Raw genomic sequence first — 288358 nt, forward strand, 5'->3', positions numbered from 1 at the left:
AGAAGTAGTTATAGCCACCCAAGGGATGCTAGAGGATATGGGTGCTAGAAGCAGAACGTGGGTTTCTTAGAGCTCCACTGCTTGCAGAGTATTTGGTAGTGGAATGTGTTAAGCTAAGACTTACGTCACTGGGAGTGATTCCAGATAAATGATGAGACAGAGTTCTGAGCCCTCTTTACTGGTAAAGGTCTTGTAATGAATGAGAATGAAGATCGTTGGCAATTTGAATGTTCTATGTCAGTGTATGAAGAGTCCTTAAACAAATGAAAATGCAATGACCTTATGATCCAGCAATAATATTCACAGGCATTTATCCAAAGGATACTCATTAGAAGGAACATATGTATCCCTATGTACACAGCTGCGTTATTCAGTTGACAGATGACAGGATAAAAATATTATGGGAGGGGAGTCGGTGGTAGCACAATGGGTTAAGCGCACATGGCACGAAGCGCAAGGACCAGTGTAAGGATCCTGGTTCGAGCCCCTAGCTTCCCACCTGCAGGGGAGTAATTTTATAAGTGGTGAAGCAGGTCTGCAGGTGTCTGTCTCTCTCTCCCCATCTCTGTCTTCCCCTCCTCTCTCCATTTCTCTCTGTCCTATCTAACAATGATGACATCAATAACAATAACTACAACAACTGTAAAAAAGGGGACAACAAAAAAGGGGAAATAAAAAAATTTAAAATTAAAAACAAAAAATAAAAAATAAATAACATTCATAAAAATGTTATGGGGCATATACTATTTTGAATGCGACTTTAGAATAAAAAATTATGATATTGTGTCCTTTGGAACAAAATGGATGGAACTGGAGACAATTATGCTTAGTAAAAATAAGTCAGGAAATGAAAGACAACTACTAGATGGTTTCACACATATGTGGAATTTAGAGAACTGAAATGGGTGAGTGTGCAAAAAAAAAAGAAAAGAAATGGATAAAAAGCAAACAAAATGTTTCTAAGACTCTATGAGAGGTATGGTAGATATCTATTATCTCTGGGAAGTGGCAGGGTGGAGATGCACAAGCTTGGTGGGTCTGGTGTGGAATCCTGTCATCTTAAAATCTTATACTATTAATAACAAATAAAAATGGGAGAAAGTATATGTCAATAGAACCTTTGAATAAATACAATTTTTTTAATCACAGTTTTTGCATGAATACAGCCTGGAAAATACCTCCTCTTCTCCCTGGTGTTACAAAGACCATTTTTCTAGAAACTTCTAGTGCAGTGAAAATTGCATTTATAAATTCTACCTCCATAGAGCCTGTGGTTAATTTGTCTCCAGACAAAATTAAAATCTAGCAGGATTTTATGAGCTGAGACTGTCTATGCAAGTGTAATTAAGAGACACAATTTCAGGTTCTAAATGATGGCTTAAGGGCAAAGAGATTTTTGAAAGATGAAGAACAGAAAGTGCAAATTTAAAAAAAAATCACACTTCATCAAATATAAAAGAAATGCAAGCTAAGGTGGAAAAAATTGGAAGCAAGGGAAAGTAAAGTTGTTAAAATAACAATGATCCTAATATGCCTACTAGCTATCGACAAAATGGAGACCTTCTTCAACTCTTCATCTGCACTATTACAGCCTTTAGGTTCACGACTATTCAACAATTTGTTTGGCTTTGTATGTTAACTCTCTTTTCAGCCACCAGGTTCCAAATGCTAGCATGATGCCTACCAAGCTTCCCTGAACAGACAGCTCCACCAATGTGTCCTGGAGCTCCACTTCCCCAGAGCCCTGCCCCACTAGGGAAAGAGAGAGACAGGCTGGGAGTATGGATCCACCTGTCAACACCCATGTTTAGCATGGAAGCAGTTACAGAAGCCAGACCTTCCACCTTCTGCATCCCACAATGACCCTGGGTCCATACTCTCAGAGGGATAAAGAATAGGAGAGCTATCAGGGGAGGGGTTGGGATATGGAGTTCTGGTGGTGGGAATTGTGTGGAGTTATATGTACCCCTCTTATCCTATGGTTTTGTCAATGTTTCTTGTTTATTAAAAAAAATTTTTTTTTATAAAAACCTACATCTTAATCCTATGGTCTTGTCAGTATTTCCATTTTATAAATAGGAACTTAAATAAAAAACAACAAACTCTACATCCATAGGTAACCACTCTTAGCAATTCAGTAACGTCACAGCAGCCCTTAGGCTCCTTGATCTCTCTGATTTTATAGAACTGAAACGATATTTCCTGGAACAAGAGTTCTCAAAATCGTTTGCCTCAGAACCATTTTACCCCATACAAATGACTAAATGTCTCTGAAACTTTCGTGTGATTTAAAAAATTTTAAATGTGGCACAAAGCACAAGGACTGGACTAAGGATCCCGGTTCGAGCCCCGTCTCCCCACCTGCAGGGGAGTCACTTCACAGGCGGTGAAGCAGGTCTGCAGGTGTCTTCCCCCCCCCCCTGTCTTCCCCTCCTCTCTCCATTTCTCTCTGTCCTATCCAACAACGAACAACATCAACAATGGCAATAATAATAACCACAACGAGGCTACAACAACAAGGGCAACAAAAGGGAGAAAAAATAGCCTCCAGGAGCAGTGGATTCATGATGCAGGCACCGAGCCCAGCAATAACCCTGGAGGAAAAAAAAATTGTTAGTGCTTTTTTTTCTGTTGGAAATTAACAGTAATAAAAACGGGTATTCATTTATTTACATATTTATATTGTAATAATAAATTTACCATGTTAACACAAAGAATGTATTTTAAGAGAAATAACTTATCTTTCAGGACAAAAAAATTTCCTGAACTGAATGAATTAATTTATGTTGTTTTTAAATGACAGACTTATAGTACAACAGCTTCTGCCTCAACTTAATGTGATATATTGTTTTTGCAGAACTGTAGGGAAACCTAGCCTCCCATAAATATGGAATTGGATAAGAAGGACATTTTTCCCTTTGATTGTGGGTTAATGGTTTACAGTATAGTTGCTGACATATGAGCCTATCATTGCCCTAAGATGCTTTTTATACCCTCACACCTTCTCCTCCCTCCCGAGTCCTTTGTTTTGCTGAAGTTCACCTCACCCAGTTCAATTGTGTTTTCTTTTTCTGGTCTTATTTCTTAAATTCTACCTATAAGTGAAATCATCTAGTGTTTGTACTTATCTTTTTGACTTAGCTCACATAACAGAATGCCTTCAAGTTCCATCCAAGATGAAACAAAAGATGAGCTCTCATCTCTTTAGCCGCGGAGTAGTACTCTATTGCATACATATACCACGGCTTTCTTAGCTGCTCAGATGTCGTTGGACACCTGGGTCGCTTCCAAGATTGGGTGATTACAAATTGTGCTGCTATGAATATAGGTTTACTTCTTTTTCTCCTTACGGACGTGTTTGTTCCCTTTGGATATATCCCCAGGAGTGGAGTTGCTGAGTGTTTGTTAGGTTTAGTCCTAGCCTTCTGAGAGTTCTCCACAGCTACCCACAGGGGCCGGACCAATTTACATTCCCACCACCAACGTGGAGGGGTTTGTTTCCATGAACATACTCACCAACTGCAGTATTCCCTACGATCCCTGGACTCCCTAATGTACACTCATGACTAGAAGAGAGTGAAATAGCAAATTCCTTAATGTTTTATGAAGACTGATGAAAATACACAAACTCCCAGAAAGAGTCTTGGGAACCCTTAGAAGTTCTGTACCCGATTGAGAATTCCTATATATATATATATTTTTTGTTGTTGTTTGGTATTGATCAGTATACTTTGAACACTACTATTACAGTGACTGAAGGGAGCGCAGTGGGTTAAGCTCATGTGACGAAAAGTGCAAGGACTGGCGTAAGGATCCTGGTTCGAGCCCCCGGCTCCTCACCTGCAGGGTGGTCAATTCACAAGCAGTGAAGCAGGTCTGCCAGTGTCTATCTTTCTCTCCCCCTCTCTGTCTTCCCCTCCTCTCTCCATTTCTCTCTGTCCTATTCAACAACGATGACAACAGTAATAACTACAACAATAAAAAACAAGGGCAACAGAAGGGAATAAATAAATAAATATTTTTAAAAAGTGATTCAAATAAAATATGTTATAAAAATATATGTGGTATCATTTGTTAAGCTGTCTTCATGTTATTTGGGCATTTAAATCAATTCCATTCTTATACTAATAAAAATAACGATGGAAGTAGTAATCTCAATCCAAAAATTTTGTATCTGAATTTCACATTATTTTCTTTTAAGGCAGAGTAGCAGAAGTTGAAGATCACATTACTTAGTATTTTTCACTAACCTGATCTCAGAAGAGATTTTTTTCCCACCACTTATAGTTATTCAAACAGGAAACAAGAGCAGATATCTTACTGAGTCCCAGCAGAGTTGGGTATACTATGTCAGATAGTCTTTACTTCGCTGTTAGAAGAATCTTACCATATTTTTACACAGCGATAATTTTACCTAATGTTTGTGCTGATCAGTCAGTCATTAATGAGTATAGTTTGCCTATAATGTATGTATATTAAAGCGGCGGGTTTCCTGGTATTGAGAAGGTTCATTCAATCTGTCTCTTGGAAATGTATTTATAAATCTGGTTAAATGCTACCAAAAAAAAATCCCTTAATAAGGTAAGAAGGCTGTAAAGTGTGGAGGTAGCTATGCTGGTTTCCCAAGACCGCTACAATGTCTCACAAAGTGAATAACCGAAACAAGAATGATTTATCTAGGCACAGTTCAAATGCCGAAGGAAGATCCGAACTCAAAGGGTAAGCAGACGTGAATTCTTTGCACGTTTGATACTGCTGAGTGGTCCCCCAGCACTGTTTGTTTATGCTTGGGGGAAGACAGAGAACCAAAAGAGACACTATAATACAGCTCCACCATCCATGGAGCTTCTAAGTGCTGTCCACGGTGCTCCCATGTGGTGCCAGGGCGAGCCACAGGGCCTCCTACTCAGCGAAGCATGCACTCTAACAGGTGAGCTGCCTGTTGACCTCTGGGGCTGACTTCTTCTAAAGGCTCTGAGGGAGAATCTTCTTTGTCTCTCTAGTTTCTGACGGTTTCCTAGCAACCTTTGACATTCTTTAACTTAAAGAAACACTTCCATAATCATTGCCTTCATCTTCATCATCTTTCATATATCCAATAATATTCAGCCAAGGCATGTCTGTAGTGGTGGATCTGCTACATAGACTGTTAGAAAGAAAGGGGGGAAGGAAATAAAGAGTGGTGGTGACTGGAGTAGACTTAGCAGCACCAGTATTCACTGTATGGATACTACCAGATTATATTCTGTTGGGGAAATTCAGAATTGATTGAGAGAAGGCAGAAATAACTGGGGACCAATCCTCGCCCTTCTGAATGTAATTATCTCCTTTTGCAGATAATCGACATATTTTCGCTTGGTATAATTGTTTAGTGATTTAACATTTATCTGCAATACTGTGAACCTGAGATTATATGTGTGAGATTTACAATACTACTCCACACCAGGGAGACAACATTCATCTCAACAAATAAGCCAGGGCTTGAGGCAATCTGTGCTTTCTTCACTACATGTCTGGGTTTTGTGCCGATCTTGATTCTTCAAGAAAAATGGGTCTGCCCACCAGTGATTCATTTCACAACATCACTGTGAAAGTGTTTTCTCTGGCATCTCTAATCTTAAAAAACCGTGATGTTTCCCACCATGCTTCAGTGCAGGAATAAAGTACTGTATCTTGTCATGAAGGGCCATTACTTCTTTGGCTCCTACTTACCCAGCTTGCTCTCTCTGGCTTCACAACAATCCTACTCCTAGCACCTTTTCTCTACCATAATCCCCCACAGCACCCAAAGACCATCAGGTCTGGTTTACAAATGAGCTGATCTGACAGGTCTGCCTGCTCTTTCTAGACTTTAACATGTGTTATTCTATTTAGGCAAAGAAGTAAATCCACACAAGTGTATGCGACTGCAGTCCTCTACCTTTGCTTCAAACTATGACAGTTGCCATGCCCAGTGGTTGTTGGTTGCTTCCTTGCATACATGATAATGCTGTGAGGGGCCTGAGATTTATAAGTCACAAGGGTTTATGTAAGGGATAATAGTCACAGCCAGTAAAACTAAATGGGCCATGTGGTAGTATTTTTAAAATAAAAAGTGAGTGGTTCATCTTAGTATTAAAGGGACTCCATGGGCTACATCTTGGAGGAAATAGGAGATGAGCTGACCTCTAAGGCTAGGCATGGATCAGTAGTTACAAAAGAGAAGAATGACCTGGGTAGAGGTAGGTTAGGCTGAATGCACACACGGCAGTGCTAAAGGACCCAGGTTCAAGTCCCCAGTCACCACGTGCAAGGGGAAAACTTCATGAGTGGTAGAATGTTACAAGTGTCTCTATTTTTCCCTCTCCATCTCCCCCTTCTCAACTTCTATGTCTCTATAGAAAGAGAGAAAGAAAAACTGAAAGAGAGAGAGAAAGAAGAGAGACCGATAGAAAGAAAATAAATAGCATTCTCAAAGAGGGTTGGCATAAGAAAACACAAGTTTGGGGGTCAGGCGGTATTGCAGTGGATTAAGCGCACATGGCACAAAGCACAAGCACCAGTGTAAGGATCCCAGTTTGAGCCCCCGGCTCCCCACCTGCAGGGGAGTTTTTTCACAAGTGGTGAAGCAGACACCTGCAGGTGTCTGTCTTTCTCTTCCCCTCTCTGTCTTCCCCTCCTCTCTCCATTTCTCTCTGTCCTATCCAACAATGACATCAATAATAACAATAATAATAACCATGACAACAATAAAAAAAAAGGGCAACAAAAGAGAAAAAAAAATAACCTCCAGGATCAGTGAATTCATGATGTAGGCACCACGCCCCATCGATAACCCTGGAGGCAAAAAAAAGACAGAAAGAAAGAAAGAAAGAAAGAAAGAAAGAAAGAAAGAATGAATGAAAGAAAGAAAACACAAGTTATTGCAGTAACAACAAAAGCACAAGCCTAATTAAGTAAGAAGCTCATGTTACTGTGGGGGATAAATTTAGAATGCAAATCTGGACAGTGGTTTGGGAATTGATCCTGCATGCACAAGGGCTGAGATTATCAGAGTGGTCTGATAAAACTCTTAAGTCACTTACTGAGTTAACAAGAGCAAAATGATGCAAAATGGAAACTGAAAATGTCCAATCAAAGCTTGTATTTCTGTCCCTGATCACAAATACCTAATAGTCCTATGCAACAGTACCTGTCTTGACCTTCATCAAGAAGGTTGCTTGGCAAATTGGAGGAAGGAAAGAGGTGACTCATTCCAATTACTCTTTTGAAAATGAAAGAGGGTAAGGAAATAAACCCACTGAAGTGCTCAGGGAAACTGGGAAGTGTCTGTCAGATTGCAGGAACTGTATGACAATCTTTTGTGAGCCGTGATGGAAGGCCATCTAAGGAAGAAAAAAAAATCAGTGTCAAAATAAAATGCTTTCCTCCACTTGAACACTTTTATAAAGAGGATGTGTGATGGTAGTGTTTTTGTGCACTAAGAGCAAAATGCTACAGAAGAAGAAATATCTGGAGGAAAGGGAAGTTTCCTAGAGCAGGCTGGATAAACACCTCCTACCCTACAGGGTCCTCTGGGCCATCATCTCTCATGGTTCTTGCTCCGTCAGTCAGTACAAAGCCAAGCCAAGGAAATTACTTGTGAGCTGTCACATACAGGTTTCTGCTACAGAAAACAACTTTATGGAGGGCTGAAAGGACCTTGAGGAACAGCATGCCTCTCAGTACAAGGCAGAATGATAATATCATTTTCATTTCAGAAATTAAGATGCTACGGGAGTATGCAGTTTTCATAAAAATGGCTGGATATCAGCTATCATTAGGCAACTCCAGAACTTAAGAGTCATGGACTGTCAAATCTAAAGCCCAGAGGAGGAAAGCAGTCTATATGCTTACTGCAGAGGAGTTTTCCAGGTGAAACAGGAAGAGAAGGAATTGAATTTCTCATCCTAGGTTTCTTGGTTTGTTTTCATCAAAAGGACAGTTGAGCAAAGTCAACCAACCACCCAGGAAGTGGGCAATGAGAGGAGGACTGAGAGACTGGGAGAGTGCAGGCTCCCTCCAGCAGGTAGGAAATGTGACTAAAAAATTCCACAGAGCTCAGTGTTCTTTGCATCACTGGGGAAGCTATTTTCATAGCCAGATGTATAAATCTGGGGACTGGATGAACTTCATTGAGTTTTATTTATAGGATCCAGGTTGTGTGGTCAACTGTGTGAAGGAAGGTCAGGGGCAGTTTTATAAAGGATGTGGTGTTTCATCATCAGCCCCCAGGAAGTGAAGTGAACATCCCAGACAGAATGCATGAAGATGTGGAGTTTAAAGTGGCATGATATGCTTGGGAAGTTGCAGGTGTTTTGTGTGACCATGAGGTAGTGAACCAAAAAGAAAAGAAAGGAAAAACAGAAAAGGAGATGTAGAAGTAGAAGGAGGGAGGGGGAGATGGAGAACTGCTGGGCTAGCATGGGGGTGCCTCTTCCTAGGCGTGTACTCTCTGGGTTGGAGAGAACGCGACCGGAGCCAGCCCGGGCTGCTGCTCACTCAGGGATGCGTGCGAGAGATGACCCAGGAACCAAGCTCGTGGCAGCAAGGTGATTCAATTCTTTATTGATCAGAAAGCCAAGGCTTTTAAAAGGCAGACCCGGAAGTGGCAAGTCGAAAACAGAAATGGCTTGACATGGTTTGGAAAGGGGTGGAGAAAGGCAAAAGGGACTGGAAAAAGTAGGAACTTCCTTAGCAACTGTTGTTAGGGTTTTAACTGGTAGGATAAATAATACCCTGGAGGCAGGGAGGGCCTTGAGGGTAGAAAGAAGATGGATCAAAGGAATGGAATGGGTAGAGGTCTTTCAGGCAAAACAATGATTGTGTAGATAATAAGGGAGCAGGCCATAGTATCAGGAGTGCAGGGTGATTTGTGAGGCAGGGAGTCTGATAAGACGAGGCAAATCTTGGAAAGTCATGTCCCTCCTTGCTCAACCTCTCAGTGGAGATAGAGAGACTGACAGGATGGACATGGCCCTCAGATCAAGCCCTGCCATGCTCAACCACATCCTCACAATTTCCTGACAGGAGAAGGAGGGAGAGGGAGAGAGAGGGAAAGAGAGGGAGAGGGGGGAGGGAGAGCAGTAGGAGGAGGGAGAGGGAGAAAAAGGGAGAGGGAGAGGGAGAAAAAGGGAGAGGGAGAGAGAGAGGGAGAGGGAGAAGGAGAGGGAGGAGAGGGAGAAAGAGAGGGAGAGGGAGAAGGAGAGGGAGGAGAGGGAGAAAGAGAGGGAAAGGGAGAGGGGGAGATGAGAAGGAGAGGGAGAGGGAGAGGGAGAGGGAGAGGGAGAGGGAGAGGGAGAGATGAGAGGGAGAGGGAGAGGGAGAGGGAGAGGGAGAGGGAGAGGGAGAGGGAGAGGGAGAGGGAGAGGGAGAGGGAGAGGGAGAGGGAGAGGGAGAGGGAGAGAATGGAGCCAGGTAGTGATGCACCTAGTTTAGTGCTCACATTACAGTGTACAATAACCCAGGTTCCAGCTACTGGTCCCCACCTGCAGAAGGAAAGCTTCACGTGTGGTGAAACAGAGCTGCAGGTGTCTCTCTCTCCATCTCTGTCTCCCCCTTATCTCTGTCTCTATCCAATAAATAAATAAATAAAATTTAAAAAGAGAGACTGAGTAGGGGAATTCTTGTTTCCACTCTATGACCTTTACTTTTCAGAAACAGGGAAACGTTGTGAGGCTTAGGATGACTTGTTGAGGGTGGTGGACATATGACAGTGCGCAAGGACCTTGCTTCGAGCTCCTGGTCCCCACCTGCAGAAGAAAAGCTTCATGATTGGTGAAGCTGGTCTGCAGGTATCTATCTCTCTCCCTCTCTATACCCTCCTTCCCTATCACTTTCTTTCTGTCTCTATCCAAAACAAATAAATAAAATATATATAAAAGGAAAAAATATTGGTTAAAAAATACTACCTGTTGTCTGTCACATAAGAAAAATTTGAACCCTGGTCTGTTTGTTCCCATCCCTATCAAAGCTCAGTTACTGTTCTGCCTGTTCTCATAGGGCAGCAGATTCCAATTGCCCTTCTCAAGTCTCATTTGATAGCACATAACAAATCAGAGAAAAACCAGCTGAGTTACCTGAACAACTGAGAGAGTAGGAAAGCATGACTCACATCAGACCGTTATTGCTAGGAGCACCTTTTGCTGTGCATGAATACTGGTGGCTACAAAACTCAATCTAGAGCAAACTAGGGATGGAAGTCTAAAAGAAGGGAAATTTAGTGTTTTTAGAGCACAGAAAAGAAAAGGTCGGCACAAACGTTGTTTATTTATTTATTTTTTAAATCTTTATTTATTGGATAAGGACAGCCAGAAATCAAGAGGTAAGGGGGTGATAGAGAGACAGAGAGACACCTGCAGCCCTGTTTCACCACTAGCAAAGCTTTCCCCCTACAGGTGGGGACGGGAGCTCGAACCCGAATCCTTTCGCACTGTAATACATGCACTGTAATACATGCACTCAACAATGCACTGTAATACATGCCACCACCCGGCCCCTATAAACACTCTTCTTAAGAAGGCCTATTTAGGAAAAAAAAGAGTAATGGGGAATCTTTCCCATAGCAAAATGGTTGTCAGGTAAATCTCTATATTTAAATCTGTTCCAATATTGTTCCAGGAGGTCTTGTCATCACTTGGAACTTATAGGCAGTTCATGGGATAAGTCAGTCAGGGAGGCTGAGAGCTGGAAGATGCTGTGTGATGATGGGGCAAAGGGGGCACGATGCATGTGACTAATCTCTGAGATCATGTCCGGAGCTAAGGTGCTGTTTGAAAGTCAAGAAGTAGCAGGTACGAAGATCTCAGGCTGAAGCTTCTGGCTCTGGTGGTGAAGCAGAAATTGCTCAGTTGCCATGACAGGAACCTACAGGTTAGGGAGCACAGAGTAATATGGCGGGCCATCGTGGCTGAAGAACTTGGGGTGAACTTAGTGGAAGTGTAGGGGTTGTCTAGTCCAGCCTTCTGGGTTACTAACTTTAATTTTTATTTTTTATTTATTTACTCTGGATAGAAATTGAGAATGTAGACGGAGATGGAGAGGGAGAGGAAAGGAGAAATATCTGCTGTACTGTTTCACAGTTTCTGAAGCTTCCCCTACCCCCTTCCTGGGGCTTGAAATAGAGAGGGAAGGGGGTGAAACAGAGAAGAGGAGAGACAGAGAGACGCTTGCGGTCCTGCTTCACCACCCACAAAGATTCCCCCTGCTCAAACCTGGGTTGTTGCACACTGTAACATGTCCCCTCAACCAAATGCACCACCACTCTGCCCCTTAACCTCTAATTTTTGATGGTGGGGAAAGACTCAGCAGGCCTCTAGTTTCTCATCAAACTTCAGGTAATCTAGACTTGAAATCTGGCACATGAGTGATCTACTGACTTCCTTCCAGAATGTCTGAATGAAGTGGCTATTTCTCCTGGCATTCCCTCCCCCCAGCAAAGAACATTTGTACGGATGGCTGAAAGTTGAGACTAGATTTCATGGCTTTCCTTAAATTTTCAAAATGTTCATTGCTAACTTTAAGTAAGTCTTGCTCTCTGACTGCTTGCGAACACAGAGGCATCTCATATTCTGCCTTGCATCTATTTGTGACGTATGGAGAAAAATTCAAAACCAGCCAAAGATAATGACCCATTGGGGACTTATAACACAAATACTATTTTCATTTTTTTTAAAAAGTTTAATACATTGAGTAGAACAAAATCTTACTTGGAACAGTTACTGTTCCCACGTGACATATTCCACATGCCTCTGTGGCCCCAGTGTATTCTAGTCACTCTCCTATTCTGGTAGCTGTGACATCTGACTGTATTTTATTTTATTTTTTTGATGTCTCACTAAATTGTGAGGGACCTTCAGGGCAAGGAGATTGATGTTATCTTTTCTCAAACTTAAGCACAACTTTAGAACATAGTAACCTTTTAAAAAATGCATTCTTGCGTCTCTGGACAGCTCTCATAGTTAGAATTTACCTCTCTGTAGCATTTACCGTTGTAACATATCTAAAAGCCTAAGGAAATGTTTGCCTTGTTACTGCCGCTAGAGTTTCCTTACTCCAGGCTGACTTTTTCAGCTAATAATACCACTGTATTATTATCATGCCTTGGGTTCACCCTTTTTCTTGAATTTGGAGACTTCAGGTGAAACATACATGGTACCAGTAAGTGAACATTGTAGACAGATAGTGGGTACAGTATTTTAGACGTTAGATGCTAAGACAGAACAAAGTCTCAGCTATGTATCTAGAGCAATGCATGGAGCACAAGGAAGGTGAGCAGCTCTTTCTGCTTCTAGAATGTACTTGCTCTCTGCTCTTCTGTCATTATTTTGCTCTACCAGGGCCCACCTGTAACCTGCACTCTTGGGGAAATAGTCCAAGTATCTTTGTTCAGGGGATAAGTGTAGAGAACTAACATTATTTTATTTTTTCCATTTTTATTAATAGTTTGTTACAAGATGGTAATATTACAATGTATAGTTCCACAACACACCCACCATCACAGTTCTGTGTCCCTACCCTCCCACCTCCCAAAAGAGGACCACCACAGGGAACTAACGTTCTTGAGAGATACTTAAAGGCAGGCCTTGCAATCAGTATTTTGTGTACATTTTCTCAGATCCTCCCTACTTGGGTGTCATGGAAACAAGGGTCAGGAAGGAGCTATAGATGTGCTGAGCTAATTGATATTTCCCACCTTTGAGGATTTTGAACAATATCAACAGCAACCAGAACTCTGAGCCAGACATGGCAGGTCTGCTTCTTACCCTGGGAAATGCTGACATACCACTTGTCCATGGCTAATCTCCTTTCTCCAGTGCCTTCCTCTACTTGCCCCACTTTTGGTGAGTCCAATTACTGACTGCATGGTGGGGCATCTTCACTCTTTTCTTTGGGTCCATGGGGCTATTGTTGCTATGAAGACAGCAAGACAGCGGCTCCATTTTAGAGTCTCAGGACATCCCAGAGAGGTTCCAGAGCAGATGACTGGTTCAAACACTGAGGATGTTCCAGGCAATACCCACCATGCTGTGCCACTGACATTTCTTCTTTTTTTTTTTTCAGTCTTTATTTAATGATTTATTATTGGATAGAGATAGAGAGATACTGAGAGAGGACAGGGACTTAGAGTGGGAAAGACACACAGAGACACCTACAGCCCTGCTTCACCACTCATGAAGCTTTCCAGGGCGTAACCAGGGGCTTGAACCTGAGTCCTTGCACACTGCAATGTGTGCACTTAACCAGGTGTTCTACTGCCTGGCCCCCAGTTGATATATATTTTTTTTCTTTCGAATCTACAGACCTTTTTACTAAGCCTGGCTCCTGACAGTTTTTTTTTTTCTTCCCTCAGGGTAGATTCTAACAGTCATGATCTTCATTCTTTTTTGAAGCTTCATCCCACTGGTGAATCCTGCCCAATTTACCAGATGTACTGGAGGGTATGTTGGCACCCACATCCTGGCACCCTTCAGGCTCATTCTCAGGAGGCTGCCCGGCATCCTTGTTAACAGTGGATGCTAAGAGCGAGGAAGTCACATCACTTACAAGCATGTTCTTCCTTATATCAAAAGGATGCCTTGTTAATTGGAGAGATTTTAGAAAAATGTAATAAAACAACAGGAAGTAAATGAATAACACTGGTAATTTTTACTGCCCAGAAATAGATGCAGTTACCATTTTTCTAAATGTCAGCTGTATTTATTATGTGGCCACTTTCTGTCTGACATTGTGTGAAGCACTGACAATAAAAACAAAACCACAATTCTTTTACCTCAGGGTGTGTGTGTGTGTGTGTGTGTATGTGTGTGTATTAAGAGCAATCTACAAAAAATTGTATTATGAATTTGTGTGTAAATTTGTTATATAACAAAATTATCTTAAAATGGTTCATAGTACTAAAAATATACAAATATGTACTAATTGCATATCAGGTGCTGATAGACAAGTCAATAATCAAATAGACACAAATATTTAAAACAATTAAGAGCCCTACTTCCCTATATGATATTTTATAGCCTTCCCCGCTCTCTCTCCCTTGCTACTATTTCATAACATTTTTTTTTCATCTTGTTTTTTAGTGAAGATGACAGTTCTCTAAGTTTTTCTCCTGGATTCTAAATTCAATCACAGTCAAGCATATGCCTTCCTCAGAATTTTCCGTATGTCTTTCTTTCTTTTCCCTGCTTTGCAGCATTTCCCCTCCCTGCAGACTTCCTTCCTCCCTCTTTTTGATTTGTTCTTAGTCTGTGACTTAGCTAAATGTCATGCTCTTTTTTTGTCAACAGGAGGGGAAAGGACTGCCTTCAGCTCTCTGTCCACTTGCATATTGTGAATCCTTCCTCCACAACCCCTTGGGATGGAAGTGGCCTTTTGTCCTCCAGGACTCAGCTTCCATCAGAAATTTCTGGGTATCCCACATTTTTGTGCAGTTTAAAAATCCTTACACTGCTTCTAGAGGCTCTGCCCTTTGAGTTACTGAATAACATGGAATAGAGGTGGAAGGTATTATTCTCAGTTTATACTCTTTCTAAATAGACTGAAGTCCACAGAGGGTATTCCCTGAGGAGTTTAATACAGAATGGCAGGTCACAAGAGCCTCCTTCTAGCAGTGTTGTGAAAGTTGCTGTATACAGAGGTGAAAATGAAGGTTCAATAATCTATAATCCCTTATGGTTTAGCACCCAAGGAACACACAGGAATTTTTCCACTTCTTGAATTGAATTGTTTCAAATGTTGGGCAGTCTTTGAATCTGGGAATGGCTGAGGAGAAGTCAAATGGCCTTTGTTCTTTAGGTAGTTTTTGTTTTATAAAACAAAACATGGGAGAAAACACTAAGCAGAACTTGGACTAGAGTTGGTGTATTGATCCAAAGTAAAAGACTCTGGAGTGGGGTGGGGGTTTAGGTCCTGGAACATGATGGTGGAGGAGGACCTAGTGGGTATTGAGTTGTTATGTGGAAAACTGGGAAATGTTATGCAAGTACAAACTACTGTATTTTACTGATGACTTTTAACCATTATTTCCCAATAAAAAATAAAATAAAACATGAGGTTGGGAAAAGCTTGGTTAGTAAGCTGCGTTGACCATACTAAAGGAAGTCTCAGTGGTATGGTCTTGTGGTCTCTATCATCTCTATCTCTGTCTTACACAATACAACAACACAACACCATATAGTTGGGTAAGATTTTTCTTCATATGGTTCAAAACCAACTATAGTTAGTGGGAATTTTCTTCTATATAGTGTTAGGTTGACTGTCTACTGTGACATTCTGTGTCATTGTTTTCAATTCTTTCCATTCTTTGTTTTCCTCCACATTTGAATTGGACTTGTGGTGAGCTGTCCTTATTTTGCTGAGCATACAGTTCTGCCTTCCCAACATGAGAACAGTTGCTGTACTGAGCATCTATGTGCCTGGTGCATGTCCAGCTTATCTATATTCTCACTTTGATTCAAGTCTCTATCTTATAAATAAATCCTTGGAAGCCTGAGAGGTTAATAAAGTATTCTCCTAAAAGGCACTGAACTTATAATATATACAACCTAGATTCAGACCTGGAACTCTCTGCACCAAAACCCCTGACATTTCCCTAGTCTCTTGATAACTTTAAAGTTAATTAACATGTTGCGTTGCTATGAGATACCCCAGATGAATTAAGACTGAGCTATTCCAAAATTGCCTCTGATGTCTGGCATTGCAGGTAAAGGATGAATGGAGTTCGATACTTTAATATTATTTTTCTTCCAATAGGCATGGGAGAATAAGGTATGGGTTGACCTGTCAATGCTCATGTCCAGCAGAGAAGCAGTTACAGAAGTCAGAACTCCTACCTTCTGCACCACATAAAGAATTTTATCCCCTACTCCCAGAGGGGGAGAAATGTTAGGGAAAGATGGCCAGAGGGCTCTGAATTCCAACTCCATCAGGATCCAGAGAGAGAAGAGGAAAACAGGAAAGACTTTGCTCAGAAATAGTAGAAGGTGTAGGTGTGCCTTGGAAAGGAAGATAAGACTGGACCATGGTAGGAAACGGAAAAATCTATAAAGACATTGACAGATAGTGGTAGAAATAACAGTCAGCCCATATCTGTGACCTTAGGAGAACTGCTGTAGCTTACAGTGGAGGGGATGGAGACACAGAAGTCTGGTGGTGGGAATCATATGGAATGAGACCTGTTACCTTATAATTTTGTAAGTCAATATCACATCACTAATAAAATTAAAAAATGTTAAAAACATATTATTTCCCCCCTCACTCCTAGGTGTTCCTTTTCTCTACTCTTCTATCACTCCTCTCCTTTCCTTCCCTCTACTCTTCTATTTTTCTTTTTAAAGATTTTATTTATTTATTAATGAGAAACATAGGAGGAGAGAGAAAGAACAAGGCATCACCCTGGTACATGTGCTGCCAGGCATTGAACTCAGGACCTCATGCTTGAGAGTCTGATGCTTTATCCACTGGGCAACCTCCTGGACCACTTCTATTTCTTTCAATCCTCTTTATTTCAGGTAATCATGCTACAAAAACTCCACAAAGCAGGATTACCTAATTTCTACATGTAAAACATTTCCCAGCTCAGGGAGGTTGCTCAGAAACAAGTGTGCTTAAAAGCACTGAAGAGAAAGTGGTTCTTCTGTCACCATAAAAGGCAGTGCAGACCCATACACATCCACAAGTAATCAAAAAGTGGTTCATCCATCTGTTGGTGGGAACAGGGAGACGTGTTCAAGGAGAAGCAAAATAGCTACAGAGCTCTCAGACACCGGAGCTGATCTCTCTGGGGAAACTGGCCAGTGCTCCACAGAATCATCAAGGGAATGTGTGTTTCACCCAGGATGCACTACCAGGACACCATTCTCTCTGAGGCACAATGGAGAAGGTGCTTCTAGCAAGAGGCTGCAGGTATGAATCAACCTGACAATACCCAGGTCCAGCAGAGAAGCAATCACAGAAGCCAGAACTCTCACCTTCTGCACCCCAAAAAGAATTTTGGCCCATACTCCTGGGAAGGGGCAGGAATGTTAGGGGAAGATGTCCAGAGGGCTCTAAAATCTAATTTCATCAGGACCCAGAGAGAAGAGGAAACAAGGGAGAAAATTTAGAACTAGTACGTGTAGGTGTGATTTAGAAAGGAAGAAACAACAGGAACACAGGGAGAATGGGAAAATATGTATTAATATAGTCAGATAGTTGTAGAAATCAGAGTCAACCCATAGCTGTGACCCTGGGAGAACCACCGCAGTTTCCAGTGGAAGGACTGGGGGCCCAGAACTCTAGTGGTGGGAACAGTGCAGAATTATGGCCCTGTTATCTTATCGTTTTATAAACTGATATTAAGTCAGCAATAAAAAGAGAGAGGGAGAAGGCGCTGTTAGAAATGTTCCTGATGGATAAAAGTGTGAAATGATGCAGGCACCAGTCCTTGCAAAATGAGCAAGTGAGCCTGGGGAAGGAAATCCTTCAACTTAAATCACAAATATGAAAAGCAAAAGCAAATATAAAATATAAATACAAACATAAAATCTTTCCATTTCCTTTTCCAGCTCAATTAATATTGTGTTTCTTGTCACTCATTAAAAACTCAGCCATGGGAGTCGGGTGACGCAGCAGGTTAAGTGCAAGGACCAGCTTAAGGTCCCAGTTTGAGCCCCCAGCTCCCCACCTGCAGGGGAGTCGCTTCACAGGTGGTGAAGCAGGTCTGTAGGTGTCTGTCTTTCTCTCCCCCTCTCTGTCTTCCCCTCCTCTCTCCATTTCTCTCTGTCCTATCTAACAATGAGCACATTAATAATAACAACAATAACTACAACAATAAAAAAACAAGGGAAACAAAAGGGAAAATAAATAATTAAATTTTTTTTTAAATCTTAAAAAAATAAAAACAAATACATATTTTTGTATTTCAGGGGTAAATGACTCAGCAACTGGATAGCTGGATCACAGGAGATTTCTATTTTAAATCTTTACAGAATCTCTATTTTTACTTCTTTTACAACTATCTTTATTTGTTTATTGGATAGAGACAATCAGAAATTGAGAGGGTAGGGAAAATAGAGAGGGAGAGAGAAAGTGATACCTCCAGCTCTGCTGTACCACTTGCAAAGCTTTCCTCCTACAGATGGGGACCAGGGGCTCAAACCTGGGTCCTTGGCCATTGTAACTAAGGGTGCCACCCCCAACCTTTGAGTCTCCATATTACTTGCCATGACTGTACCTATTTATATTCCCACCAATAGTGAATGTGAGATCTATTCTCCAAATTATTATTATTTTTTCTTTTCCTGTTTTTATTTGATATGGCAGAGAAATTGAGGGTGAGAAGAGATAGAGATAGGGAGAGAGAGAGAAAGAGAGAGAGAGAGAGAAAGGTGGAAAAAGAGAGGCCTGCTTCACCACTCCTCAAGGCCCCCCCCCCCCCACCTCCCCATGCAGGTAGAGAGTCTCCACAGTCATTCTAACAGTTGTTTCTTGCCATTGGGATCACCATCATTCTCTCAGGTATGAGTTGGTATCTCCTCATAGCTGTTATGGTTTGCTTCTGTCTAATCATAACAGATGCTGAACATCTTTTCAAGTGTCCTACAGTAATTTATATATAAAGCAAAAAAAAACGAACAAACCAAAATTCTGCCATTTGCAATAGCATGAAAAGACCAAGTGGGACATCCCATCCTATTGAGTGAGATAAGCCAGGTGGAGATAGACTCGCACTTGATCATGGACTCAAATGTGTCATGCAGAGAAAACAGAAAGATGAACAAAATAAAAATGAACAATGAAATATCCAGACTACAAAACAAGTTGCTTCACAACCTAATACTGAAGGCTGCGTCAACACTGGTCTTGGTTGATCAGCTGGGGTCGGCCGACATACAAATTCATCCTGACAATTCACAAGACTTCCCTCTGTGAAACTGTCATTTATCCATCCCATAAAGAAATCAGATTGTCAGACCAGAGAGCTGAAAGGTATAGTTTTGTCTGCCAGAAATCTGCAAGCACTGCCCTCAAATACACCTTCTGGAAAAATAGACACATTCAATCTCAGTGGTCACGGGAAGACAAGAAAGGCTTTAGGTAGTAGCTCAGGGAGAAGCAAGCACATCTTCCCCACGGCCATCAAGTCAGCTGTCATCGGTGGCACAGAAAGGCCACCAGTGCCGTAGAGAAATACCTTCTTTTTTTGTTGTTGTTGTTGTTGCCTCCAGGGTTATTGCTGGGGCTCAGTGCCTGCACCATGAATCCACTGCTCCTGGAGACCATTTTTTTCCCCTTTTGTTGCCCGTGTTGTTTTATCACTGTTGTGGTTATTATTATTGTTGTTGCTGTCATTGGATAGGACAGAGAGTAATGGAGAGAGGAGGGGAAGACAGAGAGGGGGAGAGAAAGACAGACACCTGTAGACCTGCTTCACCGCCTGTGAAGCGACTCCCCTGCAGGTGGGGAGTCAGGGGCTCGAACTGGTATCTCCTTACACGGGTCCTTGCATTTTGCACCACCTGTACTTAACCCGCTGTGCTACCACCCAGCTCCAGAGAAATACCTTCTTTTCAGATAGCTCATTTTTGAGGTGTAATTTTCATACCACATAAGCCAGATTTAAAGTATACAGCTTAGTATGTTTCAGTGTTTCACAGAGTGGATACATCCATCGCCATTATCTCACTTCAGAAGAGTTTAATCACTCTCAGAGGAGACTCACACTCAGTAGCAACTGTTTCTCATCCCTGACCCCCCCCCCCCCTCAGCATCCCCAGGCAACCACACATGCACCTTCTGTCTCTATGATCTGCCCATTATGGGGAATTCTCCATGAATAGAATAGAATCACAGGGTATATACTCTTTCGAGGCTGACTTCTTTCACTTAATATAATGTTGCAAGAGGCCTCCATCTTGGAGCACGAGATTGTATTTTGTCCTTTAATGTGAAATGGTATTCAGAAGTGTTGACCAACAAGCTAATAGAAAAAATGTAAACAAAATTGCTAGGTCTTTAAAAAGATGAAATAGGAGACCAGCAGCAAATTTTATTTAGCAAAAATAAGAAAGTAAGGGCAGTGTTATATCCAGATAAGTGTATATAGTACTAAGTGCAAAGACTCAGGTTCCAGCTCCACTCCCCCCTTCATAGGTCTCTGTCTTTCTCTCCCCCTCTCTATCTTTCCCTCCGTACCACCCCCTCCCCTCTCAATTTTTCTCTCTGCTATCCAATAGAATGGAAAAATGGCCACCAGGAACAGTGGATTCGTAGTGCTGGCATCAAATCCCAGCAATAGCCTTGGAGAGAGACAGAGAAAGAGAGAGGGAGAGAGAGAGAGAGAAATAAATAAAAGAAATGCAAAATTACAAAAACTGAGATTAAATTTAGAAAAGAATAAGTGGAAAAATGAATAATTTTCCTGACTATGATAAGTTATTGGTAATGACATCCAAATAGGTATGAAATAGAGATTGACTAGAAAATACTAAACTGGAAGGGGAGTCAAGTATCTGTCACTCCCAAACATTGATGCCCCTATAATTCACACGGCAATATTATTGAACCTTCAAGAAATAACGATTCACTTATACACCTTCCTCATCCCAAGACTAGACTAATATTATCAATATAAGTTTATCATTAACACTTACCAATGCAATGGAAAAATAGTAATATACTGACCAACCATTTATAAGTTACATAAACATAATATGTGTTAAGTAAAAACAAAAAAGATCCAATACCAAAGTGTATGTATGTATGTCTGTGTGAGTGTGCGTGTGTGTGTGTGTGTGTGTGTGAGTGTGAGTGTGTGTGTGTGTGTATGAAAAGGAATAAGCTTAGATAGGAATGCAGATTGGAGTAGACACTATGCAGAAAGGTGTGGAGATCCTTAACTAAAATGAAAATACTTTATGATACATCAATACCAGTCTTATCTTAGGTATTTATTTTAAAAATACAAAAACACTATTTCAAATGGATATACACATCTGCTTGTTTATAGCTACATTATTCACACTAGCCAAATACAGAAGCCACAACCCATAGACAGATGAATGAATAAAGAAGATATAAAACAGAAGACTGGTTATGCAAAAATAAATAAATAAATAAAAATAACTCTCATACCTGAGGCTCTGAGGTTTCAAATTTAAGCCTCAGCATCACCACAAGCCAGAGATGATATCTCCCCACCTCTAATTAAAATAAAATAATAAAATATTTTTTAAAAGAAGTTATCAGATAAAGAATTTTGGTCCATCCTCCCAGAGGGGAAGAAATGTTAGAAGATTTACAGAGGGCTCTGAACTCCATTTCCGTCAAGACCCAGAGAGAGAAGAGGGGACAAAGTAATGATATTCAGAGGTAGCAATAGGTTTGGGTGTGACTTAGAAAAGAAGAGAAGAGGAAGTCGGGCGGTAGTGCAGCGGGTTAAGCGCAGGTGGCACAAAGTGCAAGGACTGGCAGAAGGATACAGGTTCAAGCCCCCGGCTCCCCACCTGCAGGGGAGTTGCTTCACAGGCAGTGAAGCAGGTCTGCAGGTATCTTTCTCTCCCCCTCTCTGTCTTCCCCTCCTCTCTCAACAACAATGACATTAATAACTACAACAATAAAAAAGGGCAACAAAAGGGAATAAATAAATATGGAAAAAAAGAAAATAAGAGTAGCCAGAACCATAGAAAAAAATTAGCAATTATATAGAGAAAGGTAGATAATAGATGATAGATAGATAGATGATGATTATGATAGATAGATAAAAAATTCAGGTAGTTTTCTGGACAAATTAGGATTAATTGTAAACATTTGTTAGTTTTTAAATAATTAAAAAATACAATTTTATTGATTGATTTATGGGGTAGGGACAGAGAATGAGGGGGAAGGGGAAGATGGAGAGAGAGGAAAAAAAAAGAGACACCTGCAGCCCTGCTTCACCACTGGTGAAGCTCTCCCCTACAGATCAGGAGTGGGGACTTGAACTCAGGTCTTTGTACATCATAACCACTTAGTCTCCATTTGTTATTAGATTTTTTTTAATGCATCAATAACAATCAGTGTAAACTGATACTTTATATTTAAAATGGATCAGTAAGTTAATTTTGTGCCTTCATGTTCTATCTTTAGTCCTTCATTCTTTTCTTTCCCGCTTCCCTTTTCCCTTCTATTCTATCTTAGCTGTCTTTTTCCTCTTTGTTATACTTTGGTTATCTTCTCCTAAGTCCTAAGCAGAAGATTCTCTGAATAAGAGAGCAACCGCAGAGGAGCTGGGCTTTGTGACTCCAGTGGAAGAGAGAGGTAGTGGGACCCCAGTGCAGGCATTCTTCCAGGTGCTGCGCTGGATCTCAGCAACCACCATCCATGGACAGAAATGCCTGGAGTAGAGTAGATGTGAAGGAAATGGAAGCAAAGTAAGGTCTGACAGTTTGTGGGAGACAATACTTTTTAAAATATGTTTTATCTATGCATTTGTGGATTTACTGAATTGAGACTGAGAGAAATTGAGAGGAGAGTAGGAGATAGAGACACATATACGGCCCCACTTCACCTTTCTTGAAGCTTTCCCCTTGCAGGTGGGGACAGGGGGATGGAACTCAGGTCCTTGCTCATGTGACATGTGCATTCAGCCAGATACAAAACACCCAGTCTCCTGGAGACAATACTTTAGGTCCTTCCTCATGAGGAAGAGCAGATGGAGGGAGGGAACACCTTTGCTTAGGTGTTTAATAATTCCTAATAATCACACTGCAGATTTCTTGGACAAAAATCAATTTCCTTTCTGCTTATATCAAAACTCATGTTCCCCGTTCACTGTCTTGAAATCAATGGAGCAGAAACTTCATATCGATATCTCATTTTGTTTATCAAAACCAAATGGTATAAAATAATACCTGCCCAGCAACAAATACTTGAGGCATGTCCTGGCATATATGTCTTTAGATTACAGATATATTGGCAGTGACTAATGGAGAGAAAAATTCAGGCTAAGGACAAAGGCCACTGTCACAAGGTTAGAGGGACATTCTGTTTTTTTTTTTTTACTTGAAATAAGTCACTCATATGTATTCTTTTCTTTAATATTTATTTATTTATTCCCTTTTGTTGCCCTTTTTAAAATTGTTGTAGCCATTATTGTTGCTACTATTGGTGTCATCATTGCTGGATAGGACAGAGAAATGGAGAGAGGAGGGGAATACAGAGAGGGAGAGAGAAAGATAGACACCTGCAGACCTGCTTCATCACCTGTGAAGCAACTCCCCTGCAAGTGGGGAGCCAGGGGTTCGAACCGGGATCCTTACTCTGGTCCTTGCGCTTTGTGCCACCTGCGTTTAACCAGCTGTGCTACTGCCCAACTCCCATGCATTCTTTAAAATAGAAATCTGGGGCTGGGGAGACAGCAAAATGATTCTGAAAAATATTTTCTTGACTGGGGATCTGAGGTCCTAGATTCAGTGCCCAGCCAGAGCTGAATGAAGTTCTGGTTTCTCTCATGAAAATAAATAAATAAATAAATAAATAAATAAATAAATAAATAAATAAAATGAATATTAATAAAATAAATACATGATTTCAAACATTCTAGTGACCAAAGTAATTCCAAGTTAGGTTGAAAATTTAATTTATTATTAGCAGCAATATGAATATATTGAAATAAGATATAAGCATGATGAAAGCTTATTTAAACTCTATGATTGAGTGTCTCAAACTTTTTAAAGCACAGACTGAGTCTTTTTAATACATAGGCTGAGTCTTTGATATGTTGACTCTCTTAAAAGCCTAGACCAAGGAGAACAGAAGCAACAAGTGGCACAGCTATATACAAATAATGTCAAAAGACATAAATTATGGTGGTGTTAGCAAATCCTAACATAGGGACTTTTGAAAATTAACCCAATTACCAAACAATGTGATTATAACAATAACTATCTATTGTCTTCTTGAACCCTAAGATGGCAGGAACTTCACATTTCTACTACAGAGCCTATATTTCCCCCAGTCCTGGAACCTTAGGGTGGGGCCCACTTTCCTGCATGCTTCTCTTAATTCATACCAAATAATAATTCATCTGCCGATCCCAACCTAATCAACGTAACAAGTACCACCTCAGCATGCTTCACTTCAGACTGTGTCCAGAGACTTCAGGTGTGGAATGACAACCCTTCAGCTTCATTACTCGGGTGAGACCTTTCCTTTCAAGGTACTCTCTAATTCCATTCTAGGCGTTTCACTTCCTAACAAAGTCCCAAAACCTAGGTCCCATGATATAGAGCATATGTTCACACGTATCCATAAACTAGGACAAAATATATACCTGAAAACAGAAGTACACAATAGTCTGCAGTGAGTACCCCCCAACACTTCATCTGTAATATTACAGCCTTTAGGTCCATGATTGTTCAACAATTTGTTTGGCTTTGTATGTTAACTCTTTTCAGCCACCAGGTTCCAGATGTCAGCAGGATGCCGACCAGACTTACCTGGACAGACAACCCCACCAATGTGTCCTGGAGCTCTGCTTCCCCAGAGCCCCACCCTACTAGGGAAAGAGAGAGACAGGCTAAGACTATGGATCGACCAGTCAACACCCATGTTCAGTGGGGAAGCAATTACAGAAGCCAGACCTTCCACCTTCTGCATCCCACAATGATGTTGGGTCCATACTCCCAGAGGGATAAATAATAGGAAAGCTATCAGGGGAGGGGATGGGATATGGAAATCTGGTGGTGGGAATTATGTGGAGTTGTACCCCGTTTGTCCTATGGTTTTGTTAATGTCTCCTTTTTTAAATAAATTAATTAATTAAAAAAAGAAATTTTAATTTATCATTAGCAGCAATATGAATATATTGAAATAAGATATAAGTGTAATAAAAGCTCATTTAAACTCTATGGAACCAGGAGTATTTCTTTTTTTAAATTTATTTATTGGGGGATTAGTGTTTTATAGTCAACAGTAAATACAATAGTTTGCATACGCATAACATTTCCCAGTTTTCCATATAATACAACCCCCACTAAGTCCTCTGCCATCCTGTTCCAGGACCTGAACTCTAACCCCACCCACCCACCCCAGCATCTTTAACTTTGGTGCAATACGCCAGTTCTAGTTCAGGTTCTACTTGCGTTTTCTCTTCTGATCTTGTTTTTCAACTTCTGCCTGTGAGTGAGATCATCCCATATTCAGTCTGTGTTTCTGACTTATTCACGTAACATGTGGATCAAGGTGTTTCTTAAGTTCTACAGGGAGGAATCATTTTTGGAATTACATACAGTAGGAGAGCAAGGGAAATGCTTAGCGGAAGAGCCCAAGACTTGGGAGTTGGGTGGTAGCACAAGTGGCACAAAGCCTAAGGACCGATGTAAGGATCCCAGTTCGAGGCCCCGGCTCCCCACCTGCAGGGGAATCACTTCACAAATGGTGAAGCAGGTCTGCAGGTGTCTGTCTTTCTCTCCCCCCCCATCTTCTTCTCCTCCCTCCATTTCTCCCTGTCCTATCCAATAACAATGGCATCAATAACAACAACAATAATAACTACAACAATAAAAACAACAAGGGCAACAAAAGGGAATCAATAAATACATATTTTTAAAAAAGAAACCCAATACTTGCAGGCCAGATGCTCCAAGTTTGGTCCCCAGCATCACATAGGGCAGAGGAAAGCTGTGCTCCCAAAGCTTCCTCTCTTTCTCACAAAAATAAATTAATATGCATATTTTTACAAAACCACAGTGGCAGAGAGAAAAATAAAGAGGAACTAAGATTTGTACCCAGGGTTGCTTCTCATCTTCTGTGGTAGAGGCCATACCAGTCCAGGTCAGTGCGTCCTCACTGCTTAACTTCATCTGGATTCCAGGTCAGTGCGTCCTCACTGCTTAACCTCATCTGGATTCCAGGTCAGTGCGTCCTCACTGCTTAACCTCATCTGGATTCCAGGTCAGTGCGTCCTCACTGCTTAACCTCATCTGGATTCCAGGTCAGTGCGTCCTCACTGCTTAACCTCATCTGGATTCCAGGTCAGTGCGTCCTCACTGCTTAACCTCATCTGGATTCCAGGTCAGTGCGTCCTCACTGCTTAACCTCATCTGGATTCCAGGTCAGTGCGTCCTCACTGCTTAACCTCATCTGGATTCCAGGTCAGTGCGTCCTCACTGCTTAACCTCATCTGGATTCCAGGTCAGTGCGTCCTCACTGCTTAACCTCATCTGGATTCCAGGTCAGTGCGTCCTCACTGCTTAACCTCATCTGGATTCAGTCTATCTCCAGATGCCATAGGTGGGGAGTCAGGGAATCAGTCAGACTTAGAAATCTTGTGGTGAGGGGACAGGAGGATGCACGCCTGGTTGAACATACATATTACAATGAGCAAGGATCCAGATTTGAACCCCTGATCCTCACCTCTTGGGGGAAAGCTCTGCAAGCAGTGAAATAGCACTGCAGGCATCTTTCTGCCTCTCTCCCTCTCTCTCTCTCTTTACATATATATGTTTAAATTTATTATTTAATATTGATTTACAAAATTATAAGATAACAGGTGTACAACTCTGCACTGTTCCCACCACCAGAGTTCTGAACTCCCAAGTCCTCTACTGGAAGTTACAGCAGTTCTCTTAAGGTTACAGATATGGGTTAACTATTATTTCTACAGCCATCTGGATGTTTGTATATATTGGTCATTATTTTTCCACGGTCCCATCATCTCTTACTTTCCAAGTCACGCATACACCTATTATACATCCAAATGCCATTCCCTTTTTCCTCTTCTCTCTCCGGGTCCTAATGGAGTTAGAGTTTCGTCTGGTCATCTTTCCCTATCATTTCTCCCCCTATATCTCTCCCTCTTTATCACCCCTTCCCTCTTGATTAATGACGGTCTCTAACCAATACATAAAGATAATAATAAAAAGGAATGAAAGTGTAAAAACGGAAGTATTATAGTAAAATGGAAGAAACCTACTAACAGTGGTACTTGGACTCACTGCAAGACCAGGCTGACCTGTCTGCAGGCAGAAAGATTGCAAACTATGAATTAGATTGCCAACTTCAGAGATGAGATTCCTAGATTAAGGACAGTCTCCACAGACTACAGGATAAACTAGAAAAGGAAGCAGCCTACAGCAAACAACAACACTAATATCAACAATACATGAAAACAAGAGAGCCGCCACCCACCATATCTGGTCCAGGTTGATTGAGTCTTGAATAAAGTTGAAGCCCAGTGAACAGGTTTGTGATCATGATTAAGCAAAGGGACCAGGTGGAGGCATGTCTGGTAGAGCACAGACATTGCCAAGTGTGAGGACCTGGGTTTAAACCCTCCAGTGTCCACATGCAGAGTGGAAGCTTCATGATGGGTAAAGCAGTATTGCAAGTGTCTCTACTTCTCTATGTCTCTCTCTACCCACCTCCTATCTCTCAGCATAACCCTCTATCGAAAAAGGAAAAAATAAACAATGGATGCCAGGATCAGTAGAGTGTGTAAGCACAGAGCTACACCAATGATCCTGGGGGCAAAAAAGAAAGAAAGAAAAAAGGAAAAGAGAGAGAGAGGATGAAAGGGAGAAAGAGAAGAATGAAAAAGACTAAGGACTGCTGGTCCCAGTTCAGGGCACCAGATGCTAATCCCAGTTCCAGCGCCAAATGCCGGGCTAGCTTCGCGGAAAAGAGACTCTGGGACTCTCGAAGCCGGATGCCGGGCTAGATTCGTGGGCAGGAGAGAGATGACCAGGGACTCATGGCTGAGCTGGGAACGCAGTTCAGTCTTTATTTAGTGGGAATGCAGTTCGATAATCTAATCTCTATTCATTAGAAAATCCTGTCCTTTTCTATCTCCTGAGATGGAAGTGTCAGGAAGAGGAAGTACATAGGATAGGGGGTGGGGAGAAGGAAAAATCATGGGAACCAGTGGGGATTAAACTAATGAAAACAATGATTATGTAAATAGACCACAGCGTTAAGCAATACAAGCGAACCTAACGTGATGATCAACACAGAAGGTCTTATAAGCAGAATTTAGAAACAGATCAACAAAGGACAAGTAGATAGTAGATGTTACAGACTAGGGTTTAGGTATTCTAGTGTGAGATTGGAACTGAGAAGTTATTTTGGGTTGAACATGGTATGGAGATCAAGGAACAACTAGGGAAGGAAAACCTGTCTTACCTGTGCCCTGAAACTAAGCAAACCTGTCCCCTTTAAGGAGTATCAAATAGTACTCTCAGAAATCCTTGAGCACTTGAACTCAAAAAAGAGCCAAACACTGTTTTTGTTCTTTTTTTTTTTCCTCCCAAACCCCAAGAAGTTCTTAGGTTATTTCCTTACTGACCTCCACACCCAGAAGTTGAAAGCTAGCCTCTGTCCTAAAGAAGAAAACCACAGAATACTAGCTTAGACCTACAGGGATGCAGTTGTTATATAGGTTCCCGTACTGAACATGATCAAATCAATGGGGTTTACAGTCAACAGTATGTATATACTTTTCCCAGATTTGGGAACTACTCTCTTCCCTGATCCAGCTTCCTAGACCTTTTTCCAACTATGACACCATCTTCCCAGACAGTACCTTTGGCCCAACTGCATGTTAGCTGTCAGGCTCAGGCAAAAATTAGTAAAAGCAAACCCAACTTGGAATATAACTCCTAGCTTTTTCCAAAATGAATACCCCAAATATCATATGCTATACTTCTGCCTTTAGGTTCCTAGTTACTAAATAATTTCTTCTGCTTTATATCTTTTTTTTTCAGCCACCAAGTTGCAAATGCTACTATGATGCCAACTTGATTTCACTAGCCAGATGACCCCTTACCAGTGTGTCCTGCAACCCCACCTAACCAGAGCCCTGCCCCACTGGAGAAAGACAGAAACAAACTGGGAGTATGAACTGACATGCCAACATCCATGTTGAGCAGAGAAACAATTACAGAGGCCAGAATTCTCACCTTCCGCACCCCATAATGAACTTGGATCCATGGTCCCAGCATGATAAAGAATAGGAAAGCTTTCAAAAGAGGGGATGGGGTATGAATTTCTGGTAGTGGAAATTGTATGGAAATGTACCTCTCTTATCCTGTGGTCTTATTGATATATATTTTTTTAATTTTAGGAATACATTTTAAAGTTTAAAAGAAAATGCATTTCTGGAGAGATGAGGGGACGTGACTGGATGTGGTTTCAGTCTAATTTCTCCCACCCACCAAAGGGCAGGAGTGGGTGCTGCTCACTCACTGTGTCCTGGGGCTGCTTTAAGTCACCATCCAAATCTTGAAATGCCAGGCCCACATCCGCCGTGGTGATTTCTTAGCAACAAACATTTATCTGCAGAAGCAGAAATGAAATGTCAGGAGCACCAGTCTAAAGCTATTTCTATTTCGTGGATGAGTACCTTTCTATTTTATCACCTCACCTAGTAGAAGGGCCAACTTGCCTCCTCATTTCATCACTTTCAAAAAAAAAAAAAAAGCTTCTCCTCCCCCCCCCCATGTTGTTGGAGCCTTTATGGCAGATTCTGAAAGATGCCTACTTCCTGGCCCCCACATATGGCCTGCCAGGTAATCTCTCTCGCAAAAGACACACATTTGAATTTGCCTGTGGGCAGCTGATAAACTAGGACTGTCCGCAAATCAGGGGACACTCAGCCTCCAGCAATTGACTCTTTGTGCATTTCACACAAATGAGCCCTTAGTGCCACTATTAGAAAAGCTTAAACATTATTGGAAAAATTGTATTCTGAGGTCAGGACACTAGGGATGGTGTCCCATGACCAAGCTGTATGAGGACACAGTGGTGAAAAAAGGAAGACATTTTGAAGGATGTCTTGGAGTCTATTCCCGGAGAAGGAAGCTTTTTGAGGATATCTCCTCAGTTTGTTTCCAGAACCTTACTCATACAAAAGTGCCAATCAATCCGTAATAAAGGATTTCACTTCTTTTTTTTTTTTTCAACATTACCATTCAGAAACTGAGCAGCTGAGAGTCATGTTAATGGGATTCTCTCAAGAGGATTTCAGCTAGTAGCCACATTAAGTTCCTTTTGAACACCTGGATGTATTCCAGGTCCTGAACAGAAACCACAAAGATCCTGTTCTCAAGGTTTGGGGAGTCACATAATGGTGATGCAAAAGACCTTTGTGCCTGAGGTTTTGAAGTCTCAGGTTCATTCACCAGCACCACTATCACTCAGAGCTGAGCAGAGCTCTGGTTAAAAAAAAAAAAAATTCCTTCCCTCCTGAGCCTACCTTCCATTTCCTAGGAGGACTATTCTATGTAAGTGACTCTTAAAACAGCAACATCTGCCAAAACATGACTATGGTTTTCTGTGTGTGTGTGTGTGTGTGTGTGTGTGTGTGTGTGCCTCCAGGGTTATTGCTGGGCTCAGTGCCTGCACCATGAATCCACTGCTCCTGGAGGCCATTTTCCCCCCTTTTTGTTGCCCTTGTTGTGGTTGTTATTATTGTTATTGTTGATGCCATTCGTTGTTGGATAGGACAGAGAGAAATGGAGAGAAGAGGGGAAGATAGAGAGTGGGAGAGAAAGACAGACACCTGCAGATCTCCTTCACTGCCTGCGAAGTGACTCCCCTGCAGGTGGGGAGCCGGGGGCTTGAACCAGGATCCTTATGCTGGTCCTTGCACTTCATGCCATGTACACTTAACCCACTGTGCTACTGCCCAACCCACCATGGCTGTGTTTTAAACCTTTTGCAATGACACCGGATGAAAACATTTAGTGTGTTACTTTTGGTAATTGAAAGAATTATTTCAGTCAAATAAAACCATACTGCAGATGTATCAAACACTAATAAAACTTTTGTTTTAAACTGTGTCAGGCATCTCCTAGAAAGGAAAGAAAAATCTCCAAAGAAGAAAAAGGAAACAAAGTGGCAACACTATGCAGACACCAGAATAGAAGCTGAGTGGATTGTAAACTAATAAAGTTCAGAGAAAATTCCCCAGGGGTGAGGTGCCCCAGTCTCAGTGCCACTCCCTAGCCTCAGGCAGAATCCTCCTCAAGTTATTTACATTCAGATTTTGAATCTAAAGTAGCTGGGTGAGCCAGCCCTAAAAGTTTCCCAGAAAAGTCTATTGCACTAAAGCAAAGGACTCTGGGGAAGGAGGGCAGGGAGGAAGCTGGCTGGACGGGATTTTAGGGTCTCGGTGCATAATGGTGGAGAAGACTCCAAGTTAGAGATGAGAGTGTTTTGCAGACGCCTATTACAGCAAGAGGAGATGAAAAAATGCACCAATGTGTCCATAATCGTACTATACCACTAGCTGCCTCCAATGAAATGAAGGGAGAGGAAAAAAAAAGACATGGAAAGGGTATCATGAGACATTTCTATTCTAAATGTAATTTGATAATTCCTAGAAATCTAGTAGTTTAGTCTATTGTAATTCATTGTGATTAATCTGTTTTTAAAAAATATTTATTTAAGGTGAGGATACCGAGAGCAGGACACAGAGACAAACTAGAGCCCTGCTCAGCTCTTGGCTTATGCTAGTATCAGGGATTGAACCTGGGAACTTTGGGCTTCAGGCATGAAGGTTATTGGAGGAACCATTATGCTGTCTCCCCAGGAGTAATTGCTCTATCTGTATTTACTTCGAATCTTGCTGTCATGACAACTGTCTTGTTTATTCTGTATCTGTTTTACAACTTTAATAGATTTTTGAAGGTTTCTGTTTCCTGGTTCTTTGACTCTACCCTTGTGAATTTAGAGTGCATGTGGGTTCTGTCAGGGAAGAACTGGGCAGGAGCACAGCTGGCTGTGTGCACATGTTGCCATTCACAGGAACCACGTTCAAGCCCCCACACCCTCCACCTGAAGGTAAGAAGTTTCCTTGAGTGGTGAAGAAGTACTTTAAATGTCTCTCTTCCTCTCCTTTTTAAATTCCTCAGTCCTTTCAAATAAAATAAATAAACCTTTCAAAAGAATATCTAGGGGCAGAGGGGTGGCACCCTCAGTGAAGCACATGTTTGTCATGTACAAGGACCTGAGTTCAAGACCCTGCTCTCCACTTGCAGGGGGTGAAGCTTCAGGAGTGATGAAGCAGGTCTGCATGTCTCTCTCTTTCTTACTCCTTATTTACTCCCCCCTTTTCAATCTCTCTCTGTTCTATTAAGTTAAAAAAAAAAAAAGGAAGGAAGGAAGGAAATAGAAGAGGAAAAATGGTTGCCAGAAGTGGTGGATTTTGAAATTAAATCTAAGCTTATTTATTCCCTTTTGTTGTCCTTGTGGTTTTATTCTTGTAGTTATTGATGTCGTCATTGTTGGATAGGACAGAGAGAAGTGGAAAGAGGAGGGGAAGTCAGAGGGGGGAGAGAAAGATAAAAACCTGTAGACCTGCTTCACCACTTGCTTGTGAAGGGACCCCTGCAGGTGGGGAGCCTGGAGCTCCAACCTGGATCCTGGCACTGGTCCTTGCACTTTGCTCCATGTGTGCTTAACCCGCTGCACCACCTACCAGTTCCCTAAATCTAAACTTAAAAATGAATACATTCTGTTATCAATAGAAAAAATTCCATTGCTGTTTAGCCTCTGCGTGGCCACTGTAATTATGCACTACAAGTGAAATCATGACCGGAATGGTAGCATTCAATAAGTTAACCTACATATTTGCAAACTCTGTTTGCACTTTTTGAATCACACAGTTTCCTCCTGAGATAGTTTTCCTATGCCTGTCGCTCCTCTTTTAGACTATTCTTTTAGTGAAATACTGCTGGCAAGGCAGTTTCATTTCCTTTTCTTTCTTTTTTTTATTAATTTATTTTTTCTTTAAAAAAGGATAAATTAACAAAACCATAGGATAGGAGGGTACAACTCCACACAATTCCCACCACCCAATCTCCATATCCCATCCCCTCCCCTGACAGCTTTCCCATTCTCTATCCCTTGGGAGCATGGACCCAGGGTCATTGTGGGTTACAGAAGGTGGAAGGTCTGGCTTCTGTAATTGCTTCCCCGCTGAACATGGGCGTTGACTGGTCGATCCATACTCCCAGTCTGTCTCTCTCTTTCCCTAGTAGGGTGGGTCTCTGGGGAAGCGGAGCTCCAGGACACATTGGTGGGGTCGTCTGTCCAGGGAAGCCTGGCCGGCATCCTGATGGCATCTGGGACCTGGTGGCTGAAAAGAGAGTTAACATACAAAGCCAAACAAATTGTTGAGCAATCATGGACCCAAAGGATAGAATAGTGGAGAGGAAGTGTTGGGGGGGTACTCACTGCAAACTCTAGTGTACTTCTGTTTTCAGGTATATATTTTGCACTAGTTTATGGATAAGTGTGAACATATGCTCTCTCTCACAGAACCTGGTATAGATCTAGGTTTTGGGACTTTGTTAGAAAGTGAACCACCTGGGATGGAATTAGAGAATACTATGAAAGGAAAGGTCTCACCCGAGTAATGAAGCTGAAGGGTTGTCATTCCACATGTGAAGTCTCTTGACACAGTCTGAGCTGAAGCATGTGGAGGTGTGTTGATTAGGTTGTGATTGGCAGATGCAATATTATTTGATATGGATTGGGAGAAGCATGTGGAAAAGTGGGCCCTATCCTAAGATTCCAGGACTGCGGGAAATATAGTCTCTCTAGTGGAGATGTGAGGTTCCTGCTGTCTTAGGGTTCAAAAAGACAATGGATAGTTATTATTATCATCACATTACTTGGTAATTGGGTTAACTCTGAAAAGTCCTTTTGTTAGGGTTTGCTGTATAGTATCCAGTATCTTGTACATTTGCTTTTCTATAATTATGTACTTATTTTTCCTTTGCTTTTGAAAGATTTGCAGGGCCAGGTGGCAGCGTGCTTGGTTGAGTGCACATGCTACAGTGTGCAAGGACCCAGTTTCCTGCTCCCAGTCCCCACTTGCAGGGGGAAAACTTCACAGATGGTGAAGCAGGGATGCAGGTGTTTCTCTTTCTCTCTCCCTCACTATCTTCCCTTCCTCTCAAGTTCTGGCTGTCTCTATCTAATAAACAAAGATAATTACCAAAAAAAAAAAAGATTATTTCCTGGGTTCACAGATTTAGGCTGACACATCTTTTTTTCTTAAAACTCTGAAAGTATCAGTCTTCTGTGTTCTGATGTCTATTCGCAGGTTTCATTAGTTACTTGGTAATTTGTTAGTTTAAATGTTCTTTGTAGATACTGGATCTTTCTATTCTGACTTTTTATAAAAAGAGAGGTTTTTTTTGGCATTTTTGATCATCTTAAAGCTTTGCTACAATATATATAGTTGGAACAACACTTTCATTTTTGTGAGACTTAAATTTCCTTCTTTTAGACTTTAATTTTGCTCATTTATGTCTAACAATTATACATAAATTAAGAGTTTTTTCCTATTAAAGTCTAATAGTCTATTATTAGTGTAAATATACCAGATTGTCTTTAGTTAATGTCTAGATTATATATTCATTTTTCCCCTTTGTTGCCCTTTTTTATTGTTGTAGTTATTGTTGTTGTTATTGATGTCATCTTTGTTGGATAGGACAAACAGAAATGGAGAAAGGAGAGGAAGACAGAGAGGGGGAGAGAAAGGCAGACACCTGCAGACCTGCTTCACCGCTTGTGAAGCCACTCCCCTGCAGGGGGGGAACCGGAGGCTTGAACCGGGATCCTTAAGCCGGTCCTAATGTGTGATTAACCCACTGCACTACTGCCCGACTCCCTCTAGATGATATATTCCTTTCGATATTCTCAATTTCTCTGGTCATCTCATTTCAACTTAATGTTTCATTCTTTGACATTTAATATGCAGCACTGGAAATATTTAATCCAGTTACACTTTTGTAATTCAGTATGTTTGCTTTACATCTATGAACTAATTTGCCCTTTATGTCATTGATATAATATGTTGTGGTAACTATCACAAAATTAAATTTCATATACTGTTTAGTATGTCCCATATTCCCTTTTGATTATACCTTTTTATGAAATCAACTGTTTTTATTATTTTTATTTTTATAATTGTGATACCCTACTTATTAAGATTTGATTAAAATAATAATTCTATATACATATATTTGTTCCCTGAACTTCACAACACTTCTTTAATCTATACCTTGATATCATTTTTCCTGTGTTTTGTTTTGAAAAATTCACAGCTCAGATATGTTCAAATATTGCTCCACTACCTTTCCCTGTACAATTAAACACACATCACATCACTGTATTATGAGCCTTATCTTTCTCCCTCTTCTCTCCATCTCTCTCTCTCTTATTTTTCTCATTGCAGCCCAGAGGCTTCACTTCTCCAGCTGACTTCTACCTTCTGCATCACATAATGACCCTGGGTCACACTCACGGAGGGATAAAGAATAGGGAAGCTATCAGGGGAGGGGATGGAATACTGAGATCTGGGGGGGGGGTGCATGGAAATGTATTCCTCTTATCCTATGGTCTTTTCAATATTTCCATTTTATAAGTGGAAATTAATAAAAAAATTAAAAAGAGGGAAAGACACTCTAGGTGCCAGCTTACCTGGTTCAGTGTGAAATGTTCTTAGCAGTTACCATATGCAAGAAACTCCATTAGAGCTCCCATCCCCACCTGCTCGGGGGAACGTCAGGACAGCAGGTGTCTCTCTCTCTCTCTCTCTATCCCCACTCTCCTCTCAATTTCTCTCTTCCCTATCAAAAAAAAAGTAAGAAAGAAAGGAAAGGAAAGGAAAGGAAAGGAAAGGAAAGGAAAGGAAAGGAAAGGAAAGGAAAGGAAAGGAAAAGAAAGAAAAGAAAAAAATAAAAGCCTCCAGCAGTGGTGGATTCATCCTGCGGGCACTAAACCCAGTGATAACCTTGGTGGTTATATGAAATATAAATAAATAAAATAAGGGAAGACATCGCAGCATCAAAACTTCTAGAACAATGGAGAGTAGCCCCAACTGGGTATGAGCACGTGGCAAGCAGGGGCACTACCCAGGTGAGCTATCTTGCTGACACCACCCTGTTGGGAAATTGTGCAGATGTGGTCAGGCTTGGCAGGACCCACAAACCACCCTATTCCATGCTTGCATTATTATCTACATACCAATCTCCTGCTTTGTCTTACATATGACTAAAGGTCTCCTTCCTAAAGTCCCTGCATGGTATTGCTAATTCCCGCCAACTGAATCCCTTGCAACAGTTGCTAGGGAAGCCCCTACCATTTCCAGGCCCTCCCACTTATGCTATTGTGAAGGCCACTTCCGGTTTTACCCTATAAAGCCCACTTCTGTTCCTGGTTTGGCTCTCTTCTCCTTCCTCTTTCTTTCTCTCCTGTGTCCCAACCTGGAGAAGGGCTGGAGTGCAGAGTGGGGGTGGCCACGTGGCTTAACCCGCTGTGCTCATACCCAACTCTGGGGCTCCTGCATGAATAAAGATTTGTGTTGCTACCTCCATGAGTTTGGTTCCTGGATCCATCTCTCCCGCCCTCAAAGCTAGCCCAGCACCAACCCCCTTTATGTTTTATATTTTCTTATATGAATATTTTCTTCTTTCAGTTCATAATATCTTTTCTCAGTATTGTAAGAGTCTATGAAAATAAGAATTAAAGATAGGTTTGCTTTTTGAATAGTATACCCCCTTACCCTCCAAAAGGTAGAGTGCTCTTGTAAGACAGCAGTGGAAATTAAAGGGTCACACCAGCATTCTCTTTTTTATTATTATTTTAAGCTTTATTTATTGGATAGGAATAGCCATGAATCAAGAGGGAAGGGAGAAGATAGAGAGGGAGACAGAAAGAAACCTGCAGACCTGCTTCACCACTTGCAAAGCTTTCCCCCTGCAGGTGGGGACAGGGGGCAAGAACCTGGGTCCTTGAACATTGTAATATGTGATCTCAAACAAGTGAACCACAACCTGCCTCCTACACACAGCATTCTTTACAAACAATATTCTGATTTATTGTCCATCTTATTTTAAATGGAGGTATCCTTTATTTATAAAGACTCTTCAGGATATTTTTACTATGATATTAGTTTTTATTGAACTCATTTATTATACTTGACATTCAATATTTTCTATATTGTTCTGGAGGTTCTCCAATTATCATACAAGTTGAATATATTGGTACAATTACTTAAAAATATTTTTTTACTAGTTCAAATAGCTAAAATATATGCTGTCCTTTGTTTTTTTCCTCTATCCTTTTGGCAAATTCTTGTCTTTCTCCATGCCCAATTACCTTATCTGTTAATCCATGCTGCACATTACTTGTGAAAGATACAGAAATAATTCAAAGCTCGCAGTGATAGCCCTGACAGTGTCTGAAAAGGATTTGTTCCCTCTCAGTCTTTTGACAAAAGTATAGAGTAAATTTCACTAGATAAAATAATATTTCAATTATAGTTGGTTTATTTATGGCTTGTTCTTTTTTGTTTTGTAATACATTATTATTATTATTTTATAAAAAGAAAACACTGAGAAAACCATAGGTTAAGAGTGGTACAACTCCACACAATTCCCACCACCAGAACTTTGTATCCCATCCTCTCCCCTGATAGCTTTCCTATTCTCTATCCCTCTGGGAGTATGGACCCAAGGTCATTGTGGGATGCAGAAGGTGGAAGGTCTGGTTTCTGTAATTGCTTCCCCATTGAACATGGGCATTGGCAGATCGACCCATACTCCCAGCCTACCTCTCTCTTTCCCTAGTGGGGCAAGGTTCTGGGGGAATCAGAGCTCCAGGACACATTGGTGGGTTGTCTGTCCAGGGAAGTCTGGTTGGCATCATGAAACCCGATCATCTGAAACCTGGTGGCTGAAAAGAGAGTTAACATATAAAGCCAAACAAATTGTTGACTAATCATGAGCCTAAAGGCTGGAATAGTGCAGATGAAGAGTTTGGGGGGGGTGTCTTTGTTTTGTAGATAGATAGTAGGCATATTCTAATTATATTCCAAAGGGCCTATTTACTAGTTTACTAGTTTTTTTTTTTTTTCTGAGCCTGAAATCTGATATGCAAGTGGATCCAAGTTATTGTCTGGGGATATGATATCATGGCTGCATAAAGGACCAGAAAGTTGGATCAGGGAAGAGAGCAGCTCTCAAACATGGGAAAGGGGTATAAATATTGTTGACTGTAAACCCCATTGATTTGATTTGGTCTGGGGCCCATATTCAGCTTAGGAGCCTATATGACCTCTGTATCCCTGAGCTCACATTCTATGGTCATGAGTAGGAACATTCCAAGCTTCCCCAATATCAGGACCCATCTTCCTCAGGTGTAGCATAGAGTATGTTGTCCAGCCTCCCTTCAGAGGATGGAACATTCTCTACCGTCGTTGATCCAAGTTGAGGATAACAGGGGCCCACAGAGGGGTCTGCTGTGTTGTTCCTGAAAGAGATGACTGGTAAAATGGAGGGAGGGATTTATTTGAGGTCTAGGCCCATCATGTCTGTTTAGGAATCTCAGAACTCCTATGGCTTATTCTAAGAGGCACTATACTATTCCTGTCAAGAATCAAATGGGGCGGAGAGGAGAAGAGGAGCAGCAGTGGCACACGTGCCTAAGCACACAAAGTATGAAGCTCAGTGACCTGCTCAATGATCCTGGTTCAAGCCCCCAGCTCCCCACCTGCAAGGGGAGGGGGTTCGATTCACAAGGGGTGATTCAGGTCTGCAGGTGTCTGTCCTTTTATCTCCCTCTCTATCTCCCCTCTCTAGATTTCTCTGTCTTATTAACCAAAATGGAGACCCCAAATCTTCACCTGCCATTGTCCAGCCTTTAGTTTCATGATTAGTCAACCATGTGTTTGGCTTTATATGTTAACTCTTTTTCAGCCACCAAGTTCCAGATGCTACCATGATGCCAAACAGACATCCCTGGGTAGATGACCCCACCAATGTGTCCTGGAGCTCTGCTTCCTTGGAGCCTTGCCTCACTAGGGAAAGAGAGAGACATGCTGGGGATATGGACTGACCTGTCAACTCCCATGTTCAGCGGGGAAGCAATTACAGAAGCCAGACCTTCCACCTTCTGCACCCCATAATGACCCTGGGTCCATGATCTCACAGGGATAGAGAATAGAAAAGCTATCAGGGTAGGGGATGGGATACGGAGCTCTGGTGGTGGGAATTATATACCCCTTATCCTGTGGTCTTGTCAGTGTTTCCATTTTATAAATAAATAAATTTTTTAAAAAATGGTCACAGCAGCAGTGGATTCATAGTGCCGGCATTGAGCCTCAGCAATAACCCTGGAGGCCGAATGGGGTGGGGGGAAATCAGACAGGAAGGTCTAGGTTATTTATGTAATTTCTTCCCCTAGGAAAGCCAATTTTTTTCCATTTTCCTATAAAATGAAAATAAAGTTATGCTTGGGGTTCTGGTCACCTCTGTAGAATGCACAGATACCTCAAAGGGAATGAGAGCAATAAATGTTGTATTCTGTGAAAATTTTCCACTTTGGTGTTTCTTCAAAGCCTCCAAACATGCTTTTATAATGTTTTTATGCAAATTTCTTAGTTTCTCTCAGTGAGAAAACAGTCTGATCAAATTAGTATTCAATAGACTGAACTGAAAATCTCTAGAAGCAAGTACTACAATATCAGGAACAAGGAATAGATGCTTGTCATTATACTCACTTAGCTGGAAATACAGAGGGTATCTCTGAATGTTCAGTAACAAAAGGAAAATAAATCAGTGGAGTTTACAGTCAACAGTATTTATATACTTTTCCTAGATTTGGGAGATATTCTCTTCCCTGATCCAGCTTTCTAGTCCTTTTTTCCTTTTTTCTGACACCATTTCCCCAGACAATACCTTTGGCCCACCTGCATGGTAGTCGTCAGGCTCAGGTAAAATTTAGTAAAGTCATAGACCCCTTGGAATATACTTAAAATAGACCTACTAGCTTTTTTCAAAATGGAGACCCCCCAAGTAACATCTTCTATATTCTTGACTTTAGGTTCAGATCATTAAACAATTTGTTGCACTTTATATCTTAATGCCTTTTCAGCCACCAAGTTGCAGATGCTGCCATGATGCCAGCCTGATTTTTCCTTGGGCAAATGACCCCATCAATGTGTCCTGGAGCTCCACTTCCCCAGAGCCCTTCCCTACTAGGGAAAGAGAAAGACATCCTGGGAGTATGGATCCACCTGTCAACACCCATGTTCAGCGGGGAAGCAATTACAGAGGCCAGACCTTCCACCTTCTGAACCCCATAATGATCCTGGGTTCATACTCCCAAAGGGATAAAGAATGTGGAGGTTTTCAAGGGATGGGATGAGATGGGATAAGGAAATCTGGTGGTGGGAATTTTGTAGAATTGTACCTCTCTTATCCTATAGTTTTGTCATTATTTTTTATTTTAGAAATAAATTTAAAAAAAAGAAATATAACTGGAGAGCTGTATTCAGGGTTTTCTGGAGTATTCGAGTCTGAGAGATTCACATTCATGTGCAAAGACACTTATTATAAGAAGTTAGCTCAGGGGGCTTGGTAATGGCGCATAGGTTAAATGCACATGTCAAAATGTGCAAGGACCCAAATTCAAGCCCCTGGTCCCCACCTGTGGAACAGGAAGCTTCACAAGTGGTGAAGCAGAGCTACAGGTCTCTCTTTCTCTCTCTCCTTCTCTCTCACTATTTCTCTGTCCTATCAAGTTATATTTTAAAAAGTTAAAATAAAAGAAGTTAGTTCATGATTAAGGAGTTTGCCAAGTAAAAATCTCCAGTGCAGCCTTGAACATTTGAGACCTAGGTGAGATAAAGTACAGGTGAGATTCAAAGTTTAATATCTGAAGAAGCGACTACAAAAAAAAAAAAGGGTCAAGAGACTGGCTCACTTAATGATGGCCGATGGCAGGCCACCTCATCACCTGAGGTCCTAGTTAGGGAATCCTTGGAGTAACTCATAGACATTATGGGCCAAGACCTTTATGACATTGCTCTCTTTGCCATCACTGGTCACTTTCTTTGGGAATGTCCTTATTAACCTTTTTGTGGGCCTCTCCAGGATCTTACCCTTACTACAAATTAGCATTGGTAGGGACTGTCCTGCTCTCTGCAGGCAGTCTGTGTCATCCTGCTCTGCCCCTCCAGGAATATGGGTCCTGAAATGACTGCAGCCTAGAATGTCCCCACCTTTCACCGGGGACTGCCAGCTCAGACTGACAGGGACTCAGAAGTTACACAGACCCCTGTGCTAAATATGAATAGACATGTGGCCTGGGTCAGGTCTATTTGGTAAATAGCTAATTGTATTCATATATATTTTTTCAAGTTTAAGAGCCACTCACTACCCCAACTCAGCTCTCAGTTTCCATTCTCCACTCTGCCACCACTCCTGTGTTAGCTAGTTAGCTCAAGCGAAGAATTCCTAGTCTTGGCCTCCTAGGAACATATCTAACACAGACATCCTAGCTTCTTTCCCCCCTCATCTCACCAGCTCTATTCCTTTTCTTAGCTCCCTGTTTACTAAACATTTTGTCTTGCTTTATATCTTACTGCCTTTCAGCAGCTAAGTTTCAGATGCTACTACAATCTCATACCAACCCCCCTATGCAGCTGACCTCACCTATGTGTCCAAGAACCTCACCCCTCGCCCTCAGAGCCCTACCCTACTAGGGAAAGATAGAGACCCACTGAGGGTATGGATTAACGGGCTGGTCTCCATATGCAGCAAAGAAGCAATTACAGAAGTCAGAATTCCTTCCTTCTATACCTCCCCAAAGAATTTCTGTTCATATCCCTAAGGGGCAGAAATGTTCAGGGAAAATGACCAGAGGGCTCTGAACCTGAGTTCCACCAGGACCCAGGAATTTTGTGACTAGGAACTTCTGTTTTTGCACCATGACTGAGAGGGAAGAGAATCTGGAGAACACCTGAGGAAGTCAGGTGCTATTTCCCTCATCTGGAAGAAGATAAAGACACTCGGAAGATATAATAGGTGTAGGTGTGGCTTAGGAAGGAAGTGATGGTGAGGTTTTAGAAGCATACAAAAGTGGGTATCAGCTTCCATTTAACGTCATATATTTTTGCCAGAATGGCCTATGTGCTTCTCTGGTGTATTATTTTTCCTTTTCCTGAGTGAAAGTTTAAAATATTTTACAACAATACAGCAAAACAAAACCCAAACTCTATGAGGAATACTTAGATGGACTAAGGGGAGAAGAAGGGGACCCTTTAATAGTAAAAATCATTCATTTGAATCTTTTATTTTTTAAAGGGAACCGAGCTCCCCTTACCTTATTATTATTATTTATTCATGAGAAAGAGGAGGAGAGAGAGAAAGAACCAGACATTACTCTGGTACATGTACTGCCAGGAATTAGACTTAGGACCTCACACTTGAGAGACCTGTGCCTAATCCACTGACACTTATCCCGGACCACTCCCCTTACCTTATTTATTTGTTTGTTTGTTTGTTTATTATTGGATCGATACAGAGTAAATTGAGAGGAGAAGGGGAGACACAGAGAGAGAGAGAGACAGAGACACCTGCAGCCCTGCTTCACCACTCATGAAACTTTCCTCCTGTAGGTAGCGATCAGGGACTTGAACCCCAGTCCTTGTGCACTGTAATGTGTGTGCTTACCCAGCTGAACTACTGTCTGGCCCCCATTTAAATCCTATAAGTAATTTTTTTTTTTAAAGAAGTCATAGGCCATGTCCTCAGTGGAGTATTACTCAGTAGTTAAAAAGTTATGTGGTGTCCTTTGGGACAAAATTAATGGAACTGGTGATGATTATGCTTAGTGAAGTAAATAAGGAAGTGAAGGAAAATTATGGGGTGGTTTAACTCCTATGTCAAAGGTAGAGAATTGAGACACATAAACTTGAAAAAAAAGAGAGAGAGTCAACCAACACCTATGACCTCAGTAGAACACAGTGGTTACTGTTAAAAGGGAGTGAAGATCTCAGAAACTTGGTGGATACTTCATACCCTTATTATCTTATAATCTGGTAAACCACTACTAAGTAGCTAATAAAATAATAATAAGACATAGGTTAATGTCTGTTGGAGAATTCCCTTTAGGTCAGAAAGAGAGTCTTGTTCTAGTCTGGTTGGCATTAGATAGGATGAGCCAACATGACACTCAGAGTCAGTTTACCAGTTGAAATATAAATATCCAGAAACGCCTTCCAACTTGACATATAATAATCATCAGGAGAAAATATAGGCATTTTGTTTTTTTTTTTAAAGATATGGCTGTCTACACAAAAACAGTAAGTAACCCATGAGTTTATCAACTTGTTAGTCATCAAATTTTAAATTTACATTTAATGAAGAGTAGCTTTTTGGGAGTCGGGCTGTAGCGCAGCGGGTTAAGCGCAGGTGGCGCAAAGCACAAGGACCGGCATAAGGATCCCGGTTCGAACCCCGGCTCCCCACCTGCAGGGGAGTCGCTTCACAGGCGGTGAAGCAGGTCTGCAGGTGTCTGTCTTTCTCTCCCCCTCTCTGTCTTCCCCTCCTCTCTCCGTTTCTCCCTGTCCTATCCAACAACAATGACAACAACAATAATAACTACAACAATAAAACAACAAGGGCAACAAAAGAGAATAAATAAATAAAATAAAATATAAAAAAAGAGTAGCTTTTTTATTGCTATAGATGTTTTTTTAATTAAGTTGTTTCTAAAAAAAAAAAAGAAAAAGAATCCACTAGGAATGTCTTGTGCATGTTCCAAGCCTCAGCTAAAACCCTGGTGCAAAAAAAAAAAAAAAAGAGAGAGAGAATTTACCAGTTACCAAAAGAGAAAGAAACGTTGGATAAAAGAAATCAACTGAAGGGTAAAACTGGACCAGCAGACAGTGGAGCAAGAATTCAGTTGTTGGTGAGTATAGTGCATAATAGCTTTACCCATGTGCAAACCACTGTCTGAGAGATCATTATACACATATCCCAAGCAAGCGATTAAAATATACATTGAAATTAAATTAATATGGGGGATTTGATAGTAAAATATTTATAGTGGAGGCTCCAGGTGGTATCGCACCTGGTTGAGCGCACACATTACCATGTGCAAGGACCCAGGTTCAAGCTCCTGGTCCCCACCTGCAGGTGGAAAGCTTCAGGACTGGTGAAGCAGGGCTGCACACATTTTTCTGTTTCTCTCTCTCTCTCTCTCCCTCTTATTTCAATTTCCCTCTGTATCTATCCAATAATAAATAAATACAATATTTGAAAAATGTTGATGGTAGAAGCAAAACCTAAGGGAGTTTTAGTTACTGTGTCACAATGAAAAGTGTTCTACCAAGTAAAGTGCACAGCAAATAAAGTTGTATTTCTCTAAACATTAATTTATCTAGTCAAATTTACTTAAGAAACAGAACACTGAGAATCTTCACCAAATAGTAGCTTTCATGATTGACACTCTCGCTTTAATCTCTGGTGTTATATTCAAACAAGAACAACAAAAACATATAGAACATCATAGGTGATGAAATCGTACCAGAGTGCAGCTCTCACTCTCTCTCTGACACACACACAGACACAGACACACACACACACACACACACACACACATACATACCACTCATGAAGAGAAACTGGACTCAGAACCAGATCCAAGGATTATGGCAGCTAGCCTTGCTGTTGGCTTTGAAAGGGATGAATTATTCAATGAATAGTACTCAGAATTTTTTTAAAAACTATCTAAATGAAGAAAAGAAAGTTCAAATTGTAATCTTACCTTAAAAATGTATACATTAATTCCAGTAGGATAAAGATTCAAACATGCAAGGGGCAGCTAAACATTTTAGATATGCATATAGATGATGATGTTTACAATGTGATAGATTTTTTTGCAAATCAAGAGGTACTAAAATAACAATGAAGTTAAAATAAAATAAAATAAAATGAAGAAGTGACAATAACAATGAAAAAAATCTGTGATTTGTAGATTCAGTTCTTAAGTTACTGCCCTCCTGGGAGTTGGGCAGTAGTGCAGTGGGTTATGAGCATGTGGCACAAAGCGAAAGATCTCTGTAAGGATCCTGGTTCGAGCCCCCCCGGCTCCCCACTTACAGGGAGTGAAGCAGGTCTGCAGGTGTCTGTCTTTCTCTCCCCCTCTTCGTATTCCCCTCCTCTCTCCATTTCCCTCTGTCCTATATAACGATGGCAGCAATAATAACAACAACAACAATATAAAAACAACAAGGACAACAAAAGGGAAAATAAATATTTTTAAAAAATTTAAAATACCACCCTTTTACAAAAGTCTCTGAAAAAGAATAAAATGTTACAACTTTGAAGATGTTTTTAAACACATATAATCAGAAAGGGCAGATCTATCAATAAGTCAAATAATTAAAACACCAAAGCATTAAAAAGAAACTTACTTAGCAACAAGAAAATTAAAATCAGTAACGAGAAGCATCTTCATAGGAAGTGCCCATTACACTGTGAGAGATGAGCATTTTCATTATTACACAGAGAATAAAATCAAAACCACAAGGGCATACTGTTTTCCTTCCATTCTACTGGTTGAAATTGACACATCTCCTGAGTTAAGCATTAGAGAGGCTGTTGACTAATGGATAGTTATATGTACAGCTCCAAGAAACAAAAAGGCATAAATCACTTTGAAAGCAATTGTACACAGTGATGTATATTACTATTTCTAGAATTACATACCTCAGGGAAGTCTCTGTACACACTGACTGGGAGCTGTGCACTGAAATGTTCCCAGTAACTTGTTTTCTTCTATCAAAACAACAAAACCCTAGTGACTATCCTAATATTCATCAGTATATAAGAAAAAAGAATGTGATATATATATATATATATATATGAAAAAAGCAGTTTCACAAGAAACATGAATGGATTTGAAGAATATGAACCTTGAAAGCAAACAAACAAAGGAACTCAGACAATGGTTGTATTTATGTAACACTGCAAATAACCAAAACTGGAGCTGGGTGGTATCACACATATAACAATGAGAAGGAACCCAGGCATAAGCCCCTACCTCCCACTTGCAATGATGCAGGGGTCTCTCATTCTTGCTCTTTGTCTCCCTCTCCCATCAACAATGTCTCTCAGTCCAATCAAAATAGTGCATGCAAGTAGATAGATATACATATCAAACTTTTTAAAAATAAACAAAACTTGGTAATGCTCAATACACTATTCACAGTACCTATTTCTTCTGGGTATGAATCAATATATATGACAGAAGAAACACAGAGCAAGTTTATATAATAGTTGTAGTGGCCTAGATATTTAAAAGATTTTGTATTTATTAGATATGACAGAGATAAATTGAGAGTGGAAGTGTAGATAGAGAGGGAGAAAGAGAGACACCTGCAGCACTACCTCACCACTTATGAAGCTTCCCCCCGTAGGCGGGGACCAGAATATTTTTTAAGTGAAGCACAATATTAATTTTAATTTTAAATGTGGAAGGTATGTGACATTCTGGTATGAATCATACAAAGGCAAATTTCCAATACAGCATATAAGAAAGTACAAGGGGAATCAATTAATGTGATCTTCCAAAAAGCTAACACACATATGAAAAATTGCTCCAGGTCATTGATTGTCAGATAAATGCAAATAAAGACAACACTGAGATACAACCTCACCCCTTTGAGAATGTTAAATATCAAAACTGACAGCAGCAACAAATGCTGGAGAGGTTATGAGGACAAATGAACTCTCCCGCACTGCTGGTGGGAATGTCAGTTGGTCCAACTCCTGTGGAGAGCAGTCTGGAGAACTCTCAGAAGGTTAGAAGTGGACCTACCCTATAACCCAGCAATTCCTCTCCTGGGGATATATCCTAAGAACTCCATAACACTCAACCAAAAAGATAAGTGTCCACCTAAGTTCACAGGACAATTTGTAATAGCTAAAACCTGGACGCAAACCAGGTGCCAAACAACAAATGAATAGCTGAGAAAGCTGTGGTATATTTACACAATGGAATACTATGCATCTATTAAAAACAATGAACCCACCTTCTCTGACCCATCTTGGATGGAGCTAGAAGAAATTATGTTAAGTGAGCTAAGTCAGAAAGTCAAAGATGAGTATGGGATGATCCCACTCATAAAAGAAGTTGAGAAAAAAGAACAGATAGGGAGAATAAAAGCAGAATCTGACTAAGTTTGGAGTATGGCACCAAAGTAAAAATCTTTGGGTGGAGGGTGAGGGTAGATGTTCAGCTTCACTGTGGGGGTAGAGGGGAGAGGGACACAGAACTTGGTGATAGGAATGGTGTTAATATACACTCCTATTAACTTAGAATCTCACAAATAACTATTTAATTAATAGGAGAGGGGAAAATAATCAAATGTCTCAAAATTTTAATGCATAGATGATAGATATGAGTATAAAGGCCTTCCATCTAAATATTTAAACCTCTAAATTGATAGTCAGATTGAATTTTAACAATGAGCTCAGTTTGTTAATACAAATGGACTAATGACTTGTTCTAATAATGACAGGTTATTTAAAACATCAAATCTCCTAAAGGCTTAGACCAGAGAGAACAGAAGGAACTGGTGGCATTACTTTACAAGATACAGCTATCTGTTAATATCATAATAGGACATAAATTATGGTGAGATCTTATATAATACATCAAATTCTAACAAAGATTTTCAAAGTTAGAGCAATTGCCAAATTGTTTATAGCAATAATTATCTATTGCCTTCTTAAACCCTAAGACAGCAGGGACTTTTCCCTTTCTCTATAAATCCCATATTTCTCCCAGGCCTAGAAACTCTAGGGTGGGGCTCAATTTTCTGAATGCTTCTTTCAATTCATACCAACTGATACTGCATCTGCTGATCTCAACCTAATCAATGCAACCAGCAACACCCCAGCATGCTACACTTTGCGCCATGTTCAGAGAGGTCAGGCATGGAATGTCAACCTGTCAACTTCATTAATCTGGTGAGACCTTTTCTAACTCATAGAACTCCTTAATTCCATTTCGGGGTACACTTGTTAACAAAACTTCAAAATGTAGATATAGGCCTGAGCCCATGAATGTAGGCTTATGTACACATCTATCTACAAGTTGGGGGAAATATATACCTTAAAGCAAAACTGCACAATAATTTGCAGTGAGTCAATAAATGAAGCAAGCAAGTAGAAAGACCCAAAGAGAGACCTTAAGGGTACCCAAAGAAACAGTTTCTACTTAGGCCTAGACACCCTCCTCACCTACCTTCTATTCCATGACCTGTAATTGCTCCAAAGCTAAACTTGCCATACAAAGTAAGGACTACAAAAGCTGAATAAGGGTAAGAGACTGGCAGACTTTAATGATGACTCCTTAGTCACTACCAGGCCACCCCATCACCTGAGGCCCTAGTCAGGGAGTCCTGGGATTTCCACACAGACCTGATGGGCCTAGACCTCTAACAGATCCCTCTCTCCACTGTCACTGGTCATCTCCATCAGGAACAACCTAATGGACCCCTCTGTGGGCCCCCACAGGACCTTACCCTCAATGTGCATCAACAATGGTAGGGGAATCTCCATTCTCTTAAGGGAGGTTGGATAACATAATCTACCTACCACCCAAGGAAGATGGGTCCTGAAATTAGTGGAGCCTGGAATGTTCGTAGCTGTAACCACAGAATGTGAGATCAGGCCTACAGGAATGCAGAGGCTCCATAGGGGCCTGCACTGAATATGGACCGCAGATCAAATCGACGGGGTTTACAGTCAACAATACTTATATACTTTTCCCAGATTTGGGAGCTACTCTCTTCCCTGATCCAGGTTTCTAGTCCTTTTTTTTCAACTACGAAACCATCTCCCCAGACAGTAACTTGGGTCCACCTGTACATTAGATGTCAGGCAAAGGCAAAAACTAGCAAAGTCATGGGTCCCTTGGAATATACCTAGAACAGATATACTAGCTTTTTCCAAAATGGAGACACCAAATCTTCATTTGCAATATTCTTGCCTTTAGGTTTAACAATTTTTTCTTCTTTATATCTTAACTCTTTTTCAGTCACCAGGTTCTAGATGCTACCATGATGCCAACCTGTCTTCCTGGGGTAGACAACCCCACCAATGTGTTCTGGAGTCTCACTTCCCCAAATCCCTGTCCCAACTGGGAAAAAGATACAGGCTAGAGTATGAATCAACCCTTCAATAGCCACGTTAAGCAGGGAAGCAATTACAGAAGCCAGACCTTCCACCTTCTACATCCCACAATGACCCTGGGTCCATACTCCCAGAGGGATAAAGAGTAGGAAAATTGTCAGAGGAATGGATGGGATATGGAGTTATTGTGGTGGGAATTGTGTGGAAATATACCCCTCTTAATTCTATTGTCTTGTCATTATTTCCATTTTATAAATAATGTAATCTTTATTGACATGATGCAAGCACAAGGAAAATGCTTGACGTGTTCATTGTAGGATAGTTTTTTTGTTTGCTTGTTTTGTTTTTTATCAAACAGGGCATTTTTAGTTAAATAGCTGATTTTCGTTTTACTCTTTCGTCAACTCAGAGAAATTAATGATTTGGATAATTGTTGGTGAGGCAGAAGCTTTTGGAATTAATCACTGACACAATATGCTTCTAAGATTTGTTACAAAGAGCTTTTCTGTATCACCTCCAAAAAGCACATTGAATATAAAATGAAATAGAGAATTAGACCTTATTTAATAGTGTATGGTTAGAAAAGAATTTACTATTGATTAGTTCTATTCATAGATTTTGTGACAGAACTGTCTTCCTAAGTATATTCTTTTCAGAGCTCAGTGCTATTCTTGATGATAAAACTAGATAACTGTACTTGTCTAAGAAGTAAGTCCTCCTTGGCCATGAAGCCCAAATTCAGGTCTTACCATGGCACTGATGCTAAGTGTGGCACTCCCACATGACAAGAAGCAAAGAAAACTTGTTTAAAAGTATTCAAGACAACCTCACAGGAAGAAAAAATAAATTCAGTGCATGTAATTTTTTTTTTCACTGAAGATAAAAAAATAGAGTAGATAAAAGTGGGACTTGTCAGTGGTACACCTACTGAAGTACCTATGTTACACTGCACAAGAACCTGTGTTCAAACCCCGAGCCCCCAACCAGTGGGTGAGAGCCTCATGAGTGGTGAATCAGTGCCACAGGTGTCTCTCTGTGGGACCAGATTTTTTAAAATTTTTTTATTTATAAAAAGGAAACATTGACAAAACCATAAGATAAGATGGGTACAACTTCACACAATTCCCACCACCAGAACTCCGTATCCCCTCCCCTCCCCTAATAGCTTTCCTATTGTCTATCCCTCTGGGAGTATGGACCCAAGGTCATTATGGGATGCAGAAGGTGGAAGGTCTGGCTTCTGTAATTGCTTCCCTGCTGAACATGGGTGTTGTAAGGTGGATCCATACTCCCAGCCTGTCTCTCTCTTTCCCTAGTGGGGAAGGGCTCTGGGGAAGCGGAGCTCCAGGACACATTGGTGGGGTTGTCTGTCCTTTCTGGGAAATTGGACCAGAATTTTTAATCAGGTCCTTCTGCACTGTGCAATGTGTGCTCAAGCAGCTGTGCCACCACCTGATCTCCAATGTTTTAGGATTGTCCATGGTGATATTTCCATAGGTATTTTAAAACTTGTTGACTAATTACATAATACTATATGTAGTCATGTATATCAAGTGGTTTAAAATATTTTACTTTTTTTCTTGCTGTCATCAGGATTATTGTTGGGACTTGATGCTTGCACAATGATTCTACTTCTCCCAGTGTCCTTTTATAATTTATTATTAGTGATTTAATAATGATGAACAAGATAACAGAGGTATAATTCCACACAGTTCCCACCACCAGTGTTCCATGTCCCATCCTCTCCATTGGAAGCTGCCTAGTCTTTATCCCTCTGAGAAGCTGGACCCAAGTCTTCTTTATCTTTTTAAAATTTTTTTTACTATATTTATTTATTTTCCATTTTGTTGCCCTTTTTTATTGTTGTTGTTGTTGTTGATGTCATTGTTGGATAGGACAGAGAGAACTGGAGAGAGAAGGGGAAGACAGAGGGGGGAGAGAAAGACAGATACCTGCAGTCCTGCTTCACCGCTTATGAAGCAACTTCCCTGCAGGTGGGGAACCGGGGGCTCCAACCAGGATCCTTACTACAGTCCTTGCGCTTCTCAGTCTCCTTTCTTACATGACCACCTCTCTAGGTCTTTGTATATGGTGCCATGTGCATTCTATAGGGTTCACCAATACCTGCCATCTCAAATAAGTATTGGGACAAAATAATAAAATATGGCATGCATCAAAACTGTTTAGCATACTGTGAAGTATGCTATAGTGAAACAGAGAAAACTATGAGGTTTTCAAAACTCTCACTTTGGGAGTCGGGCGGTAGTGCAGCGGGTTAAGTGCAGGTGGCGCTAAGTACAAAGACCAAAGGATTAAAACTCTCACTTTTTAAATCTCTATAAACACCCTACTGTGAAGGCTCAATAGTTTTCCCTAATGGAAGAGATAGAAGTAGACCGCCTAGCACTGTCAAGTAGTTGGGACCAGGTTGTAGTTCTGCTTGACCTAGTTTTAGTTCACCTTTTTTATTATTATTATTTTATTAAATTGCATGCTCAAGAAACCAGGACTCAGATTATGGTAAAAAAAAAAAAAAACAGACTGAGGTTTACACAAAACTAAAAGTGGGATTTAGAGCTTAGTTCTTCTATAGAGGAAAGAATTGGCAAGGCAACAAAGAATTTGAAACAATGTTTTTCAGATATTTTGCCTAAGATGTTAGTGAAAGAAAAGAATTGTTAAAAATCACCTTGCTGTATCTAAAATGTTTTAGATAAGATCTGTTTTTTATTATTAGATGAATGACTGTAGGCCATAGTAGATCAAGAAAAAAATTTAAAAAATTGATTTATCTGTATAGGCAATTCAAGTATAGATTAGTATTTCCTTGTATTTAGAACCTTAATTGTAGAGCTTGGAAAATATCTCAGTCTGTATCTACTTTCACATTGGACAGTACATCATCTAAGAAAGCTACATATACTAGATACAGGCTATGGCTTAGGGTACTAGGTACAGGTGTGCAGGTATCCATAAGCAAGGGGAAACTATATAACTCAAAGAGCTGAATAGCCCTCTCTGATTATACTTAGACCTGATCATCTTGGAATCCTAGTAGAAGTGTTTCAAGAAGGTATTGTAAATTCTCGACTCTATCAGACTTAGACCAATTTAGCTTGGTAATTTAGAAGAAAGGCCCAAAGAAGACAGATTCCAAACAACTAATTCTTGTTGGGTTCAACAAATGACACTCAGCACTTAGACAACTGGGAAAAAGTCTAAGATCATCAGGTAAAGAGAGAACTACAAAAGTTGGATAAGGCCACATGACTGGCTTACTTAATAATGGCCTTTTTGGTCAATATCACAGCACCTCATCATCTGGGGTCCTAGTCAGGGAATCTTTAGATTCCCATACAAATAATGTAGGCCTAGACCTTTAACACATCTCTCTCTCCACTACCACTGTTCACTTCCATCAGGAACATCATCATAAGTTTTCTTGAGGGTCTTCTCTGAGCCTTGCCCTCACCATAAATCAACGATGGTAGGGACTTCTCCAGCCTCCAAAGGGAGGCTGGAGTATGGAATATTCTTCCCCTGCCACTTGAGGAAGACTGTACTTGAAATGAGTACATCCTAGAATGTTCCCAGCTGTGATCATGAACTGTGAGTTCATACTTACAGGGACTCATAGGTTACATAGGCTCTTGTGCCAAATATAATTATATATGTGGGCCCTGGGTCAGGTGGATGTGGTAAACTGTTAATTTTATTCATACGGGGCTGTGCAGAGGCATACCAGGTTAAGTGCTCATAGTTAGTGCAAAGCACAAGGACCCACACAAGAGTCCTGATGTGAGTCCCTGGATCTTCACCTGCAGGGGATAGCGTCATAAATGGTGAAGCAGTTTTGCAAGTGTCTATCTTTCTCTCTCCCTCTCTATCTTACCTTCCCCTCTCAATTTCTCTCTGTCCTATCTAAAATAATAAAAATTTAAAAAAATGGCCACAGGATCAGAGGATTTGTAGTGCAGGCATTGAACCCCAAAAATAACCATCCATGGAGACAAAAAGAAAAAATACATAAAATAATTTTTTATAAGTTCATAGATTTTTTTCAATAATGGTAGTTACTCTAGGCCCTAAACCTATTCTGCTAGTCTATTCTATTCTATTCTATCCTATCCTATCCTATCCTATCCTATCCTATCCTATCCTATCCTATCCTATCCTATCCTATCCTATCCTTCTAAATCTATTCTATTATAGCCCCATTCTCTAATCTGACAACTTCTTTTAAGACAATAGTTTTATTCAACTCCATGTTAGTTATCAAACTCAAGTAAAAACTCTGATAGTACTATGCTCCTAGGAACATAACTAAAACAGACTTCCTCACTTCTTTCCATTCTAAGATTCCTATTCTAATGTGCTCTATTCCTACTTTTTGGTTCCTGTTCATCAATCATTTTGTCCTGCTTATATCTTTCCACCTTTCAGCCACCATGCTTCATATTATATCATGATTTCATCCTGACTTCCCTGGGAAGATAACCTCATCAGTGTGTCCTGGAACCTCACCTCCCGAGAGCCCTGCCCCACTGGAAAAAGAAACAGGCTGGGGGTGTGGATCCACCTGCCAATGCCTATATCCAGTGGGGAAGCAATGACAGAAGCCAGAACTCCCACCTTCTGCACCTCAAAAATAATTTTGATCCATACTTCCAGTGGGGAAGAAATGATAGAGGAAAGATAACCAGAGGACTCTGAACTTCAACTCCATCAGGACCCAGAGAGAGAAAAAGTAAAAGGGAAGGACATTCAGATGTAGTAACAGGTGTATGTGTGACTTAGAAAGGAAGAGAAGATGGGACTATAGAAAATGGTCAGATATATACAAATACAGATAGTTGTAAAAATAATAGGGAGTCGGGCAGTGGCACAGTGGGTTAAGCGCACGTAGCGCAAAGCACAAGGACCAGTGGAAGGATCCTGGTTCAAAATGGAAATAGCTCATGAGCCAGCAATGCCATGACAAGGCATATGCACAATGGACACATAAGCATTAACTGGAAGGAACACGTGCACGCCTCTGTTCATAGATGAGTTACTCACAATAGTCAAGGAGTGAACAACATGAATGGAACAGGAAGTGATTATCCTTAATGAAATAAGGAAGTGGACACCAACCACTGGATGGTTCTACTCATATGTGGACTATAGAGAATTTAAATTTATGCTCTTGACCAAAAAAATGGAACCAAATATTTTCTAAGAGTTTGTAAGACCTATGGTGGCTATCATTGATTGGAGATGGAACTGGGACACAGGACGTCAGTGGTGGTGTACTGTGGAATTATATCTCTAAGTCCCTGTCATTTTATAGTCTTGTAGACCATTATTAAACCACTAATGTTTTTTAAGTTCATATGTAAAAATTTTAAAAAGTTTATTGTAATTTTTAATTAAAATATGTTAAATACCTCACCCTACAATGATATATATCCATTCACCTTATCCACCTTTAATATTTTCCATTTCAGTCATTTTTTCATTTCAGCATGGGATCGATAATAAAATATCTTTAAAAGATGCCGTTAAGCTCCTCCAAAGACAAAAATGACTTAGCAAAAATAAGTAAAACAAAAGCCTGAGGGAACATTCTAGAGTGTGTAAACATTCAGCATCATTACTTTCATGTTTTCACTACTTTTATTTTACTTTAAAAATCACTTTGTATACATAGAAAAATCTAAAGAATCCAGCAAGAAGCTTTTGGAAATCATCAGGCAATACAGTAAAGTGTCAGGCTGCAAAATTAACATTCAAAAGTCAGTGGCATTCCTCTATGCAAACACTAAGTTAGAAGAAGTTAAAATCCAGAAATCAATTCCTTTTACTATAGCAACAAAACCAATAAAATATCTGGGAATATACTTAACCAAAGAAGTGAAAGACTCGTATACTGAAAACTATGAGTTACTACTCAAGGAAATTTAAAAAAGACAGAAGGAAGTGGAAAGATAGTCCATGTTCATGGGTTGGAAGAATTATCATTATCAAAATGAATAGATTATCCAGACACATATACAAATTTCATGCTATCCCCATCAAGATCCCAACCACAGTTTTTTAGGAGAATAGAACAAATGCTACAAAGGTTTATCTGGAACCATAAAAGACCTAGAACTGCCAAAACAATCTTGAGAAGAAAGAACAGAACTGGAGGCATCACACTCCCACATCTCAAATTGTATTATAGAGTCATTGTCATCAGAACTGCTTGGTACTGACCAGTGGAGTAGAATTGAGAGCACAGAAGTAAGCCCTCACACCTATGAACACTTAATCTTTGACAAAGGTTCCCAGACTATTAAATGGGGAAAGCAGAGTCTCTTCAACAAATGGTGTTGGAAACAATGGGTTGAAACCTGCAGAAGAATGAAACTGAACCACTATATTTCACCAAATACAGAAGTAAATTTCAAGTGGATCAAGGACTTGGAGGTTAGACCAGAAACCATCACATACTTAGAGGAAAATATTGGCAGAACTCTTTTCCACATAAATTTTTTTTACTTATATATATTTTATATATATTTATTTATTCCCTTTTGTTGCCCTTGTTGTTTTATTGTTGTAGTTATTATTGTTGTTGGATAGGACAGAGAGAAATGGAGAGAGGAGGGGAAGACAGAGAGGGAAGAGAAAGATAGACACCTGCAGACCTGCTTCACCACTTGTGAAGCGACTCCCCTGCAGGTGGGGAGCCGGGGTTCGAACTGGGATCCTTATGCCGGTCCTTGTGCTTTGCGCCACCTGCGCTTAACCCGCTGCGCTACAGCCCGACTCCCTTTCCACATAAATTTTAAAGGCATCTTCAATGAAACAAATCCAATTACAAAGAAGACTAAGGCAGGCATAAACCTATGGGACTACATCAGATTAAAAAGCTTCCACACAGCAAAAGATATCACTACCCAAACCAATAGACCTCTCACAGAATGGGAGATCTTTACATGCCATACATCAGACAAGAGGCTAATAACCACAATAAATAAAGAGCTTGCCAAACTCAACAACAAGAAAACAAATAACCCCATCCAAAAATGGGAGGAGGACATGGACAGAATATTCACCACAGAAGAGATCCAAAAGGTAAGGAAACGCATGAAAAAATGCTCCAAGTCTTTGATTTTCAGAGAAATGCAAATAAAAACAACGAGATACAACTACACTCCTAAGAGAATGTCATATACATCAGAAAAGGTAACCGCAGCAAATGCTGGAGAGGTTGTGGAGTCAAAGGAACCCTCCTGCACTGCTGGTGGGAATGTAAATTGGTCCAACCTCTGTGGAGAACAGTCTGGAGAACTCTCAGAAGGCTAGAAATGGACCTACCCTATGACCCTGCAATTCCTCTCCTGGGCATATATCCTAAGGAACCCAATACACCCATCCAAAAAGGTCTGTGTGCACATATGTTCTTGGCAGCACAATTTATAATAGTCGAAACCTGGAAGCAACCCAGGTGTCCAACAACAGATGAGTGGCTGAGCAAGTTGTGGTCTCCATACACAATGGAATACTACTCAGCTATAAAAAATGGTGACTTCACCATTTTCAACTGATCTTGTATGGACCTTCCTTGAAAAATTCATGTTAAGTGAAATAAGTCAGAAACAGAAGGATGAATATGGGATGATCTCACTCTCAGGAAGAAATAGAAAAACAAAATCAGAAGAGAAAACACAATTAGAACCTCAACTGGAATTGGTGTATTGCACCAAAGTAATAGACTCTGGGGTGGGTGTGGGGGGAGAATACAGATCCAAGAAGGATGACAGAGGACCTAGTGGAGGTTGTATTGTTATATGCAAAACTGAGAAATGTTATGCATGTAAAAATTATTGTATTTATTGTCGAATGTAAAACATAAATTCCCCAATAAAGAAATTTAAAGAAATCACTTTGGGGGCCAGGTGATGGTGCACCTGGTTGAGCGCACATGTTACAGTGTGCAAGAACCCAGGTTTGAGCCCTCAGTCCCCACCTAGCAGGGGGAAAACTTCACAAGTGGTAAAGCAGGGCTGCAGGTGTCTCTCTGTCTCTCACACTCTCTATCCCTCCTTTCCCCCTCAATTTCTGACTGTCTCTATCCTATAAATAAAGATAATACCTAAACATGACAATTGTGGTAAAAATAAATAGATATGGAAGTACAGACAGAAAAGTAAATTTCCATTAGTCTCTCCAAAAGATTATCCTTTTGGTGTATAATTTTACCTACTTTTGACTGTAAACATGGAGTAGTGTGAAAACATAATCTTTCCAGTTTACTATCTGGAAAAAAAAAAGGTTTATGAATCAACAATAATGTGATATTGAATTATAAAGATAGGAGGACATACACCAGATTTTCCTCCAACAAAAACTAACCAACTTCTCCTTTTCACTCTTCTTGCAAAAAAAATCATAAACTCACGTTGACACATCTGTGTGGATACAGCAAGAACTTTGTGTCTGTATTGTCCCAGTCAGTAATGGCAAGTGACATTTTGAGTACTATTGTAAATTTTTTTTTTAAAAAGGCTTGTTTTATGCAGATTTATAAAAGCAGCAAGCTTATGAGGTATTAAAAAAACAGAAGTCACAAAATAAGCAGAGAAAGAAAATCATACAGCTAATCATACAGCAGGACCCACTAGCCAAACAGTCACCAGCATTCAGGTTCCATCTCTCTCGGGATCCAGGAGAAACAAGAAAATGTGGTGGGTACGGAGTAGCAGGCACAAAGGGACATATTTCTGCCAGACTCTTCCTTAAATCACACAGCTGTAAGTGACTTCTGCCTTCTGCTAGTTCTTCTTCTAGCGTTTGCCCTTCTTCCGTAGCCAGTCAACAGCGTCAGGTTGAGCCTGATGTCAAGTTTCCAGACCTCCTTTGAATCTGGAGAGGTGGCAGTCGTTGACTATGTGGGTCATAGTCTGTCTGGAGCCGCAGGGGCAGTTCGGGTCGTCTCTGGCTCCCCAGCGATGGAACACAGCGGCGCACCGGCCATGGCCTGTTCGATAGCGATTGAGGAGGGCCCGATCATAACGTGCTAGGTCAAAGCCGGGTTGACGCTTGCAGGGGTCTGTGATGAGGTGTTTGTTCTTTACCTCAGTTGACTGCCAGCTCTGTTTCCAAGAGTCTGGAACAGAGAAGTTCAGTGTAGGCACAGGGGACCAGATTGGGTGATGAGAGGTCACCTGCTAGTAATCCCCACTAACCACGCCCACAAGCTGGCTTTCTGGTGTTTACAGACAAAACAAAATGCTCCCAACAGAGCATAGGCAAAGCCAGTTCATGATACAATGTTCTCATGCTCCTCCAGTGGAAATGTCATTCAATTTATCTTTTTTTAAAAATATTTATTTATTATTGGGCAGAGACAGAGCGAAATTGGGAAGGGAGGGGTAGAGACAGAGACACACCACTTGTAAAGCTTCCCCCCTTACAGGTGGCAACTAGGGCCTTGAACCTGGGTCTTTGGGCACCGTAATGTGTGCACTTAACCAGGTGCGTCACAGTCCAGCCCCCAATCACTGTGTCTTTTGACACAGACATCAAATCTGCTGTGACACTGTGGTGCTATGTTTTCTTTTTCTTTTTCTTTTTCTTCTTTTTTTTTAATCTATGAGCTCCACGTCTTTTCTGCAAGCAGAAAGTTACCAAAAGAAGATTTTTAATTCAGAAGTTTTTCACTGAATCACTTCCCTGTTTATCATTATCATTCTAATCCGAATCACACAGAAATGAACTAAATTTTCCAAAAAAAAAAAAAAAATCACAGAGTTCCCACCATCAGATTTCTGTCATAGGTATAATTTTAATAGCAACTAACTCTCTCTCTCTCTCTCTCTCTTTCTCTCTCTAACATAGTGCAGCAAGACCTTTGACATTGACTAAAACTTTTCAGAGGCAAGACAAAGATTATTTTTTAAACTTTTAGAAAGAGACAGAGAGGAAAAGAGAAAAGGAGAGATAAAAGGAGAGAATTACAGCCCTTCAATATGTTGAGGTCCAGGTTCTAACCTGCGTCATGCACATGGAAAAACACCTCCATATCCAAGTGAACTACTTCACTCGCTCCGAATTCTATTTTTATAAACACCGTGTGTTACTATAACTAAAAGGAATTACTTTAATTATTTTTTATTTCATTTGTAAGCAAAAAAATGTAGTGCTGAGATCAGAAATGTTTTTTCTGCTGAGCCAGGGAATCTCACGATGACAGGAATGACTTTCAATATCAGTTCCTATTATACTATAAATTAGTTATTGAGTTGATGTGTTTTAAACAACATTTTATTTAGCAATATTCCATTTCATCCTACAATTCCAAAAGCAGATTGTCCACTTTCAGAAGTATATTTTGGCTCAATGTAAAAAACAAACAAACAACAATAACAACAACAAAAGACACAAATCTTGATGAATGTTATTTTTTTTCATGGATTATTTTACCCTCATTTACTTAGGTAAGTGTTGAGATTTAGTAGATTTTGTTTTTTTTTTTTTTGGAAATTACATAATTAAAAATGAAACAATCTAGCAAAATTGATTAACCAAGTCTCTCACATCTATACCTCATAGAACTCATTTAGTTTTAGATTGTCTTATATTTATTCATTTATTACTTTAATTTGCTTGAATTGAGAGAAATTGAGAAAGAAGGGGAGATAGAATGGAAGGTGTGATCAGACTCCCGCAGCACTGCTGCTCTGTTGGTGAAACTTCTTCCGTGCAGGTGGGGACTGGAGACTTGAACCACAGTCTCTGTGCATTGTAACCTGTGTACTCTACTGGATAAGCCTTCCTCCAGCAACCCCACTTGTTTATCTTTTTTTCCCTTTTTAATATTTACTTATTTCCTTTTGTTGCCCTTGGTTTTATTGTTGTTGTCCTTGTTGTTTTATTGTTGTAGTTATTATTGCGGTCGTTGTTGTTGGATAGGACAGAGAGAAACGGAGAGAGGAGGGGAAGACAGAGAGGGGGAGAGAAAGACAGACAGCTGCAGACCTGCTTCACCTCCTGTGAAGCGACTTCCCTGCAGGTGGGGAGCCGGGGATTCGAACCTGGATCCTTATGCTGGTTCTTGCTTTTTGCGCCAAGTGCGCTTAAGCCGCTGCACTACTGCCGGACTCCCACATGTTTATCTTTAATACCTAGAGAATATCCTCCAAGATTGAAGGGCTTTTCGAGGCTGCTCAATGGCCTACCGGGTTAAGCACACATAGTATGTAGTGCAAGGACCTGTGCAATGACCCAGGTTCGAGCCCCTGCTCCTTGCCTGCAGGGAGAAAGCTTCACCAGTGGTGAAGCAGGTCTGCAGGTGCCCATCTTCCTCTCTCCCGCTCTATCTATTCCTTCTCTCTAAATTTCTCTCCGTCATATCCAATATAATGGAAAAAATGGCTACCAGGAGAGGTGGATTTGTAGTGCCAACACCGAGCGCCAGCAATAACCCTGGAGGGAAAAAATAATGAAGGGTTTTCTAAGCAAGATTCCTATGGGATATTCAAAGGAACTACTGACAGATCAGGCCCTTTTTATTATGAATTACTAGATTCTTGGAGTAATTGGCCCCACTAATATTTGAGTGGACTGATCTGACCTCCTGGTGTTGGAATAACACAAAGGCATGCTACTCTGATCTGCTGATATGTGCCAGAAAGAATCAAGGTAGAATCCTTATTTATACACGTGTGTGTGTGAGGCTGTTCTTGGGAGCTGAAGGAATGACCAGTTGTCAACTGTGACTGCCTCATGACAGCACTGGAGAATTTACTGTGAACACTTGTAACAAGGTGTGAAGCTGACAAAAGTCACAAACACACATCATGTAAAAAGGTATCTCTGTCCTTGGGCAGTGACAGTGAGAACAGAGTCCCTTCACCAGGAAGTAATGGCAACCTGGTACCCCACCACAACTGCCTCCCCACCGTCTAACTCATTGCGCTTAAGGTTGGGGTGAGGATCCTCAGCAAAGTCCATTGTTCCTTCCCCCTACTTAAAGGAAAGGAATCAAGGCATTCAGGAATTAACCATGTAGTTAAATGTTTTTTTATTGCATTTATTTAATTATTGGCTAAAGACAGCCCAAAATTGAAAGAGAAATGGGTGGGAGAGAGGGAGACAGACAGAGAGACATTTGCAGCCCGGCTTCACCACTTGTATAGTTTACCCCCTGCAAGTGGGGAACAGGGGACTTGAGCACTAAATCCTACCAACTTCAGTAAATCAAAACACACTTTTATAAAGAGAATATAAGGGGGTCGGGTGGCAGCGCACCTGCCTCAGCACACACACTATAGTGTGCAAGGACCTGGGTTCAAGCTCCTTGTCCCTACCTGCAGGGGAGAAAGCTTTATGAGTGGTAAAGCAGGGCTGCAGGTGTGTCTTTCCCTCTTTCTCCCTCTCCCTTCTCAATTTCTCTGTCTCCAATAAAAATAAAATAAAAGGGAGTCGGGCGGTAGCGCAGCGGGTTAAACGCAGGTGGCGCAAAGTGCAAGGACCGGAGTAAGGATCCCGGTTGGAACCCCCGGCTCCCCACCTGCAGGGGAGTCGCTTCACAGGCGGTGAAGCAGGTCTGCAGGTGTCTGTCTTTCTCTCCCCTTCTCTGTCTTCCCCTCCTCTCTCCATTTCTCTCTGTCCTATCCAACAACAACGACCGCAATAATAACTACAACAATAAAATAACAAGGACAACAAAAGGGAATAAATAAATAAATATAAAAAATTAAAAATAAATACATAAAAATTAAAAACTACAAAAAAGAGAAGAAAATAGGGAGTCGGGCGGTAGCGCAGCGGGTTAAGCGCAAGTGGCGCAAAGCGCAGGGACCGGCATAAGAATCCCGGTTCGAGCCCCGGCTCCCCACCTGCAGGGGAGTCGCTTCACAGGCGGTGAAGCAGGTCTGCAGGTGTCTGTCTTTCTCTCCCCCTCTCTGTCTTCCCCTCCTCTCTCCGTTTCTCCCTGTCCTATCCAACAACAATAATAACTACAATAACAACAACAATAACTACAACAACAATAAAACAGACAACAAGGACAACAAAAGGAAAAACAAATAAAAAAGGAAGAAAATATAAGACCCTTTGTGAGAGAACAGCTGCTTTCTTAAAGGCCAGGTGAAGGTGGCTATCCAGGGGCAAGGTACTGACTCACCTGCTTCACAGTGATTTTCTTGGCTCACGTGTGCACCCGGAGCCTAGTGAGGCTTAACCAAGGCACAGCCCCTCACTGTCACAGTTCCCATTATTGAAATGTAAAAATTTACCTTCAGTCCTCACAGATCTTGGTTGCTGGAGCAAGTGGGTGGGAATAGTGGGGTGGAGGGTGGGAAAATCCCTCTGATGAATTATCTAGACTGACCCATGCAAGGATCTGGGTTCAAGCCCCTGGCTCCCAACCTGCACAGGAGTTGCTTCACAAGTGTTGAAGCAGGTCTGCAGGTCCCTATCTATCTATCACCTATCTATCTATCTATCTATCTATCTATCTATCTATCTATCATCTATTTCCTCCACCCCTCTCAATTTTTCTCTATCCTATCCAAGTGGATTCAGAGTGCAGTAACTGAGCCCCATGATAAACCTGAAGGCAAAGAAGAAGGAGGAGGAAGAGAAGGAGAAAAAGGAGGAGAAGAAGAAAAAGGAAAAAGGAGGAAGAGGAGGAAGAGAAGAAGAGGAGATGGAGACAGAAGAGAAGAGAAGAGAAGAGAAGAGAAGAGAAGAGAAGAGAAGAGAAGGAGAAGGAGAAGGAAAAGAAGGAGAAGAAAATTCTCTGAAGCAAAAAGCCTAACCCCATAAAAAAGGGTGAGGTGGATAAAGGGAATGGAAAGTAGGCCTAAGTTGAAAGTGTCCTGCATATTGCTGAACAGGTAAAAGTGCTGGGTTCTGTGTGCCCAGTCCTTACATGCCCTCAAATTAGCATCTGTATCATTAAAAGAGGGGTAGGATACTGAAAGCAGCTGACAGGTACCTCACCAGGAAAAGCCCAGATTTCAACACTGGCACCATCTGAGGATACCATAGAATTCACCAGGGGTGCTGCATGGGTGTTGGGGCAGTGCCATGGTGTCTGTGCCCTCTCTTCCACCGAACCCCTAACCAGACCCAACACCAGACCCAACACGGCTTAGCTTCAGTCATCAGGTGGGATCAGGTATGTTCAGGATGGCAAAATCATAAACTCCCCTCTATCTCATTCTCTCTTTTCTCTCTCTCCTCTCTCTCTCCTCTCTCTCTCTTTCTTTCTCTGTCTCTCAGTGAAGAATAGAAAATTTGGTTCCAAGGCTAGGTGGTAGTGCACCTGGTTATAATGCATAAGAACCTGGTTGAAGCCTCCAGTTTCCTCCTGTGGGGGGAGGGCAGTCTTTGTAAATAGTGAAGCAGCCCTGCAGGTAGGTGTCTCTCATTCTATCTCCCTCTCTATCTCTCCTTCCCCTCTTCCTTTCTGGCTGTTTCTATCCAATAAATAAATAAAGATAATCAAATAATTTAAATAAAAATCAATAAAATTTGGTCCTAGGGAGGTCAGTCAATGATGTTTTCATATGACACCATGAAGAAAAAAAAAAAAAAGGAATAACAGAAGGAAGCAGAGATTCTGAGATACCAATTCTTGACTCTTGGGACCAATCTCTTGTTGACCAGACCACTCATCTTCCTGTTTATCCCCAGGATGGCTTATAGTATCTTAGCTCCACAAATTCCCTGTGCATGAGAGCAAAATGAATCAGAGAAATCTTTCTCACTCAGGTTCTGCCCCTACAGAGAAATCCTACATTTACTGTACTTTCAAGAAAATGGAGGATTTAAATCACCTTTCCAGAAGTGAAAATGGAAATCATCCCAGAGTACCCAGAAGCCCTCCCCAAATGTTGAGACAAGGCTAGAGGGAAAGATTACCTGGGAGAGTCAGTGTGAAAGCCCCGCTTCCCCTCCAGTCAACACTTCTCTGAGAAAGGCACTTGTTAACTCCCACTGAAAAAATAGGCCGGCTGTCCAAGTCAGCAGTGAATTTCAGAAGAAATGGTGCAAAACTTCACAGCCTGGAGAGAAAAACCCCAGTTGCACTGAAGTGGAGCTGTGAAATGATTCCTATATTTCAAGGAGAATTATTTTATCTTTGTGCTAAGTCATGGAAATAAACAATCGCAGCTCCAAACTGTGAAAAACAGGAAGAAAATACTGGGAAGGTTTATCATGCAAGTTATTACTCTCTGTAGCAAGATGAAGAGAGCAAACATTAAATGTATTTCTTTAACACCACAGTGAAGGCACCCGTCTCCTGGGTGGTTTCTTATTTGAATTTTACTGCAGTGTTTATAAGGGGTAATGGTATTTTATGTTGTAGAGGAGAATTTAGTTTTCAAGTCATTTACAAGTTACTTCTCTGCAGTCTCAGAGATGAAAATTAGTGACAGGGAGTTGGGCTGTAACTCAGAGGCTTAATCGCAGGTGGCGCAAAGCACAAGGACCAGCTCAAGGATCCCGGTTTGAGCACCCGTCTCCCCACCTGCAGGGGAGTCGCTTCACAGGCAGTGAAGCAGGTCTACAGGTGTCTGTCTTTCTCTTGCCCTCTCTGTCTCCTCCTCCTCTCTCCGTTTCTCTCTGTCCTATCCAACAATGACGACATCAATAACTACAACAATAAAAACAACAAGGGCAACAAAAGGGAATGAATAAATATTATTTAAAAAAAAGAAAATTAGTGACAGTGAAGTAGGGTCCAGACTTCTTCATTTTTAATCCACGGTTTTATTTACTTATTTATTTATTACAAGAGCGTCGTTCAATTTAGGTTTGTTGTGGTACTGCTGCTTGAATATGGGATCTTGGGCCCTAAAGCACAGAAGTATTTTGCATAATCATTAAGATATCTTTCCAGCCTCATATCCTGATATATCTTTTAATTTCTTTATTGGGGGCTTAATGGTTTACCTTCAGCAGTGAAATACAATAGTTTGTACATGCATAACATTTCTCAGTTTTCCGCATAACAATTCAACCCCCACTAGTTCTTCCTCTGCCATCATGTTCCAGGACCTGAACCCTCCTCCCCCATCCCACCCCGGATTCTTTTACTTTGGTGCAAGACACCAGCTCCAGTCCAAGTTCTGCTTAGTGTTATCCTTACTGATCTTGTTTCTCAACTTTTGCCTATGAGTGAGATCATTCCATACTCATCCTTCTCTTTCTGACTTTGCTCACTTAATAGGATTTCTTCAAGCTCCATCCAAGATGGGGTAAAGAAGGTGGATTCACCATTTTTGATAGCTGAGCAGTATTCCATCATGTATATAGACCACAACTTGCTCAGCCACTCATCTCTTGTTGGACATCTGGGTCACTTCCAGGTTTTGGCTATTACAAATTGTGCTGCTATGAACATGGCTATACACAAATCTTCTTGGATGGTGTGTTTGGTTCCTTAGGATCTATCCCTAGGAGAGGAATCACAGGATCATAGGGTAGGTCCACTTCTGGCCTTCTGAGAGTTCTCCAGACTGCTCTCCACAGGGGTTGGACCAATTTACATTCCCACCAGCAATGCAGGAGGGTTCCTTTGTTCCTACAACCTCTCCAGCATTTGTTGCTGCAACCTTTTCTGATGTGTAACATTTTCACAGGAGTGAAGTGCTATCTCATTGTTTTCTTTATTTGCATTTCTCTGACCATCAACATGCATTAATATGTTTGTTAGCCTTTTGGATCTCTTCTATGGTAAATATTCTGTTCATATCCTCTCCCTATTTTTGGATGGAGTCATTTTGTTGTTGTTGTTGCTGAGTTTGGTGAGCTCTTTCTATACTTTGGTTATTCGTGGACTTCAAGATTATAAGATATCAAGTGTATAATTCCATCCTGCACACACACACACACACACACACACACACACACACACCATAGCTGAATTTTAAAGTAGAAAATGCCAGGTTAAAATACTCTTATAACTTAGCAATCATTCTGGAATGACATTCCTGAAGGTTATACCAGACTGAAAGCCAAGCTTGGTCTGAATTCAGGATCATTCATGTACTTCAAATTTCTCATTTGTAAAATGAAAAGGGTTGTGCTCACTGATATTTAGTGTTCTTCCATCTTTAAGACCATGAAGAGACATATGCATTTATACTTTCCAGGAAGGAAGTGGTAGGATAGGATAAGGGGGCGGAGTGGAAAAAGAGCTTGAACCAATGGGGATTAAACCAATGGAGATTAAACCAATGGGGATTAAACCAATGGGGATTAAACCAGGGCGGGTCTCAAACAAAACAATGATTATGTAAATAGACCACAGCATTAAGCAGTGCAGGGGAACCTGGCGTGACACGGATAGAAACAGAAGCAGAACAAGCCAAAGGAGAAATGATGACCAACATATATATCTATGATCAGAGCAACACAATTTGCAATAGCCCAAATGTGGAAGCAACCTAGATGTCCAAGAACATGTGGTCTATATACAAAATGGGATACTACTCAGCTATTAAGAATTATGAAGTCACATTCATCACCTCCTCTTGGATGGAGCTTGAAGCAATCGTGTTAAGTGAGATAAGCCAAAAAGCACAGGATGAAGATGGGATGATCCCCCCACGTAGACAGCAGTTAAGAAAGAGGTTCAAAAAGGGACAAAGTAGAGCTTGAACTGGGTTTGGTATATTGCTCTAAAGTAAAAATCTGTGGGGATGGGGGTGGGTTTCAGGTCCTGGTGCATCATGATGGTGGAGGAGGACCTAGGTTAGGAGTGAGAATATTTTTCAAAAGACTGAAAAAAATTTACCCATGTATCAACAACTGTATTTATTGTAAACCATTAATACCCCAATAAAAATTATTACACTATCTATGAGAAGAACAATGCCATGCAGTAAATACTTAACTTCCAGACACAAAAAGAGCCATAGGGTGGGATGTTGGCACTGAAGATGGCTAGGATTGGGCATTCAGAAAATGTTCCCTGGAGAAGATCATCTATGTGCTCAATTTTGAAATACAAGATAGTAGGCGGGGTGGGGGGGGCTGGGGGGCTGGAGCTTCCTAGCAAGAAGAAGCAGCAGCTTGAGAAATAAACAAAGTGTGAAAAGGCATGCTGTGTACAGGAAATGAGAAGCAGCCCAGTACCAGTACTTTACAGTGTAAAACGCAAGGTTGAAATTGATGAGAAATCCAACTAGAGAGGGAGGCAGCTCTCAAGCTAAATATGATTCATTATCAAGACAATGGGGAGCAGTTAGAGTTTTTACTGTGAGCAGAAATGTGTTTAGAGTTGTATTTGCATTTAAGATCAATTATTCACATGGAGCATTAAGTTCAGGTTATCTAGACTAGAAGTTTTGTGAAAAGACCATGTCGAAGGTTAGACCAGTAAAAAAAGATGGAAGGTTCTGTTTCAGGAAAAGTTCTTGTAGGAATCATAACTGATCACCCTCCCGGGCTGAATGAATACATGAACTCACACAGGGCAGGGTAAAGCAATCAGGAACTCTGAACCAGAGTGAGATGCAGTGTTCATGATGGAGACTGGGAGGACAGTGTCACCCCGAGTAGGAGGGCCGTCCACAGTTGTCATGGATTCAGTGGGCAGCTGGTCTCAGAAGGAGGAAAGTGGGAAGGAGTGTGCGGTTTAGCCAAAATGAGAATTACAATACAGCAGGAATTGAGCATTTAGAGAGAAAAAAAAGTATTGCTGTCAGAAAACAGCTGCTGAAAGAGTATGAGCAAACAGAAACCAGATGCCCCAGAAGAGTGAACTTCATGAGGAGCAGGAGAGGGGGATCGTTGAACATGACACCAGTGAAATATCAATTGTTTTCCTTTAGAGTTTTTTTTTTTTTCCAAAACAGAGAAAAAAAATTCTGGGGAAATTGACAATGATCAGAGTCAGGAAAAGAATCCAACAAACAAAGAGTAGGCTCCCTGAAAGCAAACCAAGAGCATCAGAAGGCATGTTAAAGTAGGAATAATTCAAGGAAATCTTCCTGAAATAACAAAAAGTGTGGATATTACATCAAGAAGGCAGGATCTCTAGAAATAATTATGCATCAAAGTTGTGCTCCTGTAGAAACAAGTGGGGACAAGTGAACCAGTTCTTTGAACCTATGGAAACCATGAGATGTAGATACATGATTCGTGATCTGTAAACCCCTTGCACTTGTGTATGACATTTCTTTGCCACGTGCTTGACTCAGGTTCTAACCTCAGTTCCACTGTACTTAGGGAATCTTCAATGTTGTCATTCCTCTCTCTCTCTTTCTTGCCTCCAGGAAAACAAAAATCAAACCAATAACAACAACAACAACAAATTAACAAAAAGAAAGAGAAAATGCCATGGTGGATCATGACATAATCCTAATGTACTGCCAAGAGAAATTTCTTGGACCACAAGACAAGGAAAATAAATCCTACCAAGTTAAACCAGCTTGATGACTGAAACAACTAAGGAGTTAGAATTCAGTAAAAATTTAAGTATAGATACAATTTTTAATGCAGACTACAAAGAGACCAAAAGTGCAATGCAGACAAAGAATTTCATAAAGTAAAAAGAATACTGTTAAGTCTTTGGCTGGATATGAAGTTTAACTTTTTAACTTTTTACTGTGAGATAAAGTAAAACATAGCATCCAATACAAACCCCTATGTTCATAGCAGCATAATTAGTAATAGTCAAAACCTAGAAGAAACCTAGGTGTCCAAGAATAGATGAGTGGCTGAGAAAGTTGTGGTCTAATATACAACAGAATACTACTCAGCTATTCAAAATGGGGAATTCACCTTCTTCACCTCATCTTGGAGGTTGAGGGAATCAAGTTAAGCGAGATAAACTAGAAAGAGAAGTATGAAGAAGGGATGATCCACTCATAGACAGAAGTTGAGAAATAAGAACAGAAGGGAAAATACTAAGCAGAATTTGGACTGGAGTTGATGTATTGCATCAAAGTAAAGAACTGTTTGGGGGGGGGGACATTTTTCAGGTCTTGGTGCATGATGGTGGAGGAGAACGTAAGTTGAGGGTGATAATGTTATGCAGAAAATTGAGAAACTTTACACATGTACCAATGACTATATTTACTCTAAACCATTAATCTCCCTAGTACAAAGAAGGATTCTGAATAGAAAAAAAAATCATAGCACAAATAATAATAATACTGGGAGGTCTGAACACTCTATTCTCCCATATAGACAGGTCAGTTAGGAAGAAAACCAATAAACAAAGGCATTAAATAAAGAGATCTATATATTAGACCAGCTGAACACCTTTAGAACTCTTCAACCCAACAAACTGGAATACTCCTTCTTCTCAAGCCCTCATGGAACATCTGCATGAATAGAGGACATCTGAGGCAACAAAGGCAGCATCAATAAATTCAAAACCAGTGAAATCTCTCTACGCATCTTCTCAGACCACAGTAGAATTAAACTAACACTCAAACATAAAGCTTGAGAAATTCTCCATCTATGGAAATTCAGCAGACCCTATTTAACAACTAAGTTGAAGACAACATTAAAATGTTCCTGGAAATGAATGAAAATAAATATATGAGCAATAGAATATTTGGAACCCAGCTCAGGTGTCACTAAGGGGGGAAACTCTTAACCATCCAGGAACACAAGAGAAAATAAGCACAGAACTCATGTAATCTCACTGGATAACTCAAGGAACTAGAAAAAGAAAGGCCAAGGAAACCCAACACCAGTAGATGGAAGATAATAATGAAAATCAGTAAAGAAAAAAAAAAACTTCTGTTGTCATTTACACCTAACATACTTGAGGTCTTATCTAATTCTATAAGACAGAAAAGAAATTGTAAAGTGAATTCAGACTGGAAAACAAGCAGAAAATATCTTTCCCCACAACCAGGGCCTGATAAAATGCTCTATGAACTTGAAAATATCAACGAAGAAGAACTAACACCAGGACACAGTCTAATCTAATTATGATTAATTAATTTTAATAGGATAGAAAAATCCTATTGGTACACAGGTAAAATTGACAATACTAATTATAGTCTAGAATGTATAACATAAAATGTATAATGATATAGAATGGCATAACTATATTGGACAACATACAGAATTATATAACATGAATATTGAACAGTGGATACTATTAAGCTTAGAAAGAAGCTGTTTGGGAGGAAAAGAGAAGAGGTTATTATTATTTTTTTTAATGAATAGATTTTGAGATGGTTGGTGTTTTTCTTCTTGACCTAGTTGGTGAGAACAAAGTGTCCCCCAATAATAAATTATTGTAGTACTTATTTGTGTGGCTTTGGTTTTATTTGTAAAAATGAATTAAAAAGTAAAGCCAAGCAGAAAAATCACATTTGCATTTTATTGATATGTGACTTTTGAAAAGGCAACAGAAACATTAGTTTTGTTATAGTTGCCAAGCATGAGACCAACCACACTGCAAATTAGGACAGCCTCCTCTGTTTTATCTAAAAGATAATATGTGACCTTTTAAATACATTCATTCAAGATTCATTTGACAAATTAATTTGAAGATCCCATGTGCGGACAGAATGTTAAATATAAAGATTAAAAGATCAGCAAATATCATGCCTGTCCACAAGCCCCATATCTAGCAATTGAAACAAACTAGTAAACAAATGACCAGAAGCATATGGTACTCTCATTTTGTTCTAATTTGATATGCTTAACTCTAGATTTAAAAAAAAAACATTAGAAGGGGCAGGTGGTACGCACCTGATTAAGCACACACAAGGACCCAGGTTCAAACCCCTGGTCCCCATCTGCAGAGGGAAAGCTTCACAAGTGGTGAAGTAGGGCTACAGGTGTCTCCTTGTCTTTCTCTATCTCTATACCTCCACCTCCCTTCTCAATATCTATCAAAGAAATACAATTAAAATATATTTTTAAAAATCATTAGGAAAAGAATCATTTTTTAAAGACAGATGACCACAAAGAAAGCGTCACTGGCAGGCCTGGTTGGTGGTTCACCCTCACTGAGGGCACATATGCTCAAGGATGCAGGTTCAAGCCCCTTGTCCTCTTTCTGCAGGGGAAGTTTCATGAGTTTTGAAGTAGTTTTGCAGGTCTCTCTCACTCTTGCTCTCTCTCTCTCCCTCTCTCATTCTATCTCTCCTTTGCCTTTCAATTTCTCTCTGTTCTACCAAATTACAAAAAAAGACACTGCATTGGAAAACTTATTACAAAGATTAATTTCCTTGATGTACAAAGAACTCTTTCAAATCAGTAAGAAAAAAAAGGTCAATATTAGAATGGAGAAGTAGACAAAGTAGCTATACAGACAATTTATAGGTGCTCTGAAATAAAGGAAAAATTAATATAGTAAATGAGCTCATTCTCACCTATAAAGACATACAAATTAAGGGTCCAGGTGATAGTGACCCTGGTTGAAGTATAGTGGGATGTAGGTGAGGAGGGCATCTAGGTCTAGGTAGAAACTATTTCATTATGACTTCAAGGTGTCTTTTTTGGGTCTTTCCACTGTCTTGCTGCATTTACTGGCTCACTGAAAACTATTGTGCACTTTTGCTTTAAGGTCTATATTTTGCCCTAGTTTATGGATACATGTGTGCATATGCCCTATCTCATGAGACTTGGTCTATATCTAGGTTTGGGGCTCTGTTAGGAAGTGAACCACCTGGAATGAAATTAAGGAATTATGGGAATCGGGCTGTTGCGCAGTGGGTTAAACGCAGGTGGCACAAAGCGCAAGGACCAGCATAAGGATCCCGGTTTGAGCTATAATCAAATTACTTGGCAATTGGTTTAACTTTGAAAATACCATTGTTAGGATTTACTGTATCATACATGACCTCACCATAATTTATATCCTTTGGTGTTATTTATATATAGCTGTGTCTTATAAAGTAACACCACTGGTTGCTTCAGCACTCCCTGGTCTAAGCTTTTAGGAGAGTCAATATTTCAAAGAATAAGTTATTATTAGAAATGTATTGGGGTCGGGTGGTAGCACAGCAGGTTAAGCGCATGTGGCACAAAGCGCAAGGACCAGCGTAAGGATCCCGGTTCAAGCCTCCAGCTCCCCACTTGCAGTGGAGTCACTTCACAAGCAGTGAAGCAGGTCTGCAGGTGTCTATCTTTTTCTCCTCTTCTCTGTCTTCCCCTTCTCTAACCATTTCTCTCTGTCCTATCCAACAACAACAACATAAATGGCAACAATAAATATAACAACAACAAAAGCAACAAAAAGGAAAAAAAATGGCCTCCAGGAGCAGTGGATTCACAGTGCAGGCACCAAGCCCCAGCAATAACCCTGGAGGCAAAATAAAATAAAATAAAATAAAATAAAATAAAATAAAAGTATTAACAAATGAGCCCACTGTTAAAGTTCAATCTGATTACCAATTTGAAATCTTACATGCTTAGATTGAAGGAAAATATACTCAGCTTATGGTCTATGCATCAAAAGTTTGAGACATTTAATCGATGAGGTTTATAGTCAATAATATTTATACAATTTTTCCAGCTACTCGCTTCCCTGATCCAGCTTTATAGCCCTTTTTCCAGCCATGACATCATCTTCCCAGACAATAACCTGTCAATTTTGGCATCTTGAGGGCTTCACCACTCCAGGTTGATTTGTTCAGATAGAAAGAGAAAGAGAGCACACATTAGGAAACAAGAAAAAGCACAAGTAAACAACCTGATTGCACACATTACAGGCCTAGAAGAAGAATAACAAAAGAACCCTAAAACAACCAGAAATAACTAAAGTTAGGGCAGAAATAACATTGAAAATAAGAAAACCATACAAAAGATTAATGACAGTAAATGTTGGTTCTTTGAAAGAGTGAAAAAAACTGAGAAATATTTAGCCAGACTCACAAAACAAAAAAGAGAGAAGAACCAAATAAATTGGATTGTAAATGAAAGAGGAGATATCAAACAGACACGACAGAAATTCAACACATTATATGAGGCTTCTATGAACAACTATATGCTACCAAGCTAGAGAACCTGGAAGAAATAGATGATTTCCTAAAGATATACCAACTTCCAAAATTAAATAAAGAGGAACTAGATAACATGAACAGGCCCATCAAAGCTAATGAAACTGAAACTGTTATCAAAAACCTTCCCAAGAATAAAAGTCCTGGCCCAGATGGTTTTACAAATGAATTCTATAAAACCTTCAAAGAAGAATTAATACCTCTACTTTTAAAAGTCTTCCAGAATATTTAAGACACTGGAATACTCCCTTCCAGCTTCTATGAAGCCAACATCACTCTGATACCAAAAGCAGACAGGGGCACAATCAAAAAAGAAAACTACAGACCAATACTCTGATGAACATAGATGCTAAAATATTGAACAAAATTCTAGCCAACTAGATAGAGTAGTAATTAAAAAAATGTTCATCATGACCAAGTGGGTTTATCCCAGGTATACAAGGTTGGTTTAATATACGAAAATCAATCAGTGTGATACAGCACAACAATAAAAGCAAGACCAAAAACCACATGGTCATATCAATAGATGCAGAGAAAGCCTTTGACAAAATCCAACATCCTTTCATTATTAACACACTACAAAAAAATGGGAATAGATGGAAAGTTCCTGAAGATAGTGGAGTCTATATATAGCAAACTTAGAGTCAACATCATACTTAATGGTGAAAAACTGGAAGCATTTCCCCTCTGATCAGGTACTAGACAGGGCTGGCTGCCCACTATCATCATTACTATTCAACATAGTGTTGGAAGTTCTTGCCATAGCAATCAGGCAGGAGCAAGGAATGAAAGGGATACAAATTGGAAGAGAAGAAGTCAAACTCTCCCTATTTGCAGATGACATGATAGTATAAATAGAAAAACCTAAAGAATCCAGCAAGAAGCTTTTGGAAATCATCAGGCAATACAGTAAAGTGTCAGGCTACAAAATTAACATTCAAAAGTCAGTGGCATTCCTCTATGCAAACACTGTTAGAAGAAGTTGAAATCCAGAAATCAATTCCTTTTACTATAGCAACAAAACCAATAAAATATCTAAGAGTAAGCCTAACCAAAGAAGTGAAAGAATTGTATAATGAGAATTATGAGTTACTACTCAAGGAAACTGAAAAAGACACAAAGAAGTGGAAAGATATTCCATATTCATGGGTTGGAAGAATTAACATCATAAAAATGAATATAATACCCAGGGCCATGTACAAATTTAATGCTATCCCCATCAAGATCCCAACCACATTTTTAGGAGAATAGAAAAAATGATACAAATGTTTATCTGGAAAGAGAAAAAAACTAGAGTTGCCAAAACAGTCTTGAGAAGAAAGCACAGAACTGGAGGCATCACACTCCCAGATCTCAAATTGTATTGTAGAGCCATTGTCATCAAAACTGCCTGGTACTGGAATATGAATAGAATAGAATTGAGAGCCAGTGAAATAGAATTGAGAGCCCAGAAGTACGCACACACCTATGGACATCTAATCTTTGACAAAGGTGCCCAGACTATCAAATGGGAAAATCAGATCTTCAACAAATGGTGTTGGAAAAAATGGGTTGAAACCTGCAGAAGAATGAAACTGAACCACTATATTTCACCAAATACAAAATTAAATTCCAAGTGGATCAAGGAATTGGATTTTAGACAAGAAACTATCAAATACTTAGAGGAAAATATTGAGAGAACTCTTTTCAGCAAAAATTTTAAAAACATCTTCAATGAAATAAATTCCGTTACAAAGAAGACTAAGGCAAGTATAAACCTATGGGACTACATCAAATTAAAAAGCATCTGCATAGAAAAATAAACCAATACACAAAGAGACCTCTCACAGAATGGGAGAAGATCTTTACATGCTATCCATTTGACAAGCGTTTATAACCAAGATATATAAAGAGCTTACTAAACTCAACAACAAGAAAACAAACCCATCCAAAAATGGGGAGAGGACATGGACAGAATATTCACCACAAAAGAAATCCAAAAAATGAAGAAACACATGAAAAAATGTTCCAATTTTTTGATTGCAAATAAAAACGAGATGCCACTTCACTTCCGTGAGAATGTCATACATTAGAAAAGGTAGCAACAAATGCTGGAGAGGTTGTGGGGACAAAGGAACCCCCAGCACTGCAGGTGGGAATGTAAATTGGTTCAACTTCTGTGGAGAGAAATCTGGAGAACTCTCATTCTAGAAATGGGCCTACCCTATGATCCTGCAATTCCTCTCCTGGGCATATATTCTAAGGAAAAAAACACACCCATCCAAAAAGATCCGTGTACATCTGTGTTTATAGCACCACAATTTGTAATAGCCAAAACCGTTAAGTAACCCAGGTGTCCAACAACATGAGTGGCTGAGCAAGTTTTGGTCTATATACACAATGGAATACTATTCAGCTATTAAAAATGGTGATTTCAGGGAAGAGAGTAGCTCCCAAATATGGGAAAGGTGTATATATATTGTTGACTATAAACTCTATCAATTTGATGTGATCTGGGGCCCATATTCAGCTTAGGAGCCTATGTGACCTCTGCAATCCTGTAGATCCAAGTTCCTATTCTGTGGTCATGAGTAGGAATGTTCCAAGCTGCCTCACTGTCAGGACCCATCTTCCTCAGGTGTAGCATAGAGTATATTGTCCGGCCTCCCTTTGGTGGATGGAACATTCTCTACTACTGTTGATCCAAGTTGACGGCAAGGTCCTATGGGAGCCCAAAAAGGGGTCCATTTTGTTGTTCCTAATAGAAATGACTGGTAACAATGGAGAGAGGGATTTATTCGAGGTCTAGGCCCATCATGTCTGTTTGGGAATCTCAGGACTCCCTGAATAGGGCCCCAAATGATAGGGTGGCCTGATAGTGACTAAAGAGTCATTGTTAAAATCTCTTGCCCTTATTCAGCTTTTGCAGTCCTTACTTTGATAAGGATGGCTTGGGAATGAGTGAGGGAATGTGTCCTGGAGCTCTGATTCCCCAGAACACTGCCCCAATAGGGAAAGAGAGAGGCAGGCTGGGAGTATAGATCGACCTGTTAACTCCCATGTTCAGCAGGGAAGCAATTACAAAGGCCAGACCTTCCACCTTCTGCATCCCACAATGACCTTGTGTCCGTACTCCTAGAGGGTTAAAGAATAGGGAAGCTATCAGGGGAAGGTTTGGGATATGGAGTTCTGGTAGTGGGAATTGTGTGAAGTTGTCCCCCTCTTAACCTATGGTTTTGTCAGTGTTTCCTTTTTATAAATAAATGCACATAAAAATAAGTAAATAAATAAATGATGATTTCACCATTTTTAGTTCATCTCAGATGGACCTTGAAGAACCATGTTAAGTGAAATAAGCCAGAAACAGAAGGATGATTATGGGATGATATCATTCACAGGCAGAAGTTGAAAAACAAGATCAGAAGAGAAAACACTAAGCAGAACTTGGACTGGAGTTGGTGTATTGCACCAAAGCAAAAGACTTTGGGGTGGATGCAGGACGAGTACATGTCCTGGAAAAGGATGACAGAGGACCTAGTGGGCGTTAAATTGTTATGTGGAAAACTGAGAAATGTTATGCATGTACAAACTATTGTATTGACTGTGGACTGTTAATCATCAATCCTCCAATAAAGAAAATTTTAAAAAGAGAAAGAGATATATAGATAGAAACCAGAGTAGTAAAGTTGCCTCAGTGCTGTTCAAGCAGACTTGAACCTAAGTGGTGCCTATGACAGAACCAATGCACTATCCAAGTGATCTCCCATTTACAGTCCTAAACATAAGGACTATTTCTTATTACAAATTAATAATATTTCATATGATTTCATTCTTGTTGTCTAAGATCCCCCACAACATTCAAAAGAGTATCAAATGCAAAGGGGAAATAAATATGCATTTCATGAATCACTGAGCCATTAACAGGTGCCAGAAACTGCGGAGTCCATCTTATCCAGAAAGAAAGATCACAGACTTGGAAACTCTAGGATTTTAACTCCAGGCTCCCTTCCCAATTCCTTTCTGACCACTGCACTAGAGGGAGAGTGAGAAATTTTATAATAGCAAACCACACCCAGTAGATCCCTAAAGGTTCCAACATCTGCATGCTTAGAAACCTCATTCAGAGACTATTTTTTTTCTTACAGAAAAAGGGTTCTGAAATATTTCACAGATGTGAAATATGAGCTTGCTGTCACATCTACAACCTCCCCAAGTTGGCTAATTAAATTATACCTTCCAACAGAGAACGCAAACACACTTTCAGGTTCTAATCTCTCACTAATCAAGCTTTCTATTATTAATGTCCCCTTCCCTTTTCAGGGTTTAATTGCTCATTGTACTCCATGTGGCATTGATTAGCAGTGGAAAGAGCATGTTCTGTTTTGTTGGCTTGTGAGAACAGCAGCTATAAAAAGGCAATGAATGGAAAAGCAAGTTGTAGCCAGCTGTGATGTGTGTGTGTGTGTGTGTGTATGTGTCTGTGTGTGAAAATGCAAAGCCAGTCAGCTCATTTAGTATGAAGTAAAAGCATCCAGTTCCATAGACACTTGCGACACAACCATGGTTACACATGACCCCAGAGCAATTGGGTGATTTCCACAGCAGTCACTGGCACTAAGCATTGCAGATGAAAACTCTTTTTTTTTTTTTTTGCAGGTATCATTTAGCTGAATTTGGACCATAAAATTATGAGTTAAACATTTTCATACAGATTTCACAAATGTAAAATGTGATTCTGTTGGTATGCTTCACATTGGTTTGGTCCCACTCCCCCCCCCCACCTCCAGGAGATTTGGTTTAGCCATTGCTAGTTTCACACTTCTCCCTTCTCCCCGCCCCCTATCCTATGTACTTCTGGAGTTCGACTCTGCAGCTGGAGGAGAAAGATGGAGGAGCATATTGCCTGCTAGTGAATAAAGATTAAACTGCGTTCTCAGCTCAGCCATGTGTTTCTGGTCATCTGTTACCCGCCTGAGAAGCCAGCCCGGAGAAAACAACATATGGCGCTACAACGTGAGGCCTGACCTGTGCATCCCTCAGATAAGTGAAGACAGATTGACTACCTATCCACTATGGGCTGCTTTTCTGCTTATGAAGAGGTTTCCAAAGGCCTCTGCCCTTTCTTGAGACTGTTTTGCTGTTTCTGTAACATTTATCTCTGGACCACACTGTGGTTTCCACCCAACACCAGCCCGCAGGAGCCGGCTCACCGCTGCATGGCATGGGACATTCAGTGTGGGCTCCCTCCACACTGCTTGGCTGCCGGGATCAGGGCAGCAGATATGGTGGGCAGGGCTGCAGCCCATCCTGGCTGCCAACCCTGGGGCACCTTGGCCCATGCCTTCTGCAAGGCCGGCCCACCTGCCCTCCTGCTATGAAGTCTGGGCAGATCCTGGACCACCTGGAGACCATGGGCTCCCTGCCAGGACTGGGCCCCCTGGCCAAGATCCCCAGCTCGGCTCTGAAGGCAGAGGAGCTAGAATATGCAGAGATCCCTACAGAGATCGCAACCTGCAATTCTTGGAGCTGAAGTTGCGCAAGAAGCCATTGCCGGACAACGCACTCCCTGAACGGCGAAGACAGTATAGATCTATAATGTTTAAAATGACATGTCTTCGTAACAAAAGTTTTTCTTCTTGTGTATTGAAGACCATGTTTATGTGTGTGTTTAAAGTTTGGTAAACATTAACTTTAAGGTTAAAAATGTAACTTTTTTTAGAGTTAAATGAAAAAGGTTTTCAACGTAATTCTCATAAAGGTAAAATTAACTTACATTTAAAGTTTGAGGTAAAAATTAGTTAAAAATTAATATATTTTAACTAAGTTGGTCTAAAATACCTGCACACACCTAGGGTGTGTCTCCATCTTGAATGGGTGTAACAAAAGGTTAAGTAAGACTTGTTGATATGTAAAACTCTCAGATACCTTCTCAATTAGAAATGGTAGATTGCACAATGGTTATGCTAATGATTCTCATGCCTGAGGTTTTTTTCCCATGGTTCTTCTGTTTACCTTTCCATATTTTATTGTTTCAACTTTAAACAACCTTAAAATCATACTTAAAAAGACTTCCAATTGTAACAGAGTTATCAATTGTGGTAAACTTCTAACCTGATACAAGTTTTGTTTCATAAGTAAGTGAATTGCAGCTGTCAAGTTCTCTACAGAAAAGCAGAATTCCAGCAGTTGACCTTCCTCGTACAACGTTCCACCCCCTGGCGTTCTTCTGTGGATATCGGCTTTGGACTGGCACTTCTATTGGACTCACTGGTACACCTCTTGGGCACTTTGCACAAAACTAGCAGCTTCCCTTTATGCTGCTGGGTTACTCAAAGACTGACTGCAGCCAGCTGCCTTGGGACTCTAGACCATACCCCCCCCCCATGCTACATAATGCCCACAGAGTCAGGAAATGCCTGTTGAGGCAAAAAAAAAACCCCAGAGGCAAGAGAAGCCCACAGAGGCAGAAAAGATCCTTTAGCTTGATAAAGCCTTGCCCACAGAGGCAAGAAACGGCCACTTCAGGCCTTCCCTTGGCAGCACACTGGTTCTTGTTGCTCGATTACTTGTTCCTCCATGTTTGTGCCAGTTTCTTTTTTGAAAATGCCTGTAAAATATAGGTTTCTGTTCACCCCACACTACTGATACTATGGTCAATTAGTTAAAAAGAAAAGGGGGAATTGTTGGTGTGCTTCACATTGGTTTAGTCCACTCCCACCCGCCTCCAGGATATTTGGTTTAGCCATTACTAGTTTCGCGCTTCTCCCTTCTACCCGCCCCCTATCCTGTGTACTTCCAGACTTCGACTCTACAACTGGAGGAGAAAGATGGAGGAGCACATTGCCTACTAGTAAATAAAGATTAAACTGCATTCTCAGCTCAGCCATGTGTTTCTGGTCATCTGTTACCCGCCCAAGAAGCCAGTCCGGAGAAAACAACATGATACTTAGCTAGTTTAAGTAATTTATGTCAGGTCACCTAGTATGTTGAAAATAGCATTTGAACACAGATATTTGTTGGAAATACATGGAAGTTTCCCCTTATACCTCTTGGATGGGTTGAAAAATTATATGTACATCAGGTGAATTCACAAGAGAAAATATCCAATTTAATTTTACTCATATGGGGAATCTACATGTACATGTGGACTCCAGTATCAACGAGGCAAAATGGGCATGTATACCCTGAGTTAAGAGTGTAAGAGAGGGTAGCCGCTGGCTGGTGGCACACCTAGTTGAGCTCACGTGCTACAGTGCACAAGGACCTGGGTCTGAGCCTCCTCTTCCCACCTGCAAGGAGAAAGCTTTGAGTGTGGTGAAGCAGGGCTGCAGGTGTCACTCTCTCTCTCTCCTTCTCTATCACCACCCTTCTCTCTTGATTTCTGGATGTCTCTATACAATAAGTGAATAAAGAAAAATTTTTTTTTTTAAATGAGAGGGGTCAGGGACTTCCAGGAGGGAGAAGGGAAACTCACAAGAAGAGAGGATGAATTCCATGATGAACAGATACTCTGTCGTTAGCTTTTGCCCTTCCATTACTGGGTGAGGGTGATGTTCAGACAGATTATTTAAGATAAAAACCCTAATGCTGGGTAAGGATCCCCCCAGTTTTCACTCTTTTAAGTCTTTGGTGGTCCCAGAAGCCTCAGGGACTCCACTGACCTCACTCAAAATAACCCCATGCCAACATCGTACAACTTGGGGTAGCTTGGGGTAGGTGTATAATTTCAAATTGTCTTTTCTTTCCATTCCTGTACCATCACCTCTGAAGGGGTCAACTAACACTCCATTCTATCATACTGTCTACACTGAGTGAATTAATTTATTGTAATCCATCAAACACACATTGAGAAAAATACCAGGTCTCACACATCAAGGTACTCAACATGAGAGGACTAAAACCAATGGCAGACAACACTAACAAGACTCTGATGTGTTACATTACAGGTACAAGATAACTGAAGAGTCAAACAGAAAAAAAGGTAGTTAGGAAGGAAAAAAGTCTTCAAAAAGACAGATATTTAATGAGTTTTTGAAAGATAAAATCCACTTGACTGTCAGAAGAAAGGGAAAAAAAGGAGGGAGTGAGTGAGATGGCCTTCAGCAAAGAGATGAAGTAAGACCCATTTTTGAGTTGTAAAAAATTTCATTTAACACAATTTATAAGAGTGTAAAATGTTTAAGAGAAGAATTAAAATGCAAATTGAGCCCAGGTGAAAAAAATTAAGATTTATTGACAGGGTTTATAGTCAACAATATTTATACACTTTCCCCATATTTGGAAGCTACTCTCTTCCCTGATCCACCTTTCTAGCCCTTTTTTTTCAGCCACAATATCATCTCCCCAGCCAGTAACCTGGGTCCACCTGCATATCAGATGTCAGGCTCAGGCAAAAACTAGTAAAGTCATGGGCCCCTTGGAATATATCTAAAATAGACCTACTAGCTTTTCCCAAAACAGAGACCCCAAATCTTCATCTGTAATATTCTTGCCTTTAGGTTTATGATTAGTCAACATTTTGTTCTACTTTATATCTTAACTCCTTTTCAGGAGTTATATATAACTCCTCTCAGCGAGCTCACCTCAGCCACTGCTGGCCGGAGAATCCCCACTCTCCAACTATCTCTGGTGGCCAACAGACCAGATGGTGAAGTGGGAGCCGGGCTGGCCCATTCCCCTTTGGAACCCGACAACTCCTATTACTATTTCTGAATGCCCTTCCATTTTTCCTCTTCTATCTTCAGGTTCTGATGGAGTTGGAGTTCAGTACCCACTGGTCTTCTTCCCCTTATCATTTCTTCCTGGCTGGAAGTTAACCACTAGCCCAGCTTTTCCTGTCAAAGTCCTTGTGGATATTTACATTCCCTTCTTCGCTTGGGCAATTTCTGGGAGCTCACTATATACCCAGTGTAGGTATCTTTCTTGATTTTGTATTTTAAGTACTGGGTAAAAAGTTAGTTCTGGTAAAATTAATTGCTATTCAAATACTAACTGAGATGGTCTTTTTGGGGTGCGGAAGGTGGGAGTTCAGGCTTCTGTATTTGCTTCTCTGCTGGACACAGGCATTGGCTGGTTGTGGATCAAATGATTTCCATGTTTTCTTCCAACTGCAAGAGTTTGTCCCTTTTTACTTTTACATCATAGGCACCATTGTAGGAAGGTACAATTAATCCATCCATTTGGATTCTGACTTCAGAATAAGTGCTTAGAGTTAACTGACTGCACTGGAGGAAGAAAGAACTAGGCAGCTGTCTATCTGCATGGAATCATCTTTGTTGTAGTAGCTCATGAATAGCAGCTGCACTGACTTTCCCGTGGCCTGAAGGCTAGAACTTTGCAGGTCTCCTGTGCTCTTCTCTCCTTCAGACCACTTTTTCATCTTCATGGGTTGAGGAAGATTGTCAACACACAACAGCAGCTTTTTTTACTAACTTATTGCTATTTTCATGACTTTCTCAGGCACAGGTAAGACCCCTGCTTTCTTACGCCTTTTCAATTCCAATACCAGGAGAAAATCACTCCCAAGTCATGGTGGGCCAGAAGTCAACCTTTCTATCAAAAATTTCACAAGAAGCATATTTGGGGATGATATTTCCCCAACCACCATCTCTGGTCTTGAAAGTTAACCACTAGCCCAGCTTTTCCTGTCAAAGTCCTTGTGGATATTTACATTCCCTTCTTCTCTTAGGCAATTCCTGGGAGCTCACTATATACTCAGTGTAAATATCTTTGTTGATTTTGTATTTTAAGTACTGGATAAAAAGTTAGTTCTGGTAAAATTAATTGCTATTCAAATACTAACTGAGATGGTCTTTTTGTTTACATTCCATACGTCGGATCTCTTGATGGGAAACACAGACCCACTTTGAGAAACCACACACTCTATAGGAAATTATTCCCTCAGGAAGGACAGTACCAATAACTCTCAGGTGCTTAGCCAGACTTCAAACTTCCTGTAGTTCCCAATGAGTACTGATGAGAAGAAAGTGAGGCCTGAGCTTGGCTAAGGGTCTGAGCATGGCTAGGGTTAATGAGCTGAAGAGGCTCAGTATGGTTGCATTCTATTCAGAATAGTAAATTTCACGTTAGGGAGAATAGCAACTGAGAGGAGTTGAGAGAATTCTGTCCAAGTCAACACTGCACATTATTTCCTTGCCTGAGATTAAACACAGAACATCCTATCTCTGGAGCATCCTGGGGAAGGGGATAGATGTTCAGAGCTCCCAGGTTTGCACTGTGAAGGTTCATGTGGAGACCCCAGTTTTTACTTGGTCTTGTACACCTCAGTTGACAAAGACTCAACTCAAATACCCTAACTACAGCAACAAGACTGAGAACTACCCAACTTGACAGAACTAGGTGAACTTAGCCCAAGAGGTACAATGGCACTTAGCTGTTACAGGTCAGGGTTGTCAGATAAAATTCAAAATGTTCAATTGAATTTGAGTTTAATCTCTCTTTTATTCATTTATTATTATTGTTATTCTTATTTTTATTCTTGTGCTGCTGTGTTTTGGCTTATTATGGTGGCACAGTGATTGAACAGGAAAACTTTGATGCTTCAAGCATTATAATCTTTCTGTTGTTGTTGTTGTTGGTTTTAATTATCTTTATTTATTTAGTGGGATGGAGACAGCCAGAAATCAAGAGGAAGGAGGAAATAGAGAGGGAGACAGAGAAGCATCTGCAGCCCTGCTTCACCACTTGTAAAGCTTTCCCCCTGCAAGTGGGAACTGGGGTTTGTGGACTTGAACCCAGGTCCTATTGCATTGCAATATATATGTTCAACCAGGTGTGCCACCGTCTGATCCCAAAGTCTTTCTGCATAACCACTATTCTCTCTCCCACACTAACTTTGGATTCAAATGCACAATACTTGTTTAAGTCAAGCAGTCTTATATATTAAGTCAAATATAAAAGACCTACTCTGTGTTAAAAATCCTTTATTCTTTATCTGAGATTCAAATTTAGTAGAGAATCTCTGTTCTCCTCTGGGAAATTTGGCTATACTAATTGGAGAAATTCTCCTGTCTCAGAAGGTTGGAGTTTGTGCTTATGTAACACCTGAGGATGAAATGTATTATGTCCTGTTACTCAGGACATACAGATTTCTGTTACTCAAAATCAAACTTCTTGATTTGGTTTGTATACTTCCCAACCTTATAAGTATCTAGGACTTTAATGATACTATTCATTCACTCATCTAGATACTCTTAAACTCTGGGATTTTCTTTCTCTTTTAAGGCAATGTGTGCCCTCAGGATCATACTTAGTGGAAGGAGACCTCAGCACTGTCCCTTCTTGGCCCAGATGAGGACCTTGGCTTGCTCCCCTCTGTCTTTAGAACTTCTTACTCTATCTATTCCTAAACCCTGGCTGTGCAGATGGACACATATTCCCTAGTCTCCTGGTAGAATATTCTTTGTAAAAATCACCACATGTGGTCTTTGATCTCTTAAGAAATCTAAATTTAGTCTTCAGGATGGGAAGGGATTGAATAATACAGCCTTGTCACAGCGCTTCCCCAGAATGACTGGAGCACTGAACTGATACTAGCAGTATGACTCTGTCATCCGGTCTGTCACCAGCACATGATGTGCTGTTGAGCTGGCTATTAAACAGGCTGAGTCTTGATTCTATACCTGCAATTGGTGCCCTGAGCACTGCATGATGCTCTTCAGGAAGTCGAGTGCATGTGAAAGGATCATGCAAACCAATGGAACACCTAAAAGTCGTTATTTGTGTTGTCATTGATTCTCACAGCCTGTGAGAGACGTTTCCATATGGATAGATTTTTCACTGCAGGAGGAATATCCAAATTAAAATTTTAAATTCTAGACAGAAATATGCTGCTGCAACTGAGTCATCTTTTTATTTTTGTGGCCTGAGTGGAATCCAAGATGCCATCCCTGATAGAATGTGACTTTCTCTACACGAGTTTGCCTGGCTCACACAGTGGGTTTGAGTGCCAAAAAGTGGCTGTCTACTATGACAAGATACAACCAAGGTTTTTGGGTAAAGTTTCCAGAAAGTCTGCCAAGATAACATTTTAACTTTTCTTGGCTAGAGTAACACCCTCCTGTCCTCACATCCCTTCTTCTGATACATCCAGATACTATAAATACAAGCTAAATAAACATGTTTAATCAGAGGATGACATTTTGCTTCATCTCCATGGTAGATTGGCAAAGTCTGGCAAAACTGTCTTTCTCCCCCACAGTGATGGTTTATTTCCTGCCCATTTCTTCCCTGCAGTCACCACGTCCCAGGCAACAGCGGATGTCTCCATTCCTCCCTGGCAGGTCTCTTCAAGCAGTTCCCTCCTATCCCCACCCCATCCTTACCTTCCACTTGAGTAAGATCATGCCACACTCCTCATTCCGGAGCTTGGTTTAATTGACTTCACATGATTATCATCAGAACACTGTAGGTATCCATTCTGGTGTCTCCTGGGGTATATTCTCTGTTTTATGGGTTGGTTTCCCAGAACAATTGAAGGAAAGGAGCTTAAGGGCTGCCATGCTGGGTCACCCTCCTGCAGGACTGGCATGTGTCATCCTGCCTCATAAACACCATCGAATCCACCATGCCTCACTCACCCCAGGAGCTCTACTTCTGCATCACTAAAGCCTGGCTCAACTACCCTCCTGAAAAGATGGACTTCTGACGATGCCTGGAGGACCTCATTGAGGGCCTGACGGGTGAGAAGCCTCGAGCGGATGACATGAAATGGGCCCAGAAGATCAAATAATTCTTCTGAGCCAGTCACCTTGCTGATAACTTTCCCTAGAAACCCCAAACTGAAGCCATCTGTCAAATTCTAGCCTCCTCCAGGTGGAGAGGATGCCTCCTGGGCTGGGTCCAGGCACCCCCAGCCTATCCCTTGTGACATAGAATACTTAAGCCACTGACTTTACGTATTCTCACCCCCTAACTTCCCTCTCCCTTTTTTTCTTTGTTTCCTCTACCTGGCCCTTTCCCAGCCACCTGAAATGCTCTTATCTACCAAGTGTGACTGCAAAAAAAGGAGGCCCTCCTGCCAGCTGCCCCAGGGACAGGAGATGCTCTCCCATCCCCATCCTCAGTCCTACCACCCCACTGCCCACTGGGCAGCCTGTCAGCATAGCTGGTATTAAGGCCACTGAGGCATCTTCTCTGTCCCCCTTGACTGGTGCTAGATGTCGGGCTAGCGTTGCCAGAGAGATAAGAGACCAGGAACTCGTGGCAGAGCAGGAACACAAATCTTTATTCATGTGGACATCCCAAAGTCGGGTGTGAGCACAGCGGGTTTAGGCCACCTGGAGCTAGCAAAATGGCCGCCTCCCACTATGCTCACCAGCCCTTCTCCAGGTCAGGACGTGGAAGAGAGAGAGAGAGAGAGAGAGAGAAACCAGGAACAGCAGCATGTTAAATAGGGTAAAAACAGAAATGGCAAGTCGGGATGGAATTGGCTAGGGAAGAGGGTGGAGAAAAGAAAAAGGCATTTTGGAAACTTCCTTAGTTGTGGTTGCTGTAGTTTAGCTGACAGGAATGGGCAGTACCCTGAGGGAATAGTGTGGTGGTGGAGGAGTCATTATTAAAACAAGGTAGAAGATTGATATGTAAATAATAATACTCACATGGAAAAATATGGTGGTTTGTGGGCCCTGCCTAACTCAACCACATCTGCACAATTTCCCAACACCTGGATTGTGTAAGATGTCCCCAAGCAAGCATACCTAAGTGTCATGGGACATGACACAGCCCTGCAGACTCACCCCAAAGGCCTGAGTGAGTAGATGACCAGCCACCATCGTCAGCTTGACCTATCCACTCATGAATGACAGAAGGACAGCAAGAGCCTGGGAACAGCTGGCCAGAAGAAGCCAGAATTCCTGCCTGCTGGGAAATTGTGCCAATGCAGTCACATCTGCCATGTTGTCCCCTCAGGCTACTGCTAGTTCCCTGGAGAGTTGGGACATTCTCGGAGTGCCTGTTCAGCCATGTTGTGCCCTCAGGACATTGTCTATATCCCTGCAATATCTGGAGTGCTCTGGTTACTCCTCCCCCCTCCCATTCTCACGAGAGTTATCATCCTATCCTGGAGTGCTATGGCTACTCCTCCCCCCTCCCATTCTCGTGAAAGCTACTCCTATAAAAACCCTTCGTTTTCCGCACCTCACTCTCTTGCCGGCGCTCCACTCTGGTGTTCAGACACAGGAAAGGTTACTGCGTGAGGTGGCCATTTTCTCTACCTCCACGTGGCCCAACCTGCTTCTCTAACACCCAACTCTGAGGTGCCAGCGCGAATAAAGATTTGTGTTTCCTCTTCGCTCCGGACCCGCTCTCTCTCTTCTCTGCGGCTCACGCACTACAACATCTGGCTCTACAACATCTGGCACTCAACGTGTCCCGCACTCACGCCCAGCCTGAGGTCCAGAAAAGCTGCCCAGACACAGGTAAGTGGCATCCGCCCGCCTCTGTGGCCCAGTGTTTCCCTCCACCATGGGATTTTTTTTCCATTTTATGAGGAGGTGTCCCAGACATTCTATCCTTCTCCCCTGGGACAGGCTTTCGATCTCAGAGATGCTTTAATTTTTGCTACACCATGGGTTCTCATGGCTATATTTACTATTTTCAGGATATGTACAAGGCCTCCTGCCAAAAGGTTAAGTGACCTTGAGGCTGAGATACAGAAGTTAAAGGATATTTGCTTAAGACTTAAACACCCTAAGCAATCTGCAGTCAGCCCCAAAACTGCTGCCTCCGGAGACATGTGCTCGGTTTCTCCTGCGGCAGCTTCCGCTTCCACGACCCCTCCCCCCACTGCCCTTGAAGACACGTGTTCAGTCGCTCCTTTGACCCCTCCCACAGCTGTCCCCACAGACACGTGTTCGGCTCCTTCTGCAGACACGTGTTCAACACGTGTTCAGTTCCTTCTGCTTCTCTGGCCCCGCCCCCTGTTTCCCCTGAGGCTTCCAGTTCTCTAGCCCCTCCTCCTACTGCCCTGGTTTTGGCTTCCCCTGAGGCTTCTGCTTCTCTGACCCCACCCCCTGCTGATACGTCATCATTAAGAGACCTTGTGGCTGAGATATGAAAGTTAAAGGATATTTTTTCAGCATTTAAGGACCTTAAACCATTTGCAGTCCACCCCAAAAGCTCCATCCCCGTAGATACATGTTCAGTTTCCCCTGCGGCCACTACAGCAGTTTCCACGGCACCTTCCACTTCCGTAGATCTCTCCCCAGTGGCATCGAACCAAATCCACACCTTCCCGGTAAATGTGGCCCCGTCTAAACAAAACCCTCAGCCGTGGCAGCCATACTCTGCTACAGACCTCGAAACACTCAGACAAGCAGTCAGGGATGACAGAATTCACGCTCCATGGACCAAGTCCGTTTTAAGGAGTTTTTACCACCATCTTAACACGCCCCAAGATTGGAAACATCTGGCTCGTTCTGCACTCCCAGACCCCCTCTACCTACAGTGGAAGGCATACTTCCGCGATGAGTGCTCTAGACAGTCGCAGGAAAAATAGTAACAAACAGGTAGAATGGGATTCTGATGCTTTGTTTGGAGAAGGAGCTTATGAATCTGGAGCTCAGCAGGCAGAAGCCAGGTTTCCAACTGGTTATTTTGAACAGGTACACATCTGCACAACACAAGCATGGGAAAGGGTGACCCCACCCAATGTAGATTCGTCAGTTCCCATTAACTCTATTCACCAAGGCACTGATGAATCATTAGCGAGCTTCATCTCAAGGGTGAAGACAAGCTTAGAGAGAAAGGTTTATAATACTGACATCCGCTCACTACTCCTGCGCTCTATTGTCTGGGAAGGCATGATACCACAATTCCGTCAGGCATGCCTTAATCTTAAACACCTACACCCAGATAATTGGATTTTAGCGACACAGGAACTTACATCAGGCAATTATGGGGCATCCGCTATGACACAGGTTTATGCAGTTACCCCACGTAATCACAATGGGGCCTGCTTTCAGTGCGGTCACCAAGGACATTGGCGTAACCAATGTCCTGATAAGCTGCGACCACGCCTCCAGTCAGGGAAACCCCGCCTCCAGTTAGAGCGACAACACCTCCAGTCAGAGCAGCCCCGCTTTCAGTCAGGGAGCCAGAGGCCACGTACTGTTTGTCCAAGATGTCGTAAGGGGTTTCATTGGAAGAGAGATTGTTGGTCCCAATTTCATAAAGATGGTTCGCCCCTGAATGGTACAAATTCGGGGCCTGAGATTTTGTGGACCACTCCTGTTCTAGAACAAGGTAACCCTTCTATGACAGTAAAGATTGGCAATATTCCTTTTAAATTTTTGATTGACACGGGGGCAGCAAAGACGATTTTAAGGCAAGAAGAGGTTCCCCAAGATTGGGAACTCATCCCTGGACCCAGTATACATGGAGTAGGAGGGGTAACCCAATCATTTCGCACATGAAACTCGCTCATGTGGGAAGACCCGGACGGTTCTACCGGACACTTCCGCCCTTTGGTAGCTAATATTAGCACCAACCTATTGGGCAGGGGTCTTCTGGAATGTCTTGATGTTAGGATATCCACAGACACCTCTGCAGAGTGTAAAACTCGTTCCCGCGATACCAGGTCTATTCAGCACCCCCAATACTAAATGCCACTGTTTGTAGCCAAACACCCCGCTTAAGCTGGCTTTCTAATGAGCCTGTCTGGGTGGAACAGTGGCCTTTACCTAGGGATAAACTAGAAATTTTAAAAGAGCTCGTCCAAGAACAGTTGTCCTTAGGACACATTCGTCATTCTCGAAGCCCATGGAATACTCCTGTCTTTGTGATTAAAAAGCACTCGGGAAAATGGCGCCTCCTTCAAGATTTCCATGCAGTAAATAAAACCATGCAGGTCTGGGGCTCCCCCCAAAGGGGTTTGCCTCTTGCTTCTGCAATTCCCACAGGAATTCCAATCATAGCTATTGATATACAAGATTGTTTTTTCTCTATTCCCTTGCATCCACAAGATTGTAAACGTTTTGCCTTCTCTGTTCCTTCTATTAATAACGCCAGCCCTGCTGACAGATTTGAATGGGTGGTGCTGCCCCAGGGTATGGCCAACAGTCCTATAATTTGTCAGGAGGCTGTTAAATCTGCCCTTGTCCCATATATTCATAAGGGCCTTAATGTTTTTCATTATACAGATGATATTTTAATATGGGGAAAACCAGATACAGATCTCTATGCCTTACGTGATTTCCTCATTCCTGCATTAAAGAAAAGCGGCCTTAATGTGGCTCCTGAGAAGATACAGCTAATTCCTCCAATATCTTTTTTAGGTTCAGAGATTTCTTTAACGCAAACTTATCCCTTAAAACCTAATGTCACCTTTCCTTCTAACCTTACTCTTGCTTCTTTACAAAGTTTTCTAGGAAATTTAAATTGGCTTACGCAGTATCTCTATCTGCCTACAAGCTGCCTCCAACCACTGTTTGACCTGTTGAAAGGAAACAAACAGCCCTCCTCAAAATGTAGGTTAACTCCCGAGGCCTCCTCAGCACTGGAAAGGTTTAACCAGGCCCTCCAGGACATGCACCTTGTTCGATTCTCCCCCTCCTCTCCAGTAAACCTTCTAATCTTCAACTCCACCCCCACAGTAGTAGGGGCATTGTGGCAAGACCATGGGGTTCTTGAGTGGCTTCACACACCAGTAGGAGAAGCTCCAAGACTCCTTACTGAGATAGACGTGTTAGCATTCATTGTTCGCCAAGGGAGAAATAGGTCTGTGCAGGTCTTAGGGAAAGAACCAGATTTAATTATTCTGCCCTTTTCTCTCACAGATACAGAGTGGCTCATACACCATCATTCCCACTTTGACATAAGCTTCGTGGGGTTTCCAGGACAAATAGATAACCATTTTCCTTCTAATAAATTGATAGTTTCTTTACCTCTTTTGCCTCTACTAGCACCTAAACTTTTCTCTCGAGATCCCATTCCTTCTGCTCCGACAGTCTTCACTGATGGTGGAAAAAAGGGAGCTGCTGCCCTCATATATTACCTGGACAAACAATCCCCTAAACCTCTCTTTACTGAGCTTCCTGAAAATTCCCCTCAGTACAAAGAACTTTATGCTGTTTTCCTTGCATTAAAAGCAGTACCAGAATCCTCAAACTTTTTTTCTGACAGTGTGTATATTGTTAACTTACTTCCATAGCTTGCTCGTTCTTATGTGAAAATTGATGACAACCCACTTCCCCATCTCAAATCGCCTCTATGCTCTCTTCTCGAACCCAACCACTATATATTCAGAACCTTCATTCCCACAGCCCTCTTCCTGGTTCCCTGTCCAAAGGGAATGCTGCAGCTGACCGCCTTGCCTCCACAGGAGCTTTCCTAGTCTCTGTCTCTGATCCTGCTGATTTTCATTCTCTAACCCATGTTAATCTTAAAGGCCTTCAAGCTCGATTTCCTGATGTTCCTTTACCACAGTTAAAACATATCCTAGCTACATGCTCTTCCTGTGCAAGTCTCATAAAAACACCTGCTATTCAGACTCTTGGTGTTAACCCCCAAGGCTTAAAAGCTAATGCTATTTGGCAAATTGATGTCACCCACATACCAAACTTTGGCAAACAAAAATATGTGTTTGTCTCCATTGATATCTTTTCTAAATTTATGTGGGCAACAGCTCAGACAGGAGAAAGCTCTAAAAAGCTTATAAGCCTTATGCTCTCCTGTTTAGCTGTGATGGGCTTACATCTTCAACTGAAAACTGACCATGGACCTGCGTTTACCAGCAAACAATTTAAAGATTCTTGCTCCCTCTGGAACATTACTCATACCACAGGCATTCCCTATAATCCACAGGGACAAAGCATTGTCGAGAGGGCCCATCAAACCCTTAAGGCTCAATTAAATAAATATAAAGGAGGAATGTACCTCCCCCAATATCCAGCTAGCAAAAGCCTTAACGACATTAAATCTCTTTAATATTTGCAATAACTTGGACTTACCTCCTATTATTCTTCACTGGCAAACACCATCTACTCTCTCATCTATTAAGGTTAAATGGAAAGACCCACTTGATAAAATTTGGAAAGGGCCTGACCCTCTATTGACCATGGGAAGAGATTTTGCATGCATTTTCCCACATAATTACTCTAAACCTGTCTGGGTTCCTGCCCGCCAAGTCCGACAATACCCTCATGATGGCACTGTTATCCCTGAAGAACAAGAAATACAAGAGTACTAGCCACAGGATACATCCCAGGATCCATAATATGACATGGCAGAACCTACAAAAGTTGGCTCACAGAGCCCTCTCTCCTACCCCTTCCCTGAATGTCTTATATTATGACTGGCCAGTTGTGTTTTGTGATTGAGTGTGTTGAATGACCAAAAAATTTTGTATGACCCATCTGCTCAGAGTACTCTAAATGTTAAAACCATTGTCACTAACATGCGTTAACTCTCTAAGTAACCTGAGTCTGTTTGTAGTCCAAAGTCCATTATAGTAAACCTCTAACTTGTTACAAGTTTTATTTTTTTCACAAGTGATTACAGCTATCAAGCCTTCATATGAGGAATCATCTGTTCATATGGTAAAGTATTAAACTGTTCCTCCATATCCAATCTATGTGAATTAACAACATTCACATATTCTTGTACACTTAACTGGTGTATCTTGTCTTGCCACTATAGGCCTGCCTTTGTCAGCCAACAATTTAAAGATGTTTCCCTTTATAACATCACCCATGCCACGGACATCCTTTACTACCCCCAAAGACAAATGGCTGTTCCCCTATACATCACATCCACTGACTACTTCCCTTAGACTTAAGATATGATCCCACCTCTTCATACCAATGGATACATTCCCCCTTCCTTACCTGTCTACCCTTAGTTGTGGGACCCTAGCTTGTTTTACTTCTTCTGCTCACAGTAGGTCCTATAATTCTTTTTTTCAACATTTTAATTTATTTATTAATGAGAAAGAGAGGAGGAAAGAGAAAGAACCAGATATCTTTCTGGTACATGTGCTGCCAGGGATCGAACTTGGGACCTCACGCTTGAGAGTCTAACGCCTTATCCACTGCGACACCTCCCAGACCACGGTCCTATAATTCTTAACAAGCTCATGGCCTTTTTGCGGCAACAGATTGATGCCATAAATATGCAACCTATACAAACTCACTATCATAGGCTGGACATGGCAGAATATTGAGTTGCTGTGGAGGATTTGCCCCTCTCCATCAGAACTTCCACCATGTAAAGGGCTGGCTAGCCAATGACAGGTAAGAGGAAACTAGCACTATCCAGTCAACCTAAGACAGGGCACCTGGTACTACTGGGCAAAAATGACCAGGTGTTCTAATGATGGGTAAGATGCAAGGCTGATCCCCAACCTAAGACAAGCACAGTCCACCCTGCCACAAAACAAAGTCCGCCAAACATCAAAACATGATATAAGACAGGGGGACATGTGGGGAGCCACATGTGCCCTCAAGGGTGCTATTGGCATGGCCATAGAGTTTATCTTAAAAGATAGTTCCTGGGAATCGGGCGGTGGCGCAGCGGGTTTAGCGCAGGTGGCGCTAAGTGCAAGAACTGGCTTGAGGATCCCACTTTGAGCCCCTGGCTCTTCACCTGCAGGGGAATCACTTCACAGGCGGTGAAGCAGGTCTACAGGTATCTTTCTCTCCCTCTGTCTTTCCCTCCTCTCTCCATTTCTCTCTGTTCTATCCAACAACCACAGTATCAGCAATAACAACAATATAATTACAACAAGAACAACTAGGGCAACAAAAGGCAAGATACAGAAAAAAAAAAAAGGGGGATAAGATAGTTTCCGCTTCCCTACACCTTAGAGTCTTTGTTAAAAGATAAGGTCTTTTTCTCCATGAATCACCCAGGACCTTCCAGATAAACGGCTGATTACCATGACAAATAATATAAAATATAATCATAAATGAATAGGAAAGATACATCCCCCAATACTCAGTTGGTCAAGGCACCAAACCTCTTTTTCTATAAAGCATTCAAATCAGATGCCCTGCTAACCACGAGAAGCAGATTGTTTATGTTTCTTCCACAGGAATCCCAGAAAAAAAAAACATCTGGACCCCTGCACACCCTGACATCACCCACTAGATGGCACGACTACAGTGGCACACCCCCCGAAACCCTAGATGTCACCTGACGCAATCTGAAGAATCTGATTCGCAGACTCCAAGGACAGAACATTTTTACTGCCTGTCTGCCTTTCCTGCTTTTGCTTTGACCTGTCACGTTTTGGCGGTTCCAGCTCACAAACTACAGAAAAGAAGAATTCCAGAGGCTGACCTTCCTCATGCAGCATTTCATCCCCTGCCATTTCTCCCCCTAGTCACCTACTTTGGACTGAGACTTCTATCGGAATTGCTGGTATACCCTTTGGACACTTTAGACAATTTTACAGCAGCTTCCTTCCCTTCGCGTTGCTGGTTTTTCATAGACTGACACTGAGTAGTTCATAGACTTTACACACTGTTGCCCTGGGTATTAGATAAAAGGAAAGGGGGAGATACTGGGAAATTGTGCCAATGCAGTCACATCTGCCATGTTGTCCCCTCAGACTACTGCTAGTTCCCTGGAGAGTTGGGACATTCTCGGAGTGCCTGTTCAGCCATGTTGTGCCCTCAGGACATTGTCTATATCCCCGCGATATCTGGAGTGCTCTGGTTTCTCCTCCCCCCTCCCATTCTCACGAAAGCTACTCCTATAAAAACCCTTCGTTTTCCGCACTTCGCTCTCTTGCCGGCGCTCCACTCTGGTGTTCAGACGCAGGAAAGGTTACTGTGTGAGGCGGTCATTTTCTCTACCTCCATGTGGCCCAACCTGCTTCTCTAACACTCAACTCTGAGGTGCCAGCGCGAATAAAGATTTGTGTTTCCTCTTCACTCCGGACCCTCTCTCTCTCTTCTCTGCGGCACGCGCACTACAACATCCGGCTCTACAACACCTGCCCATGTCTGTTCTACCCTGGTGTCCCCACCTGCCCACATGATTCCAGCTGGAGCTGATGTTTCTAACCATTAGACATCTTTGCAGGGCCTGGCCCAGGCCAAAGGACATAATCACTTGGAAGGAGACATATTGTTCCCTTTGACCAAGTCTATGTCAGAGAGGAAAGGAAGAAAGAGTGGAGCTTTTTTTTTTTTTTTTTTGGTTTGTGTTTTGGTTATTTTTTTTAAAAGGTGCTTTTGCTTGTTTAATGTAAATAGTAGAAATCCTTAATATCTTTCCTATAAAAAAAGCAAAAGTAAACAGAGATTCTGAGTATACATCCCTTTAATCTAAGCACCTATCACTTCAGATTGGTAACCTTAATTGTGGGCTTAAACTGTTAATACATTTCCAATAATGATTCTTATTTTCTTTTTGAAATATTAAATCAGCTATAATCTTAGACCACAGAGACCAGAAGAAACTAGCTGAGTCACTGTAACAGACACAGCTATATGCAAATAGCATTAAATGACAAAAATCGCGGTGAGGTCTTGTATGCTACAGAAAATCCTAACAATGGGACTGTCAAAGTCAACCAAATTTCCATATAACTTGGTTATAGTAATAACTACCCATTGCCTTCTTAAACCCTAAGGCAGCAGAAAGCCTCCCCATTCTTTAAAAAACCCATATGTCTCCCAGTCCTGGAACCTCTGGGGGTGTGGCTCACTTTCCTACTGGTTTCTCTAGACCCTTACCAACTGATACTTCATCTGCTGATCTCATCCTAATCAATTCAACCAGTACCAGCTCTTCACGTTTCACTTCGGACTGTGTCTACAGACAACAGACCTGCAAGTTCAACCCTTCATCTCCAGGTTTTCCTAGAGGGAAAGAGGCTGGAAGTATGGATCCACCTACCAACAATCCATGTTCAGAGGGGAAACAATTACAGAAGACAGACCTTCCACCTTCTGCATCCCACAATGACCCTGGGTCCATACTCCCACAGGGATAAAGAACAGGAAAGCTATCAGGGGAGGGGATGGGATAGAGAGTTCTGGTGTTGGGAATTATGTGGAATTGTACCCTTCTTATCTTATGATCTTGTCAATATTTCCATTTTATGAGTAAATTAATTTTTTTTCTCCTCTTTCCTGGGAGAAGAGCACATTGATTCTTAGATGGCAAATATCATGCCATGGGGGATGAGAAGAGTGAACTATACTAGAGTCCAAGAGGAACTCAATGTTCCATTTTTTAAAAATATTTTATTTAGATGCAGACAGAGACAGACACAGAGAGAAACACCAGAGCACTGCTCAGCTCTGGCTTATGGTGGTGTGGGGGATTGAACCTGGGACTTTGGAGCCTCAGGCATGAGAGTCTGTTTGCATAACCATTATGCTATCTCCCCCACCTGAACTCAGCTTTCCTAATCTGACCTGCAGCTATCTCAACTTAAAAATCATGGCCTCTGCAAATACCATGTTACTACCTGTTGTTACCCTCAAACTGGAGCTGAGGAAGTAGTGAAGCCATTATACTAAAGGAGTGATAATGATATATATTTTCCATTTGAATGGCAGCATGCCTACATGCCAAGTTGTAACATTTCTTTAAAAGAACTAATACAATTGGCACAGTTTTCATCCTTGATTTATTGACACTGAATGGAGGGTGAGCTCAGACTGCCTATTTCTCTTGTTGAATGTCATAAGCACTGATAGACCTCCAAAAGTTTTGGAAACTACTCACAGAAAACATTATTAGAGGAAAAGGCCCCAGTGGAAGGCCAGTTTGTCTACTGATAATATCTTCAATTGACTTGATAATAAAGTGACTGAAGTTACAAAAGGAATGTGACCGTTTGCAGTGGTCTAAAGTTTGCACTTAACTTGGGTAAACTTTATTGGAGTTATTACAGAGTACCAGGATAGAGACACACGTAACCCTTGTTCTGTATGCGAGAATTATGCGCCTCATCTCTGTACTGATTCGGAGGTTTGTAAGGTGTGAGGGCTACCTGAAAGGTACAGGTAGTCATGGAAACTTTATAACATTTAACTATGATTGGAACTACTTGTTCTTAAGAATGTATCATAGACACTGACAAGCTAAAGACATTGCCTCTAGTTAGGGCAAACAAAAAGTCTAAAGTATATTTAAAATGTAAAAATGCATAAAATATTGACATGGTTATAATTAGAGTTCACAGGTCAGATCAAATTTGTTCCCTTTGTATTACACTGATATATTTAGGCAATTTGTAACTACCAACTGATGACTCTGTTTGGGTAAATGATTTATTGTCTAATGGCAATTTTGAAGGATCTCTGTGCTGCTTTAGAAGGAACATCTAGCATGGCGCAGGTACTCTGTATGCACTGCAGACAATTCACTTTAATGTATTGTTACAATAAGCCTAGGAGGTGTCAAGTCAATTGAGATCTGAATGTCTATGATAACAGAAATTTAATGTATGGTCTGTCAGCTCAGTGGTGGTAGAATTAGGTGCTGAATGGGTTTCCATCTGATGTCAAAGCATAATCTCTTTAGACCCATCATTGCAGACAGAGGTAGAACTGCTGTCATTCTCATCAAGCAGGAGCTCTGTGGAGATACGGATTAAGCTTTTCTTTTGCTTTCCCTCCTCCACCCTTCATTGGGGAACACTCAGAAACCCCATCAGTCATTTCCAGCTCTCACAGGTCGAGAACCATCTTTAAACCACTCTTTGCATGTGATGACTTTTATTATTGATCTCCAATCGTTGCTCAACTTTGACCTCACACAACCCCTATTTGAGGAAGTCTTTTACTGTGTTCATCTTTTATTTGGTCAGGTGTTTTTTTTTTTGGTGTTTTTTTTTTTTTTTTCTGTTTTACACTTTATTTGAGGCCCATGAATCTAGGAACTGGTATGGAATGGACAGGGTACATGAAAGCACAGCCAGCTGGGAGACCATCAGGCTTTTTGTGTGTCATGAGCAAAAGATATGGAGTAGGTTTGTTCTAACTCCTTAACAAAAGCACCAGTCTTCACTGGAGAACAGACTTTCCTGAACCAACTTTCTCTAAATTGGACAGATTAATAACAACCCATCCACAAGTATTTTCTCACATTCTTTCACACTTACTCTTTTTAAAAAAATATTATTATTATTATTTTTAAATATATATTTATTCCCTTTTATTGCTCTTGTTGTTTTATTGTTGTTACTGATGTCATCTTTGCTGGATAGGACAGAGAGAAATGGAGAGAGGAGGGGAAGACAGAGATGGAGAGAGAAAGACAGACACCTGCAGACCTGCTTCACTGCCTATGAAGCGACTCCCCTGCAGGTGGGGAGCCAGGGGCTCCAACCGGGATCCTTCCGCTGGTCCTTGAGCTTTGTGCAACGTGTGCTTAGACTGCTGCGCTAGGGCCCAACCCCACATAAATTATTTTTTATTATCTTTATTTATTGGATAGAGACAGCCAGAAATTGATAGGGAGAGAAAGACAGACAGATGCAGTCCTGCCTCACCACTTGTGAAGCTTTCCTCCTGTAGGTGGGGACCAGGGTTTTGAACCTGGGTTCTCACACATAGTAATGTGTGTGCTTAACCATGTGTGCCACTGTCTGGCCCGCACATTGAATCTTCACCCTGCCTTATCCATTCATGCTATTGGTTCTCTTGGTTCATTCAGGTCTCTGAGCATGGAGTTAGAGAGACCTTCATTGGGCTGTCTTTATTAAATGCGTCCCAAGTTTTTCTTTATTTTATGTGTAAAATGGAGATATTGACAAGACCATAGGATAAGAGGGGTACAATTCCACACAGTTCCCATCACCAGAACTCCCTATCCCTCCCCACCCCCCTTTGAAAGCTTTCTTATTCTTTATCCCTTTGGGAGTATGGACCCAGGGTTATTATGGGGTACAGAAGGTCCAGGTTTTTCTTTTCCACTTTCTTTCTAGCTTTATCTTCCTTTATGATGTCATATATTTGTTGTCTTATTATCACCCACCAGAAGTCTCCTGGGAGCCAAGAATGTGTTTAGTTCTACCAGCTTTATGCTTTCAGTGTTGAGAAGAATGCCTCATACTTAGTCGGTATTTAATAAATGTTTTCAAGTTACTGACATAATGAATCATGGCCAACTACGGGCACCAGAGAGACAGGTGTTGAGTCTCGTATCTCCAGGCTCAGCACCTAGTAAGCATCTGTACACTGGCATCTAATACATTATAGCTTAGTCTTGGGTAGGTCTTTTGTAAAGATGGGAAGGGCCATAAATGCTATATTTTAGGAAATGATAGATGATGTATAGTCATCTTCACTTTCTTCTTATTTATTTATTTATTTTGCCTCCAGGGTTATTGCTGGGTCTCGGTGCCTTCACTATGAATCCACTAGTCCTGGAGGCCATTTTTCACATTTTCTTGCCCTTATTGTTATCCTTGTTGTCATTATTATTGTTGCCATTGCTACTGTTGTTGGATAGGATGCAGAGAAATGAAGAGGAGAGGAAGACAGAGAGGGAGTAAGAAAGATGAACACTTGCAGACCTGCTTCACCACCCATGAAGAGACCCCCCTGCACATGGGCAGCTGGGGGCTTGAATCAGGATCCTTATGCTGTTCCTTATGCTTTGCACCAAGTGTGCTTAACCAGCTGCGCTACTGCCCGACCCCCAGGGTCTTCATTTTCTATGGATAACTTGTACATGTTTAATCAGTTTGTTCGTATCAGTGGAAGTCTGCATCTGAGTGGAAGAAGACAGAGGGCCATAAGGTAGAATTCTGCTTACCTTTACTTACTCTGCAACTGAGATTTTGATGTATCCACATTAAATTTCTTAAAGGTTTATTTCATTTCATAAGAGAGAGAATTCCATGTGCTAGAGAAGCCAGATCACCTTTCTGGTACATGTCATATGGGAATGGAACCAGTGCCTCGGGCATGTGAGAGTCGCACACTGTCTGTTAAGCTATTTGCATGATCTGAAAATTCACCCATATTTTTTTAATAGAGGATCCATGTTAAGGTCTTTTGGTTTTCACTTTTATTTTAAACAAGGGATTTAAATTTCTCTTTTAATCACTGGCTAACTGACATGCAGAATAGGGAATTCACAAGGTCTGGAAGAAGGTACTCAGGACAACCAAATACTAACACAGCACTGTCTCACCTGAGGCCCAAGGATACAGAGGAGACCACAGCTGTGGAATCTGAAGAGGACATGATGTCAGAGATTTGTTCTGTCTCAAACTAATCCAGACACAATGATCTACTCTGCATATGAATATATGTTTGTCTCCATAGATACTGGATTAAAAAGAATGTCTTATCCAAATGTATTCAAATTCCATCTCTGATTCAGTAAACCTCTTAGCATTTTATTCAGATTTTTTCTCATCTCACTTTTAATGATATGCAAATGTTTTATTAAGGTTTTAATAAAGATTGCATAAATAGAAACTGTATTTCACTTTATTGTGGAAATAGGCATCTACTTTTTTTTTTTTTTTTTTTGCACCAGAGCTTCCTGTATGTGGTATTTCGGAGGCATTAGTGGTATAGTGGTGAGCGTAGCTGCCTTCATCACTTATGAGCTACTTTTTTTTTTCCCATTCAGATAGATGCAGAGACAGAAAGAATGGAAGAGATACTGTAACATTAGAATTTCTCCTAGTGCCACTGACACTCCCATGGTGTGCTGGAGCTTGAACCTGGGCTACACACAGAGCAAGGCGGGTACCCTACCTGGTGAGCTATATCTCTGGCACTTTACCTGAAAAATTTGTCATTCTATAGTTACAGAGAGAAGGAAGTCAATAATTGCAATGACTGTAGTGTAGTCACACAAAGGATATTTATTTACATCCACTTCCACTGTACTTAGGAAACTAGAGTTAGAGCCTTCAGGTATAGCTTTGATTATATTTTGATATGCCCAACCAAAACAATTTTCACTAAAATTAAGGAATAAAAACTGGCTGCTGGGAGTTGTGGCATTATCTTAAAGGCACCGAATGCCAGCAATAAGCCTGGAGGCAAAATAGTAAGGTAAAATAAAACTAAAAAAGAAAGAATACAGAGAGCCTGCTATAGGCACAGACACAGTAATTGTTATTTCTGAATGAATCTGTGCTGGGTTTAAAAATGACAGAGACCTCCCCAACTCTTCATCTGAATTTTTCCAGCCTTTAGGTTCATGATTAGTCAACAATTTGTTTGGCTCTATATGTTAACTCTTTTTTCAGCCATCAGATTCCAGATGCTACCATAATGCCAACCGGAATTCCCTGGGCAGACGGCCCCACCAATGTGTCCTGGAGCTCGGCTTCCCCAGAACCCTGCCCCACTAGGGAAAGAGAGAGACAGGCTGGGAGAATGGATCAACCTGTTAACACCCATGTTCAGTGGGGAAGCAATTACAGAAGCCCGGCATCTACTTTTTTTCCCCCAAATTGTGAGCAGTGTCCTCACTCCAATAACCCACACATCTCAGAATATCAGTTGGTTCTAGCAACAAACACATATATAGCTACATATTATCTATGCTTAAATAGCATCTTGCAGAATTATCTATTTAGTGTTCAGAATCTGTAAGTTGCCTGATTTTTGTTGCTGTTGTAGATCAAGACAGAGAGGGAGAGAGAGTAAGACAGCTTCCTTCAATGTGGCAGGGACAAGACTCAAAGCAGGACTGTGCACATGGCAAGGCAGCACTCTCCCAGTGGGCTACTCTGCCAGCCCATACGAGGAATGATTTTTTAAATTACTTATTTATTATTAGATTGAGACAGAGAGAAATTGAGATGGGGGAGACAGAGAGACAACTGCAGCATAGTATAGAAAGTGGATGTGTTATTGTTTTGTTGAAGAAAACTTTCTTATACCCATCGAATAAGTTAAATAAGGAAAAATTTTAGGTAAAGAAGTCAGCTTTCCAGATTGCCTAACATATGCTGTTTTCATAAACATTCCATTACCTGTCATTCACTATGGATCAAGCATTCTGATCCATAATACTTTATATTGTTTTACAATAACGTGCACAGTCATATAGTTTCAAGATGCTCTGAAACTTTACAAATGTTGTAAAGAGACACATAACACAGTCCTGTATCTTTTTCTTCCTCAGTTTTATTTTTCTCTTCTTATGTCTTTCACTTTTGCCTCATAATATATTTTTCACCTTTACCCAGGACCATTTTGATTCCCAGCAAACGAATTCCATGGCTTACCTTAATGTGAGGGAGATATGAGACAAATTAGACCAAGAAAAGACAAATAGATATACTTACAAATAGGTATTACTGTTCATTATCAAAGCAACCAGTAGGACTATATGTTATAAAGTAGAGTAAATGCCTAGTGACCTTTTCACGATGCCAACTCTCTCATTTTTGCTCAGCAAAAGCGTGTGACAGCGATTCGAGAACACAAGAAACAAGTGAGCAGCTCTAATTTAGAGCGAGTTGCAATGTTCTGTAATGGCTAAGGCTACAAACCAAAGCACCCAGGGGATAGTTCTGAAGGTCAACTCTATTTGTTAGCTGCCACACTTTGGTGAATTAACTTCAGTGGTGTCTCAGTAGCTGCGTCTGAAAAAAAATGGGAGGAAACCTGATTCTAAAAAGTTATCATGTAGACTGAGGAAACAAAACATGGTCTCCATCCGTTTAAACTACTGACAACTTTTGAAATATGTTAATTGTATCATTTTTTTCTTTCATTAAAAAAAAAAGAGGAGCAACTCAGAGGGACTAGACACTATAATTTTTATGGATTTCCCAGAAATCTGTCTATAGCCAGCAGCATCTTGTGTCTGTTCTTCCCCTCTGTGTAGCCATAATAGAGCTCAGATTAGAAGGTAAACTATAGGGAGTCGGGCTGTAGCGCAGTGGGTTAAGCGCAGGTGGCGCAAAGCACAAGGACCGGCATAAGGATCCCGGTTCGAGCCCCGGCTCCCCACCTGCAGGGGAGTCGCTTCACAGGCGGTGAAGCAGGTCTGCAGGTGTCTATCTTTCTCTCCCCCTCTCTGTCTTCCCCTCCTCTCTCTCCGTTTCTCTCTGTCCTATCCAACAACGATGACAATAATAACTACAACAATAAAAAAAAAAAAAAACAAGGGCAACAAAAGGGAATAAATAAATAAATAAAAGAAGGTAAACTATAGTGGTCAGAGAGGTGGCATAGTGGATAAAGCATCAGATTCTCAGCCATGAGGTCCTGAGATCGATCCCCGACAGCACATGTACCAGAGTGATGTCTGCTTCTTTCTCTTCTCCTCTGTCTTTCTCATGAATAAATCAATAAATTCTTTAAAAAAAAAAAAGGGTAAACTATAAGACTGTGCTCTGTGAATCAATGTTTACTCAGACAATTGGAAGTATTGGAGGCTCTTCTTGGATCTTAATGAGAAAGAAAGTAGAATTTTGATTAGAAAGAGTATAAGAATTCTAGGACTGGGCAGTGGAGCATCCCGTTAAACACATATCATCTTGCAGAAGGACCTGGGGTTTGAGCCCCCACTTTTCCCACGTACAGGGCATCTGCTTCATGAGTGGTGATGCAAGTCTGCAGGTTTCTCTTTTTTTCTAACCCCCTATTTTAATGAATTTTTGTTTATAAGGTGGAAATATTGACAAGGTCATAGGATAAGAGGGGTCCAATTCCACACAATCCCCACCACCAGAACTCTGTATCCCACCCCCTCCCCTGATAGCCTTACTATTCTTTATCCCTCTGGGAGTATGGACCTAGGGTCATTGTGGGATGCAGAAGGTGGAAGGTCTGGCTTCTGGAATTGCTTCCCTGCTGAACATGGGTATTGGCAGGTTGACCCATACTTCCAGCCTGTCTCTCACTTTCCCTAGTGGGGTCAGGGTCTGGGAAGGTGGGTTCCATGACACATGGTGGGATCATTTTCTCTCTCCCTTTTAATCTCCTCCATGACTCTCAATTTCTCTGTCCTATATTAAAAAATTAAAGAAAAAAAAAAAAAGAAAAGTGGACACCTGGAGCAATGGATTCATAGTGGCAGAACCGAGCCCCAGGCTTAAACCTGCTAGGAAAAAAAAATGTATAGAAATGCTATCCCTACAGTCAACAATATTTATATACTTTTCCCATACTAGGGAGCTACTCTCTTCTATGATCCATCTTTCTAGCCCCTTTTCCAGCCATGAGATCATCTACCCAGACAATAACTTGGGTCTACCTGCATATCAAATGTCAGGATCAGGAAAAAACTAGTATAGTCATGCATGGGCCCTTTGGAATGTAGCTAAAATAGGCCTACTTCTTATCTACAAAACAGAGACCCCAAATCTTCATCTGCAATATTCCAACCTTTAGGTTTATAATTATTCAACAACGTGTTTGGCTTTACATCTTGACTCTTTTTTTAGCCACCAGGTTCCAGATGCTATCATGATGCCAACCTGTTTTCCCTGGGCAGACAACTCCACTAATATGTCCTGGAGCCCTGTTTCCTCAGAGCCCCACCCCACTAGGGAAAGAGAGAGGCAAGACTGGGAGTATGGATTCACCTGCCAATGCCCATGTTCAGTGGGGAAGCAATTACAGAAGCCAGACTTTCCACCTTCTGCTTCCCACAATGACCCTGGCCCCATACTCCCACAGGGTTAAAGAATAGGAAAGCTATCAGGGGAGGGGATGGGATACGGAGATCTGGTGTTGAGAATTGTGTGGAATTGTATCCCTCTTATCCTATGGTCTTGTCAGTGTTTGTTTTTTATAAATAAAATTTTTTTAAAAAGAAACTATCTCAATGATATATATATATATATATGTATATATATGTGTGTGTGTGTACACAGAGAGAGATATCATCATCATCATCATCATCATCATCATCATCATCACCAAAGCAGACTTCATTCAGGGAAATTATTCAACCAGCTTTCAGGATGGAAGGAACACAGGTGCCCTGAATCAGCTGATTAGGTAGTCAGAGTCCAGCCGTGTTCAGGACCAGCAGGTGTCAGGAATGACACTGCTGTATTGCCGCTATTTAAGAGGCTTTCTCTACTCTTGTGGATTGATATGAGTGTAAGGTATCTTTGCATAAATAATATTCTCAGCTAGTCCTTTGCTCGAGAATATTTGATGTTGCTAAGCAGATGTTCAGGAGGGTTGGGGAACATCAGACTGTGGGTTCAAAATGGCCTGAAAATATCACCTGGTTTTTCCCTACCGAGGCACTGGAGTTTTTTTTTTATAGCAACATTAAGTGTGGATTTATAAGGCAATAGTTTTATATGGCCTGCCAATGATGTTATAAATATCCAAATGGCCCATGACAGAAAAAAATTTTTTTTCCTTACCTGCTTAGAGAATCTAAGGACACACTCATACCCTCCCTCTTAGGAATTTGCTAATTTATTTATGGATATTCTAAAAATCCACCTTACAGAGAGCCAGACAGGCAGTAGTGAGCTTCGTAGGGCACAAATATTACCATGTATGAGGACGCAGGTTCAAACCCTTGGTCCCCCACCTGCAGGGGGATATTTCAGGAGCAGTGAAGCAATGCTGCAGGCGTCTCTCTCTCTCTTTCTCCCCCTCCCTTCTTAATTTCTCCATCTCTATAAAAACATATAAATAATAAACAAATAAATAAAAAATATGGTGTGGTATTAATGTTCTCTTTGATGTTAAAAACTCTTATTGGGATATCTTAAAATCCCTAGACAAACTTTTTGAGCTAGAAAGACAAAATGATAGGAGGACTGAGGGAAAAGGAAAAAAAAAAATCACACCTCCAAAGTTTTCTTCACTGTGTTGGGGGCTGGCTTTGAAACTGGGCAGTATGCAGGTACTCTCCCAGGTGAACTCTTTTTGTTTTTTCTTCTTATAAATCAAAAGAAAACTCAAGTTTAAGATAACAATCACATCTATATCAATGACATAGAAAAACAGCTACTCTATACGTGTTATGAACATTAACAAACAGCCTTACAGTAATAACAGACTCTGCTATGTTCTTATACTGTGCCAGGAGCTCTGACCATATTAGTTAATGCATTACCAGCTTTTTCATCTTTTAAATTTATACATGGGGCATTCATGGTTTACAGTCAACAGTAAATACAGTTGTTAGTCATGTGTCCATTTTCTATTTTCTGCAAAACACACTACCTTCCCACCTAGGGACTCCTCCACCTTCATGCTCCAGGACCTGAATCTGCACCCCCAAAGCCCTGTAGTTCTTCAGTTCAGGGGTGAAACACCAAACCCAGCCCAAGTTCTACTCTGTGTTTCCCCTTCTGTTCTTATTTCTCAACTTCTGTCTGTGAGAGTGATCATCCCATATCAGTGACCATCCTGTATCCATCCTTCTTTTTTTGGCTTATCTCACTTAAGAGGATAGCTTCGAGCTCCATCTATGGTGGGGAGAAGAAAGGGAACTCCTCATTTTTAATAGCTTAGTAGTATTCAACATCAGAGTGATATTGGTTTCATAACTGGTGGCAGGGGATGGTATTCCTGTGTCTTCAATCTTTTAGAGAGCGTAAGAAGTGTTAAGTATTAACTCTTACTTGAAGGTTTTGTAGAATTCATTTGAAAAACCATCTTGCCCTGGACTTTTATTGTTGGGAAGGTTATTTGACAGTCCCTGTGCAGGGCGGCATTTGCCGGGCTAGCTTCGCAGGCAGGAGACAGACGACCAGGGACTCATGGCTGAGCTGGGAACGCAGTTCAATCTTTATTGACGAGTGGGGATGCAGTTCAATAATCTAATCTCTTCTAATCTCTCTTCATTAGAAAGCCCTGTCTTTTATGTCTCCTGAGGTGGAAGTGTCAGGAAGAGGAAGTAAGTAGGATGGGGGTGGGGAGAAGGAAACTAGTGCAGAACCAGTGGGGATTAAACCAATGAAGACAATGATGATGTAAATAGACCACAGCCTCAAGCAATGTAACAGAGGGGGTCTTAGAAGCAGAATTTAGAAGCATACCAACAGTTATTGATAACTATTTCTTTTTTTCTTTCTTTCTTTCTTTATTTATTTATTTTACTGTCATTGCCCTGTTTATGCTTTCTAGTTCATCTAGGTTCAGTTCTGGAAGTTTATGTTTCTAGGAATTCTTCCATTTCTTCCAGATTCTCTAGCTTGATGGTATATAGTTGTTCATAGAATCACTGCTTAAAAGCTGGTGTACTCAGTGACACACATATACTACCATGCACAAGGACACAAGGACCTGGTTTCAAGCCCCCAAACCCCATCTGTAGGGGATTGCTTCACTAGTGGTGAAGCAGGTATGCAGGTGTCTGTCTTTCTTTCCCCCTCTCTATTTTTCCCTCCCTTCTCAATTTCTCTCAGTCCTATTCAGGAAAAAAAAAATAAAAAAAAATAAAAGGAAGACATCAATGCCGAGGCCAGTGGATTGTAGTGCCTGTATCAAGCTCCTGTGACAATCCGGGTGGCAGTAAGTAAATCAACAAAATAAAGAGATAAAAAGTTAAATACAGAACACGAAAGGGCTTGAAAAATGGGTTTAAAGTTGGTGGAAGAAAACATTCCCGATTATTCCTTTACCTCTATTATCTATTTACTCTGATTTCTTTGTTGAAATTACTTTGTTCAATAGGAGGACATGTAAGTCATTCCATCCCACAAATTTCTGTGTGTGTGTGTGTCTGTGTGTGTGTGTGTGTGTCTGTGTGTGTGGTATGTGTGTCTGTGTGTGTGTGTGTGTCTGTGTGTGTGTGTGTGTCTGTGTGTCTGTGTGTGTGGTGTGTGTGTCTGTGTGTGTGTGTGTCTGTGTGTGTGTGTGTGTCCCTCTCTAGCTCTGTCTCTCTCTCTTTCTTATTTAAACTATTGGAATATGTTCTATAAGCCATATGTGATTATATGTATTTTGTACATTGTACATTTTTTTTTTACCAGAGCACTGCTCAGCTCTGGTTTATGGTGGTGTGGGGGATTGAACCTGGGACTTCAAAGTCTCAGGCATGAGAGTTTCTTTGCATAAGCATTATGCTATCTATCTCCAACTTTAAAAAAAAAATTCTATACACTTTTAAAAAAAGATTTTATTTATTAATTGATGATAAATATAGGAGGAGAGAGAGAGAGAGAGAGAGAGAGAATGAAAGAACTAGGCATCATTCTGGTACTTGTGCTGCTGAGGATTGAACTTGAGACCTTATTCTTGAGGGTCCAATGCTTTATCCACTGCACCACCTCCCGGATAATATATTTTGTATATTACTTAAGCATAACAGTATAATATTTTTGTGTTAAAGATGGAAGATTAGTAAATTTGAAATAAAAAAGCAGAAAGGTGTCAAATGTAAAAAAAGAAGAAGAAGAAGAAGAAGAAGGAGGAGGAGGAGGAGGAGAAGAAGAAGAAAAAGAAGAAGAAGAAGAAGAAGAAGAGGCATTGCAAAATACTTTGGATTTCTGTGCTGTCTGTTGTGATAGCTCTTCTTTCATTTACAATTCTACTTATCTGAATCTTCTCACTTTGCATGTGTGTATGTGTGTTTGGCCAATGGTTTCTCAATTTTATTTACTCTATTAGCTTCATTGATCTTTTGTATTTTTCTCTTACTTTAATGTGATTTATTTCTGCCATAATTTTAGTTATTTCAACCACTCTAGTTGCTTTACAATTCTTTTGTTCTTCTCTTTGAACATAAGGTGTGTAGTCAGGTTGTTTATTTGAGTTTCTTTTGTGTCCTGATGTGTGTCTGAATGGCTATGGGTTTCCCGCTTTCTTATTTATTTACTTATTTACTTATTTATTTTTTAATTGGGGGGATTGATGTTTTACATTTGACAGTAAATACAATAGTTTGTACATGCATAGCATTTCTCAGTTTTCCCTATGACAACACAACCCCCACTATGTCCTCTGTCATCCTTTTCCAGGACCTGTACTCTCCCTGCCACCCCCATCCACCACCCACCCAGAGTCTTTTATTTTGGTGCAATACACCAACTCCAGTCCAAGTTTTGCTTAGTGTTTACTCTTCTGATATTGTTTTTCAACTTTGGCCTGTGAGTGAGATCATCCCATATTCATCCTTCTGTTTCTGAGTTATTTCACTTAGTATGATTTTTTTCAAGCTCCATCCAAAGTGGGGTGAAATCAACCTTTTTAATAGCTGAGTAGTATTCCATTGTGTATATAGACCACTACTTGCTCAGTCACTCCTTTGTTGTTGGACACCTGAGCTATCTTTCTAGCCCTGGCCAGTTAACAAATGAACTGAGAAAACACACCAAATCTACTTCAGACATATGACATTTGCCTACTCGCTATTTATTTATCACTAGTGCTTTTCTAGCAAATATCAGTAAGGTTAAAATCCTTGCCAGTTCAGACTGACAGGGACTCAGAGGTTCCAGTCTCCTGTGCTAATATGAATAGATAAGGGCCTTAATGATTAGATTAATGGAGTAAACAGTTAATGGTATTTATATATTTTACTCATGTTTGGGAGCTACTTTTTGCCCTAGTCCAGATTTCTAGCCCTATTCTCAACTCTAAAGCCATCTTCCCAGATGAAATATATATGTGTGTGTGTGTGTGTGTGTGTGTGTGTGTGTGTGTGTGTGTATGTGTGTGTATGTGGCTTCCAGGGTTATTGCTGGTGCTAGGTGCCTGCACTATAATCCATTGCTCCTGTCAGCCATTTTTTTTTCTGTTTTATTGGATAGGACACAGAGAAATTGGGGAAGGGGTTATAGAAAGAGTGAGAGAATGATAAACACCTGCAGACCTGCTTCATTGGTTTTTAAGAGTACCCCCTGCAGATGGGGAGCTGGGGGTTCAAACCAGGATCCTTGCATGGGTCCTTGAGCTTCCTACTATGTGCTCTTAACCCAGTTTACCACTACCTGACTCCTGAAAATATTTTTAGTCCACCTATATGTTAGCTATCAGACTCAGGCAATAAATTACTAAAGTCATGGGCCCTTTGGAACATAATTCAAATATACTTCCTAGTTTATTCCCACCTGAAGACTCCTAATTTCACCTGTTCTATTTATACCTTTGGGTTCCTGTTTATTAAACAACTTACCCTGCTTTATATCTGATGTGCCTTTCAGCCACCAAATTGCAGATGCTACTAGGATACCATCCTGACTTCCCTGGGCAGATGATCTCTCCAATGTGTCCTGGAACCCCACCTCCCCAGAGCCCTGCCCCACGAGGGAAAGGCAGAAACAGGCTGGGGGTGTGGATCCACCTGCCAACACCCATGTCCAGCAGAGAAACAATTACAGAGGCCAGAACTCCCACCCTCTGCTCCCTATAAAGAGGGACAAAGAATAGAGAAGTTCCCAGCAGAAGGGGTGAGACATTATGATAGTAGGAACTGTATGGAATTGTACCCCTGTTATTTTACAATCTGGCTAATCATTATTTAATCATTAATAAAAATTGAAAAAAAAAAAGAAAAAATCCCTCTTCTCAACCTTTTGAGTTTCCTTGGAAGGTGCCATTGTGAAGTGTCTTGGAAGAAGCAAAGGGATCATATCATTGTGGTTTGAGGGTAGAGTTATACATGGATAAAGGAGTAAGAATAAAAGCATAATATATTGTTGAGTCACATGAATATTTTCTCCCAAATTCTAGTTCTCTGTGAAGATCCTAGTACAGCTAGAGACCTAGAAGGAATGAGGTGGGGGAAGAGAGAGAGAAAGGAGGAATTGAAAATCAGGCTGTTACAGAGGGTGCTGAGGTGCCAGAAAGCTTTTACAGGGACAGTGCGTCCTGTTTTGTGTGCAACTAAAGAGAAGATTGTTTTGATTCAGAAAGTGCAAACCCACATTTTACTAAGAAAGCAGTCCCCCATGGTTGACTCAGCCAGAGGAAGTAGGGCGATGAGCAAAGAGCTTATCAACTTAGGTCATATTTCTCTCAATCTGATGTCTCTTTTTAGAAAAGAGATGATGATTACATGCTCATCTGTTTGTTTGTTTTCCTGGAGAGGAGAGATGCTACCATGATATCTTACTTCCAGACTGGTTCACATCTTATGGGCAGCTGAGTTCTGGCTGGGTGGCCCCTGGGTAGAAGTCCTCATTTCCTAAGTTCTTCCTTGTTCAGAGGGAAGGGAGAGAGTTTTCATGAGTGAGATAAGCCAGAAAGAGAAGGACTGATATTGGATGATGTCACTTAAAGGTAGAACTTAAGAAACCAGGACAATGAGATAAAATAGACAGTAAAACCGGGATCATCATGGTGTGCTGTACCAAAGCAGAAGACTGTGGATGTAGGGAAGGGTGGAAGGAGGGGAATTGGAGTCCTGGTGTATAATGGGGTGGGGCTGTACGTGGGAGAAACCAGAATCTTCCTGACATCTGGACATTTGTTACAGGAGATGGTGAGTTCTATCTATGTGTCAACAACAGTACTATGAATTATTACCCACTCCAATAAAGTATAAAACAAAGATCACTATTACCACCAGTCATCCTAAGCTGGAATGTTTTTTTTTTTTTTCACTTTGGAGGCTCTGGAATGAAATTCAAGTACATGGGATCTGGAGGGTGAAAACTGGGGGCCCAAAGAAACTGTAGTTACTCTTGTCACTTGAACGCTGGAGGCCAAACATATTCCCTTTGGACTTGGTCCTCTTACCTGTAATGGGGGAGTTATTGTTTGCCCTGTGAATTTCTGTAGGGCCAGATGAGGTCATAGGTGTGCTTGGGCTTTGTTATTATTCAAGAAAATATGGATGATACAAAGATGGAGATAGATATATAGATAGATAGATAGATAGATAGATAGATAGATAGATAGAAAGAGAGAGAGAGAGTAATACAATGAGGACTGTTTTCCTTCTTGGACTAAAAATCACAACCCAAACATATTGTGAAGTTAAGAAATGCTCCCAAGCAGTTTCCAGAAAGGGCAAGAAGACACTGACAGTCACCTAGAGATTCCCTTATCTCTCCTGTCACTACTGTATCTGATAATAACACCACTCTTGCCTGGTGTCCACTGACTGGCAAAGTGTGTACACAATCCACTCTGCCCCGCATGTAGGGGCAGGTCACCCTTTGAACAGTCTAGGGTCATGGTGTGATGATATCAGCAGGGGGGCAGTAATCTCCATCTTTATTTCTTGACCCAGCAATTGCAGCTGATACAATGGAGACCAATGACATCAAACACCCTCCTGTGAAGATGAGAGCAACCCCTGCTTTGAAAACACCCACTGGGGCTTGGAGGGAGGGGAAACTGTTGCTCAACTGATGCTTGTCTGTTTTTGCTAAATGATGCCTTGCCTTCTCTTCTCACAGGAGAGTAGCCTAACAAGAACTCTGTTTTCGTCTTATATACCATCTGAGTCCTCATCCTCCAAAAGCCCATCCTTAACCCCGGTTTATCCATTGTTTCAAAATATTGGTAAATGTAGGATTCTGATAACAACAACAACAACAACAAAAAGTGTTAAAATACACTACTCACTAACATTCCATCTCTGTAATTTACCTGAATTGTAATCTTGGGCAATTTATGTTATCTCTTTAAGACTTAATCTCCAACATATTCAGTCCTCTCCTCCAAAGAAGCCCTGAATAATAGAAATAAACATAATGCTGATGAGGGGCCAGGTGGTGGTACACCTGCTTGAATGCGCAAGTTACAGTGCACACAAGGACCCTGGTTTGAGCGCCTGGTCCCTGCCTGCAGATGAAGCAGTGCTGTAGGTATCTCTCTGATTCTCCCCATTTCTAGTTCCCTTCCCTCTCGAATTCTGGCTGTCTCTACCCAATACATAAAGAAGGATAATAAAAATTTAAATAAAACATAATAATAATGATAAATGACTGTTGTGCTAAGCCTCTGAGTTGGGTGACAGTTTCTGGAGCAGTAATAGCTAACTCATGTCGAAGTTTCCAAGTAATCAAAGTAGTTTATATCAACAGGGAAAACAAGTGCACTCAAATGTCATCACTCCACATTAGTTCTTTAAACCTCTGCAGCAAGACAATGCAATGCAGTATTTGAAATCTAGTTTGCACTTGAACTTCTGCTGGAGCACAAGACATATGTCTCACACTGATTCCAAACCCTAAATGAACCAGAAACTTGAATTCCCCAGCAATCAAAACTGTAAATTTGATTGAGACAAAAAGATATCCAACTTGTCCCCTGACTCATTTTCCCATCCTTTACAGTTAGAACAGTATCTGACACATAGATTAGATAATGAATGATATCATTTGCTATGAAATTTCAAATTGTTTGGGGTACTTTTTTGACTTCTTTATTGGGGGATTAATGGTTTACAGTCAACAGTAAAATAATATTTTGTACATGTGTAACATTTCTCAGTTTTCCACATAACAATTCAGTCTCTACTAGGTCCTCCTCTGCCATCATGTTCTAGGACCAGAACCCTTCCCCGCACCCCAGGGTCTTCTACTTTGGTGCGATACACCAACTCAAGTCCGAGTTCTGCTTTGTGGTTTCCCTTCTGTTCTTATTTTTCAACTTCTGCCTGTGAGTGAGATCATCCCATATTCATCCTTTTGTTTCTGATTTATCTCATTTCATATGATTCCTTCAAGCTCCATCCAAGATGAGGTGAAGAAAGTGAATTCACCATTTTTAATAGTTGAGTAGTATTCCATTATGTATATATACTGTTTGGGGTATTTAATAAAAGTTGAAAATACATACACACACACACACACACACACACACACACATGTATATATATGATGCTGAGCATGAAACTCAGGACATCACCTTGTAAGTCAAGCACTCTCCTCACTGCACCCCTACCAGGCTAATGAAGGTATAATCTAATGCTTACTGGGCATTACAGCTATTTTCAAATTGTTTAATTTTAAGATATTTCTCAAGAATGTTCCAGGAAAAGTAAATTGTTTGTGAAATTAGAACCTTGCTTTGGTTGAAAATGAAATCATGCATTCCCAGAAGACTGCTCTATAAATGCCAGGCTCACTGCTGAATTAATTCTAGATTATGTTGCATAAAGATGTTGGTAAACTTTTTAGGTGTGACTTCTCTGGAACAGATGGAAAGGCTGTTTCAAATAGTATTTTATTTTCCAATCTTTTATCAAGCATTCTCTTATTTTTACTTTATACTGAATTCTAACTAGCTCTGTATTGCTGGTGCTCACGTGAGGTGGCTCCAACTGGGGGGATAAGCCTCTGACCCTCCCTAATCAGTTCTAGTGACTGTGTGATATAGAAAGAGGCATCAGGAGATATCCTGATACAAACCTCCGTTTATTGGAGATGGGAACAGGCTTTTACAATGAGCTAAGCAAAGAACATTTTTCACATGTGTCAGAAATTACAGGTTTCTTAAAGGTCAGCTTGCCCCTATGGTAGGGGGCTGGTATGACAAGAATTGATGAGATACATAAAGGTCAAGACAATTAGTTTCCACGATGCAGGCAAATTAATTATTCAAAGGTATTTGAGAAAAGCATAGGGGTTAAACCAGTAAGGTGAGGTAGAGAAAGAGAAAAATAAAGCTTGCTGTAAATCACAGATATCAAAGGACACAAGAAAATAGAATGTGGGGTCTCAGAGCTGGGGTACTGGCAAGGCTTGTGATTGAGTATGTACTTTTATGTGATCAAAGGTGAAGTTATAGTGAAGTGGAAACTTTGAATGAACTCTGAAGCAAGCAGCCACTTAGTCTGCTAGCAGGAGAATGAACTAAGTATGAGAGGTAGTAGGCTTTCTGTGAGCTTAACAGACTAACAAGAGAAACTGAGTCTGGGAGACTTTTCCTCTTGGCTCATCTTTATAAGGGGAGAGGCTAACAAGTGGGATGTCTTTCCACATTTCCATCCAAGGATGGGAGAGCTCCCCTAAGCTCTACCAAGCTTTCACATAGTCCTTTGAATTCAATTTTCACAAAAGAGAGAAGAATGGCCTAGAGGAAGAACAATTAAACCCACGTCAACACCCAATACAGTGAATTTTAAAAAAGGCCTAAAAATGTTTAAGTGAAGCTATTTTGTTCATTTTTTTTTAATTTGCTTTTATTTGATTCCTTCCCTCAATGCCCCTGCCAAGTTTTAAGGGTCAAATTAATTTGACTTTGATGAGTTCTGTTATTAACATCTCATTGGTTTTAGGCAAGTTATTCAATATAAATGAGCCTTAAATGTCTAATCTCTTCATCTGGCTAATAAAAACCCTCTATAGAGCAGCGGGATAAGCACATGTGGTGCAAAGGACCCACACAAGGATCCTGGTTTGAGCCCCCGGCTCCCCACCTGCAGGGGAGTCACTTCACAGGCAGTAAAGCAGGTCTGTAGGTGTCTTTCTCTCTCCCTCTCTGTCTTCCCCTCCTCTCGCCATTTCTCTCTGTCCTATCCAACAACGATGACATCAATAACAACAGTAATAACTACAACAATAAAACAACAAAGGCATCAAAAGTGAAAATAAATAAATATTTTTTTAAAAAACCTTCTGGATTAAACCTAAGTTCCTTTCCTTATTTGCAAAGCCTACCATTCAATGTGCCAGTCATTTCTAAGTAGGTAGAATCATTGTAGTGTGTAGTAATCTTACTATAAGGCTAAATGATCATCATTGAGTTCTCTTTGAATATCATGTGCCGGGAAGGGAAATAAGAAACATCCAGGAGGGATTCACAGGGATTTTCAGGAACATTCAAGGAAGAAAAAAGCATGCTGAACACTGTTGTTTTCTGAAGTCAAGAAGTAGCCACGTGATATGCTATACTGGTGTATTCTAAGGTAAAGCAGATGGGATAGGCAGAAGGCAACTTGTTAGCTAAGCTTCTTCAGGTTGACTGGAACAAAGGCATATTCACACTATCTCCACAAATGGGGATTCAAACCAACTTGTTGAGACCAAGCAGGAAAGCAAAAGGAAATTCACCAGTGGCACAGACATGCCCCATAAGGAGTCAGAATGCCATACTAACAAGGGAACTCTGGAATCACAGCCTTTAATAGTATGTAAGAGTAGACAGAATATAGTAAGAAAACATACTAGAGAGCCTATTTACATTCTAAGCTCCATTATTTAGTCTTTTAAATTAGAACTGATTTTCCATTAATGTATATCATGAATTTGGACAGACACATAAGTTACAGATATATAAATATATACTATCAGTTGTGTGTGGCAGGGATGTGATTACTGAAAATCATTTTCATATATTTCCCAACCCCAAGAAATTAAATAAATTCATTTGACTGGTCTTGAGGCATACCATTTGAGAGTGACCTATACACTTCCAAGTTGAGTATAAGGCAGTGCATAATTCTCCAGTCTTCCTTGCCCCTGGCCCTGACTCAGGAGTCTCCTGGCCTAGATATGGTAGATATCAGATGATGGAGCCATCCATCCACCCATCCATCAGTGTGAGCCCCTGTATAGCTATATAGCCCAGAGTTCACACAAGCATTGCGTAAAAGTGTATGTAAAAAATAAATGCTTTTCAGACACCAAGTTGTAGATGCTACCATGGAGCCAACCTGACTTACCTGGGCAGATGACCTCACCATTGTGTCTTGGAACCCCACCTCTCCAGATCCCCACCCCACTAGGGAAAGATAGAAACAAGCTGGGGGTATGGATCAACCTGTCAATACCCATGTTCAGCAGAGAAGCAATTACAGAAGCCAGACCTCCCACCTTCTGAACCTCATGAATATCTTTGGCCCATACTCCCAGAGGGATAAAGAATAAGGAAGCTTCCAATGGGGGGGATAGGGTATGGAACTCTGGTGGTGGTAATTGTATGGAATTATGTCCCTCTTATCCCACAATCTTTTCAATCATTATTAAATCACTAATAAAAGAAAATAAAATAAACCTTTGGTTGGGTAAGCTACTAAGATATTGGAGTCACTTATGACTACAAAATATCATAACCTTTCTTGTCTCATAAAGATCTGCAGAGTCTACTAAAATTGTGTGAGCAATTCATGTAATTGGTATGTTTGCTGATTTATCTTCCCTTTAGATTCCCCCCCAAATACAATTTTATGTATTCTCCAGGTGATAGTTACTCATTATTAGTCCAACTAACTAGGACCAGGATACCGGGTTTCTGATAAGAAAAAGCTACTGCTAGGATCATTTCTGCCATCGAGAGGGAGACTGATAACAAGGGGTCTACAATGCTTCAGCAGTTTTCAAGGTCTACCTAGAATATGATTCCAAATCAATAATTTCACAGAAAGGCATTGAGCTTGAAGCTAACAAATAATCGTGTCTCAGGACCTTAACTGTGGTTGCTCTGCAACTCGATTTCACATAGATTTTGATTGATGTAAGGACATTAGTGAGTGACTCAGGAATCTCTGGAAGAGATAAATCAAGAAATATAAACTAGAAACTGTGATTTTTACAAAAAGGAAGGTGGCAGTGTGTTAAATAGGGGAAGATGGTATATGAGGACAAGGCCACCCCTTGGGAATGGAGAGCTAATGCAAAATTCTCCAAATACATTTTCAATTCACACATTCATTCAACAACAACAAAAATTATTGAGTGCCCTTTATGTTAACAGGCTGATTTCTCAAAATAACTGCAAAGAATATGTTTTCAACTCTTTCTTCTTCACCTAGAAAGATCCATGTTAAAGGAATGGGACTAGGGATTTGAGCGCTGCTTTACAAACACAGTCATGAAGCCAGGCATTTGGGCCAGGCAGTGCTGGAAGGAGACTGCATAATGACTTCAGCATAGGCTGCTACAAACACCCACTCATTCTTCCATAAACAACTAATCTTAGGTCTCAGTAATGTAACATCCCAGTGAGTAAAGGATGGAACTGACTAAAAGGGGAAATGACGTCAACAAAAGAAATTTAAAAGAAACTCACTTTTCAAGGCCAGCTCATTGGTGTCAGCTCAGGTCAGAGCTGCGCTAAGGTAGTCTGGCTATTGATGAGGAGTGTCTGACCTCTTCATCCATGCAGGTTGGGTGAGAGGGGATGCTGTTAGTTCTTAATATAATGTCTGGACAATTTACTTTGAAGTTGAAAAGGAAGCTGGTAAGACATCTCTCATACCTGCCATTAATAACAGAAGTGCAATGCATTTTTAGCTGGGTTGAGGGAATTTAACTTTAATAATGCATCCACTGAGCATTTCTAAGATACTGAGAATATACTCGGCCATAGGTAAAGGCCTGAGGAAAACCAACACGGATCCCTACCTTTACAATACTTATATCTGGGGGTCGGGCGGTAGCATAGCAGGTTAAGCGCACATGGCACAAAGCTCAAGGACCAGTGTAAGGATCTCGGTTCAAGCCCCCGGCTCCTCACCTGCAGGGGAGTCGCTTCACAGGTGGTGAAGCAGGTCTGTAGGTGTCTGTCTTTCTCTCCCCTTCTCTGTCTACCCCTCCTCTCTCCATTTCTTTCTGTCGTATCCAACAACAATGACATCGATGGCAACAATAACAATAATGACAAGAACAAGGGCAACAAAGTAGGAAAAATAGAATAGTCATTATAATACGGGAGAGAATGAGTGTTAGTTACCCTTAGCGGTACTTAAGAGAGAGAGAATACCATTTATCTTAGTTCATTAGCTTTCTCACATAGCATATTCTTGCTGTCTCTCATTTCTTTCTCAATTTGAATGACCAGAGGAACTTGAATAAACAACTTGAATAAACCAGAGGAATTTGAATAAACAACCTGCTAGGGCACCATTGATCTAGAACTTCAGGCAGACACAATCCATCCTTTCCTCCAGAGAATCAGTGTCCAGACAGAGGCTTAACCATGTTCACATCTCTCTGGGAGTCATACATAACAACTCAAAACAATCCAAAGTTTTTGTTTTATATATTATAGATTCTTCAACCAAAACATCCCTTTCCCACTATTAGTATGAAGTTGGTATGGCTCAGAATCCAAGATCCCAGTGAAGGATGACAGGTGAAAAATGATGTGAAAAGACAGAATGGAGTTTTGAGTTATAAATTATCTCCAAAAAAAAAATCTCTATATCCTCTAACTCTCCTGAGACTTAGGGCTAGAAATAGAAATTTAATACACTTAGAGAACATGGCTTTTTTTTTTTTAATCTCCAGAAGATTCTTATGATAACTGGAGTTATCCTTAGTTCATTGTCCTCCTTGGCCCTATCAAGCCCCAGAGGAATTGTTCATTGAGGTTATACAACCTATGAGTTATTCCAGTTTATCAGAGCACTAGCTGATTTTTTAAAAATCTTTTATTGGTTTATTCATTATTGGATAGAGACAGAGAGAAATTTAGAGAGGAGAGAGAGATAGAGAGAGAATGAGGCAGAGAGATAAATGCCTCTCTACTTCACCACTCCTGAAGATTTCCCTGTGAAGGTGGGGGCCAGGGGCTTGAATCCAGGTCCTTGCACACTGTAATGTGAGCGCTTAACCAGGTGTGCTACCATCTGGCCCCTTGAATCAGTTTATTATCACCCACTAATTCCTTGTCATAATACTTTGACTAATAATACCTTGACTTAAGTGATTGCAGCTTCCACATTCAGTGAAAGTCAGACACACTGAAAATGGCCACACATCCCAGTGTCTATAACACTATTTGTTGGTAACATCGGTCAAGTTGTGTATGGTGCTAGAACACCTCTTTGAAGTCACGATATATACTGTGAACTAAGATTATCCTGGGAGGCTGATGGTAGCACAGAGGGTTAAGTGAACATGGTACAAAGTGCAAGGACCAGCATAAGGATCCCAGTTCTATCCCCCAGCTCCCCACCTGCAGGAGGGAGTCTCTTCACAAGCATTGAAGCAGGTCTGCAGGTGTCTTTCTCTCCCCCTCTCTGTCTTCTCCTCCTCTCTCCATTTCTCTCTATCCTACCCAACAACAACAGCATCAAGAACACTACCAGTGTCTGAAAGTGTCAGTTAGCTAAGCCATTTTCCCAGTTTTTAGACAAAGCCCTACATAGTCTCTTGATCTCTGTGATCCTTAATTGTCCTGAAATTCCTACATTGTGGGGCTCATGAAACTCAGACCAACATCCATTGCCATGAAATGAGTCTAACAAGTTGTAAACTTTCTCCTTCATTTTCAAGATCTTGTTTATGGTAGAAACTAATTGTAAGCCAGCATTCATTTTACCCTCATTCCTTAAGTAACAGAACTTCAAGTTTTATAACTACCCAGGTAGAGACACAGCTTCTTCCTTGACTGAGTTTGGTTTTGTGACTAAGTTCTGACACAGAGAGAAATGTGTCACTCTGGGGTAATGTACTTAGGAGAAAGCTATTTGCTTTCCTCTTTTTGTATCTTGACTTTTTGAAACAAGCCACATAATGACAACAGTATTAGAGTATGTCTGCCAGCTACAAGATATCTAAACTTGCACTGCAGTAGAACTGAGAACTATAGCTCTGTTATATTTGAGCCATTTCTATTTTTGAGTCATTTTACTGCTACAACTTAGCCTATATCTTAAATAATAAATGATTCTTTGATCTCTGCCTCAGATTTCTAATGTTTTAAATAAAGTGGTTTAAACAGAGAATGCTTAAGGTGTCTAAAGATTAAATACCCTAGGATTTATGTCTAGGACTTGACAGGTAGATGGATATTCAGCATGGCGGGCTGCCCTTGCCCTGGGAGTTATTACTGAAGCCAATAGAAAAACACATAAAGAATCTCTTGAGAGGAACAATAGATATTGTGACGCTAAGGTATCTTTAATGTTTGACTACTCTAGGTTGTCATTTCACTGTTATCCAGGAAACCTTGATCTCACTGACCAAAAGAAAGAATATCTTGGGGGCAGATGGTGAGACACCTGTTTTGAGTGCACATGTTGCAATGCATATAGCGGTTTTGAAACCAAAGAAAGACCCAACACTGGTCGCCAGCTATAGACCAATTTCTCTCCTCTCTGTGTGTTACAAACTCCTTGAGAGGCTGCTTCTGTCACTTATTTCTCATCTTACAGAGAAATTCCTATCACCCACCCAGGGTAGTTTCCGCCCGGGAAGATCTACCTGCGAACAAGCCCTGGCCCTCTCAACTTACATTGAAAATGGATTCCAGAAGAATTTAAAGACGGGTGCTGTCTTTGTTGATCTCACAGCAGCCTATGACACGGTCTGGCACCATGGTCTCCTGGTCAAGATCTCAAGATGCCTGCCTCCATGGGTGGCCCACACTATATGGTTTCTTCTCCAAAACAGAAGATTCCGGGTACATCTGGGTGACAAGTCTAGCAGATGGAGACTTGTCTCAAGTGGCCCCCCCCCAGGGCTTTGTTCTGGCTCCTACGCTATTTAATATTTACATCAATGACCTCCCAGAAACTTCTTCAAGGAAGTTCATCTACGCCGATGACATCTGCTGTGCAACTCAGGCATCCAAGTTTGACATCCTCGAGGAAACACTCACGAAAGACATGTCTCTGATATCTGATTACTGTAAAAAATGGCGACTAATTCCTAGCACTGCTAAAACGGTATCATCTGTTTTCCATCTACACCATGCCTCGGCCTCACGTGAGCTTAATGTGCAGCTTGGCGATACGGGAATCCGGCATGAAGCCCAGCCAGTCTATCTTGGCGTTACTCTCGATCGCACTCTGTCATTTCACAAACATCTCATAAAAACTGCAGCAAAGGTGGGCGCGAGGAATCACATCATTGCAAGACTGGCCAGCTCCTCATGGGGCACGAGCACTTCCACACTACGATCATCATCTCTGGCATTATGCTATTCCACTGCAGAATACTGTGCCCCAGCATGGTTCCGTAGCCCCCATGTTCACTTGGTCAATTCGAAATTATATTCCTCCATGAGGATCATTTCTGGAACCATCCGTTCCACCCCGGTTCCATGGCTGCCAGTTCTGAGCAACATCGCCCCGCCAGATATTCGTCGGGATGCTGCATCATCTAAGTTCATTTCCCACATCTAGGCTCGACCGGACCTGCCAATATACGCGGATATCTTCGCCTACCCTGTTCAACGCTTGACGTCTCGTCACCCAATCTGGTCCCCTGCGCCTACACTGAACTTCTCTGTTCCAGTCTCTTGGAAACAGAGTTGGCAGTCAGCTGAGGTCAAGAACAAACACCTCATCACAGACCCCTGCGAGCGTCAACCCGGCTTTGACCTAGCACGTTATGATTGGGCCCTCCTCAATCACTATGGAACAGGCCATGGCCGGTGCGCCGCTATGTTCCATCGCTGGGGATCCAGAGATGACCCGAACTGCCCCTGCGGCTCCAGACAGACTATGACCCACATAGTCAACGACTACCACCTCTCCAGATTCAAAGGAGGTCTCGAAACTTTACATCAGGCTCAACCTGATGCTGTTGTCTGGCTACGGAAGAAGGGCAAACACTAGAAGAAGAAGAAGAAGAAGAAGAAGAAGAAGAAGAAGAAGAAGAAGAAGAAGAAGAAGAAGAAGAAGAAGAAGAAGAAGAAGAAGAAGAATGCATAAGGACCTGGGGTCTAGCCCCCTGTTCCCATCTGCAGTGGGGGAAGTGTCTGAGTGGTGAAGCAGTGCTTCGGATTCCTCCTTTCTGTCTCTTTATCTTCTCTTCCCTCACATTTTTTCCCTACCTTTAACAAGTAAAATAAATAAATAACATAAAATAAAAGAAAGGATATTTTCTCCTTAGATTCAGAGTTTATTACTATGGCCTATCTGGCTTCTACCATTCACTGACCGCTTATCAGTACAGTTCCTAGACTCAGAATCCTAGAGATTTAAATAAAGAATATCCCTTAGAAACATCTCTGTGGCTACAATCTTGGAAGTAGCCTTCAGGCCCAGTCACCTGAGGGTCACAGAGCCAAGATGGTGACTGGGAGACAGTGCATGGCTTGAGCTCTGCAAGGAGGCTGCTTCAAAACTGGGAAGTTTGTGTGAGGGTAGAAATTCTGGGTCAGTAGTGGGATAGGGGTGCACTGGGTGAGCAGAGAAGAATTCATATTTGGGCCAGCAAACAGAGGTTGAACAGGGACAAAGGGACAAAGGAAACTGAGAATGGCAGGGAGTTTTCTGTTTTGCTAGTTCCCATCCCCCACACCAGCTACTCCTGGTGAGACTCCTGTGGAGGGAATTTCTTTAGCAAGACTCCTGGATCAGCAGGGGTATCTTTCAAATGCTTGTCATTCAAAAGACATTGAAGGTCACAGGAACTTTATCTGAGTGACAGAATACCTGGCCAATCAAGACCTCAGTCTTGCCTGTTGTGTTTTTCTAGGGTGTTTTTCAAAAGACATTGAAAGTAACAGGAAGTCTATCTGAGTGACAGAATACCTGACCAGTTAGGGCCTCAGTCTTGCCTGGGGTGAGGTACCTTTGTGTTTCTGCTAAGGCATAAGTTTGCCTGATAGTTACCTCTTTTAATTGCTTAAGTTTTAGCTTGGTTTAGGAAAGAAATGAAGCTGTGTGGAGGCAATCTGTACTGATTCAATCTACAGAATGAATGTTAGGGAGTTTTATATAATTTTATTCTATTATCATTATTACCTGTGCTTGTCTATTTCTCCCCCTCTCCAACTTGAGCAAAAGTAGCCATTGCTGCTTCTTCCATTGATAGGTGATTGGGTGGGCTACACATTCTGGGAGGAACTTGACCCCCCTCTCTTTTCTCTACTTCTCTTTTTCTTTCTGTAAAGCTTATCTGAAAAATCTCTTTTCTTCCACTGCTTTTCTTTCTTTTTTATTCACTGGCACTTGGTCATGACTTATCTTGTAGAAGAAGTATGACTGAGAGTAGATTCTTTCTTCTCTCTCTCCTCTTTCCTTTTCTTTCTCTTCCCACGATCTCTAGAATTTATAGTTGACAGCTTATTTTGTACTTGTCTATTCTTACTTTTCCTTGTTTCTCTCTTTCTTTCTTTTTCTCTTTTCCTTTTTTATCCCCCTTTTTATTGTTGGTTTTGTTTTTAGGGTGGAGGTGTTGCTTGACTGTCTGGTTTTGGTTGAACTTCATTAATCTTTGCTTCCATGGCTATTGTACTTTCTGAGCTTTGCAACTTCATCTGAGAAAAGACTCTAGTGTGGCCTATACTCACACAACACAACTGAAGAGTGACAGGACAGAAAAATACAAACCACACCAACTGAAAAAAAAAGTCAAATCGAGAGCAAATAAAACTGCTAACACAATGAATGAGGACAGGACCCCAGAAGAAAATCCAAATAAGTCAGAAGCAATTATAGATAAAAAAAATTATCCAAACAGTAATGGAACTATTAGTTACAGAAATGAAGGCAACTGTTGATGAACGGGCTATCAGAAATAGGGAAACAGGGAATTGGGCTGTAGCGCAGCAGGTTAAGCGCAGGTGGCGCAAAGCACAAGGACCGGCATAAGGACCCCGGTTCGAACCCCGGCTCCCCACCTGCAGGGGAGTCGCTTCACAGGTGGTGAAGCAGGTCTGCAGGTGTCTATCTTTCTCTCCTTCTCTCTGTCTTGCCCTCCTCTCTCCATTTCTCTCTGTCCTATCCAACAATGACAACAACAATAATAACTACAACAATAAAACAACAAGGGCAACAAAAGGGAATAAATAAATAAAATAAATATTAAAAAAAAAGAAATAGGGAAACAACATATGAGATCCTCAAAGAAAATATCAGATACCTTGAGGTAATTAGAGAACTGAAAGCTGAAATAGCTGAGCTAAAAGGACAACTAGCAGAACAGGCTAATAGTGTAACTGAACTGAAGAAGGAAGCTGAGGGAAGGGAAATCAGGATGACAGAAGCAGAAAACATAATTAGCCAGACAGAGGATGAGCTAGAGAAAACTAAGAAGGAGGTAAAAGAGCTAAAAAAGAGATTGAGAGACACTGAAAATGACAATAGAGACATATGGGATAATCTCAAAAGAAGTAACACTCATATAATTGGCCTACCAGAGAAAGAAAGAGAGGAAGGGGAAGTAAACATCTAGAGGAAATAATAAAAGAAAACTTCTCAGACCTAAACAACAAGGAGGACATTAAGATTCAAGAGGCCCAGAGAGTCCCAAACAGAATCAACCCAGACCTGAAGACACCAAGACACAAGGATAAATAAAGGATCCTATAGGCTGCAAGAGAAAAACAAAAAGTCACATACAGGGAAAACCCATAAGACTATCAGAAGACTTCTCCACTCAAACTCTGAAAGCCAGAAGAGAATGGCAAGATATTTATTGAGCCCTCAATTAAAAAAGGATTTCAACCAAGGATACTATATCCAGTTAGACTTTCATTCAGACTACATGACCAGTCACCTATGCACATGCATTCTGTTCCCTCCTCACTGTTCTTTCCAAAAACAGTGTCTTATCAGACAGGAGAATAACAGATCTCAAAATTCTAAGCCATACAGGATATAACTCAATTTAAGTATAGATATTTATACTTGAAGTCAATAGATTCTTTTCCTTAAATATGAAACTGAGCAAAAAGCTGGTAAATGTAATAGCACAACTTCTTAGATTAAAGAGACAAGCAGTGGCCTGGACACTCTATACTATCCTTTTTCATGCCTGTGCCCTTACCCCATGTTTTCCTGAACTAGACTTTTAAAAATTCAGTCTAGAAATAGCTCATCTATTTCAATTCTCTCTAATTTGTTCATGGGAAAATAAAGATGAATGTATGGTGAAGGGCAGGTTCAAGTTCATTGATTCCAAGGCCAAGTTTCTTTTTACTTATGACTTCTCTCCCTTCTTCCAATAATGTATATATATTGTTTCTGCCAGATCAATCTTAACACACACACACACACACACACACACACACACTGCATGGAAGCTCTACAGAGAGTCTCAAGTTGAAGATAGCTTCAGAAAAATGCAAGTGGAGGACAGATGTTACAGTGCACAAGGATATAGATTCAAGCCCCAGGTCCCTACCTGCAGGGAGGAAGCTTCACAAGTAATGAAGCAGTGCTGCAGGTGTCTCTCTTTCCCTCTCACACTCCATCACTCTCTTTCATCTCTGCCTTTATCCAAACTAAATAAGTGAAACAAACTATTATTTTTTTAAAATATAAGTCTCTCTGCAGATGTTTTTTTTTCTCCATTGGACTTCTGAGATCACTAGAATCTAAGGCTCTAAACAATTGCTGTCATCAAGTTACTCTATCAACTCTTTTTAATGATTCAGTGATGGAGGGTGTAAGCTCAAGTTGATGCTGTTTTTCCTGCACTAGATTAGATACAGCTCTAACCAAGACAGAAAAACAGGCCAAAGTCTCCTAAACTTTTTTTTTTCCGTAATGAGAGTTGATTTGGGCTCTTGTTAAGATTCTGGCTCCTTCTTCTCTGTGCAGAATGAGTCACCTGTGTTCTACCCCACCCTTCCATTTCCACATTGATCTGATTGTAAACACACTCTGGAGTCTTACTAACTTTTACATTGAGAGCACCTATATTTATTTTATTATCTTTTTCTGTTAGAGATTTAATAATGATCAACAAGACTGTTGAATAAGAGAAGTACAATTCCACACAATTCCCACCACCAGAGTTCCAGATCCCATCCCCTCCATTGGATGTTTTCCTGTTCTTTATCCCTCTGGGAGCATGGACTCAGGAGCATTATGGGATGCAGAAGGTGGGAGGTCTGGCTTTTCATTGTTTTCTGCTGGTCATGGACATTGACAGGTCAATACATACTCCCAATCTATCTATCTCTTTCCCTCCTGGGACAGGGCTCTGGAGAGATGAGATTCCAGGACTCACTGGTGAGATTGTCTGCCCAGGCAAGTCAGGTTGGCAACATGGTAACATCTGAAACTTTTGGTTGAAAAGCATTAAGATATAAAGCAGAATGAACTGTCTGTTCATCAGGAGCCGAAAGGTAAGAATATAGCAGATAAGATTTGGGGTCTTCATGTTGGAAGAAGTTTATTTTAGGTGTATCCCAAGAGGCTCATGACTTCACTGAATTTTATCTGAGCCAAATATCCAACATGCAGGCGGGCTGAAAGTATCGTCTGGGAAGGTGTCAGAGTTGGGACTAGTACTAGAAAGCTGGATCAAGGGAGAGAGTAGCTCCCAAGTAGGGGAAAGTTATATAAACCCCATCCATCTGTATTTAGCACAGGTGCCTGTGAAACCTCTGCATCGCCACCTGTATTTACACAAACTAGGTAGCTAAACCTGTTGTATAAGGGCTACTTAGTAATTAACTCAGATTTGGCAAGTCATATACAGCCTCTGTTGTATAGTCTTCATTAAAAATCAGATTAAATATTTTATTTATTTTATTTTGACAAGAATGAGAGAGAAAGAAAAAGAGAGAGGGTGGGAGAGAAATGCAGAGAGAAAGATGCACAGAAAAAAAATATATAATACTGCTCAGCCCCAGGTTACTTTAGTGTTGGGCATTGAATCTAGGACCTCAAACTCTCAAAGTCCTTTGAAGAACCATTTTGCTATCTCCCTGGCCCTTAAATCCTATTTTTTAAAACAAAAACTATCTCATGCTTAAGGGCCATACAAAATCTGCTACATGTTAAATTTTCAGTCAAAATCATAAAAGCCCACTTTATTATATATAACAATTTTCTCTCAATTTATCTTTCCCCATCACATCTTACTGTAAGCAACAGAAAAAAAGAAATAGGCAATAACTTGCAATAATTTCTAATAGCAAAGCTGTCTGCCATGAAATAAGGGGCAGCAGTTCCCAAAGATGTCTTCTTAGCTTCCACCCAGTCTTCACATGCACCTCCATCACAGTTCATATTTATACTAGCAGACTGTTGCTGCAAGCTTAGCTTCTCTCCTGTGTTTCTCAAAGTCCATCTAGTCCCTGTTCACTGCACCCCCCCCACACACACACACACTTAGAGTTGCTCTCAGTCATTTCTTTGATTTATGGTACAATACCTCTGATCTAGGTACCAAAATCAGTTTTAGTTAGATATCTCTATGTCATAAACTAACACAAACTTAGAAACCAAAACAAACAATATCCACTGCTTTACGGTTCTGAAGACAAGAGGTCAGGGCACGAAATAACTCGGTCCTTTCTCTCCAGAGCCTCACAAGATATCAGTCAGACTTAGTTTTACATGAGTGACACACACACACACACTGAGAGAAACGGAGAGATGCAGAGAGATAGTGAAACATACAAACAGACCACACACACAGTGAGAGAGAGATGCAGAGAGAGAGAGACAAGCAGACCACACACACAGAGTGATATAAACAGGCCATACAGAAAGAGAGATAAAAACAGGCTACACACAGAAGTAGAGAGATGTATATGATGTATTCACACATACATCATATATCAAGGACTACAAACCTGTACCATATTGTTGCTGAGGACTTATTCTGATGCAGTCTCTGCCCCCAGGTTTTTCTATGCCCCGCTAAATCCTAGAGTGCCCCCTTTCAACCAATCCTGGCCCTACACGTCACCCCTGGTTGTCGCCCAATAAAAAGCCCCCTCACCCCTCCCCTCTCTCTCTCTGGGCTCTCGGCTCTCCCTCTCTGAGGTCTCGCTCCCTGCTCTCCCCTCGTGGTCGGCCATTGCTGGCTGGCTCCACGTGGTCTGAACCAAACCTCCCCCCCCATCCTATTATAAAGATTTGTGTACCCCTTTGCTCTGGATGTCCGCTCTCTTCTCCGTGGTGCAGCCCGACACCGGACCGCCGCAACAACATCTGGCGCCCATCGTGTTCCGTTCCCACACCACGCCTGGCCTGAGGTCTCCGAAACTGCCCAGACACAGGTAAGTGGCATCTGCCCACTTCTGTGGCCCCACGTTTCCCTCCACCATGGGATTTTTTCCGTTTTATGAGGAGGTGTCCCAGACATTCTATCCTTCTCTCCTGGGACAGGATTTTGATCTCAGAGACGCTTTAATTTTTGCTACACCATGGGTTCTCATGGCTATATTTACTATTTTCAGGATATGTACAAGGCCTCCTCCCAAAAGGTTAAGTGACCTTGAGGCTGAGATACAGGAGTTAAAGGATATTTGCTTAGGACTTAAACACCCTAAGCAATCTGTAGTCAGCCCCAAAACCGCTGCCTCCGGAGACACGTGTTCGGTTTCTCCTGCGGCAGCTTCCGCTTCCACGATGCCTCCCCCACTGCCCCTGAAGACACGTGTTTGGCCGCTCCTTTGACCCCTCCCCCAGCTGTCCCCACAGACACGTGTTCAGTTCCTTCTGCTTCTCTGGCCCTGCCCCCTGCTTCCCCTGAGGCTGCCGGTTCTCTAGCCCCTCCACCTGCAGTCCCGGTTTCAGCTCCGAACCCGGCCCCTGCCACCGTGGTTTCAGCTCCGCCTGCAGCTTCTGCGTTCCTGAACCCGGCCCCTGCCCCTGCCATTCCGGTTTCAGCTCTGCCTGCAGCTTCCGTTTTCCTGACCCTGCCCCCGGCCCCTGCTGCCGCGGTTTCAGCTCTGCCTGAGGCTTCCTCGTCCCTGACCCCACCCCCTGCTGATACGTCACCATTAAGGGACCTAGTGGCTGAGATACGAGAGCTAAAGGATATTTTTTCAGCATTTAAGGATTTTAAACCATGTGCAGTCCACCCCGGGAGCTCCGTCCGGTAGATATGCGTTTACTCTCCCCTGCAGCCACTACAGCAGTTTCTACTGAACTTTCCACTTCTGTAGCTCCCTCTCCCGCGCCATCGGACCAAATCGCCTCTATGCTCTGTTCTCGAACCCAACCACTGTATATTCAACACCTTCATTCCCACAACCCTCTTCCTGGTTCCCTGTCCGAAGGGAATGCCGCAGTTGACCGCCTTGCCTCCACAGGAACTTTCCCAGTCTCTGTCTCTGATCCTGCTAATTTTCACTCTCTAACCCATGTTAATCTTAAAGGCCTTCAAGCTCGATTCCCTGATGTTCCTGTATCACAGTTAAAACATATCCTCGCTACATGCTCTTCTTGTGCAAGTCTCATAAAGACACCTGCTATCCAGACCCTTGGGGTTAACCCCCGAGGTTTAAAAGCTAATGCTATTTGGCAAATTGATGTCACCCACATACCAAACTTTGGCAAACAAAAATATGTGTTTGTCTCAATTTATTCCTTTTCTAAATTTATGTGGGCTACAGCTCAGACAGGAGAAAGTGCTTGTAAGCCATATGCTCTCTTGTTTTGCCGTTATGGGGGTCCCATTATTTTTGAAAACAGACAATTCACCTATGTTTACAAGCAAACAATTTAAAGATTTATGTTCCCTCTGGAATATTACTCATACCACGGGCATTCCCTACAATCCACAGGGACAAGGCATTGTCGAGAGGGCCCATCAAACTCTGAAGGCTCAACTAAATAAAGATAAAGGAGGAACATATCCCCCAAATATCCAGCTAGCAAAAGCCTTAACTATGTTAAATCTCTTTAATATTTACAATAACTCAGCCTTACCCCCTATTATTCTTCACTGGCAAACACCATCTACCCTCCCATCTATTAAGGTCAAATGGAGAGACCCACTCGATAAAGTTTGGAAAGGGCCTGACCCATTATTGACCATGGGAAGGGGTTTCGCATGCATTTTCCCTCAAAATTTCTCTAAACCTGTCTGGGTTCCTGCCCGCCAAGTCCGAAAATACCCGCAGGATGGCGCTGTTATTCCTGAAGAACAAGAAATAACACAAGAGGACTAGATGCAGGATACATCCCAGGATCCATAATATGGCATGGAAGAACCTACAAAAGTTGGCTCACAGAGCCCTCTCTTCTACCCCTTCCCTGAATGTCTTATGTTATGAATGGCCAGTTGTGTTTTGTGAGTGAGTGTGCTGAATGACCAAAAATTTTTTGTATGACCCATCTGCTCAGAAGTACTCTAAATGTTAAAACCATTGTTACTAACATGCATTAACTCTCTAAGTAACCTGAGTCTGCTTATAGTCCAAAGTCAATTATAGTAAACCTCTAACTTGTTACAAGTTTTATTGTTTTTCACAAGTAAGTGATTACAGCTATCAAGCCTTCATATGAGGAATCATCTGTTCATATGGTAAGGTATTAAACTGTAAGAAGTTCCTCCATATCCAACCTATGTGAATTAGCAACATTCACATATTCTTGTAAACTTAACTGGTGTATCTTGTCTTGCCACCATAGGCCTGCCTTTGTCAGCCAACAATTTAAAGATGTTTCTCTTTATAACATCACCCATGCCACGGACATCCTTTACTACCCCCAAAGACAAATGGCTGTTCCCCTGGACATCACATTCACTGACTGCTTCCCTTAGACTTGAGATATGATCCTACCTCTTCATATCAATGGATACATTCCCCCTTCCTTACCTGTATACCCTTAGTTGTGGGACCCTAGCTTGTTTTACTTCTTCTGCTCACAATAGGTCCTATAATTCTTTTTTTTTCAACATTTTAAATTTATTTATTAATGAGAAAGAGAGAAAGAACCAGACTCACTCTGGTACATGTGCTGCCAGGGATCGAACTCAGGACCTCATGCTTAAGAGTCCAAGGCTTCAGTCACTGCATCACCTCCCGGACCACAGTCCTATAATTCTTAACAAGCTCATGGCCTTTTGCGGCAACAGATTGATGCCATAAAGATGCAACCTATACAAAGTCACTATCATAGGCTGGACATGGCAGAATATTGAGTTGCTGTGGAGGATTTGCCCCCCTCCATCAGAACGTCCACCATGTAGAGGGCTGGCTAGCCAATGATGGGTAAGAGGAAACTAGCGCTATCCAGTCAACCTAAGACAGGGCATCTGGTACTACTGGGCAAAAATGACCAGGTGTTCCAATGACGGGTAAGACGGAAGGCTGATCCCCAACCTAAGACAGGCACAGTCCACCCTGCCACAAAACAAAGTCCGCCAAACATCAAAACATGATATAAGACAGGGGGACATGTGGGGAGCCACATGTGCCCTCAAGGTTGCTATTGGCATGGCCATAGAGTTTATGTTAAAAGATAGTTCCTGGGAATTGGGAGGTGGTGCAGCGGGTTTAGCAAGAACTGGCTTGAGGATCCCAATTTGAGGCCCCGGCTCCTCACCTGCAGGGGAATCACTTCACAGGCGGTGAAGCAGGTCTACAGGTATCTTTATCTCCCTCTGTCTTTCCCTCCTCTCTCCATTTCTCTCTGTTCTATCCAACAACCACAGTATCAGCAACAATATAATTACAACAAGAACAACTAGGGCAACAAAAGGCAAGATACAAAAAAAAAAAAGGGGATAAGATAGTTCCCGCTTCCCTACACCTTAGAGTCTTTGTTAAAAGATAAGGTCTTTTTCTCCATGAATCACCCAGGACCTTCCAGATAAACAGCTGACTACCATGACAAATAATATAAAATATAATCATAAATGAATAGGAAAGATACATCCCCCAATATTCAGTTGGTCAAGGCACCAAACCTCTTTTTATATAAAGCATTCAAATCAGATGCCCTGCTAACCACGAGAAGCAGATTGTTTATGTTTCTTTCACAGGAATCCCAGAAAAACCATCTGAACCCCTGCACACCCTGACGTCACTCACTAGATGGCACGACTACCGTGGCACACCCCTCGAAACCCTAGATGTCACTCAACGCGATCTGAAGAACCTGATACACAAACTCCAAGGACAGAACTTTCTTCATGCCTGGTTACCGTTCCTGCTTTTGACCTGCTTGTTACGTGTTGGCAGTTCCAGCTAGCTATCTACAAAAGAACAACATTACAGCAGCTGACCTTCCTCATGCAGTGTTGCATCCCCTGCCAATTCTCCCCCTAGCCATCTACTTCAGACTGAGACTTGTATCGGACTTTCTGACATACCCTATATACATTTTACACAATTTTGAAGCAGCTTATTTCCCTTCACGCTGCTGGGTTTTCATAGACTGATCCTGAGTAATTCATAGACTTTACAGACTGTTGCCTTGAGGACTATACAATGCCAAATAGCCCCTCTGTTTGGTGGTTCATGCCTCCCACCTCCCCCTCATTATGTACCCTTGCCCCTTTCCCCACCCAAACAGGGAATGCTCCTTTACACACCAATCCTTCCCTTCACACCACACTGGCTTTTACTTCTCCCCTACTTGTCCCTTCCTATTTTGTTATATCATTTAGGCTTATGCCCAAAAGGTTTCTGCCCCATGATAGTCTTTTATAGACTTTGTACATCTTATGCAATTACTAGATAGAAAGATAGAAAAGATGTAGAGATATTGTGAAGATATGGTTGAGCAGGCTGCGCTTAAACCTATGAGATGAGTCTCTCCAGGTAAGTCTCTCTCTCTAAAGAGGGGTTGAGCACAGGAGGACACATAAATCTCACAAGGTTGGCAGCCATTTAAGCCTTCCCTCCTCCACAGAAAGTCCTACATCTTCCCACCTGAGCATGGCATTCCTCTAAAACATTTAAGCCTGCTCCATTCCATTTTTCTTTACTGTGTCCAATTAGATATAAAGGGATAGGAGGAGATGTTGCTGAGGACTTATTCTGATGCAGTCTCCGCCCCCAGGTTTTTCTATGCCCCGCTAAATCCTAGAGTGCCCCCTTTCAACCAATCCTGGCCCTACACGTCACCCCTGGTTGTCGCCCAATAAAAAGCCCCCTCACCCCTCCCCTCTCTCTCTCTGGGCTCTCGGCTCTCCCTCTCTGAGGTCTCGCTCCCTGCTCTCCCCCCATGGTCGGCCATTGCCGGCTGGCTCCACGTGGTCTGAACCAAACCTCCCCCCCATCCTATTATAAAGATTTGTGTACCCCTTTGCTCTGGACGTCCGCTCTCTTCTCCATGGTGCAGCCCGACACCGGACCGCTGCAACAACACCATATTTGTTGCAAGAATTCATTTTCTAACTTTTCTTACTGATAAACTCTGTTTTTTAAAAAAAAATTATTTATTTTTCCCTTTTGTTGCCCTTGTTTTATTGTTGTTGTAGTTATTACTGTTGCTGATGATGTCATCCTTGTTGGATAGGACAGAGAAAAATGGAGAGAGGAGGGGAAGACAGAGAGGGGGAGAGAAAGAGAGATACCCGCAGACCTGCTTCACCACCTGTGAAGTGACCCCTCCGCCATTGGTGGGGGGGCTGGAACCTGAATCCTTACGTAGGTCCTTATGCTTTGCTCCATGTGCGCTTAACCCACCGTGCTACCCACCGACCCCTACTGACAATCTCTTATTTGCAACAGGGTGTCACTAGCTTACTAAATGATGTTTGCTTCTTCATTTTAAATTTCACTACAGAATCACCCTGCCCACCATCTGTCTCCAAATTAATCTGATGGCAGTTCTCAGCCTTGACACCTTCCTCTGGGCTTTTCACCATCCATGGTGAAGTCCAGCTTCCTTGAGAGTTTCCTCAGCTGCCATTTCCCCAAGAGGTACCAGGTTCTAGCTGCTCAATCTACAAGAGTCTCAACCAAGTGTGGAGGTGTACTTCATTCCTCCATTTCACACTCACAATTATCATTTCTAAATTTTCTCATTTAGCCATGCAGATTAAAATATGCCTTGTACATAAACTTAATTAAGAAAAGTTCCTACTTTTTTTTTTCCATGTTGTTGACATCAAGTCCCAGTCTATGGAGATTGGTTTTTGAACCACAAATGGAGACATCACATATTCTCTGAAAATGACATGCATTTTATTGAGTTTCTACTTCTTTCTGACATTTTGAACATTTTATCTCCACCTTTTCTCCCAGCTCTAGGGTTTTTTGATCTAATGCTTTTATGTCTTGGTACAACTGCTTCATGGTGTGTACACAATGAAAAACAGAATTACTAGGTAAGGGCAACTGGAGACAAAGAACAATGGAGATGAGGAAGATAGTGGAAGAGGAAGATGAACCCAACTACCTTTTATTTTGCAGGTAAGGAAGTCTCTCCATGAAGCCTCCACCCTCCTTAGGGATTATTGCTGTGCGCATCTCAGGGAGACCAGGTGACAGGGCCTACTCCAGACCATACACATACCTCTCCCAGTCTCAGGCAGAAACAAACTCCTGAAATCTGAACTCAGAGTGTAAATGTTAGCTCTGCATTTTCATGACTAAATGGTTTTCTGATATAAAAAGTTAATTCAAAAAACTCAGAGCTAGAAGTTTCCATAAATCAAATTTAAAGACAAATTATATGTCCCTCGTTCCTGTATGTATTAATCTCAATATCCAGTTTTCAAATGGCAGTGAAAATAATTAATCAGCCCACGTATCTCTGTGGTAGAAACATTTCTCATAGATACATCAGAAAAATCTGCAGCCAACATTTTCTGTCAAAACGACTGAAATCTGTCCCCTACAAAACTGTGTTTCAAGGCTTTGTTCAATGGTAGCCAGGCTTCCATGGGGATATATGGCAGGGCCTGACCCCAGAAGGGTTAGGTCTGTGTGCGTAGTGGGTATTGGATAGGGCTATCCCCGGTTTAAGATGGAGCTCTCACAGACTGAGAGCTTGGGCAAAAGCTAGCCTGACTCAGGAGTTTATTCTCATCTCATGAGTTCAGGGTACTACTAACCAACCAGTTTTGAGCCCTATGGAATGAGGGCTAATTACAGCTGCCTACAGCTTAGCCTTAAGACATGTTTGTTCAACTTGCTTCTGAGGACTGCCAAGTTTCTGATACAAAAACCCATAATCACCTAGGGTCAGTCTGGAGGCAATTAGAAATTGTTTTAGTCACTGTGCATATTTTATTTTAAAAATCGTTTGTTTATTTATGAGAGGGAGGAAGAGAGAGAGAGAGAGAGAGAGAGAGAAGTCCTCAGCTCTGATATATGCAATGCTGACTCACAATTTGGACCCTATCTATTTAATTCCTGTGATCTACTACTGAACTTCATCCCAGACCTAGGGTTTTTTTTTTCTATTTTTTTTTTCTAAAAAGCCTTCTAAATACTTGCTATGGGCTGACTTATGTCACTCTCTCTCACACACACATTCTTTTTTTAAATTTTTTATTTATAAAAAGGAAATATTGACAAAACCATAGGATAAGAGGGGTACAAATTCACACAATTTGCACTACCAGAACTCCGTATCCCATCCCCTCCCCTTATACCTTTCCTATTTTTTTAACCCTCTGGGACCCAAGGTCATTGTGGGATGCAGAAGGTGGAAGGTCTGGCTTCTGTAATTGCTTCCCCGCTGAACATGGGCATTGACAGGTCGATCCATACTCTCAGCCTGCCTCTCTTTTTCACACACACATTCTTTTGTCCAGCCCTAACCTTCAAGGAATTTAAAATTAAAGTTACATTAGGGAGAGGGTGGGACCATAATCTAGAAAAAATGGCCCCTTGACTAGAGAAGATACCCAAAACATGAATAAACAGAGGAAAGGTCATGCCAGGCAACAGAAAGAAGGCAATTATCTATCTAAAGCCAGAAAGAGATGTCTCACCAGAAACCAACCCTGCTCTTGTAGTCCTAGTCTACATAACTTTTCAAAAATTACTTTATATTGCTATATTAAATTACTTTATATTTATAAAATTACTTTATATAAGTATTTATAATTACTTTATATTCCAAGCCTGTCATCTTGCTGTAGGAGTCTTAACAGACTATTAAATTACTTTCTTCAATAGGTGACTTTATTTATTTATTTGTATTAGGTTAATATTTAACAACACAGTTGTTGGCAAGTGGGTACAATTTCTCATCTCACCAAGACAGGTGTCTGCAAAACCCTCTCAGCCCCAAATTAGATCCATCATCCTATACCAGGACCTGAAAGCCTCCACCATTCCTGTTCTCTTTACCCAGAGTCCTTGGCTTGGGTTAATACACCAAACCAGTTCAAGTATTGCTTTACCCATTTCTGTTCTCCCTTCTTAAGCTCCACCCATGCTTGACATCATCTCATAGTCATCCATCTCTTTCTGGCTTATCTCAACATCTTTCTTCAATCTCCATGCAAGACGAGGTGAAGAATATGACTTCAGGGGCCAGGCAGTGGTGCAAATTACTCTGTGCACATGTTACAATGCACAAAGATCCAGGTTCAAACCTCTGGCCCCCACCTACAGTGGGAAAGCTTCAGGAGTGGTGCAACAGGGCTGGGGGTGGCTCTCTCTTCTTCTCTCCCTTTCCCTCTGGATTTCTCTCTGTCTCTATCCAATAAATAAAATAATAAAAAATAAAAAAACTGATTATATATCATCATTCTTAATAACTGAGTAGTATTCCACTGCGTATCTACATATGTGATATATATATATATATATATATATATATATATATATATATATATATATCACAGCTTTTATAATCACTCATCTACTGTTGGAAGCCTAGGTTGCTTATAAGTTTGGGTTTTTACAAACTGTGCTGCTATGAACATAGGTATACACAAGTCTCTTCAAATGGGTGTATTCAGTTTAATAGGATATATCTCCAGGAGAGGAATTGCAAGGTCATAGGGTTGGTTCATTTCTAGTCTTGAGAGTTCTCCAGACTGCTTTCCACAGAGATTGAATCAATTTACAGTCCCACCAGCAGTGCAGGAGGGTTCCTATGCTACAAAACCTCTCCAGTATTTGTTGTAACTGTCCGTGACTTCTTTATCCAGTCATATATTGATGGGCATGTAGGCTGCTTCTACTGTTCGGCTGTCATTAATAATGCAGCTATGAACATAGAGATGCATATGTCCCTTTAAATTAGTGTTTGAGTGTTCTTTGGATAAATGCCTAGGAGTGGTGTTGCTGGGTCATAAGGCAATTCCATTTTCATTTGTTCAAGGATTCTTCATATGTCTTCCAAAGGGGCTGCACTAGTTTGCATTCCCACCAGCAGCCTAGCAGAATTTGTTTTGCTCGACAAAGGCTTCAAAACCTGTCATTTTCTGATTTTTCTTTAATGTAAGCCATTCTTTCAGGGGTGAGATGGCATTTCACTAAACTTTTACATTTCTCTAATGAAGTGAATTGGAACATTTCTTCATATTGAAGGGTGCAGACTGCAGTGACTCCATGACAGGCTCCCAAAACTGCAGACATGAGATAGGCTCCAGTTTCAGAAGAACAGGTCCTGGAATTCAGGACCATGACTGGAAATTGAACCCATGGCCCTAAGTCAACAGGAACAAAGATAAGCTGAGCATTAAAGGCATCTCTGGAGAGATAGAGACTGTTAAACATTTCCCCACATTTCCCCCAGATGTGTAAAGAAGATAACCACAAGGCTAAGCCATACCCTGTATATCTCCTCCTGTGCTGGGGTTCGTGGTCAAGCACCTAGAACAGCTGTGAGGTCTTGGCCCTAGTCCCATGCCCGGGCTAGAAATAAAGGCTCTTTGTCTTTACATCATTCTGGTCTCTTGGTGTTTTCCCTTGGATAACTGTACCCCAACAATATGTCTGTGGGCCATGGGTTTCTCTTCTGTAGATAACTATCTTTAGGACTGGGGGCTATGGATCAAGATGCCAATGCTCAAGTCCAGCAGAGAAAATAGTACACAAGCCAGAACTCCCAACCTCTGCACCCCAAAAATAATTCGGGTCCGTACTCCCATAGGTGTAAATTCCACCAGGAATTTACATTTGTCACTAGGAATCTTGTTTTTATACCATCAGTGAAAGGGAAGTGAAGCTGAAAAACATAAGGAAACCAGGCACTGTTTCTCTTATCTGAGAGAGAAGAGAAAAAAGAAAGACACTTTGGAAGAAGTAATAGGTGTAGGGGTGAACCAGAGAGGTAGTGAAGAGAGGACTAGAATTGTATGGAATTATACCTCTATTATCTTACCATTTTGTAAATAATTATTAAATCACTAATAAAAATAAAATAATAGTGAAGCCAATACTAAATTGCATTAGTGATCCTGGAATAAAACAGAAGGTAAAACTGGTAACAGGGGACTCTTGTCTTACAGGAAATGCAATGCTTCCTGTGGCATAAAAGCTGGTAAGGAGAATCTGACTTGAGAATACTCTTTCTTCTCCTCCAGACACTTTCTCAGTCTCTGCCCTTTCAGCTCTCTGTGACTCAAAGGCAATTATCACATGAAAATGGAGGGTACCCAATAGAAGAATTGGTACCACTAGCCTCTTTTGTTTGGAAATGAGCAACAATAAACATAGCTCCTCTTCTGCCTGTGCTTTGGACAACAGATGAGACTTTGTTTTTATTTTCTAGCCCCCAAACATGAAAATTTACATCTGAAACATTCAAAAGATGTAGGTTACTACAAAAGAATGTGTTTAAAACAAAGATAAGGCATTGTCTGATCTGGTGACAAGGGGTGGCAAAAATCTAGGGTCACATGATTCTAGGTAGGAAATATAAGTGAACTGACAAGGGGTAAACTTGAACTTTCCATATCCAGGAATAAAGTAATTCAGGGTACTCACATTTTAATTGGAAGAGCATGGGAAGAGATAGATAAATGATATGGGGGGCAGTCAGGGTCTTTTAGGTCATGGCACTGGATTTTTCCCTAGGTACCACTGAAAGTCATTGAAAGGCTCTCCATCAGAGACTCCACTATATAAAAAAGATCTAACAGGGGCATTACTAACACTGGAGAGATTAGTAAGGATTTATTCCTAGTAGCCCAATGAAGACATGATGATTTGGGGTCTGGAAAGCTAGATAAACATGGACCTATTTAAGACAATTTGGTGAATGGTAGTGTCATTTTACAGGGACTGATCAACTCTATGTCTTATTCCAGGCCAGTGATAATTTGCAGGAGTGTACTAGCCAGTGACTTATAGAGAGAGTCTTCTGCAAAGGCTAATTTACTCTTGTAGTAACTTTTCCTCTCCACAGCACAGAAGTAGTAGGTAATTATGCTTTCTGAGAGAACCATCTTCTCCGTGACCTGTTTCTGTCTTAGACAAAAGAAGCTGACTCCTGGAATCTCACAGAATCAATTACACTCACAGAGGCTGTGGTTTTGCATTTCTGCAGGTTGGTCTGACACTGGGCATTCCTTACCTCAGGGCCTGGAAGGAGAGTTTAGCATACACATTCAGAGGCATTCAGTGACTCAGCATTTCTATTACCTTCTTCAGTTGTTGTCTTTTCAATACCTGCTGACTTTGGTTTGGAAAAGCATCATGATGAGACCCCCGGGTTCTTTACATGCAGTACTTTCCTGAACCTTCTCATAATGTCTGTCAGAATGTGAGGTTTAAAAATGGATACAGGTAAAATCAAGTGAAAAATGGGTACAGGTATAATCAAGAAATTGCTTGGGTATTTCACAGAGCAGACCAGGATGGTGGTCAGGCACCAGAACAATAGAAAAAGTTAAAAATTAACCAGACCCAGAGTAGGAATAATGCTAACTTTCCACTTCTGTCAACCCTGCTGCTTTCAGTGAGGTAGGATGGTTGTTTCTGGGGAAATAAGGTGTTTCTGTACCAAGATGTGGTGCAAGCTTAAAAGCCTTCACCCCACCCCCACCCCCGCCCCTCAGTCATTACATTTCAGATCAAGGAGCCAAGTCCCAGAACCTGTGCAAAATATTGTATGTAACCAATGCTGGCATATGCTGCAAAGAGTATAAAAAGTAAAAAGATGTTGTGACTGTGCTTAGGCATTCAGTCCTCGGGTAGCTCCTGTATGAGTCTTTCCTGGGCTGGACCCTCAGCTGAGTAGGCTTAAATACAATTCATACTCAACCACCTGACTTGGTGTGGAGTATTGTGATTTCTGTGTGGAGAACTCTGTCCCATAAAGGTTAAACTGCGTTCTCAGCCCAGCCGTGTGTCTCTGGTCGTCTCTGTTACCTGCCTGTGAAGCCAGCCCGGATAAAACAACACATTACAATAAAATATCAGCCGAACTCTTTCTCCTGCTCCAAAGGACACAGTGAAGGAGGACACCACAATCTTCTGTGTCCTTCCTGTCACCATATCTTCCTTCTGGATCCAGAGTTGTCCCTAGGGTTTCTGATACTTAAGTAACACAACCATTACACTCTGTCCCTGGAAATTCTTCTGAGATATTCTTAGAAAAATACAAAATATTGAGTTATCTACTTTTATAATCTTTTTATTGTAACATTAAGCACAAACATACACTTATTCCATTTAAAATAGATCATTTTTGGGTAGTGCATCCACTTGAGCACGCATGTTACAGTGTGCAAGGATGAAGGTTCAAGACCCTGTTCCCCACCTGCAAGAAGAAGCTCTATAAGCAGTGAAACAGTGCTGCATATGTCTCTCTGTCTCTCTCCTCTACCTCCCCTTTTCTCTAGATTTTTTTCTGACTCTATCCAAAATAAATAAATAAGATTATTTTTTAAAAGACATTGCATTATTATTACAAAAATCATAAAAATGCCCTATTGAGTGAGTTAAAAGTTGGATAGATCCATTAATCACAGCCCAGGTCAAAAAGAAGTTTACCAGTTCATCAGAAGCCTCTTTATGTACCTAACCCTACAGTAATAAAAAAATAAATATTTATACTTTTAAAACCGAAAGGCCTGTCTTTATACTTGAGAGCTTACTTAATCTTCCAGTTTAACTCTAACATGACACTATGGGGAATTGAACCTATAACCTCTAGCACTTCAGGCATGTCATTCCTCATAAATCCTCTAGTAATGGCCCTAAACTAGGTAATTTGACTTGTCAGTGTCAAGAATTTGCTGATTTCATACTCATGGGAAAATCCAACAATTTATACATTCTGTTTTCTTCTAAATTTGCAACTAGAGCAAGATTTTGATGAGCTCGTGTCCTGTCCCCCTGGGAAGACTAGAGATGGTGTGATATTCTTTCCTTATAAGGTACAGTGTCTGTCTGATTGTCACTCTTTTTCTGAAACCAACAAATGAGCTCAATTCCACATCCATTAATTCATAGCAGGTTGCAAATGTTGGTATTCGGGTTCTTGCATTTCCTTTCCATTATTAGTTGGGCTATTTTCGTAAAGAGTAAATGTCAAATATACGTTTCAGATACTTCATGGGAGAGTTCATATGACTCAGGTAGAATAAATACTTGTTTCAGGATATTGCTTTGCAGGACCGCTCTTGTTCATTTGTAGTTCAGAGATATGGCAGGCTTCTTGCAGAGAGTTACTGGTTTAGCTTTCTCTGCCTAAATTATAACCTGCTCAATAGAACAACTTCTCATCTTCTCTTAGCATTCGTTTGCTCAGTGTGGGGCCTTGTCCTGAAGGATGTCTAGGTAGCTTAATTAACAATTTTAATGGCAGTTAAATTCAACAGTGCCCTCAAGCACTCCTTTTGACAATGAAGTAGACAAAACCTTTCTCAATTTGACTATTTCACAACTACTTAAGGCAACTTTACAGTTCTACCTCAGGCCCTTTAGACATCTTGTCACTTCCACTTGATTCTATCAACACAGATCATGATGTCACTTGGGTCTGCATTTGTTCAGAAGTTAAACTTAGTTAACTGTATTTTGGTACTTACAGGGATGCTTCTCATTTAGTTTGGTTATATATGCTGTCCATTTTTTGTTTGTGTTGCCTTTCCATACAGTTAGTTTTTCTCTTATTTTTTTCTTTTTTTTTCTGTTCTTTGATTTTCTTTTTTTGCCTCCAGGGTTAACATTGAGGCTCAGTGGCTGCACTACAAATCCACTCCTCCTGGAGGTCATTTTTCCCATTTTTGTTGCCATTATTATTGTTTTTGTTATTGGTGTTGTCGTCATTTCTGTGATTTTTAGGTTTACTATTGCTTGCATACTTTTCTTATATATGGTTACTTCTGAGTGATTTAGAGTTTCTTCTGGGCTCTTGTCTTGATTCATTGTAGTAGCACTTTTATTTGCTCTTGATTTACCCATTTTTTTAATTTTTGTGTTTTTTTAAATTTTTCTGTTCTGTCGTTCTTCAGTTGTTGTGTTTTCAGTACAAGCCATGCTATGCCAAATACCTTTATCATAAATGCAGTCCCCAACCTCAGAAGTTACAACAATAGTAACTGAAGCAAGGATTGATGGAGTTTAACCAATACAACTAGCCAAAAAACACCTCTAGTCCAAGAAAAAGTAACAACCAAATCCAAAAGAAAAATAAAGAGAAAGGAAAAAAGGGAAATCAAGAATAGACAATTATGCAAATATACTGTCCACTGTAAATTCCAGGGATAGCAAGAGGAGAAAGGGAAGTAGAGAAGAGAGACACACAGAGCAAATCCACTCTGAGTCAGATTTCTTCCCCCAAATAATTCACAAATGAGTATCAGTGAATTCAGAAAGCAAAAGAAGGAGGAGGGAAGAAAAGAAGGCAAGAACAAAAAAAGAGCGGTGAAAGGAAAGAAGTTTTTTTTTTTTTAATTAGCTAGGAGGAGGGAAAAAGGAGAGTTGAGGAAAGAGGTAGAGTGAAACAAGTTCCTCTTACAACGGATAGGACACTCAGTCACCTAGCAATGGAAATAGCAATAACAGTTAATTTTGTTAATAACAGTTAAAATATATATATTAGTAACAAAAATAGAATAGAGTAAAAAGAAACCCTAACAGTCAGTTTGCAGCTTGGACAGCTCTGGATTGGCTCAGACAGCCTGAGCAAAGACAGCCAATTGTAATTAGTATCAAAAAAAAAAAAAAAAAAAATCCAGGTAGTCTTTCCCAGGCAGGGGTGAGGCTCTGATTGGTGAGATATTTTGTGGGATGCATTGGATCGACCTTCCCGTGGTGCATCCCATGAGTACCCATTCATTGGGGAAACTGACGATCCTTCCTAGCAGACTGAATCCACATGGATCCCAGTCACTTTCAAAGCCAGCAACAAGCAGCTCCTGCCAGCTTTCAAGCTGTTGGTCCTGCTCTTCGAGTCCTCCAACTTAATGTTGAGGGGCTGTCCTTTGCCAAACGCATTCTTATTGGTCAATTGGCGATTCAGCATCAGGCAGATGTTATCTGCCTACGAGAAACACATATAGCAGTCGATGAAGCTGCTCGATTCACCATCAGTGGATTCGATTTAATATGCTATAATCTCCATCCTAAACATGGCCGAACCATCTACGCCAAATCGTGTCTTGCAGACGTTCACCACACGGCCTCTTCGACCTTCTATGACTCCATTACTATTGGAACTATTCAGCTCATCAACGTATATAAGCCTTCCAGTGCCTCATGGGATAATGAGGTCCTTCCTAGCCCGAATCACCCAGCCGTTTACGTTGGAGACTTTAATAGTCATCACCAAGACTGGGGATATTCCTCCACTAGTGCTGACGGCTCTATCTTAGCCGACTGGGCTTCAGCGAATGACCTCTCCCTATTATACGATCCCAAACAGCCAGGCTCTTTTCACGGTGCTAGATGGAATAAAGACTCGTCACCCGACCTGTGCTGGATTAGCACAGTCAACGGCCAAGCCTTTCCTGCTCCGAGACAAGTTCTCAAGATCTTCCCGCACAGTCATCACCGCCCAGCTATCATTCACATTGGTCTCCAGCTCCCACTGATTCTGTGCTCAGAGAAACTAAGATGGAACTTTTGGAAAGCAAACTGGCGTCTGTTCAGTGATCTTACCAACAAATCTATTCCTGCAATTCCAATTAACTCTATCCCCTCTGAAGATTCCTACAGGCGCTTCCACCAAGCCATCTTCAAAGCAGCTTTCCAAGCCATTCCTCGTGGGAGACGTGCTAACTATAAACCTTGTCTTGATGCTGAATGCGAGCAACTACTAAAGCAGTATGATGAGTCAGGCGATCCAGATGTGGCTGACCATCTCATTGCCTCCCTGGATGCAGCACGCCAAGCCCGCTGGCAAAAAACTCACGGAAAGTCTGAACTTCACCCACTCAAGTAGGAAGGCCTGGAAGCTTCTTCACAGACTGGGTGCCGGTAGCCAACCCCCTCCCGTCTCCCATCCTCCCGTATCTCCAAACTCAGTGGCCAGTCACCTAACTCAAGTTGGACATGCTAAGATCGACCCAGTCTGGAAAAGAGAAATTTCCCATGAATGGTCATCCCACTTCGTTTATCTTGTCCATCTCCAAAAATCTCTCTCTTTACACTGTCTGAACTGGAAGATGCTTTGAAGAGGGTTAAACCAGGAACAGCTGCTGGCTATGATAACATCACCCCAGAACTCATTCTTAACCTGGGTCCCGTGGCAAAGAAGTGGCTCGCTTCATTCCTGTCCCACATCTTGGAATCTGAGTCTATGCCCAAAGTTTGGCGTCGTGCGAAGATTATAGCGGTTTTGAAACCAAAGAAAGACCCAACACTGGCCGCCAGCTATAGACCAATTTCTCTCCTCTCCGTGTGTTACAAACTCCTTGAGAGGCTGCTTCTGTCACGTATTTCTCATCTTACAAAGAAATTCCTATCACCCACCCAGGGTGGTTTCCACCCAGGAAGATCTACCTGCGAACAAGCCCTGGCCCTCTCAACTTACATTGAAAATGGATTCCAGAAGAATTTAAAGACGGGCGCTGTCTTTGTTGATCTCACAGCAGCCTATGACACGGTCTGGCACCGTGGTCTCCTAGTCAAGATCTCAAGATGCCTGCCTCCATGGGTGGCCAACACTATATCGTTTCTTCTCCAAAACAGAAGTTTCCGGGTACATCTGGGTGACAAGTCTAGCAGATGGAGACTTGTCTCAAGTGGCCTCCCCCAGGGCTCTGTTCTGGCTCCTACGCTATTTAATATTTACATCAATGACCTCCCAGAAACTTCTTCAAGGAAATTCATCTGCTTCAAGGAAATGACATCTGCTGTGCAACTCAGGCATCCAAGTTTGACATCCTCGAGGAAACACTCACGAAAGACATGTCTCTGATATCTGATTACTGTAAAAAATGGCGACTAATCCCTAGCACTGCAAAAACGGTATCATCAGTTTTCCATCTACACCATGCCTCGGCCTCGCATGAGCTTAATGTGCAGCTTGGCGATACGGGAATCCGGCATGAAGCCCAGCCAGTCTATCTTGGTGTTACTCTCGATCGCACTCTGTCATTTCACAAACATCTCATAAAAACTGCAGCAAAGGTGGGCGCGAGGAATCACATCATTGCAAGACTGGCCAGCTCCTCATGGGGCGCGAGCGCTTCCACACTACGATCATCCTCTCTGGCATTATGCTATTCCACTGCAGAATACTGTGCCCCAGTATGGTTCCGTAGCCCCCATGTCCACTTGGTCAATTCCAAATTATATTCCTCCATGAGGATAATTTCTGGAACCATCCGTTCCACCCCGGTTCCATGGCTGCCAGTTCTTAGCAACATCGCCCCGCCAGAAATTCGTCGGGATGCGGCATCATCTAAGTTCATTTCCCACATCTACGCTCGACCGGACCTGCCAATATATGCGGATATCTTCGCCCACCCTGTTCAATGCTTGACGTATCGTCACCCAATCTGGTCCCCTACACCTACACTGAACTTCTCTGTTCCAGACTCTTGGAAACAGAGTTGGCAGTCAGCTGAGGTCAAGAACAAACACCTCATCACAGACCCCTGCAAGCGTCAACCCGGCTTTGACCTAGCACGTTATGATTGGGCCCTCCTCAATCGCTATCGAACAGGCCATGGCCGGTGCGCCGCTATGTTCCACCGCTGGGGAGCCAGAGACGACCCGAACTGCCCCTGCGGGTACAGACAGACTATGACCCACATAGTCAACGACTGCCACCTCTCCAGATTCAAAGGAGGTCTCGAAACTTTACATCAGGCTCAACCTGACGCTGTTGACTGGCTACGGAAGAAGGGCAAACGCTAGAAGAAAGACTCAAATAGAGCTCCAGTCACTTAGAAAAAAAAAGAGAGAGAGAGAGAGAAAGAAGGAAAGCAAAAAGTAAAAGGATTGGAATGAAACACCTCGTGAGCCAGGGTCTTGGTAAAGAATATAGCTCAGCAGTAAGCCTGTTAGGCATGGCTGTCCAGCCCCTGGGGGCTGGTTCTGGGGCTAAGGGAAAGTGGTGAGCTTCAGAAATAATCAAAAGATTTCCTTTATTTTTCCTACTGGCCTCCATTTTTTAACCCAAGAGTGAGCTATAGGACTCCCTCCTTGGTGTCACACTTAGGACCCCTTATTCACTCTCCTGCTGACTGTCCAGTATCCTACCCTATCCAGAGAATTCTAAGTCACAAGACACTGCTTGTTGGAGCTCACATCAGCAGCTGCCTCCAAGTCATCCTCTTGTGTATGTGACCTTCTTCCATTCTCTGGCAGCCTGCAGTATTTTTTTTTTTTGTCCTTACTTTTGGACAGTTTTACAATAATGTGTCTTGGTGTGTGTCATCTTGTATTGAAAAATTTAGGTGTAAGTCCACTGATCTTAACTATTAAATGAACAGAGAGTTTAATTAAAGACTGAAGGAGAATATGAGTTCAGTTCAGTCATCTCCACCTATCCAGAGAATGACATCAAGATCCTGAATGGTTTCCATGGATGAAAAATATGCTAAAGCCCACAGTGGAAAAGATCAGCAGTCCTGGGATGTCTTTCTTTAACCACAGTTTTAATGACAATATTACAGGAAGCCTATTTGACCAGTTTTTTGCATTAAGATGGAGAGAACTCTAGCCATCCATCCTCAAGCAAGCCTTCTTCATTTCTTTTTGTAATTTCTTTATTGGGGGATTAGTGATTTACTGTCAACAATAAATGCAATAGCTTGTACATACATAATATTTCTCTATTTTCCACACAACAATACAACCTCCACTAGGTCCTCTGCCATCATGTTCCAGGACCTGAACTCTCTCCCTCACTCACCTCAGAATCTTTTACTTTGGTGTAATACACCAACTCAATCCAAGATCTGCTTAGTGTTTTCTCCTCTGATCTTGTTTTTTTCAACTTCTGCCTATGAGTGAGATCATCCCTCATTAATCCTACTGTTTCTAACTTAGCTCACTTAACATGATTCTTTCAAACTCCATTCAAGATGGGCTGGAAAGAGTGAAATCACTATTTTTAATATCTGAGTATATTCCATTGTGTATATAGACCACAACTTACTCAGCCACTTATCTAAGACTTCTTCATTTTATAAATGTAGACCAACAAAAGAACCAACAATTTCCTGTGCAGTTTTACTATGCCAGTACTTTCAAATTATTTCAAGATGCCTAATGAACTTATGAAGTAAACTTCATCAACATTCTATATTTCAGGAGGATTTTCCCCTTAAAATTTGTGGGTTGCTTTCTTTTTATTTTTTGCATTTTCTTATATATGATAGGGAGAAATTGAGATGGGAGAGGGAAATATGAAGAGAGAAGGAGAGATAACAGCATCACTGCTTCACTGCTCATGTAGCTTTTCCCCTACATGTGGGGACTGTGGGTTTGAACCTGGATCCTTGTGCACGGCAATGTGTACTCAGTTAGGTGTACCACCATCTGGTGCCCAGAAAACTCTTAATAGAGGTATACAATTATGCTTAACTTAGTCATTGCTAGTGATGATAGGCACATGAGTGTATAACTGATGTGTATCACCTTATATAAATTTCAATGCTAGAGTCAGCTCTTGAAATGCAATACTCTACAAAGAATTATTTAAAGGACAATTTACTGTCAACAGAACAAGTAAAGGTTTCTTTCAAGCACTTCTGCTCTCCTGTCTCTTATAACACCAGGAGGTTTATTTTTATATTTCATCCCATTTCCTGGCAATGATAGTATTCCTAATCATATAAGGTAAATTTTACTGCTAGCCTAAGCGGGACAGAATCAGGTGGTAGGATTGTTTCAGAAATATGCTGATGATACTCCAATTCTTTTTGCATCAGTCAGTCCCATTAGTTGTACCACAATTCCCATAAGCAAGCGAAATTGAATGCTGGCAGTACTACCCAAGTGCCTTTCCATTTATTCCTCCATTTACTTTCCCTTATAAATCCAAGTTGGAATCATGGTGCCATGCAATAAGCTACTATCTCTACCCTCATTCTTATATCTGACATCTATTCCTATACACATATTCTCCTTATTGTTATCATCTTAGCATTTCAAAAGATCTAATTCTCACTTCTTCCCTTCCACAATCATCCTGAACCACCAGGAGACACCATACCAGAGTCTCTAAATCTACATACAAAGAAGTTTAAATCTAGAAAATCACAGTGATCAGGCATTCTACAAGTAAGTACACAGAACTCTACAGGTGGAGATAAATGTATAATGACTGCACAGAAGAGTCAATATACCATTGCATGTCAATCCCATAACTTCTTCATCTAGATCTTCATTTAGATTGACTCCAGATTTTGACTGTTATGAATAGTATATTTATGAATATAGTCAGGATGCATTCATTCCTTTGGATTAGTGTTTTCATATCCTTTGGGTATATACCTAGATGGTATGTCCCACCATCTTCAAAGACAGAGTGACTGTGATTGATGTGTGAAATGAAAGATAAGCTCGTAGGATGTGGACGTGTGGACGTGACCCCTTTGCTGCACGTTTTGCTATGAAATGAGATCCAAGGTGAAAAGTCATATTGTGTGGGGTCACATAGTGAGTTAATCACCCCAGAACTTGATGAATGGCAGTGAAATGGGAAGATGAAATGTTCTATGGATGATATCAGCTTCTTAGTGCTTGCTTAAGAGATTCAGAAAGAATGTAATCAAATTGACTCTACTGAGAAACCATTTCCTTTCATGAAGGCTATTACTAGAGTTCATCCAACTGTTATGGGCCTAATCTTCCAACAACATAAATCAAAACAAAATCTGAGATAAGGACACACACTGGGGGGCAACTCAGGGCCAATCAGTTCCTTGGCAGTAGGTTGATTATACAGGATCAATTTTAATATAAAGAGAAACATAAACTTACCACATTGAAACAGAAATTTAATCTGTACTGAACATAAATTTAGCTTTTGTGTTCTCGGTACTGTTGTTATCACTGCCATTCACAACAACCAAAGTTGTGAGTTATTAACGAAAGACTCACATGAATCTGAAGCAGGCAGTGGCAGAAATTATTTATTTATTTATTTGTTTATTTATTTACTTATTTATTGCCTCCAGGGTAACTGCTGGGGCTTGGTGCCTGCACTATGAATCCACTGCTCCTGGAACCATTTTCCCCCCATTTTTGTTGCTCTTGTTATTGTTACTATTGTTATTGCTGTTGTTGTTAGATAGGACAGAGAGAAATTGATAGAAGATGGGAAGACAGAGAGCGGGAGAGAAAAATAGACACCTGCAGACCTGCTTCACTGCCTATGAACTGACCCGCCTGCAGGTAGGGAACCAGGGCCTTGAACCAGGATCCTTGAGCCCGGTCCCTGTGCTTCATACTATGTGCACTTACCCGGTGTGCCAACTCCCAGTACCACCCCAACAGAAGAATTTTATAACTACCTACTACACTTTCATATTCTCATAAAGATTTTCCTTCTATGTTATTACCTAATTGATATGTTTTATTTGATATATATATTATACAGACATATACAAAATATTGACTTAATATCTATCCAAATTTTATTGAGAATGCACTATTACATTGTCTTACTATTATCTCTATCTCCTAAATAATGTAACTGTAAATAGTAGATATTTAGTTATACAGATAGACACATCCAAGCATGCATAAGATTGTATATGGGAATATACACAATGTATTTAGTATATTTGGAATTATTTTCAATACATAATGAATGTGATTATTAAACATTTTGAAATTTTAGAACTGGGGGATGTCTGATTCTCATTTGAATAAAATTGTTACAACCTACTAGGAAATATATAGTGTCATTATTCCAAAGGAAAATTAAAGTTTGTACAGAACTGGAGAGCTGGACCACTACATCATAGGATTTGTCAATTCTTGCTTTTAACATGATTTGTCTTCTTATCAACATGTTTTCCATATAAAGCAACCTGCCTCTTTTTAAAGTTTAAAATTACTTTTGTCGTTTATTTTGTTTTGTGTAAACTGTAGCCACCTAAACATTTATACTTTTGTTATCACATAAAATTTTACCATCATAATATGACTTGTAATAGTTAAAAAAAAATGCATGCCCATAACATTGTGAGTACCTAAAATATTTGATGTAAGAACATTATATACTACAGTGAGGTTAGGAAATTCTATTTATTCAGGAATATAATTATAAATATTTGTCATATAGTACCTATTAAAATAGAATATTATGAATATTTGTGTGTAAGGGGAAAAACAAATGTAATTTCTCAAATTTAAGGGACATTAATCATAACATATAGGATGGAACTAGGAGAACCTATCAGTCATGGTGTGAGAGAAGCAAAATTATCCTATTAATTGAGCACATTCAAAGCTAGAGGCACCCCACTTTCATAAATGCTACAACATGAAAAATGAGTGTCTTAGATTTCATTAAAATTTCAATATATACCATGGAGCTAATTTACATAGTAGAAATACACTATGTATCATGAGAGAAACTACTGGTATGACAAACATGTTAAGATTTTCCATTGCGTATAGGATTATGCAGATTCAAAATTTATTGCACATGTGTGTTATTATGTTGCTTATTTACCATGATCTAGTTCATAAGCATGTGACTGGCACAGAATATATAGATATATTTCACACATATTCATGTTTATCAAATTTACTCATCACATGTTAACATATATATTAGAAAGTGGAAGAGATTCAATGCAGGCAAGATTTTAAAAATGATACTAACCATAGACAGGATACTAAGGAAGTTCATTCCTAGCATCCACGTGTGTGCAGTGAGAGCTTTAGTGCTACCAGATAGTCTTTGTTTACATTCTCTCTGTGTGTATCTTTTTTCTCTCCCTCCCTTCCTTCCTTCCTTCCTTCCTTTCTTCCTTCCTTCCTTCCTTCCTTCTGTCTCTCTCTCTCTGTCTCTATCTCTCTTTCTCTCCCTCCCTCGCTCCTTCCCTCCCTCCATTTCTCTCACATATTTATATGTGCATACATTTGCACACATATAAAAGAAAATTCTTCTCCTTAACCTGTTTTTCTCCAGTTTGAAATATAACCTCGTGTCTGTTCTCTTAGTTTGGTATTGGGACAGTGGCAAGAGCTTGTCCAGGTAATTACTTCAGCTGAAGGAATGTTTTGACTCCTATATTAAATCCTGTTGCTGCTGAAATAAATTACCATCAACTTAGTGGTTTGAAACAACTTTTGGAGGTCAGAAATTTAAAAACAAAGGGTTTGTCATACTGGATCACTTCTAGAAACTGCAGAGGACAGTTCCCATTTTCAGCTTTTTTTTTTTTCTTTTTGCCTTGTGCGGGCTTCTCAAATCCAGGATATCTTGTCAGATAGATAGATTACATAGATGGATCATACATACATACATACATACATACATGCATACATACATACACACATACCAACCACACCATTGAAGTTTTCACCACATGTTGGAGGCCAGACTCAAACCATGGATCACAGGCATTGCAAAGCAAGCACACTACACAGGTGAGCTGTTGTGTTGATATCACATTTTCAGCTTTAGAGGCAGCCATTATGCCTTGGCTCATAGCCCCTTCCTCACATTCATTTAACCTTTCATCTTCACAAGTTCTACTACTAAATAATCTTCCCTTAGAAATAGACTTCTTGTGATAATATGTGGTCATTTTCATAACAAAGATCAATGTCCTCCCCAATTTTTTAATCACACCTGAAAATTTCCTTTCCTTCTAGGAGGCATATCTGAGGTGTCATACTCATGGGTCCAGTGACTCAAATGTTGGAATCTTGAATAACAATGATGCTGTTTTCCATGTCTCCTAATTTCTCAAAGATCCATAAAACAGGAAGTCCTGGGACTTCCCTGTATGAAGCATATGCTTGTTCTGAGAATCATAAACCATGGAAATACTCAGACACTTTAGCATTGAATACTAACACCACTCAATAATTCAATAACTATAAGAATTTATCCAAGCCGGGTGGTGATGCAGCTAGTTAAGCGCACATGTTACAAAGTGCAAGGACATGGGTTCAAGCCGGGGAGAAATCTTTGTGAGTGGTGAAAGTATGCTGCAGGTGTCTCTCTGTCTCTATCTCCCCATGCCCCTCAGTTTCTGGTTGTCTCCAATAAATAAATGAAGATAATAAAAAGAACAAGACTTCCCTGGGCAGACGACCCCACCAATGTGTCCCAGAGCCCTGCTTCCCCAGAATCCCACCCCAGTAGGGAAAGAGAGAGACAGTCTGGAAGTATAGATTGACCTGTCAATGTCCATGTTCAGCGGGGAAGCAATTACAGAAGCCAGACCTTCCACCTTCTGCATCCCATAATGACCCTGGGTCCATACTCCCAGAGGGATAAAGAATAGGAAAGCTATCAGGGGAGGGGATGGGATATGGAGTTCTGGTGGTGGGACTTGTGTGGAGTTGTACCCCTCTTATCCTATGGTTTTTGTCAGTGTTTTCCTTTTATAAATAAAAATAAATAAAAAGAAGGAAAAAAAGAATTTAATTCAGAGTAAGACATTTCGCTTTACTACTTCCCTCCATCAGTACTTGTACAGAATGAAATAGATAATGACTTAATTCCTAGGGATTATTGATAATGATCATACCCATCCAGGTATATGACAGATTGACCTGACTTCTAAAACATCCTTTCTTTCTGTGTTCCTTACACTAGGCAAGCAGCATGGCAATTAGAGGATCATAATGTCCGTATATACAAGATATAAGAAATGTGTTGTCACAGGATATCCACATGAGGCAAGATAGAGGAAGTCCACTACATCCTAACAAAGGTGGTGGGCATATCAGGTAATTGCGTGTGTGAACTGGACTAGGCTATTTGTATGTGTCCACCTGACTGCTCTCTATTTCACTTAGGACACTCACTGTCCTCTGCCAGACATTCCTGCTTCAGACTTGGACTGAAGCACAACTGTCTTCCCAGGCTCTCCAGCTCAGAGGTGGCTGTTTTTTGGAGTTTTAACCAAATGGAACCCTTTCTTTCATAAATCTCACCATTATCCACTTGGTTCACTGTCTTTGAAGAGCATTAGCTAGTTGACTCAGGTTGCATCAGGATGTAAGTTAGCCTTTAACACCTCGTTCCGCAGTTACTCATCCCACACCACGTGGGTTAGTAGGCAAAAAGGAACTTCCATTAAAGGTAAAAAAAAAATAAATGATAATTTATTCTTCCAAGAGGACAGATACAGGCCCCTCAAGCAAGAGAGAAGGGGGAAGGTTGCTTAACATGATAGAATTAGCAAATGTTAGCACCACAAACACATACACTTAGAATCAGAAAATATTCCAAGAGTGAAAATGTCCGTTGATTTCACAGTAAACAGGGAGAGAGAGAGAGAGAGAGAGAGAGAGAGAGAGAGAGAGAGAGAGCCTGACTCTAGGGCTGGCTGGGAAAACATGAGAGGTGCTGAGACACAAAACATAAGCACCATTCCTGGAAAGAAAACACTCAAAGCTACCTTGGGAAAGGTGTTAAAAACAGAGAGGCAGAGAGAGACAAGCTACTGAAAGTACTTTGAGATGTGACTGGAAGTCTTTGTAACAGGAAATAGGGAAGACAGGAGCAAATTGTTCGGAGCAAGTTCAGCAGTTACAAGTCGCCGTAAAGAAGAAAAATAAGTTCTGGAAGTTGGGCGGTAGCACAGTGGGTTAAGCGCACGTGGCACAAAGCACAAGGACCAGCGTGAGTATCCTGGTTTGAGCCCCCGGCTCCCCACCTGCACGGGAGTCCGGGAGTCGCGTCACAGGTGTTGGAGCAGGTCTGAAGGTGTCTATCTTTCTCTCCCCCCTCTGTCTTCTCCTCCTCTCTCCATTTCTCTTTGTTCTATCCAACAATGACATCAATAACAGCAACAATAACTACAACAGCAATAAAAAAGGCAACAAAAAAGGAAATAAATAAATATTCAAAAAAAGAAAGAAAAATAAGTTCTTTCCTCAATCACTGTTGACATAACAGAAACTCATTCTAATACAGCAGCAGGAATGAGAAACTGAGAATTTTCTTACTACTCTTCAGAGCACAAACTCTTCAGACTGTCTGCCTCCTGGACCCTCAGAGATCTGCACACTCACTGACCGTGACCTCACTATCTTACTTGGAAGAGCCAAGAAGGTTTGGATGTACCCACAGAATTGTGGCCCCAATTTTTCCCAATATTTCTCCAGTGAGGAAGCTCAGAAGATACTACAGTTCACCTCTTTCCCTGTAGGAGTAGTCATTTCAAAGCATAAGAGGACTCAAGTTTCTTTGAAATCAGAGACTTACATAAGATCTAAGATAATTCTTGCTGCAGCAGGATAAAAACCTGTCTGCGTGAGTACACAGCAAGGCACTTCTCAATAGGCTTTAATATAAAACATGAGAAAGGCCAAATGAAGGAACACCTCATTCACATGCTTATGAAATTAGAGCTTGCTATTCACACCAATTCCCTCTCATAATTTAGTTTCCAGAGTCTGGCATTTTAAAATCAAATCAGGTCCCTGCAATCCATTTTATGTTGATAGTCTTAACAGCTTGATTTGAATCATTTTTTGATCTGGAAATGGAAATCTGAAAGATTCAGATAGGCTCTGTATATTTTGCTGGAAGCTTCATCCGAATTAAAATGTCAATATCTCTCCTTTTGACAAAGCATTTAGGAAGGCATTATACAAAGATGGAGTTTTTGCTTTCTATTATATTCTCAGGACTTCTCTTTGCAAGTCCAAAGAATTAATTCATTAGAAAAGGAACACAGAGATCTAGTTTTCAATACAATAAGTCAGTAGAAAAATTCTTTCCAATTTGCTCATGAAATAAACCAAACCAGGAGATAAGAAAAGCTCTGAAACAACAAAATGGCTATATTTCCTCCCCCTTTTCTTAAATTAGTGATTTAATATTGATTTACAAAAGAATGCTGTCCTTTCCCCCCCAGAGGGAGAGCAATGTTAGAAGAAGATAACCAGAGGACACTGAACTCCAATTCCATCAAGACCCCAAGATCTGGAGAGAGAAGAGGTAAAAGGAAGGACATTCTGAAGTAGCACTAGGTGTAGGCATGGCTTAGAAATGAGAAGCTAAAAATCTACCCTCTCCCCTCACCCAGAGCTTTTGACTTTGGTGAGATACTCTAAACTCGAATTCTACTTTGCTTTTCCCTGTCTGTTCTTTCTCAATTTTCTGTTTATGAGTGGGATCTTCCCACATTCTTCTTTCTCTTTCTGACTTACATAACTTAACATGATTCCTTCTAGCTTGATCCAAGATGGGTCAGAGAAGGTGGGCTCATTATTCTTAATAGCTGAGTAGTATTCCATTGAGTCTATACACCACAGCTTTCTCAGCCATTCATCTGTTGTTGGGCACCTGGGTTCCTTCTAGGTCTTGGTTATTATGAATGGTGCTGCTGTGAACATAGGTGCATACATCAGTTCTTGAGAGCACTGCATCCTGTATGTCATCACTCCTCTATTCAAAGATCAGCTTTTAGAATTCCATCCATTTCATTTAAGAATGTGTTTAATATATGCACTGAGGCTAGAGCATCTTTTTGGATCATCTATGTTGCTCCAGCATCACTCCAGCTGGTCAAGTAAGCTGGATGTCCCAGAACTGTTCTGTACAGTTCCCAGAGCTCCCTGCATCTTTGCAGAGCCTGAACCAGCTTGACTTTCACCATATCTCAAGTCCCAATCCTATGATAATTCCCTTTCATACCTCCATCTGAACATGATACTGGCAGTGTTTGCTTTCCATTCCATGATTTGATCTCCCTGTTTGGTGCCTAATCAGCTGTATTTTCTCCCTCACCTCTCCACCTTCTGCACTGGCTTCCCATAGGAGGCCAGAGCAGTCTGCAGTGCAGTATCTGTGCAGTGGTGTACTAGGAGGAAAGGGGGGGGTCAATGAGATGTTGACAAATCAGAGATGCAGAATCACTGTGCTTAGCAGAGGGCAGAAAGTCCAACCGTGTAATGTGTCAGATCTTTTTGGGAACTGGAAAAAAGAAGTATGGACAATCAAAAGGCCTACAGGTAACACTGGGGATAATTTTAGAAGTATGTGAAGGTGGGGGTGTCAGAGAGGGCCAAAATGTCCTGAATAAGTTGTCTAAAATAGGGCAGAGAAACATAGGGAGAATCCAGTCCTGGGGAGAGGCACGTTGGCATCAAGTAGCACATCTAGTTTCTAAATGGTGCTTTGTTTGAGCTCTGAACAATGCTTTCTAATTCCATGAAGACCAGACAGTGCTGAGGGCCCGGTGGTGGCACACCTGGTTAAGTATACACTGTGGCAGTGCCCTGGTCCCCACCAACAGGGAGAAAACTTCACCAGTGGTGAAGCAGGGCTGCAGGTGTCTCTCGGCTTCTCTCCCTCTCTATCTCCGCCTCCCCTCTCAATTTCTGTCTCTATGCAATAATAAATACCTTAAATTAATTTTTTCTAAATACCAGGCAGTACTCTCCTCCAAGTTTTGGCATCCTGTAGAATAAGAAACTCCAGGCACAAGGAGCTTGGGGGTTCCTTCACAGGGTTTGTAATCACCATGGACATAAATCAGTCAAAGCCCTCTGGGTCTGAGTGATATGGGCCACTCTCATCCTGGCCATTTGTCTTCTGCCTGGTCTCAGTAGACTTATTAGGTCACTATAAGGTGCCTACACAGCATTCACTGACTGCTTTATCAGACTTTTATATAAAAAAAAAACACTGCTTGCCACGTAAAACAGAAGAGGGAGGACATAGTCTGTTGATCTGTTATAAAGAAAGAATAAAAAGACTTCTTTTTTTAATATTTATTTTATTTATTCTCTTTTGTTGCCCTTGTTGTTGTCATTATTGTTGTTGTTACTGATGTCATTGCTGTTGGATAGGACTGAGAGAAATGGAGAGAGGAAGGGAAGACAGAGAGGAGGAGAGAAAGATAGACACCCGCAGACCTGCTTCACCGCCTGCGAAGCAACTCCCCTGCAGATGGGGAATAAAAAGATTTCAAACATCCTCTGTGTTGTCACCTGACACTCTCAAATGCATCACTGCATCTACTCATACCAGAAAGGCTAAACTTAGCCATGACAAGACATCTGCCTGTCCTTTACTGAGTCTTGATAGTCTAGTAAGTTTTTTTGATGTGGTTTTTGCTTAAACTTCAGACAAATGTTTATCTATTTTCTTCTTTGATGTTAGAAAAAGTTTGGATATAATATTCTTTTCTTTTTTTGGCATTAAAATGACCACAATAGACTAGTTAGTGCTTCAGTGTGTAAAGTGTAGGCTTGACAATTTTATTCATAGATTTTCTTCAGGATTGGAAGCTATTCCCTGCCTTAGTCTAGGTTTCTAGCCATTATTTCTACTCTGACACCATCTTCTCAGAGAATATTTTTATCCAGCTGCATGGTAGCTATCAAACGCAAGTCAAAAATACAGAAGTCATAGGCCCCTAGGAACACCTAAAATAGACTTCCACATTTCTTTCCACCCTAAGGTCCCTTTCTCATCTGCCCTACTCCTACTTTTTGGGTTCCTGGTCATTAATCATTTTATCCTGCTTCATATCTTCACACCTTTCAGCCACTAAGTTGTAGACATTTTCATGATTCCATCCTGAACTCCCTAGGCAGATGATATCACCAATGTGTCTTGGAGCCTCAGCTCTCCAGAGCTCTACCCCACTAGGAAAAGACAGAATCAGACTGGGAGTATGGATCCACCTGTCAATGTCCATGCCCAGCAGAGAAGCAATTAACAAAAGCCAGGCCTCCAACCTTCAGCATCTCAAAAATAATTTTGATCCATATCCCCAGTGGGGAAGAAGTGATAGGGGGAAAGAGAACCAGAGGACTGTGAACTACAACTCTACCAGGACTTGGAGAGAGAAAAGAAAAAGAGAGGGTCATTTGGATGTAGTAATAGATGTTAAGTGTGACTTGGCAAGAAAGAGAAGATGGGACCATAGAAATAAAAAGTGTGGGTGGGGCAAATTATACAATTATAGACAGATAGTAGTTAGCCCATATCTGTAACCTTAGGAGAACTGCCGTAGCTTCCAGTAAAGGGAACTCTAGTGGTGGGAATGGTTTGGAGTGGGAGTTGTCCCCCTGTTATCTTGTCATTTTGTAAGTCAATATTAAATCACTAATAAAATTTTTAAAAAAGAAAACAAACAAACAAACAAATAAATAAAAAGGGTTAGAGAAATACCACACCAGATTTTCTTAGCTGAAAACTTTAGAGTTCTGTGCTCAACCTCCAGTATATGAGCATTGCCCTAACTCTTTGCCTCATACAAAAGTGTGAATGTGAAATGAAACAGGTGCTGCATGTTTGAATGAAGAAGGCTTTCAGGCTTCATTATAAGGGAAGTTTAGGATGAGAATGGAGACTTCTAGAAGGCACACCTGGTCTTAAAGCACACATATCACTATACCCAAGGATCTGAGTTCAATTCCCCTGGTCCCCATCTACAGTGGAGAAACTTCACTAGCAGTGATTAGGTCTCACTTTTTTTTCTCTCCTACTCTACCCCCCCCTTCCTATCAACTTTCTATTAATTTCTCCCATCTCTATCAAAAAGAAAAAGAAACTGACTATTCCGAGTGGTGGCTTTGCTGTGTGCACTCATCGTGTACAGTGATAGCCTTGGTGAAAAGGTAAATATATATATATATATATATATTCACAGACAGTGTTAGGACCTGTATCCAAACAGGTTTAATTTATTTACTTATTAGTAACTTCCGCATTGCTATTTTCTTCCTCTTTAGCCTAACTGGTTGAGGGCCTAAGCAGAATTCTACTTGAATGTAAGAATATCACCTCCTGGGCCACACATGAAAATCAGTATACCAGTTGTCAGGCGGTAGCACAACATGTTAAGTGCATGTGGCACGAAGCACAAGGACCAGCTTAAGGATCCCGGTTTGAGCCCCAGCTCCCCACCTGCAGGGGAGTCACTTCACAGGCAGTGCAGTGAAGCTGGTCTGCAGGTGTCTCTCTCTCCCTCTCTGTCTTCCCCTCCTCTCTCCATTTCTCTCTGTCCTATCTAACAATGATGACATCAATAACAATAAATAACTACAACAACAATAAAAATGGGGGCAACAAAAAGGGAAAATAAATAAATAAATAAAAAGAAAATCAGTATACCATTGGCACTGCCCTGGCCACACTGATCTGTGTGTCTTGTACATCAGTGGCTATTTAAAAGCAGTTCTCTGCATTCCCTGCCATATTATACCGAAGAGACTGAATCCAAATTTGGGAAAAGAGGAAACACAACACAGAGACTGAGCTGGAATCGTTTAAATATATTGCTCATGGCCAGTGGAATAGAAAGAAGAGTCCCTTTCTTCTACCTATTGTTTTCATTGGTGAATATGACAATTTTGTAAGAAGTTTACTTTTCTTTACAGCTTATACTGGGAGAAAAAGTTATTTACAGTGTTCATAAAAGTAAGATCTAATCGGAACAATCTAGAAAATTAAACCTTGCAGCACTATCCCGGTAGAATATTTCTGATCCATGACAATTACCTATTTAGAAATTTAAACTGGAATACTTTTCTTAAAGTGCTTTCTCAGATGACCTTACCAATAATAGCACAGAGTAAGAAAAGATGAAAATCATGTGTATTCATAAGTGGAAAGCAATAACAGTCCTCTGCAGTTGGACTTTACTGTTCTATTTATAAAGCTCTCTAACATGTGACCTTTCCTCCAGCCTTTGCGAGAGCACCTTGTGTCCACTAGTTCTGGTAAACATAAAGGTAACTGGGCACCAAGAGGTTGAGAAAGATACTTTCTAGACAGAAGTGGAGAAATAAGAATGCCAGACTAGCTTTGCAGGCGGAGACAGAGGACCAGAGATTCATGGCTGAGCTGTACGCAGTATCTCTTTATTCATGCAGAACACAGCGCAATCTAAGCCAAGCAAAGCTAAACTAAAACTAAACTAATAACTCACAATTCTGTCCTTATATATACTTGCCATGTAGGGTATAAGCAGGATGTGACATAGAGAGGGTGGAGCAAAAAGAGATTGGTGAAAATCAGGGTGTGACAAGGAGAGGGGAGGAGCAGGTGAGAATTCTTCCACTGAACCACCTGTCGGGAGCCATAATGACACTGCACATCATGCCCCTAAGATGGCGCCGGCCACGTGGTGGCTAAACCAGTAAAGTGGTAAACAACTTTGTGGAAGTTGGATGATCCAACTTCACAGACTGCGTGCTGTACACATGAACTGTTTTATGATGGGTAGAAGGCTGCATGATCTATGAATGCTGTATGCTTGCTTAATGCCCATTGGCTGACTGTAACAGTGAAAGGTACTTAAGGTGGCCATAAGAAGAAAATAAAGTGAATTGAGGAAGAAGACTCTGGTGTCCATGTCGTTGTTGTGGGTCGGGTGCCGAAACCCGGGAATCTCAAAACGGTCTGTGAGTAAACCGAAAGCTAGTCCAACAGACTAGGGAGCTGCGAGAAGTGCAGGATTGTGATCACAGGATTGTGATCACAAGCTGCTTTGAAGCAGGGAGTCGCCATGGGAGGCTTCCAGTCAAGCCAGCGCATGGAGGGAACTATTAAGAAATTACTGAAGAGTAATGGGACCCCCGTTAAGACAGGGGCCATTAGGACTTTCATGTCCATGGTAGAAGAGGTCGCTCCATGGTTCCTGGAAGAGGGACTTCTTACCGTCCCGCAATGGGAGCACCTTGGAGAAGTTTTCAGAAAGACAGAGGACAAGGAGGGGCCCCTGAGGCCGGGAACTTTGGGACTGTGGACCCTGATCAAATCCTGTCTAGTAAAGAGGGGAGAATCAGCAGACGCCTGTGTGGATCCCGGAAAGGCTGACCCATGCTGTGACGCATAAAGATGACTCCCCCGTGTGCCCTGCTGATCATGATGATGGTGATGACGACAGCCAGGGCACAAACGCGAACCCTGTGGAGTCCGACCCGCGCGTGGCCATTCCCCCTGCCGGTGACCAATGAGTCCAAAATCCTGCCAGCCTTCCTGTCCACAAATGCCTCCACGGGACTTCCTACAGTGCCTTTCGACCCGGCCACAGGATACTTCAATACCACGGACTTTCTACTCCAAGGGACTGTCTGCTTTCAAGCCCCTGGGGTCTCGGCAGACTCTGTCGGACCCTGCGTGATGCTTTTGAATCAGACCTGGGACATTTCTCCAATAGCTCCGGGTGCCCCTGGGCAGTCACAATGACTTCTGCCACTGTCCCACGGGTCTGCCCTCGTCGGGTGTGCAACTCCACCTTGCAGGTTCCCGACCTTTAGCAACAGCTCTTTTGGAGGATATAACTACTCCTTTGGCAACCTCATGCAGGGTGCCCCAGTCAACCCTTGGCAAATGTGGCTGTTCTGCACCTCGGGCGGGGGTTGCTCGGACATTTCCCCTTTCTCCTTTGTGCGGGGGGGGGGGCTACGTGGAAAAACTGCACCTATTCTTATACTCCCGGAAAGACGTTTGAAACTAATGTTTCTCCTTCTCAATGCAATGCTACATTGAACTTCCCCCCTACACCTGTATGTGTACAGCCCCCGTTCATGTTCATTGTTAATGCTTCGGTTAATACCACTCGGCTGCCTTGTAAGTCAGGGAGATGTAACCTGACACAATGTTGGAACGGTATGGGCACAGCTGTAGTGGCCAGGGTACCCACTTATCTCCCTGTACCCACTAAGATAGAGGAAGGAGAGTTAGAGATTTTGCTCCACCCCAGGCGAGATTTTGGCATCACAGTGACAACTGTTGCTGCCATTGCCATATCTGCCACCGCCGCCATGGTGGCAGGCATTTCCCTAGCTACCAGCATACCTACTGCAGAAGCTCTAAATAATCTCACCACATCCATGGCTGAGGCCTTACAAACCAATCTAGCTGTTGTTCAACACCTCAGAGCAGGTATCATGATTGTGAACCAAAGGGTAGACCTTCTCCAAGAGTCAGTTGAGCAAATAGAGGGTATGTTGGCTGCTCATTGCATGCAGAGCATGCCTGGAGTGTGTGTCACCAGTACGGCATGGGTCAATAACGGTCTGGCAGCTAATCACTCCAGGAGATTATCCCTGATGCTCAATGGCACCTGGTCCGCTGAGTTTGACACGCTGACCAAGACCATGAGATGCCAAATTTTCTCCATTAGTACCACCAAAGTGCAGATTGCCATGGCAAAAGAGTTTGCCGCTTACGTGCTCTCGGCAGTCTCCCACCTAAAACAATGAGCTGGAGTAGGGGTCCTCGGGACAGCGCTTGTGGGTGCCATCATCCTGGGCCTTTACTGTCTGTGTTGTATCGACCTTCTCGGGGTGCCTCCTGTGAGTACCCATTCATTGGGGAAACTGACGATCCTTCCTAGCCGACTGAATCCACATGGATCCCAGTCACTTTCAAAGCCAGAAACAAGCAGCTCCTGACAGCTTTCAGCCTGACCTGTTGACTGGCTATGGAAGAAGGGCAAACGCTAGAAAAAGAACTGTCTGTGTCATCTCAGATCACAGGCTCGAGTCGAATGACAAATTATGGTCCAGGCCATGTTGGCTATCCAAGGTGGAGAGACCCCTCAAATCTGGCTAAGCATGCTGGACCAGTAGCCAAAGACGGGTAAGTTCCCTGGGGTTCCTATACCAACCTAAGACAGGCGGCGTGCCAAGCTGCCCGGCCGCTGAAGATGGGTAAGGGTACGAACAGTCTGGGACAACCTAAGACAGGCATGGTCCCCTGCTCATTTTATTATATATAAACGGGGGAGCTGTTGGGAGCCATAATGACACTGCACATCATGCCCCTAAGATGGCGCCGGCCACGTGGTGGCTAAACCAGTAAAGTGGTAAACAACTTTGCAGAAGTTGGACGATCCAACTTCACAGACTGCGTGTTGTACACGTGAACTGTTTTATGATTGGTAGAAGGCTGCATGATCTATGAATGCTGTATGCTTGCTTAATGCCCATTGGCTGACTATGTAACAGTGAAAGGTACTTAAGGTGGCCATAAGAAGGAAATAAAGGGAATTGAGGAAGAAGACTCTGGTGTCCATCTCCATCATTGTTGCGGGCCAACAGCAACACCACCAATGCCCTGGAGGGAGGGTGGTGCTTAGTTAACAGTGGTTACATAAATAGAATACAGTGTTAAGCAGGGGGGATTAAACCAAGTGAAACAGAAGGGGTTTTTAGAAGCAGAATTAGAAGCAGACCAACAAAAGAACAGAAGAAGAAACACAAAACAGAACTTACACTGGGCTTGGTGTCCTGCTCCAAAGTAAGGGACTGGAGGGTGAGGTGGGCATGGGACTTTCAGGTCTTTGTGCAGGATGGCGGGGGAGGATCTAAGCAGAGGCTTACAGTGTTTTGCTGAAAACAGAGAAATTTTACATATGTAACAACAACTGTATTTACTGTAAATCATTAATACCCTCCATAAAAAAATAACAATGGGAGTCAGGCAGTAGCACAGCGGGTTGATTGTCGTATGCTTTACATTGGTTTGTTCTAGCCCTCCCCCGCCAAGAGAATTGGATCAGTCCAGTTAATTTCGCGGGCCCGCTTGGCCCCGCCCCAAGGAACCCCGAGAGAGGGTTCCTGAGTTCGAGAGTTCCAGGGTTTCTGAGTTCCAGAGTTTCAGAGTTACAGAGTAAGAGAGAGTTCCACAGTGGAAGAGTTTAAGAGTTCGAGAGTAAAAGAGAGTTCCAGGGTTCCTGAGTCCCAGAGTAAGAGAGAGTTTCACAGTTGAAGAGTTTCAGAGTTCCAGAGTTGAAGAGTTCCTGAGTCCAGAGAGAGAGTGAGAGAGTTAGACAGTTACAGAGTTCGAGAGTTAGAGAGAGTGCTTGCGAGAGGGGTTCCTGAGTTCCAGAGTAAGGGAGAGTGCTTGCGCAGTGACAAAGAGACAGCAGAGTTCTGTTTGGTGATTAGTTTGGTGATTAGTTTGGTTTAGTTTATGAATCATTGTTCCTGAATAAAGAAATACAGCTTCCCTGCCCAGCCGTTGTCTCCGCGTCTCTGTTACCCGCCCGTGAAGCTAGCCCGGCCGGTGAAAGCCTCCGAAATTTTAACAGTTGATCGCAGGTGGTACAAAGCGCAAGGACCTATGCAAGGATCCCGGTTTGAGCCCCCGGCTCCCCACCTGCAGGGGAGTCACTTCACAAGTGGTGAAACAAGTGCAAGTAATAAAATGTACATTATAATATTTTTTTGTATTCTTGAAATTAAATCATTACAAAAGAAAGGAAAAAAGAAAAAGAAAGGTACTGTCAGACAAGCTCTTTAGGGCAGGCACATTCACAAATATGTCCAGACTTCAGGTATTTGCCTTCTTTTATCCTCACTTCAAAACTGAAAGCATGCTTTCCAATGGTTCCCAGGTCCTCTCTCACGGGCCCAGAAACCTCCAGGAGAAAGAAGGGTGCTCTCATGAAGTTTCACTTTTATGAAAGGCAGCTTCATAAAAAATTAAAGAGGAGCAGAGCTCTGAGCTGAAGCAAGATAGCCAAATCCAGGGACAGCATGGTTAATTGCACACTCTCCTGAGAAACAGGACAATGAGTCAGAGGCAGAAGAAGGCTGCTGTGTTTTTGGAACAGGAAAACATGACACTGTGATTAGATTCAAGTAAGGGGGAATAAAAAGGTTTTCGGCATCAAATAAAATCCACCTGGCAGGGCCAGTGACAATTCTGTAAGGCACAACTAGAATTTTGAATTGTATCTTGAGGCCTTGGGGAGTGATTGCACAGTTCATGCAAATGGAAAAACTATGTTTAGTGTTTATAAATAATCGTTGCATTGGTTAGAGCTCTCCAGAGAAACAGTTCTTTTGTACTTTCTCTCTTCCTGAGACTCTGCTGTCTCTGAAAGACACTTTCTACCTTATCAGATCTCAGCATCTCCATTTCTCCAAGAACATCACACATCTCTACAACATTTCTTAGAATATTTGTGTTTTTCCCCTTGGAGTCCCTTTTCTCTCTGGGCAGTCATAATGATCTTTGGAAGAACAAATCAAGCCTGGTTGCTCCTGCTTAAGAATCTGTAAGAGCTGTTCACCGCACTCAGAAGAGAATTTAACCCACTCTAGTTAATTGCTTCTTGATCTGTCTGCCCTAGGCCTATGTCCATTCTATGCTTCTCTTTTGACTTACAAGTTAGCATGCTCTGTTTCCTCAGAAAACCTTAATTATTGATGTGCTGCTTTGCGGTTTAGAATCGTGCCCTGGAGTGGGAATTTCTCAAACATGCAACATTATTTTTCTTTTTAAAAATTTTTTATATTTATTTCTTTTCCTTTTGTTGCCCTTGTTTTTATTATTATTGTTGTAGTTATTATTGTTGTTGTTATTGATGTCTCAGTTGTCAGATAGGACAGAGAGAAATGGAGAGAGGAGGGGAAGACAGAGAGGGGGAGAGAAAGACAGACACTTACAGACCTGTCTCACTGATTGTGAAGTGACTCCTCTGCAGGTGGGGAGTGGGGGCCTGGAACAGAGATCCTTATGCTGGTCCTTGTACTTTGTGCCACGTGCGCTTAATCCACTGCACATGCAACTTTCTTGTTTGCTACTGTATCCCCTGCACAGGTAGTAGTCACTGGTCCTTCACAATCCCCAGTAAATGATGTGTTTGATGTCTACATTATTCTTTCTCACATTTGGCAAAAGTTTAAAGAGCATGGAAAACAATATTAGTAACTTAATAGTGCTATTAGTAAATGATATTAGTAACTTAAAACTAAATATTTTTTCAATGGAGCTCTAGTTTTTATATTCTAAAGAGAAGTAAATTCAGTGTCATAAACGTTTTATTGTATCTCTTTGGTAGAAGGCTTCAAGTTCTAATGTTCATGTGTTATCTCCAGGTTTGTAAATACTTCTCATCAGAGGCCAAGTAGTGGTGCACTTGTTTGAGCCCACATGTTATCACACAAAAGGAACTGGATTCAAGCACCCAGTCCCTACTTGCAAACGGAAAGCTTCATGATTGGTGAAGGAGTGCTTCAGGTGTCTTTTTTTCTCACTTCCTCTCTATCTCCTCTCCTCTCTCTCAATTTTTCTCTGTCTCTATTCGAAATAAACAAATAAAAGAGACTGATTATAAAGATATTCCAAATTAACCTCATTTATTAACATCTCTGCATAAGGAATAAACAGAACTGACTTCCAGAATGCCTTTAGTTTGGAGACTCAAATTTCACAATGTTTACTATAGTAAGACTATAGGCAGCAACAGACAAACAAACAAACAAGGAGCATCAAGCACCTTAGTGATGAGCGTGAGGACTGTGGAGTCTGGACACCTGCAAGGCAATGAGCTTACACAGAGTCTTCCCAGGCTTTCTGAAGCCAGGCTGCTCTGACTACAGAAGCCACATGGGCAGAGATAGTGTTTTTCTGCAAGCCACTGGTTTCTGGGAGCCCTTGAGTAAAAAATGACAGAGAATGGTAAAAATAGCTACCAAACTCAAGCAAAACTATTTTTCACCTAGTTGTGTGCCCCCAGGAACATGCCTAAAATGAATTCCCTAGCCTTCTTCTACTCTCAAATCCCTAATCTCAACTGCTCAAATCCTATCTTTTGGTTCCTGTTCATTAACCATCTTGTCTCAACTGAGGTCATGCCACCATCCAGACACCAAGTTACAGATGCTTCCATGACTACACCTCGACTTCTCTGGGCAGACGACCTCACCAATGTGTCCTGGACCCTTGAATCTCCAGAGCTCTGGTCCACTAGGGAAAGACAGAAACAAGCTTGGGTTTCTGGATCGACCTGTCAATACCCAGGCTCAGTGGAGAAGCAGCTACAGAAGCCAGGACTCCCACCTTTTGCTCCCTATAAACAACCTTGACCCACACTCCCAGCAGGGGAGAAGTGATAGCATGAAGGTAAGAGGACTCTGCACTCCAGCTCCATCGGCACCCAGGGAGAGAGAAGGAAAAGGAGAGGGACATATGGAAGTAGCTATGATGTTGTGAGTGTCTTGGAAGAGAAGACTGAATCAGGTAAAAAGGGGGCAACTGTGTATAAATGTGGACAGGTAGTTGTAGAGTATACGGTTGGCCCATGTCTACAACTTTAGGGGAACTGTGGTGGATTGCAGTGGGGAGACTGAAGATTCAGAACTATGGCGGTGGGAGTGGTGTGGATTCAAACCCCTGGAGACATGTAATTCTGTAATTATAAATAAATAAATAAATAAATAAGCCAGAGTGTTTCAGGAGTGTAGGGAAGGCAGCTTACACAGAAATTTCCTCACCTAGAAACACAGTTTCTGGGAAAGCTGGGAAGTCATCTGACTCAGTCTCACATTTACCTTGAGTCCTCACATTCCATAGTCAGAACAACTAGAGAAATTCTTTTGAGAAATGTGAAAGTCTCTTGAGCCAGGGTGGTGCTGCACCTGGTTAAGCACACAAGGGACTCATGTAAGTGGGAGGATCCATGTATGGATCCTAGTTCGAGCAACCACTCCCCACTTATAGGAGGGACACTTCAGGAGCAGAGAAGCAGGTCTGCAGGTGTTTATCTCTCCCTCTTCCTCTCTAGCTCCCCTGCCTCTCTCAATTTCTCTCTGTCCTGTCCAATAAAATGGTCACGAGGAGCAGTGGATTCATAGTGCTGGCACCAAGCCCTCGAGGAAAATAATAATAATGGTGATGGTGATAGTAATAATAATAATAACCAAAACAAATGTTAATAGTTATATATTTACTTAAAAAGTGTAGTGTTGGGGGCCAGGTAGTGGGTAAGTTGGCGCCAAGTGCAAGGACCGGCCTAAGAATCCCAGTTTGATCCCCCAGCTCCCTATCTGCAGGGGAATCACTTCAGAAGTGGTGAGACAGCCCTGCAGGTGTCTTTCTATTCCCCTCTCAATCTTCCCCTCCTCTCTCGATTTCTCTCTGTCCTATCCAGAAATAACAACAATAACAAAAAAAAAAACAACAACAAGGGCAACAAAAACAACAACAAGGGCAACAAAATGGGAAAAATGGCCTCCAAGAGCATCGGATTCATAGTTCAGTAACTGAGCCCCAAGGATAACCCTGGAGGCAAAAAAAAAAAAGTACAGTTCCCAGTAGGTGGCAGGCTGAATAAAAGGCTGGAGTCATAGGTGTGGGGTGCACAGTCTGATCCTGTCATAACTGTGCTAGAGTGAACAGGGATGTCCTGGGTAGGCTGTCATTCTTTCTCTCTCCACAATAAAATATCTTTTCAAAAGACAGTATATATATATTCTTTCCCATTAGATAAACTACAGAGGTACAAGTGCTTCGAACAGTTCACACTAAATAGGTAAAGACCCTTTGGTTTCTATGGATGTGTGCCATTGTAAGCACAGATAAATTAAAGGCACAAAGCTCTCACTATGAAAGAGAAAACATTCTTCACTCCTCTCCAACATCAGCAGGACTCACTCCCTCCTCCTCAATGCTCTTTTGGAGATTGGGTCAAGCAAAGAGCTGCTAATTAAAAATGCTTTCTTTAAAAAAAAAAAAAGTATTAGTGATTTAACAAGACTGTAAAATAACAGGGGTATAATTCCATACGGTTACCACCACTAGAGTTCTGTATCCCATCCCCTCCATTGGAAGTCTCCCATTTTTTTAACCCTCTGGGAATATGGACCAAAATTCTTTATGAGGTGCAGAAGGTGGAAGGTCTGGCTTCTGTAATTGCTTTTCTAGTGGACATGGGTGTTGGCAGGTGGATCCATACCCCCAGCCTGTTTATAACTTTGTCTAGTGGAGCAGGGCTCTGGGAGGGGATTTAGGGACATATTGGTGAGGCTCCTATGGAATCGGGATGGAATCAGGATGGAATCCTAGTAAAGACTGCAGTTTGGTGGCTGAAAGGCAGTAAGATATAAACATCTTCTATAAGTGAGGGAAGTTCCACAATTTTAGCTTTAGAATGTGCTTATAGCATGTGTTTATAATGTGATTATAGTATGTTTGTAAAAAGGTCCCAACAGGGATTATTAGAAAAGTAAATGATTGTCTCTGCCCCTGCAGCTACCGGGGTAGAAGGCACTTGGCAGGAAGGCCCACACTGGGTGGGGCCAACATAGAACTATGAGGGGGTAGAGACCAAACACAAAAAACTGAAAACAGAGAGACAGAATGTGCAGAAAGACTGAGTATGTGCCAGATTTTGAGATGTACCGAAGGACATGTAAGTGAAAATAAAGCGACAAAGCAAGTTGGACTGAGCTTCTCTGAGTGAGCAGTAGAGATGTAGACAGCACAAGGCCAGAAGAGTGAAATGCCTGACATAAAAAGAGGCTGTCAAGGCAAAGAAAGAGTGAACCAACCAAACTGGAAGAAGGAGTGAAGCCCCAGATAAAAGGAGACCACAACAAGGGCGGCCCCCCACCCCCACCCCCACCCCAGTGGTGTGTCAGATGCCGAGGCTAAACTTTTTCAGACACAGCAGTGCAGGGAAACATAACAGTAACCTTAACAGTAACTATGGCAAACAGACCTTGAGCAAGTTCAAGTCCCCCTTAACCTTGCAGCCTCTGCTTCTGCTTCAGCAATGAGCTTTCTGCTCTCAGTCTGCACCCCCTATAGAGGCTTGTCCCAGCCCTTTGTTCAGGGTCTTCAGTTTTCAAAGTGATCCGGACTCTCATTCCACACAAATCAAAACACCTTTCTCCTTTACCCACCTTGGCTCTAGTCTTTGATTTCTTTTTAATTTTAAAAAAAAATTATTTATTTTCCCTTTTGTTGCCCTTGTCTTTTTATTGTTATTGTAGTTATTATTGTTGTAGTTATTGATGGTGTTATTGTTGGATAGAATGGAGAGAAATGGAAAGAGGAGGGGAATACAGAAAGGGGGAGAGAAAGATAGACACTTGCAGACCTGCTTCACGGCCTATGAAGCGACTCCCCTGCATGTGGGGATCCAGAGGCTTGAACCGGGATCCTTCCGCCAGTCCTTGTGCTTTGTGCCACATGTGCTTAACCCGCTGTGCTACTGCCTAACTCCCTAGTCTTTGATTTTGAGCAAATTTTCTTAACATAAGCTTTAATGATCACTCCATCCTATGTTTCTGCCACTCTAAGCTTCTGGAGGGGAAGAGGCAGGTTTCTAGCTCTAACTAGGCCTAACACAGATTGCACTCACTAGGTTTTCTGGATTGACTCATGCTAGGCCTTGGGTTGGCTTAAAACTTCTGTGTTAGGAGTTGGGCAATGGCAGAGGGAAAATAAGTTAAGAATGTGTTAGGAGTTGGGCAATGGCAGAGGGAAAGTAAGTTAAGTAAAAATAAGTTAAGCCCAGGTGCTGGGCTTCGGTTCCCACTTCCAAAGGGAAAGCTTCAATAAGCAGTGAAGCAGATCTGCATGTGTCTCTCTCACTTTCTCCTCCTTTCCATTCAATTATTCTCTGTCTCTATCCAGTAAGTAGATAAAAACAATTCCGTATTAGTCAAGAATGTTTACTATGGTTCTTGTCCTGAAAGAGCATTTAATGGACAATTAATTGAACTTCAGTTTTTGTTGTTGTTGTTTTGTTGCAAGGCTAGCTTCATGGGAGAAAGAGATGATCCAGGAACCAAGTTCGTGGCGGTAGCAATACAAATCTTTATTCATGTGGGAGCCCCAGAGTCAGCGTGAGTGCAGCAGGTTAAGCCAGTGGAGCCAAAAACCATAATGACCAGTGTCAGCCTCCTGGTCTGCATGCCTCACCTCCTCTAGGTCAGGACTCAGAAGAGAGAGAAGTCAGAAACAGAAGTGGCTTCTATAGGATAAAACTGGAATTGGCAATTCAGAAATGGAAATGGCTAGGAAATGGGGTGGAGAAAGGAAAATGGGAGACTCTGAAGGTAGAGCTTCCTTAGCAACTGTTGCGATGGTTTTAACCCGTGGGATTAATGTTACCCTGCAGGCAGGGTAGGTCTCGAGGTAGAAAGAAGATAGATCAATGGGATGGGTGGGGATCTTTCAGGCAAAACAATGATTATGTAAATAGGCCATACTATCAGCTATGCAGGATGGGGGGGTTGGCTTAATGCCCAACATTTTGTTTTGTTTTTTAGTGTCAGACAGGAAGAAGAAACTCTATCACCCATTACGAAAAGCTGTACTTTTAGCTTGCCCAGACAGTTGTAATCTCAACATAAATTTAAAAGTTGTCCAAAAAGGATGGACAACAGAGGATCAAGTGGGGGTTGTATTGTTATATGGAAAACTGGGAAATGTTATGCATGTACAGACTATTGTATTTACTGTCAAATATAAAACATTTATTCCCAATAAAGAAATTTTTAAAAGTTAATTTAAAAAAAGTTGTATCTCAAGGTGTAGATACCCTTCCCTCCAAAAAAAAAAAAAAAAAAGCAAAAGCAAAAAAAAAGCAATAAATACCACAGTTTAGTCGTTTGGGAGAAGCTTTTCTTTCTTTAATATCATTATAATGGGCGTTAATGTTTTATAGTATAGTGTTGACACATGGGTATAATTTGTCATATCTTCTTGTAGGTATCTGCAAAACACTCTCACCCCACAACTTGTATCCTTTTATACCATCCTGCACACAATTATTGATAGCTTATCTTCTTTTGTAGTTTATTGAAATTAAATTTCCTGATAGGTGGAAATGGCAGAACTTGTCTCAAAGCACAACGGAAAGAAAACTGTAATGAAACAACCTACTTCAAGATCAACGTGGGTGCCACTTAACACAGGGTTTCAGCCAATGAAACTCTATATTGTCCCACTTACACTGTAACCTCTTTATGCAAATATATTTAAATCCATCTGTACCAAATGGCAGAGAGAAATTAAATGACTGAGTCTTACAGAAAGTTTTATCCAGAAGTAAGTTTTAGCTCCATGATTTGCAGAAAAGGTACTAAATCTACAGCCACAGAACGGTTCAAGTAATGCATCCACTAACATTGTGCTCAGTGCCCCTTTGCTGCTACTTTTGAGAAAGGAATAGGAACTTTGTTGGTCTGCATCTAAATTCTGCTTCTAAGACCCCTTCTGTGTCATTGGTTTAATCCCCCCTACTTAACACTGTATTCTATTTACATAACCACTGCTAAATAAGCACCGCCCTGCCTCCAGGGCATTGGTTTAATCCTCACTGTTTTGCATGCTTTTTCCTTCTCCCCACCCCCTATCCTACGTACATCCTCTTCGGACCTGACAGTTCTACCTCAGGATATATAAGGACAAGATTGTGATTAGAAATAGCTTAGATTGTGCTGCATTCCACATGAATAAAGACTGAACTGCGTACCACTCAGCCATGAGTCCCTGGTCGTCTCTCTCCCGTCCACAAAGCTAGCCTGGCAGAACATGGAGAGAAAACCTTGTGTCAAAGAGAAGAAAGGTTTTGAAGCTCTTTCCAGTTTCAGCAAAAAGAAGGCTCCAGATCTTGAATGACCCCAGGAGAATGGTCCTTAAGTACTGTCATTGCTACATAGTGGGAGAGGGTCTGTCTAGGATATCTCTCTCAGCAGTTTCACACATTTGAGTTTCTTTTTTTTGACAACTCTATTTTCTCACAGTGAAGCCATACTTCAGCAAAGTTAAATAAATAGCTCAAGTAAGTAAAAAATATATGACTGTGAAGTGGAAGGATTCCAGAGTTCACACTGTCTTGTAGTGATACTTGGTTTCCAAACAGGCATTAACCTATGCTATGTATATCTGGAAAAATTAATTCACATCTATGGATCTCCAAAAAATTAAAGGATCTCTAAAATGTTTGTGGCTTTGGAAAGGAGTTAGTTTTCTATTTGGCTCATTAGTAGACAATCCTAGAGGGAATCAATTTATTTTGCCTAACAGTGAACCTGTTAATTTGGTGTTTATTTCTGAAATTATTTCATCCTGTGTTTTTTTTTTTTGGATTTTCTTACAGATTTCTACCAGTACAACTTATTTATTCCCCCTTTCTTTTAGAGAGGGTGGAGAGAAAAGTGACTGGTGAAAATCAGAGTGTGACAAGGGGAGGATCAGAGTGTGACAAGGAGGGGGCAGAGCAGGCGAGAATCCTATCACTGAACCACCAGTGCCCTGGAGGGAGGGTGGTGCTTGTTAAAAGTGGTTATGTAAATAGAATAGTGTTAAGCAGGGGGGATTTAAACCAAATGAAACAGAAGGGGTCTCATGCATACCAACATTAATTTATCCTTTCTTAAATAAAAAATATATGTATTAAAAAAACACAGATATATAGAGATAATATAGAAGCATTGGTCAACCCATATCTGTGACCTCAGGAGAAGTAATGCAGTTTCCAATGGAGGAAAAAAAGAGTACAGAGATCTGGTGTTGGGAAAGATGGAGGGGATTATGCCAAGGCTGCCTTATAATTTTGTAAATCAATATTGAATCACTAATAAAAAAATGAAAAGAGTTAATTCATTGTTATGGTTCCTTCAGACTACTATCATTTGTATTTCCTGCATTAACATAGAGAAATAAGACATTTGATAATGTGAACATCACAGATTACAGAGCAGAGTGTGCTTTGATAAAGAAGATATACTTGCAGTGATTATCAAAAATGCACTATAGTTATTCTTTGATTATGAATAGAATATGAAAGGTCAGGGTTAGATTTCCATTTCACCTTTTCCTTCAGGTCTAGAATAGATTTGGAACCAAGAAACATTTCCATTTATTAAATCCAGATTTAAGAGGTGTTTTTTTTCTCTTTCAATTTCTGGGCCTGTTATTGCTTCAGGATAAAGCTCCACATACAATTTTGCAGAGAAAACCTGAATATTGATTTCTTTTTATGGCTTCTGAAATGAATTGCCTAATTTTATAGTTGGTATAAGTATGGAGTTCCAGTTTTGTTTTGTTTTGTTTTTTCCAAGTCTTTGCTTATACTTGACTTTATAATTTCAGTTTCTCTTAATCTACCTTATTCAACACAATACATATTTAAACATTAGAACATTTAAAATCCATATTAATGGGATGGTTTTCAAATATTAAGAGTAAAAAGTGCTAGTAAATTTAATTAATAAATGATCATTATACAGAATAATTTTATTCAACAGTTAAATGTAAGGAGGAGAAAATAAACTCATATATAGTCTCATTTTTTATTTTAATCCACCAAAAACATATCAGAAAAAAATTACATAGCTTCATATTTCATTATTCCATCTTCCCACCTCCAAGTAGGGAAATAACAACATGATACAGGTTCTATCTTATACTGGCTTTTAGAGGTTTTAGTATTTATCAAGGTTGAAGGAGAAGAATCAGAGGAAGTAGGGGCTTCATTAGAATTTGAAAAATGCATAACTAGTTTTAGTAATGTCAGGTAATTCTTCTGAGAACCTTGTTCAACCTGATAGCCTGTAACTGAACTATTCACATTCATAATGTGTTTTTAACAGCCCCCAATTCTTGTCAAACTCAAGTAAAGATGATTGACTATTATACAGTTTGAACCACTATGACACTTTACAATTCTGACATGAATATCATAAGACATGTCACAAGGTCATTGAATGTAAGATGGCAGTACAGTACTCCCTATCATATGCTATTAGAGTTAGCTTACTTTACAATTGTTACCTAAATATTGTGAGAAATGTGCTACATTTTCTTAATATTTATCTATTTATAGTAGGATAGAGAAAAAATAAGAGGAGATGAGATAGATATCTGCAGGGTGACTAACTGCCACAGAACCCACAAAGTGTAATTGGGATTTGTTTGGAAACTCAGAGGGTCAAGTAGTACTTCCAGCTTGGTTGTGGCTGCTGGAAGAGCAGCTGAATTTAGCCCGGGGCTTTGGATCCTCAGGATGTGGGAGTCTGTGCATAACCACTGTGTTATCTATCTTCCCTCACACACCACCCAATTTACCTCTCAGTCAGGGGTAAGTTATTAAACTAAAAAAAGCCCATTTATAGTTAAAAATCCCTCAAGCTCTCATATCTTACAGGGAAGAAAAAGAACAAAAGAGGCTTTAACAGCAACTGTGCTTCAACTCAGGGATTGAGCTAATATTGAAACAACTGTTAATTTCACAACTTTGAACTCTTTAAATACCTTACTTAAACACAAGTCAATCCAGGCAAAAGTGATTAGTAATTTCAAAAGTACTGAGAGAGAGAGAGACCTCATAAGATACTATATAAAATGGTTAAACCAACAAGTAGAAGTATTGGAGAAATGAACCAGGACAAAAGTCGAGCTAAAAATCCCCAAAGATAGAAAAACAAAACAATTAGGTCAACATCCAAACACTAATTAAGGAATTATCCACAGGATTGAGAAAAGAGTTTTCAAGTAAAGTTATCAGAAATGAGGAAACAAGAAATGAGACTCTAGAAGAAAACACTATCTTGAGGTAGAGTGTTGAAAGCTGAAATAGCTGAGCTAAGAGCACAACTAGCTGAACAAGTTAAAAGAGTCATAACAGGGAAACAAAATAGCTGAACTACAGAAAACAACCAAGGGGAGAGAGAATAGAATAAGTGAGACAGAAAACAGTATTAGTAAGGTCAAGGATGAATGAGAGAAAACTAAGAAAGAAGTAAGAGATATCAAAAAGCAATTAAGAAATACTGAAAATAACAACAGAGACAATATGGGATGACTTCAAAAGAAATAATATATACAATATGAGCTTACCAGTGGAAGAAAGAGAAGGAGAGGAAGAAATCATTCTTCAGGACATAATAGTTGAGAGCTTCCCTAGTTTAGACAACATAAAAGACATAAAGGTTCAAGAAGTGTAGTGGGTCCCAAACAGAATTAACCGAGACTTGAAGATACCAAGATACAACATATTTAGAATGAAAAGGAATAAAGATAAAGAAAGAATCCTTAAGGCTGAAAGAGAAAAACAAAGAGTCACCTCCAGAGGAAAGCCCATAAGATTAGCAGCAGACTTCTCCACACAAATACTACATGCCAGGATAGAATGACAAGCTATCTGTTGAGTGCTCAGTGAGAAAGACTTTAATCCAAAACTCCTATATCCTGTTAGACTGTAATTCAGACTAGATGGAGCCATAAAAACCTTCTCAAACAAGTAACAGTTGAAAGAAACAACTATCATCAAGCCTGCCCTCAAAGAAATACTGAAAGGTCTCCTATAAATAGTCATATCACCATAAGCATGCCATATATTAGAATATTCTAAAACCCTAAAATATGACACTGTAATATCTTCAATATATCAATAAAAGTCAATGGCCTGAATTTACCTATTAAAAGGCACAGAGTAGGAAGATGGATCAGAAAACACAACCCAACAATATGATGTCTATAGGAAACCCAACTAACTCAACAAGACAAACACAGACTCAGAGTGAAAGGATGGAAAACTATCATACAAGCCAGTGGACCACAAAAAAGGGCAGGGACAGATTTTCATATTTGTTATGATAGACCTTAAAACAAATAAAATTTTAAAAGATAGGGACGGACACTACTTAATGCTCAGAGTCAATCAATAGGACTTAACAATTATTAACATCTATACACCAAAATGAGAAGCCATCTAAATACATCAAACATCTACTGAAAAAGCTACAACAATATACTAACAGCAACACAGTAATAGTAGTGGGACACCCCATGCCCTCAACTTGACAGATCATCCAAGCAGAAAATCAATATCGAAACAAGGGAGCTAAATAAGGAGATAATCGAGAACTATTGAACATTTTCAGAGTCAATCAGTCAATCAAGAGGACTTAAAAATCAGTCAATCAAGAGGACTTAACAATTATTAACATCTAAACACCCAATGAGATGCCATCTCAATACATCAAACATCTACTGAAAAAGTTATAACAATATATTAACAGCAACACATAGTAGTGGGACACCCCACACCCTAAACTTGACAGATCATCCAAGCAGAAAATCAATCGAAACAAGGGAGCTAAATGAGGAGATAGATAATCTAGGACTATTGGACATTTTCAGAGTCATCCATCCCAAGAAACTGGAATATACAATCTACTCAAGTCCACATGGGTCATTCTCAAGGATAGACCATATGTTAGGCCACAAAGACAGCATCAGCAAATTCAGGAGCATTGAAATCATCCCAAGCATCTTCTGAGACCACAGTGGAATTAAACTAACACTTAAACAAAAGATTAGTAATATCCGAACATGTGGAAGTTCAACAGGACACTACTTAACAACTACTGAGTCAAAGAGGAAATTAAGGGAGGAATCAAAATGTATTGAGGGTTCAATGAAAATGAAGTCACAAGCTAAGGAAGTACTGAGAGGGAAGTTCATAGTCATACAAGCACACATTAGCAAACAAGAAAAAGCTCAAATAATCAGCCTGATTGCACATCTTAATGACATAAAAGAAGAACAAAGGAACACTAAAGCAACCAGAAGGAGAGAAATAACTACATTGATGGCAGAAATAAATAACACTGAAAATAAGAATACCATACAAAAGATCAACAAAATTAAATGTTGGTTCTCAAAAGAGTGAATAAAATTGACAAAACTTTAGCCAGACTCACAAAAAAGAGGGGTGGGAAAAGACCCAAATAAATCAGATTGTAAATGAAAGAGGAGATATCACAACAGACACCACAGAAATTCAACACATCATGCGAGGCTTCTATGAACAACTGTATGCCACCAAGCTAGAGAACCTGGAAGTAATGGATTATTTCCTAGATACCTAAGGACTTCCAAAATGAAATGAAGAGGAACTAGATAATATGAACCGACCAATCACAGCTAACAAAATCGAAGCAGTTATCAAAAACCTTCCCAAAAATAACAGTCCTGGACCAGATGGTTTTACAAATGAATTATACAAAACCTTCAAGAAAGAGTTAGTACCTCTATTTTTAAAACTATTCCAGAAGATTAAAAACATAGTGATACTCCCTTCCAGCTTCTATGACTCCAATATCACTCTGATACCAAAAGCAGGCAGGAATACAACCCAAAAAGAAAACTACAGACTACTATCTCCAATGAACATAGATGCTAAAATACTGAACAAAATTTATATGACTACAAGTTAATAGGAGTGTGATAAACACTATTCCCACCACCAAAAGACTGTGTCCCATCCCATTCCCTACCCCCAACACTGAACATCCACCCTTACCCTCCACCCAGAGACTTTTACTTTGGTGCCCTACTCCAGACTCAGTCAGATTCTGCTTTGAGTTTTCCTTTCTGTTCTTATTTCTCAACTTCCATTGATGAGTAAGATCATCCCATACTCATCTTTGTCTTCTGACTTAGCTCACTTAACATAATTCATTCTAGCTCCATCCAAGATGGGTCAGAGAAGGTGAGTTGATTTTCTTAATAGCTGCATAGTATTCCTCTGTGTATACATACCACAGTTTTCTCAGCCATTCATCTGCTTAATAGCTACATAGTATTCCACTGTGTATACATACCACAGCTTTCTCAGCTTGCATCCAGGTTTTAGCTGTTATGAATTGTGCTGCTGTGAACATAGCTGTACACATATCTTTTTTGTTGGATGTTATGGAGTCCTTGGGAAATATCCCTAGGAGATAAATTATTGGGTCATATGGAAGGTCCATGTCTAGCCTGGTGAGAGTTCTCCAGACTGCTCCCCAAAGAGGTTGGACTAATTTACATTCACTCCAGCAGTGCAGAAGGCTTTCTTTGTCCCCACAAGCTCTCCAGGATTTGCTGCTGCTGTTTACCATTCTCACAGGAGTGAGGTGGTATCTTAGTGTTGTGTTTATTTGCATTTATCTGACAACCAGTGACCTGGAGCAATTTTTCATGTGTTTGTTAGCCTTTTGGATCTCTTCTATAGTGAATGTTCTGTTCATACCTTCTGCTCATTTTTGGATGGGGTCATTTGCTTTTTTGTTGCTAAGTTTGCTGAGTTCTTTGTATATTTTGGTGATTAGTCTCTTGTCTGATGTATGGCATATGAATATCTTCTCCCATTCTGTGAGGGGTCTCTTTGTTTGAGTGATAGTTTCTTTGGTTGTGCAGAAGCTTTTCAATATGATGTAGTCCCATTGATTTGTTTTTGTTTTAGTATTTCTTGCAATTTGATTTGTATCATCAAAGATATACTTGATGTTTAGGTGGGAAAGTGTTCCACCAATGTTTTCCTCTAAATATTTTATTGTTTCTGGTCTAACATCCAGGACCTTGATTCATTTGGAGTTGACTTTTGTTTCTGGTGAGATAAGGTGGTTCAGTTTCATTCTCCTGCATGTTTCAACCCATTTTTCCCAGCACCATTTATTGAAGAGAGCCTCCTTCTTCCACTTAATATTTTAGGCCCCTTTATAAAAAATTAGATGCCCATAGGTGTATGAGTTTATTAGAATGTGGAATCACTGTTCTGGGATAACTTTTTCAGAGATGGAGAGAGAGAGAAAGAGAGAGAGAGAGGGAGAGAGAGAGAGAAGGAGAGAGAAAGAGTAAGCGACAGAACACTGAAGCATCCTATAATGCAGGGGAGGCCTGGCTCAAACCTGTCACCTGCAGGGCAAAGCTGACACTCTACCCAAGTGAGCTATTTTGCCAGTCCATGGATGTGGGTGTGGTGTAAAGGCAGAAAAAGCCAAGAGAGAGTGAAAGAGGCCACAGCACCAGTTTCCCTCAAAGAAGTCGGGATAGGGCTCAAAAACAACTCAAAGACAAAGCAAAACATTGGAGCTATTTCATCAGTCTCTGACAAGCACTTTTAATTGAGTCCACCAAGGCACATTAACCCACAGATACACAGAATACCAAAGGAATGAAGTGGAAAGTCTAGAAAAATAGTCAACTATATATTCTGTATATATTATATATATACAGAAATTCATTATATAAAAGTACTAGTATCTCCTATCATTGAAGGAAAATATTTTTAAATAGTTTTTACTAGATTCTTCTTTCATATTATACCTAATAATACAACCCTACTGTTGGTATGCATGAGACTCCTTCTGTTTCATTTGGTTTAAATCCCCCCTGCTTAACACTATTCTATTTACACAACCACTTCATTCTATTTCCATAACCACTGTTAACAAGTACCACCTTCCCTCCAGGGCATTGGTGGTTCAGTGATAGGATTCTCGCCTGTTCTGCCCCCTCCTTGTCACACTCTGATTTTCACCAGTCACTTTTCTCTCCACCCTCTCTATGTCACATCCTGTTTCCACCCTACTTGGCAAGTATATATAAAGACAGCATTGTGAGATTTAGGAAACTGTACTTTGAGTTTAACTTAGCTCGTCTTAGATTGTGCTGCGTCCTGCATGAATAAAGAGATACTGCCTACAGCTCAACCATGAGTCCCTGGTCGTCTGTTACCCGCCCGTGAAGCCAGCCCGGCAAAAACAACATAACCCGTCGAAGACAACATATGGCACCCAACGTGGGGCCAGACCTGCGCAACTCCCAGATAAGTGAAGACTTTGCCTACCTATGCACTATGGTCTTCTCTTCTACTTATGAAGAGGTTTGCCAAAGCCTCTGCTGTTTCATCATGAGACAGTTTCTCTGTCTCTGGAACATTTTACTCTGGACCACACTTCGGTTCCCTCACCAGGAACTTTGGTTTCTTATGACCGGGATCATAGAGCTTGGGAGATGCACTGAGATTTCTCCTTGGGCTTTCTGGATTCCCTCTCCCATGTTTCCTGAGGAAAAGGACTACATTTTGCTCCAGGCCACAATTTGGTTCTTTATGACCGTGATCGTAGACCTTGGGATATACATGGGGATTTCCCCTGGGACTTTCTGGACTTCTTCTTGCATGTTTCCCGTGGAGAAGGACTACTCTAATTTGAAGAACATTCTCGAGTACCCTGGCAGTTCCCAAGTATGGAGACACGTGGTTAGTTCTACTCTCCTGATTGGATTCTTTCTTCTATGGGAAGACACTTTTAAAAATGCATGCCTGAAGCAATCCAGCAGGAACAGTCAGAAGCACCCTAAATGGAATTTCGAGGAGCTTTTTGGATTAGGATGCCCTCTGGGGATTCTTAATCCTACATTGTGAGATCTTGATAATCTGGTTCAAGTTGCGTTTCATAAGAGAATGATTTGAATGACTGAATTTTTGTTTGACATTGACTTAAAAAAAATGCTGGATGCAGTCATGATTTCTAGAGACATCCAAAAACAATCCAAAAAGTTGTTTTTTCCCTCTTTTGATTTCTCTTTTACATCTTGACATGAATCTGAAACGTTTAATCCTGAAAACTGTATGAGTTATGGGTGGGGCAGACAGTGCAATGATGTTAATTATTCTCATGCCTGAGGCTTTTAACCGTGGTTCTTCTGTTTACCTTTCCACATTTTATTGAGTTTAAACTGTTTAAACAACCTTAAAAATCATACTAGAAAGGACTTCCAATTATAAAGGAATTATCAATTATAGTAAACTTCTAATCTGCTACAAGTTTTGTTCAACAAGTAAGTGAATTTCAGCTGTCAAGTCTTCACATGAAAAAGCATCTACTCAAATGGAATTCCCAGAATCCATTTGGATCCTGTTCTCTGACATCGCCCCTGGAAACCAATGATGAGATCTGGCTCGACCTGAAGAAACAGATTCACAGACTCCAAAGATCACTCTCTACAGAAAAGCAGAATTCTGGTGGCCAACATTCCCCATCGAGACAGACGTGCAGCGTTTCATTCTCCGGCATTTTCTTCTGTGGTCAGCTACTTTGGACTGACACCTCCATCGGACTTACTGGTACACGCTGCTGTGTTTCTCAAAGACTAACTTCAGCCAATTGCCTTGAGACTTTATAGACCATGTCCCCTCGCCTGCAGGCTCTGACCCAGAGGCAGAAAACTCCCCCTCCTTATTAGGTTATGCCCACAGGGGCATGAAGCGCCCCAAGAGGCAAGAGATGCCCACAGAGGCAGGAAACGCCCTTTGAGGCAAGAGATGCCCCCAGAGGCATGAAGCATTCCCAGAGGCAAGAAATGCCCTTTCGCCTGCTAGGCCTTGCCCTTTGAGGCAAGAAACGTTCCCCTTGGCATCACACTGGTTATTGCTGCTCACCTATTTTGTTTTCCATGTCTTATGCCAGTTCTTTTGAAAATGCCTGTACGATATAGGTTTCTGTTCACCCCACAATGGCCATTAGTTAAAAAGAAAGGGGGAATTGTTGGTATGCATGAGACTCCTTCTGTTTCATTTGGTTTAAATCCCCCCTGCTTAACACTATTCTATTTACATAACCACTTCATTCTATTTACATAACCACTGTTAACAAGTACCACCTTCCCTCCAGGGCATTGGTGGTTCAGTGATAGGATTCTCGCCTGCTCTGCCCCCTCCTTGTCACACTCTAATTTTCACCAGTCACTTTTCTCTCCACCCTCTCTATGTCACATCCTGTTTCCACCCTACTTGGCAAGTATATATAAAGACAGCATTGTGAGTTTTAGGGTACTGTACTTTGAGTTTAATTTAGCTCGTCTTAGATTATGCTGTGTCCTGCATGAATAAAGAGATACTGCCTACAGCTCAACCATGAGTCCCTGGTCGTTTGTTACCCGCCCGTGAAGCCAGCCCGGCAAAAACAACATAACTCGTCGAAAACAACACCCTACTAGACTGATTACTTGAATATAAAAATAAACATCCACTATTCAGTGAAATGCTCTTGTATAATCCCAGAAGAGGAAAAGGCAGTTCACAACACAAACTTTGGTATCAATTAAAATAAAGGGTTGAGAGCTAGACTCTAATTTTAAGACTTGATTTACCAATGAAGAGGATGAGATAGTGAGACAAAAGACCAGAGAATGAAATCTAAGAGGCTAGACTATTCCCATGGTCTGAAAAACTTCATTTTAAATGGTGGTAGGTGGTGGTACACCTGGTTGAGTGCACTTGTTATAGTGCCTAAGGAGCCAGGTCAAGCCCCCTTCCCCACCTCCAGGGGGAAAGCTTTGTGAGTGCTGAAGCAGGGCTGCAGGTGTCTCTCTGTCTCTCTCCCACACTATTTCCCCATTGCTTCTTAATTTCTGGCTGTCTCTATCCAATAAATAAATAAAGATAATTAAGAAAACTAAGAAAAAAACCCTGCATTTTTAATCAATGGGGAGAAGACCAAGAAATTTGCAAAGGACAATTTAAAAGTAAATGACAAAAATGTACACAGAAACTTTTCAACATATGAAAATATGTACTAACTCACAATAGAATTATGAGTCTTATAACTATGCCAAAATACAAAATCTCATCAATTACACTGAAAATTCAAAAGCAGGCTAAAATATACTATCGACATGGCTAAAGGAATACAGCTATTCATATACTTTTGCTGCAAATAAAAATGCTATAAGCACAAAGAACAATTTCTCAATGCTTAATTCAATCACATGTTCCCCATGGTGGAAAAGGAGCTAGGTTGGGGGTGAAATTGTTTTGCAGACACATGTCACGGTGAGTTGAGAAACTGTACCCAGACGTCAACAACTGTAATGTAGATCGTTAATCCCAATAAAATGACAAAAAAATTAAAATAAAAAACACCATGCCCATTTATCTGTTAAGCCAGAGTTCTACCTCAAAGAACGTACTTGCTAACATGTCCAATTATAGAGGAAAATAAATTTTCATAAAGTTATTATTTGTGACATCACTGGTAATTGTAAGATACATTCTATCTAAATTCTCAAATCTAGATTCATGATTTAAAATACTGTGATGTATCTACACAGTGGAGTAAAATATTGATAAAAAGAACAAGTATAGTATATGTGTATTGATATGGATTGAATTCTAGATAATATTGTTAAATTTAAAAAAACCCATAAGTTCTACATATAGAGATATAACATGTTCACCTTCTAATTTGAAAAAAAAAGTAAACTAAAACCTGACACTTCTATCTGTTTACTATTGCAAAATAAATCACAGGAAGGAACAAATATGTATATGTATATTGGTTACCTGTAGGAAGTGAAAGAAAAATTAAATGAAAGGTGAAAGAGAAGGAAAACATTTTTCTTAGCATGCTGTTCTTGCAGTTTTGACTTTTAGAAATATGTTAACACTCTACAAATTTAAGAGAAACATAAAAAGATCTACCTTTGACTCTCACCCTCCACCAGACTGAATCCTAGTGATAATTTTGGTGTCAATAAATAAATGAAATCAGTAAAAACAGATATGAAATAAAAAGTCTAAGAATGCTAGACGTGTTCTGGATCATGGCACAAAGGGTAGAACACAGACTTTGGGTCCATGAGAACCTGAGTTCAGTCCCCACCACCACATATACTGGAGAAATTTTCTGGTTATTTCTCTCTCCCTCCACTTACCTCTCATGTTTTCTTTTTTTTAATTTTTTAAAATTTATTTTCCCATTTGTTACCCTGGTTTTTTTATTGTTGTATTTATTGTTGTTGTTGTTGATGTCGTCATTGTTGGATAGGACAGAGAGAAATGGAGAGAGGTGGGGAAGACAGGGGGAGAGAAAGACAGACACCTGCAGACCTGCTTCACTGCCTGTACAGTGAACCCCCCTGCAGATGGGGAGCTGGGGCTCGAACCAGGATCCTTAAGCCAGTCCTTGCTCTTTGTGCCATGCACTCTTAACTCGCTGTGCTACCGCCCGACCCCCACCTCTCATTTTAAAAAGGCAAATTTTCCCCCACTTGTAGGGGGAAAGCTTCACAAGTAGTCAAGCAGGGTTTCAGGTGTTATAATCCATCATCTATCATCTGTCATCTATCATCTATTTATCATCTATCATCTTTATCTACCTCATCTATCAATCAACTTATAAATCTATTTATCTAATCTATCATCTATTTATCATCATCTCCCTTTCCCATCATAATTTCTTTCTGTATCTTATAGCAGCACACCCCAGCTAGATATTTGATGACTTCAGACTTAGTACATACTTAATACATAGCTTAGTGCCTGGAGGACTCTGTACCCAGCAAAGTTATCAGTAAGCTCCTAAAACATTGAGATTGGGGTAGGTGCCAACTGCACCCAGGATGCAAAAGCTGAATTCACATATGGATGCAGAGAATCAGTGACCAGCCAAGACAGAGTTATTTAGATGCTGAGTGGAAGAGTTCTCCTCTGTTAAATTGAGTAAACACTTTACTTACATATTAAATTTGGGGTTGTGACTAGAAGTGTATTCATGCAAATAAATGAAGTAACTCATGTCACTTATTACAATTAGTAACAAATTCCACAAAAATTATGCCTCTTTTTCATTTTATTATTTCCTGAGTCTTTGAACCTAGACTCCCAGCAAGTCATATATCCTACTTTTTTTTTTTTAATATATTAGCAGAATCTAATCTGATATGTAAAGAAATACATTCAGAATGGCTGCATTTTTTCATTTCTCCATAATTCTGAATATTCTCCTTACTATTCATGAATTCATAGGTGTTTTTAACCTTTAAAAAATGTTTTTTTCAACGGGCTGGCTTCACGGGCGGGTAACAGATGACCAGGGACTCATGGTTGAGCTGTATGCAGTATCTCTTTATTCATGCAGGACGTAGCGCAATCTATACCAAGCTAATCTAAACTAAATACTAACTAAAACGAACAATGTTGTCTTTATATATACTTCCCAAGTAGGGTGTGACAAGGAGAGGGGGCAGAGCAGGTGAGAATTCTACTGAACCACCAATGCCCTGGAGGGAGGGTGGTGCTTGTTAACAGTGGTTATGTAAATAGAATACAGTGGTTATGTAAATAGAATGCAGTGTTAAGCAGGGGGGATTAAACCAAATGAAACAGAAGAGGTTTTTAGAAGCAGAATTAGAAGCATACCAACAAAAAAATTAGTGGGGGAAATTATAGTTCTTTTGTTTCCAATACATACTGTTTAACTTCAGTGCACAGCATAATGAAATCTGACACCTGAGAAGGAATCGGGAGGAAATGGTTTGAAGGCAGGAAAGAGCACATGTAGCTCTTCTCTAAACTGATGTTTGTATACTCTAGTGCCTCCCCTGCCCTTCTCTGTTGTCTAGTGACTTGACAGAGGGTGAGAGGGAAGGCTTCCAAAACCTGAAAATACTTAGTGTGAAACTATAAAAATGGGGTAGCAGTTCTGAGCATTAGTAATTGATCCCTTTGAAGTTTGGTGTTCACAGAAACTTAGGCCCATAGCAGAACCCTCTGACCTCATTAGGGCAGAAGAAATCTTTTAGAAGTAAGTAAGTCTTATCAGAGTATAATAACTTAGGTTTCAACTGTCCTATGCGAAGGAAAGAAAAACACCCTAAGTTATATTATACCCCAGGGCCACATTTTTTTGAAAACTCTAACATCTGAACTTCTTTACTGTACACTAAAATGGTTTGGGGGAAGAAAAAATGAAGTTTATAGTTGCAAAAACAGAATTCTTTGATGGAAAAACTCCACAGGTCAAAGACGTACATGACCAAGTCAGCATGAGTCAAATCAGGGAGGGTTTTGTTTTAACTCTGGTCAGTTAAATTACTTTAGAAAATGAGAATTTTTGTTGTGCTGGTGGTATAAAGAGTCCATGGTTCAAGATAAAATATGGAATTTTCTAACATAAAAATTAAGACAGAGAACCTACCATTGAAAGGCTTTCCTAGTTCCTAAGCAGAGTGTCTACTAGGAACTCCTATATAGGCCTGACTCTGTTGTCAGAGTACTTATCACCTGTTACTTGTCTTTCTTGATCATATTCTTCAGTTTTGAATGCCAAGGGGACAAGAGAAGTCAATGTGACTCATTATTTTTTTGAAGTTCTTTTTAAAATTTTTTCCCTTTATTGGGAGATTAATGTTTTACATTTGACAGTGAATACAATAGTTTGTACATGCAAAACATTTCTCAGTTTTCCACATAACCATACAACCCCTAGTAGGTCCTCCGTCATCCTTTTCCAGAACCTATACTCTCTCCCCATGTACTCCAGAGTCGTCTACTTCGGTGTATTACACCAATGACTCATTGTTTTTAATACATCTTATCATATTTTCAGTAACTGCCAAAATGAGTTCAAAGTAGACAATGGAGATCACTCATAATACAACATATATATGCAACAACAGCAGGACAGAAAAGAAAGAGGTACAGGACACCCAATAGTGTTGGACAAGAAATATGACTTACGTGACTTTTTCACCCATTCCAATTTCCCATCACTAAAATGTTTCCTCTGCACACGAACCATACATGAAGTATAATTCACCATTTATCTACTCTACCTTAAGTTAGAACCTCTCAGGTAAAGTCTGCTTTTTCTATTGATTCCAAAAGAAGAGAATTGTTGGACTTTACACTTGAGCATTTCCCACTCTGCTTGACACAGCACTGCTCACCTGATTGGTTCTAACAGGTCTTTCGAGTCAGCAAACCCATGTCTTTTCTGACATGCTAAAAATGTCCTTGGAGTCCCTTCAGATGGCAAGATACATTCCAAATACAGTCATGTGATTTGTTTGTTTTAAATTGAATTATGTCAGCTCTTCTACCTTTTAGCCAGTGCAAAACATTTGTTAAAGAAACTACTCAGTTGAAAAAGTCCTAACTTTGAAGGCAGTTGGAGGCCTTTTACTAGAAAGTTAATAGTATTCTTTTGTTTATATACTGTTAGGAATACTTCCTCAGGTCAACAATAACTTCTTCAGTGATGGTACAAGGATGTGGGCAAAGTCAGCTTGTCTCTCCCTAGGATTTCTAATCATTCCACTCAGTTGTGTTTTCTTTTCATGACCTCTTCAGGCAGTTGGGTCACTGAATTGGATGCATTTCTTTTTCACTGGACATTCTGGCGGTAATATCTTTTAGAGTGAAGAATCATTCATGCTTGCTTTCTGTTACTCTATAGTGTACTTCTTATGAGTTAGAGTTCAGAAAAAGTCATGAAACTCACGAAATCATTTCAAGAATTCAAAGACCGTTTTACCAAAACAAAACAAACAGAAAACCCTCAAAACAGAGCTGCAAGGCATAAAGGGCACTTCGAAGTTCAGTTTGGGGTAAGAGGCCTAGCAAGTAGATTCAGTCCTACAATAAGACACAATTACCATACTTTGTGAATTTGAAGGTGTAGCACACAGGAAAGGTTTAGGAAAAACAGAGCACTTCTTCATTAAAAAAAAAAAAATCCTCTTGAACACTACAGTTAATCATAAGGAAAAATGCATAGTAAAATCTAATTCAATTATTGTAAATTTACATAATAGGTAATGAACAATTAATTCAGATGCAGATGTCATTTTTACTTTACCTCAAATTAAAAAGAAATCTGTAGACAATGTTTAAAAGCATAAACAAAATCAGATCATACGTACTTCCTAATAATTTTCATTATCCTCCACTTGGAGATTAAGAAAAATCTTTAATTTCAGTTAAACAATAATTCTTGACTCCGTAGGCTCAGTGCTAAAGTTGTATATTTGCTTCATTATTTTGACTATCAATAATTTTGTAGTCGTGGTCTGGGAGGTGGTGCAGTGGATAAAGCATTGAATTCTTGAGCATGAGGTTCTGAGTTCAGTCCCAAGCACCAGAGTGATGTTTGGTTCTTTCTCTCTCTCCTTCTTTCTTTCTCATAAATAAATAAATAAATAAATTCTTAAAAAATAAATAATAATAATTGTGTAGTCTTGGTTTTATTATTAATCTTGTCATGTTCTTGGTAGCATACTCAGTGTCTTTATTCAAATCTTTCTTCTGTTGTAAGAAGAAACAGATATACAATAACCTCCTCTCTAACCTATGGAGAAAATTTAAGATATTTTTCTTGAATGTAATTATTAACTAAGATATTCATTTGTATTCCATCTAAAAACAAAGTTCTTAAATTTCTCTTCAGCAGTAGTCTAGGAAGTCACAAAGCCTTAAGTAAATTTCTAAGTGTAATTTTTAATTTGTCAGGTTACTCACAATCACTTATATTGTTTTTTGTTGTTGTTGTTTTGCTTTTATTTTTGCCACTAGAGTTGTCACTGAGGATCTGTGCCTGTAGCATGGTGGCCATTTTATTTTATAGAGGGAGATAGAACAGAGATTTAGAGATGCCTGCAGCACTAATCCACTAGTCCTAAAACTTCCCACTACAGATAGGAACCGCGGAGTTGGAACTTCAGTCCTTGTGCATAGTAACACAAGCAACCTACCAGATGACCACCACCTAACTCCCCAAATACATTGTTTTATTACTTTAATTCATACATTTAAAATTCCATTTTAGCACTTACTATGTCCATAGATTATTCATTAGTATAAAGAACAAAGCTGAAATATATCCGTTTTCTCACATTACTTATCAAACAGAGATAGTAAGTAAATAATTACACAAGGGATAGGGAAATAAGGTGTTAGAGCACGGAATTTGTAGGCCTGATGTCCTAGAAGTTGCAGATACAACTACCAGCACCATCACAAGCCAGAGCTGAGCAGTAGTATGTCCTCCCCCTTTCTACCCCCCTCTCTCTCTCTCTTTCATCCTCCCTCTAATTATCCTTTCTACTCATAAAAATATAAACAAATATACACTGAAAGATATATCTAGTCTAGTTCTTCAAGTGTTGCAAAGAAGAGATATGTGACACACATATATATATATATATATATATATATACATAAGAGATATGTGATATATATATATATATATATATATATATATATATATATATCCCAGCGTGAAAATTTTAAACTCATTACAAGCTCAGAAAATGGGGCTGGGGTGGGTAAGGATGTACCCAGGAAATGATTCACCTGAGGTGCAGAAGTTATGCAAGAACAAAGCAGGACAGTGGTGTGGAAGTTAGACAAAGGCTATAAACGAAGTCAAGATGTTATGGGAAAGGAGGTGAAAGGTAAGCCTGATGAAGGACTGCTTTCCCAAGTCAGAGTTATTACCAAGATTTTAGGATACTTCAAAAAACAATCATTAAAGATTTAAGACAGCATCATCCATATATAAACTGCATATTACTCACTAATAGGAAGTCCCCACTGCTTCCACAATCACTATGCTCAGTGCCTTCTGTTCCTCCTCCAGCGGCATATCTGACATACCTGCCTTTATGCAGAAACTTTGGTCAGCTGGTGCTTATCAGTCAAGCTGAGAATGTGAATTGAGTGTTTATGCAGAGACTGAAAATTTTATCCAAATCACCCTGCACCATTAGCTTTTGGTAATCTCCACTTTCTACTTAATGTCTACAGGATGTTTTTATTTTGTTTGGTCAACTGTTTGGTTTCCAAACATGGCAGGACTCCATTGCGTATCTGTGCCACATGCTTTAGTCAACCACGTGGAAGTACATTTTGATTGCTTCCAACTTTTAGCTGTTGGGTGACTATGAAAAATACTGAGGTGAACATGAGGGTGCGGACATTCATATATTCGTGGTATAACTGCATCATACAGAACTTTTCTAGGTAATTTTATGTGGAATCTTCAAATGGTATTCACATTTTCACCAACAGGGTACATAATTATGCTACATTTATTTCTCTTTTTGATAATAATCATTATTTTATTGCTAGGACTCAGTGCTGGCACTGTGAATACACTGCTCCTGGAGGCTATTTCCCCCCCATTTTTGTTGCCCTTGTTATTATTATTATTATTATTGTCATTTTAGTTATTAATACCATTGCTGTTGGATAGGACAGAGAGAAATGGAGAGAGGAAGGGAAAACAGAGAGGGGGAGAGAAAAATAGACACCTGCAGACCTGCTTCACTGCCTGTGAAGTGACTCCCCTGTAGGTTGGGATCTGGCAGCATGAACCGGGATCCTTTCACTTTGCGGATAATAATCATTCTTCTATTAGTGAGGCAGCTTCTCATTTTTTTTTTGGCTTGAATTTCTGTAATCATAGATAATAAACATATTTTCTATTCCCAGCTAATCCTATGTATTTTTTTAGAAATTTTATTCAGATCCTCTGAATAATTTTAATGAAATTATTTGTTGCTGAGTTGTATGGATCCTTTAAAAATTTTGGATTTTAAAACTTTGTTGAATATATATTTTGCAAACATATATTAGCAGTGAAATTCTTTCACATTTCTTTTAGATTTGTGTAGGCCTATTTGCTCACTTTGCTTTTGTTTCCCTTGTCTTAGCCTCTAATCTCCAAAAACATCGCCAAGATCAATGTCAAGGGAGCAGACAACCTAAATTTCCTCCCATAAACTTTATGATTTTATGTATACATTATTATTTTACATTTTATTTTAATATATTATAATTAATTTTATATATTATAGTTATTTACATGTGTACTGCAATTTTTTACTTGCAATTCAGTTGTCCCAAATGTATATATAAACTTATTTATTGGGGGGTTAATGTTTTACATTTGACAGTAAATACAATAGTTTGTAGATAGATAGCATTTCCCATTTTTCCATATAACAATACTAAAAACCCCCACTAAGTTCTCTGTCATCCTTTTTGGACTCAAAAATATTTTTAAAGATCTCTCTCTTTATTCTCTTTTTGTTTACTTTTCACTATTTGACTCAGATATATAATATTATTATGTTGAGAAACTGGAAAATCATAAGTAAAGAATTACAGTACATGTTATATATATTCTCATACACTTAGATTTTTATAAATTTGTGTATGCATTTATTTTACTGAGTAAATACTGTTATTTTTTAATATCTTTATCGGGGAATTTTTCTACCTCACCTTACTGGTTTAACCCCTATGCTTCTCTCAAATGCCTTTGGATAATTAACCTGCCTGCATCATGGAGACTAATCATTTTGACCTTTATGTATCTCATCAATTCTTGTCATACCAGCCCCCTACCATAGGGGCAAGCTGACCTTTAAGAAACCTGTAATTTCTGACATATGTGAAAAATGTTTTTTTAAACATTTTTATTGATGTATTGATTTATTTATCTATGTTCCCTTTTTGTTGTCCTTGTTGTTTTTAATTGTTGTTGTAGTTATTGTTGTTATTACTGTCGTCATTGTTCGATAGGACAGAGAGAAATGGAGAGAGGAGGGGAAGACAGAGATGGGGAGAGAAAGATAGACACCTGCAGATCTGCTTCATCGCCTGTGAAGCGACTCCCCTGCAGGTGGGGAGCCGGGGGCTCGAACCAGGATCCTTATGCCAGTCCTTGAGCTTTGCACCACGTGCGCTTAACCCACTGCACTACCGCCTGACTCCAGCGAAAAATGTTGTTTAACTCTCTATATAAACCTGTACCCATCTCAAAATAAATGAGTGTTTGTACCAGAGTACTCCCTGAGTCTTCCTTTCTGAATCGCATGGTCCCTGAGAGCCGGTGAGGAAGGACTGGTGACTTGTCCCCTGGCTAGATTCACTCCATGTGAGTGCCAGCACTAAGGAATAAATCTGCTTCCAGGATTGTGAAGTAGTTGATCATTATAAGTATCTTCATTGGTAGCCCCTACCTACTGTCCTCATTGAATTCTAATTTCCATCTCTTTTCCATATGCATTCCCTTCTTTTCAAGGCCATTATCAACTTCCTGTTATAGAGTTTGACTTACTGGGATTTCTTCAGTTGGGATACTGTGTACTGTATTATTTTTACTGAACATAAATACAGCTCTAGAACTTTGTAACTGACATTGACTGTTTTTAATATGAGTTCTATTTATTCTCAATGCTTTGGTAAAAGGATATAACTTGCTTTTCCCCGAGTCCTGCTGATTTGCTATTTTTGAGTGAGAAATCAAATTTGCAACATAAAAAATTGTATTACCTAGCAAATGCAATTCCTGTGAGCTCATAACTCTTACAGGCTGATGATATGAAAGCACTCTCTGTTCCTTTATGATGGTCGCTACATTTCCCCCATCTGCTTCCACAGACCAAGCTGAGTAAAATTCCAGAAGAAAATATTTATTGTGGTCACTGGAGCTCTGTACAATCATATCAATGAGATATTTGCTGTTTCAAGAAAACTACTAAGAACAGACTGAGGTTAAAGCTAAGTTTTTTTGGCTATGAAGATCAACTATGTCTGTAGACATGGGTTGACCTGGTTAAGTCGCAGGTTCATGCCCCTGGTTCTGACCTTCAGGGGAATGCTTCACAAGTAGTGAAGTAGGTTTGCAGGTGTGTCTCTGTCTCTTTACTCCTCTACTTCCCCTTTCCCTACCAATTTCTCCCTGTTTCTATCCAATAATTATTAAATAAATAAGATAAAAATAAAAAAATCTAAGAAAATAAAAATTTCTCCAGGCTGCTCTCCATAAAGGTTGGTCCAATTGACATTCCTGCCAGCAGTACAGAAGGGTTCCTTTGTCCCCACAGGCTCTCCATCATTTGCTATTGCTGTCATTTTTGATGAATGCCATTCTCACAGTGGTGAGGTAGTATCTCAATGATGTCTTTACTTGCATTTCTCTGACAATTAGTGACCTGGAGTAATTTTTCATGTGTTTGTTAGCCTTTTGGATCGCTTCCATAGTGAATGTTCTGTTCATATCCTCTACCCATCTTTGGATGAGATCATTTGCTTTTTTTGTTGCTAAATTTGGTGAGCTCTTTGTATATTTTGGCGATCAGTCTCTTGTCTGATGTATGGCATATGAGATCTTTCCATTATCCTAATAGCTGCTAGGTTTGCTTTAAAATACCTGGATAAACCCTTATCAGCATCACCTTAACCAGAATTCCTGCATTGACTATTTTATTTATTTATTTATTTATTTCCCCTTTTGTTGCCCTTGTTGTTTTTTATTGTTGTTACAGTTACTATTGGTGTTGTCATTGATGTCATTGTCGTTGGATAGGACAAAGAGAAATGAGGAGTGGAGGGGGAGACAAAGAGGAAAAGAGAAAGATAGACACCTGCAGACCTGCTTCACCACCTGTGAAGTGACTCCCCTGCAGGTGGGGAGCAGTCCTTGCGCTTTGCACCATGTGTGCTTAACCCACTGCACTACCGCCCAACCCCCCTGCATTGACTATTTATGTAGTGATTTGATTCTCAGTCTCTGTGAGATCAATGGTTTTCAATTGGAGTAGTTGTGCCATTATAAGATCTTTGGCAAAGATTGAAGACATCTCAGTTTGTTATGACTTTGAAGGGGTTGTCATGAACATTCAGAAAACAGAGACCATGAATGCTTCTGGACACTAGGAAATATTCAGGACAGCCTTCTAACATGAAGAATTCACCAGTGACAAACATAATAGCAGCTAAATTGAAAATCCATATTATACCAACCTCCAGACTAGGACTCTCACAAAATGAAGATCTTTGGGAAGTCCCTTTTTTGTATCTTTTTATGCCACCTTAATTAAAGCTGAATTTTTCAGAAATTGAAAGTAGTTTGCTGTTCCAGGAAACCTTTTAATGAAAAACTATCCTTACTATATTTTTTTCACTGTCTGATTTCTTACTGATCGATATATCTCCCATGCATTTATTTATTCAGTCACCATTCTACTGGAGAGCTTCCACAGTGCAGAAGCCCAGTTGACTGACAGAAATTTGGCCCAGCCTAGCTGCCAAGACACATGTCTGCTCCTTACTGAGGATAGAGAGATAAAGAATGAGAGAGAGAGAGATAGAGAGAGAGAGAGATATGTTTTATGGTGATGTGTCTGACCACCAATGTGTAAGGAAGCTAGTCATTGATAGGAAGTGTTGAGAGGTCCTTGGGAAATGGTTGGCTCAGTAAGACTCTGCTAAGTTCTGGCAGCAACAAAAAGCATTCTCAGGGCATTTTTTTCCCCTCATATTTAAAATTTATTTATAAAAAGGAAACATTAACAAAACCATAGGATAAGAGGGGTATAACTCCACACAATTCCCACCACCAGAACCCACTTCTCATCCCCTCCCCTGATAGCTTTCCTATTCTTTATCCCTCTGGGAGTATGGACCCAAGGTCATTGTAGGATGCAGAAGGTGGAAGGTCTGGCTTCTGTAATTGCTTCCCCAATGAACATGGGCATTGACAGGTTGATCCATATTCCCAGCCTGTCTCTCTCTTTCCCTAGTGGGGCAGGGCTCTGGGGAAGTGGGACTCCAGGACACATTGGTGGGGTTGTCTGTCCAGGGAAGTCTGGTTGGCATCATGGTAGCATCTGGAACCTGGTGGCTGAAAAGAGTTAACATATCAAGCTAAAGAATTTGTTGACTAATCATGAACCTAAAGGCTGGAATAGTACAGATGATGAGTTGGGGGTGTCTCCGTTTTTGTGGATAGCTAGTAGGCCTATTTTCGTTCTATTCCAAGGGGCCGGTAGCTATATTATTTTTTCCCTGAGCCATTCAGGCCATTTTAAAGGTAATTATGAAAGACTGGAAAGAATGGGGAAGAATGGGTGAGGTTGGGTCATGAAGGGAGACCTAGCTGAGCACAGACATTGTAGAGGGAATGGAGGTAAGCAGGGGTCGATAATTAACATTTTACATACCATTTTCACTCCTCTGTTTCTATCTTGTGCTTTTATATCTCTATATGCAGAGACAAACTAAATATTCAAGTGTCTTACCCTATCTTTCATGCAGCCTTACTCGGCTCACTAAGTGAGAGGATCATTGCACATCTGGTTAGGATATAAGTCAGCCAAGAAATTCCAGCCTCCTGATCATGTGATTGGTTCTCCTGGCAATATCCTTAGAAGCTTCCAAATATTGCTTCAATGAAGTAAAAGTAAAAAAGACAGATGCCAGTGCCCATTTTTAATGGAGAAGAAATTACAGAAGCCAGACTTTCCACCTTCTGTACCCTACAATGATCCTGGGTCCATATTCACAGAGGGATATAGAATAGGGAAGCTATGAAGGGATGGGATGGGATATGGAGCTCTGGAAGTGGGCAATGTGTGGAAATATACCCCTCTTATTCTAAGGTCTTATGAATGTTTCCATTTTATAAATTAAAGAAGGCAAAAAAAAGGAAAGATATAAATACTCAAAGCACCCTATTTCTATAACCACAACCCTTACAAGTACTTCTATATTTAATTTTTCAAGAATTTTTTCAACTTTTTAAAATTTCTTTATTGGGGAATTAATGTTTTACATTTGACAGTAAATATAATAGTTGATACATTCATAGCATTTCCCAGTTTTCCATATAACAATACAACTCCCACTAGGTCCTCTGTCATCCTTATTGGATCTGTATTCTCCCCACCCACCCACCCCACAGTCATTCACTTTGGTGCAATACACCAATTCCAGTTCAGGTTCTACGTGTGTTTTCTCTTCTGATCCTGTTTTTCAACTTTTGAGTGAGAGTGAGATCATTCCATATTCATCCTTCTGTTTATGACTTATTTCACTCAACATGAATTTTTCAAGGTCCATCCAAGATCATCTGAAAATGCTGAAGTCACCATTTTTTATAGCTGAGTAGTATTCCATTGTGTATATATACCACTACTTGTTCAGCCACTCATCTGTTGTTGGACACCTGGGTTGTTTCCAGGTTTTGGCTTTTACAAATTGTGCTGCCAAGAACACATGTGGACACAAATCTTTTTGGATGGGTGTGCTAGGTTCATGAGGATTTATCCCCAGGTAAGGAATTACAGGATCATACAGTAGGACCATTTCTAGCCTTTGGAGAGTTCTCCAGATTGTTTTCCACAGAGGTTGGACCAATTTACATTCCCACTAGCAGTGGAGGAGTGTTGGTATGCTTCTAAATTCTGCTTATAAGACCTTCTGTTTTGATCATCACATTAGGTTCGCTTGTATTACTTACGATGTGGTCTATTTACAGAATCACTGTTTTACCTGGGTCCCGCCCTGCCTGCAGGGTATTGGTTTAATCCCCACTGGTTAGATGGAAACTATCTATGTTCTGTTTGCGCTCTTTTTTTTCTCCACCCCATCTGCTAGTCATTTCTCTTCCCTTGCCACTTCCGGTGAAGAAATGTATAAAAGGCGATGTATCTGATTAATAAATGAGATACTGCTTCCCAGCTCAGCCATGAGTCCCTGGTCATCTCTCTACCGCTCGTGAAGCTAGCCCAGCCTGGCATATGGGGCCCGGAACAGGGACGCACAAGCCACAGACCTAAGAAGACCAGATAAGTAAAGCTGCTTGGCTACCCATCCATCATGGCCTGCCTTTCTACTTATGAAGAGATTTCCCAAAGCCTCTACTCTTTTTTCATGAGACAGTTTTTCTGTCTCAGGAACATTTTGCTCTGGGCCACACTTTGGTTCCCTGACTGGGAACTTTGGTTCCTTATGACAGTGATCATAGTGCTTGGGAGATACATGGAGATGTCCCCTGGGACTTTCTGGACTTCCTCTCCCATGTTTCCTACAGAGAAGGACTACTCTAACTTGAACAACATTCTCCAGTACCCTGGCAATCCCCAAGAATGGAGACACGTGGTTAGTTCTACCCTCCTGATTTGATTCTTTCTTCGATGGGAAGATGCTGTTAAAAATGGGTGCTTGTAGCAATCTTGCAGGAACTGTCAAAAACACCATAAATGGAATTTTGGGGAGCTTTTTGGACTAGGATGCCCTATGTCGGACACATGATACTACATAGTGAAATCTAATAATCTGGTTCAAGTTGCGTTTAGTAAGAAAGTTATTTGAATGACTAAATTTTTGTATGACATTGACTTAAAAAATGCTGGACACAGCCATGATCTCTAGAGCCATCCAGAACAGTCCAAAAAATTGGTTTTTTCTAAAAAAAAAAAATTGGTTTTTTCTCTTTTGATTTTTTACGTCTTGGAAACGTTTAATCCTGAAAATCGTATGAGTTATGGGCAGGGTAGATCATGCAATGATTATGCTAATGATTCTCATGCCTGAGGGTTCTAACCATGGTTCTTCTGTTTCCCTTTCCACATTTTATTGAGTTTAAACTGTTTAAACAACCTTAAAATCATACTAGAAAGGACTTCCAATTATAATGGAGTTATCAATTATAGTAAACTTCTAATCTGCTACAAGTTTTGCTTCACAAGTAAGTGAATTACAGCTGTCAAGTCTTCACATGAAAATGCATCTGCTCAAATGAAATCCCCGGATATCCATTGGATCCCTGTTCTCTAACATCGCCCACAAAATGGCATGACTACAAAGCACCTCCCAAAACCAATGATGTGACCTGGCACGACCTGAAGAAACTGATTCACAGACTCCAAAGCTCACTCTCTACAGAAAAGCAGAATTACAGTGGTTGACCTTCCCTATTGAAGCAGATGTGCAGCATTTCATCCCCTGGCATTTCATCCGTGGTCATCTGCTTTGGACTGATGCTTCTGTTGGACTTACTGGTACATATCTTGGACACTTACACAACTTTACAGCAGTTTTACTTTACACTGCTGGGTTTCTCAAAGACTGACCACATCAGTCCATGGACTTTGCAGCCAGAGCCTTGGGACTCTATAGGCAATGTCCCCTCACCTGCAGGCCCTGCCCCCAGATACAGGAAAGCCCCCCTCCTTACTAGGTCATGCCCACAGAGGCAAGAAATGCCCACAGAGGCAGGAAACGCCCTTTGAGGCATTAGATGCCCCCAGAGGCAAGAAATGCCCTTTCTCCTGATAGGCCCTACCCTTTGAGGCAGGAAACGCCCCCTCAGGCCTCCCCTTGGCATCACACTGGTTCTTGCTGCTCTCTTACTTGTTCCGTCATGTCTTCTGCCAGTTCTTTTGAAAATGCCTGTATGATATAGGTTTCTGTTCACCCCACACTCCTGATACTATGGCCATTAGTTAAAAAGAAAGGGGAAAATGTTGGTATGCTTCTAAATTCTGCTTATAAGACCATCTGTTTTGATCATCACATTAGGTTCGCTTGTATTACTTACGATGTGGTCTATTTACATAATCACTGTTTTACCTGGGTCCCACCCTACCTGCAGGATATTGGTTTAATCCCCATTGGTTAGATGTAAGCTTTCTATGTTCTTTTTACACTCTTTTTTTTGCTCCGTCCCCTCTGCTAGTCATTTCCCTTCCCTTGCCACTTCCAGTGAAGAGATGCATAAAAGGCGATGTATCTGATTAATAAATGAGATACTGCTTCCCAACTCAGCCATGAGTCCCTGGTCGTCTCTCTACCGCCCCTGAAGCTAGCCCAGCCCAGCAGAGGACGCTTCATTTGACCCCACAACGTCTCCAGTATTTGCTACTGTTACCTTTCTGATGCATGACATTCTCAAAGGAGTGAAGTGGTATCTCATTGTTGCCTTTATTTGCATTTCTCTGACAATCAGAGACTTGGAGCATTTTTACATGCGTTTCTCAGCCTTTTGGATCTCTTCTGTGGTGAATATTCTGTCCAGGTCCTTCCCCCATTTCTGAATGGGGTTATTTGTTTTCCTGTTGTTGAGATTGGCAAGTTCTTTATATATTCTGGTTATTAGCCTCTTGTCTGATGTGTGGCATGTAAAGACATTCTCCCATTCTGTGAGGGATATCATACTTTGGGTAGTAATCTTTTTTGCTGTGCAGAAGCTTTTTAATTTAATGTAGTCCTATAGGTTTATGCTTGTCTTAGTCTTCTTTGTAATTGGATTTGTTTCATTGAAGATGTCTTTAAAATTTATGCTGAAAAGACTTCTGTCAATATTTTCCTCTAAGTATCTGATAGTTTCTGGTCTAACATCCAAACCCTTGATCCACTTGGAATTTACTTTTGTATTTGGTGAAATATAGTGGTTCAGTTTCATTCTTCTGCAGGTTTCAACCCATTTTTTCCAACACCATTTGTTGAAGAGACTCTGCTTTCCCCATTTAATAGTCTGGGAACCTTTATCAAATATTAGATGTCCATAGGTGTGGGTACTTACTTCTGGGCTTTCAATTCTATTCCACTGGTCACTGTGTCTATTCATGTTCCAGTACCAAGCAGTTTTGAGGACAATGGTCCTATAATACAATTTGCGATCTGGGAGTGTGATATCTCCAGTTCTGTGCTTTCTTCTCAAGATTGTTTTGGCAATTGTAGGCCTTTTCTCTTTCCAGATAAACATTTGTAGTATTTGTTCTTTTCACCTAAAAATGTGGTTGGGATCTTGAAGGGGATAGCATTAAATTTGTAGATGGCTCTGGGAACTATATTCATTTTGATGATGTTAATTCTGCCAGCCCATGAACATAGAATATTTTTCCACTTCCTTGTGTCTTTTTCAATTTCCGTGAATAATTACTCATAATTTTCAGTATACAAGTCTTTCACTTTTTTGGTTAGGCTTAGTCCCAGATACTTTATTGTTTTTGTTGCTATAGTAAAAGGAATTGATTTCTGGATTTCAACTTCGTCTAACTTAGTATTTGCATAGAGGAATGCCACTGACTTTTGAATGCTAATTTTGTAGCCTGACACCTTACTGTATTGTCTGATGATTTCCAAAAGCTTCTTGCTGGATTCCTTAGGTTTTTCTATGTATACTGTCATGTCGTCTGAAAATAGGGAGAGTGTGACTTCTTCTCTTCCAGTATGTATCCCTTTCATTCCTTGCTCCTGCCTGATTGCTATGGCAAGAACTTCCAACACTATGTTGAATAGTAATGGTGATAGTGGGCAACCCTGTCTAGTACCTGATCTGAGGGGAAGTGCTCCCAGTTTTTCATGATTGAGTATGATGTTGGTTGTAGGTTTGTTATATCTAGACTCCACTACCTTCAGGAATTTTCCATCTATTCTCATTTTTGTAGTATTTTGATCATAAAGGGATGTTGTATTTTGTCAAAGGCTTTCTCTGCATCTACTGATATGACCATGTGGTTTTTGGTCTTGTGTTGATGTGGTGGATCATGTTGATTGATTTACATATATTAAACCAACCTTGCATCCCTGGGATAAAGCCCATTTGGTTATGATGAACAACCTTTTTAATGTACTGTGGTATCTGGTTGGCTAGAATTTTGTCCAGTATTTTAGCATTTATGTTCATCAGAGATATTGGTCTGTAGTTTTCTTTTTTTGTTGTGTCCCTGTATGCTTTTGATATCAAAGTGATGTTGGCTTCATAGAAGCTGGAAGGGAGTATTCCAGTGTCTTCAGTCTTCTGGAAGACTTTCAAAAGTAGAGGTATTAACTCTTCTTTGAAAGTTTTCTAGAATTCACTTGTAAAGTCATCTGGTCCAGGACTTTTATTTGGGGAAGATTTTTGATAACTGTTTCAATTTCATTAGTTGTTATGGGCCTGTTTATGTCATCTACTTCCTCTTTACTTAGTTTTGGAAGTTCATAGGTATCTAGGAAATCGTCCATTTCTTCCAGGTACTCTAGCTTATTTTCATATGTTGTTCATAGATTATTCACATTATATGTAGAATTTTTGCAGTGTCTGTTGTGATATCTCCTCTTTTATTTATGATCTGATCTATTTGGGTCTCCTCCATTTTTTGTTTTGTGAGTCTGGCTAATGGTTTGTTGATTTTGTTCACTCTTTCAGAGAACCAACATTTACTGTCATTGATCTTTTGTATGGTTTTCTTATTTTCAATGTTATTGATTTCTGCCACAACTTTAGTGATTTCTGTCCTTCTGTTTGTTTTAGGGTTCCTTTGTTCTTCTTCGTCTATACCTTTAAGGTGTGCAATCAGGCTGTTTATCTGTGCTTTTTTCTTGTTTCCTCATATGTGCTTGTATGGCTATGAAATTCCCTCTCAGTACTGCCTTAGCTGTGTCCCAAATATTTTGATAGCTTATTTATTCATTTTTACAGAATTCTTGAAACATTTTGATTTCTTCATTTATTTTCTCTTTAACCCAGTAGTTGTTAAGGAATGTACTGTTTAGCTTCCATGTTTTGGGACTGTTACAAATCTTTTGTTGATTGTTAAGTTTTAGTTTAAGTCCACTGAGATCTGAGAAGATGTTTGGGATGATTCCAAGCTCTTGAATTTGCTGATGCTGTCTTTGTGGTCTAACATATGGCCTATCCTTGAGAATGACCCATGTGGACTTGAGTAAAATGTTATTTCAGTTTCCTGGGATGAATGATTCTGAAAATGTCCAATAGTTCTAGTTTATCTATCTCCTCATCTAGCTCCCTCATGTCTTTATTGATTTTCTGCCTGGATGATCTGTCAAGTAGAGAGAGTGTGGTGTTGAAGTCCCCTACTATGACTGTGTTGCTGTAAATATATTGCTGTAGCTCTTTCAGTGGACATTTGATGTATTTAGATGGCTTATAATTGGGTGTATAGATATTAATAATTGTTAAATCCTCTTGATTGACTGATCCTCTGAGCATTAATTAGTGTTCATCTATATCTTTAAAAATTTTATTTATTTTAATGTCTATTGTGTCAGATAAGAGAAAAGCTGTTCCTGCCCTTTTTTTGTGGACCATTGGTCTGTATGGTAGTTTTCCAGCCTTTCACTTTGAGTCTTTGTTTGTCTTGTTGAATTAGGTGGGTTTCCTGTAGAAAGCATATTTTTAGGTTGTGTTTTCTGATCCATCTTGCTACTCTGTGCCTTTTAATAGGTGAATTAAGGACATTGACAATTTACATCAAAGAATGAAAATATTTTAACGCTATTCTTGTAGAGTTTTAGAGTGTTCTGATATATGGCATACTTATGTTGGTCTGACTGTGTATAGGAGACCTTTCAAGTTGCTTGTCTGAGAAGTTTTTTATGCCTCCATCTAGTCTGAATGACAGTTTAGCAGGATACAGTAGTCTTGGTTTAAAGCCGTTCTCATTAAGCACTGGATAGATATCTTGACATTTTCTTCTGGCCTGTAGTGTCTGTGTGGAGAAGTCTGCTGCTAATATTATGGATTTTCCTCTGTAGGTGACTCTTTGTTTTTCTCTTGCAGCCTTCAGGATCCTTTCTTTATCCTTATCCTTTCCATTCTAAATATGATGTGTCTTTAAATCTGGGTTAATTCTTTTTGGGACCCTCTGGGATTCATGAACCTTTATGTCTTTTATGTTGTCTAGACTAGGGAAGTTTTCTGCTATTATCGCCTGAAAAATGCTTTCTTCCCTTTCCTCTCTTTCTTCCTCTGGTAAGACAATAATCCATATATTATTTCTCTTGAATTCTTCTCATAGGTCTCTGTTGTTGTTTTCAGTATCTCAATCTCTTTATGAGATTACTTCTTTTTTAGTTGTCTCTAATTTGTCCTTGATCTTGTTAATTCTGTCTTCAGCCTCATGTATTCTATTCTCTATCCCCTCCACTGTCTTCTGTGGTTCATATATTTTGTTACCCTGTTTTGATACTGTTTTAGCTTGTTCAGCCAGTTGTGTACTTAGCTCAGCTATTTCAGCTTTCAACTCTCTAATAACCTTGAGATAGTTAGTGTTTTCTTACATAGTCTCATTTGTTGATCCTGTATTTCTGATTACAATTCTTTCAAACACTTTACTCACTCCTGTGATTATTTCCTTAGATAGTGTTTGGATGTTGACCTCATTATTTTGTGTTTCAACCTTTGGGGGGCTTTTAGCTGGACTCTTGTCCTGGTTCATTTCCCCAATATTTCTTCTTCTTGGTTTAACCATTTTATATAGTATGTTATGAGGTCCCCCTCTCAGGACTTTTCAAATTACTGATCACTCTTGCCTGGATTAACTTATGTCCAAGTAAGGTAATTAAAGGGTTTACAGCTGTGGACCTTGACAGTGTTTCAATATTATTTTATTCTCTTAGTTGGAGCTCAGTGTCTTAAAAGCCTCTTTTGATCTTTTTCTTTCCATTACGCTATGGGAGCTTGAGTGCTTTTAAACTCTAAGTAGGCTTCTTAGCTTAATTGCCGACTCCTGACCAAGAGATAGAGCATGGAGATAATCCAGTGGTTATGCAAAGAGACTCTCACAGCCCTGCTGCTAGGCCACCAAAGTAGAGATCTTCTCCTGAGTTTCCTGGTTAGTTCTCTGTCCCCTGGTATCAGCACAGGGCCTCCCTGCAACTGCTCCAGATTCTGAGGGCAGCAGCAATGGGGATTCACAGTTGCATTTGGTGAGTCTTAGGGAAGTCCTCTCCTCCCTTCAGCCGTCTTTTTGTTGGTGAAATAGACTGGAGGTTGTGCCGCAACTGGTAAACTGCCGAACTGTTACCAGCCACCCAATCTCTCCCTAGGCTTCTCTCTGTCCACAAGCCACATGTGTTTGCACTATTGATTTGGCAGGTTCCTGAAGTCCTTCCAGTCCTGTCTTGTTGTGGTCCCAGGTGGTCTCCTTTGGTATTCCTAGTTGATCCAGGAGAGGAGAGGATGGAAACACAGCTGTTGCTGTTTTGTAGCCCTACCTCCAGAAGTCTTTCAAGAATTCTTATAGTACAGACCAAGGCACTGCTCTATCACTTGAGGAGTTTAACTTGTCTTTATTGCTTTTCTGGGGCATCATTGCTCTAAAACAAGACCATACCCATATATAGCATGCACTCCATTGTTTGGTCATCTCCCTGACATCAGAAACTTGTATATATTAAGTTGTAGTGACTACATAGTTATTACAATAGTCATGTTCAAATATTCAAACTCTACAGTACAAGTGGAGATAAAGAAGTAACAAAGGGAGGCAGAAAGAATGAAACATCATGTTTGCATTTGTTTGGCCAAGGCTTCCTGAGTGCTCAAACAAGATGGTCATACAGAGTGTTTTGAAAGAGAGTATTATTTACTGAGTGAATTTGTTTTCTCAAAGCAAGAAAGGATACAGAAGCATCTAAGATTTCTTGTAAGCAATAACAGTGACGGATGTATATTTAACTTAAGCCTGTGGATGATTTTCTCTGGGCACATCCAGCCCCCATAGTCAAAAGGTCACCAGAGAACTGAAATGAGAATAGGAAAGTATTAGGACAAGAGAAGAAACATGAGCTCAGTGGTTAAGAAAGGGGAAAGCAGAAATAACCCATTTTCAGTCAACATTTCAAGCACAGCCACATTCCTCTCCTTATTTCCCCAGGGAGTACAGGAAAAGGCAGACAATGAGTCAGAAGCAGAAGAGGTACTAAAGCTAATTTCCAATGGATGACTTCTTATCCCCAAACCTGCAGTGACTATGGTTACATGGAGGTGAAAATTATGATGTGTTAGATTTCTTAGGTGAGTAAGCCACAGAGACCTTCAGGAACATCATATATTCTAATGGAACACTGAGAAAGCATTATTTTTTTTAACAAAATCATATTTCTATATTTAAAAGTATGTGTTTATCTTTTCTAACAACATGGGAGAAAACAAAGACTGTGGTCTGGGATATGACACAATGTTAACGGAGATAGATGAGGAAGACAGCACTGGTGAGGCCCTGCAGTGGCAATGTTGGTTGGTTGTTTGGTTGGCTGGTTGGTTGGTTGGTTGGTTGGTTGGTTGGTTGGTTGGTTAGAGAACAGTGTACACATGACAAGATTGTCAGTCAGAGACACTTCAGTTTCATAAACAGACATCTCACTCACTTGAACAGGACTCTACTTACTCATAGTCCTAAAATCAGCTATACCAAAAAAGGGGAAATATTTGCTCAAAAAAGAAGTTATTATGATGACAATAATACAGTTGGTACAGTTACATAAAAGAAAAGGAAGACATGCAAAGCAATGAAGACTGCATGACACAAATGAAGTAAGAATTTACATGCATCCTACTGGTTTAGAGAAACATCCATGAAGAAGTCATATCTGTATAAGAACATAATGAATTTAGGGGAGACTTGCTGTGACAGCAGAAAGAGATGAATTATGAGCTGACATGCCTCTGGGAAGATTAAGATGCCCACAATGAGAAAAATTCTAAAGGGAAAAGGCTACCACAAACATACAAAAGAGACATGGAAACAGGAGTAACGAGTATGGACAGAGTGGAACTATAAAATACAAAAAGCAGTGATAGAAGTACTGAAAAGAAAAGTATTCAAATGCTAGCAAAGAGCCACTAGAGATATGATTATATACAAACAAGAGAAATGTAGGGCAGGGTGGTGGTGCACTGAGTAAAGCACACATATCACCACATGCAAGGACATGCCTGGGTTTGAGTCCCCCACTGTCTACCTGCAGGGGGAAAACTTCACAAGTGGTGAAGCGTGTTTGCAGGTGTCTTTCTCTCTCTCTCTCTCTCTCTACTTCACACCCCCTTTTAAAGTTACATATACAGAGTGAAACCACACTGGACATTAGATGATGAATAATGTTGATCGATAGGATATGGGGCTCTATTTTGAGTGTTGTAACTGCCCTACTCTGTGACATGTGGGAGATTCCAGCCAACAGCTCAGCACAGCTCAGCAAAGCATTCTGGATTTCTTGAATGAAATACAGTCAACAGTTGGAGGAGAGAAAGGTGACTAAAGATGTGAAGGCAGACCCAGGGTGGAGAGAGAGACACAGAGACAGAATTGGAAGGTCTGCAAAGGACTTTCAAAATATTCGGTGGAGTACTGAGCAGTGTATTCACATGAGGTGACATCCTGAATCTAGGGGTAAAATCAGCGGGAAGGATTACACAGAACAGTGACATCCAGGCGCTCGAAGTTAAGAAAAGTACTTTTTTCTTCTAGTTAGACTGGTTCATACACAGAGAAAAAAATATCTAAAAATTTTTTTCTCTTGAAGTATAAATCCTGGTAGTGGACTTCCTATAAGTCAGTGACTTCAAACCAATCCATTACCAAAAATAAAGTACTCCACTAGGTTCACCCCTACTAGATTGAGATTATTTTCCAAGGAAAATCTAGCTAAGGTTTTAGAAATAACTACTTCCAAATATCATTTGAATGCTTTTAGACCAAGATAAGAAAAGAAAACTTATCAAATTCCTTTTTTACTGGTAGCTCATTGACACCAAAAGCTCTGATAATGATAATCTAGAAAAGAAGGAGGTGAGGAGAGCTGTCTATGAATATCGACAGAAAACAAATAAAATGCTGACAATCAAAATATTGTATTTAGTCAGATCAATAGCTTGTAAGAGTATCAATTATAAATATTCTAAATGAGAATTTTTTTAAACATTTTATTTATTTATTAATGAGAGAGAGAGAGAGAGAACCAAATATCACTCTGTTGAATATGCTGCCAGGGATTGAACTCAGGAACTTCTGCTTGAGAGTCCAACATTTTATCCACTGCACCATTTCCTGGACTACCTAAATGAGAATTTTTATAGGATGCAAAATTCTACATATAAAATCACCGTTGAAATGTATGGGTTAGTCTGCAAGTGGACTGGAATGTTTATTTTCATGTCTGGAATGATTAAGTGATAAAGTCTCCTTACATATTAATTAACCCCACAAAGAAAAATATTTCAATTTAAAAAACAAAAAATCAAAGTTATAGAATGAAGTAGATTATTTCTTTAATAACTGTTCCAGAGGAAATGGTTTTTCATTTTTTTTCTTCTACTTTTTAAATTATTTATTTATTTCCCTTTTGTTGTCCTTGTTGTTTTTCATTGTTGTTTTAGTTCTTATTGCTATTGATGTCATCATTGTTAGATAGGACAGAGAGAAATGGAGAGAGGAGGGGAATATAGAGAGGGGGAGAGAAAGACACCTGAAGACCTGTTTCACCACCTGTGAAGCCATTCCCCTGCAGGTGAGGAGCTGGGGGCTTGAACTGAGATCCTTAAGCCAGTCGTTGCGCTTTGTGCCACCTGCGCTTACCCCACTGCACTACTGACTGACTCCCTTTTCTACTTTTTTTTAAGACATAAATTGGTAAAGTCAGAGCAAGAGACAGAAAGTCACCACAGCACCATGGCTTCTTCCAAGGCACTGAGGGCCACATTTGAGCCTGGGTTGTAGGCCTGGCAGTGCAGTACCCTAGTGAGCGTTTTCACTGGCAGGAAAGGGTTTTTCTTATGGCAAGTGACAAGCCTAAGAAATAGTAAAATAAAGTATTCATAAACTGACCCAGAACTGCTTCATTGTTTAAAATTACTGTCTATTGTTACCCTACAAGTGAGCAACGTGATGCATGTACACAGCATATTAATAAATAGACATTTTCATTAAGTTCCTAGTTAAAAAATAATAAGCATATTTATAATAATGCTTTCCTTTATGAAATATTAATAACATATAAACATAAGAGAATGTTAATTTTTATTTTGAAACAATGAAGCAGCACTATATATACACTATTTAGAAATAACTCCTTATATATAAATAAATATAAAAGAATCATGAACTTTGGATGAAGGATGAGGAGGTGATGGGATACAGATTTTGGGTGGTGGGAATTGTGTGGAGGTGTACCCCTCTAATCCAATGGTTTTGTCAGTTTTTCCTTCTTATAAATAAAATTTTTTTTAAAGAAATGCATAAAAATTATATAAATTTTAAAAGTTGGATCCAAAATATAATTTATGTTTCTAAAATCAATTACGTATATAAACAATGTTTATATATATATATATATATATGCATGTATACACATCTATAAGATACACATTTTTAATATTTCCTTATTTTTATTTGCTATGGTTGAGAGAAATTGAGAGGGGAGGGGGAGATACAAAGGAGAGAGAAAGAGTGACACCTGTAACACAGCTTCACCATGCCTGAAGTTTCTCCCCTGTAGATGGAGACTGGGGGGTTGAACTTGGGTCCTTGTGCATGGTAGTATGTACATCAACCAAGTAGACCACTGCCCAGCCCAGAGCTTCATGCTCGGGCACGCACACACGCCCGATAGGGGTCCAGCCCCACTGCACTTCGGTTCTGTGTATCATATCCTCTGTTTCTCTGTATTTCTTTCTAAAAAGATTTGGCCCTTTATATCTTTATATAATATATAAAGATGCTTTATATCTTAACTATTTTTCAGCCACCAGTCTCCAGATGCTACCAAGATGCCAGACTGACTTCACCCTGCCTCCCCGGAGCCCTGCCCCACTAGGGAAAGAGAGAGACAGGCTGGGAGTCTGGATCAGCCTGTCAACGCCCATGTTCAGTGGGGAAGCAATGACAGAAGCCAGACCTTCCATGTTCTGCACCCCACAATGACCCTGGGTCCATACTCCCAGAGGGATAGAGAATAGAAAAGCTGTCAGGGGAGGGGATGGGATACACAGTTTTGGTGGTGGGAACTGTGTGGAATTGTATCCCTCTTATCCTATGGTCTTGTCAGTTGTTTCCATTTTATAAATACAAATTATACAAATTGACCTTGCCTAGAAAATGTTCCTTCCTCTGAAGTGATGTTGTATCTAACATCATCTACCACCTAAAGAAGATGGGTCCTGAAATTGGGACAGCTTGGAACATTCCTACACATGACCACAGAATGTGAGCTTAGACATACAGGGATGCAGAGGTCACATAGGCTCCTATGCTGAATATGGGATCCAGATCAGATTAATGGGGGTTACAGTCATCAGTATCTATATACCTTTCCCATATTTGGGATCTACTCTCTTCCTTGATCCAGTTTTCTAGCCCTTTTCCAGCCATGACACCATCTCCCCAGATAATAACTTGGATCCACCTGCATATCAGAGGTCAGGCTCAGGAAAAAACTAGTATAGTCTTGGGCCCTTCGGAATATAACTAAAATAGGCCTACTAGCTATCTTCAAAACGGAGACCCCAACTCTTCATCTGAACTATTCCAGCCTTTAAATTCATAATTAGTCAACAATTTGTTTGGCTCTATTTGTTAACTCTTTTTTCAACTACCAGGTTCCAGATGCTACCACAATGCCAAACAGACTTCCCTGGACAGACAACCCCACCAATGTGTCCTGGAGTCCTGCTTTCCCAGAGCCCTGCCTCAATAGGGAAAGAGAGAGATAGGCTGGGAGTATGGGTGGAAATGTCAACGCCCATGTTCAGTGGGGAAGCAATTACAGAAGCCAGACCTTCCACCTTCTGCATCCCACACTGACCTTGAGTCCATACTCCCAGAAGGTTAAAGAATAGGAAAACTATCAGGGGAGGTGACAGGATACAGAGTTTGGGTGGTGGGAATTGCGTGGAGTTGTACCCCTCTCTTTGTACCAGGGCACTGCTTGGCTCTGGATTATGGTGGTGTGGGGATTGAACCTGGGACTTGAGAGCATCAGGCATGAAAGTCTCTTTGCATAACCATGATGCTATACCCCCACCCGAGTTGTTCCCCTCTGATCCAATGGTTTTCTCAGTGTTTCCTTTTGATAAAAAAATTTAAAAAAGAAATATGTAAAAAATTATATAAATTTTAAAAATTTTGGGTCCAAGTGGTGAAGTATGGTCAATAATAAAAATAAATGAATTTTTAATGCATTGTAATGGTGAGGGTATTGCTAACTATTCTCTTCATCACAAAGTCTTTATTTACATTCCATCCCTACACTCATTGCTGGTATTTTCTCCTGTCAGACATTCTTCTTCTACCCTTAGTTTTGTTAGAATCTTTGCTCCAGGAAGACCTGCCTACTAGCTGCTTCCAGTACTGGTCCACAGCCTCCCACTCCCAAACATTTGCTCATCTTCTTACCCTTAAATGGAACCTTCTTTAATTTGAAACCTATCTTTGAAATCTTTTCTTCCTATTCTCAGTTCAAGCACCATGCCATCTGTAAATGCTTACTGACCTTACTGAGTTCTACCATATATTGTTCTTTTTATACTGATGAAATTCTAAACTTAAGATTTATTCTTTTAAAATGGCAAGGACTATTATCTAGGCATTTCTGAATATCATAACCCCTAATAGTATATCAGGGATAGTTAATATGCAAAAAGTTACTGAATTCATGAGCAAAATGACTTGCTTAATGAATGCAAAATTTTTACAAGAGACAAGAACAAGTCTCACATAGCTAGTATGAGAAGCTGAGTATGTACCAAAACTATTTCTTCATTCTGATTGCTAAGAGAAATATTCCAGCAAGGACAGCCTGGTTCCACCTACCACCTAACCTTGAACAAGGCCAGTTCTTAACATATGTAATTTGCTAAGCAGCAGGACTGTGTCCCCCAGCCTTCTCTAAGCATTGACTTATCTATGTGGGGGTCTAAAAGTCTTTATTTTTAGCATAATAAAGTGTAATTCTAGTACCTATTCTAAACCAAATTAACATGTTGATTTCTTTCAGATAATTGCATTAAAACGCACATTATCCATTTATTTCAGCTGGAAAAATGAGCATAATATTCCTTTTAAACCCAAACCATAAATAGCTCCTGCTTTAGAGCATTTGCCTTCACACTTGGGACCTCAATTTGGACTACCAATGATGGTGTTAAAGTCTGCTGGCCCCTGTTCCTAATAAGACACTAATGGCAGTTCCTTCAGTGTTTTCTTGACTGTGAAATAGTGTATGTTTCTCGGATAAAAAGATTCAAGCTGAGAATACAGAATTTCTGAGCTATTTTATGTTCCATATATTGACAGTTCCTGCTGTTTTTCTCTCCCTTATTGATAGTCATATATACTTTATGACTTATATTTGAGAAAATAGTTGGCACCTGGAAAACCTACAATTTTTGGGCTCTCTTTTTTAAAAAGGGGTATGGAACTTATATAACTTACAGTGAACTAAGAAAGCTAGGGAAGTTTGGAGGAAACATTAGAATTAGAGCCCTAACTATTTTTATCATCTTCTGTACTTTCAATATGTTTTTATTAACTCTTCATTTAAAGTCTCTCTCTCTCTCTCTGTCTCTCCCCCTCTCTCTTACTTGCTCTCTTCCTTTCTGTTTATTTAGAACTTGATTGTCTTACATGGAATATACATATACAGGGGTCATGTGGTAGCACATAGGGTTAAGTGCACATATTATAAATCTCAATGACACAGGTTTGAACCCCTGGCTCCCCACCTGTAGGGGGTTGTTTCACAAGTGGTTAAGCAGGTATGCAGGTGTCTGTCTTTCCTCCCCTCTGTTTTCCAACAGAAGCAACACCAATAACAATAACAGCAACACCACCACCAAAAACAGTGGAACAAACATGGCTACCAGGAACAGTGGATTTGTAGTGCAGCTGACCACCAGCAATTACCCAGAGGCAAAAAAAAAAAAGAAAGAAAGAAAAAGAAAAGAAAGATATACCAAAAAAGCGCATATCAGGCATTATTTTTTTATTATTTATAAAAAGGAAACACTGACAAAACCATAGGATAAGAGGTGACAACTCCACACAATTCCCACCACCAGAACTCTGTATCCCCTCCCTTGATAGCTTCTTTATTTTTTTTAACCCTCTGGGAGTATGGACCCAGGATCATTGTGGGATGCAGAAGGTGGAAGGTCTGGCTTCTGTAATTGCTTCCCTGCTGAACATGGGCGTTGACAGGTGGACCCACACTCCCAGCCTGTCTCTCTCTTTCCCTAGTGGGGAAGGGCTCTGGGGAAGTGGAGCTCCAGGACACATTGGTGGGGTTGTCTGTCCAGGGAAGTCTGGTTGGCATCATGCTAGCAACTGGAACCTACTGACTGAAAAGAGTTAACATATAAAGCAAAACAACTTATTGACTAATCATGAATTTAATGGCTGGAGTAGTGAAGATGGAAGAGTTGGGGAGGTCTTTGTTCTGTAAATAGCTAGTAGGCCTATTTTAGTTATATTCCAAAGGGCCTGTGACTATACTAGTTTTTTTTTTTCCCTGAGCCTAAAATCTGATATGCAGGTGGATCCAAACTATTGTCTGGGGAGGTGATGCCATGGTTTAAAAAAGGATCAGAAAGCTGGATCAGGGAAGAGAGTAGCTCCCAAATATGGGAAAGTTCTATAAATATTTTTTACTGTAAACCCCATCTATCTGATATGATCTGGTGCCCATATTCAGTTTAGGAGCCTATGTAACCTCTGCATCCCTGTAGATACGAGGTCACATTCTGTGGTCATGAGTAGGAACATTCCAAGCTGCCCCAATATCAGAACTCAGCTTCCTCAGGTGAAGCATAGAGTATGTTGTCCAGCCTCCCTTCAGAGGATGGAATATTCTCTACCATTGTTGATCCAAGGGATGTTTTTAAATGAACTTACATAATCAAAAACTGGAAAGCATAGATAACATCACTCTAGAAATTTCTTTTGTATTCTCTTGATGTGATTAGTTTCTCCCAAAGACAAGTGTTATTAGGGCTTTAACAGGAAATTACTTTTTGTTGAAATATAATAACATAATATATAATCATTTGTGTCTAAATAATTATATTTGTAATACTCTACTATATGTTTAAATGTAATTTAAGATTAACCCACAATGTTGTTCTGTAGATGCTTTTACTAACATAGGATATAATACTTTTATATTTTACTTATATTTATATAGGACATTATGTATTTGTGTCACAAATATTGATTATCTATATACACTATAAAATAATGAGCACAGTAAGTGATATCCAGTTAATTCCCATGACTCCAGGCTGAGTTTTTAAGATAGAATGGCAGAGATAGAGGTAGAGAGACAGAGAGACACCAGAACACCACCAAAGCTTCTGCCAGTGGCATGGTGGTTGCACTCAAACCTGGATTGTAATCATGGCAGAGAAAGTAACCACACAAGTGAGCTACCCTGCTGGCCCAGAGTTATTATCTTTGTGTGGGGTGTAAGCTTTTAAGGTTTGTTTTCTTAACAATTTTCAAAAACATAACTGAGTATTAACAGTGTTCTATGATTTACATTGTATCCTCATGACTTGTTTATTTTACAGCTGGAAATTATGCCTTTTGCCTTCATTTATTCATTTTGCTCCCAGCTTCATTTCTGGCAATCACTCGCCTTTTCTCTGCATTTATGTGGGTGTTTGCTTGGTGGAAGCTGTGTCTAGCCTATGTGTACTCCCACTCCTCACGACTGACTTTTCATTCTTTTTTTCATTTCAGGTAGAAAGAGGAAAGGGAAAAGAGACAGTGTGAGAGTAGAGAAACCACAAAACCACTCCTGTCATCTGTCAAGTTCCCCATGGTGCTCCCTTGTGGTGCTGGGGTTCAAACTCAGGTCCTTCCTCAAGGCAAAGCATGCATGCTACCAGGTAAATTACCTATTATTCCTTCACAATGGTGTTATTTATCTTAGATTCCACATGTGAGGTCACATAGTTTTTTGCTTTTCTCTGACTTAGCATAATCACATAGTGTCAAGCCACTTTATTATAAGAGAATATTATAAAAGAGATCTTTATCTCCATTTTCTTTATCTATTCATCCCTGAGAACTAACATTTCAAGGAGTCTATATGCCAAAATCCTTTACCTGTTCATCTGCTGAAGGGCATATAGGTCGCATCCACACTTTGGCTATTGTGAATAAAGCAGCTATAAACAAAGACGTGCACATGGACCTTCAAATCAGTGTTTTTATGTCCTTTGGATATATGTTGAGCACTACTGCTGGATTGTAAGAAATGTCCATTTCTATAAAAGGAGTCTCGGTACTGTTTTCAATAGTAGAATTACATTGAGTTCTTTATATATTTAAAGACTAAACTCTTATTATATAGAACTTATAAACACTTTCTATCATTTAGTAAGATTTATTTTTTCATTTTTAATGCTGTCTTTCAGCATGTAGAATACTTTTTATGGGGAGGGAGATGAAATAGGGGACTAACATATGTATTATTTCTCCAATTTGAGTCACTTTTCTCATTCAACTAGAGAGAGAGATGATAGTAATACATCATAACACCAAAGACTCCTCCACAATAAAGTACATCCCCTGCAGTGCCAGAGTTTAAATCAGGGTTATGGCAGTCAATGCAGGAACCAGACATGGTGAGTGATCTCTCTGACCCTACAGCAGTTTTTAATTTGGAGGCTAGGACCATGCAAGGATCTGGGTTCGAACCCCCAGCTCCCCACGCGTAGAGAAGAAATTTCACAAGCAGTAAAGCAGGTCTTCAAGTGTATATGTTTCTCCCTCTATCTCCACCTCCTCTCTCAATGTCTCTCTGTCCTATTCAATAAAGTGGACAAATGGCCACCAGGAGCAGTAGATTCATAGCACAGGCACAGAGCCACGGCAATAACCCTGGAGGCAAAAATGTTTCCCATAGTGCCCCCCATGGTGCTCCCTTGTGGTGCTGGAGTTCCAACTCAGGTCCTTCCTCAAGGCAAAGCATGCATGCTACCAGGTAAATTACCTATTATTCCTTCACAATGGTATTATTAATTTAGATTCCACATGTGAGATCACATAGTTTTTGCTTTGCTCTGACTTAGCATAATCACATAGTGTCCAGCCACTTTATATAAGACCACATCATATCGATGGGGTTTATAGTCAACAATATTTATGCCCCTTTCCCATATTAGGGAGCTACTCTCTTCCCTGATCCAGCTTTGTGTTCCTTTTCCAGCCATGACATCATCTCCCCAGACAATAAGTTGGATCCACCTGCATATCAGATTTCAGGCTCAGCAGAAAAAAAAAAAAAACCACAACTAGTATAGCTATAATTCTTTTAAATGAGATATATATGTATTCTTTGGAATTCTTTTAAATGAGATATATATGTAGCTCTAGTAAAATTGGAGGTCTTTTAAATGAGATATATATGTAGTTCTAGTAAAAGCAGTCCATTTTGGGAACATCCCACTACTCCTAGCAATATGCATAAGTTTGAGCCACTTCAAGTTTTTGCCAACCTTTGGCATTTTATGATTTTAATTCACATCCTTGTGGTAATGAATGAAAGTAAGCAAAACTTTAGAATTTTTATTGTTTTTTTAGGTACAACAAATCAGACCACCTGGAAGACTTATCCTGTTCTGCTATCATATTGTTTTATTTTAGAATATACTGTACACTCATATAACATTGAGCTTGGTATTTTAATTTAGAATATATTGTACACTCATTATATCATTGAGCTTTTTATTCTAGAATATATTGTTCACTCATTATATCACTGAGCTTTTTATTTTAGAATATATTGTACACTCATATATATATCATTGAGCTTTGTATTGTATTTTATAATATATTGTACACTCATTATATCATTGAGCTTGGTATTTTATTTTAGAATATATTGTACACTCATATAACATTGAGCTTTTTATTTTAGAATATATTGTTCACTCATTATATCACTGAGCTTTTTATTTTAGAAAATATTGTACACTCATATATCATTGAGCTTGATATTTTATTTTAGAATATATTGTACACTCATTATATCATTGAGCTTGCTGTTTTATTTTAGAATATATTGTACACTCATATATCATTGAGCTTGGTATTTTAATTTAGAATATACGTACACTCATTATATCATTGAGCTTTTTATTTTAGAATATATTGTTCACTCATTGTATCACTGAGCTTTTTATTTTAGAATATATTGTACACTCATATATCATTGAGCTTGATATTTTATTTTAGAATATATTGTACACTCATTATATCATTGAGCTTGCTATTTTATTTTAGAATATATTGTACACTCATTATATCATTTAGCTTGGTATTTTAATTTAGAATATATTGTACACTCATTATATCATTGAGCTTTTTATTTTAGAATATATTGTTCACTCATTATATCACTGAGTTTTTTATTTTAGAATATAATGTACACTCATATATCATTGAGCTTGATATTTTATTTTAGGATATATTGTACACTCATATATCATTGAGCTTGGTATTTTATTTTAGAATATATTGTACACTCATATAACATTGAGCTTTTTATTTTAGAATATATTGTTCACTCATTATATCACTGAGCTTTTATTTTATAATATAATGTACACTCATATATCATTGAGCTTGGTATTTTATTTTAGAATATATTGTACAGTCATTATATCATTGAGCTTGCTATTTCATTTTAGAATATATTATACACTCATTATATCATTAAGCTTGGTATTATATTTTAGAATGCATTGTACACTCATTATATCATTGAGCTTGGTATTGGTATTGGTACACGATAGTTCATGCACTGTTCTACATTTCTTATTGACTTAATTTTTGTTTTTCTCTTTTTCTACTTTTCTTCCTCCTCCTCTTCTTTTCTTTTTTGCCTAAAGAAGTTTACTACTCCCATGAGTTTTTTAGATAGAGGAAGCAAGATGCAACAGCATCAAAGCTTCTTCCATTGTGGTGGGGGCTGGAGTCAAAGCTCAATGACAGGCCTGGTAAGGCAGGAGAGATATTTTGCCACCTTTCTCTAATTATTTTGTAACACATACAAAGGAAGATTCAGCTTTTTTTTTTCCTTCTACCTTTCACTCTCACAAAAGAATTGCCATGGAATTACTTGAAATTACACTGAGTTTTACATTAATCTGGGGAAAAATTAACATCTTAAAAGTGCTAAATCTTCTAGTCCATGAACATAATTGATGACTACTCTTATGTAAGTCGTTCATTCACCTTCCAATAGACATTACATAGATTTGAAAGATTCAATATCCTTAACTTTATGAAGGTTTCTAAACATTTTTTTAATACTAGTTTTTTTTTTTTTTATGGGCTACTAGTTTCTTTATCTGCTCCATGAACTTAAGTTAGTGCAGAAATTCTTCATACATTTCTTTTGAATATACTTTGTTATTTTAGTTTTTATGCTTTTTGTAAGTGGTATCATCATAAATGTCCCAATATGCTTTTCAAACTAAGTATTCCCTGTTAGAATGTTGCTCCCCTCAAGGAAATAAGCCCTCAGATGAACTGCTTCCAATAACACTTTTTTCTAACAGATTCTCTATTCTTTTACATATGCTTTGTTTGGAAAAATAAATTCTGGATGATCCTAGCATCATACTTATTTGTAGAAAGAAAAGTGGTTTTGATTTTCTACTTTCAATCTATTTAAGATGACATTAACTTGATTTTCACTCACTTTAAGTGATTCATTTGAAATATATGGATGCAGCCGTCATTTGTTTTTTCTGAAGAGTTTAATAGATTTTTATCTGTATAAATTATAGATGGAAAATTCATGCATCATGTGGGAACAAAGATTTATTGAAACAATTAATAGCATTATCACTCTATTTCATCTTGATGGACTAGAATATTTCTTTTAATCAAGGCTGATGATGACTCATATATTTAAAGGATGCTTACTAGGACCAATCCAATAGTCAAGGAGTGCCAGTAATTTCTTTGAAGCTCCAGAATTGTCTAGAGCAGAATAAATCCAAATGGCCCCTCTTATAATACACAGTTTATGCCAAAGACTTTATCCCTTACCTGTGCACTCTCCCCATGTATTTTCATGTAGTTTGAGATTATAGGACAGTGAAGTAAGCATAGACTTCTGGTTTTCACTTTACATACACACACGTGCACACGCACACACACACACACACACACACACACACACACACACACACACACACACACTTTCTTTTGCTGACACAAACTCCTACTGGCCTTCCAAATCAGCATGTCTCCAGAGTATCCAAAACAGACAGATATATCTGAGAGGTGTATCTTCATCTCATGATATATCAAAAAAAAATCTGGTACATACATATTCTGCCTACAGTGAACTCTTTCTCTTTTAGTCTTTATCTTTTGTGGACAAAAATTTTAACTTTTGCAAATAAAGTTATGTATTCTCATTCTACAGATCAATATCCAGAGATAACTTATGTGTAGATGTTTCATTAATCATATGATATTAGATCCAGAATCATTCTAGAAGTAGTTCACGAATAAAAAGAAACAATATATATGGGATAAACATACACATTCCCTAGAATCCATTCAAATTTAAATAAGATTTATTTTTATTATGCTCCTGAAATGAATGAGTTCCATAATCTCTAAGGGTTAAGTGCCTCCTCATGTTAAATTGAGAAAAATATTAATATCTACTGAACAATACCTATAAATAATAAATAAGACTATGGTTATGAACCATTGCATAAGGACTGACACATAAAGTTTATGCAATGCATATTAGCTCTTTTTTTTTTTAAATAGCTTTTATGTACAAAGTATTTCATTGTGTCATGGACCAAAGTAGTGTATACTATCATTCCTGACCTCAGCATTCTCCCTCCACTTTTCTTTTCTTTTTACTGCCTCCAAGCTTATTTCTGGGACTTGGAGTCTGCAGGACAACCCACTGCTCTCAGTGACCCTTATTTTCCTTTCTTTTACCCGATAAGGGGTGAGCAGAATTGAGAGGCAAAGGGGTGACCAAGAGGGGAAAAAAAGTTTCCTCATGCAGGTGGGGCTGGGGAGTGTGAACCCAAGTTTATGTACATAGTAACATGTGTCCTTTACTGGGTGCACAACCTCCAGGCCCCTCCCTTTTCCTTCACTTTTAAACAAGGTTCTTCTTTCAATGCCTTTTACACATTTCTGTGATTCAGAGACTCAGTTTCTTCCCAAGGAATTTGTGATTATAGATTGTTCATAGGAAGAGTGAGGATGGTCACCGAAAGGGGCATTTGTGCCCTCAGAAGCGTTGTCCAAAGTCCAAGGCATAATACAAGCTACACTGCTGTTTTGTTTTCTTACATAAAATCAGGAACACTGTCATCATACCCAGAAAATTATACTTCCTGAAGATCATTTTTTTCTTCAACTATCATAAAATTTTTATTGAGATCTTTCTGTGTATTCAGGCCTAGTGTGAACAACAAGGGAAAAAAGTAGGTAATATACCCACCCATAAAGAGAATAATGTAGAAGAAGATAAACCAAGAGGATAAAAATATGAATATTATAGTTATAAAATGTTCAAGTTACTCTGGTCCTTTGAATCCTTCCCAGTTTATCTACAGCACAAAGGAAATTCAGGATATTCCGAATATTGAAGTCAAATCAACTGTCCTTGGACTTTCTCCATAGTGAATTCAATTGCAATGTAAACATTACATTATTCTTACTGTATTTATGCTAGATAATGCACATGGGGTATACTTATTATATTTGCAAACCAAAAAGCATGTTCTGGACACTGCTATTGTGACTAAGGTGTTTACTAAAGCCTGAAGCAGAACTAAATCTATAAGAGAGTCACTGAGACTCAATGACTAACTAACCACATAGTCTGTATCTGTTCACCACTACCATTTATTATTTGTCAAACTAGAGTTTATAGTGACTTGAGTTCAGCACCTAAAATGGTGAATTGAATTACTGTCATATTTCAGTGCAATTCTGTAGATCACAGACTTCCAGAATATCTGCATATTAGGGGACAATCAGTATCACTGGCCAAATAATATTAATAAAATTATTTGAAATATCCATAAATCTATTTGGTAGTTATTTGTGATTTAAACTGGGGGGGATCAAATAGTATGGCATTGTGTTTTTTAAGTGAGAAAAAAAAAGATGTATAAAGCATTCCCCAAAGGGATCAGGCAGTGGCACACCTGGATAAGCTCTCATGTTACAGTGCACAAAAACCTGGGTTTGAGGCCCTGGTCCCCACCTGCAGGGGGAAAGCTTCCCAAGTGGTGAATCAGGGTTGCAGGTGTCTCTGTCTCTCTCCCTCTCTCCCCTTCCCTTTCAATTGTTCTCAGTCTCTATCCAATAATAAATGAATACAAATATTTTAAAAATTAACTTTCCCCATATTACATAGGTGTCTAAGAAATAAAGCATCAATTTAACAGTTCTGAAGTGGCTTTAGAACTTAAAATAAGTAGGATAATCTAGACTAATTATAAATTGAAATTATTTTTGATCAAGAGATCAGTATGATCAAACAAAGTCTCAAATGTATTCCCTGAATGGACTCAGTGTTCCCTACATCCTGAAGAAGTACTTTTTTTTTTTTCAGTTTTTACTGAAAAAGCATCATCATCTTTCCAAATTCCTATATAATAATAAGATTGGAAAGGGACAGTTTTGATGTAGATGTATGGAAATGTTCAGTCCTTTCCTCCTCTGCACAGGAAATATAGAAAAGGAGAGCTGTACTCAGTCACATTTAATATTTTTGCAAATACTCAGCACCAAGTTAGTCTCCACTAATGCATGGATTAGTACCTTCTTACAATGGACTCAAGAAGGAACCATGTGCGCTGGGAGTTTTCAGAATGTCCAGCACACATGTGGTCAAGGATTTAATATCAAACCTAATAGTGCACTGAGAAGCTATAAAAATTGGACATGATGCCCTGGGTCACTGAGGCCCTTCTCTCCCTTGTCAAGTCAATAGCATCATATTTACAATAGCTACTCCTCTTTAAACATCCACTATCTACAAATAGAACCCCCCCCCCACCCAAGTTCATGATTAGTGAACTATTTGTTTGGCTTTATATGTTAACTCTTTTTTCAGCCACAAAGTTCCAGATGCTAACATGATGCCAACCAGACTTCCCTGGGCAGACAACCCTACCAATGTGTCCTGGAGCCCCACTTCCCCAGAACCCCACACTATGGAAAGAGAGAGGCAGGCTTAGTATGGATCAACTTGCCAATGCCATGGTCAGCAGGGAAGCAATTACAGAAGCCAGACCTCCCACCATTGTACCCCATAATGACCGTGGGTCCATACTCCCACGGGGTTAAAGAATAGGAAAGTTATCAGGGGAGGGGATGGGATACGGAGTTCTGGTGGTGGGAATTGTGTGGAGTTGTATCCTTCTTATCCTATGGTTTTTGTCAGTGTTTCTTTTTTATAAATAAAAACAAAAACATCCACACTGGATGAAGATCATTGATGTTCTCTTTATACATATTATCTTTGTCTCATCATTCTGCAAATAAGGCCCATTGTCCTTGCTAATGATAAAAAAGAGACTAGGTTTTGGGACTTTGTTAGAAAGTGAACCACCTGAGATGGAATTAGAGTGTACTATGAAAGGAAAGGTCTCACCCCAGTAATGAAGCTGAAAGGTTGTCATTCCACACCTGAAGTCTCTGGACACAGTCTGAGCTGAAGCATGTTGAGGTGGCAATCATTGTGTCGATTAGGTTGCAAATGGCAGATGCAATATTATTTGATATGGATTGGGAGAGGCATGCGGGAAAGTGGGCCCTATCCTAAGGTTCCAGGACTGTGGGAAATATAGGCTCTATAGTGGAGATGTGAGGTTCCTGCTGTCTTAGGGTTCAAAAAGACAATCGATAGTTAATGTTATCATCACATTATTTGGTAATTGGGTTAACTTTGAAAAGTCCTTTTGTTAGGGTTTGCTGTATAGTACCCAGTATCTTGTATGTAGCTGTGTCATTGGTTGCTTCTGATCTACTTGGTCTAGGCTTTTGAGAGAGTTCACATATCAAATACACAGCCTATATATTAAAAAGACTCAGTCTGTGTTTTAAAAACTTTGAGACATACAATTAATTTCCCCCCTCTGATATTAACTAGTTATTTATATGACTACACTTTATATATAGACCAGGTTCTGTGAGAGAAAGCATATGTCCACACGTATCCATAAACTAGTGTAAAATATATATCTGAAAGCAAAAGTGCACTAGAGTTTGCAGTGAGTACACCCCTAACACTTCCTCTCCACTATTCCAACCTTTGGGTCCATGATTACTCAACAATTTGTTTGGCTTTGTATGTTAACTCTCTTTTCAGCCACCAGGTTCCAGATGCCATCAGGATGCCGGCCAGGCTTCCCTGGACTGAAGACCCCACCAATGTGTCCTGGAGCTCCACTTCCCCAGAGACACACCCTACTAGGGAAAGAGAGAGGCAGACTGGGAGTATGGATTGACCAGTCAACACCCATGTTCAGCGGGGAAGCAATTACAGAAGCCAGACCTTCCACCCTCTGCAACCCACAACGACCCTGGGTCCATGCTCCCAGAGGGATAGAGAATGGGAAAGCTATCAGGGGAGGGGATGGGATATGAAGATTGGGTGGTGGGAATTGTGTAGAGTTGTATCCCTCCTACCCTATGGTTTTGTTAATTTATCCTTTCTTAAATAAAAAATAAATTTTAAAAAAGGGAGAGTTAAAGACACCTGCAAGCCTGCTTCACCATTCATGAATCCTACCCCCACCCCACACAGGTAGGGAGCATGTGTTTGAACCCAGGTCCTTGTGCATAGTAACATGTGTGCTCAAGCTGTTGAGGTTAGAAATGGCAAAAAGTACTAGGGGAACACAGATACTGCTGCACCACATAGAACACATGTTCCCTTGGCACACCTCTGTGCCTGGGAGAAGGAAATTGCTTCACAGGAAATGGGAGTGGTAATAGGTGTGGGTGTGGCTTAGAAGGAAGGTGAATGTGGGACTTGGATGTTTATAAACTAGTTCTATGGGTATAGCTCTCTGCCTAGATGAGCCTTCCAGCATGTTAGTAAGGGCCATCTCCCCCTACCCTTTCTCTAGGCCTAACATGTGCATGTTTTCAATTTCCCTAAATAAAGTTTAAAATTCCTGAAAAAAAATAAAAAGAGAGAATATGGGTAGGTCAGTTCATAATCCAAGATCTTAGAACTAGTGAAGAGAGAGAGAGAGAGATGATGATGATGATGATGATGGATAGATAGATGACAGATAGATATTCACATCTGTCTGACTCCAAACTTCCCTTCTTATTACTACCCTTGCCACTTCTCTTGCTTTATCTACCCATTACAACTTTAGGTAGATTAGAAAAAGCTCTTCAATTTGAATGTATGTAGAATGTGGATACATGGGGAAAGGTGAGTTTCTCCATTGTTCTAATTCACTTTGCTGGATTGGAAATACTGTCTGCCAATTGGGAGAAAAGATGACCTATGTTCCACCAAATACTAGCAACATGTTTGAACTTGCATTAGAGTAACCAATTCTAGATCTCATTATCACATATGAATGGAAACAAATTAAGAGGTGAACAATATTCATGAACATTCCTCAGAATCAGGAGACTTTAGGGCACTCTATGTCCTGTATGAGTTCTCTGCAGATTCAGGAAAGAGGATGAAAATAACAACCTATGAACAGTTGTATTAAGTTACTACAGTTTCATCTGTAAGTATAATCTGTAAGAATTATCAGAAGTTATCAGTCTACTAAATAATATTAAAATTTTACTTTTTTGGACATTAGGAGATGTGGCTATGTAGCAGCAGCAGCCACATTTTGCTCTTTGATCAACTAGGAAAAGCAATAAAAATCACCTGAAAACCCAATAAACCACCAGAATCTCCTCAAAAGCTCACCACATCACAGGTAAGTACAGACATACCTAGAGAAACCTGGCACCAGACTGGGAGTTTGGCATCTGAAGCTCACCACTTCCAGGAATGAATTAAAAAATCAACTATTAAAAAAAAAAGATAGGTGTCAGGTGGTAGCACAACAGGTTAAGCACAAGTGGCGCAAAAGTGCAAGGACTGGCATAAGGATCCCAGTTCGATCCCCTGCCTCCCTACCTGCAGGGAGTCATTTCATAGGCAGTGAAGCAGGTCTGCAGGTGTCTGTCTTTCTCTCTCCCTCTCTGTCTTCCCCTCCTCTCTCCATTTCTCTCTATCCTATCCAACCAGAAACAACATCAACAATAATAACAACCACAACAAGGCTGCAACAACAAAGGAAATCCAGGAGCAGTAGATGGAAAGGGAGTGAGTGAGCAACCCTCAGGACTAAAAAAAAAGTTTTCAGATAGCCCCCAAAATATTGTTAAAAAGAAAAAATATCTAAAAACTTAAAAATTTAAAACTATAACTTCTCAAGTCTCCATTGCTGTTGCCCCCAGAGGCTAAAACAGTAGCAAGGGGACCCTATCTTGAGGTCAAAGTCACAGAGCAGGCCCAGTGACTCAGGTTAAAACTTCCCTGCCCTCACCAAGATACAAAACAGGGAAATCAAATACCTTAGCCACAGTGCCTCCTGCTGGCATAATAACAAAATCCACAATTGGGGAAAATGAGAAATACACAGACTGCAATAACAGAATCCCTTAATTGCTGGACAGACTCAGATATGGAAAAAGTAACAGAGATAGAGTTCAGAAAACTCACTATGAATTCAATTCATAAAAATAAACTTGAGATTCAAGAATTTGGTGAACATTTTAACAAGTAAATACAAAATACAGAGAGGAAAAACTCCAAACACAACTGAAGGGCTGAAAAGACACTTTGAATGCAATTCAGGTTGAGGTAAGAGGCCTCAGAAGTACACTTAACCAGGTAGAAGAGAGAGCATCCACACTAGAAGACGCAACCACCACAATCTGTGACTTTAAAAAACTTGGAGAGGAAAACATTATGAAAAATGAATCACTTTGCATCAAAATAGCAGATTCCACCAAAAAGAGGAACAACAGAGTTATTGGAATTCCTGAAAAAGAATAAGAAAAAGAAGGAAGAGGAGTACAGAACATAGTAAAAGAAAATTTATGCATGTACAAACTATTGTATTTACTGTTGAATGTAAAGCATTAATTCCCCAATAAAGAAATAAATTATTAAAAAAAAGAAATTTTAACAGAATTTTCCATAACTGAACAATGTCCAAAATATAGAAATCCAGGAATCTAAACACACACCTAAATTCTTGAATCCAAAATGGCACACACTAATACACATTACTGTAAAACTCACCAAAATCAGGGACAAGAAAAAATATTTCAGGCTGCAAGGGAAAGGAGGAAAGTCATATACAGAGCCAGAACCATCAGGATTTCATTAGATTTCTCACCCCGAACCCTAGAGGCAAAGAAGGAATGGAATGACATATTCCAAGTATTAAAATAATTCTGTATCCTGCTAAATTATTCTTCAGATATAAGTGAGAAATAAATATATTTTCAAACATTCAAAAACTGAAGGAATTTGCCACTACAACCCTGCCTTGAAAGAATTACTGAGAATAATTCAAGATGAAAAGGAAAAACATCCCCACACCTATGGACATCTAATCTTTGATAAGGGGGCCCAAAGGATTAAATGGAAGAAGGAGGCTCTCTTCAATAAGTGGTGCCGGAAAAACTGGGTTGTAACATGCAGAAGAATGAAATTGAACCACTTTATCTCACCAGAAACAAAAATCAACTCCAAATGGATCAAAGACCTGGATGTCAGACCAGAAACAATCAAATACTTAGAGGAAAACACTGGTAAAACACTTTCCCACCTACACCTTAAGGACATCTTTGATGAATCAAACCCATTTGCAAGGAAGACTAAAGCAGAAACAAACCAATAGGACACCAAATTGAAAAGCTTCCGCAAATCCAAAGAAACTATTAAACAAACAAAGAGACCACTCACAGAATGGGAGATCTTCAAATGCCATACATCAGACAAGAAACTAATCACCAAAATATATAAAGAGCTCAGCAAACTTAGCACCAAAAAAGCAAATAACCCCATCCAAAAATGGGCAGAGGATATGAACAAAACATTCACCTCAGAGGAGAGCCAAAAGGCTAACAAACATATGAAAAACTGCTCTAGGTCACTGATTGTCAGAGAAATGCAAATTAAGACAACACTAAGATACCACCTCACTCCTGTAAGAATGGCATACATCAAAAAGGACAGCAGCAACAAATGCTGGAGAGGATGTGGGGACAGAGGAACCCTTTTGCATTGCTGGTGGGAATGTAAACTGATCCAGCCTCTGTGGAGAGCAGTCTGGAGAATTCTCACAAGGCTAGACATGGACCTTCCATATGATCCAGTAATTCCTCTCCTGGGATTATACCCCAAGGACTCCATAACACCCAACCACAAAGAGGTGTGTACTCCTATGTTCATAGCAGCACAATTCATAATAGCTAAAACCTGGAAGCAACCCAGGTGCCCAACAACAGATGAGTGGCTGAGAAAGCTGTGGTATATATACACAATGGAATACTATGCAGCTATCAAGAACAATGAACCCACCTTCTCTGACCCATCTTGGACAGAGATAGAAGGAATTATGTTAAGTGAGCTAAGTCAGAAAGATAAAGATGAGTATGGGATGATCCCACTCATCAACAGAAGTTGAGTAAGAAGATCTGAAAGGGAAACTAAAAGCAGGACCTGAGCAAATTACAGTGGGAACCTCACATCTCCACTATAGAGCCTCTACTTCCCCCAGTCCTGGAACCTTTGGATAGGGCCCACTTTCCCGTATGCCTCTCCCAATCCATATAAAATAATATTGCATCTGCTGATCGCAACCTAATCAACACAACGATTGCCACCTCAACATGCTTCAGCTCAGACTGTGTCCAGAGACTTCACGTGTGGAGTGATAACCCTTCAGCTTCATTACTGGGGTGAGACCCTTCCTTTCATAGTATTCTCTAATTCCATCCCAGGTGGTTCACTTTCTAGCAAAGTCCCAAAACCTAGATATACACCAGTTTCTGTGAGAGAGAGCATATGTTCACATGTATCCATAAACTACTGGAAAATATATACCTTAAAACAGAAGTACACTAGAGTTTGCAGTGAGTACCCCCCTAACCCTTCCTCTCCACTATTCCAAGCTTTGGGTCCATGATTGCTCAACAATTTGTTTGGCTTCGTATGTTAACTCTCTTTTCAGTCACCAGGTTTCAGATGTCATCAGGATGCTGGCCAGGATTCCCTGGACTGAAGACCCCACCAATATGTCCTGGAGCTCCGCTTCCCCAGAGACACACCCTACTAGGGAAAGAGAGAGGCAGACTGGGAGTATGGATCGACCATTCAATGCCCATGTTCAGCGGGGAAGCAATTACAGAAGCCAGACCTTCCACCTTCTGTAACCCACAACGACCCTGGGTCCATGCTCCCAGAGAGATAGAGAATGGGAAAGCTATCAGGAGAGGGGGTGGGATATGAAGATTGGGTGGTGGGAATTGTGTGGAGTTGTACCCCTCCTATCCTATGGATTTTTAAATTTATCCTTTCTTAAATAAAAATAAATAAATAAATAAATAAATAAATAAATAAATAAAAAGAAAAGGAAAAACAAGGCAGTAGATGAGCCATTCCTCAAGGACATTTATGACAAACCCACAGCTAACATTTCAACAGGGAAAGGGTGAAAGCTTTCCTCCTAAAGTAAGGAATCAGAAAAGGATGTCCACTATATCCATGTTATTCAACATAGTTCTGGAAGTCCTTGCATTGAAATCAGAAATGAAAGAGCAATCAAAGGCATGCAGACTGGAAAAAGAAGAAATAAAGCAATCACTGCTGACGACATTATATTATACCTAGAGAACACCAAAACTCCACCAAAAAAAAACTACTGGAAATAATAAATTCAGTAGATTGGCAAGATAAAAAAATCAGTACACATAAATCTGTGGTATTTCTGTATACAAATAAGAAGTCAGAATAAAAAGAAGGAAAATATTCAGTGCCATTTACAATTGAACCCCAAAAGATAAAATACTGTAGGTCAATCTTAGAAAGGATGGGAAAGACCTTTACAATGAAGGAAATTTACAATTTCCTTTACTATAGGAAATTGCTAAAAGAAATAGAGAAGAACACACAGAAGTGGAATAACATTCCTTGTTACCAATAAGAAGAATAAACATTATTAAAATGACCATTCTAACAAAAGCAATCTATAATTTCAGTGAGATTCCTATCAAAATCTCAGGGGAATTTTTCAAGCAAATTGAACAATTTGTCTAAAAATTTGTGTGGAACCTCTAAAGGCCATGAATTGATAAAGCACTTCTGAGAAAAAAGGAAAACATATGGAGGTATCACACTCCCTAATTTCAGTTTATACTAAAAAGTAATAGTTATTAAAAGAGCATGGTACTGAAGTAGAAATGGACACTTGGATCAGTGGAGCAGAAATGAAAGCCCAGAAATTAGCCCACACATACAGCCACCCAATATATGACAAAGAAGCCAAAACTATTCAATGGTGTAAATAAGGCCCCTTCAACAAATAGTGCTGGTAAAACTGGACAGTCATATCTAAGAAAGGGAAACTATACCATTATTTAACACCATACAGAAAGGTCAAATTAAAATGGATTAAATATCTAGATATTATACCAGAAAATCTTTTTTTTTTTTTGCCTCCAGGGTTATTACTGGGGCTCAGTGCCTGCACCATGAATCCCCACTGCTCCTGGAAGCCATTTTTCCCCCCTTTTGTTGCCCTTGTTGTAGCCTTGTTGTAGTTACTATTGTTATTGTTGATGTTGTTCTTGTTGGATAGGACAGAGAGAAATGGAGAGAGGAGGGGAAGACAGAAAGGGGGAGAGAAAGACAGACACATGCAGACCTGCTTTACCGCCTGTGAAGCAACTCCCTTGCAGGTGGGGAGCCAGGGGCTTGAAGCTGGCTCCCTATGCCGGTCCTTGCGTTTTGTGCCTTAACCCGCGCTGCGCTACCGCCCGACACCCCAGAAACTCTAAAATTTATTGAATAAAATTTTGGTGAAACTTTGCAGGACCCTCACATTATAGATGTATTTGGATATTCAAATCACTGGGCATGGGAAATGAAAATAAGAGTAAACAAACAGGAAACGAAAAAGCTTCTATGCATTGAAAGCAAAATACACAAGGATAAACAAGAAACCCAGTAAATGGGAAAAGGTATTTGCACATCACACATCAGACAAGAGACTGATACCAAACATCTATAAAGAACTGATACAGGTCTATAAAAGAAGCAAATATAAAACCCCAAAAATGGGCCACATGAAGAAATGTCCCACTAATAGAGAAATGCAAATCGTAACTATATTGAGATACCATCACACACCTGAGAAAAGTCAGTTAATGACAGGTGTTGGAGAGGCTGTGGAATAAAGGGAATTCTGCTTCACTGCTGGCAGGAATAAAGTCCAGAGCAGCCCTTTTGAAAGACTGTATAGAGAGCCCTGTTTATTTAAACTAAACATGGAATTACCTTATGACCCAGCAATACCACTCTTGGGCTTTATCCAGTGGACATTCAAACACTAAGTAGAAAGGACATATGAACTTTTATGGTCATAGCCTAAATTAAAATATAAAGATATAAAGTTTTACAAAGAATAGTCTTGATTTGAAAAGACCATGAACATCCTTTGATTAATAACTTGAGCATCAAGTGGTTAATAGCAGGATTCCTTTCTGGTACCTCAGATGCAGCTTTACAGAGGAGAAAAACAAGTTGTGCCTGGGGGAAACATCCTCAGCTATGGTTGGATGACTATGACATTGAGAGTCATAGTTGTCTCTCCATGACCAAATTTACTGGAAACTATTTAATTGATTCTACAATCAGCTGCTCTTTCAAGTTTTCTCTATGAAGACATCAGATACATATCTCTCTGGGAAATACAGCTGACTTCTAAAGAAAGATTCTTTTCTGTAGGAAACCAATTTAGTTATTGGTCTCTTCTGTCTTATCCTCCTATGGCTTTTAGTTCTTTAATCACTGTCTGTTTTCTAACTAATTAGTGTTGGGCCAACTCAGCCCTGAACCTTGACTTGAAAATGTTAGTGTCATGGGGAGAGAACACTTAAATAATGACTTGTGATTATTCAACAAAGAGATTCTCTCTGATTAAGACCCCTGCCCTTTCTGAGGTACTTGGTCTTCTCTTACAATCTCAGAGCTGACTCTGCAATGACTCTGCAACTAGAGATCTGTTACTGGAAACAAAACAATCTGTGAAATCAATGAAGATATTTGAATTTCTAAATTACTATCGCTATAGTCCTGTGTTTTCCAGAATATTATATAGTTGGTATCATACACCATAAAGTCATTTCAGACTGGTGACTTTCACTTAGTAGTAAGAATTTTAAGGCTCCTCCACATCTTTTTCATGGCTTGGTAGTTCATTTCCCCTTAGATTTGAAAGATATTTCACTGTCCAAATATGCCACACTGTATATATCGACTCACTTGTTGAAATATGTCTTGGCTGCAAGGTTTTGCAATCATGGATATAACAGCTATAATTGTAAATGCACAGATATTTCTGTGAGTATGTTTTGATCATTTTTGTGTAAGAGGAGAGCAATTCATGGCAAGAACATAGTTTTGTCAGAAACTATCAATCTGTCTTAATAATAGCCATAATGTTGCGCATTACTAGTAACAAAGATTGAGAACCTGATATGTCCCACATTCTTTCTGGGATTTTTTTTTTTTCAGTTTTATGGATTTGGATGATTCAACATTAGTGAAGTGGTAGCTCAATGTTTAAGATACTTTTTATGCAAAATTTAAATAGCAATATGGGTTATACAGATTATATACTTCAACACCACACCCATCACCAAAATTCCATGCCACCACTCCCTCACTTCCCAAAGATAACCACCATAGTTCTCACAAGTCTCAGAAACAGTTTAGTTGAGTGTTCGGCGGTAGCCCAGAGGGTTAAACGCAGGTGGCGCAAAGCGCAAGGACCAGCATAAGGATCTCGATTCAAGCCCAGGGCTCCCCACCTGCAGGGGAATCATTTCACAGGCAGTGAAGCAGGTCTGCAGGTGTCTGTCTTTCTCTTCCCCTCTCTGTCTTCCCATCCTCTCTCCATTTCTCTCTGTCCTAACAACAACATCAATAACAGCAATAATAACTACAACAATAAAACGAGGGCAACAAAAGGGAATAAATAATTTTAAAAGTTTGGTTGCTTTGTTTTTAAATTCGTGTGTACCAGTTTTTTTAGACTTCACATGAGAGTGTAACCATTCATCCAGTAACTGTCCTTACTCTTTGCTTATTTTTTCTAAGCATAATCATGTTCAGTCCCAATCTCATTGCTTTTTTAATTTGCATTAGCCTAGTGGCATATAGTGTGAAATATTCTGTGTGTGATATTTGTCATCAAAATACTTTGGTGAACTATCTACTGTGGTCTTTGGTCCACTCTTTAAATTGGGATGTTTATTTGCTTATTGAGTTTTATGAGATCTTTGCACATTATTATAACAATCTTTTGTCTTAGATGATTCTAGAAAATGTTTCTCCTTTTATTTCCAATTTAATTTTCTGCGAATTTGTATGGATATTAAAATGAGAGAGAAAAATCTGGGTCCATGGAGAAGAAAGAAATGATCAAGTAGCTCAATAAGTGAAGGAGGTCTGTTGAAGTACTTAAAATGGTGCGCGTGCGTGCGTGCATGTGAAAGAGAGAGAAGGGGGGGTCAGAATAGAGCACCACTCTATCATATGTAGGGCCAGGAGTCAAATTATAACCTCACACATGTCAAATGTGTGTCCACCACACTACCACCACATCGCAAATGAATTTATCTTTAAGGCTCCAATCAAGAAGTTTATGGGAGTGTATGTATTTATTTTTGTGAATTCCTTAATCACTGATAAAAGAAAGTGTTTTTTTTATATCACTGGTTTATCTTCAAAATCTCTCAACATGTCAGCAAAATGTACTGATTTTACCTTATAATTTCATTTGTTATTATACCTCAATAAATAAATCTAACAATTTAAGAGGTGTGTGCATTTGGTATCATAGCTAATGAGCCAAGATCATCCTGATGGTGTCCCATATTACCTTGTAGGAATTCCATAGTTTTTCACTTCACATGTAGGCCTATGATCCATTTTGAGATGTGTGTGTGCAGAAAATAAGGCTTTGGCTTAGACTTATTGTTGTTGTCATGCACAAAGCCAGTCATTCTAGTACTATGTTCTAAAATGGTTTCTTTGATCCATTATTGTTTCTGTTTGTCAAATATAAGTTCTCAATATTGATGGCGGTCTACTTTTAGTACTTTGTATCTGCCCTATCAGTCAATTCCTCTCCTCTTCTTTTACCATACTATTTTGATAACTAGAGCTTTATCCCATATCTTGACACTGGATATTATCAGTCTGCCAACTTTACTCTTAGTCTCCAACAATGTGTTCATTGCACTGGGTCTTTTGCCTCTCCTTATAAATGTATGAGTAAGTTTGTCAATAGATATTCAAAATAATTTCCTGGATTTTTTTATTTGGGTGATATGAAATTTATATATGAACTCATGGAGAGCTAGTACTTTGATAATATCCAATCTATCCACATATATTTCTTTCTCTCATTTATTCAGGTTTTTTTATTTTGTTCATCATGCTTTTAGTTTTTCTCATACAGAGCCCATATATGTACAGTTAGATTTATATCTCAGTACTTCATTATTTTCTGTGCTAATGGAAATACAATATTATCTTAAATTTGGCAATTCACTTGGTTCATGTTTTCTATACAGGAAAGTGGTTGATTCTGTAAATTAACCTGCAAACTTTTAAAATATTTATTTATTTCCTTTTGTTGACCTTGTTGTTTTATTGCTGTAGATATTATTGTTGTCATTGTTGGATAGGAAAGAGAAAAATGGAGAGAGGAAGAGAAGACAGAGAGGGGGAGAGAAAGATAGACACCTGCAGACCTGTTTCACTGTCTGTGAGGTGACCCTCCTGCAGGTGGAGAGCTGGGGGCTTGAACCAGGATCCTTATGCCAGTCCTTGAGCTTTGTACCACCTGCACTTAACCCATTGCACTACTGCCTGACTCCCAACCTGCAAACTTTTTGTAATTATTAGTTTCACTAGGATTTTGAAGATATTTTATCTCGGGTCCAGGTGGTGGCACATCTGGTCCTGCACACATGATACCATACCCCCAGACACCCTATGGGAGTACCATGGTACCCTGAGAAAAAAGAGTGAAGTATACCATGCAACTGGTAGAGTAATGCTGTGGTATTTCTCCTCTCTCCCTCTCTCTCTCTCTCTCTCTCTCTCTCTCCCACTATCTGAAGAAAAAAAAAAGTTCTCTAGGGGAGTTGTGAAATCATGCAGGCATGAATTCCAAGTGAAATCCTGGTAGAAAAAAGAAATTGGTTTTTTAATTTGGACTCTTCTCCATAAGTGTATGTTAATGCTCTGAATGTTCATATGTAATCGTACTACTTCCTATTTACCAATAACACTTTATCTCACACATGAATAGACTCTAAAACTACTGGTTTAGTAAAAATCCTTTGTCATGGTTTTATATTCATATTCTACCTGTTCTCTTATCTGTACAGTTTACAAGTCAAACAGACTCAATTCTCTCTATTTCATTTTTTTTTCCTGAGCCTGACATCTGATATGCAAGTGGATCCAAGTTATTGTCTGGGGAGATGATGTCATGGTTGCATAAAGGACCAGAAATCTGGATCAAGGAAGAGAGTAGCTCCCAAATATGGGAAAGGGGTATAAATATTGTCGACTGTAAACACCATCGATTTTATTTGTCTGGGGCCCATAATCAGCTTAGGAGCCTATGTGACCTCTGCATCCCTGTAGATCTGAGCTCACATTCTTTGGTCATGAGTAGGAACATTCCAAGCTGCCCCAATTTAGGACCCATCTTCCTCAGGTTGAAGATAGAATATGCTATCCAGCCTCCCTTCAGAGGATGAAACATTCTCTACTGTTGTTGATCTGTGTTGAAGGAAAGGTCCCATGGGTGCCCACAAAGGGGTTTATTTTGTTGTTCCTGATAAAGATAACCAGTAACTATGTATAGAGGGATTTATTTGAGGTCTGGGCTCATCATGTCTGTTTGGGATGTATTTCCTTTTATACTTGAACTTCATATACCTTCTTCAGGCCTAGGAAATTTATGTATAGCCTTCCAGTTCAAATACTTCTTTTCTATAATAACTTTCTCCTCATGGTGTGCAAAAAATTTAGGTTATTATAACCTATTGTGCTTGGAGAAGTCTTGCACTAATTATCATTACACTTTAAATATATGTTTACTGTTTCAGTTTCTCCTAGTATACTAGGGGTGTGTTAGAAATATAAGGAAAGTGAAAGTTTTGGAAAAAGATATCCTTTCCCTTATGCATTATTATAGAATCTCAAACAAATCAGGAATTCCATCTAAGTATGAACAAATGAAAGAATAAAAATGAAGGTATTTGGATCCCTTTTTTCATATATTTCTCCATTAAACCATTTCATCTCCTTTTTCTATAGATTTGGGTTCTGTTACATTTAGGTAACAACAGAAAAATGAGGACAAGCAAGTCTCCAAAAACAATCATTCATTACAGGTAAAAAAAAAAAAAAATGCTTCTTGGAAGCCGGGTGGTGGTGCACCTGGTTGATTGCACATGTTACAATGCACAAGGGCTCGGGGTTCGAGTCCCTGGCCCCACCTGATTTGCTAGTGATGTGACTTTGCTAGTGATGAAGCAGTACTGCAGGTGCTCCACCATCAGACACCAATTTTCCTTTTTCTATACCAAGTATTGGAAGATTTTTAGGGTTCATGAGAGAGTTTAGTACTAAGATACTTTAAATGAAAGCTAAAATATTTATCTCATGTTCAATTTCATAAAATGTCTATGCTTAGAAATGTGTCCCACAGTTTCCCCTGTGAGAATTCAATGTCCTATAAAAATTATCACATGATTAAAATTTCTATATAAAAATGGACAACAAGGACTGGATGACAGGTTTAAGTTGCTAATTCTGTGAAGCTTCACAGCAAGGAACAATTGTTATTACCCATTATGGCTGAATTATGCTGTCCCCAGAAAGTTAATACATTTAAATCCTTACAGATGGAACTCAGAGTGCAGTGCTAATTGCAGTGAGGTTTGTTGTAAATGCTACTAGTTTATATGAGACCAGCAGTGCAGGTCTACTCCATTAAGACCATGTTCTCATCAAAAGGTAAATTTTGAACACCCACACACACGCACACGCACATGCACACACACACACACACACACACACACTCACAGAGGCAGAATGCTATCTAAAGATGAAGGCAGAGAGTGAAGTGATGCTTTTATGTCTAAGACTGACAGTAAATCACCAGAGTTCTGGTCCTTTTCTGCTGTCAAAGGCACTTTATCCACTTGCAGTAGTCTGTAACAACAGCCTGAATGCATGTTGGCATTATTTCTGTCTTTGCTTATGGTTCCTTTTCTTCTTAAGCTCCTAAAAAGTGTTTCCATTCCTGTTGACAGACAGAAATGATTTTTCAAAGGGTGCTCTGTACATCAGGTGTACGGGCATGGGCTCTGTCCTCCTGTTCTCTGAGCCTCTGTGGCACCTGACTCTACACAGACTTTGACTCCATCTCAGGTGACCCAGTGAAAAGAGGACCCACAGATCTGTTGGTTCCTGACAACTAGAGTGTGCCTTAGTGTTCAGGTCCTGGACCAATGTTAAATTAATGCTCAAAGATGATTGCTAAGTTTCAAAGCCTTCTTTTGAAAATATTTACTTGTGGGACTATGTGAAAGCTTGGTAGAGCTTAGGGGAGCTCTCCCATCCTTGATGGAGGTCTGGAAAGACACTCGGTTTGTTAGCCTCTCTCGTCATAGAGATGAGCCAAGAGGGAAAAAGTCTCCCAGACTAAGCTTGCCTTGTTAGCCTCTCGAGCCCACAGAAATCTCACAGTTTCTCCCTGCTAGTAGCAGGCCACATGGCTGCCTGCTTTAAGGTTCATTTACTCAAAGTTGACCTCACCTTCTGATCACAAAGAACACACCTTATCTATCACACACTCCTAACAGTGTCCTTTGATGTCCTTAATTTACATCAACCCTTGCTAATCTTCTCTCTATCTCACCTTAACTGGTTTAACCCCTATGCTTCTCTCAAATGCATTTAGATAATTAACCTGTTTGCATCATGGAGAATAATTGTCTTGACCTTTATGTATCGCATCAATTCTTGTCATACCAGCCCCCTAACATAGGGGCAAGCTGACCTTTAAGAAACCTGTAATTTCTGATGTATTTGAAAAATGTTCTTTGTTTAAATATCTATATAAACCCAAGCCCACCTTCCAAATAAATGTGTGTGTTCATATCAGAATCCTCCCCAAGTCTCTTTCTTTATCATATAGTCTCTTGAGCTAGTGATAGAGCCTTGGTAAGCTTACCTTCCTGGCTGAGAGTCACCCCGCGTGAGCCCCAGCATTTACTTATTTGTGTGAGCTTATGTGTGTGAAGGAGAGAGAGAGAGAGAAAGAGAGAGAGAGAGAGAGAGTCTGTGTGCATAGCCATTATGCTGCCTCCCCCACCCTGTCTCTATGACTTCTATTCCCTGCACTACCTCCATTATAAGCAGACTTGCTTTAAAGTTTGTATTTATTTATTTATTTATTGGGTAAAACCAGAAATCCAGAGGCAAGGGGGAAGATAGGGAGAAAGAGAAAGAAAGACAACTGCAGCATTGCTTCACCTCTTGTGAAACTTCCTCCCTAAAGATGGGGACTCGGCTTGAACCTGGGTCCCTGGACATTGTCACAACTGCACTATACTAGCAATGCCACTACCTGTCTCCACAGACAGACTTATTATGTCTATCACACACCATTCATGAACTCCTTTTACCTAGGACACTGTTTCACTCATCTCTATAATTTATGAATACAAGCTGAAATGTAGTAAGTTTGGTCCTGTAGTAGCTGCCATTTTGTATTTTAAATATTAGTCAACATTTAAGAATTTATTCCCAGTTTTCTTGGTCAAATTACTGGGGAGAACACTGGCATTAGTTTAAGGGTTTTGCCAACCCCAATTTCTCAGAATCCCACGGAATTCATGAACCTACCCACACAGTCTTCAGATACACAAACGTTTACTTTCTGAAATAACTTTCTGAAAGTAAGGACCGTCTCAATTATATTAAAAATATTCATTAAGCTGGTGCATGGCAGGTATATCAATATTTTCTCAGAAATGAATTCCTTATTATTTGATAAGGAGAGAAATTCTCATGTAAGAGAAATATATTTCAACTGCAATATCTTCTTATAAATATGAAAGAATTTGGCAGACCCAGTTTCAGTGTTTATACCCTTTAAGAATTTAATAATTCCTTTCAAAAATTCATTTTATCATGAAATTTTTATTTGAATGATAGTTTGTCATAATAATGTTTCCTAACTTCTACTGAGCAGTCTTCAATATTACCACAAACTGCTTTTACTTAATTATCACAGTAACATTTGGAAGTGGGTTGTCCTTAAGCACACAAAGAATTTGCATCTGAGACAAGGTACATTAGTTGTCCAAGGAGTGGAACCTATCTGTCTAGCCCCCAGAGACCCACTCCCAGACTCAACTGAATTTGTGTTGCTTCATTTGCTATTTAAGGCACCTGCAGTCCAGTCATTACTAAGACCATTGTACAAAGGACCCAGCAGAATTTGCAGTTAATGATCACATAATAGGCAGATCTAGCCATTCATATGCTTGCTTTTTATCTCAAAAACAAGCCATTCCCTGACTCAGCTGCACAGTCATCTAAAATAAGGTGACCCAGATTGAAACAGTGAAAAGGTAGCAAAGATGGGAATCAAAACAAGTACTGTTACAATTAGCAGTACCATAATTATTATTACTAAGATTTTCATGGGGAGGTTAATGGTTGTTGTAGATAGTACAGTAGTTGGCACATGGGTATAATTATAGTTTCTCTAACTTTTCTCTTAAAGTTTTAACTGATTTCTCCCTCAGTTTTGAAGAATAATTTAGCCAGATACAGAATTCATGGCTGGCAATTTTTATCTTTTAATACTTAGAATATGCCATCCAACTCCCTCCTTGCCTCTAGGGTTTGTGATGAGAAGTCTGATAAAAGCCTGATGATTCTGCCTTCATATGTGACTTTATTGCTTTCCCTGGCAACCTGTGGTATTTTTTCCTTGTCCAAATTTTGGATAGTTTTACAGTAATGTGTCTTGGTATGTGTTGTTTGGGATTCAAAAATTAGGTGTGTGTTCACCTTCTTGGATTACTATATCTTGAACACTGTTCAGGTATGAAATTTCTCTGTTAAAATTTCTTTTTTTATTTTTTTAATTTTTATTTTTTCCTTTATTGGAGGATTAATGTTTTACATTTGACAGTGAACAGAATAGTTTGTACATTTGTAACATTTCTCAGTTTTCCACATAATGATACAACCCCCACTAGCTCCTCTAACATTCTTTCCCAGGATTTGCAGTCTCCCATCCACTCATCCACCACAGAGTCTTTTACAATGGTGCACTACACCAATTCCAGTTCAGGTTCTACTTGATTTTTTTTCAATTTCTGTTGAAATCATCCCATATCCATCCTTCTCTTTTGGACTTGTTTCACTTAACATGATTTCCTCAGGCTTCATCTAAGATGGGCTGAAAATGGTGAAATCATTATTTTCAATAGCTGAGTAGTATTCCGTTGTGTATATATACCACAACTTGCTCAGCCACTCATCTGTTGTTGAACACCTGGGTTGCTTCCAGGTTTTGGTTATTACAAATTGTGCTGCTATGAACATGGGGATACACAGATCTTTTTGGATGGGTATATCCTTAGTATATATCCCCTGGAAAGGAATTGCAGGATCATAGGGCAGATCCATTTCTAGCCTTCTGAGAGTTCTTCAGACTGTTCTCCACAGAGTTTGGACCAACTGAACTTTCCACCAGCAGTGCAGAAGGGTTCCTTTGTACCCACAACCTCTCCAGCATTTATTGCTGCTACCTTTTCTGATATATGACATTCACACAGGAGTGTAGTTGTATCTCATTGTTGTCTTTATTTGCATTTTTATGACAATAAATTACTTGGAGCATTTTTTTACGTGTTTCTTGGCCTTTTGGATCTCTATTGTGGTATATATTCTCTCCATGGGTTATTTGTTTGCAAGCTCTTTATATTTTGGTTATTAAAATCTTGGCTGATGTATGGCACATGAAGATCTTTTCCCATTCTGTGAGGGGTCTCTTGGTTTGGGTAGTGGTTTCTTTTGCTGTGCAGAAGATTTTTAATTTGAATTAGCCCCACTGGTTTATTATTGCCTTAGTCTTTCTTGTAATTGGATTCATTTCATTGAAGATTTTTTTAAAATTTATGCAGAAAAGTGTTCTGCCAATATTTTCCTCTCAGTATCTGACAGTTTCTGGCATAACATTCAATTCCTTGATTCACTTGAAATTTACTTTTGTGTTTGATGAAATACAGTGATTTAGCTTCATTCTTCTGCATGTTTCAACCCATTTTTTCCAACACCATTTGTTGAAGGGACTCTGCTTTCCCCATTTAATAACTGGACACCTTTGTCAAAGATTAGATGTCCACAGGTATGGGGCTTACTTCTATTCCACTGGTCAGTGTGTCTATTCATGTTCCAGTACCAAGCAGTTTTGATGACAATGGCCCTATAATACAATTTAAGATCTGGGAGTGTGATGCCTCCAGTTCTGTTCTTTCTTCTCAAGCCTGTTTTGGCAATTGTAGGTCTTTTCTGGTTCCAGATAAACATTTGTAGCATTTGTTTTAGTCTCCTAAAAAATGTGTTTGGGATCATGATTGGAATAGCATTAAATTTGTATATGGCTCTGAGTAGTATATTCATTTTAATGATGTTAATTCTTCTAACCCTCTTTTAAATTTTCTGTGAATATGTTCTCTATTACTCTTTCTGTCTCTTCTTCAGGGATTCCATTAACTCTGATGTTTATCTTTTTCATGGAGTCTGCTATTTCATTGTGAAGTGCTTCAATTTTGCCTCACACTTTCCTCTCCAAGATTTAAAATTCACAGAGTGAATAGGAATAGAGAAAATGTAGGGGGTTAGGAAGCAGATGAGGGATGTGGAGTATGAGAGGGAGAGTGGCAGATGGTCTTCCAGTGTTGATGTTCTCAACTTGACCTGGTTAGATCTACTTGTAAGTCTTCTTAACTCAATATGAACTGCATTGAAAGTGCCTTTTATATTCTGTAGTTCTGTTTGGAGTTGTTTCTCATTGTTGTTTTATTTTTTTCCCCTGTACTTTGCAATCATTTGGTAAAATGACCACTGAATTCTTTAACTGACTTTATAATTAGTTTTGTGAACTCTGTCTCCATCATTTTTTTTTTAGATTTGTGCCTGTTTGGTCATTTGGGGCTTCTGTTATTGCTGTCTGCATATTTCTCCACTTCCTTATTTAGTTTGCATTTCACTGTTTTGCCAGCAGGCACTGTGGTTAAGGTGTTTGATTTCCTTAAGTATATATCTTTGTTGGGGTGGGGAGATTTTATCCTGAGTCACTGGAGCCAGTCCTGTGACTTTGATGTAAATAAATGTTCTTCCTTCTGCTGTTCCAGCCTATGTGGGCAACAGCAATGGAGACTCTATAATTCAACAGTTGTAAATTGGTAAGTTTTAGGTGTTTTTTTTAACAGTTTTTTTGTTGCTAAGACTTGGACCTGGAAGTAGTATGTCTCAGTCACCAATAATTCGGTTCCTGCTATCTCTAAGCACCCATTTTTAGTCTGAGGAATCACTCACACATCCCCTTTCTGTCCTCAAGTCACATATCTCTGTACTCCCCTGTGGCATAAATAATTTCCTTCCTTCCTTCCTTTCTTTCTTCCTCTCTTTTCTCTTCTTTTTATTTTATTAAAGCTTTTTTTTTTTTTAACTCAGCCCCAGAAGTCATGAGCCTCACTGCCAAATTCCCAGCCTGGCACCAGTTATGCCTGAGTACAGTTTTTTAGTCCTGGGAATCACGCCCTCATGTCCTTTTTGTCCATGAGCCATACCTGTTTGCACTCATCTGTGGCTTGGTGATTTTAAAGAGAGCCTGGTTGTATTTTGTCGAGTTTTCAAGTGAAATTTGTTGCTTTTCCTAGTTGATGGGATAGCAAAACACTGCTGCTGCTATTCCATAGCCACACCTCCAGCTAGACACCCCCCCAAGCACACACTTTTTAATCAAGTCATTTATCTCTTTCCCTCTCTATCTCCTCTCCCCTCTCAATTTCTTTCTGTCTATAAGTAAATAAAATATTTTAAGTCCTACATGGTAATAGTACATCTTTTTTTTTCTTACTAATTATTTAATAACATTGTAGGATATTTATGGTACAATTCCATTCAATTCTTACCACCAGAGTTCTGTATCCCATTCCCTCCATTGGAAGGTTATCTATTCTTTATCCCTCTGAGAGTATAGACCAAAATTACTTATGGGGTGAAGATGATAGAAGGTCTGGCTTCTGTAATTGCTTCTCCTCTGAATGTGGATGTCAGCATGTCAATCCATACCATCAGCCTATTTCTATCTTTCCCTGATTAAATAGGACTCTGGGGAGGCAAGGTAAGCTTCCAGGACATGTTGGTGAGGTCATTGGCCCAGGGGTACACCATCTTTTTAATGTATTGATGTATCCCACTGACTAGAATTTGTTGATTATCTTAGCATCTATTATTATCAAGGATATTTGTCTGCAGTTTTCTTATTTCATTGCTTCTTTGTCTTCTTTTCATATTAGGGTGATGTTGACTTACAGAAGGTATTTTGCAGAGTCCTTGTGTTGTTGGTACTCTGGAAGAGTTTGAGAATATAAAGTCTTTGTATAATTCAACTGGATAACCCTCTTGGCCTAGACTTTTATTGTTGGGGAGGTTTCTGACTATTGTTTCAATTTAATTGGCTGTAGTTAAGTCTATTCAAGTTTTCTAGTTCCCACTGTCTTGGGAAGGTACATGCTTCTAAAAACATATCCATCATAAAAGAATTATGGTCCATACTCCCAGAAGGGGGACATATGTTAAGGAAAGATGACTAGAGTGTTCTGTACCTCAATTCCATAGGCACCCTGAGAGAGAAGCCCCTGGTCCCCACCTGTAGTGGTGAAGCAAGGCTGCAGGTGTCTGTTTCTATCTCTCTCTCTTTCTATCTCCCCCTTCTCAATTTCTCTCTCTATATATAATAATTATTAAAATAATGTTTTAAAAAGTAGTGTGGTCCCTAAGAATTTCACTTTATTTTCTTATAGACAGGGACATTTTGTACTTACTAGCTTTATCAACTTTGCTAAAAGTATTTTAATGCTTTATCAGGCTATGATATGTGAGTATGATTAAAAGAAATTAATCAATCCTTTTGAACTTAAAGGAGATGCTATTTTCTCTGCTGGTGAGATACGCTTATTTTCAAGGTCACTCCAAACTCACACATTAACACATCAGCCAGGATGCTTGTTCAGATTTACCATCAGACTTGCAGAGTCTGTGCTTGCTGGTGAAGAACACAGGCTGCATATAAATGCCATCGCTCTGCCACACAGAATTTAAATCAGCTGAGCAAGAAGTCAGCCAGCCCCACAAGTACATGTTAATATTTCTAGTGTATAACCCCTGAGAATGACATGGTGAGTGCATCAGTATCTCACCACATCAAACATAACGTCAAATAATGGGAATGTGAAAATCAAAGTTTTTTTATATATATTTATTTATTTATTCCCTTTTGTTGCCCTTGCTGCTTTCTTATTGTAGTTACTGTTGTTGTTATTTATGGCATCATTGTTCTATAGGACAGAAAGAATTAGAGAAAGGAGGGAAAGACAGAGAGGGGGAGAGAAAGATAGACACCTGCAGATGTGCTTCACTGACTGTGAAGCAACTCCCCTACAGGTGGGGATCTGGGGGCTCGAACCTGGTTCCTTAGCCAGGCTAGCCTGAGTGTGTTTCTTCCTGGGCATGTGCTGTCTGGGTTGGAGAGAACTCTGCCGGAGCCAAGCTAGGCTGCTGCTTATTCAGCGACTTGAGAGAGGAATCAGGAACTCCCCTGGCTGAGCAGGAACAAAATGGAATGCTTTATTGATCAGAAAAACCTGCCCTTTATATCTTCTGAGATAGACATGGCAGGTTGGATAAAGGAACTGGGTAGGAGAGTGGGTAGAGAGAAGGAAAAGAGTACAAATTCCATCTAACCAGTGGGGATTAACCCAATGCCCTGCAGGCAGAGTGGGTCTCAGGCAAAACAATGTTTATGAAAATAGACCACAGCATTAAGCAATGGAGCAGGGGGGAGCTGGCATAAAGCCCAACAACTTCCAAAAATGTTACCAAAGGAGGGACCAGACAGTGGCACACTGGGTTAAATGCACACAATACAGTATCATGTGCAAGGACCCAGGTTTGAGGCCCTGCTCCCAAACAGGGGTGGTAGATTTATAATGCAAGCACTGAGCCCAGCTATAAACTTGGTGGCCAGAAAAGAAAATACCAATGATGTTGCCCCACTTTGGATTCCTACCAGTAGAATATGAGAGTTGTTGGCATTCCATCTCCTCACCAACATTTCACGGTCTTTGTGCTATTTCCCCATGTGGCTGTTATGGTAGAAATGTGGTATATCATACATGAAGGCAAGAGTACACAACAGTCTGCAGTGAGTCAGTATAAAGTTGATAATGAAATAGTGTTTCCTTAGACTTAGATAATCTCCTCACTTACTTCATTACACTTCCCTCACTCACTCCAAAGCAAACCTTATCAAAGCAAGGACTTCAAAAGCTGAATAAGGACAAGAGACTGGCATACATTAATGATGACTTTTTAGTCACTATCAGGCCACCCCATCATCTGGGGCCCTATTCAGCGAGTTCTGACATTTCCAAACATACATGATGGGCCTAGACCTCAAATAAATCCCTCTCTCCATTGTTACCAGTCATCTCTATCAGGAACAACACAATAGAACCTTTTGTGGGCCCCAATAGGACCTTGCCCTAAACTTGGATCAACAACAGTAGAGAATGTTCCATTCTCTGAAAAAAGGCTGGACAACATATACTATGTTACACCTGAAGTAGATGGGTCCTGATATTGGGGCCACTTGGAAAGTTCCTACTTATGACCACAGAATGTGAACTCAGATCGAAAGGGATGCAGAGGTCACATAGGCACCTAAACTGAATATGGGCCCCAGACCAAATCAAATCGATATGGTTTACAGTCAACAATATGTATACCCCTTTCCCATATTAGGGAGCTACTCTCTTCCTTGATCAAGCTGTCTGGTCCTTTATGCATCCATGACATCATTTCCCCAGACAATAACTTGGATCTACCTGCATATCAGATTTCAGGCTCAGGGGAAAAAAAAAAACTAGTATAGTCACAGGCCCTTTTATAAGTAGATAAAATATGCCTACTAGCTATCTACAAAATGGAGGACCTCCCAACTCTTCATCTGCACTATTCCATCCTTGAGATCCATTATTGGTCAACAATTTGTTTGGCTTTATATGTTAACTCTCTTTTAAGCCATCAGGTTCCAGATATTAGCATGATGACGACCAGACTTCCCTGGACAGACAACCCCACCAATGTGTCCTGGAGCTCTGTTTCCTCTGAAACCCACCCCACTAGGGAAAGAGAGAGACAGACTGGGAGTATGGATTGACCTGTCAATGCCCATGTGCAGTAGGGAAGCAATTAAATAAGGCAGACCTTCCATCTTCTGCATCCCACAATGACCTTGGGTCCATACTCCCAGGGGGATAAAGAATAGGAAAGCTATCAAGGGAAAGGAAGGGATGGTATACGAAGTTCTGGTGGTGGGAATTGTGTGGAGTTTCCCCCTCTTATCCTATGTTTTTTCAGTGTTTCCTATAAATAAATAAACAAATAATAAAAAAAGAAATGTGGTATATTGATTCAGACAGTAGCACAGAGGGTTAAATGCAGGTCACACAAAGCAAAAGGACCGGCATAAGGATCCAGGTTCAAGCCCCTGCTCCCCACCAGCAGGGAAGTCGCTTCACAGGTGGTGAAGCAGGTTTGCAGGTGTCTATCTTTCTCTCTCCCTGTCTGTCTTCCCCTCCTCTCTCCATTTCTCTCTGTCCTATAGTACAATGATGACATCAATAAGAACAATAATAATAACTACAACAACAATAAAAAAAACTAGGCCAACAAAAGGGAAAATAAATAAATATATATATATAAAAGAAATGTGCTATATCTTGTACTTTTTATTTACATTTCTATAGTGATCAATAAAATGAGATTTTTAATGTATTCATTTTCTATTTTTCTTTCTTTAGCAATATGTCTATTCAGATCTTTTGCCAATAATTCTTAAAGAGGCTCCAGCTTTCTTATGTTTTAATTACAAACAAATTTTATCTGAAGACTATCTCAAAATATAAAATTGCCTTTTCATTATTTAAATATTCTTCTAAATAAATGTATTTTGAAGAGAGAATTTAATTTTGATGTAGTCAAATTTATCAGTTTTTTTTCTTTAATGTAGCATGACTTTAAAGGAAATCTTAGACAGTGCAATCTGGATAGAATTAATAAAAAATAGAGATGACCTGGACAGACAACACCACCAGTGTGTCCTGGAGCTTTGATTCCCTAATCCAGCCCCACTAGGGAAAGAGAGAGACAGGCTGGGAGTATGGATCGACCTGCCAAAGCTCAAGTTCAGCCGGGAAGTAATTATAGAAGCCAGACCTTCCACCTTCTGCATCCCACAATGACTTTGGGTCCATACTCCCAGAGGGTTAAAGAATAGGAAATCTATCAGGGTAGGGGATGGGATACAGAGTTCTGGTGCTGAGAATTGTGTGGAGTTGTACCCTTCTTATCCTATGGTTTTTGTCAATGTTTCCTTTTAAAAAATAAAATTAAAAAAATAATTAAAAAGATATTTAATAAAAAATGAATATCCTCATGTTGTTTTGATCCATAGGGAAAAAGTGCTCAATTTTCACCTTTAAGCCTAATGTAAACTTGGGACTTTTGTTGTTTGTTTTTATCATTTTATTTAATTTATATATTACTGGATATAGTTGAAGAGAAACTGAGAAGGGGGAGAGACATAGAGTATGTGAGAGAGACTCCTGCACCTCTATTTTACCACTTGTGAAGATTCCTCCCTGCAGGTGGGGATCAGGGACTTGAACCCAGGTCTTTACACATTGTAATGTGTGTACTTAATCAGGTGTGGCACTGTTCAGTCCTTTTAGGTCTTTCATTTTCAAGATATTCAGACATTTATTTTTGTATGAGTAAGAAAGACAAACCAAGTAGTACACTGCTCAACTCTGGTAAATGAGTTCTCAGTGGTAGAATCTAGAGTCTCAATTTTGCAATCTCTGTGCTCCTCTGCTAACTTGGGTTTTTCAACTCTTGTTTATATTGAAGGATTTTCCTGAAATTCCTAATGTACTCAATAGATTTTACCAAGAATAGAAGTGGGGTTTTATTCAATGGTTTCCTGAATTTGTTAAAATTCAGAAAGATAAATGATAGAGACCATCAGAAATTGAGAGGGAAGGGGAAGATTGAGAGGAAGAGAGACATCTGCAACCTTGCTTCATCACTAACAAAACTTTCTTAGACTTGAACCTGGATTCTTGTGCACTGTCACATGTGCATGTGCTCAACCAGGTACACCACCATCCAGCCCCTTGTTTGACAGTTTCTAGAACAGTTTATGTATAGTTTCTAACATATTTAAGTAGTTGGTAGAAGTAAACAGGAAAACTGTTAATACTGTGTCTCTTAGGCACTAAGAAGTAGTCATGATTTCAAATATTATGCCAATATGTTTTTGTACTTATACACTACCAGCATGTACCTTATATATCAGCATTTCAACATCAGTTGTTCATTTTCAAATTGCTTGAACATCCAATATAAGTACCAAATTTCATCATCTATTTGTTGACTCAGAAAGAGCAGTCCTCTAGCTCAAAATTTCTCTTAGTAAGAATGTTGAATAGAAACACATCAATTTTACAAACAGATTTGTTTGCTTTTACTTGACTGGTGACAACTAAATCCATTCATTCTGGAAGTAAAAAATAAAGTTCACAATTCAAATCTCTCTAAAGAAAGAAAACAAAGATGGACTTACTCAGGACATTACAAATGACTACACAACACATATTGTTTCCTCTATAGTCTAAGAAAGCAGCATCTGTGAATTTCAATACTATTTTTATTATCACTAAAAAGTAGCCATAATTTACCCTTATTTGTTTGTAAAAAGAGGAATTTCTTTTATCTATAAGAGTAAGATTTACCCATGTATATACTATTGATATCTGTCTTCTGAAAGTCGAGCCTGAAACTCAGTTGTCTGAAGTTTAAATAATTTGAAACAATTGTTCTCACTATAATAGGTTAATTTGTTAACTCTACATGCTAATTTTTGAAAGAAGAATGAGAAAAGGATTTCTGACTGACATATTTTCAAATTAGTGGAGGTATATTGCAGCCTTAGCAATTGGCTCAAATTCTTACCAGAAAGACTAAATTTGGGTCATCAGAGGGTATCAGACAAGCAAGTCTTGTCCTCTAACAATAAGCTATCTCCTCAGTCCTAAGGATGTCTTTTAAGGTCAGGAAAAATTATATGGAGAGAGAAGGACATTTACTAAAATGATGTGCATTGAAGAGTGTCAGGATCTGTCAGGAATTTTGAACTCAACCCAGAATTCAGCCTCACTTGGGCTGAAAAGACATCTTTAGAAGTTTCTGGCATTCAGATAGAATTTAAGCCATGAGTCTTGATATCATCATGGGAGTGAACTTCTACAGAGAAACTCACTTCAAACCCTGTTGATAATTCCCCCAGTTGGAACTCTCCTCTTGTTGGTCTCATCCTTTAAAACTCTCTAGTTCCTACCACTGACACAATTAAAAACAAAGCAAGATTATCACTAAGTCAGGACTCCCAACTTTTCAGAAGCACAGTTGGGAGCATTCCAGAAGTGAGAGGTCCTGAAGGGTACTGTTCTCCAACATGCCTCACCTACACACACTTTTTCATTTAACTGGAGCACTGCTCATCCCTAGCTTTTGATACAAGATTGGATCTGGGACCTTTTGTATGTTAAGTTCCACATGCTACTGTTGAACTTCCCAGTCCTTGCAAAAACCCTTTCCAAGATGGCCGTCAAACAGTTGTGTGCCATTTTGCTACTTCCCATCAAGAAGTGAGTTAGTTAGAGTGACTGGACTGACTAAGACCCAGAGAACATTATAGTAGTTGCTCAAAGCTCGACATCCATTTCTCCTCTTTTTACCAGAAGGGAGATGCAATATAGTTTTGAAAACTGAAACAAAATTAAGGGTTTTATGTTAGTGAGATATCCAGGATAAGAACTTCTTGAATTTAAGAAAGGCCAGTAGGGTGTATCCTGTGGTAAGAGGTGGGAGCTGTGGGAATATACATGTAACCAGCTCTGCCTCCTGTCTGTGAAGGGTGTAGGCTGGTCTTCATGGTCCCAAAGTTCTCTTGAATCACTGGTGGTGGCGATGTTTCATCTGTCCTTTATATAATTATTTGTGGGGTGTTGGTTTGAATACCTTGACATTTAAATTCTTACTAATTTTGTCAAACTATGAATATTCTCTGAGGGATGAAGGCAGCTGTTGATATGATGTAGACAGAATGAGATAACAATAGCATATTTCAGCCTGGGCAAGGAAGGAGTTAAAAGGCCTTTGAAGTCTCAGATGGTGAACATCTAAAACCCTCCAAATACTTTGTGATAAAAGAGGAATAGCAATCATGGACTTGAATTGACCAGTTGCCAGGGGTCCAGGAACTAGCCTTTCAATTTCCTGAAAACTATGAAACATAACTAGATAAATGGATGATGAATGGGTAGGCAGATGGATGGATGGATGGATGGATGGATGGATGGATGGATGGATAGATGGATGCTAGCCTCCAGGTTTATAACCCAACCTGCTTTATCATTATCAGTGCATAAATATATGAATACTCTTCCAAGAACTCAGGGCAAAAATAGAAAAGTGGAAATAAATCAGATTTAAAAATGCAAGCATTGGCATAATTACACGAATTATAATCAATCCATTGCAGTCGGTCACAGTCATTTTTTCTTTGAGAAAATCTGTAAAAAGAAATGAAGCATTTATAGTTTGGAAAGATGAGAGAAAAATTATAAACAATAATTTGGATTCAATTAAACTACAAAGCATACAGCTAAGAATGAGGGACTGGCAGGAAGTGAAGCTGGAGACATAGATAGGACCAAGGTCAGATACAGGCTGCAGGTACTAAGCTAAGGAGAGAGACTTGACTGGATGAATGAGGGCTTTTAAAGAATTTTAAGCAGGAAATTGGCATCAGCATATTTGTGTTCTAAAAGATTAGTTCGCTTTCAGCCCAGTTGGAGGAATCTGAGGATAAAGACTGGAATCAATGAAATGAAACCTCTTACTGTTGCTTCTGTAATCCAGTCAAGACAAAACTGATAACTCAAATAAATGACAGAGGAACTGGAAAGGGAAAATGCCCTGGGTGGCTTGATGTTTGGGCTAAGCCTCAAGAATCCTGGGTGGGTCCATGTTTTCCGGGTTGGGCAAGGAGAAGCCAGCTGGAGTAAATCAAAGAACAAAGGAATGGAAGGGGAGGAGCTGGTCTGGGGTGACTGCTGTTGCTTCCCACATTAGTCACAAGTTGATCTTCAAGTCAAACTTTCCATGAATTTTATCTGATCACAGTGCTATAAAAGTCTTTATGATTTCTTTTCTTTGTTTTTTTTTTGAAATACTATTTTATTTTCTTATACAACTGAATAGCAAAGCAGAACAAGCAATCATATATATAATATATATAATTTACTTATAAATAAAAACAGTCCAATCTCATTAAAAATAGACACTCTACTTGAATACAAACTTTCCAAAGAAGATATACAGATAACCAACAAGTGTATTAAAAGTTGTTCAATATCACTTATCAATTAAGAAAGCCAGTTAATCATATCTCATATTTATTAGAATGCCTATTATCAAAAAATATGAAATAAATTGTGAGGCAGTGGAGAAGAAGAAACCCTATTGCTCTCTTGGTGGGAATGTAAATTTGTATGCACACAGTCAAAATCAGTATGGTGGTCATTCATTTCCTTATCCAACTGCACTCGAGATGTCCTAGCCAATAAAAGCAGGTTATTAATCAGAATAAGTAAAATAAGATTTTTTAATAATTTATTTATTTATTCATGACAAAGATAGGAGAGAAAGAACCAGACATCACTCTGGCACATGTGCTTCCTGGGTTCAAACTCAGGACCTCATGGCTGAGAGTCCAATGCCCTATCCACTGTGCCACCTCCTGGACCACCAAAGATATATTTTTAATTTTTTTATTAGTGATTTAATAATTATTGATAAGAGGGGCACAATTCCCAGTGCTAGAGCTCTATATACTGTCCCTTCCATTGGAAGTCTCCCTAGTCTTTATCCCTCTAGGAGTATAAACCAAAATTCTTTATGGGGTGCAGAAGGTGGAAGGTCTGACTTCTGTAATTGCTTCTCCACTGGACATGGGCATTGGCAGGTGGACTAAAGCCCCTAGTCTGTTTCTGTCTTTCCCTAGTGGGTTAAGGCTCTGGAGAGGTGAGGTTCCAGGGACACACTGGTGAGATCGTCTGCCTAGGGAAGTCAGGTTGGTGTTATGGTAGCATCTGGTGGCTGAAAAGCATTATGATACAAAGTATAACAACTTTATAAATAATCAGAAACCTAAAAGTAAGAATATAACAGATGAGATTTGGGGGTTTTCATTTTGAAAGAAGCCAGGAAGTCTATGTTAGGTATATTCTGATGGACCCATGACTTCAGCAATTTTTGCCTTTGCTAGGCAGCTACTGTGGAGGTGGGCTAAAAGTATTGTCTGGGAGAATTGTGTCAGAGTTCGGAATAAAACCAGAAAGCTGGATCAGGACAGAGAGTAGCTCTCAAATATGAGGAAAGTATATAAATACCATTAACTGTAAAACCTCTCAATGTCTATTCATATTTAGCATAGGAGCCTGTGTAACCTCTGCATCCTTGTCAGTCTGAGCTCACATTCAATGGTCATAGAGTCCCAGCAAGGTCCAGTATCTGGGAGTCAGAGGTTGTAAAGGCTCAGATCTCTGGGACAAACCATCCCCTGCCATGTTCACTGATTTTCAATAGAAGTCAGTCAGCTGGGGAAGAGAAATGCAGATAGTAGCAGAAAGGAAGGGACTAGTAGGTGGGAATGCCTCCATTTCCATAGACTTCACAGCAGACATGTTTCCCCTTTTCTTTTATTAAAAAATTCATGATAAAAATGAAAGGAAGGAAGAGGGAGGTGGAGAGAAGAGAGGAGGAAAAGACACCTATAGCACTGCTCAGTCACTTGTGAAGCTTCACCCTTATAGCTGGGGGCTGAGGGGGAAGAACAGGTCCTTGCACACTCTCCTAGGTGCCCCATTGTGTGCCCACCAGCTCCCCTAAATACAGAGATGGTTTTCTCAAATTAACAACCCACTGAGGGGGACAAACAGTGGCAGGCCCACCTGAGTGAACACATTTATTTCCTGGGCAGGCACACAGATTCAAGTTCCCCAGTCCCCACCTGCAGGGACAAAGCTTCACAAGCAAAGAAGCAGTATGTCTCTCTGTCTCTCTTCTCCTATTTCCCCTTCCCTCTCAGTTACTCTCTATTCTTTCACAGAGTTGAGGTGAAATTTCCCTGTAACTGATGTCCCTTTCCCTTAAAATCAGTAGAAATTCCATAAAGTTATTCTGTCACAATTGACACAACAAAATGTAGCCAAAGTGAACTCAATTTCATAAACAGCTTCATTCTGAGGGGGAAAGAGTTTAAGGCATTGTTAGCCTGGAAAGTTTTGACAGAATGTCTTTTGACTACAGCATTCCTTTAGACTTTTTGACATAATTCAATTTGGGTCTGAATGTCTGTTTTAGAGGTTCAGTTGGGTGCATGTGTCTCAGTATGTGTGTGTTTACATAAAAGCATGTTCCTGAGCAAGGCACTTAAATTGAAAGGTCCTGTTATATGTGCAGAAGGACTTCTGCTTATCTAACATGCACACCTGTGTCAGGCAGCCACCCCCTGCTCCATGCTGCATTGCTGCTAGTATGGTCTCTTTATATAATCATTGTTTTGCCTGATCTATCTTCTTTCTACCTTGAGCCACCCTGCCTGCAGGGCATATTAATCCCACCAGTTAAAACCATGGCAATAGTTGATAAGGATGCTTCCACCTTCCCAGCATGCCTTTTGCCTCTCTCCACCCCTTTTCCTAGCCATCTCCATTTCCTACTTGCCACTTCTGGTTTTATCCCATAAAATCTACTTCTGTTCCTAGTTTCACTATCTTTTCTCTCCTGCTCCCAACCTGGAAAAGGGCTGGTGTGCAGAGAAGGAGGCGGCCATTGTGGTTTGGCACCATGTGGCTTAACCCGCTGTGTTCACACCCGACTCTGGGGTGTTGCCGTGTGAATAAAGAATTTTATTACCATGCCACAACTAGTTCCTGGATCCTCTCTCCCATCTGCAACTCTAGCCTGGCACACCTGCAGTGTTAGGCAGGACAATCAATAAACCATGTTGTGAAAACTAAGTCTCAACCTGCTGTCATAGTTCAGCATGTCTACCAAATGCATGGTCTGCTGTAGCTTAGAGAAAGAAACTATTTTTCAGAATAAATCCATGAACCTCTCCAAATGTGTCTGTCCCCTGAGGCTACCCAAATCCAGGGAAGCAGCAACATTACATATAACCAATGGGAACCCTTCCAGTAATGAAGTAATGACAAGTGCACCTGTGCAAAAAAAAAAAAACTTTTTCTCTTGTCTCTCTAATAACTCCTAGGCTTTTGCTATGAAATATTATTTCTGTGGCATAAATTTAAATCAGAAAAAGTGAGTTCTCCATTCCCACTTTTTAAAATCAGGATTGTTCTGACAATTGTGGGTTTGTTCTGGTTCCAGGCACACTTCTGCACTCTCTGTTCTATTCTTTTAACAAAATTTAATGGCACCTTGATAGAGACTGCATTAAATCTGCATATTTCCCTTTTATATTGTTGTTTCTTAAGCTCTATACTTGTAAGTATGCATCCCCTTTTGTTTTTTAAGTTAATATGATTCCTTCAAGTGCCAAGATGAAGTAAAGGAGATGACAGGAAAGCTGAGTAGCATACATTGTGTACATACATCACAACTTTCTTAGCCACTCATATGTAGTTGGGCATGGGGTTGCTTCCAAATTTGGGCTGTTACCAATTGTGCTACTAAGGATATGGGCGTACATAGATCTGATATACTGATGGCTGTGTTTGTTTCCTTTGGGTAAAACTCCAGGAGACAAATCGCTGTGTCAAAATGTAGGTCTGTGGGAACTCTAGACTGGTTTCCACAAGTGTTGGACCAAAATAAATTCCCACCATCTGTGGAGATGTGTTCATCTCCCATCATCCTTACTGGCATTTGTTGTTCATGTCCTTTCTAATGTATGATATTCCCACAGTTGTAAAGTGGTATCTCCTGGCTGTCTTCATTTGCATTTCTCTGACAATCAGTGACTTTGAGCATCTTATTTTTAAAAATATGTATTTATTCCCTTTTGTTGCCCTTGTTGTTTTATTGTAGTAGTAGTAGTTGTTGTTATTGATATTATCATTGTTAGATATGACAGAGAGAAATGGAGAGAGGAGGGGAAGACAGAGAGGGGGAGAGAGGAAACATCTTGACATGTCTGTTGACCCTCTGAACGTCTTCATTGGTGAAGATTCTGCCCATGTCTTCTCCACATTTTTAATGTAGTTGTCTTTATATTTATGACTGATTTAAGCGAGTTATTTGTATGTTTTGTTCCCTGTATTACATATAAACATTTCCCATTCTGTAGGGTATCTTTCTGTTTTGGGGATGGTTCCTTTGTGAAAAAGCTTTTCAGTGTGGTGTAGGTCCATTAGATCATTTTTGTTTTTATTTTCATTTTTGTTGGTCTTGAGTCTTTGAAGATATTTCTAAAGCATATATTTTGAAGTGTTCTGTTAACATTTTCCTTTATATTTTTAATAGTTCCTGGTCTAATGTCCTTGTATTTGATCCATTTGGAGTTGACATTTAGTTTCCTGATTGAGGTATTAATGGTTTACAGTTGACAGCAAAATACAATAATTTCTACATGCACAATATTTCCATATAATAATACTAGATTCCACTAGATTCTCCTCTGCCATCATGTTTCAGGACCTGAACCCTCTTCCTCCACCCGAGTCTTTTACACCAACTCCAGTTAAGGTTCTGCTTAAAGTTTTCCCTTCTGATCTTGTTTTTCAACTTCTATTCTGTGTATGAGATCATCCCACACTCATTCTATTGTTTCTGACTTATTTAAGTTAACATGATATCTTTGAGCTCCATACAAGATGGGGTAAAGGTGAATTCACCATGAACCTGAGTTTTGAAGCTTCGGAAATAAGAGCCTTGCTGCATAACCATTATGACATCTACCCCTGTTCACATTTCTCAGTTTTCCACATAACAATCCAATGCCCCTCTAGGTCCTACTCTGCCATCATGTTCTTTTATTTTTTTGTAATTGGATTTGTTTCATTGATGATGCCTTTAAAATTTACTTATTAGTCATAGGAGTGAGGAAAGAGTTTGAAAAATATCATCAGACATGGGGAAACAAGTGAGAATACAAAAGAAAACACTATCAATCTCCAAGTAATTAGAGAGCTGAAAGTTGGCATAGATGAGCTAAGAGCAAAACTAGCTGAACAAGCTAATACAGTATCAGAACAGGGTAACAAAATAGCTGAGCTACAGAAAACAACAGAGTGAAGAGAGAATAGTATGTGTGAGGCAGAAAACATAACTAGCAAGATTAAAGATGAATTAGAAAAAACTAAGAAAGAAATAAGAGATCTGAAAAAGAGATTAAGAGATACTGAAAACAACAACAGAGACATATGGGATGACTTGCCTTCAAAATAATATCCACATTATTAGCTTTCTAGAAGAGAGGGAGCGGAAGAAAGCATTCTACAGAACATAATAGCTGAGAACTTTCCTACTCTAGAAAAGGTTAAAAGACATAAAGGTTCAAAAGATTCAGAGGGTCCCAAGCAGAATTAACCCAGACATGAAGACACAATGACACATCATATTTGGAATGAAAAAAGAGTAAGGATAAAGAAAGGATCTTGAACACAAGAGAAAAACAAAGGGTCACCTACAGAGGAAAAGCCATAAGATTAGTAGCAGATTTCTCCACACAAACATAATAGGCCAGAAGAGAATGGCAAGATATATATATATATGGAGAGAGAGAGAGAGAGAGAGAGAGCTCCCAATGAGAAAGGCTTTCAACCAAGACTACTGTATTCTGCTAGACTGTCATTCAGACTAAATGGAGACATAAAAACCTTCTCAGACAAGCAACAGCTGAGGAATCAATTATCATCAAGCCCGCCCTCCAAGAACTTCTGAAGAGTCTCTTAGAAACATCACATCATCATAAACATGTCATATATCAGAACACTCTAAAATTTTAGAATAATGGAATTAACTTTGTGCATGGTGACATGTAGTAGTTCAATTTTATTGGTCTGCTTGGTTCAATACAATGGTTCCAACAACATTTGTTGCAGACTATACATCCTCTAGATAATTATTGGGGTTTTCTTGTCAAAAACTACTTGCCCATAGACACAAGGGCTTCCAGGGAATTTTTAATTTCATTTTTAATTCATCTTTACCAAAGAATTGCTAAGAAACATGCTTTTATGTCTCCATATTGGGACTGGGGCTGTTTCTTATGCTTTCTTTTGGTGGTTGGTAGTTAATTTAATTCCAGTGTTATCTGAACAGATGCTTGAAATGCTTTCAGTGCTCCATAATTTATTTATTTTTATAGAGTAGGATATAATCTGTCCTTGAGAATGTTCCATGTAGACATAAAGACAATATGGAATCCATTCTCTATAAAAGCCTATAAATAAGCCTTCACAACTAAGGACAGCTAATTTTTGACAAGGAGGGCTAGAACATTAAATGGATAAAGGAGAGCCTTTTCAACAAATAGTCCTGGAATAATTGGACTGAAATGAGCAGAACAATGAAACAGGAAATGTTAAATTCTCATTTCCTATCTTAGAGTCTTATAGCTAATAGACTCTTGAATATAAATGTCAAAAATAGAATCAATACGAGTTTTCAAAAAACTGACTTTTTTTCAGTTCATTTTTATTTATTATTGGATAGAGACAGAGAGAAATTGAGAGGGGAGGGAGGCAATAGCAAGGGAAAAAGACAAAGAGACACCTGAAGTCCTCTTTTATCACTCGTAAAGCATTTCCCCTGAAGATGGGGACCGGGAGCTGAAATCTGGGTCCTTTTGCACTGTAATGTGACCGCTTGACCAGGTGTGATATCACTTACCCCCACCCCCACCAAATTGCTTTCGATAAGTTCAGTTAGGGATATGTGTATACACACACACACACACACACACACACACACACATTTATTTCTTTGTAGTAAAGATTGACCATACTCAACCAATCATACCGCTCATGTCATTCCTTTCAAGTCCTCTGCCAAGTCATCTCCAATGCTGCAGTATATTATTCTAAGTCAAGGCACACACACACACACACACACACACACACACACACACACACACAAACACACACACACCCTAAAATGAGTAATTAGCTTTCTTCTGGTCCTCACCAATATCTAACTCTCACCAACACAATGTGTCATTCATAGATCTAAATAACTGTCATTGCTTTGAGGTGCACATATAAATTCTAAGTGCACGCAGTTCAGTAGTCAAAGGTCACATGAAGACTTAAACTTCCCACTGGTTGTATGTTTTATCAGATTAAACTCCTTACTTTTCCTCTAATCCAAATTGCTGATCTAAAATTGCTAGCTGAGTGGCAACAGGTGAATGCAAAATGGACCTTGAGAGCTTTTTTGGAGGTTCTAACAGGGGAGCACATCTACTTGTATACCCTGGACCAAAGGCTGGTCCTCTCTATTCAGGGAGGCCATCCTCTTTGACCCCGTATGCAGCTTTGGAAGGGACACACACGGAGTGGAGAGGGAGGAAGGGGTCACCCACCTAGTCAGCTACATCAGTTGAGTCAACCCTGGCAGTCAGTTGAGTGACAGATGGCTCAGCCAGATTGACCTCACATCCAGGTGAATGAAAAATGTTTGAATGAACTGTTTTGGGATTTCCTGCCATGTTAGGGCATACACACATGTATGTTCTTTGGTATCAAAGTCATAATCTTAAATATTAAACAAACTGCGTCATGTGACCATAAGACCATGAGGATGCCCATTATACAGTATACATGGAAGATTTCAAAAGATTCCATGACATCTGATCTTTATAAATAGATGCCTTCTTATAACATTCCTCTCTTGCTCTAATTGTCAAGGCTTTGTAATGTCAAAAGCACAAAGTCTTTGACTTTTTGTAGAGTAGTGATTTGTTTAGTTGGTTGCCATGCTCTGCTTCTATTTTGTCTTGAGGTGCAAAGGTCTCATATATGAGTAATCCCATGATTCCTGGATCAATATTTCCACTCCTTTCATCTCAGATAGAGACATTAAGAGGAAAAGACATCAGATAGATAGCACTGGAGCCTCGCCCATTTTAATAGTGTTCCCATTTTAATAGTGTTTTAATAGTGTTCCCTTTTAATAGTGTTCCCTTATAGCTCCTGGACTTGACATGAACCCCATACATGGCAAGGTATGTATTGTACTAAAAGAACTATCTCCTGGTCCTTTGACCTGGTCGAGAAGTTTCATGGGGCATACTCATTAAATGGCAAGTCGCAGTAATATGTCTGCTTTGAAATCCAGAAATAATGTTTTCCTTAAACAAGACTTCCACACTGCATGTTTTTCTTTATAGCAGACACCACAATAAATAACAATGCAAGTGCTCTAGACCCCAGTACTGGGCTGTGACCTTATTTGGACTGGACTTTAGGCCCTAGGGTAGAATAATTTGACCGTACACATTATCTCTAACATGTGGCAGAAAACACTATCAGAACGTTATTTCACCTCCATAAAAATCTACTAAGAACAATAAAATAACAGAAAGACTGATTTGATCAATCTTCATATTAGAATGAGCTTCCAGAGAGCTCAGTGCATCATTTGGCCATTTCATTTTCATCACTCTTAAGGAAGATAAATCACACTAATTAAATCTGCTGTTCTAAATTGGGAGGCATTCGAAACAAGGGAGGGAGAAAGGACTCCAAGAGGGAAGCTGGAAATGGCTGTCAGCGATGGTAAACAAAACACACAGGATTTATCTGAGAAGTAGAAAACCAGCTTCCCAGATGACCATTTCGCTGTTTATTTTGGCGACATTTCAAAGAGAAAGAATAGAAGACAGGAAGACGCAGAATGTGATACTGGTAAATCTATAATGTATGAAAAGAGGAAGTTACAATCTGGAAGGAAAGTTGAGGTCACTTCATTAAAAAAAATTAAACCATCCTAATTCTTCACTCTCCTAGTCGTTATCTGGAAAATGGGGATGCCCATGTAAACAAAGCAGGAAGTTATAGCAAACATAATTTCCTAGCAGACCACCACTAGCATTCACCATAGGAATAGAGTTACTCTCTGTTACTTTGAGCAAGGTAGTCTCTGAGCTACAAACACCTTGCCTGTATAATAAGGATAATAATAATTTCTACTGTTAAGTTGTTTATTTTTATTTTTTCTTTCTTTATTTCCTTTTGTTGCCCTTTTTTATTGTTGTAGTTATTATTGATGTTGTTGTTATTGTTGTTGTTTTTGGATAGGACAGAAAGAGAGGAAAGGAAGACAGAGAGGGGGAGAGAAAGACAGACAGACACCTGCAGACTTGCTTCACTGCTTTTGCAGTGAGTACCCTGCAGGTGGGGAGCCGGGTGCTTGAACTGGGATCCTCATTCCGGTCCTTGCATTTAGCACTACCTGTGCTTAACCCACTGTAGTACCGCCTGACTCCCCTCCTTTTTTTTTTTTAGAACTATCAAAATTAACGCAAAAACGTAAAAGACTAAAATGACACCAACCTGACTTCCTAGGCAGACAACCTCACCAATATGCCCAGGAACCCCACCTCCCCAGAACCCTGCCCCACTAGGGAAAGATAGAAACCTCTCAATGCTCATGTCCAGCAGAGAAGCAATTACAAAAACCAGACCTCCCACCTTCTGCATGCCATGAAGATCTTTGGTCCTTAGTCCCAGAAGGATAAAGAATAAGAAAACTTCTAGTGGGGGGGATGGAACACTGGCAGTAGGAATTGAAATTTGTGAAATTGTACCCCTTTTACCCCATAATTTTCCAGTCATTATTAAATCAATAAAAATAAATAAAAGCCTAAAATGTGCTTATCATTCAACAAGTGCTTGACACAGAATAACAACTTATACAGAATTATTTTAGATCAGATAAATGGATAAACAGGAAGAGAGCTGTCAAGCCAGGTCTAATAAAATTGAATTAAACAGGAAGAAGTGATGAATCTGTTGTACCAAAGAGAAGTGGAGGAGTAAGTCAGAGAACACCTGCCTTCTAGAGTTCCCAGTTGAGAGAAAGATAAATCTAAGTGTGAAAAGAAAATGCACTGCTTTCCATAACAGGCACACATGTTAAGTGTGACACCACATGGAAAAACCTCAGTAGCTATACTGAGGCATTAGAAAAGACTTTTGGAGGAAATGACATTTGAGCTGGTGATTTAAAGATGAGTGGACATTTTGCAAGTAGACAAAGGCACGGAAACATCCTGAAGAGAGACAATGCTATTTTAAGTTCAGAAGGCTTAAAAAAAAAAAGGAATGTGTGGGTGAGTATTTTAATATATTCAAAGCAGAGAGAAATAAAAAATGAAGAGTAAAGCAGTAAAAAGAAGATGCAGCTCAGAACATGTCATTCATGTGCCATTTGTAAATGATACTGAAATGTATGTGGGGAGCTCCAGTGTTTTCCTTAAGAAGTGAATTAGAGGATTCTGGAAGACAGTAATTAGAAGCTGCTTGTGGCTTGAGCTCTGACAACATCTACTGGAAACTGTAGGATTTTTTTGCCTTTAGCAGGATAGTCAATAAGGGGTCCTAGTGGTGACACCAATGAGGTGACTATAACTCAATTTGGGTTAGAAAATAGAGTAAAAAGAAAGGGAAAAAATTTTTATTATTCCCGAAGCGCACCCCCTTTCAATTCCCCCCACATAACCAGTCCTTGGGGGCCAGAGGTCTGCTCCTAGCAGGCTCCCCTGCTGAGCTTATTTCTTTACCAAGATTCCTGTTCCACCAGGGGTTGTCATTCATTCTAATTCTATTCCTTTCTGAAAACTTTGACCTTTTTTCTTTCTAAGTAGCCAACTCCAGATACAAATATTCCACCAAGCAGAGCCTTACTCAGACAGGGAAAGACCATCAGAGGTTATTTTTGTTTGTTTGTTTTGTTTTTGCTTTATTTTCTCAACAATCAGCTGCCTCTGCTCAGGGGGCCTGAGGCAATCTGGAGGCATCCAAGCTGAAGACAGGACAGGTTTTTTACTCTGTTCTATTTTATTATCAATACAAGATAAACACATATCCCTTTCCCCCTCTCCTTAAGGTTGACCAGAATTAACTCTTAGTGTATTTTCCATTGCTAGGGTACTGGGTGTATTATCCACTGCCAAAGTAACTTGTTTCACTCTTCCTACCTCCCCATCCACTCTCCCCCCCGCCTAGCTAATTAAATAATATAAATAAATAAATAAATAACTCTTTCCTTTCACTGCTCTTTTATTACTGTTATTTTTCTTATCTTTTTCTTTCCTCTCTCTCTTTCTCTCTTTTTTCTTCTTTTTCTCATTCTTGTCATCCTTTCTTCCTTCCTCCTTCAGCTTTCTGAATTCACTGATACATGTTTGGGAATTATTTTGGGGAAGAAATCTGAATCAGAGTGGACTCTCTCTGTGTGTATCTCTGTTCTACTTCCCTTACTCCTCTAGCTACCCCTAGAATATACAGTTGACAGTAGATTTGCATAACTGTCTAATCCTGATATTCTTGTCTACCCCTGAGGTGTTTTTTTTCTCTTTTTCTTTTTTTTTCTGTTATTTTTTTTGTTTTGTTTGCTTGTTTTACTTACTTAACAACCAGCTGCCTCTGCTCAGGAGGCTTGAGGCAATCTGGGACAGGTTATTTACCCTGCTCTATTTTATTATTAATATTATATAAAGGTTTATCTCTCCCCCCCTTTACGTTGACCAGAATTAACTCTTAGGGTATCTTTCATTGTTAGTGGACTGGGCGATTAATCCATTGCAAGAGGAACTTGTTTCACTACTACTACCTCCACTACCCACTCTCCCATTCTCCCTCCTCCTAGCTAACTAAAAAAATAAAATAAAATAAATAATAAATTAATCAATTAAAAAACTTTCCTTTCACTGCTCTTTTATGGCAGCTCTTTTTCTTATCTTTTTTCTTTTCTCTCTCTTATTTTTCTTCTTTTTTATCTTGTCTTCTTTTCTTCCTTCCTTCTTCTTTGGCTTTCTGAATTCACTGATATTCATTTGTGAATTATTTTGGGGAAGAAATCTGACTCAGAGTGGACTCTGAGTGTATCTCTGCTCTACTTCCCTTTCTCCTCTTGCTACCCACAGAATATACAGTGGATAGTAGATTTACATAATTATCTATTATGTCTATCCTTCTTTCCTTTCTCTTTCTTCTTCACTTGGACTTGGTTGCTATTTTTTCACAGACTGGAGACATTGTTTGGCTAACTGGTAGTGATTAAACTGTTTCAATCCTTGCTTAAGTTGCTATTGTAATTTCTTAGGTTGGTGATTGCATTTATCATAAAGGTATTTAGTACAGTGTTTCTTGTACTCAAAACACAACAACTGAGGAACAACAGAACATAACAATAAGAAACACATAAATAAAAAAATGGGTAGATCAAGAACAAATAAAACTGCTACTACAATGAATAAAGACAAGAGCCCAGAAGAAACTATAAATCAACCAGAAGTAACCATAGATAAGAAAAGTATGCAAACAATAATAAACTTATTAATTGCAGAAATGAAAACAAAATTGGAAGAAAGGAATGGCAGTATTAGGGAAACAACAGTTGAGACCCCCAAGGAAAATACGGATTATCTTGAGGCAGTTAGAGAACTGAAAGCTGAAATAGCTGAACTGAGGAAAGAAGCTGAGGGAAAGGAAAGCAAACTAATGGAAGCAGAAAACAGAATTGGTCAGACAGAGGATGAGCTAGAGAAAACTAAGAAAGAGGTGAAAGAGCTCAAAAAGAGATTGAGAGACACTGAAAACAACAACAGAGACATATGGAATGATCTCAAAAGAAGTAACATTCATATAATTGGCCTGCCAAAGGAAGAAAGAGAGGAAGGGGAAGGAAATATTCTAGAGGAAATTATGGAAGAAAAATTCCCAGACCTGAATAACAGAAAGGACATTAATATTCAAGAGGCCCAGAGAGTTCCAAACAGAATCAACCCAGACCTGAAAACACCAAGACACATCACAGTTACAATGAGAAGAAGTAAGGATAAAGAAAGGATCCTAAAGGCTGCACGAGAGAAACAATATGTCACATACAGCAGAAAAACCCATAAGACTATCAGCAGACTTCTCCACTCAAACTCTAAAAGCCAGAAGAGAATGGCAAGATATCTATCAAGCCCTGAATGAAAAAGGGTTTCAACCAAAGATAATATAGCCTGCTAGACTTTAATTCAAACTATATGGAGGGATCAAAACCTTCTTAGACAAACAACAGTTAAAGGAGGCAACCATCACCGAACCGGCCCTGAAAGAGGTTCTAAAATACCTCTTATAAACAAGAACATCTCTACAATACTTGCAATATATCAGAGCAAATAAAAATTCATTGAACAATGGGACTGCAATACATTAAATCCATAATATCAATAAATGTCAATGGCTTAGAATCACCCATCAAAAGGCACAGAGGGGATGGATCAGAAAACATAACCCAACCATATGCTGCTTGCAAGAATCCCATCTAACACAACAAGATAAACACAGACTTAAAGTGAAAGGATGGAAAACTATTATACAGGCTAACGGACCACAAAAAAAGGCAGGAACAGCCATTCTCATCTCAGACACAATAGATTTTAAATTAAATAAAATAATAAAATATAGGCAAGGTCATTACATAATGATTAGAGCATAAATCAGCCAAGAAGACTTAGCAATTATTAACATCTATGCACCCAATGAGGGACCATCTAAATACATCAAACACGTACTGAAAGAACTTCAAAAATACATTAATAGTAACACAATAATAGTTGGAGACTTTAATACCCCACTCTCACACTTAGACAGATCAACAAAGCAGAGAACCAACAAAGATACAAGAGAATTAAATGAAGAGATTGACAGACTAGACCTTTTGGACATTTTCAGAGTCCTTCACCCAAAAAAACTGGAATACACATTCTTTTCAAATCCACATAACACATACACAAGGATAGACCACATGTTAGGCTACAAAGATAGCATCAATAAATTCAACAACATTGAAATCATCCCAACTATCTTCTCAGACAACAGTGGTGTAAAACTAACATTTAACAACAAACAGAACATTATTAAAAGTCACAGAATTTGGAAACTAAACAACATACTGCTTAAGAACCACTGGGTCAGAGATTCACTCAAGCAGGAAATTCAAATATTCCTGGAAACAAATGAAAATGAAGACACATCCTATCAAAATATTTGGGACACAGCTAAAGCAGTATTGATAAGGAAAGTTATAGCCATACAATCACATATTAAACAACAAGAAAAAGCTCAAATCAACAACCTTACTGCACACCTCAAGAACTTAGAGGAAGAGGAACAAAGAAACCTTAAAGCAACCAGGAGGACAGAAATCACTAAAATTAGAGCAGAAATAAACAACATCAATAATAAGAGAACCATACAAAAGATCAATGAAGCCAAATATTGGTTCTTTGAAAGATTAAACAAGATTGACAAACCCCTAGCCAGACTCACCCACCAAAAAAAGAGAAGACTCAAATTAATAGAATTGTAAACGACGGAGGAGATATTACAATTGACACCACAGAAATCCAGAAAATCATTTGAAACTTCTATGAAGAACTATACACCACCAAGCTAGAGAATCTGGAAGAAATGGAAGCATTCCTAGAAGCATATGCCCTTCCAAAACTGAGCCAAGAAGAACTACAAAACCTAAATGCACCAATCACAGACGAAGAAATTGAAACCGTTATTAAGAATCTTCCCAACAATAAAAGTCCTGGACCAGATGGCTTCACAAATGAATTCTACAAAACTTTCAGGAAATAGTACCCATACTTCTTAAAATACATATAGACCAGGTCATGTGAGAGAGAGCATATGTTCACATGTATCCATAAACTAGTGCAAAATATATACCTGAAAGCAGAAGTACACTAGATTTTGCAATGAATACCCTCCCCAACACTTCCTCTCCACGATTCCAACCTTTGGGTCCATGATTGATGAATTATTTGTTTGGCTTTGTATGTTAACTCTCTTTTCAGCCACCAGGTTCCAGATGCCATCAGGATGCCAGCCAGGCTTCCCTGGACTGAAGACCCCACCAATGTGTCCTGGAGCTCTGCTTCCCCAGAGACCCACCCTACTAGGGAAAGAGAGAGGCAGACTGGGAGTATGGACCGACCAGTCAATGTCCATGTTCAGCGGGGAAGCAATTATAGAAGCCAGACCTTCCACCTTCTGCAACCCACAATGACCCTGTGTCCATGCTCCCTGAGGAATAGAGAGTGGGAAAGCTATCATGGGAGGGGGTGGGTTATGGAGATTGGGTGGTGGGAATTGTGTGGAGTTGTACCCCTCCTACCCTTTGGTTTTGTTAACTTATCCTTTATTAAATAAAAAATAAATTTAAAATAATAAAAAAGAAGTGAATTGAAGGGCATTAATCTGGGGAGGCAAGTTTCATAGTGAAGTGATGGGGAAAAGAGTAGTTAAAATGTAAAAAGAAGGAGGAACAAGAGGAGGAGAACATAAAAAGAAAGAAATCTGTATGGACACAGGAAAAATAAGTGTTCATTCTTCCAAGAAAATATGATGGGAGGAAAATAAAGCCTTCTTAGTTATTATTTCAATATTCAGTCAAGGGACATACACAGTTCAAAGACTTGCTTTGACCAAAGTTACATCATATCCATATATCTTATATTGTATTATTTAATACGTCCATCCAATGATGGACACCTACAAGCTATCCAATGTGAATTCTCCTATTGTAATAAAAAATGGCACTCCAATCCATTTGTATGAGTTTGTGAATATATCTCCATAGACTGACAAAAGGAAAGATAGGTGAAATGTGTGGCATACCCTTGAGGGTTAAAAGAAGCTAATGAAAAGGAACTTTGTTCACAAGCCAAAAAGAGAACAATGACATTAGGTTAATCACACTCATAGGAAGGATTTTACAAACAAGAATAGAAGTGGGGGGGAACAAAGTAAAACTTGGACTGGTTTGTTTTATTGCACCAATGCAAAGGCTTCCAGGAAAAGAAGGAGCGGAGAGCTGGAGGGCTGGGGAGGGGGTGGGGAGTCAAGAGCTTTGAGGTCCTGGAGCATGATGATAGAAAAGGAACTAGCTTTTGGGGAAAAGTGTTTTCCAAACACCTATCAGGGAAAGAAGAGAAATTTTACACATGAGTCAACAACTGTTAACGTATTAACACCTTCTCAATAAAATTCCAATTCATTAATTAGTAAAAAATGACTTTGGAAAGGAAAAAAAAAAGAGCCAGTGGGAATCACTGTCTTCATTTCCCCAAAGAAGAGTTCTGTTTTCTTGAAAACAGTCTGTTGAGAAGTCAAGAAGAAATGAACATAATGGCTATGCAAACAGATTCTTATACCTAGCATTCCAAAGTCCCAGGTTCAATCCCCAGAACTACCATAAGCCAGAGCTGATCAGTGCTCTGGTAAAGAGAGATAGATAGATGATAGATAGATGATAGATAGATAGATAGATAGATAGATAGATAGATAGATAGATAAAAAGCAGCTGGGTGTTGGCACCATATCACCATGAGCAAGGACCCAGGTTCAAAGTCCCAGTCTCCACTTGCAGGGGGAATGTTTCATGAGCAGTGAAGCAGATTTGAAGGTGTCTCTCTTTTTCTCCCTGTATCTATCTCCCTTCCCCCTCTCAATTTCTCTCTGTCTTGTCAAATAAAAATAGAAAGGAAAAACTGGAAAAAATGGCTGCTGGGAATGGTGGATTTTTGTAGTGCAGGCACAGAGCCCCATCAATAACCCTGGTGGCAATAATAAAATGTTACTACTACTACTAATAATAATAATAAATAAAGTCAATAAAGAAAGGAGAAATACATATACCAAAGATACATTTTCTGAAAAATAATGTTCTGAGAAAGAGTTAGGTAAATAAATGTACTTAAAGACATAAGTCTGACCATGAACTACAACTACAACTATCATATAAACAATCTATGATTTTAAAATATATTATTTAAAAGCTATACATTATTTTAAATTTTTGGTTCCTCCTTTGGGGACTCTAGTCCCAGTGTCACACTGAAGGTGAAGCCAGATTGAATAAATGAAGGATGTAGAATGGTAAGAGTGCATTCTTCCCCATCCACACACATTGACTCCATCTCTCCTGCCAACTCTAGCAATCTGATGGCATCAAACATACATATACTAATAATTTTACCCTACCCTTGTAATTTTCAAAGGTTTGTTGGAAAACCATCTATATATCTTCTTTAAGAAGTCTCTGTTAAACCTATTGCACATTTTTTAATCAGATTGTCTTTTGTTTTGTGTTGTATACGTTTTTAATATTCATTTGACTCTTACTCCCTAGTTTGAATATACAAGTTGCAAGTATCTTCTCCCAATCAGTAATTTTTGTTTTTTGTTTTTTGTTTGTGTATGAGTGGTGGTGGTTTCTTTTTTCTACTTGTTTTTTCCTCAACATTTTCACTAGGACTTCATTATTATGATTCTACCACTCCAAGAAGATATTTTTTTTGAAGAGGGTGTGTGAGAGAGTCTCTTCAGATTCCCAGACAAGATGGGCCTAGAACTCAAATAAATCCCTCTCTCCACTGTTACTGGTTACCTCTATCAGGAACAACACAACAAACCCCCCCCAGTGGGCCTCCATAAGACCTTGCCCTCAACATAGATAAAAAATGGTAGAGAATATTCCATCCTCCGAAGGGAGGCTAGACACCATACTCTATATTCCACCTGAGGAAGATGGATTTTGAAATTGGGGCAGCTTGGAATGTTCCTACTTATGACCACATAATGTTAGCTCAGATCTACAGGGACACAGAGGTCACATAGGCTCCTAAGCTGGATATGGGCCCCAGATCAGATTAAATCAATGGGGGTTACAGTCAACAACATTTATATACCTTTCTCATATTTGGGAGATACTCTCTTCCCTGATCCAGCTTTCTGGTCCTTTTATCAGCCATGACATCATCTCCCCAGACAATAACTTGGTTCCACCTGCATATTAGAATTTAAGTTAAAAAAATAATATAGTCATGGGCCCTTTGTAATATAAATAAAATAGGCCTACTATTTATCTACAAAATGGAAACAACCCCCACCTGCAACTCATATTCACTATTCCAGCCTTTAAGTTCATGACTAAGACTTTATTATTTGAAAAGTGGTATTTTATTCATTTATTCCTTCATTAGATTGAGACAGAGGAATTGAGAGGGAGGGAAGGGAATAATACAGGAAAAGGGAGGAATAGAGAAAATATTGAGAGACAACTATGTCACTCATTCACCACTTATGAAGCTTCCCCCCTGCAGGTGACAATTAGGGTCTTGAACCTGGGTTCTTCCTTGTGGAGGATAATAGGTGTTCACCACCACTAACTCCCTATCATCAGAAGAGATGTTTGTGGTTGTTTTTAGTGCTGACACTTTTCTGACAAGCTGTCCAGTCCATGAGACTCATTTTAGGCTGACTTTAAAGAACCAAGTGTAGATTCCAAAATAACTCTGTGATTGTTCTTTTAAATAATATTGGTAGGGGCCCAGGAGGTAGTGCAGTGTGTTAAACGCACATGGTGTTAAATGCAAGGACTGTTGTATGGATTCTGGTTCAAGCCCCTGGCTCCCCACCTGCTGAAGGATCGGTTCACAAGCTGTGAAGCAGGTCAGTGGGTGTCTATTTTTCTCTCCCCCTCTCTGTCTTCCCCTCCTCTTTTGATTTCTCTGTCCTATCCAACAACAATGACAGCAATAACAACAACAATAAAAAAAACAATAAATAAGGGCAACAAAAGGGAAAAAATAGACTTCAGGAGCAGGGGATTCATAGTGCAGGCACCAATCCCCAGCAATAACCCTGGAAACAAGAGCAACAGAATAATAATATTGGCAATCAAAAGCTACAGGCCTGTAAACCCTAATTGTGAGGAATGACAGAAAAGCAATGTAACTGAATTATCTTATGTCCCCAGCTCTTAGTACTGTGATCTCATGGAGCTACATAGTAAATGTACTCAGTTAGTATGTACACATTCATCCTAAGTACTAGATATTTCTTTACAAGATCTCCTAAGATGAAGAGAAATGAATTTTCTGTTATTCCTAACTGTCAACTCCTCAGACTGAAAACAACCCTCTGAATTAAAATGTTTTAGTAAACAGGTATTAAGAATTTGCAGGACCATACCCTCATTTCCCATCAGCTTAATAGCCCTAAACTTTAAAAAATGACCTATCATTTTTAATACTCAGATTTTCAAAGTGTCATATTGTCTAGAGGATAGAAGTATAAGTTACAGAGCTGTGTCCATGAATCAACAAGGAGATTGAAGCTGATATTGTACAAACAGTGAGTGGGGCTTCAATTTACCCATCCATAAAACTGGAATGGTGATTGCCCTGGACACCATCTGGACACTGGAGAACACATTTTTTTGAAGCAAGATTTTTAATTTGTTTGTTTGCTTGATATATAGAGAGAAGGAGAGAAAGAGAAGAAAAAGAGTGAGAGGAAGATCACAGCACAGAAACTTAGTTGGGCTAGGAGCTGAGTAACACACATGGCAAAACTGTACACTGTTTGAGGGAGCTGTTTCAATGGCCTGATAGAAGGGGTTGTTGAGGAGAATTCAGTGTGTGACACAAACATGAACAAAATTACTGCCATTGGGAAACTCTGCAGTGGGATACTGCTGTTGGTTTTTGTTTGTTTGTTTGTTTGTTTTGTTTTTGTTTTTTATTCCACATTTATAACAACATGTAAGTGACATTAGCAGAAGGCCAAGTTTACTGTTCCACGCAGGGTAACAAGTTCTTTTGCAAATATAATTAACTTTAATTCTGATCTATGTCATGCTGCAACACGGAGGAGAGAGGAGATCTGGAGTGGAGAGGGAACACAATTCTTTATTTGCGCTGGCACCTCAGAGTTGGGTGAGAGTGCAGCGGTTCGGGCCACATTGAGCTAGCCAAAATGGCCGCCTCACACAGCACCCTTTTCTGTGTCTAACCACTGAGGTGAAAACCAGGCAAAAGAGAGAGAGGGGCGGAAGAAGAAGGGCTTTATAGGGCAAAAACCAGGAGTGACAAGTTGGGACAGAATTGGTTGGGAAAGGCACTCCGAGAATGTCCCAACTCTCGCGGAAACTAGCAATAGCCTGAGGGGACAACATGGCAGATGTGACTGCAACTGCACAATTTCCCAGCAGATCTCCATCAAAACTGTTTATCCTAAAACCATGGTACAATGGGGATGTCTCTTCAAACTGACCAGCCCTGGTGTCAGAACCAAGCCAGGGAGAATCATCATGGACTCTGAATGATGAACAATCTACTAGGCACCTCCCCAGACATAGATGTGTTTGAAATTGTGGTATCAGGGTGATTTACCCTAAGTATCAGAACACTGCAATGAGAGAGGTAGGTCTTCATTGATAGGGACTCACATGGTAGCAATAGTCCAAAGTACAGGAGTGAGTGAGAGCAATGTTTGTCACTTTGCCTTATGTGAAGGTGTGCATAATGGGTTATTGTCTACAGTATTCAAAGTAGATGACTCAGTCAGTTGCCTGAAATTTATTATATATCAACCAGCCAGTTTCCAACACTGGAATAACCTGACAGTAACTGCAACTCCTGGCTAAATCTTGGATGTGCTAGGCTCCATGCAGTCTGGGAATCTTCTTTTTTCTCTTTCTTTCTCTCTTCCTTTCTTTCTCTCTTCCTTTCTCCCTTTCTTTCTTTCTTTCTTTCTTTCCTTCTTCCTTTCTTTCCCCTTTATTTCCTTCTTTTATTGATTTAATAATGATTGACATGACAATAGCATAAGAGGGGTACAATTCCACACAATTCCCACCACCAGAGTTCCATATCCCATCCCCTGCATTAGAAGCTTTCCTATTATTTAACCCTCTGTGAGCATGAACCCCGTATCATTATGAGGTGTTGCTAATGGAAATTATAACAAATAATGTAAAATTCTGTTGGTATTGTTAGTATGGGAAATGATATAATTGATGCTGAATTTGAAACTGTCAGTTTATCAAAAAATTGTTTTCAGCACTGGGTTCACTAATGCCTAACTCCCTCTAAAAATAACCAACAATTTCAGTAAATTGTAAAAGGGGAACATTTCCACGGCTTCCTGTCAGTAAAGACCATTTATGTGCTTGAGCAAAATGCCATTTAGATCTGACAAATATAAACTCAAAATTCTCTATAACTAACTCTTGCTCAGCAAAGAGAAAATTCCCAGAGAATCTCATTATGCCACAAGGATTTACTGGTTTGGGACATTTATTCTAACATGTGAAGTTGAAGAGAATTTTTTTTTTTTGGATGGTGGGCTTATCTCTGAGGCTTCATTACTCCAGATTGACATTTTTCATTCCAGATAAAATGTGCATAACAAAGGGGTCTATAAAAAGATGGGGAGACTACAGCATTAAATCTTCTTTCAGTGCCGTGGGGACTGGATCCAAACTAACCTTGGACCATGTGCTCATGGCAAAGCAGTGAGCTATTCTGCAGGCCAAGTCAAAGACAAGTTAATACGTTTACAGTTAATAGAGTTAATAGAGTTAACGTGGCAATGACTTCTCAAACCATCTCTCTAAATAAGGTGACTCTGTTGAGATTAAGTGCCATTAATTCAACAACCTCTTAGACAATGTTCAACGTATCCATAACTAAATTTGTCAATCTCTAGAACAAGCCAGGTCTTCCTCCTTGCTATCTTTGGTGACTGCTTTCCTTTAACAAGACAAAACCTATTCTAGTGAGTGGATCCAAGAGTGTTGTGCCTCTGATGGCCATTAAACATAAAAGTTTCATTTTTCATATCTCTTGTGTGCCCAATTAGTGTCTAGTCTCTGTTCTTCCTAAAGCCATCTCATTTATTTCTACATGTAAAGAATAGAGAAATGAGAATCATATATACAGTATGTGTGTCTGATCTGAGATAAACTGTTAGTGTTTCCCATGGATAGAAATGATGAAGTCAAGGATCTTCCCTGCTGCTGAGAGAAAAAGACTCAAGTGGGTCTGAACCCTGATCAGCTACTTCTTACTAGCTTATGACTTTGAAAAGGTCATTTCACAACTCTAAATGCAGCTTGTTCAAATGTGCTTTAGATAACATGACAACTACTCCCCTTATTCACACAGCTATGGCCAAACTTAAAGGTGAGATATTTGTATTTCAAGAAATAACATTTGGGGGTCCGGCAGTAGTGCAATAGGTTGAGCGCACATGGCGCAGGGTGTAGGACGGCATGGGGATCTGGGTTCCAGCCTCTGACTCCCCAGCTGCAGGGGGGTCGTTTCACGGGTGGTGAAGCAGGTCTGCAGGTGTGTATCTTTCTCTCCCTCTCTCTGTCTTCCCCTCTTCTCTCCATTTCTCTCTGTTCTATCCAACAACAAACGGCATCAATGGTGACAATAATGACCACAACAAGGCTACAATAATAAGGGCAACAAAAGGGGATAAAATGGCCTCCAGGAGCAGTGGATTCATGGTGCAGGCACTGAGCCCCAGCAATAACCCTGGAGGAAAAAAAAAAAAGAAGAAGAAAGAAATAACACTCATTGTGAATACTTAGGGAGGTTGAATATCATCTTCTGGGACAAATATAATGAAATGAATCAAAGAGATATCAACATAATAAGGCTCTGTAGCTTTTTTCCTGTTTAGAGACATAGGAATCTACCTGCAAAGTCTATAAAGAGCCTCAAGGAGGACGTAAAGATGGTACCCAGGTAACCATAAAGGAGGAAAAAAAGACCTTGATGTCTACTGCATGGAAGTAGTCTCTACCAACAACTAAATAGTTCAGAAAACAGATTTTTTCCCCCTGGAGTCCTCAAAAAGGACTACAACTCTGTCTTTGTCAGCATTCTGACTTCATTGATGAGACAGTGATCAACTTCTTCCTATACAAATATAAGGTAAGAAATACGTGCCGCTTAAAGCCACTAAGAACACAGTAATCTGTTGCAATAGCAGAAAAAAAAAAAAAGAGAGGTCATTTGAAGGATGAGTGTTTTCAGTTCTTGCTAAGTATGAAAAAGGCAAGTGAAAAACTATAAAGTACACATTTTTATGAGAATGTGAGCTTCCACTTCCCCCTAGGTAGAATTGCTGGGACATATGATTTGTGTATTTAATTTATTAGGAATAGCAAAACTATTCTCCAGATTCACCACATCATTTCTTATTTTCACAGTTAATATGTGAAAGAGCTGATTGCTCCGAGATTTCTTTTGGTATTGACAAGGGATTTTTCTTTTTGTTTGCTTGTGATAGTCTAATAAATATTAGGGGATCTTTCATTGTGATTTTAATTTGCATTTTAATGATTGATAATTTTAATCTGGTGCCCTGTCTATTCAAATCTTTACCAAACTTAGATTATTTATATTCATATTAGTAATTTTTGAGTGCTGTTCATATATCCTGATGTATTAGTTTTCTAGTGCTGCACACATTACCACTAAGCTGGTGACTCTAAACAGCATTCACTCATTATCACAGTTTCTACGTGTCAGAAGTCTGTCCCTGGCCTTTTGATTAATATTCCATTGCTTGTCCAAGGTGTTGTTTGTTTTTGTGTTTGTTTGTATTCTCGTCTACTACCATCTGGAGTTTGCTCTCTTATTTCAGACTCTTACAGCTTATTGGCAAAATGAAATTCTTTACAGTGGTATGTGGTTGATGTACCTACTTGTTAAAGATCCTTGTGCTAAAAGCTACTCTCAGCTTTCTTCCCAAGTAGTTTTCTAAGATGGCTGCTTCCTTGGGCGTGTCCCTCCAGTCTCCATTATGGTTTTTAACATTGCAGTGCTTGTAACATTCCCTGTAAGTGTCATCTCACAAAGGGAATGTATCTTATATCCCAATGCATTAAAACACGTTGCTCAACAGAAGGGAGGGGTGATTTAGATAGTATCTGTGAATCAAAGTGGGAAACCCTGGGATCATCTTAGAATTGAGCCTGCCATGTCTGAATACAAGCCCACTGTCACATTTGTTTTATAGATGTTTTTAAAGTCTTATGTTTTTATTCTTTTTAAATGCATTTCAAGGAACAGAAGTATGAATTTTGAATAATTGTACTTTTAATTTTACTTTCTCTTGTACATCATATGTCTAGTACTCTAGGTTAGAAAGCATTGCCTAAAACAAGACCACAAAATTTTTATCCATTTTTCTTGGAAGCCTGAAAGTTTTGTGTTTCAATCTCAGGCTATTTTTAAATTAATGCTTGAATTTAAGATTTATTTGTTACAATACAAACCCAGACCTACAGAGACTCAGAGGTTACATAGGCTCCTGTGCTGAATATGAGCCCCAGATCAAATCAATGGGCTTTACAGTCAGCAATATTTATATACTTTTTCCCATATTTGGGAGCTACTGTCTGCCAAGATCCAGCTTTCTAATCCTACTTCCAACTCTGACACTATCTCCCCAGACAATACCTTGGGTCCATGTACATGTTAGCTATTGTGCTCAGGTGAAAATTAGTAAAGCCATGGGCCCCTTGGAATATATCTAAAATATACTTCCTAGTGTTTCTCAGAATGGAGACCCCCAAATCTCATCTGCTGTATTCTTACCTTTAGATTTCTGATTATTAAACAAATTGTTCTGCTTTATATCTTAATGCTTTTTCAGACACCAAGTTTCAGATGCTACCATGATACTAACCTGACTTTCCTAGACAGATGACCTCACCAATATGTCCTGGAACCCACCTCTACAGACCCCTGCCCCACTAGGGAAAGATAGAAACAGACTGGAAATATGCCAACACTTATGTCCAGCACAGAAGCCAGACCTCCCACCTTCTGCACCCCATAATGATCCTGGGTCCATGCTCCCAGAGGGATAAAAAGCAGTAAAGCTTCCAATGGATAGGGATGGGATATGGAACTCTGGTGGTGGGAATTGTATGGAATTGTACTCCTCTTATCCTAAAGCCTTGTTGATCATCATTAAATCAATAAAAAATTAAAAAATAATATGTTTTATTTGTTACAAATAAATAAAAAGATTTGATTAAAATCAAATACAATTTTGATTTCTGTATTGACTTTAATATTGTGCATACAAATATATTGTTCCCTTTGTCTTAAAAGGATTCAATCATCACTTAGGATATATAACATCAAAAAGATTTTTGCTCCCACTATTACATTAACAAGGGGATTTTAAGTTATATAAAAATCATAATTTTTATCAAATTCAAATTGATGTTTCAAAAACCCTTGTTGTTTATTGTTGTTATAGTTATTATTGTTGTTATTATTGATGTTGTTATAGATAGGACAGAGAGAAATGGAGAGAGAAGGGGAAGACAGAGACGGGGAGAGAAAAATAGACACCTGCAGGCCTGCTTCACCGCTTGTGAAGTGACGCCCCTGCAGGTGGGGAACCGGGGGCTCTAAATGGGAATCTTATGCTGGTCCTTGTGTTTTGCCACCTGTGCTTAACCCACTGCACTACCGCCCGACTCCTGATGTTTCAAAAATCTACAATGTTACAGGAAATTAAAGAACTACAAAAAAGCATCAAAGTTCACTCTTGCTATCGAAGATCTTAAGGATCAACTGGGAAAGAATGAACTGAAATGCCAAATTCTTTCTGGATTTCCTCTCTATTATCTTTGGATATTGATAATAGAGTAAATGTTCTGCTTTCAAAAACTGTGTCTTGGAGTCTGACCTCACAGAAATAAAGCAAGCTTCCTGGAAGAGACATTAAGGATCTTGTGTGTAGTCTCAAACCAGAGGACTATGAAAGTCTTGTCTCAATAAGTCAGGAGAACAACAGGATTACACAGACTTCAGAGACAAGATTAAGACAACCTAAAATTAAACCTGACCCAAAACTAAAGCTGCAGATTGTTGGTATGCATGAGACCCCTTCTGTTTCATTTGGTTTAAATCCCCCCTGTTTAACACTATTCTATTTACATAACCACTTCATTCTATTTACATAACCACTGTTAACAAGTTCCACCCTCCCTCCAGGGCATTTGTGGTTCAGTGATAGGATTCTCACCTAATCTGCCTCCTCTTTGTCACACTCTGATTTTCACCAGTCACTTTTCTCTCCACCCTCTCTATGTCACATCCTGTTTCCACCCTACTTCGCAAGTATATATAAAGACAGCATTGTGAGTTTTACAGTACCTTTAGTTTAGCTCAGCTCAGCTTAGATTGCGCTGCATCCTGCATGAATAAAGAGATACTGCCTACAGCTCAACCATGAGTCCCTGGTTGTCTGTTACCCACCCATGAAGCCAGCCCATTGAAAACAACCTAACCCATCGAAAACAACAGCAGATGATTCTGCTCCATTAACATGGGTCTTCTTCGGTGCTCTTTGAATACATGTTGAGCAATTAATTTCTGACCTGGAGGTAAATACATGAGAGCAAAGACAGTGTGTGGTGTCCTTAGAGCATAAGGGGCAGCTCACATCTAAATATGTATGAAAGTAGTTTCAACATTCCCTGCCGGTACAACCTCAGCCCTGCATTATGTAATGATGACAGACTTGGCTTGTAAAGTTGATAACAGAAAAAGAATAAAACCAGGCAGATGTTCAGATAAATTGCTGAGGCTTCACAGCCCTTGTACTTAGTGCCTATGTTGTCATTCACGATAGTGCAATTTAAAAGTGAGAGCACAGGGAGTCAGGCGGTGGCGCAGTGGGTTAAACGCACATGCCACAAAGGGCAAGGACCAGTCTAAGGATCCTGGTTCAAGGCCCCGGCTCCCCACCTGCAGAGGAGTCACTTCACAAGCGGTGAAACAGGTCTGTAGGTGTCTGTTTTTCTCTCCCACTCTCTGTCTTCCCCTCCTCTCTCCATTTCTCTATGTCCTATCCAACAACAATGACATCAATAACAACAATGTTAAACAAGGGCAACAAAATAGAAAATAAATAAATAAATATAAAAATGTTTTTAAAATGAGAACACAGCCAGACTGACAATATATATCCTCAAGACCTCCTCTGTTATAATTCCACCAATATCTTTGGCCCAGAGCCAGACAGAAACATCTAGTAGAGGTTATGTTTTTGCAGAGATAAATTTGCAGATGTTCAATTTTTTTTGGAATATTTTTGTAAAATCTTATAATAGCCAAAATTAAAATAATGACAAAAGTGGGAACAATAGAATATTTCATACTTATTTTGAATTTTTTTCAAATATTTTAATGTCATAACAGGAATAAACTCACATGACTAGAACATAATAAAACTGATTTCACCTAATTCCCTGCTCTCCTCTTGCTTTATCCGTCTGTTTCCAGAGTAACTGAGAGGTTAATGAGGGTGCTGACCCTCAGAAAAGACACCACAAAGGGCACAGGCAGCAGTGAGTAGCATACTCAACATGACACATACCCCAAGCTTGTTGGAAATACTTTATCATCAGGGACAGAGTTTATGGGGACAGGTGGCGGCTCACCTGGTTGAGGGCATGTTACAGGGCACAAGGATCAAGGTTTGAGTCCCCAGTCCCCACTTGCAGGGGAAAAGTTTAGGAGTGGTGAAACTGGGCTGCAGGCTTCTCTCTCCCTCTGCCTCTCCCTCTCTGTCTCTCTCCCTCCCTCTCTCCATATATATATATATCGCTACCCTCTCTGTTTCTGGATGTCTTTATCCAATAAATAAATAAGGAAGTGAAAGAATTAGGGAGTCTGGCGGTAGCGCAGTGGGTAGAGCGCACATGGTGCAAAGTGCAGGGCCATCATAGGTATTCTGGTTCAAGCCCCCTGGCTCCCCACCTTCAGGGAAGTCTCTTCACAGGCGGTGAAGCAGGTCTGCAGGTGTCAGTCTTTCTCTCCTCCTCTCTGTCTTCCCCTCCTCTCTCCATTTCTCTCTGTCCTATCCAACAACAACAACAGCTATGACAACAATAACAACTACAACAAGCATAACAACAAGGGCAACAAAATGGGAAAAATAGCCTCCAGGAGCAGTGGCTTCATAGTGCAGGCACCGAGCTCAATAACCCTGGAGGCAAAAAAAAAAAAAAAGTTAAAGAATAGTTTTAAAAAAGCATAGTGTTTAGCATCCAAAGATGAAATAAATACGAAATAAAGATTTTAAAAAAAGAAGACTCTTATGTTTAAAAAAGAAAGAAAGAAAGAACCAAAGATGAAATAGGATGAGATATCCCTTCCAGACTATCAAGAATACACTGGAGGAATACTTATTCATAAAAGGAAAGAACTCTAGTTATTTGCAACAAAGTATATGAACCCTGAGGGGATCACACTAAGTGAAATGAGAAGGACAAACACTATATGCTATAACTTATGTTGGGATCTACAAATAAAATTTTTTTAAAAAGAAGAGATATGGAGAATAGACTAGGGGGGTTGTAGCTGTCACCAGCAGAGAAGTGAGAGGTAGGCCAAATGGGTGGAAAGAATCTAAAGACACAAACTTTCAGTGCGGAGCTAATAAGTAACAAAGATTTAACACTGAGCATGGTGGCTACAGTTAATGGCTCTGTCTTGCATATTTGAACATTTCTAAGATATCTTAAAAGTTCTCATCACAAGATATAAAATATATAATTACAGGGATGGATAGTGAATGAATGTTTCACAGAATATGCCAAAGTTACATCATGAGGCTATGCATTTAATCTGACATAGTACTATAGAGCACTTCTATCTTAATTTGAAAAAGAATGAATCAGATATCAGGTGAAGCTGAAAAACAGGCCCACTCTTCTTCTTGTTTATTTTTCTTCCTTTTTGTGTATTAGACCAAGAGAAACTGAGAGGGGAAGGGGAAGACAGAAGAGAGGGAGACAGAAGAGCAAAGAAAGACACAACACTGACTATCCATTCCTGAGGCTTCTTCTTGTGTACAGGGGGACCAGAGGTTTAAACCTGGGTCCCTGCACAAGCTAATATATGTTCTCTACAGGGTCTCCGATGTCCAGCCACTTCACTTCTTTTATGCACCTAATTTTAACCATAAATCACTTTAGGAATAGAGATACAATCATGTTTGGGGGTTTTAATAATAAATTATTGAAAGCAGTAAATTTGAAGTTATTTTTTCCTAACATTTAATTACTCATTTTTTTCAGAGTATATAAATTTTACATTCAAACAAGGTTCAGAAGCATTAAAAAGTTAACATCATAAACCATTACTTCCTGGGGCCTATCTTTTCAAATATCAGGGATATTGACAAATATGATCTACTGTTGACAGCATTTGATAAAAATAATTCCAAATTCCCAGTTTCAGACTGACAAGTTTCAGACTGAGAAGTCATCACTTACTCTTATAACAAGGAAAATATGAAAAAATCTGAAACCCAACAACTCTTCTCTGTTCCATCAGAGAAATGAGGTCAGAGGGAAAACATTGCTCTGAAAATTGAGAAGCAGTAGTTCATAGAGACCCTCACAGCTCGTGAAGAACAGAACATACTGTTTGACTAAGAACTGGTAAGGACTGGAATTGACTAAGAAAAGCATCCACTAGTTTGAAAGATTTTTTTTTTAATATTTTATTTTATATATTTATTCCCTTTTGTTGCCCTTGTTGTTTTATTGTTGTAGTTATTATTGTTGTTGTCATTGTTGGATAGGACAGAGAGAAACGGAGAGAGGAGGGGAAGACAGAGGGGGAGAGAAAGATAGACACCTGCAGACCTGCTTCACCGCCTGTGAAGCGACTCCCCTGCAGGTGGGGAGCCAGGGTTCGAACCGGGATCCTTATGCCGGTCCTTGTGCTTTGCGCCACCTGCGCTTAACCCGCTGTGCTACAGCCCGACTCCTGAAAGATTTTTTTAAAGAAAACCTTAAAAATACAACTCCCAAGAGTCCAGCTTTTAGTCTATAGACCTTGGATGATGTTTGAGTGTTTCCTGATGGTAAAAATATGAGAGTATATTCAAGCTTCTAGCAGACAGAAATGCAGACCATTTTTAAGTACATTGAAACATTCTGTTCTCATTAACAAAAACTTGCCCTAAAGAGAACCAGTTTTACCAGAATCTAATCAACATGGGAAAAAGCAAAGATACTACTCGAGATCTCAGCTCTGCCATCTGCTCTTCCTATCTCAATTAAGGGAGGGAAAAAAGAAAAAGCCTCACAGCCCAGGGGCAGAAAAGACAAAGGATCTCTCAAGTACTTATAACAAAGTAAATGAAGCCCACTGAAGTAAGTTGCAAACTGTATGAGTCCAAGTATCTAAGCACTAAGAAAGTTCAAGTTCAAACTGTACAGACAATTAAACTATCTGTGGATGTCCAGGATTCAGAGGTGTGGAAGGATGTACCACTAGAGGATGGAAGTCAGAGTCATAAAACAACTAAGGGTGCAACTGTAACAGTGGCCAGATGATATACTACTTGTATCAGGATAAGTGTTGGGGGTCAGGCGGTAGTGCAAGTGGCGCAAATCCCAAGGATCTGTGCAAGGATCCTGGTTCGAGCCCCCAGCTCCCCATTTGCAGGGGAGTCACTTCACAGGCGGTAAAGCAGGTCTCCAGATGTCTATCTTTCTGTCCCCCACTCTGTCTTCCCCTCCTCTCTCCATTTCTCTTTGCCGTATCCAACAATAATGACAAAGATAATAACCACAACAAAGATAATACAACCAGGACAACAAAAGGGAAAAAAATAGCCTCCAGGAGCAGTGGATTCTTATTGCAGGCACAGAGCCCCAGAAATAACCCTGGAGTCTCAGTATGTCGAGGTTCAATACAGCTCAGAAGAAGAAGAGGATGAATCAAAGATTTGATTCCCAGCTAAGACTAGTGGGGAATGTTAGAAGCAGTTTTGAGTATAGTTGCTTTTTGCCCTCCTGCCCAGTGAGGTGGAAAGTTCCTTGCCCTTTTCCTTGACAAACAGGACCTAATCAGTGAAGGCCATCAGTTATTTTGCAAGTTGCTTGAAAGACCCTGCATCTGGCAAGCCTTATCATGGCCTTTGCATAGGGTTTGAGGAATGTTGTTACCAAATAGTTACAGCAGATGGCCGGATAAATTGCAAACAGATGGCCGGGTGGTCCCAGCAGATGGCAAAAGAATGTGGCGACCCCCACTGTGGCCGGGTCCTATAGGTCTGGCTCATGGTGTGATGTTTAGAACTAGCTCATGCTTTGCTCTGAATCGATCATGCTTTTGCTAAGTTTGAAATGATTGGATTTTGCATTTTCTATAGCATGTTATTGGATATAGGCTGATAAGGTGATGTGTTCCCCCTCCCTGAGTATAGTCTGAATTCCTATAAATTGTGTGGTTTGAGCCTTGTTCAGGGTCGAGCTGGTGGACTGCTGTCAGTTGCCACTCGGCCCGGATTCGAATTTGTTAATAAAATCTTTTGCTTCCTCGTAGCGGATGGTGGTTTGATTTTGCTCACAAACAGTGGTCTGGGAGGTGGCACAGTGGATAAAGCATAGACTCTCAAGCATGAGGTCCTGAATTCAATCCCTGGCAGCACATGTACCAGAGTGATGTCTGGCTCTTTCTCTCTCCTCCTATATTTTCCATTAATAAATAAATAAAGTCTTTAAAAAAAAGAAAGCAAATAGCAGGCAGTATAAACAGGTTTGAGAGACTGAGTAGAACTTAGTTCTAGGTGGAAAGGTTAAGAAAAGGTGTGTGTGTGTGTGTGTGTGTGTGTGTGTGTGTGTGTGTAGCAAGCAATAAGGCTGCACACTCAGAATTTTGGAAAACAAATGCATTAACATTAGGTTATTTAAAAACAGATTACATACAGTGGTTTGGCTGTTTGGAAGCACAGACATCTGTGAGTGAGTGAGTGAGTGAGTCCTGGAGGTCATACCTCTCATTGAAAACCCTACACAAATGTGGGGTTAAACTACGTGATTGTGGACTTTGTTTCCTCAGTGTTCAAGAATATAAGCAAAATTAGAAAGAAAGACATTAGATAATAACTTCTTACTAGTAGTTTTTTTTTTTAAAACCATTGTTGTGGTCATTATTATCGTTGTTATTGATATCATCAGAGTTGGATAGGACAGAGAGAAATGGAGAGAGGAGGGGAAGACAGAGGGGGGAGAGAAAGACAGACACCTGCAGACCTGCTTCACCACCTGTGAAGCGACTCCCCTGCAGGTGGGGAGTGGGGGGCTCAAACCTGGATCCTTATGCTGGTCCTTGTGCTTTGTGCCACGTGCACTTAACCTGCTGTGTTACAGCCTGATCCCCTTACTAGTGATTTTTAAGTGAGTGTGACAGACAGCGGGAGGGAAGCTCAAGCTATACAGCTAGGATTATTGATGCGAAAGAAAGGTCATATACATATTCTGGTTTCAAAAATAAATGGAAGGTTGAGACATAAAGAACAAATGTGGAAACTCACTGCCCATAGACCTCAAAAAATTCATGGAATTCAGTTATTCAGCTGGAGTCACTGATGAGACACTGAGGAAGACACGATAGTGTTGTTTAATCAGAGATCCTTAGGAATTGATCATTTCAAAAAATGGCAAATTCCAGGTTGGCATAACTGGAATAAAAGTCCTGCATAGGGTAGACAGAATGTATAACTGGAACCTATAAGATGCTGGTTTGCAAACACCATCAAGAGTAAACAGCTAATTTCTTCATATAAAGGCTGAATGAATGGAAAGGGAGAGGAAGATTCTAATATGATAGAATGAAAGATGTTAAGACTACTAGAAAGATGATACTTTGAGTTATTCTTGGAAGGCAGCCTACCCTAGCCAGGTTATGAGCAGCTAGAAAAACACAGCAACTTTCAGAATTTGAAGACCAGTTCTGCTGAGTTCAGGGCCAAAGAAGAAGACAGGGAGCATCAGAATGAAGTCCAGGGATTCATTTCTATGAGAAAGGCAGATTTCTTCCTCACCAGATAAACAGAGACAAATGGCTAGATGTTAACAAGCACAGTTGCTAACCTCTGTGGATTTGAGTAGCAATTTATCTGAAAACTGCCCTCACTGTCATCATATTTGAATTGAAGAAGTCAGGGAACACTTTAAATGGCAGTTATTATAGTTTCCAAGATAGCTTCAAAGTTTCCAGAAACCTTCTAGAACTAGAAACCTAGTAACGAGGTGACTTTGAAGATATTTTCAGCAAGAAAAAAAAATAATAAAAGAGTTTCTAGTGGAGAGAGACAAAGTTGGTCTACAATTAAAATCAACGTCAATCTTTCAGAAATGTCAGGATGTAAACCTATTCTTGCTGAAATAATCTGATTCATTGTCTCTTAAAATAGCACTAGGGAAGACAAGGGACATTGGCAAGGAAGAGTTTTATGAAAACAACTGTACCTGATTTACTCCCTTATTTGGATAGTAAACAAGGTCTCAGAAGCAGTTACTTAATGTTAGAATATGGGCTAAACTGCTCCTGGGACCCCACCCAGGGGGACACGCAGCTACTAGTTACAGCAATAGACAGGGATACTCCTGCAGAATAGGGAGTTCCTTGACATCTACTACACAGTGGATAGAAATCAAATCATGTTCTAGTCCACAGTGTGATCATCACTCATCACACATCCTAGAAACACTTTTTACAAAGGGATAACGAATAGAGAAGTTTCCATTGGAGGTGTAGGGATGCAGAACTCTGGTGGGAATTGTGAGGAATGGTACCCCTCATATCCTATGGTCTTGTTGATCATTATTAAATCAATTAAAAAAAAGTTCACAGTATAAAATCAATCACATACATCACCTAATAAAGAACTATAATTTCCTTGTTGAGTAGCTTCTATAGCAAAGACACAGGATTTTTTTAAGATTTATTTATTGACATGAGCGACCAGGAGAGGCACAGATAACAAAAACATTATGTGAGGTGAGAGATCAAACTGGTGACCCTGTTTATTTTGAATTAATGCTCAAGCCACAGGCACAGTAATTGACACACATCACATCTTTCAGTTATACCAGTCCTATATGGAAAACATAATTGCCATTTTAGAGGGAGATAAATGAAGGTTTGAAAGGTTAATCATCAAAGAACATATCTTAGATGTAATATATATATATATATTGAATTTTTTCTAAATCTTTTCCCCAACCCCCAATGTTTTTTCTCCCATGCCACACTGCCTTCTAAGGGAAAAAAATCTCTTTTGTGTGGTAACTGACACTTTCTTAGCAAAAATATCTGGTAGGGGTATAATAAATATACACTCATAGATGTGTTCATTCCAGCTCAGTGGTTTCATGGTGATCAGCTATCAGACCCAAGTTCCAAACAAACATGACAGGTCCTTGCCATCTTTAACTTCTATACTTAGAAACTATTTTCTGTTGTCTACAAAAGCTTGGGTGTGTCCCAGACAGGAAGAATAGGACTAGTTTTGTGTCCTTCTCCTATGCTAGGACTTAGCACCTCAGAGAAAGGCCAGTTATGTCCTGGTGATGATCTCAATGCATTCAAGTCATCTGCATGCACTTACTGGGATATATTCAAAACTAATAAATTAACAGAACAGTGCCTCTGCCCTTAATGAGCTCACAGCTCAGCAAGGGCACTGCCATGAGGACAAATGTTGACAAGGCAGCATGACAAGGGAAAAACTACAACTGTGTAAGCCCAAAGAAGTGGGTAAAAGACTGAGTGGAGACATCATGCTATTCATTCTCCACAGAATCCATGACCTGAAGCCTTTCCATTCTCTCTCCCTAGGAAAAGCTTGTACTGGCAGTAGTGTTATCATCTCACTCACATTCTAAGGACACAGCATCAGGACCTTGAAACAAATTCAGTTCTTCAATTGATCAGTCAATCTACCAAGAGAAAAAGGAATCAAAATGGAGGGTTTACAGTTCTCAAAGCTTATTTGATAATTATATGATATAAGTATGTTCCTTTTGCTATGCAGAAGCTTTTTTATCTGATATAGTCCCATTGGGTTATTTTTATTTTAGTTTTCTCTGCAACTGGGGAATTTGTATCATTGAAGATGCCTATAATATGTAGATGAAAAAAAGTGCTGTCAATATTTTTCTCTAGGTATTTGATAGTTTCTCATCTAACATCCTATTTGATCCATCTTTAGTTTACCTTTGTGTCTGGTGAAATATAGTGGTTCGGTTTCATTCTTTTGCACATTTCAACCCAACTTTCCCAACACCATTTGTTGAAGAGACTCTCCTTTCTCTCTATAATAGTCTAGGTCCCCATGCCAAAGATGAGATATCCATAGGTGTGGGGGATTTTTTCTGGGCTCTCAATTCTATTCCTCTGGTCAGTGTGTCTACTTTTGTTCCAGTACCAGATAGTTTTGAGTACTATGGCCCTGTGATATAATTTTGAGACCTGGGATGCCTCCAGTTCTGTTCTTTTTTCCTCAATATTTTTTTGGGATTCTATGTATTTTAAGGTACAGATAAACATTTGTAGCTTTTGTTCTATTCTAAAGAAAAAATAGTGAGACCTTGATGGGTATCTCACTAAATTTGTATATGGCTCTGGGTAGTATATTCATTTTGATAATGTTAATCCTCCCAATTCATGAACATGAAATATTTTCCAGTTTTTTAATCTTTTTTCTCTTTCCTTGAATAGTGACTCATTTTCAGTATACAAGTCTTTAAGTCACTTCTTCTATTAGGTTTATTACTAGATACTTTATTGTTTTTGTTGCTATAGTGAGTGGGAATGATTTCTGAATTTCTTCTTCTGATTTAATGTTTGCATGAAGAAATACCACTGACTTTTGTATGTTAATTTTTTAGCATGACACCTTAAAATATTGCCTGATAATTTCCAGGAGAAAGTTGTGGTCTATATATACAATGGAATACTACTCAGCTGTGAAAGATGATGCATTCACCTTCTTTACCTCATCTTGAATGAAGCTTGAAGGAATACTCTGAAGTGAGATTAACCAGAAAGAGTAGGATGAATATGGGATGATCTCACTCATAGACTGAAGTTGAAAGATAAAAACAGGAAGAGGAAATAGAAAGCATAACTTGGACTGGGTTTGGTGTATTGCACCAACATAAAGGACTGGGTGTAGGGGGTGTATGTTCAGGTCCTCATGCATGAAGAAAACTGAGAAATTTTACACGTGTACCAACAACTGTATTTACTGATGGCTGTAAATCATCAATCCTCCCTCAGTATATTTTTAAAGGATGTTCCTACTAAGAAGTTTGACTAGAGGATAAACCCATAATGTTTCTTCACAACTGGTTTCCCATATCAGTTTTCTCTGTCTAGATTTAAGGAGGCTATTTTGATATGAAAATACTTTATTGAATATGACTTTGTATACTGTAAGCAACTGAAATCCTGACAAGTAGAAGGAGGAAAGTTTTGTTACTTTTTCCCCTTCCTGAGAACACAGTCTAGTGGCAAGCTATGGATAGAAGTTCAAAAGTTCAACAAAGTCTCTGTACTTTTTTTCCATTTTCCTTCTAGTATGTATAGAGAGCTGTTTCTGTTACAAAGCCACTTCTGTGCTCACAACACTGAGCTGATGTGTGTCCCAGGCAGGGCAACAAGCTAGCAAAGAAAGAGGGTCTGGACCCCTGGAGTTAGCTTCTTTTAGAAAATAGCTTTCCAGAAAGCTCTAGCAAATTACTTAACATTTCACTGGGGAAATAGTGGTTGACAGGCTAGGTATTGGCACATGGGTATAATTTCTTATCTCACCATGATAAGTATCTGTACAGCATCCCCAGTACTAGCTTGTTTTTCTACGCCATTGTGACCCAGGTTGTTAGCTCCCTCTCTACTCCTTCTTGACTCCTCTCCCTTTGCTGCAATACACAAATAACTTCTATTAGGTCTCAAAGATAACTGCTCCAGGAGTCGGACGGTAGCACAGCAGATTAAGTGCATGTGGCACAAAGCTCAAGGACCCATAGAAGTATCCTGGTTCAAGCCCCCAGCTTCCCACCTGCAGGGGAGTTGCTTCACAAGTGGTGAAGCAGATCTGTAGAAATCTATCTTTTCCTCCCACTCTCTGTCTTCCCCTTCTCTTTCCATTTCTCTTTGTCCTATCCAACAATGACGACATCAATAACAACAACAACAATAAAAAATAAACAAGGGCAAAAAAAGGAAAATAAATAAAGAAAAATTAAAAAATAAAGAAAATATCAAAAAAAAATTTTTAAAGATAACTGCTCCACTGATGCATGATGTCTTAAATATCAAACAACACAACTGCATTACTCTCCTACATACAATGGAGTGTAGAAGAGAGAGAGAGTTAGTTTAACTAATATCATAAATAAATTAAAAATCATAGCTCTGAGCTATGATATTTTTCTGTGCTCTCCAAGGAGGATACAGTGGGGAAAAAATAACAACCAACACAAAATTTAGTCTCAGCTGCAATCGTCAACATTTGTCTTTAAGAAAAGAGCACTGCTTTGACATCTCACTTTCACAAACCCCTCCATATTAATAAATTTTAATGCTGAAGGAACAAGGATAATGTGATGTGATCAATTCCCCTATCAGTAACACAGGAATATTTATAGCTCTAGAAACAAAAAGACTGCAGATAGGATGTTAAGGTATCACTAATTCATTTGTACCAACTGATTTAATTTATACATTTGCACTCATTTTTTATTCTAGTCACCATTTAATATCTTTATGATAACATGGTTAAGCGTTGGCAGATTAATATGCCTTTTGTTTAAGATAAAGAGAGGCAGAGATTTAAAAAGACCAGAGTATCAAAGAGTCCTTCAGTACATTGGGGACCAGGCTGGAACCAGGGAGGGACACCTAGCCAAGCAAAACTCTCTAAGTGTGCTGTTTTTCCAACCCAAACATTCCTTGGGAATGTGTTAAAAGAAATCAGTTTGTCCTT

The sequence above is a fragment of the Erinaceus europaeus genome, chromosome 3, assembly GCF_950295315.1.
Source record: "Erinaceus europaeus chromosome 3, mEriEur2.1, whole genome shotgun sequence".
Classification (NCBI taxonomy): Eukaryota; Metazoa; Chordata; class Mammalia; order Eulipotyphla; family Erinaceidae; genus Erinaceus; species Erinaceus europaeus.